This window comes from Populus alba, chromosome 17, assembly GCF_005239225.2.
Source record: "Populus alba chromosome 17, ASM523922v2, whole genome shotgun sequence".
NCBI lineage: Eukaryota > Viridiplantae > Streptophyta > Magnoliopsida > Malpighiales > Salicaceae > Populus > Populus alba.
Window position 1 is genome coordinate 1,131,392 of NC_133300.1, and position 241,637 is coordinate 1,373,028.

Consider the following 241,637-nt stretch of genomic DNA (forward strand, 5'->3'; position numbering starts at 1 on the left):
CAATTTGTAACATCATTGCGATTACGACATGGTTTGTTTTGGTGCAAATGCAGAGCCTTATGGCAGGAGTAACAAGCTATGTGGGGAAGCTTCGGGTTTCTGTGCTTGTAGAAAAAGACTTCATTGATCCACAGAAGCTCAAGTCACACATAGAAAAAGCATTCGATATGATATTCGAAGCTGCATGCAGGGAAAGTACTCAACCAGCCACTTAAAGATCCCAGCAAGCAAACAGCTTTATTTTGTTTTTATGATAATCAAGTAATAGTATTGTTGAAAGAATAACTATAATTGCGTGCCATTGTTATGAAACCGTACTATTTTATTTTTTTAAAAGCGTTATATTCACATGGTTTGTTGTTTGTGTATGGAATTAAATTCATTTTTTTCATATAGCAAATGCAAGTCATAATCGTAGAACTTCAATAGAGACGTGTGCAAAATATTACAATAAAGAAAATATTATTCTTCCAATTTTCTTTTTCTTTTTAAGATTCTGATTATTCTCAACCACCACTTCATCCCTAATTTCTCCAGGAAAATAACCAAATAATAATATCTAATTTGAAACTTTCAATTAGAAAGTTTTTATTATTTGATGTACAAAAATAAATAAATAAATAAATAAAATTTACAAAAATGAAATATCTCCTGAATGTATATAAGAGATCTAGATGTCAAAAAATCATCTCAACTCAATAGTTTAAACTGTTAGGTGAAGTCTCAGGATGTAATTTATATTATTCTCTAACACACACTCTCAAGTAAAAACCCTTTAAGCTTGAAATTTGTACATGTTTATATTATTTTATGCTTAATTTTTATCAAATAAATAGGGGGTGGTGAGATTCGAACTCGTGACCGCTTAGTCATCAAAGCTCTTATACCATGTCAAAGAATCATCTCAACTCAATAGCTTAAGCTGTTAGGTGAGATTACATGATATAATTTATATTATTCTCTAACACTATAAACTAATTGCACAAAAAAAAAATTCAATTTTATTACTTGATCATATTAATAACCTTTAAAATATTAAAAGAAAAACGTTATATTTTATTTATGATTAGGGAATTTTTTTTTATCAGTTTTCACATGTATATATTGAAACTAAGTCCTCCTCTTCGACGTATTCAAAACGGATTATTCTTTGGTAAGATTTCATAAGAATTTTTTTAAGATTCTTATGAAAGAAGATTTCATAAGAATTTTTTAAAAAATCTAACCTAATATTTAAATCTTAATAACTAAGAAAGGATCATAGATTTAGCCATCATATATATATATAAGATTCTAATCAGAGAGAGAAAGGAAAAAAAAATATAAATTATAAGATTCCTAAAAAATCCCAGAAAGCAGATAGTTTTCTCTTTGACACTTCTAGTTGACAGATACCATTCAAATAAATGCATGTGACTATTGTTGAAAAATGAAAAATATTCACATGGTTTGTTGTTTGTGTATTGAGCTAAATTTACTTTTTCTTATATATCAAATACAAGTCATTGTTATTACCTATTTTTTTGGGTCCCAACATAAAAAAAATACAAAAAAAAAATTAAAAAATTATTGAAAAAAAACCAATATATATATATATATATATATATATATATATATATATATATTAGTGAGAATATGAAACAAATGGCTAGGATTGCTAGCTGATTGGGCCAAGCCCGAACATCTAGCAAGTATTTTACAGGTGAGTGCAATGTAGAAGCTAAGATAAATAGGTCACCCATCACCTTTGCATTTAGACGATGCATATAACCCGCTCCATCCTTCTTCAAATTAGTTCAAGAATATTTCTTACAAAAAAACAATAATACTATTATTTCTAATGCTATAATAACTACAGTAAGAGGGCATTTCATTTAAGTTTTCAGGTGTAATTGGATAAACACTTATCTCAATACAACAAATTGTTAATTCGGTGGTCTCTTTTTATGTTTACAAATTTATCTTGCATATATCTTTCTAATAATATCAGGGTTATAAAAAAACATATTCAAACTTAAGTTGATTTTTGGTTTTAGATTAACTTTAGTTTTGAGATAGTTTGTAGGTTTTTTGAGTTTATAGTAAGATTTATCATAGTTTATATGGTGTTTTAGAGTTGTTTTAAGCCAAAAATAAGTTGAAAAACGGGTTTTTTGATTAAAAAAAAAAAACATAAACCTTGATTTTTTGAAAACATAGTGGTTAGAAACTAGACAAATTAGACCACGCATTATCTAGTAGTTTTTCAAAAAAAAATAGCCCAGTTGTGCAGGCCTGCCAAGGGAGGCCCGCACGTGGGCCCTGACAAAATGGGTTAAGCAGGCTTGCCTAGCCTTTACTTTTTTTTCTAATTTTTTTTTCAATTAATGATTTTTATGGTTTTTTCTCTAAATTGTTTTAATTTATATTTAGATTAGTATATATTCTCTCTTTCATGTTGTTTGGAGTCTTTTCTAAATGATGATTTTTTTTTAATGCATTTATATTTAAAAAGTTTTTTGGATTCATCTATAATTTGTTATTTGTATATATGAACTTTATTTTTTAAAATAAAAAAAATTATTTCCAGATAATATTTCTAATAAGTGCAACCTTGCATGGTTTTTTTTTTTCCTTTATTTTATTCAATGAATTTAATTTGTGTCTCTATTTCTATTATCATTTGCTTGAATAAAAAATTTATTTTAATAAATAAATTTACCAAACACAACCGAATCATGTCTCGTCTTTTCATATTAAATATCTTAATTTACACTTGTTTCTCAATTTTTCAAGTTTTATTGTTTGATATCATTAATGAATTTTTATTTATTTATTTGCATTCTTGATTTATTTGATTACATATATGCATAAAATTCTTGATTTGAACTCAAATTTTTTAAACTACATGAACGTGTTGAAAATACTTGAAAATACAATTTGTTTATAGAAAATAAAAATATCTAACCTACAGCAAAACACAATTCACATAACTAATTCTACTTTGTATAGAGTTGAAATAAGAAAAATTACTAAGATTATCTTTACTATCAATTGTTTTAAAAGTTATCTTTTCAAAGTCAAATAATGAATGATAATTTAACTCCAATTTAATAAATACCAACCTGATTTGATTTAAATGATTTTTTTTAATAGCTTTTTTATTTAAGAGGTAATGAATAAAATATAAATATTAAATTTAAAAATAAAATTGATTTGAGCTCATGTCGAGAAATATATAATACTATTAAAATATAAATATAATAAAAATTGGATAAATAAATACTCATTGTCATTTATATTTGCACAAGATAAAGAGGATGTTAGACGCTACATCCAAATTTTGTAGAATGTTTCTATTCTTGACTCATTGTATTGGAGATTGGTGGACTACATGATTTGATAATTCCATTTAAGAATGTTAAACAGTAATCAATCACAAAATATTCAACACAATTCTAACCCATAATGAATTATAGGGATGAGGAAAAAAAACTAAAAAATTGATTAAATTGATAAAATTAAAAAAATTGAAAAAAGTAAACTATGAAAAAAAAAATTAAACCAATTAAAAAAAATTAAAAACATTCAATTCGATTTAGTTTCAATTTTATAAGATTGAAATTAAAATAATCCGACCAAGTCGAACTAATTAAAGACAAAAACTAAAAAAACTAAGGTAATTAAAAAAATTTGCTTTCTAACCCTATGTCCCTAGCAAACCAGCCAGCAGCCACCCCCTCCCTCCCACACCCAACCTTCAATTGGGATGCACTAGATATGAGGGAACAGTGACAGCACCTCCTACCGATGGCTAAAGCAATAGCGGCTCCTCAGGATAAATAGCAATCCATAACTAACAACACCACCACTGCTTCTTTCTCATCCCTCCAGTAGTGCACCCACCGCCTGTTTTTCCAACTTATGACAACACCACCAGCACAGACCCTTTTCCATCTCCATCAACGCTAAGTTACACCACACATCAACTTTCATCTCAACCGACAATTATAACTCCAACTACACCACTTTTCAAATTCAAATGAAATAAAAGGGATTTTGTGATTATTGTTGGCCAACACAATTTTATTTTTGTTATTCCATTTTGATCAAAAATAAGGATTCAATTATACAAATATATAAATGAAGGATCAAAGTGTAGTTTGTCATTTTATGTATCTCAAATATGTGTTATTATGGATTTTTCTAACTTTATTTATCTAGTTCAATCATAAAACATAATTAAAAACCTTTAAGCAAATTTTGCAAACAAATTTGAAAGATTTTGTTTCATGCACAAGAGGTTTAAAGTTAAATGTTCTTTCATTATATGCCAAGTTTCAACTAATGTAAGTCACTCCCTTAGAGAAATCAATGTTTTACCACAACTTTTGTTGCCAAGATCAAACAAGAATGTTTGAATATGAATAAAGAGCTTAAGATGGAGATAACCTCAAAAATCCAAATATTAAAGCTTAAACTATTATTTTATTCATTTCTTGACTAGTTTTTGCCTAGTTCCAGCACTTTGTGTGGGAGTAGACTTCATTTCTCTCATCATCAAGTCAACAGATTTCTTTATTTATTTATTTTTTGGTGAAATCGAGAATAGATATATAATAAAAAGAGAAAGCATGAGCAGTGTGAGCAAAGCTTTAGCTATATAGATTGTAGCCTAAGCATCAACCTAATTACAATAAATAAATACAAGAAAACCTATAACCCTACTATTAGGCAAAGCAAAAACAAACCCACACTAAATCAGAAATTAAGCAAACCAAGCCGAAATGCATTCATGATTCCTGTACAGATTAGCACCGGTATACCAAAAGGAAGAGTTGAGATTCATGATCCATCCTGCAGCAAAGTAAAACAAAAGCCATAGGATATCTTCCCATATTGGCTTTTGTTCCTCAAATATCAAGTTGTTCCTAGCATTTCATATAGTCCAAACAATGCTAAACATAAAGCCCCCCTAAATAGATCTTTCAAACTTATAGTGGTTGCCCTACAAAAGACCCAGCCATTAACATTGAAGGTTGTCAAGGCCATACGACATTACCCAGCTCAGACCTCTCTAAGCTACAATTTTGTTCCATAGTTTCCAAACCACTTTGCAATGCAAGAGGATGTGGGATACAATTTCTAAATGCTACTCACAAAAAGGACACTTGTCCTCCTGAGGGCTTAGAACATGCCTTTTCACCAAGAAAGCTCTTATGTAAAGGCCTTCATTTATAACACATCTTACTTCACATTCTTCACAGTCAGAAGAAGAGGCCATAACAACCTCAACAGGTCAACTAGTCAACCACAAGAAATAAATCAATTGACTGGTTACACTAATAGTGGCAATGCAAGATCTAGGTTTGACAAATCAAAAGTTAAATGCTATAATTTTCAAAAGACAAGTCATTATGCTAGGAATTGTTGGAGTCCAACCAAGACGGTTGAGAAAAATGCAAATCTTGTGATAGAAGAAGAGAATAAAGTCACCCTTCTACTAATGCATGATGAGAGAATACAAGATAAATAAAAACATATGGTATCTAAACAATTGAGTCAACAACCACATATATGGAGACAAAGACAAGTTCATGGATCTTGATGAAGCAATTAGAGGTAATATCACATTTCCAAATCATTCAAATGTTGCCATCAAAGGAAAAGTTATGATTTTGATTAAATTGAAAGATAGAAGCCATTAATTTATTGGTAATGTCTATTATATACCAATAGTAAAAAAGCAACATATTGAGCTTAGGAAAATTATTGGAGAAGGGTTATAGGATTAAGATGAAAGATCGTACTTTGACATTAATTGACACTAAAAGAGTTATGATTGCAAAGGTAACCATGACAAAAAATATAATGTTTTTTTTCTAAACATAAAGACATATGTGCCTAAATGCATTTGTGAAGGATAAGATTTGGCTTTGACATATGAGATTTGGGCATGTAAACTTTAATAGCTTGAAAATGATGGCATAAAAGGAGATGTTGAAGGATCTACCATCTATTATACATCCAAATCCACTATATGAAGGATGTTTAGTGGGCAAGCAGTTTTGTAAGAGCTTTCAGAAGGAGTCTACATAAAGAGCAAGTCAACCCCTATAAGAAATACAAGCTGATGTTTGTGATCCCTGTTGCTACCCAATTGTTTACCCATGTTTTGATAAATTTTCAGAAAAATCCAAAAATAGCAAAAAAAACAACGAAAATTAAAAAAAAAAGTTTTTTTAATATATTTGCATCGGTTTTTGCATTTTCAGCATCGTCTCAAAAGAATTTAAATTTTCAAAGATCTTTGGAACGCGTTTGACTTTTAACGTGTTATTTTTAAAAAAAATCATCGATTTTCCTCATTTGAGGCGATGTTGATAAGAAAAATCCAAAAAAACACAAGAAAAATAAAATTTATAAAAAAAAAAAAGTTGAGGGACAATTTTGAGGCCCAAACAATATTTTACCTATATATATAGTAGCCTTCAACACACACAAAAGGAGGGGGGTAATTTTAAAAAAAATACAAAAAAAAAAGAAGAAACCTAACCCTAAACCTATCTAACCAAACAGCCGCCCCCCACCCGGTTTTGATTTTTTTTTCTCTCCAAAACCAACCGTTCAAGCCCTTTCCCCCCGGTTTAGAATTTTCCTCCTTAACACCGTCTCCAACTTCTTCTTCCCTCAGCCACACACCTGACAAAAACCAGAGCTCCCCTTCTCCTCTCACAGCCCCCAAAACCATTTTTTTCCTTCTCACAATCGACCCCAACAGCCCCATTTCCGACCTTCACCGACTATCCCCTACAGACCCGAACCAAAACCTCCACATCCACCGACAATACCACCCCTCGGTTCTCTCTTCGCCCTCACAAACCAACATCCCTTTTCCCTCTCCATCACCTTCCCCTTCATTTCCTTTTCTCAGCCGACCCATCGGTTTTCTCAAACCAGAAAGCCTTCACGCTCCCCTTCCACCTCAGCGTCATCCACACCAGCTACATGAAAGACCAATAAAAATAAATATACCATATAGCACATCAATTTTTCCTCCAAACATGTACTAGGCATAGAACCCATGGCAACTCATACCAACCAATAAGCCATCTTGGTTGGCCAATGATATGATTTCCACCTCCACAAAGAAAGTTTAAGTTGAGTGTATAAATACACATAGTCTTATCAGTCCTCTACCTACTTTGAACATAGTCAAACAGAGGCTAAACCAAAATACACATATAACATACTTTTACTTTTCTTCTTCTCCTCTACAATACCAACTTAAGCATTAAAAAGTCCCCCGTTCCATAATGGACTTATTTTTTCAGGAACTTTAGGCTCATAAGCTCAAGATTCATAGCAAATCATGAAAAGCCCAACATTTTTTATGTGAATTTTTTTCATTACTTCATTATTAGCATTGTCTATGGAAAACTGAATAAAAAAGCTAGTTCATTCCTTTTCATCAAAAACTCTTTCCATAGCTGACAAGACTTCAGTACGAGGGAAAAGTGACTTGTCTCCCCACCTTAGGGACTCCAGCTCCCCTAGATAACAACTCTCCAAAAGGGTATAGTTACTTAATGATAATGTCGTGATGATGCAACTGCATCTTCACACTTTGCCTCTTACACAACAACAACAACAACAACAACAAGAAGAAGAATAAGCTCCCATAAATGCCCCCACCAAGTTTACAATAAAGACTCTGATTTCCTAAAAAGACAAGGACGAAGCTACATCCATAGCTCTCATATTAGCCACTCTCAATAATCCAGATGCCATCGATCTTTAACTCTATTACTTATGCATCAGAAAAAGACTTTGGTGAGAGGCAAACTTCATAACTCTATTAGTTTGTCAGTAAGAACTCAACCTAGTAGAATAATCTCTACTTTGTCATAAAATCTTCCACACTCGACTCTTTAAGAACTATGTCTCTGTAAAATTTAGTCTAGACAATTATAAGGGACTAATAGACCATCAAAAGCATATACAAAATGTAAGAAGCATCCTAGAACTTATCATACAAGACACTGATGTTATATGTGGAGTTCTTCACATAACTTTTTGTAGATCTTCACGTATAATGTACCACAACCTAGATCCTGGCTTTATTTTCTATTTTTATGGTCTTAGCTCTAAACTAATCTTTTACTTTAGCATAAGCATTTCTGCCAAAAAAGCACCATAAAGATCTTTGCAATCACACAACATGAAGATCAAAGCATTAGAGCTTATCTCCAACAATTTAATGAAGAGATGCTCAATATCGAAAGACTCCTTGAACCCATAGCCTCAAAAGCTCTAATTAATAAAGTATACAAATATTCCCTATATGAAAGAATGTACCTCCTCCCTGTCAAAAATCTCATCAACATCAAACATGTAATAGAAAATTATATCATGGTAGAAAAAGTTATCTTTACCAAACAAGGTCACCCATATTCTTACACACAAGTAGAGTCTTCACCATACCATTGAACTCCAATAAAAGCATCCAAAAAAACACCAATAGGTATATCTGTGATCGCTTTACATTTCTTGAGCTCATGATTATACCTCTGACCACCACACAAACTGAGGTGTTAGCCATTATCTAATGGAAAGAATTTGTGTGATATCTTCCTCTTATGAAAAGCAACATAAACATAAAGAATCCTAATAAGTTTTGTCTATTTAATTGTCACAATGGACATGATACTAAAAAGTGTCATGCACTTTTTTTTAAAAAAAAAAAGATAAAATGATTAATCATTAGGGGTTACTTCCATTAGTTTGTGGGAAAAAAAAGAAGCAATCAGAGCTAGGGAAAGAAACTTGTGCACTTACACATGATGAGCTAACCGAGATCAAATAATCCTCGGAGTATCTCTAAAGATTTATATCTCTATGTATTGTGTTTTTCAATAAAATAGTATTGTTTCTCCATGAAATCTATTTTGTCTCCCACTTAGTGTCCATGAGTCCAAATACATCTTCACCATAAAATCTACATTAAATCTTTATGCATGTCTCTAGGTTACCATAGCCCCTTACCTACAAGTCTTGTGACCAATTGTCTCTAAAAGGATCAAGGATCTTTCTTCAAAAGTGTTGAAAAAATTTTCATGAAAAAAATCTATACACAAAAGTGCAAATATAGTCATGAAAACACAGACATTCATCTCTTACACATACCTAGCCACAGTAGTATTGTTATACAGATATACATGTAACAATTGTAAGTTTTTTTCCCAACTAAGTTAAGTCTTTCAAACACGTTATTTGAAAGACTTGGTAGAAAATGATGGGCCAAAGTTTTTTTTTTTAAAAAAAAAGTTGTTCGGGCCCAACTGGTCGCCAGGGCCAAGCGTAACTAACTAGCTCAGGCAACCAAACTTGTTAATCGCATTGGGCCATTCTTAGGTGACCAGCCTTGCTTGTCACCATTTAGGCGATCAATAAGGTCACCTATTTGGACGACCAAATGATTGCCCTTTTTAAACAACTAGCGTGGTCACCTTTTTTTTTTGGGCAACTAGGCCCATAAATCATTGGGCCTGTGACAAACTCATTTTCCTCTCTTTCTCTAAATGTTTTTTTCTTTTTCTCTCTTTTTTTTTTAAAAATAAAGCTACATGGAACACACCTCTATATATTATTCTTTGAATTATCTAACAATTTTATGTGTAACATACTCTTTTTTTTATCTCACACACACAAGATTATTACATGACAAGCGTCGTATTTTATCACCAATAGTTATCTTTTTACTACACCACCAGCCATATGAAAAGCCAATAAAAATAAATACACTCCAGCACACCAACATTTCCTCCAATCATGTACTAGGTACATAACCCGTGGTAGCTTGCACCGACCGATAAGCCACCTTGGTTAGCCAAAAACAGGATTTCCTTCTCAATGAAAGAAGTTTTAAATTAGGTAAATTTATACATCTAGTCTCACTGAACAAAGACCAACTTTGGACATAGCTAGAAAAGGCTAAACCCAAATATTCACGCGACTTACTTTTACCTTTCTTCTACTATACATCATTTTCTTCCCCATCACAAATACCAATTTAAATATCAGAGAGTTACTCATTAAAAACTTATTTTTTTAGGAACTCCCAACTCACATGCCTAAAATTCATAATAGATCATGGAAAGACCAACATTTTCTTTGTGAAATTTTCTCAAGACTTCATCAGTATTAATATTTTTCTCTTCATATTGTCTTCAATTAGAACTTGAAAAAACTTATTCTATGAATTTATTTGATTAACCTAAGCATTATATATGCTTAAAGTTACTTCATCCACAAAATTATGTTAATTTTTTAAAGAGATATTTTTCAAAAAATCTAATACATGAAGTAAATCCCATAAATGGATTTTACAAATCTAACAATCATAATTTGGAAATTTTTCATAAAATTTAGCATTATATTGGAAATATTTTTATCAAAATTAACATTATTTGCTTTCTATGTTCTCACTTAAACTCGGGATAAAAATAAATAGAATAAAAAATAACATGTGATCTAATTTATTTTTTATGAGGAAAAAAATTAGCACCAATAAAAAAAATTAAAAACATTAGCAAAATTATTGTTATAAAACTTGATTTAATAAGCATGTCAAAATTGAACCGAGGTAGGAGTTGATCCTATCTAAAATTCAAGTAAAATCTAATGATATTAAAAAAGAAAATGATTTATTTTAATTTAAAAAAAAAATTATTGTTATTAATCAATATAATTCTATCTGAATTCATTTATCCTACTTGAAATCTAAATCGTAAAGGTTTGACATCCATTGAAAAAAACGCTATAAAATACACTCATATGTTAAATGATCGAATAGATAACTTTAGTTTTGATTTATTTCATTTTAAGTCAACACCAAAATAGGAAGAAAAAAAAAAAAGAAAGGAAAGTAAAAGAAATCTAGTCGCCACGTGTAGATTTTCTGTTAGCCAAGACAACAACATTAAAAATAACAGAAAAACAAAAGCAAGGACAAGGACAACATCAACAGCAACAAAGAAATAAATAAATAAAGCACAGAGATTTCCATTTTCTTTCTCTCTAAAATTTTTTTTCATAACAATAAAAAATACTTTCATTAGATCTGTTTTTTATTTTGACTGTAACAAAAACCCAAAAGACAGGTACTTGCAGCAAAATTCCAGGCATGGAAAGTGGAGGTCAGGCGGATACAGAGATGGCTGATGCCCCACAACAGCAGCAGCTGCAGCAACAGCCACCACTTATGGGAGGAGGAGGAGGAGGAGGGATGGAGAATATACCGGCAACGTTGAGTCATGGAGGGAGGTTTATACAATATAATATATTTGGAAATATATTTGAAGTTACTGCTAAGTATAAACCTCCTATTATGCCTATTGGTAAAGGGGCTTATGGCATCGTCTGGTAACTAATCTTTCTCTTGGAAAGAAACCCACTTTGTTTCTTCATTTATATTTTTTTGTTTGGTTTTAGCGTTGAAACCCACTTTTTTGTTTATCAAAGTCGTGTTTTTTGGAGTGTTTTGAGGGAAAGTTTGACTCTGCAAAATTTGTGTTTTTGAGGTGTGTTTGTGATGAATTTAGGGTTTTTAGTTTTTGTTTATGGATAAATTGGAGCTGTTGTTTGTTTATGGGTTGATTCTGTGTGTGGGAGAAGGGGGGTTTAAGGGAATGAATTGGAGCTTTTATTGATTTTGTGTTGTTCTTTGTTTGCTTGTTTGTTAGTTCGGCTTTGAATTCTGAGACGACTGAGCATGTGGCAATAAAGAAGATAGCAAATGCGTTTGATAATAAGATTGATGCGAAGAGGACACTTCGTGAGATCAAGTTGCTTCGCCACATGGATCATGAAAACGTCAGTGAGTAATTGATTAATTTTATTGCTATTCGTTCTGTTTCGTGTCAATGTGTTGTAGTTTCAGGGTTTTTGATGAAATGATGAGAGTGGGAATTTGGTAAATACAGTGACCCATCAATAAAAGTATCCAAATGGGGATGATTCAATTATATTGCATTTGGTAGATATGAAGCAAGAGTGGATAGATTAGTCTAGATGGCATTTAGACAGTAGAAATTCCATTTCAAATGGGAGAATGTTGAATGAAAGTTGTCATGATTGTTGAAACACAATTAGTCATAGCCTGTAGCTCGTTCATGGCATTCTTCTTTCTTTCTTTTTTTCCTTTTTTGACTCTCCCATCTCAATGATACTCCAATGACAATGCATGACTAGATATTCCTAACCAGGTTATTGAAATTGAAGTTAAGACCATGACTCAGGTTGAAGCTGGTAGCAATTTCCTTAAGCAATTATATCTTAGATTTAATTTAAAACAATCTGAGATAGCATCATTTGACCATTGGTTACTCTAAGACAAAGGGTTTTAAACTGTCTCCATCCTCTCTGTATAACATTTACCTTGACTAAAAATCCTTTCTCGTTACCTGAATTTGAAAAAAATAACTAAAAAGCGGAAATTTCATGGGAGAAACAAGTTGATGCTGTGAATATTCTGACATTTACATGTTCCTTACATCTGTTGTATTTGTCATGTAGGTTGTGGCAATCAGGGATATAATTCCTCCACCCCAGAGTGTGTCATTTAATGATGTTTACATTGCATATGAGCTAATGGACACTGATCTGCATCAGATCATTCGCTCCAATCAAGTATTATCAGAAGAGCACTGTCAGGTTAGTATTAAATATTTACTTTGTTTAGAGATAAGGACTGGAAGCAAACAACCCAAAGCTCTACACTAGTTATTTGAAATTTTCTCCTCATATTGGTCTTAATATGGCTCCCTTTGGGTCCTCCATATGGCTGATTGAGAGCCCATTGTGCATTTTTCTTTCACTCAATACAATTTTTCAAAATAAATGTTTTCTGTGGTCAACATGGACTTTTCATATTCTTTGGCATTTTGTTAATATGAGAGTTGACCTGAGTTTTGGGATGTCTAGCGAGCATTGAATTTTCCTTGAGCCTTGAATGATAAATGCAGAGAACAATAGCTTGTTTGCTGGTTAGTTTGCTGGCAAACATAATTTGGCAAGCTCAACTGAAAACAACTTTCTGCTTCTTACTTTGATAACATCCATATATTTCCTTTGGCCCTGTAATTTAATCTTTGTTCAATTTTTTTACTTTCATCAAACTAAGTCGAAGAGCTATTTCAATTTTTACTTATTCAAACTAAGTTGAAGAGCTACAAACCAAACATTCTTCTATTTTTGTTCTCTGCAGTATTTCCTGTATCAGATACTCCGTGGATTGAAATATATACATTCTGCAAACGTCCTGCATAGAGATTTAAAACCTAGCAATCTCCTCCTGAATGCTAATTGTGACTTGAAGATATGTGATTTTGGTCTGGCTCGTGTTACCTCAGAAACTGATTTCATGACAGAATATGTTGTTACAAGATGGTATCGAGCACCAGAGCTGCTCTTGAACTCCTCAGATTACACTACAGCTATTGATGTATGGTCTGTGGGTTGTATATTCATGGAGCTGATGGATCGAAAGCCCCTATTTCCTGGCAGAGATCATGTGCATCAGCTTCATTTGCTTATGGAGGTAAATTAATTGTTAAATTTCTGTTGGTATTTTCCTATCTTCTGAAAATGTTTTGGGATCACATCTGAATTGAGTTTATTGATAATCCTTCAATTCTCATACCTTTTATCCTCTTTTGGAAACAATGGGGGCATTCTCTTTTCATTTTTTGTCGCATTCTTGAAAAGAATTTGCAGTGCAAACCAAATGTAATCTTGACCTGAAATTATGTTATTTTGGCTGCATTTCTTAGATAGACAACTTATTGTGTCCTTTGGTTATATCTTTTCAGTTCTTAAAAATTATATGCTATTAAAAATTTAGTCAAATGTGTGCAGCAACTAGTATTGCATGTCTTCAAATAGGCATATGGATATGTTGTATCTAAGTATCCTCTTCTGAGCACAAACTTTTTCAATTTATGATTAATCATTTCTAATCCTTGCAGCTGATTGGCACCCCATCAGAGGCTGAGTTGGAGTTTTTGAATGAAAACGCAAAGAGATACATTCGACAACTCCCACTTCATCGTCGTCAGTCATTTCTTGAAAAGTTTCCAACTGTCCACCCGGCTGCTATTGATCTTGTTGAAAAGATGTTAACTTTTGATCCCAGACAGAGGATTACTGGTGAGTTTGTTTCCTTGACCTTAAGAGTGTCATCGCAATTTGAATTACTTGTTTTCACTGTCTTTTCTCTTACGTGCTCTGGCGTAAATGCTTCACATTGTTTAGTTGCTATGTTTTCTCAATGAGATTGGAAATGGGATCATGCGGTGCTTTGATTGTTTAGACACTGACTGCTTATTTAGCAATTAATGGTCATATGTGACTTTGAGAATTAAAAACCCTAGTTTTACATTTTATCCTTTGCTCCGTTTTAATTATAGTTATTGAGAAATACAGTCCTGCATCCACTACACACTTGGTAATTTAAGTTTTATTTGTTTTGACTATAAAACTCATTGATAGATGGTATTCAATGGAACTCCAGCCTGCAATGGTTTTGGTACCATTTGGTGAAGCCACCCTCCCCCTGCACCTTTGTTGCTCTTCATACATGGTTCATCTCAGTTAGATAAGTGACAGATCAAAGCTATTGAGTCGTGTAAATGGGTGGAGGACTTGGAGGTGGGGAGGAGAAAACATCAATGCACTATTATCTGCCAAAAACTGTGAATATTAAATTTCTTTGCATTACTGCATTTGTGAGAGCAGGGATCATTTATGTGGCTTGCAATTAAATTGGAAGCAGAAAATATTTATCGAACCTCAAATTGCTGTACAGTTTTTGTTTTCATTGAGGATTTCAAGTCCTGTCTAGGAAAGGAATACCAATTGCGTCAACTTACCTTTTGTTTTCTATCATGGTCACCTTAACCTTTTGGATTGCCTTCTTGGTGCTAACTATGCAATGCAAGTCCAAGTATTCTGTGCAGCTGTCAACTCACGTTGTTCTTACCTTTGAAATAGGGAATTGGTGTGATGGCTTTCTTGCATGTGGGGTTGCTGATTCCCTGTCATAGTGATCACACACACGCTCACACACAGAAAGTTTGAGTGAACTGTGGAATTCTGTGTGTAGCAAAGCCCACCGTTTATTCCAACTCACAAGAAAAGAAAAAAAAAATAAACTGTGGTTAAGTAAAACATATAACAGACGTCCTATGATCTTAAGGTTAAGTGAACAAGAGATACATTTTTTATCATGTGAATAAGAGATTCTTCTGATGATGAGGTATATATGCAATAATCTAGATGTGACTTGGATTGATCATCCATACTAGCTTGAACTTGCCCCTAGTTTAAACTAGACTTTAATAGAAGGGTCTGGCCAGCGGGTGCACTAGGGCACCTGTTACGAGATTCATTGTTAATAGTTAATGCTATTTATGTATTGTATTAACTAGAGAATATCTAGTTATATCTAAGCAAATATTTTGTTTATGGTTGTTGAATCAAAGATTCATTGGCTGATAATTCATGTGTAGATAATGATAGCAGAAGAAAAATTAAAGATGTTTAATTAGAATAACATATAACCATCAATAACTACCATCTTAACGAGTGCTGTAAACGCAGCTGTTAGCTTTTCCCCTGACAGAATATCCAACATGATGTGATAAATATGTAATAGCCTGACATTTGTTACATGTTCTGTTTTACTATTTTGATATCCTGCATATTATTTCTCCAATTCCTCCTAGAATTGTTCACTCTAGATAATCTTTATTCCTTGTAATTTGTTTTAGTTGAGGATGCACTTGCTCATCCATACCTAACATCGCTTCACGACATCAGTGATGAACCAGTCTGCATGACCCCATTCAGCTTTGACTTTGAGCGGCATGCACTGACTGAAGAACAGATGAAGGAGCTTATTTATCGGGAAGCTCTTGCATTCAACCCCGAATACCAGAACCAATGAGTCGAGCAGCATGGTTTCTTTGATTTATATGTTTTCCAGTGATTTCTTTCTTGGTGTAAATATGTTCCATCCGAAACCGGGTGGTCCCTGAACTGAAATATTTATTTTGGATAGAATTCAGGGGAACAAAAGAATTGAAATGGTGTTTGTTTCGCCTGTCGATGTATTGTTCTTTCTGTTGAATTGAGCCAACGTTTTTCGTTCAGCAACTTCCAAAATATGAAATATGCGTCAGTGGTGATTGTGCAAGCTTCAAATCATACCTCTTATCTTACGATTCCTGGATGATGCTCTATGGCGGCCTCCGCATGGTGCAGTCATTCACTTGCCTGGTATATTTTCTGGTCCAACTCATGTGAAATGCATTAGTCCAAACATATAAAGGAAAAATAAGAGCCACGGTAAAATAAACTAGAGTTCTTTGCTTATTTGAACTACCAGCAGGAAAACATCATAGCATAAACTCAATTTCTTGGTTCAGATTTATTGCGTTGCTGCTCCAACTAATATGATACAGCTCGCATACTTGTCAAATAGTGTACCATAATATTCTGAAAAAACGATGGAACTGATATTTTTACGCGAAAAATTGGAATCAAACTAATAACATCACAAGCTCAGTGACATGCAAAGGAAGGAGCAATTGGATACATATTTGCTCAGCAAATTTCTGGAAAAAATTGCAAGAAAGAACAAGGCTATTGATATCCTCTTATAATAAGAGACATCTGCCAAGCATTCTAGCATCATCTTTTGCGCCATTAGTTCTTCAAGCTTCCAAAAAATCTAGAAAGTGGCACAGGACCACCAGCCTCTTCATCATCACTACTGGAGTGTTTGGTTCTTGACTTGTGCTTCTTTTCCTTTGTTTTTCTAGACTTGGACTTTGATCTTTTCAATTCTCTCTCGTCTTCACTACTTGAAGAATCTGAAGATGAACTGGAGGAGCTAGAATCATCAGATCTCCGCCTGGAATGCTGCAAGGTAATGCAAGATCAGGATTTGTTTCGGTTTTATATTCCAAAGGAATTAGGTGTTCATAGCAATGGAGATGGAAATAAAAAGGATGGTGATTATCAATCGAGAAGACTATATAGGAGACACTTGATAAACGAGCAATGCAAGTTTGTGATTACCCCACCTTTAGCATAGATTTTAAAACTTCAATATTGCACTTGGTGTCATTCAAGAGGCATTGTATTTTGTATAGACGTGAAACCACGGCTTTCAAATGCATTCACATGAAATTTAAAACAGCAATTCTCAAAGATTCTAAAACATATTAATCAAGGCTAATGCATACAGAATAGAAACGAGGTATAATCCAAAACAAGTACAGAAGAAACTATGGGCCTGTTCGGAAATAGAAAAGGTTTTCCATTTTCTATCTCCAATTTTCTACTCCTTTCAGATTTTCATTCTCCTTCAGAAAATTAGTTTTACAAATTAGAAAATCAGAAAACATGTTCAAACTAGTTGCTTTTTATCTTTAAACACAAGGACTAAATTGCATGGAATTGCAACTTTAAGGACCAAACTATAACTAGTTCTTTTTGGAGACATCTAGGTGAACTTGAATCTTTTTGGAACCCAAATTTACCCTTCATTTTCATCAAATACAATCAAGTGAATAAGACATGCATTTCTAAGAACCCAGCATATCTAATGCCAAAAAACTTTAAAGAAAAAAATAAAAAGAAAATTGAATCTTAAACAGAAGAAAACAGGGACAAAATGGGTTATGAACCAAGATCTACAAAGTGGACATCAAATAGCATCAGAATCTCAAGATCATGTAAGAGCTCCTGGAAACCCACCTAAAATCTATCCCAGATAACCCACTTGAAAAACAAACCATCTTGTGAGCTTCAAAAGATGAGTCATTTCAGTATTTCTTTCACTAGCTTCACTGTCACAAAGGTTATTTTCCAATAAAAACCATTAATGTTGCTTGCATCAACAACCCAAAATGCTCACTTTATTTCTGCAAATCTATCAAGAGTAACTGTTACTTTAAGAATTACCTGTGGAAACCCATGTTTTCATTTGGAGAACACAAGACATAAGATTGTGTATAACTCCCCTACAGAAAACACCCTGTGAAACCACAAAATACCAAGAGTTTGTCCCCCCAAGTTCTCTAACCTTGCCCCCTAACTTCTCTTCAAGTAATATGCCTTTTTCTTTTCAACCAAATTGATATCGCCCCTTGGGCAAGTTCTTATGGAATACAATTGTAAAGGATTTGAGTTCAGACAGAAGCAAAGGCACAATTTCCAGATTAATTTATCAAAAGCCTCCTATGGCAGGACCATGACAATTTCTTAGTGGCCTTTTTCATTGGTTAAAAGAACAAGTACAGACAAACAGGAGCTAAGCTCTCTTGCAACTTCCTTTGAAATGAGATAGCTTCATATTGCTACTTCTTTCCAGGTGAAGAACATTCAAAATCCATTAATGATAATTAATCTGCCATGAGTCATTTTACCTAGACCAGATAAAATGAAGCTATCTTCTCTGGTCATCAAAGCACGAGGACCGACTATTTTTTCACAAGGATATTCTTCATGGTATCGCTAGTTTCATTAAGAAAAACTAGCCAAAAGAAGTTGCGTGGATTTCCTTGTCAATAGGAAAACATTGGTAACATCAAATTTAGCACTGTAGTTGAGTGCAGAAAATTTAATATTCTAGACAATGCAATTCAATTAAAAGTAAGCTATTAGAAAATTCAGGCACCTTTCTTTTTTTACTTCTGCGTTTCTTTAAATCCCTGTCCTTTCTATCTGCAAGAGCACATCTCAAATTCAGATGTGCGAAAGAGGATGGGTACACAAAGGCAAGATATCCATATACATACCCTTTTTATGACTAGATTTGCTACCAGAGTGATTCCGGCCATGAGCAAGTTTGTGTGCCCTTTCAGCATCCAATTGAGCCCGGTACTCCCGCATCATTCTGTCCTTATCTGCTTCTAGTTCCCCCTTTCTCATTTCATCCTCCTAGTACATCAAATGCAGAACAAAAATTCAGCATTCATATAAAATCTAGAAATATCAAATCATTATACAAACAAATATGTGCACAACTAATAGTTGCACAAACAGCAAGACAGTTATGAAAGAAAGTAGCATATCCACAGATTACCTTTTGCTTTTTCTTGAACTCTTCCCAGGTTACTGTGTGAGATTTATTAAGGCTGGCCAAACGAGCAGCATGCCACTCTGGTGAATGAAAAGAACCATCCACCTGCGACTCGCCTCATCAGAAATGTTCCATGAAAATAAAAATAATAAAAATGAAGCATTCAAAAAACAAAAACTACACTTAACTTTACATCTATATCTCTATATTTCTTTACACAAACAATTACAGCGCCCAAAAACAAAAGGAAAAGTATTTTGCACTTAATACTATAAGCATTCATGCTGCAAAAGATACAAAAGAAAAAAAAAATGCTTAGTTGTGCTGTCATGCCTCAGTTGTTCTTTTTTCTTCAACATATAAGCGTATTCCAACAGTTATAGCCAATGTCTATTGTCTAATGAAATCAAAGTCTAATGATCATCTTTGAAAAAGTCTTAAGACAATGAAACCAAAGAAATTCATCGATACAGCAATAAAACAGTGGCTAAGATAAAAGATTTTACAATAAGAAGGAAACAAAAATGTTTATGAAGTACTTGGAACCACTGTCCAACATGCAAAGGGTGACGTGTATAGCATTGCATCAAAGAAGCTCAACTATACAGCAGCAGCAAGATAAGCATTCATCACCGTCAGACACTATTCCAAGTAAAATGGCGAAAACACACTTTTAACCTTAACAACCCACCAAGAGGATAAAACAGTTAAAGGAGCCCAACATTTGTGTTGACCACATAAATTCACGACCAAATCAAAACCCAAAAGGAACATACAACAAATAAATTAACCTAGAAGCTTAGAAAACTCAGATTATTAGCTGCCCCAAAGCATCCAACTTTTCGGTAGCATCTTATTAATTTCAATAACTATGTTCTCATATCCATACCAAAAATTCAACAATAGAAACAATACTGTCAATCCATTGGCAAAAAAGCTTCGATAAACAATAAACATAGAACCACAAACATTAAGCCAAAGCAACAAAAATCAATACAAAGAAGAAAAACATAAAACTAGAAGAAAAAGGGTAATAAAAGAGTGGAAATTGAACATGAGAATTTAAAGAACAGTATGAAAAGGTACAAACCATCCCATCTTCGATCTCTTCAGGACCAGCAGAGCTGGAGCCAAGCCTGGATCTTTGCATAGCTTTGTAAGCTTGATTTTTGCCCATTTTGAGAAATCTGAGAGAAACCCAGAAGAGAAAACAAGGGGAATTGCAGGAAAGTTGGATTTTTTTTAGAAATATCGTGACCCGGAAAGAGAATCAAGAGAGATTTTGGAGAGAGATTTGATTAGGGTATTATTAACGGTCCAAAAACCACGAGGGAGAGAGAGAAAGAGAATGTGAAGGTGATTTGAAGTTAAAAGATGGCTGTGCTACGTGTTGTCTTTATTAAGGCCATAAATTATTTAAAGAGTTGTTCGCTGCAATAAATAGGAAAACATACAAGTTATTATTTTTTAAAATATATTAAAATAAATTTTTAAAATTTATTTTTAATATTAACATATTAAAATAATATTTTTTATAAAAATAATTTTAAAACATAAAAATAAACTGAGATGATATTGTTAGCAATAAATTTGGGTAATTTATCATAAAATAATAATTAACATTTCTCATAATAAAGGAAATCTTTGAAACAATTTATGTTTCAAGGTTTAAGAATTTATTAAATAATATTTTTTTGAACTTTGACTCTAAAATTTAAATTTAAAAATCAAGAAAGATAATAATTCTTTTGTTATCATGAGATAATCTATTAAAATTACAGAACTATTAACACAATATAATTAGAAAAACCCAAAAAAAAAAAAAAGTAAATTCACCTTTACAGGATTCATTCAAGTCTCTAGCTTGAACCCTCCTTCTTCATCCAACCCTCTCCCTCTCCAGAGTGGGATGACATCTGCTGGCTCCCTTTCTTCATCCTCCCGCCCTCTCCCGAGTACTGGAATGGTAAAAATCTTAAATAAAATTTAAAAATAAATATTTAAAAAATATATATATAATAATTAAATATTTAAGAATCAAATTTGATATAATTAGCAAATAATATGATATTTTTAAATTTTTCACAAACTCTAGAAAGTGTTTCCTGTCCAAATTTTCTAGGAAAACACTTTTCTGAAAATCAAACCAAATTTTTTTTTGACTGAAAAGTATTTTTTGTTGATCAACTTTTATAATAATAAATAAACATGAAAAATTTAAAAATTAATTTTTTAAAAAATTTCTGATATGGCTTTCTTTTTAGTTTTTTTTGTCTCAATGTTAATGTTTCTTAGTTTCGTTGTTTGTGCCACTGGGTTCATCTCTGAGTTAGAAGAATCAAGTGTTGAGATTGCGAGGAATGGTGAGGAGGATTCGTTGTCCATCATAGCATCACTCATCCTTTAACTTCGACAAGATTTGTTGATTAGGGCTGGGGTCTAAAATCTCTATTCAAGAATCTAACAAATGTGGAAAACCAATTTATTAAGGACACAATCCACCCACAAGACAAGATAGAGCCCATTGGGATAATAAATGCAAATATATTGGATTGGATCTTCATCTTGAATTAAAGCTTTACTCATTCCAGAGTTAATAAAAGAAACAGGTGCTAATAAATCATTTTCTCATAGTTATGAAACTCAATTTGATCTAGTTACTAATTTAGAACCTGTTTCAAGTAAAGGTTTATTTCGAACTAAATTTTTTTATTAAAACATTATTGTTTTATTTAAATAATAATTTTTTAAACAAAACCTTAAAACCACATTATTTTAGTTTTAAAAAAAAAATTGAATTGACCATCCAATCTATATTCAAGGAAGGTTGATAATAAACCCTGATGAATAAAGCTTAACTAATCGAGTTTTAAATTTACTTACTAAAGGTCACCAGTTCAAATCCCATAAATCTTAAAGCTATTAAAAACTTACATGGTCGTTAACTTTAGGATTCGTGAGATTAGTCGAGATAAACGCAAGCTAGCTCGAATATCTAAATTAATAATTAAAAAAAAAAGTTTAAGGTGGATCATATAAGTGCCTAGGCATGATGTCTAGGAACATATTAATGAATACCTTCCAGCATTGATTAGGAAGAATTTTACGTAATAGATAGTTTAAAATTTTTCTAAATGTATAGTATAATTAGATGCATTCTTAAAATTATTAAAAGAGAAAAATTAATTTTGATTAATATGTAAGTTAGTCCAAAAAATATCATTGAACGTCTCCACTAATCTGATTCATGATTCATGTGGTGAACCATAGAATAATTTTCCTAGGGAGAGGGATGATAGGGCGAAACTAAGTCCAATTATCATGGATGATTGGGGTTGGATTTTATTAAAGAAAAAGGAAGCAAGTTTCTTAAAATTTAAAACAACACATCTGCATAAAAGCAGCAAATGGCACGGCGAAGATTGAAACATGCAGCAACCAAATCATAAATCTTAAACAAAACCTCAGATCAGAAAAGAAGTAAGCCAAAAGGAACACTTGCGGAGTTCAAGATCAACGACGGCTGCCGCAACCACTACCTGCTGCCGGAAACCACTACCTGGTTGCAGCAACCAAAAATATCTATCATATCGATTTCGTGCTCATGTGCTCTCTCGAGGGCTTCAGAGAGGCGGCTGTTTACTGGACTTTCAAATATTCTGATCTCTTATCGTTACAGTGAACTGAAGCATCAACTTTTTTGTATCTGCCTCCTGGTGGATAGAAAAGGGTTGTTGTTTATTCGGGAAATGATTTTTGCAACTGCATGCTTCTTTCTTCATTAATGTCAACACGGCCATGTTCTTGATCAGCTTCGGCTGCGTAGAAGAAGATACGGGGCACATAAAATGATGAAGCAAAAATCTCTTATATTACTTTTCTCTCATTTTTCCTCGTATATATAAAGAGGGTTAGTTTGCTCAATATGAGAAAATAGAGAGTTATGCGATGTTTCGTATGTGTGCTTCCTTTGGGTTTTGATAAAGAATCCAGGAAATGTAATATCCATTCATGGATTTGACCTAGTGAACTTAGCCTTGCATCTTTAACAAAAAAAGGAGGAACAAAGGGATGATATTTTGACTAAAATGAAGATCTTTTTTATTTTACAGCTCCCTCTCCTTTGAGTTAGGGTTTTGTTGGATTTTTTCAGAGGAAATAAGGATGTTTTAGGGCTTTTGTGCCAATGAGATCTTAATCTTTGATATTGAAAAATAGATCTCAATCATTCATTGAAATTAAAAATAAAAGCTTGTTTTGGTCTGCAACTGATAAAAAAAAGACACAAAGGTTTTTTTGCAGGCAGAACAGTTTCATATAGTATTTTTTAAAAAGCATTTCTAAATGTGTTTGGTGTTATTAGAGCTATAATCTTGGCTTAGATTAAAGTACAAAAACCAGAGTATACGTTGGCATGAGATTTGTGTTGTATAGTGAAAGAGGTGAGGGAGCTGTAATCTTTCCCAATTTCACCATTAGCTTTTCTTCGATTAGATCCTCAAATTTCAGTACTTATAAAAAAATTATCCTTGATTTTTAATTTTGGGTTTCTTTAATGTGGTCCTCATTTAAACTTTATATTTTAAATTTCTTTCGATTAAGCTCTCGATTACATTAATTTAACATTTTTTAAAGTTTCAATAATGTACATAATCTTTTTCAATAATGTCCATAATCTTTTTTATCAAATAATTTTTTAGAGTTCAAAATTGGGTTATGACCTCAAGTTTCTAATTAAACAAACTATCATATAAAATATTTGCTTACAAGTTAAAGTTAAAAAGGAAAAATCAAAAATACTTGCAAATATAAATTTTATCCGATGGGTGTACTATATAGCACTACACATAATAGTATTATTGTAAGTTTAAATAACTTTTGTTGAGTTGAGTGATGTTATGATAATGTATAGAAGCATTATCAACACTCATAGTTAAGGATATCTTTTGGCTAATTTGTGTAAGACAATACTTGGGGATGTAATAGAAATTTATCTAGCTTAATTACGAGATTTGAATTCATTTTGAATGCGTAATTAGCAATGTTAACTTCATAAGATTTAGCCCTAGGAAAGGTTTAAGGTTTCTATCATAGTTTTAAGACTCGATCCAGTTCAAGGTCTAAGTTTCAGGTTTTAATCGAGTTACTGATTTTTAACCAAGTCACCGGGTCGACCAAGTCAGTTTTTTTTAATCAAAACGATATTGTTTTAGTAAAAAAAAAAAAAAAAAGTCAATAGGTTTGCAACCGGATCTTGTCGGGTCAACCGGGTTTTTTTTTTCCTTGTTTTTTCTTCAACCCGACCCGGTTCTAGTCCCGGGTCAGTCAGGTCCCGAGTTGACTCATCAGGACGGGCCGAGTTTAAAAAATATGGCTCAAATAGCCCATTTGAACTTGCTTTTAAACCTACCCTCTCATGGATCCCTTTAGCCCGATTATAGGCGAACTTATTTTCACATGCAATTAGATACACATTTGTCTAGCTTTTGAGGTTTGAATTCATTTTGAATGCCTAAGTAGGAAGTGTTTGGGAATGCCGTGCAAACCGCGTTCCCACCAAATTTGAAAAAAAAAAAATTGTTAAAATTTAATGTGGTTTATATTTTTTGGATCGTTTTGATGTGTTGATGTTAAAAAAGATTTTTAAAAAATAAAAAAACATCATTGACATATATTTCGGTACGAAAAATTATTTTAAAAACAACCACTATCCTACTGTCAAAGAGGCTTTAGTGGGAATATTGCAGGATTCCAGGCTGATGCTAGGCATTCAAAAAGTTCGTCCAATACATCATTGAGTTGGGATTATGTCAAGATTCACAGTCTCTTTTGAATTTTGCTCAACTTTTTTAAGTATCTTTGTTTGAATTGGGGGCCCCAAGTCACATTATGTTAATGGCCAACATGATTCCGTGAAATCATTTTAGGAGCTTGGACCATTTGTCAATTAGAATGCAATAACTTGCATGTACTGAATGGTTTAATTTATAATAATTTTCGTTGAAAAGTTGATATTTATGTTATCATTATTTTATAAATAAGTAGCATGATGATGTAACATTCTCCAAGCGATTTCATTACGATGTCATTATCGATCTACTCGGCCCGCCTCTATTATTGTTTTATGGGGAAAAAAGTTCAGTCCATGCATCAGAGAGCTAAAGTCTTGGGCAAAAGTTAGCTATGTGACATGTTTATTTTTATATTTTAAAAATATTTTTTTATTTTAAATTAATAATTTTTTTATATTTTTAGATTATTTTAATACACTGATATTAAAAATAATTTTAAAAAATATATTATTTTAATATATTTTTAAATAAAAAATATTTTTAAAAAACAACAATAATTACATCTCCACAATATTACACGTAGATATGGATTCATCGGCGGTCATCATTGTAAATTAAAAGAGAATTCAGAGCCTCTTTGAAACATGGCAAAAAAAATTTATTTTTTAACATTAAAAAACTGTTCTTTTATTTTAAAAGAACTTCATGATACAGACAATAACAAAAGAATATTAAGGTTATATTGTGATTAAAAAAAAAAGATGGATAAAAAAAAGAAAGGATAGAAAACGATGAAAAGATGAAGGAGAGCAATGATGAATGGTTTGAAAATATTATAAATAAGAAATTATTATAGGAATCATTTCATTCCTACTAAACAGATCCCTTCTTTTCAATCCCATTCTTTTTATCTATCATTACTCTATCTACTCCCTCTCAATAAATATTATTAGTTATGATTTTTTTTAAAATAATTTTTAACTTTCAAATATATTAAAGATAAAAATTTTAAATTTTTATTTTATTTTTAACATCAAAACATTAAAATCATAAAAAAAACAACACTAATTTAATATTTTCAAAAAATAAATACATTTTTAAAAAAAACACTCTGAGATATAAAAATAATAAAAAATACCTACCCTACTTTCAAGCGGGTTATTATCTAAAACATATGGTATGTAGATTCTGTTTGTTTTTGTATTTTAAAAGTGTTTTGAAAAAAATTTAAAAACTTTTATATTTTTCTTTACTTCAAATTAATATTTTTTATGTTTTTAGATTATTTTGATTCACTGATATTAAAAATAATTTTAAAAAATATATTTTAATATATTTTTAAATAAAAAATATTATAAAAAACAATCACAATTATATTTCCAAACAATCACAATGTTGACTTAGGCCCCGTTTGTTTGCAGGAAAGTGAATTCCTTTTGGAAAATGAATTCCGGGGAAAGTGAATTCCTGGAAAGTAAATTCCGGGAAAGTATTTTCCGATGTTTGGTAGTGTTATGGAAAACACTTTCCAGTGTTTGGTTGTGTTATGGAAAATGAATTGGAAAATAATTTATTAATAAATTAATTTTTTTTTCAAATTTATCTAATATATATAAAATATTTAATCACTTACAATAAAAAAAATAAAATCTAAAATGTATAATGATGAATTTTTTTTTATTATAGTCTATATTCATACATAGCTTATTTTATAAAATATAACTATATATATCATATCATATTATAAAGAAATAAGCTTGTGAAATATTTTTTACTATTCTATGAAACCATTTATAATTTCATTACGTACGAAATACATCCGACAAAAACTATAGTTTTAATAATATTTTTAGCATGTAATAAAATTGGATAAAATATTAAGGTATAAAATTCACTCTAAACTATTTTTTTTAATGTTAAAAAAAAAAAAAAGTCCCCGCAGGCAAGCGAACAGTGCACTAAAACTGCACTGTTCACTATTTTTTTAGTGAACAGTGTATACAATACACTGTTCATGTTAATTGCACTGTTCAATGAACAGTGCAATTAACATGAACAGTTACATAAAAACATGACAACGTAATATTGGCCCACGCCAGGAAAGTGTTTTCCGAGAATTAAAAACGGAAAACACTTTCCTTATGTTAAACTTAACATTTTCCTTTGACTGGAATTACATTTCCTTTGACTCACTTTCCATGTATTGCCAAACATGGAAAAGTGAGGAAAATAGTTTTCAGGAAAGTGAATTCCTGGAAACAAACAAGGCATTAATCTATTCATAAGGAAAACATGAGAATTATGTTGTCGCTATGTGGGAACAGAACAAGAGCAGCAGCAAGACAATTACCTCACTTTCACCGAAAATTCCCGGGCAGGGCACAGTATTTTTCTATCACGAAACTCTACAGCAATAAAATATGCAGAAACATGTGAAACTTGAACAGAATAAAAAAACATAGAGAATAGCCGTGAAGAATCTTGGTTTCTACTCTACAATTTATTATCATTAAACTTATATATATATATATATATATATATATAAAGTCTTAGTGATACCAATCCTAAGTATCATTATGGAATGAATGTTCACTATATGCTTGTGATTGATTTTTACTCCTGTATAATAGTTAATATCTCTCGTGAACATACAGTAAGTTTTGCTGTATATTTTACGGTTGAAATTTAAACTTTATGCTTTTTGCTATTTAAATAACATTTTACTGTTTTTTTTTATACAACTTGAACTCAAGTATGTTAAAATAGGGGCAAACAAATATATACTATTGTCTACATTGAATAACAAAACTGTTGGCCGAGATTGCATATAATAGTAGAAGATTATACAAGAAATCTAGTCGTATGCTCTTGCATTATGGGTGGATCAATTTTTATCGGATAAATATTTTATCAGCCCTAATAATTTATATTTTTAAAATAATATATAGGAAAACAAAATATCTAATGGCTAAGTATATATTTTTTTAAAATTCTTCAACAAAAGAATTAATTAAACAAATTGCATTAGGTGGCAAATGATCTATGATGTCTCTATTTTTTTTATGGATAAAACAAGCAATACAACTCAAAATATCTAATAACAAGAGTCATAGGCTATAAACACATTATGAGTTCTTCAAAATAAAATTTTATATTCTTCATTTTCTACAGCATATATATTTTTAAAGCATGTCTCTTTAGAATATCGTATACTTTCTCTCTAAAACATAGTTAGTCCTTAGAGCATCTCCAATAAAAAATGTTATTTTGAAAAGCTAAATTAATAAAATACATTTTGAATGGTATAAATATGGCCTTTTTTTTTTTCTCCCATATCTACTCCAATGAAAAAAATCATTTGAAAAGCCAATTATATTGGAATGAAAGAAACAAAGTGTTCTATTATTTTTTAATAAGTTTTTTTTTTTTTCCACATGGACTACATTTAATTGGTTTATTTTTTTAATGGCTCCACTTTGTAGGTTTTGGTTTTTTTAAGAGATATGTAAAAATAGCATATATAGAAGAAAAAAATATTTTTTCATTTTGTTTAGCACTTTCTTTAAAATATGCAAAATATACCAAACAATCAAAATAATATTTTTTAATATTTAGTTTTTTCATTTAGCATACCCGTTAGAGATGCTCTCATGTCCATCCAAAAATACTTTTATAACTATTAGTTACATTGATCCTGTCAAGTACACGCTATCAATTATTTTAACTAAAATAAAATATATAAAATTATTATGATCATTTAATTAATTAATTATCTAATCAGGGAGCTATACTAGAAAATCAAATTGTGACAAAACTTGAAAGCCAGAAAGATGGAAAGATGCCATACGTTTACTATTCCCTTGTTTATTTAAGTTGGTAAATTAGGACCCACAAAGCAATCAAACTTTGAATAACCAAATACAAGTTCCAAAACAAGAATGGCACCACTTGCTTGGTGTTGCCTTTACTTTTGCACAACATTCTTGAATCTCTCTTTTTTTTTTTTTTTTTTTTTAAAAAAGCTACCTTTCTCCTCTTTTTAGCAAGAAAAAAAAATCAAAACTTCAACATTCATGAAAAGATTACGCATAAAATCTTAGACCTCTTTAACTTTAGACATTTCAAAACCATAGTGTATAAATTATCAAACCCCCTTTTTCTTTATTTTATGTGAAAGGATGCCCTTTTTTTTCTAAAAAAACTATGGCAAGGTTAAAAAAGTAAATTTATCAAAGGAAAGAATATACCACATCTACATGACATGGAAGGGTCTACTTGATCAAGAATTATTCTGTGCTTACTGTGGCTCTGACGGTGATTGATAGCAGGCGGTGAGACAGAGTGGCACGAGCCCCTATAAGTGGACAGGTGTCGTTCTGTCAGTATCTGAGGTCTGCGTGAATCACTGGTTTATGCCGCTCATGTCACTAGTCATTTTCTTTATGCAAGGCTTCATTTCATGACAAGAACTGGTACGTACGTCAATTTCCATATTTCACCGACGATGAAACTACATCGTTTTAAATCTTAACACTCACATGTGTGTTTGTGCGTGCATATATATATATATATACATGCGCGGGGATTTTCAGACACGTTTAAGATCTGATTCGTAAATACCATTATTTGGGTGGTTTGATTATTTTGTTAATGGTTATTTTTAAAATATTTTTTATTTAAAAATAAATTAAAATAATATTTTTTTATTTTTTAAAATTTATTTTTAATATTAATATATTAAAATAACTTTAGAATATAAAAAATTTAAAATTTTACTAAATAATATTTGTATCGTGTTATTTGTTAAATATAAAATTTGTTTAGGATTATAGTAGCGGTGACGATTTAAAGTGTATTTTGTTTAAAAATATATTAAAATAATTTTTTATTTTAAATATCAGCACATCAAAATAATTTTAAAATATAAAAATAATTAAATTTTTTGGAACAAACACTCCTACATAATGCATTCTATATATATATAATATATATATATATAAACAAGTGATAGGTCGCTTATTGTGATTGGCTACCTATCACCTCATAGTTTTTTTATTGGTAAAAACATTATATTTTTTATATTTTTTTTAATTTTAATATCTATATACTATAAAATAAAAGAATGATTTAGTAATTAGATTTTTTTTTTCTTATCATTTCAACATTACAAACATTTCCAAGGACACGAATTCCAAATCAATATAGCCTTTTACCCTTTAATTGGATAGAGTAATTTTTTTCAAATATATTGCCTTTAATTTACCCTTTAATTTAAAGAACATTCATTCGACTGGCATTAAAATCCCTTTCACCCCAAGAATATCTGGAATTCGAGTTCTAAATTGTAGCAAAAAAAAAAAGTTTTAAAAACCTCCCTACTAGGAAATTAATTAGATCTGGATTAATTCCATGATATGGATTACTTTTTCATCAATGGGTTGCCTTGGGACCCAAGAATCTTGCAAAAACAAGACATTAAGCAAGCAGCTGCTGCATGGCAGCTAGGGCATTAAGATCATCAACGAGAACATGCATGAAGCTTTGAATTATGGGTAGAATCGTGTCATCATATGTACATGGTAGCTGTGCTTTCTTCTTCCTCTGCTGTGTCTGTATGATTAATTAATTGCTCGCAGTTCTACTTATAATGTCCAAAAGAAGAAGAAGTTTGATTATTTTTCTTTAATATCAAAATACCTTTTAAAAAAAAATAGATCACATCAATCGATCACTCTATAAACTCATAATTCCACGGAAATTAGAACGATCTTGAGTTAGATTCTCCATTAAAATAATTTAGGAATCATTTTCCTATTCTATGGAGGAATAATTTTGGATTTTTTATGATTGGATGAGAGAAAAATTAATATTTTAATTTTCAGAAGATCTGGATGCAAAATGCAACCATGTCCAAAACTGAGGTTTGTGGGGATGATTAACGCTATGTTTGGAAACATAGTATAAACCACGTGGTGTAAATTATATTTTTTAAAAGTTTTTAAAAATTATTTAAAATAATATTTTTATATCATTTTAATGAATTGATGTTAAAAATATTTTTTAAAAAATATATAAAAAAATATTTTAATAAATTTTAAAACAAAAAATATTTTAAATCACTGTTATTTTAATATAAGTTTCTTGTCGATAAAATTATGGCTTAGAGGTGTAGCTTTCCTTCTCTTCAAGAGGCAAAGCAGGGCCAGCTCCTTCCCCATGCCCTGTGAAGTTGATAAATGACTAAAGACTGCAATATTGACATTTAAATTCTTCTGTGATAATTTCCAGTTTTGGCAAACCCTACAACTCCATGAAGTAGATGGTAATTGTAGGTCAAAATTCAAGAGGCAGAGATATGATCCATGTCATGGAGGGTTCTAACTAAACCAATTAGGTGTCCGGTCACATGTCACCTTTTTGTGTCAATTTAGGTAACTTTCATCCTGCTATTATATTTAGGAATAATAATTGAGCCTGCATTTGATATGTATTTATTCGCACTGATAGCTCTTTTTCTTAGTCTATTGATTCATATATTTTAAGAGTTTATTTTGTTTAAATTTATATTTTTTAAGTTGTGTTTATTATTGTTGCTCACCGCGTTGTTTTCAAAACAATGTTTCTTTCTTTTTATAAAATTAAAAAAAATATTTTAATGTATTTTAAAGCAAAAATTACTTTGAAAAACAACCGCTATCATCATGCCAAACATTATCTTAGTTAAGAGAATCATGATATAATAAAAATACACTCACAATATTGTCCTATTTTTCTATTACGTTGAAAGTTAATTTGTGATCTTATATGCAGCGTTGCGTTAATAACTTTTTTTATATATTTATTAACATATATGATTCTAGCTTTATTTTTATTATATGTAAGCATTGATTTTTCAGTTTATAATTATAATTTTTCTTGATGTCAAAAAAATACGTTAACAATACCTATACGCTCGTCCTTTTACATTAGAAAAAAAAAATATTTGACTAGTTGTGAAGAAATAGAATAGACACGTAAACATTGTTTTTTTATATTTATTGGCAAATATGATTCTTTATTTATTTAATTAAATGCATGTATAGCCTTGGGTTACAGTATTTTATCTGATTATTGAATCGGACTTAATTTCTTAAGGCTGTTTTGTTATTTTTCTTGTTTTTCTTAGATTTCACCCATTGTTCTAGATTTTATGATTATTTTCTTTTTATTTTATTTTTTCATTGAGGTAGGTTTCTGATATAATTAAAATTTTATAAACCTTCTAAGAAAGAAGATTTGACCAATTTTTTAAGAGGGAATAAAGTTACACTAGTTCATATTTGCAACACCTTTTAGAGTGTGTTTGACAGTGTGGTAGTGGTTGCTTTTCAAATAACTTTTCGTGCCAAAATGCATGTCAATGATGTTTTTTATTTTTTTAAAATTATTTTTGACATCAAGCACATCAAAACGATCTAAAAAAGTACAAACCGTATTAAATTTTAGCAAAAAAAAAAAAACTTTTAAATTTTTTGGGAACACGGTTTTAACCGCGTTCCCAAACGCTACCTTATTCATTAATTTTTTGTGTTTTATGCTTATTTGTTGTTTTTTTTTGTTTTGGACTGATAGTAAAATAAGCCAAATAAAAAAAAATTATAAATAATTAAATTGTATTCTCAAAACAACAAAATCTAAAAGGTGGTTGCAAATAGCTACACCATTTGGAGTCTCACTCCATTTCTACTTGAAGTATAGAAAATCTTGCTATTCGAATAGCATTCCATGCCAAGAGTGTTGGATTGATCCGCTTTCCTCATTCCTTCTCTGTATATAATTTAATATTTTCATAAGGCATTTAAAATATCAAAATGATCGAAGATTACTAATTATATATTTTTGTAAATAAAAAAAAGCATTTAAGAAAAACAAATGATGACTGGAGTTACAAAATGATAAATATTATAAATTTACGTAATCTTATATGAGAAGGGTTTATATAACTAATCCCGACAGCCTTTTTTTTTTTTTTTTTTTTTTTTGCTGTTAAGAGGGTGTTTAACATTGTGGTGAAAAATGCTTTTCAAAAAATTCAATTTTTTTTATTTTAAATTAATATATATTTTTGATATTTTAAATCATTTTGATGTGCTAATCTCAAAAATAATTTTTAAAAAATAAAAAAATATTATTAGACATATGCTTTTCTAAATAAAAAATACTTTAAAAAAATAACAGCAATCACATTTTCCAAACACGCTTTAAATAAGACAAATTCATGTCAAAATCTCTCACTGTCTCTGTTATATATATATATATATATATATTAATGAACCATTATCCAAGAGAATTTTTAAAATGTCTTAATTAATGAATAATGATTGTGAGTTAATGATGCAATAACAATAAGTAGTTAATAATTAGACATAAGAAAGATACAAGGCGCAAACAAAAATGTACTCGCTACGATGTGCCTCTCAACTCATGGTGATTCACGTAAATGTCATAAAAACCATGTCCGCTCCGCGAGTATAATAATATTTTTTTATTTTAAAATAATATTTTTTATTTTTTAAATTTATTTTTAAAAACATGAAAAAACTGTAATTCCAAATATTCTAAGATATTTTATTTATTTAGAGATATTTAAAAGTGTAATAGTAATTAAAAATAATTATTTTTAGTTTTGTTCGGTTTTTATAAAAAAAATAATCAAATCAATTTTTTTAAAAACAAAAAACCGAAATCAAAACCGGTTTAAACCGATCGGTTTCAATTTCGATTAGGTTTGGTTTTTAGGAAAAAAATCGGTTTGACTCGGTTTGTTTCTGATTTTTTTGGTTCGGTTTGGTTTGGTTTTTTCAGTTTGAAATTTATAAAATTGAAATTGAACCGGTCAGTTTTTTTTAAAAATTTTAATTAGTTTAATTTTTTTTTTCATGGTTCGGTTTTTTTGGTTTTTTTTTTAGGTTTATCTTAGTTTTCTTTTTTTTTATTTTTTTCTCACTTCTAGTAGTAGTGGATTTTTAAAGTGTTTTTTTTTAAATACATTAAAATAATATATATTTTATTTTTTATAAATTATTTTTAATATTAATAATCTAAATAAATATTTTAAAAAAAATAAAAAATAAAAAATCTCGTGAAAGAACAATGGATGTGCAGCAAGGAAAGATGAATGCAGCAAGTGCACAGTAAACCACATGGCGTGGAAAGAATCCAAAAATAATCCAGCTGGATTCCAGTGTTCCCTCCCCAGTCGTACCCTCTGTAAAAAGAATCAAGGCCGAAAGCAAAACCTTTTCCCCCCACAGAGAGTGTGAAACAGAGCTCTGCTTTCCCATGATACCCTTCCTTCTTTCACTTCCACTGTACGGCAATTCAGTACACAAAACAAAAAAGTAAGAAATGGAAAAATAATACTTTTTTATTATTATTATTATTATGATATAGGAATTCAAAACACTAATAGATTGTGAAATGATTCTGTATGTTATTGTCTAAACGTCGTCGTGTGTGCAGGAAATACGAAGGGTAGAGTTGCATAATGGAGCTTGTCAGGTCTTGCATGATCAAGAACAGGTCACATCATCTGTATCTCACTTTGTTTGATCTGATTTACCTAATAAATTTTTGCCACGTTTCATATTAATGGTTTGAAAATGATATTCCAACTTCTTTTTAATTTTTTTTTTTTTTTTTTAAAATTTTAAATTTAAATTTTTTTAAATAGAATATTTAAAATAAAAATATAAAATATTTTTAAATTAAAAAAACACAATTTAAATACAAAAATAAACAGATTCTTATTGGTAGTGTGAGCAGAGTTAGTTTTTTTTTTTTTTTATAAAATAAAAATTTTTAATAAATATTATTTTTAAGAGCATTTTTTAATTTTTTTTAAATAGTGTTATTCTATTAAATTGTTTTAATTTATTTTGGTAATGTTTTTTAAAAAACCCTTTTCACTTGCTTGTGTGTGTTTTAATTATATGATGCACAATATTTTTAATTAAAAATATATTAATTTTTTTTTTAAATATTAATTTGATATTTATTAGGTAAAAAACAATTAAGAAAATGATTTAAGGAGCATGTTAAACTTTAAAAACAAATACTTTAGTCATGTTTGGTATTGTGGTCAAACATAATTTTTGAAATATATTTTTAGCTTCAAATTTTTTTCTTAAAATAAATTTTAAAAAATTAAAAAGATATTTTAATGCATTTTAAGTGATAAACAAATTACAAAGTAATATTTATCATGCTTTTAAATACACTCTTCCATGACATATAGGGTATTTTCACTTATTAATACTATTTTCAAAAAATAATATTGATCAAATAAAAAAATAAAAAAAATAATTTGATACAATTAAAAAACATAATATTTTAAATGGTGTTTTTTTTTTATATAAATATGGCATTTTTTAATCCTGATATATATCAAACTTATTATTTCATCAATTTTTTAAATTATTAATTTTCTTAAAAAAGAATTCTACTGATGAGATGATAGTTCTGTCAGAAATCTTACATCCACATGACCAAAATACAAAGCTTGCAAACAAAATCCCAACAATAATGATACATAATTTACAAAATATCAAAGTGTCAGTCATTTTAACCTCTATCCCACCTCCTCAACTCCACCTGGATTTCCACCTTGCTACTGTCATCTTCTTCTCAATCTAGAGTTGCAAAACAAAAAAAAAAAAAAAAGTGAAAATGAAAAGGCTATAATGGGGTTTGCGCTGCTGTTTTGTCTTGGAATTCCAAACTACCATTCCAATTTCCTCCTACTGCTCCCTCCTTTCCCCACCATGTAGTTGAAGTACGCTCTCTCGCGCTCTCCCTCTCCTCGATTCTCCCACTCAGTGAGTTAGGACATTCTCTTCTTGGACCTCACGTTTTCTGAACTCTGTGAGTGTCTCGTTTCTGCAACAGTGTTCCAACCTCAAAGTTGAAGAACTTGGCCGTCTAGCTTCTTGAGCCACAAGCTGTTTCTGTCTATCAAGAAGCACTGTGCTCTCAGTCTTCTTCACGCTTTCTACCTGCCTGCCTGCTCTTCTGTGTGGGGAATTTCAATCCAAGAACTGAACTTTCTTCACTGTCTCCCACAACAATACCTCAAGGTTAATGCTTTGTTTCTTGTTCTCTCTACAATTTCAAGCCTTCCCTCTCCCTCTCTCATTGGCCCACGATCCCCACCACATTAACTTCGTTTCTTTCTTAATCTTGCTACATCTCTGGTTTTAGAGAGAGAGAGAGAGAGAGAGACATAACATTGTGTGTGTCTGAAGTGCTTCTTTACTTTATGTTTAATTACCTTCAAAAACGTACATTGATGGCCACTGCTACTACTAGTGCTAGTGTTACAATAAATATTCTCCTCCTCCTTCTCCTCCTCCATCTTCACTTCACTACGACAACCTCCACCACTCACCACCGACACCTCCTCCACCAACCCTTTTTCCCATTAACCCCCTCCATTACACCAACACAGCCTCCCTCCTCGTCTCCTCAACCCCAACCCAAATATCCTTTCACCGCCACCCCCGGCAACAACAACAACCACAGTAACCCACAAAAGCCCTTCTTCCCTACCCTCCCTTCGCCTCCACCACCTCCTCCTTCCACTCCCACTCTATCAACTTTCCCTGCTAACATCTCCTCCCTCCTTCTCCCCCACCAATCCTCCTCTCCTCACCACAACCTCATTATAGCAATTTCCATCTCCCTCTCCCTCCTTTTCGCTGCTCTCTTAGCCTTATTTTCAGCCTTCTTCATCTATTCTCGCAGAAAAACCCAGCCTTTTAGCCCTCAAAAGGGTTCAGGATCAGAAAATCTCCGCCTTTATCCTCAGAACACTATCCCTTCAGATGGTTCTCCTAAACCTCCGAAGCTCCCACACCGTCCTGGTGTTGTAAGCACAAGCTCAGAGTTCCTTTACTTGGGCACATTAGTGAACTCTCAAGCTGGCATTGATGATCCAGACAAGCTAACTTCATCCAACAATACTGGTCTTAAGATTGGTGTTTCCTCGTCATCTTCTTCACAGTATCAAAAACTCGGGTCTCCTGAGCTGAGACCGTTGCCTCCATTGCCTAGACATAATTACACACCAACTTATAGAAGTGGTGAAGTTCTTGTTAGTTCTAGTAAAGAAGAAGATGAAGTTGATAGAGATACTGACGAGGAAGAAGAGTTCTTTTCACCAAGAGGGTCTTCTGGAAGGAAAGAGACTAGTCATGAGAGTCCAGTTCGTGTTGATTCAATTTCTAGAAGAGAGATTCAAGGGACTCAAGGAGAGGTTTTTGGGTCTAAAAGTTTTAATTCAAGGACTGCTTCATATCCAGAATCAAACTTTTGTTCTCCATCAAAATCTGTGTCCAGCAGTGTGTCTCCAGTATCGAATTCTAGCCTTAGAAGTGGAGAATCTAAGTCTCCTGAAACTATTATTAGTTTTCCTGCTCCGTTTCCGTCCATTAAGCGATCCTCGCCACCCATTTCTTTATCATCATCAGGGAGAGATTCAGGGGAGATGCAGAGTTCTTTGGAGCGAAATCTGGGTTTTTCGGGACAGAATGAGCAGGTTCCAGTGAGGATAGAGAGTGCTAGTAAACAATTTGTGCCAGTAAAACTGCCACCACCGCCTCCACCACCTCCACCACCACGGTTTTGGGAGATGCCAATGGGAGTTAGAGTGACTCAGGAAATGAATTTGGGGAGTTCAGGGCCTCCAGTTCTCGTTACGCCTACAAGGTCTGTTTTAGTTCAAAATCATGCAATGCCAGTTTTGGCCAATGAGCAAATGCAAAGCAAAGGTAGTGTTGAGAGGAATGAGGAGAGTATGAAACCAAAGTTGAAGCCTTTACATTGGGATAAAGTTAGAGCAAGCTCGGATCGGGCTATGGTGTGGGATCAGATAAAATCTAGCTCTTTTCAGTGAGATACTTCAAAACCTTTTCAGCTTTTTGTTTATTTTTTATTTGTTTGGTTAAGTTGAATGGTTTTGTAAGTTTGTAGAATGTGGTTTCTGTTGCACAGGTTGAATGAGGAAATGATTGAGACACTTTTTATGGTGAATAATTCGAATTTGAACTTGAAGGATCACAATGGAAGGCGGCTTTCGCTTCCATTGCTGAACCAGGAGAATACAGTACTTGATCCAAAGAAGTCCCAGAATATTGCAATATTGTTGAGGGCTCTTAATGTGACCATTGAAGAAGTCTGTGAAGCCCTTTTGGAAGGTAAAATCTGACGTAGACAATCTTGCTTTCAATTCTTAAGGATTCTCCACAAAAATGCTTGGAAATTGGTAATGTAATAGCTGCCTGCATTATTGGAGTCGATCTTAGTTTAAAATACCTGCTTCACTATCTTTAACCATGTTTGGTTCCTGTAGTTTTCCTATCTTTGGCTGCAAATTCCTACCAATGTTAAAATTTCAAAATCTCTAGGCTTGAGGTAGCCACATATTAAGGGTTTTTTTTTTCGTGGGATTGAATGTGGTGATGTACCACTTCTCTTTGACCAGCAAACAGTGACAAACCTTTTGTAGCGGTGGTGCTTCTTTATGAAAGGTTCTTAAATCAAGGTAGCTAAGGGACACGTTTTAGAAAAAAGCTTATGCCTGCCACAATGCAATTTAAATGTTGAATGCTTTTAGCTAATGAACTTTGTGTTATTGGTTGGTTAATTATAATTCTATTTGGCCCCTGCAGTGCTACATAGATTGGCAAAAGTTGAGAAAGAATAGTCTCTTTTTAAGACATGGTGTTCGTAGTGCAAATGTACTGCCATTATTCATAGAGATATCTTATCTTTCCCATTACAGCATTTCCCATCTTAGGCCAAAAAGCTAATCTTTGTTGAAGATATGTAAAAAAAGCTGCATGATAATGGCTCCCTTTGCTTTCTGAAGAACAATAGAACTATATGGAGTGCGCATGTGCACATACATTATTGATGAGAGAGAGCTATGCTGTTACTGAACCATTCTCTGCCATGAACAGGCAATTCAGATACTCTGGGAACAGAACTTCTTGAAAGTCTATCAAAGATGGCTCCGACTAAAGAAGAAGAATACAAACTAAAAGACTTCAAGGATGAATCACCGTTCAAGCTAGGCCCTGCTGAGAAATTTCTCAAGGAAGTGCTTGATGTTCCTTTTGCATTCAAGAGGGTTGATGCAATGCTTTATATTGCGAGTTTTGATTCAGAAATTGAGTATCTGCGGAGGTCTTTTGAAACACTGGAGGTAAATCTTCATTTGGCTTGTAAATTTTCATGATCTTTGATTTGTATTATTACGTGGTAATATAGCTGATATTGAAAAGCAGGTATATTGTTCTGTTTCATGGTTGTTATAAACCTTCTTACCCTTATAGATGTCAAAATAAATTTTTTATTTACTTCTAATCATGTATTGTGGTGATCAAAAGGGCTCCATCACTGGATCTGCCAAAAATGCTAGAGCACATTTTTTCCGTTCATCATTTCCTGTTGCAGCAATCTTCCAGCTGCTTCTCATATTTCTTCTTCTACAGGCAGCTTGTGAGGAATTGAAGAACAGCAGAATGTTCTTGAAACTTCTAGAAGCAGTGCTCAAGACTGGGAACCGCATGAATGTTGGCACCAATCGCGGCGATGCCCAAGCCTTCAAGCTTGACACACTCCTGAAACTTGTTGATATTAAAGGCACTGATGGGAAAACCACTCTCTTGCATTTTGTTGTTCAGGAAATCATCAGGTCTGAAGGTTCTCGCCTTTGTGATACAAACCAGGATCAAACAGCTCAGAAAACTCAACAATCAGCATTCCAAGATGAAGTTCAGTTTAGAAAGCTTGGTTTGCAAGTAGTTTCAGGTTTGAGTGGAGAGCTTACCAATGTAAAGAAATCCGCTGCAATGGATTCAGATGTGCTTAGCAGTGAAGTTGCGAAACTTGCTGCTGGAATGACAAAAATTACGGAAGTTCTGAAACTAAATGAAGAAATTGTGTTGAAGGAGAGTAGCTGGAAGTTCTCAGAGTCGATGAATGGGTTCATGAAGAAGGCAGAGGAAGAAATTGTAAGGCTTCAAGCACAGGAAAAGGCTGCTCTCTCTCTGGTGAAGGAAATAACCGAGTATTTCCATGGGAACTCAGCTAAGGTAGAAGCTCGCCCATTCTGGATTTTTATGGTGGTGAGGGATTTTATTTCCATTCTTGATCATGTATGCAAAGAGGTTGGAAAGATCAATGAAAGGACCATATACAGTTCAGTCCGTCCCATGCCTTTAAATCCAACACTTGCACCAGTTTTTCCAGGACTTGTTGGAAGGCTTCACGATGGTTCCTCGGATGATGAAACTCCACCGTCATCTTAATAAGTTGACACTAGGTGATTCTGTGGAATCTCACTGGGATGCTTACCTGAAATTGGTGGTGCTGGCAGCAGACTGTTTGAATTGAGTTTCTGCATCTAGCCATTACCCTTTTTCAGTTGGCCGCATGTTCTGTATCTAAACATATGCTTACTTGCAAGATTTTAGAATTGTCTACTTTGTATGTAACATACCAAAGGGATTATGTCAGGTAATAATGTAGTGAAGTCTGAATAGTCGGTGCTATCATGTAAATTAGAAGCTGAAAGTATGGTCAAATTTTTCACATCTTGTCGAAGCTAAATTTTGTTTTTTGAGTTGAGGAGACATGTAAGCTCAGGTATGGCTGAAGATTTACTTCCAATAGGGTTAAATAACACAGCATCATTCGCATTGCATATTCGGACAGCATCAAATTGCCTGAGTGCGTAGCCATGACCCTTGAGAATTTATGTTCAGATGGTGAAGTCCAACCTTTTGTGGTTTATTATATGTACAGAGAATTTGTACATGTGGTTTATTAAGATGCTAATGAATCCAAACATCATTGCTTATTTACGCACAAGCTATCCAAGCCTACCAAAAAAAGAGGAACAAGAAATTTGTTCTCCCGGAGGCTCCTGCCATTTTCACCCCCTCTGCTACTTTTCCAGACGACAGGGAGATTTTTTTCACGATTTTGCAATCTGGGAGTATTCAGCATCCATGCGTTCAAGAACTCGACGTGCTTCTTCTTCTGTAGCTGGAACAACATTCCGAATCCTCAATCCATCTTTAGTGGCCTCATGAAGGACAGTGAATGTAAAACAGAATTTGTTTGATACCTGTTCAAATCATGTGGTATATAAGGAAAAAAAATGATAAATTAATATGTATTCTAGCCATTTTAGCTCAGAATAGAAAATGAAAAGGAGTTGGAATTACATATTATGAACTAAACCATCCATTCAGTTATATGTTTGCGATTGTGAGCAGCAAATGACTGTTTTCGATAGGTTTACACCACTGAAAAAACATTTCGCGAGAGTTCCTCTTGCACCCATACAAGTTCTTTCATCATTGCTGACTTGCATTTGTGTACACCAAAATTGAGTGATCCATTTTTATCTAACAGCAAAATGTTTTTTTACAACAAATAGCAGAACACTCAAGTTTCTTTTATTTTTGGTCAAACTGTGGGGAGGAGCGAACTGCGGAACTATAACAAAGAACGTGAGGAATTCAGATACTCACCTCGCTAGACCTTAGCTCAGGCCTTGTAACATGAGCAACAACTTCCACGTTAATCAGAGGTTCAGCCGGGTTCTCGAGTTCTGTGTATAAAACACAAGACTTCAAGCGAAGGAAATTTCCAACATCCACCTGCATCAGTGAAAGGAATTATGGAATCCCATAAGCTTAAAATATAAAGTTCACAGAATTGCTTGTCCAACTATTCAATCTTCATGGCATGAAAAGCTGAAAGAGGTATACTGAAGCAGCTAATTTGTTGAAATATCTTCCTATTTTAGGAGCTCCTAAATCTAACTTCATCAGCACATATAAACACCGCAAATGCTGATAATGTTCTCCTACAATGCCATGTCCCTGGCCAAAGATAGCTGTAAGAAAATCAAAGAAAGTGAAATGCCCTCCAAAGATCCAGGAAATTGAGTTGTTCCAAAAGGTGGTTGTAAATACTTGTTCCACATTGTGTGAAAGATATAACTAAGCAGAGGGGTTGGTACTTACAGGTTTGAAGAAATCAACATGATCAACTTCAACAAAGAGTGGTGCTGCACCAGCAAATGCATAAGCATTCGAGAAGGCCAGTTCAAATGCCTTGCGCATCAAAAATCCTCCAAAAATACGACCATGAATGTTCCTCTGCTGTGGCTGACAAATAAAAGTGTTCTCATGACGAGTATCTTGTATAAGAATGCTATCTCTGTCTGCCAATGCTGGCATGTCACTGAAAACCCTCCCTTCAGACAACAATGCATTGAGCCTTTCCATATCCTCATTCTCAGGATCCCTTTTCTTTTCCGCTTTCTTCTTTTTCCTCATCTTGTTTCTTTTTTCTGCCTCTTCCCAGAGCAATTTCTCTTTATCAGTTTCAGGTGAGATCTGGTTAACAAGAGCTGATTTTCCTGTCTTTGTATCACGAGCAACAAATGTGAAATTTGCTACAAGAGCAACTGCATCTGATGGATTGGTGGCCCCTGATACACAAGTTCCCATAAAAAATCACTTCCAAGAACTGTACTCAGAGCTTTTTAAAAAAGATACGAGTAAGAAAACATCAAGTGTATTGAACTTGAAAAGCAGCCTGTGATAGCAGTACATCACTAAAAGATACTATTATTGGAAGGCCATCAATGTTCGTAAGAGATTAAATGCAAATTAACTAGACATCGATTTGTGCTTACTGGCAAGGATGGGATTTTTGTGAGAATATATTAGGTGCAAAGCAAAATATTTAATGTTTACATAGAAGTACTGGGAAGAGCACACTCATTTTACAGAAATGAAAAATGTCATAATCTAAAAGAGAAAGGGCAGGCTGCTTTTCCATCCTAAAAGTGCATGGGAATGGAAAAATGCTTGAGTAAAGAGGATATTTTTCAAAGCCAACAAACAAGAAAATCTAGTGTCCCTTCACATAAAGTTCCCCAAACAAAAATCAACCTTTGCAACACGTTAGGAGAAAAACCGGAAAGAATCAACTCAGTAGAAAATTCTGCAGAAGAATTGCTTTTGAAAGTGTGGAAAAGTACTTTGGACATTATGAATTCAATATTAACAAGCAAAACCTATGACCACTTTAGCTGATTCGACTTGCAGAAAACTCTCTTTTCCAGCAGAACATTGCATTGATAGCCTATAATTTGGACCTTAATGCATGGACCTCAAAAAGCAATATGAACACCAGTTATATCCTGCTGCAAAGCTTTCATCAGCGGAAAGGGTACATTCAGCTCCCACAACTTCCTCCACAACATATACCTTTCATGCTAGGATTGTAACTCATTTCTAGTTCCATCTTCTCTGTGATAAACACTCGTAACTAAATGAAGTAAAGTATGAAGAGCAGGGACATGCACATAATAAATTATACATGAAATCTAGTAAACAACAATCAAACCATGGCCGAGATTGTAGAGGAAAGAACAAAAGAATCACCATTTATTACTAGAGTACCTTCAGTGGGTTGAATCACTTCCATCTGAATCTCCATGGATGACCTCCCAACCCATGTAACAGCACCAACTATATTCAAATCAGCATCAATGAGGATTGGCTTTTTCAAAACTATCCTATCAACAGAAGCAGTGACCAATAGCAAAGGCCTAGTTGAGCCATCATCATTGCAGCAATGCTGTTCCGCAAGTGAAATATTGGTCAAAACAAAAAACCAAATATACACTCAATAGGCAAAAAGAAATGAAACTCTAGATCATATCAGCTACTTGGAATGGTTCAAACCTATCTCAAACATTACCTATCAAACTTTAAGCAAACACAAACTCAAAATCCTTCGTACCTTATAGGAAATGGTTCCAGCAAGAGCATCAAGATCTTCAATCAACTTCCCCATTCTAATCTTATTCCATGGGTTCCTATACTGCTCTCTGAGTATAAAATCAGAAGAAAACTTATAACAAATGCTAGTACTGCTCTTTGATGGACTTTTCGCAACCAATTCAGTCTCTGAAGTCCCAGAATCATTAGGCTCCTCAAAAATCCTTGATCTTGCTTCCCATAAGGCGTTAGACACAGGAGAATGGTACATTCCAGGCCACAAACTAATTGGTTTTCTCATAGAAGACCCTGCATCAATCGACTGTGAGTAGTTCTCCCCAGATACAGCATTTTCCGGGTTTGAATTTTCACTTGAAAAGGCCCTTCTTTGAATGAATTTACTAGAGATTGGATCATGAAATATAACTTTAAAGACGGGTTCTTTGCCAAAATGAGATCTTGAAAGCGAAAAAAAGGAACTTGAACATGAAAACAACCTCGTTTGGCTAGACAACAAAGTACTTGAAGTGGGTTTTAGTTTGTGTAGGGAATTGAACAAGAGGGTATTGGTTTGTCCATTGTTGGAGTGATGTTTTTGTTGGTTTCTTGAAAATGGAAAGTGGGTGTTGGTGGTCTCATTGAAGTGGGGTTTTGGTGCTGGAGGCCGATCAAGAGAGTAAGTGAACTGTGAAGAAAGGGCTTTGTGGAGTGATGATGATTTAGGGTTAGGTTCAAGGAGTGATTTTCTCAGTGGTCTCATGATTCAAGATTGAACAGAAGGATTTGGATTCTTAATTTGGAGTGAATTAAGGAACCATAATATAGATGGCTGCTTGTACTCAGCAGTTGACTGGATTATCTGAATGCTGGGAATTTGACCAGATGATTCACCAGCGGACTTTCTTGGAGAATATTTCTAAATATTCAGTTGGAATCTGCTAAGAGCAGTCAGTGGAAAAACCTTTGCCCTTATATTAGTATCAATTATTAATCCTGTTCGATAAATTTACTAGGCAAATACTCGATTCAAAACCTAATCTTAATTCAGTTTTAATTTGAACTTAATTGAGCTTTAATTTTTTTCAGGTTTTGAAAATAATCTAAATGACTTAATTTACACAACTAAACAAGGTTTAAATTCTAGAGGATTAATATTTTTTAAAAAAAAAAAAACATATAATAATAATTTTCAAATTACACCTAAAGTTATATTGATTTTTTATTTTTAATATGGATGTTTGGATCTGCTTACATGTATCTCTTAACTAATTCCATAAGTTTTTAAATTAACAACTTTATAAATTTCTAGTAGTTTTGGAGATTTGTAAAACTCGAACTGGTGATCTCTAGAAAATAAACTTAGAACCTGACCAGTTAAATTATTTTTTTTAATAAATATTAAAAAGCATGATCGATAATATAGTAGCTTTTTAAGATTATAATTTTTAAAAATAAAATAAACTAAAGTTATAAATTATAGTTTTTTATAATCAAAGTTTCACAAAAAATTTTTGTTTTGTGAAACTCCCACAAAATCATAAAGTGATTGGATTAGAGTAAATCTCAATTTTGACTATATCTCACTACATTACCTAAGTTTCACGCTAATTTTCATTAAACACTCCTATAAAATTATAAAGTGATTGGATTAAAACAAAACACAATTTTGATTGGATAGAATGTTTGTTTACATGTGGTAACTTTCACATTTCAGTTGAAACCACAAAGTGAAGTTGTTTGGTTAGCCAAGAACCATATTTTTCAACTTATGGGACATAATTTCTCCGTTGTAACCACAAGTTAAGCAAAAGCAAGCATGACTTGCTTTTTGCTGAATACACACAAATGCACCGAAATAATTAAAACCATTGAATTTTTTATTATAAAAAATAACTTTATTTTGCTCTTCACATGTCTCTTCTCTCATGATTCTTCTCGCCCTTCTCTCCAATATGCCACAACTTTTTTTCTATTGTTCTTACTTTTCAGTTCAATTTCATAGACCTTACACCCTCTTAACTTTCTTATCGATTGAAGATTCAATTGTTAAAATCTTAAAAAATATATTATTTTCCGTCAACAAATTATTCAGACTAAAGATTATCCATCTCCTACCTAAATCTCTGTTCTAAACTAAAATCATATACTAGACATGCTGCTGCTGTCTTCTACTTTTTTTGAGGTGATGATGCTTACTAACCAAGAACTAAGTTGATTTGAAATATCCTAAAAATCGTTTAGTGATGATGGAAGATTACTTTCTTTTTACTAAAAGTAGCATGATGGATATTTTGTTGGTGAAATATCTAAACCATTAGTTTAAACTATATTTTCTATTGGTAAAAATTAGATGTAAAATATCTAAATTATTTGTTGCAATGTTGGACAGTCTGAATGGTAACCCTTAAAGGCATGTTTGGTTGTAATTTTTATAAGATATAACTACAAGAAAGGACCACTTTGTAAGTAAAAATAATATATAGGGACTGAGATAATTTTTTTGAAAAATACAGGAGCTAAAATAAAACTCTTACAAAGCCTCCATTGCAATTCTAAAACTTTAAACAATGGCATGGGTTTGTTGAAGGGCATGTTGTGATGAGGATACAAGGTTTGAGAGAAGTAATAGGGTCAGAATAGATCTACAGGGCGAGCTGAGAAGGGCCCCATTGCGTTCTTTGCTGCTATTACTTTGCTGACCAGCAGATTCCACTTAGCTTCGTCTTTCTTCGTTTGCTGCTGCATTTTCTCCTTGAAATGCCTATCAACAAGCAAAGAGCACGTCATTATGATACTGCAGCATATGCTTTAAACTTGTTTACCTTAATTACTGACAAGGCTAAGAACATATCACCTCAAGGCTGAGGCTTAAATCAAGCAAGAAGGATATATAATCTAACGTTCAGTATAGTGATAAAACTAAAAACAAGGAACAAATGAGACTGATGGGATTGATTCAGCTACCAGTCCATGGTACTGTTTCACAACTACAATGCAGAAACTTGGACTAATCCAGCTCAATCTCATATATTTCCATGCCTTGAGACAATTTCTTAGTATAATAACACATTGGAGGACAAATTTGGACACTCAAATTCCATAATAAATGAGATAGTATTGTGGCAAGTATAAATGGTTTTTGAACTCTTTTATTTGTCCTCTTTTAGTTTCTAGTTTTCCCTTTTGTTCAAGTTTCATATTCACTTAAATGGATTTTGAAACCCTGAAAATATAGGCAGAGAGGCAAGATAATACATGGAAGTTCCATTCTTACCTACAAAGTGGGACCTTGCAGCAATCTGGGTCGTTGCACATGCGAGAATGCAGTTCAAGAAGCTGCCACATGCGTTTGCAGTGAACACAGCCCCTGGGAACCCGAGTCTTACAATTAGAGAAATGACGAACCAAGGACTCAAGTCCTTTGCAAGCAGGAAAGTTGCAGGGAACTTGGCTTCCTTTAAGCATTTTGTCACTAGGTCCAATTGTCCTACACCCGTCCCTGCATATGTGAAGGAGAGCCTCCATCGCTTCATACAGTTGCAAGTACACTTTTCTCTCTTCTATTTTCCTCAACCTCTCTTGTTTTCTCTGAAAAGAAGTGAAACTCAGATTCCATTATGTGAAATTGAACCAAGGAAAAGACTACAGCTTGTGCCAGATAATGTAACATTGAATCATATACTAAAAATCATAACTCTGGATATGAATATTGACTTGCGGAAAAGTAAATGAAGAAATAAGGGTTCAGAAGTCAACAGTAACAGCAAGACCAACCAATTGCTACAGTAAATCCATGATAGCAAGTATCATTTGGGCAGCTTCCTTTCCAAATCAAAAGGCAATTGGTTTACAAACATTCATTTGACTATCTAGAATAACAGGATTCTCACGCATAATAGGATTTAAGGCTTAAAAATACGAGACTGGGAGACCTTAGTCAAGATAACCAGGTAGTCATTCCACTGAGGAAACATGTTACTAGATTCAACCATAACCAAGTAGATATTCCACTGAGAAACATGAAGCTCAACTACACCGTCACTACAGACGAGGATGAAGAACCTTTTCCTGATTGGCACCAGAAGGCATTCCACTGAGAAGCAATTTTTGTGTCTTAGACAACTTGTTCTCAAAGGAGCATCCATCATTTACCAGTGGTTAGTGTTAATGGTTCCCAAAAAGCTAAATTTACAGGATTCCAAATTTAATGCTTAAATTATGCATTTGAAGATTCACTAGTTGCTACTTCCTCACCTTGACGTGGGAGTATAAAAATAAAAGAAACAAAAACCTTGCATGTGCTTGCTTTATAGCCCGTCATCTAAAGTCTAAACATGTGAAAATAACTCTGATGCATGTAATTCTCAACAGCCTTTAAATGACTAGCTGCACATTCTATTCATTGTTTGCAACAAAGATCAGGAACTGACTTACCGAATCTGCTTCAACAACAGATTCTACAAGCTCTTGTTCGAGGGCAGGGTTAGCACGCTTCATAACCTTCCAACCTTCAGTTGATGATATAGTTTTCAAGTCCTTCACAACCATACGAACACAAATGAAGGAGAGTCGTGGTGCATTGCAGCTCCTTGCTAACTGAAGCACGTCTATCACATTTTCCTTGGTCAGATAATCCTGCTCCAGAAAGTCTATACAAACTCTTTTCAGTGATGGGATTGAGTATGAGTGTGATAAAACCATCAGATGGAGAACGAACTTCTTCATCTCATCCTCTTCATAGCTGCACTAGGATGTCAAGAATGAATATCTTTATTTAAATCTGAGCACCTTCGAATAATGAAAAATATATACAGAAAACTGAAAGGGAAACATTTTCATAGCCATCCGCTCCAAACACAAAGCAACAAGAAGCATTTAAAAAGAATACACAACATTTTCTATTGCACCTCTGATACAGTACCAAAGAAAATTAATGGCGATGAATACACAGTAAAGGATACTCAAATATACCAGGATGAGTACAAAAACCGGATGAACATGTAGACGGCTTCACAAGGTACACCAAGAATTTTGATGTATCTAATACCATCTTTAACTTTTGAACGCTGCAGGATATTCCCTAGCACAGGTGATGAAATACTCTGAAAAAGGAAAAGTTACAGCTGTAAACTTTCAGCCACCCCATTGGCCCTAAATTTTTTAATGATAATAATTCAACTTCAGGAAGAGATTACGAATGCTGTTATTTGTACTGCCTTTCTTCATCTCAATTTAGAAAAGAAAACTTGCAACGACACATCATTTTATATTCATAGGCACCAATATTGAAACACCCCAATGGATGCATCAGATTTAAAGAAAGAAACTTTTTGAAAGCAATCACCCATTTTATCTTTTATTTTTAGATATACAAACAAAATTCCTTGACTCAAGCAGTTATCTTTGATGCAAACAATGATACTTCCAAGCAAGCAGATATGTTCGGGAAGTCTAATTAACTTACCAGAACATTGCAATGAGCTGGAATATATGATTTGCTAACAGTGATAACGTAGACATCTGCACTATATGCTTCCTTGAATAGCCTGTCCCATACATCTTTAATTTCCCGTGGCACAGAGCAAGTCTCTAAAATCCTTTTACAATTGTTGGCTGCTTTAGATGTTTTATTAGGATAAGGTGGTGGCTTAGGGATATTACAGGTATCAGACATAGAAGATGAGGGAGCTTCCAGCACATTTAAAACATTGGCTGATTTGATCTCCTCTATTTGCATATTGAAACATCCACCAAAAGATTCATTAGCAGCACAGAGCCAAGGAGAATCGACATCTGGTGAAGCCATAAGTTATTTATGGTTTCTGCTGAGTGAAAATAAAGTCTTGCTAGAAGATCTGCAAGAAAATAAAGAAACAAACAAGGTAAGTGTATATTGCAAGTGAACACCAAAAACAATTTAAATGAAATGTAGAAAAGGGTTCATCAGAACCAAAAAAGAAAAAAAAAGGGGGGGGGTTATTCAGCATTTACAATAAATATTAATTCTATGATGGTTGTGTATGAAACTAATCCAAATTTATAAACCGGCCAAGTGTTGTTTCAGGATATTGTCATACATCTAACAATAGGTCAAGATTACTTCACAAGGAATGCCAAACTAAACAATATACAAACCATAAGTTTAAGGTATTAGCGAAAAGGAAAAGAATCGTTGCAGAAATCCTTCCTAAAGGACTTGTAGACCTTCACAAAGTTTCTTGAGAAGTAAAATCAGAAATTCTTTGCTTGTAGTTGAGAAGTTTTCTCATTTTTTTTATTACAATCAATTCTCAGAAATCTTCTTGAGATGTAAAATCGAAATTCTTTGCTTGTAATTGAGAAGTTTTCTTATTATCTATTACAATCTATTCTCAGAAATCTTCATCAATAATCAAGAACATAATAACTATAAGGTCCCATAAACTTCCACATAGATTAAAGACACAAAACATGCAAACTCTTTTTACTTTTCTATATTCAATATAAACAAGAAAGAATTGAAAAGCATTTGGTCATCTAAGTAGAAAAGAAAAGAAAATAATAGAATAAAGAATAACATGGTCTAAAGATGATTATAAAATAAAGGTAAAAAGAATAAAGAAAGCATCATGGACTAAATATGATTAAAATAACATAATTCGTTTAATAAAAAGTCCAAACTTTTTCAATATCCATTCAACCCTCCACAAGCAAACACAAAGCATATCCACCAAAAATTGTTCAAAAAGAATAAAACCCATATCCAAAAATCCTAGCTTTATGCACTTCAGCTCTCACAAACAGCTGAAAATAAGAAAAAAAGTAAACTAAAAATTGCACTTTCTCATACACAAAAGGAAATAAATTTTAAAAAAAAAGCTAAACAGAAAATTCAAACATTATCATCAAAAAGAAAAAAAGAAAAAAAAAATATCATAACAACAATAAGAAATGAACATCAGAGTCTTCTAGAATTTTTTCTTCATTTTCTTTTCCTGGAATTTTCTCAGCAACCAAACAGAAAAAAAAAATGTTACCAGAGTCATACCTTAATGAAACAGCAAATCTTCTTCAAAAAAAGTGGAAGATTTGTCTGATATACACTAAACAACTTGTATATACGCTATCACTGTATCACCAAAGTACCTGCCATAAACAATTCAGGCCAAAACCCGAACTCAATCTTTATAAGTACTTTTTCTTCAAAGGTTTAATCTTCCAGCCAAATGATTCGACAAAAACTTACAAACCCAATATCTTTTTTCACAGGAAAAAGTCAGACAAAGAGGAAGATACCTTCTTGATCATGTGGGGATGAAAGGAATGAAATTTGTTATAAGAAGCAAGTTCTTATACTATACTGAGCTCAGAGAGAGATAGAGAGAGAGAGAGTTAAAAAGGGCTACCGTGGTGGCGCAGAAAGAAGAGGACTGGGAGGAATAAAGCTGAGAGCATAGAAGAGACGTGTGCCTATAACAAGAGGCTCAAATGGTGTGCTCATTTCTTCTTTATTGAGGAATTTGGACAGTCTTTGAGGTTTTTTTTTTTTTTTTTTTTTTTCTAAAAAAATATATATTTACTTTTGATTTTATAGTCGGATATCTTTGAGCAAATTTTTCATACCATGATAACTTATTTTATTATAAAGAAAAAAAAAATCATTCTATTAAATCAAGAGTTACCCATCAATCTAAGACAATTATCTTTTTATCAAGAACATATCATTTTTAAAATTCTTAATGTTGATTTAGTTAAATTTATATTGGTTTAACTACATCAACCTAATCATAATTCAACTTGTTAAAATAATTAGGTTTAATTAAATGAATATTTTTTCTGATTTAAATTAAACCTCAACTTATACTAAATTCTGTGTTGTGGTTTTTTTTAAATAATTTTATTAAGTTAAGCTAAGTTTAATAACTATATAATAGATCGGTTTTAATATAAAAATACATCAAATTCATATATGTATGAGAATTTTTACTTTTTAGCTATTTTGTAAATTCAATCTCTTTTTCTTTATACTATTTCTAAAAGTAGCTTAATTAGCTTAAGAGGAATGTTAATGACAATTTTAAGTAATGTATTTCAAGAATTTATTCATGCAATTGAAATCTTAATGAGATGCAATTAAATATATAGGTTAGTTTTGGATCAAATAAGTATCATTTTCTTTTATTTTTGAAAGAAGGCAGGCAATTTTGAAGATTTTGGAAGGTTCATTAAGATAGCTGTTCGAGGGAAGATTATCATTTTGGCATTATTACATGTGATAATATATGGATTAACTGTTTTTTTTAATATATATAGTCATCGTGTGTTTGTGTGTGTGTGCACACGCACGCACGATGACTGTGTATTTGAATTATGGAATATTTCAAGCAAGTCCATATAGGGGTGGGGGAGGGGGGGGTGATTGTTTAATCTTATAGCTCTAAGACCCATAATTTATGACGTCATAATTTGGAGTACAGGGCATTTGGACGCTACGGTAATGTAATTAAATACGATTTAGGTTTGTAGGTTATTAAAATATAATAACATGTTAATCTGACTCGTGATTAAAATTAAGTTTTAAAAAAATAGTAAAATAGAAATGATCTTGTTTTACATGGTTAATCTAATGGATTAGTTTATAATTCAATCGATTTCATAAAAACTTGATTTAATTTTTTTTAGTTTTGATGTAATATTATTTTAAATTAATTTGAGTCAAATCATTCAACTTTTAACTTGAATCTTAATTGGATCATGAGTCCATCCCTTTTAATCACTTAGCTGGAAGGAAACAAAGGTTTTATTATGTAGAATATGGATAAGCAATACGTTCAGCAAGTTTAGAATAAATAAATAAATGGAGAAAATTGCTAGAAAAATATGAAACATCCCAATTCAAATGATGATGCAAATATTGTACCAAAATTAGATATTTTGTTTGGTTTTGTGTTTCAAAAGTATTTTTAAAAAAAATTAAATTTTTTTACTTTTTTCTTTGCATCAAATTAATATTTTTTTGATATTTTCAGATTATTTTAATATATTAATGTCAAAAATAATTTTTAAAAAATAAAAACATATTATATTAATTTATCTTTAAATAAAAAAACATTTTAAAAACAATAAACATCATACTTTGAAAGATCATATATGCGTTTATTTTTCCAACAAAACTAAGTACTTTTTGATCTTTATCATTCAAAGACTCGGTCCCACAACACTATTATGTCATGGTGAAACTTTGAAACTGTTTAAACCAAGGTTGTTAATTTCGTTCCGTTCCATCCGGAATGGCCGAAACATTCAACATTAATTCAAAAAACGGAACAAAACACAACAAATTTCATCTCATTTTAAACTCGGTCCGTTCTGGATTTTTTGGCTAAATTCCGCCCGAAACATTTCGGTTTCATTCCACATATTCCGTTCCGCTCTTGAAAAGCCATTGAATCAAATTGAACTTTACTCAATTTCATTAATTAAACCACTCAATTATAAAAAGCTCTTTTTCATTACTATTTTCAATAGCAATGATATTAATAATAATATTGAAAATTATTATTACTTTTTTCATTAACAATGATATTAATTTTTTAAAATTAGATTTATCACTAATATATATGGTTTATATTCATGTTTTTTTTTTTCCATGTTTATACTTTGTAGGAATTTAAGCAAAACAAGGGATGCTTTAGATTCCATTAGCTACTTGATAACATTGACCTAATTTTATATTTAAAATATTTTTGTTAAAACATTTTACTTTCATAATATTTTGATATTTTATTTAAGTTGAATTACTTTAAGTTAAAGATCTATTTAATCTTGACTATTTAGAAATATTTTAATTTTAAAATTATATTTGTTTGGCATTGTGTTTATATTGCATACTTTATAATTAATTTATCTTGAATTTGAATTATGTTTGTTGAATATATATATATATAAACAGTACAACCCCGAAACGACAAGCTGAAATACTCTGAAACTGAAACATTTTATTCCAATTAAAAAAACGAAACACCTATAAAAATAAAATTGACAACCTTGGATTTAAACCATTAGACAATTTGATCCTGCCTTTTAAAATTGTTAGTCTTTAGGCTAGTTTGATTCAGAATAAAGAAAACATAGGATGGGAAAAAAATCAAGAAATATTATGCACACAAGACAAGCTATAAAGTGAAGAGATGTTAGGCTTGGCTTTTGTAAAAGCTAACATTAATTATTATTAATTAAAAAAAATGGTGATTTTACTGTGCACCCTACATAAATAGTATTTATTGCAATAATGTTTTTTGTATTTTTTAATTTATTTTTTTAATTGCATCCTTTAATATTTGATTTATTAAAAATTAAGTTTTATAATTTGTTATGACTTGTTTTTTATATAGTTATTTCAGTCTCATGACTTATATCATGGGTTTAGCAAGTTAACTCAATTGAATCGATTTATTTTCTTTGTTTTAAATTGGTATATTTTTTCAATTTCATCATTTAATATTGGGTTAATTAAGAATTAAGTTTTATGATTTGTTTTGATTTGCTTCTAATAAGTTATTCTGATCTCATAACTCAGGTTAGATTTATGTCATTTTATTGTGTCCTTTTTTTAATATATATTTTTTTAATTTCATCATTCAAAAGTGGGTTTATTAGGAATTAAACTTCAGAATTTGTTTTGATTTAGTTTCTATGGGGTTATTCTAATTTCATGACCCAAGTTGCGGGTTTGGCGAGTTGTCTCAGGTCATTTTTTAATTTGCTTTTTATGATGTTATCTCAATCTCATAACTCGGTTCATGAGTTTGGTGGGTTAATTCGGGTTGAATTAAGTTGTTCTTTTATGTGTGTGTTTTTTAATTGAATTTTTGCTTTCAATTTTATCATCCATTAATATTGAGTTGATTAAGAATAGAGTTTCATAATTTATTTCAATTTATTTTCATTAGGGTTATTCCTAGTTTTATAAACCGGGTTGTGAATTCGGTTAGTTAACTTAGGTTAAATTAAGTTATATTTTTTTTAAAAAATTTAATTAATTTTTTTTTAATTTTATCACTTAATATTAATCGATTGAGGATTGAGTTTCATGATTTATTTCAATTTACTTTTATATTAGGTTATCATGATCTTGTAACCTAGGTCGCAGATGTATAAGGTTAATTTGAGTCAATATAATATGTTATTGTTTTAATATATTTTGTAAAAAAGGCCATCTTAATTTTTTTTAATGTCAAACTATATTTTTACCATTTATCTAGATCACCTTTAAACCTGTGAAGTTAACTAGGTCATATCAAATCAATTCTCATATAATTTAATTTTTTTACTAGAAAAACATTAGCAACACTTAAATGTATTTTTTTACATTAAAATAAATTTAATCTAATCCGTAACATAATGTATGCCATCATCTAGTCATATATAAATTGAAAAATCTTTTGGCAATTGAATGGAATTTAAGGATATCATCATGATTAGTATAACAATTTTAACACGGAGAAATTGTTGAAAATGTAAACTAAATCTAATCCAATTTTATAAGATTATCCCCATCCTCTTGAATATGTGTTGATAATCCGATCTCCAAAATCTATTTCTAGCCTTTCATGGATAGTCCAAATCCAAAGTCTCATGGATACCTTTTAGTATCGAGTAAAGCTACTCTTATCCAAAGTCTCAGATTCATTAGTGAAAACAATTCATTTAATGCATGAGATTTCCATTCAATGCATAAAATTTCTTTTCTTATGCAAATTGAGATAAAATCTTTTCTTTGAATGACTTTAAAGCATAGTTTTGAAATCCGGCCTAGCTTAGTGAGTCAATCTAGGACCTAGCCGACCTGAGACTAGAACCGGGCTAATTTGAAGAAAAAATAGGAAAAATCATGACTTGGTTGATCCGGCGGGTTGACTTGGGAAAACCCGGTTGGAACCAGTTATTTTTTTTTTCTAAAATGACATTGTATTGATTTTTTTTTTTAAATAGGGATTGACCCGGGCGACCCGGTCAAAACCTGAAACCTGAGCCTTAGACCGGACCGGGTTTAAAAACTATGTTTTAAAGCAGACACACCTCTCATATTGGTAGATGCATTAAAAAAATTAATAAATTCTATTAGATATTGGTTTTAAACTTAAATCCAATAATTTTCTTTTTTTCTTTTTTCCTTAATACTGTACAATGTTAGAGGGTTAGTAGTAATAGCTAACATGATAGCAAGTTATATAAATTAAATTGACTCTCTCTTTTATGAAACAATTTTTTAAAAGGAAGAGTTGACCATCACTAAGAAGAAGGCTGGTTGATAATACCATAAATGAAAATGATCCATGGTCGTAGACGAATTTAAATCCAAAATTAAGCTAGATTGGTTGTCAAGTTTGTCAAAAAATTAATTTAATTCAAAAATTTAAATTGTTATGTGAGATTTTAAGATATAATTTATATTTTTCTTTAACACTCTTCTCAAGTAAAAGCTATTTGAATTTAAAACTTGCATAAAAGTACAATATTTTGTGCTTAATTTTTGTCAAATAAATAGAGATGATAAGATTTGAATTTATACCTGTTTGACTATTAAAGTTTTGATATCATGTTAAAAAACTAATTTAACTTAAAAATTTAAATTTTTAAATTAAATCTCAAGATATAATTAATATTATTTTCTAATAAAGTGGCCATTATAGCCAAGATTTGAGAAGTGTCTTGTAGTGTATTTTGAAAGTAAAATACCTCCCTCGAAAACACTAAGAATCAAATGATATAAATTTCGAGTTCAAATCACAATCAAGAGAACTTCAGGGCAGCAAGTGACGGATCGACTTTATTTGAGAACTTTCTTTCACGGGGTCCTAGTTTGTTTGATTCTTTAATTAGGGTTTCTTTCTGAATTTATTTCCAAAACTTAACTCTTTGTTCTACATCTTATCATCGCAATTTTTTAAGTTCATGCCAAGCTTTCTCCCTTGGCTTAGAAGAAAAGGTACAAAATGTCTGAAATTTCCGGGTAATTATACTTTAATGCCATGTATGGAGGTGACTGCCACATATCACAGGTTTGAGTTTAACCCATGAAGTCTCAAAATAACATTATATATATATTAGTAGAAAGAGGTTTTTTTTTTTTATTGTGAGTAAAAAATTTTACATGTCCATTTAATAAAATAAATGGAGGATTAAAATCGTCAAAAAACCTTACTAATAATTAAAAACAAAGATAAGAAGTTGAGAAATCTTTTAACTAGTTTTTTTTTTTTTTTTTTTCTAGTTCCGGTTTTAAATTGAATTATATTAGAGCTCATTTGTTATTAAAAAAATTGAAATAATATTATTTAAATTTTAACTAAGAATGTTTCTGATCGAAAAAAGATTAATTCATTAAATCTGAATAAGTTCAAATAGTTTATTTGAATGGGTTGAAGTGTAAGGAAATATTAAAAAAAAATAAAAAATTAGATGCGTGGGCATGCGTATTTGGCCCATTAAAACGAGACATGATCCATATGCTAGGCTTGTTTTTATATACTAAAGGGCAAACAACATGACTTTTCCAGAGCAAAAAACATGAGCAACTTCATATATTACTAGATTTTGTTTTTCCTGCAATGCCCACAGGTTGAATTAAACTTTTTTTAATGTAAAAAATTAAATATTAAAGCGATGATAACATATGCCAATTTAAATTAACTTGATAAATATATGAGATATGAAATTGAAATACCCGGTATAATAAAAAACAAAAAACCAATAAACTTAAGGCTCAATAATCTATTCTCAAAGTGTGAAATTAAAAAAATAAATTAATTTAAAAAAAATATTGAAAAAAAACCTGAGTCAACTTAGGTTTACTTTACTAACCCGCCACTCTTGACTTGAGATAAAATGTTGAGGGAAAGTTTTTTTAAAAATAAAGTACAAGATAAAAAACAGTTAAAATAATAAGGACCAAAATTTAATAAAAAAAATAAATGAAATAAAATTTTAAAGGATGAAATTGAAAAAATAAACAAATTAAGAAAATGACGAAAAAAAACAGCACTAAAAAAAATAAATACCATATTCAATATAAAAATTAAATAAAATAAGGACCAATAGAAAGAATCCAAAACAAATAAAGATAAATAAAAATAAATGAAAGGATAACTTTGAATTTTAGCTTAACTAGCATTGATTTCAAGAAAAGAAGAGAAAAAAAAAAGAGGACAAAAAAATTCCCCTTGCATTGAACCACCGCGAATTGAAATATATGTGCTGCCCTATCAGCTGCGTTATCATTGGACATTTCAAACAATGACGTAGCTGTGTTAAATCTAATTCACTTGAATTTAATGTGATTATCTAAATCAAAACGCTTGAATTTAATATGTTTGAACTAATTGGATCTAGTATAATTACCAAATTTAATTTGCTGGGATGTGATATAATTACCAAACTCAAAATACTTAAAACATTATTTATATATTTAATATTTTATATATAAAAAAAATGAAATAAAGTTGCTAAGAATACCGTCAACGTTAAAGCATTAAAAAAATATGTATGCAAAGCAAATAAAACACCCGACCATTTGATAAGCAAAGAGGGCCAAGAAATCAAAATCCTACACGTGGATGAGTTGACGGAGGGCTGTGATGTTAGAGAGAAGGACAAAGTGGGGCGGCCATTGATGACCAAAGAGCTAGCCTAGGATTGAGGTGAGAGGGACAGGGAGGGGTGTTGTTGGAAAGTGAGATTTCTGCATGAAAATGATGTCAAGATCAGGCGAGAGAGACGGATTGTTTTTTATACTTTAAAAGTACTTTTTAAAAAATTTATTATTTGTTATTTTTTATATTTTCAGATCATAACAATATTAAAATAATTTTTAAAATATAAAAAAATATTATTTTTAAAAAATTCTTTAAAAAATATCATTAATACGCTTTTAAACACCACCGGCTACTTAAGTTGTGCAATGAAATAGGCATAATTTCAGCCTCGTTTGTTTTTATGTTTTAAAAGTATTTTTTTAAAAAAATTAATTTTATTTATTTTAAATTAATATATTTTTAGTATTTTAAGATTATTTTGATGTGCTGATATCATAAATAATTTTTTTAAAATAAAAAATATTATTTTAATATATTTCTAAGTAAATTTTACAATTATATTTTCAAACACACAAAGTATAAGATGAAATTTATTTGTTTGAGGTCTTCATTGATGATAAGATTATTAAGTGTTTGGACATTTTACATTGAAAAATGATAGAATTGGTGGAAAAATTTCACTCGTTAAAACCAAAAGTAGCTTTAGAGGCTAAGGATTAAAGTTCGTATAAAGTTAGACCTCATTTTGTACCGTGTCGGGGCAGTATTTTTTTAAAAATTATTATTATTATTTTTAAATTATTTTAATATGTTAATATTAAAAATTAAAAAAAAAATTTATTTTAATATATTTTTAAATAAAAAATACTTTAAAAAATAACAATTAACATAATAGCAAAGAATACTCTATTATTAATTTTGAGAGGTGTATCTTAACTGGTTATATTTTAAATTTACTTTGTAGAAGTCACCAATTCGAGTCTCACCAACTTCAGAACCACTAGAGTCTTACATGATCGTTAACCTTAAAGCCCGTGAGATTAATCAAGGTACAAGATGCGCACAAATTGACCCAGACACTCACATTAAAAAAATTTATATACTCTATTATTTGATCAATGATGTAACCCGGCAATGATATAGATTATTTACATATGTTATTTCAGTAAAATAAGTTATGGAATACTACAGAAACGAATTTCAATCAGGAATATGGCCATTATGTTCATTGAAATTGAATCATTAAATTCAAATTTTTAGTGCATGATAAAAACTAAAATAACTTAGTTTCTTAATATTTTATTTCTCTCATCTAATATAAGTCATTAAATACAAAATCAACGGTTGAGATTTGAAACATTACTAGTTATTTTCACTCGAAAACGTGAAGGGGTCCAGTCCCATAAAAGCAAGCACGTCAACTTTATTAATTAAATGCAATAAAATGCATAAAATATGAACAATTCAGTACAATGTTCTCATTTAAATTCAACCTTCCTGCTTGGGAACTGTAACTGATCAATATTTGCGTGATGGTACATGAAGTAAACTCCATCTTCTCTAGCAACCGTGAGGTGGAGAAAAAATAATTTTAACGCAACAAAAAGAAATAGATATTGGGAATGTGTCTATAAAAAAAAGAGAGAAGATTTTAACCATGAATTTAATAATATTTTTATTTAATATTAAAATAAAAATATATTAAATTAACATAAACTTACATGCAAGAGTTAAAAGGACAATTAAAAAAAAAAGTGTACATCTCAATTCTTAATTAATTTAATATTAAAAAATAAAAATGATAAAAAATAATATTTAACTAAAAAGATCTTGATGAACTCGAGTTAACAAAAATAAATTTATAATATAAGTCATGAACAACATAAAATTCAAGAAAACACATAATAATTTTTTTGTAAGAAACATTTTTTAAAAGAATTGTATTAGACAAGTATGACTGAGATAATAAAAATAAATTATTAATAACAAAAAGTGAAATCGTATTTTTTTAATTAAAGAACAAAAAAGATATAAAAAACAAATAATAGCTTTAATATTGTGGATGAACCCTTAAATATATGACAAACTCAATTGAAATTAATAATTTATTTTATTATTTTTTTATTTAAATATAAAATTGCAAAACTTAAAAAAGAAAGAAAGAAAAGACACCTGGTATATTAAGAAAAAAAAAAAAAATTCATCTCAGATGCGTGGTCTTCGAGCCTAGCCCACACTCCTATGCCTAGCTTGTTTTTAAATTTGTTGACGGGGTGGACAACTTTTTTTTTTTTAAATAAGATGGTGGGCAACATATTGATAGCTTTGTGTAGAATTTGGCAAGTAGAGGTTGTAAGTAAAAGATGCTGTCGATTTGTTTTTTGTTTGATAACTTATTTTGAAAAAAAAATAATCTAAAAAACAATCTAAACACCTTAATAAATATATCTATAACCTAAAAAACCCCCTACAAAACAGCTAAAAAAACAAAAATAAATCAAAATCCAAAAATACTCATAACCTAGGTGAAACTCTCCTTATAAATTGAAATTTATTGACACTAATTTTAATTATTTTGATGATCAAAATCATCATTAATAACCATTTTTTTTTCTCTACATGGGAATATGATAGTTCTCTCTTGTTTTAAAAAAAAAAAAAAATTAAAAATAAGGGAAATAGATTTTTGATACCAAAATTAAATTTCTGAAAACTAAAAAAATTCAATTATTTGTAAATAAAAAAAATATAAGAGATCAAAATAAATTTTTTATATGAAATTCAAACTAACCATCTATTTTACTAGCTTTTTTCACTTTGTTTATCTATCTTCCAATCCAATCTTCTCTTAAAAAAAAACCATGCAATTGGATGTTTATTAGATTTTAAAAGAGAATTCAATTGTGCAAAGAAAAAACTTGAAAATCCAATTAATTTTTTTTTAAAATTATTATTTTAATTCACAATTATTGGTGAGAGGATAAACAATGATTTTAACTATGAATTAGTTATAGTTAGATAAAAAAATTACTATAATTTTCAAAGGCGTCTAAGACAGCATGATGAGTGAGAGTAATTGCCACGTTTATGCTCATGGCAACGTACAATCCATTGAGAACGCGCACTTGATATCTGCCTTCGCAGGTTGAAATGAAGAGACTCATGGAAGGTGCCAAAACAAAGGGCAAAAGGATGCCTTTTATTTATATTCTAGATTGGTGGCTAGCGTGAGGCCATAGGGCGAACTAATTTTTTTAACCGGGAAAAAAGAGTTAAAGGAGATACTTATGTTTTTTTTTTTTAAATAAAATAAATTTAATAACCAGGTTAAACCTTAATTAATTTAATGATATAATAAAAATATAAAACAACAATATAAAAACTAGAAACAATATCATACGACAATATTGAAGTAAATAAAACAAAATATTTTTTTAATCCCTGTTAACTTTTCAAATCTTGACCTTGATTATCAGACTAGAAGCATTATAAAAATAAAAATTACAAGGGTTAAAGCTACACAGAAAAATTCAAAATAAAAACAATAATAAAAAGAATAAGGGTTAAAATTGTAATAATATAAATAAATCAAATGGCAACAATAAATTTTCACTTTTAGAGTTAAATTGAAAAGAATAGAAACATTAATGAAAAAAATAAAAATCAAAATGATAAAAAAAAAAACAAACAAACTATAAACTTGTATTAATAGGTGAAATTAAAAATAATGAAATTTTTATAAAGGGTTAAGGAAAAAAAAATCATAGGAATACAAATCAAATCTAAAGACATCAGAACATAATAAAAAAAAATTTCTCTCTCCTTTCTCAAATCAAGGAATAAAAAATAAAAAAAATAAAATTTTAGAATAAAAGTGAATTCTTAAAAACTTTAGGGATCAAAAGGCATCAATTGAAAAGTAGACAAATCAAAGTTTACTTTTCACGTCAAACTTGAAATTACCATCTAGTTTTCATTTGTTTATTTTTTTTTTGATATTCTATCTTTGAATCTTGTTATTTATTTTAATAAATTAAAAGTAATTACTTATTAATTTGGTCACAAAGACCAAATCACAAAAAAAAAAAAAAAAAAACTCAACATCTAGAATGAAAAAAAAAAAATTATAACCATAAGGGATAACTCAATTAGTCAGATTTTGAGTTTGTTTCTCAATGGTCACGAATTTAAGTCCCCTCAGAACCACTAAAAATTTACATAATCGTTAATTTTAGGATCCATGAGATTAATCAAGATATACACAAGCTGGTCCGAATCCTTACATTAATAATAATAAAAAAAATCATTGCATGGTGAAAAGGAAAAGATGCATAATATTCACGATAATAAAACCACCATGTTTTTAATTTCTTTATAATGTTTAACATTCACGATATTAATTTTTTAAAATATTTTGAATAAATAAATAAACTTGTTACACTTGGTTTGGGATTTAGCAAAAATTAGAAACAAATAGACTACTATTATGTACACTGTAGTGGTCGGTGATTTGCATCACAGGAGCAAAAAGCTCACATCAAAAGTCGGTGAAAAACAAGTTTTGAATTGCTTCCTGCCACAGAAAACCACAGTCCAACACACCTCCTCCACATATGTTTTTATGTTAATATTTTTTAACTAATTTATATATAAAATCAAACAAAGTTTTTAAAGAATATATAGCATGAGAGGATATATATATATATATATATATATATTAGAGAGATGAGAGAAGGACAAAGTGGGGCGGCCATTCTCAAAGGCATTGAAGACAGCATGAGAATCATTATCCTGGGCAACATAACACCAGAAAAGCAAGATCATCATCTTTAGACAACGTGCACATGATATCTGCCTTCACAGGGTGAAATGATCGAGCCTGTTTAACAATAATGTTATTTTTTTAAAGTGTTTATATAAAAAAATTTATATTAAAATAATATATTTTTTAAAAATTATTTTTGAAATTCATGTATCAAAATGATATAAAAATACCAAAAAATATTAATTTTAAAAATAAAATATAACCTTTTTAAAAAACATTTTTAAAATATAAAAACAAACATACATGACAAGTGCCAAAACAAAAGGCAATAGCTTTTTTTTTTAATAAGCAGGAGAGTGCACTTACAACTTACAAGTCTCTCGATGATCAAACTTGTCATTCCATTATGTTATTGGATATGCCTTGATGTTCCTTTCCTCCTAGTTGGGTGGTGGTTAAGTGATTTGTTTCCTAATTTCTCTCTCTGTCTCTTCTTTTTTTGTAAATTGCAGATTAGTTTTTTTTTTTTTTTTTAATATTATTACTTTGGTCTTGTTTCTTTTAATATTTTTATTTTTGTTCTTGATTTAATGAAGAAGTTATGTTTCTTTTCAATTTAGTCCTTCAATTCCAATTTATCATATATTATATATATATTTTTATAATTAATCCTTATTCTTTTGGTTTTTAATTTTTCTTTCTTACTCCTTTTTAAAAAATGTTTTATTGCTTTTCAATTTTCACAATTCAATCCAAGTTTATGGTGTATTATTTGTTTTTCAATTTTGTTATGATTTTTAGTTTTTTTCCTTTTTATTTGAGTTATTGTTTTTTCAATTTAACTCTTCAATCAAAAATTTTTAGTTGCCCTCTAATTTATCTTTTATTTTGATTTTAACCATCATTATTTTAATTACCATTTTTTAAAAAATTCTAGATCCTTTTGTGTTGTTAATTTTTTGCCCATTTTATTCTTTAACGTTTAATTTTCAAGGGATTATTCTTATTTTTTTTTTTTATGTATGTTGCTTTTAATTTAATGATATGGGTCACGGGTTTGAAAAGTTAACATGAGTCGACATTCTTTTTTACTTAATTTTTTTTTTCTGGTTTTATTATTTAACAAATGTTTTTTTTTTTTTCTTTTACATTACCTTTGTGGTTTTATTTTTTTACCTGTCAAGTTATCTCAGTCTCATGACTTAGACCATGAGTTTGACAGGTTAACCTGAGTTTGCCCACCTCTTATTATAAAGGTTACATGTCTATTGCACTATCTCAGATTTACTTGGGCCAATCTTTTTTCCCTTTTTTTAATTCAATTTTGTTCTTCAATAGATTTTTTCCCCTAAGTATTGTGAATTTTTTTTAAAACATTATTTGTTTTTTATTATCTAATTAAAATAAAACCAACATATTAATCACATTCAATGATATAACATAAATTATTAATTTCTCTTATTTCTTTAAACTATACTTGGAACACCTTATACATAAATGTTTTTTAACCTGTAGCTTAGCCTCAACCCATTACTAGTGTGTGTGTTTATGTGTGTGTTTATACAAGACATTTACCTATTGTGTTTGCTAAATTTTATTTATTCAAATATTTTATTTATTTAATCAAACTATAATAGAAAAAGACACATATATTAAATTATCTGGATAAAATAAAATGAAAAAAAATTATGCAAGGTTGTATGTATCATAAATATTATTTGAAAAAAATATTTTCGTCTTAAAAAGTAAATTTATCCATACAAAAGATTCAAAAAAAAAAAAAAACTATAGATGAATGCCAATGATGTCAGTGCCACAATGAACTGATCAATTGACAAATGCCAAGTATATCATTGATGCTTGGCATGTAGGAGTTAAAGTAACGGTAAATAAAAAAGAGATCGTGACTAAAAAAGAGATAGAAAGGTGCACAAGGGAAGTCATGGAAAGAGAGATGGGGAATGGGATTAGAAGGAATTTAGATAAGGGGAAGGAAATAGTTAAAATGACATTAGATGAAGGTGGAAGCTCTAATAAAAAATATTGAAGATTTTATAACAAAACTTGCAAGCAAGTCCAATAGTTCCATGAAGCTAAATGGATAGCAATATCCAATAAATCAATACAATCAATAAAGTTTAATATCTTAGTGAACCTATTATCAATATTAATAAATAGATAGTTGTATTTTCATCATTAACGACCAACTTGATATGAAGAGTCAATACAATCATTTGGTGGATCTGATAACTTTGTTGGATTATCCTTATCATCATCTTCTGGTATATGTTGTAGGGTGAGAAAAGGCCTAGGAGGCATTTGTAAGGATTCAACATCTGCCTCAAGCATCTCTACAACTTTATGCATTGAGGGACGATCACTAGGTTTCAGCTGTATACACCACAATGCCACAATAATTATCTTCTTTGTAGTTTTCTTCTCATATTCTGTGGCATTTTCTTGTATTTCTATGTCCTTGCCTGCACTAACCTGGTCATAAACCCATGAAGGAAAGTAAATTTGGCTTGAATGATTTGCCAATGCATTCAAGTTCTTCCTTCTTCCTACCATGTCCATCAATAACATCCCAAAACTATAGACATCTGCTTTGTAAGAGACACCTCCAATATTTTTATAAAATAGTTCAGGAGCCATGTATCCTATCGTTCCTCTGGCGGCAGTGAGGGGCACAGTGTTATTCGATGTTGGGTATAATTTTGCCAGTCCAAAATCTGATATTTTTGGAACAAATTTTTCATTAAGCAAAATGTTGTGCGGCTTGATATCAAAATGCAAAATTTGCATTTCACAACCTTGATGTAGATATTCAATACCACGAGCCACCCCAAGAGAAATCTCATATATTCTCTCATTGCTTAGTGGGATGCTACCTTGCTTGGAAAAAATATACTTTTCAAGAGACCCATTAGGCATAAACTCATATATAAGAGCACGTTTCGATCCCTCAACTGTGAAGCCTATGAGTTGCACGACATTGACATGGTGGATTCTTCCAATTGTGGCAACTTCATTGATAAAATCTTCTCCATTGGCTTTTGACTTGCCCAATACTTTAACTGCTGCAAAACGACCACTACGAAGCTTTCCTTTATATACCAAGCCAAAGCCTCCTTCACCCAACTTGTGTCTAAATCTGGCTGTTATCTTCTTAATCTCTGAATATGAGTATCTTATGGGCATGAGATCATTATCATGGCTTTGCAAGAATTTTTCAATATTGTCATACATTGATAAATTTCTTCTTCTCCATTTGTAGATCAGTAAAATTACGAGACATGAAAACCCAGAAAGGAATAAAAGTGCACGATATATCCCTGTGTGAAGACATCACAAAAACAGTCAATGTTGAAAACAAATACATTGTTTGTTGTTAGATTTCCATATCAACACTTTTTCATGAATACTTAGCATAATAAAATAAAATATTTATACAAATATTTCATTAATTTTACAGCGGGTACTGGTGTGTGTGTGTGAATGAGCAAGTGGACACTTTGGCTCATGTTCTTTTTAATCTGTTTGCTTTTACAGACAATAAAATGAACCATACAACATTTTAAAAATACTCGGCCAATTTGTACGATTAAAAGCTTTTCTTTCCATTTCATTGAAATCATGATTTATAATTGAAAAGACTATAACAATGTTAATAAATAATAATTTTAGGTAAAAAAAAATAAAACGTTGATATGCATTTAAAACAATGAAATGGTTAGGAATCGACAAGAAGTATTTAAATTTTAAGGACTTATTTTTAACATCTAAACTGATGGAAATAAGCAAAAGGTAAGGGATAAAACGTAAAATACTTACCAATAAGGAGAAGTAACGTAATGAGCAAAATTGTGAGAATGCTTAGTAAATTTGAAGAGATGGTGCCCGTCATGTAATGACCATTTTCTGCCAAATAAAAACAACATGGCCATAAGGAAAAAAAAACCTTAAAAACATAAACAAATATTAAATAAGACTAAAATCCACAAACAATTATGTCCACTCTTTAGAGAAAGAACATTGAAATATCATCTTAACATCCTGCTTGTTAAGAGGTGAAGGCTTGAAAAAGAGAAATTAGTGTATCATCTATGAAAAAATCTTCTTTGTTATTTGACATTAAGAACCCAGATATGAATGAGAGAGAACTCTTCAATTCTTAATAACGTCACTGAATCCATCCTTTCCTTATCCATTTTTCTTCACAAACATAACCTAAGATTGTGTTTTACAGGAATAATGGATTAGATAAATTAGAAGGATGAAGAAGAGAAATGATGAATGACTTATCATTAATCTAATTATTTGACTAATGGAAGAGCAAAAGAATGAGAATTAATTCATCCAAACCGAAAACATTATCCTTATTCTTTCCCTCTCATCCATCTAAAGGAGTCGAAGGAGAGGCATAATCCATCTAAATTGATCAAAGGTTTTAAACTAAAATTGAATCCTTCCCAATATCCTTATCCTACTTTCTAAAGGATATATACATTCAATCCCTCTATCCTAATCGTTTCCCTCTCATCCATCCTCCTTCTAATTCCCCCTAACAGAAGGAATTTTTTTTTATAAAAAATAATCCTAGAGCAATTGCCTCGAGAAAAATTGCTTGTGATCTTCAATGTGATCTTTCAATCTTTTAGATAGCTTTTAGTTACTTTCTTAGGATAGAAAAAATAGAGACACTAAAGACTTCAACATATTTGGCTAAAGAGACAAAAATAATGACATGAAAAAATATGTCTCCATAACAATTGTTTAGTGAATTTTTGTACTTTCAAAATAAAAAATACACAAGGAATATGTCTCCAGAGAAATATTTTTTTTTTTTTATCCATAAAATATTTTTGTAAAAAAAATCTTAATTCCAAAATTATCAAACTAAGACATGGAACGATAAAAATGGTTATTATCATATTTTTAAAATCTGACTTGAGAGAAAGCCAGGTCACGTGGTGGAAGGGTCAACCCCAGATAGCCCTTAAACCAGGTTAACCCAATTTTTTTTTTTGAAAGGATCAAAATAATGTTTTGATAATTTTTTTTGCTAGATTGGGATTTCAGGTTAGTCGAGCTATTTCACAAAATTTAGATATGGTTAAAGGGGATCACTAGATTCGGATCTCAAGTTGATTGAGCTGTTTTTGTTCTGGTTAAAGGGAATTGTCAGATTGTGATTTCAGGTAAGCAAGCTATTTTTTTCACTCTTAGGTTATAGTTAAAAGGGATTGCCAGATTGGGTTCTTGGTTGACCGAACTTTTAGTTCTGGTTAAAGGGAATCACTATATGAGTATTTCAGGCTAGCTGAGCTATTTTATAGATTTTTGGTTATGCGAAATTGAGATCTTAGGTTGACTGAGCTGTTTTGGTTCTAGTTAGAGGGAATCTCCATATCAGGATTTTAGGTTAGCCAAGCATTTTTTTTATTCTAAATTTGGTTTTAGTTAAAGGGATTGTTAGATTAGGATCTCAGGTTAACCAAGTCATTGTTTCTAGTAGAACTACCAGATTGAGATTTCAGGTTGAATAAGTTAAAGACAAAGACCAAGCTTCTGGTTAAAAGGGGTTTCTAAATTGAGATTTCAGGTTAATTGAGCTAAAGGTAATATTTTTTGGTCTGGTGAAAGGGGATCATCAAATTGGGATCTTTAATTAACTAAGCTATGGGTTCTAGTTAAAGAGAATCTCTAGATTAGAATTTTAGGTTGATCGAGTTAAAAATAAAGACCAAGATTTTGGTTAAAGGGGATTTTTAGATTGAGATTTCAAGTTAACCAAGCTATGAAAATATTTTGGTTCTGGTTACAAGGGATCGCTGGATTGAGATTTCAGTTTGATCGAGGTAAAGACAAAGACCATGGTTTTGGTTAAAGGGGATCTCTAGATTGGGATTTCAGGCTAACCGAGCTGAAGATAACATTTTTTGTACTGGTTAAAAGGGATCATTAGATTGGGATCTCTGATTGACCGTGCTGGTTTTCAGATTTTGGTTATGGTTAAAGGTGATCGCCAAATTGGGATCTCATGTTAACCAAGCTATTGGTTCTAGTTAAAAGGAAACCTTAGATTGAGATTTCAGGTTGGTCAAGCTAAAGATAAAGACCAAGGTTCTGGTTAAAGGGAGTCTCTTGATTGAAATTTCATGTTAACAAAGTTGAATGTATCATTTTGGTTTTAGTTAAAGGGGATTGCCAAATTGAGATCTCAGGTTGACTAAGCTATTGGTTTTGGTTAAAAAGAATTGCTAGATTAAGATTTTAGGTTAGCTGAGCTGCTTTTCACATTTTGATTCTGGTTAAAGAAAATCGCTAGATTAGGATTTCAGGTTAGCTGCATTTTAGATTTTAATTTTAGTTAAAGGGAATCACTAGATTGGGATCTTAGTTTGACCAAACTTTTGGTAAAGATTTTTGATTTGGTTAAAGGGAATCACCATATTATAATTTCAAGATAACTAAGTTGTACACAATTAGATCGAAGTTCTGGTTGAAGGGGATTGCTGCGAAAACAGAGTTTCCCATTTCCAGCACCTTATAGCAGTCTCTCAAAGCTATCCTCAGCCTCTAGAAGGTCTATTTTGGGATTCAGATGATTTTTTTTATGATCTGTGTTTAATTACAATGTTGTGTAAATGTTTGTAATTGCATGGGTGTGTGGGTTAATTAGTAAGAATAGATGGGTATGTGTGTTTGTATTTTCTTATATGTTTTTGAATGTTTAAATCCAAAAAGACAAAAAAAATTAAATGTTTTTTTTATTGCATATGCTTAAGTCTCTTAAAAATGAAAAAAAATAAAATCATATCTTGCTTTAAAAAATAAAATACGTGGTGTGTTTTAGTATGTTTATGGAAATTTTTAAAAATATATATTTGCATGCATTTTAGATTTAATAATCAGTTTATTGAATTAATGAGAATTTGACCAATATTTGAAATAACTTTATAAAATTTTAGTTCATGAGAATTAATGGTCAATATTCTGGTATAAATATTGGATCTATAAGTAGATTGATAATTAAATATCATGAATTGACTATATAATTCTCAGAATTATTATGAATATTCACTAATTTTTAATTGAGAGTATTTTTTCACCACCACAAACTAGTTGTGGAAACCCCTTCCACCTTTCAAGATGAGTGACCCCTATTAGGGCACTTGTATGAATCTTTTCTATAAGAATTTATTTGAGTATACGAGTCCATAATAAATTTAAAAAGCCATATTTATTCACATGGATGAATCTTTACCCCGAATCATAGACAAACTATCGATCAAAATCCCATCAAAACCTTTCAATCATATTTAAACCACACAATGCAGCTTATCTTGGGTTAGAAGGTATTAATACTTTTCCTAGCAACAATCAATCTCTTATCCTTGAAATCTCTGATAAGACCAGTATATCTAAGTTTTCCTAACAACCCTAAACTAAACAACTAGATAATGATTCCCTAACACCCCGACTCGGCGCATCATGCGACATATACCCATCATAAAATTTGTTTTAAAAAATGTTTAAGACAAAAGCCATTAATAGTTAATTTGATTGTAGTGCGTGTATATATATGTTAATAGTTTATGGATATATGTGCAGTTTTCAATTCATCATTACAATTCCGCAACACACGTTGTAATTTACACATCATACGGTAGCAATAATAAGATGAGTGGATCATATTTACCCCAATTAAGGAAAAGAAAATATTAAGTGAAATCTCTATTTATAGTAATTTTGCCTAATAAGGTATATGAAAAATTGATCCTTACTTGTGACCAAGCCGAATTCCAGATACCGTTTTCCTGTTCCCAAAGAAAACAAGTACATTTAATATCAATGGATTTTAGGAAAGATATGTACAAAATGCTCAAAGCTTATGCATTGGAAAACACAAGGTCAAATGGTCAATGATTCATGACCGATGAAATGCTTAAGGTAAATTTATGAAACCATTTTTCAGATTGTTTTATTAGTTGAATATTAATAAAAAAAAAGAAGCAAATTAACTCACCCTTGTCTTGATCAAATGTCAGCCAGATATCTATATTCATAAAGAAAAAGAGAAAACTATTGTCAGCGTGCAAAATCTTGATAATGAATAAATAACAAGCCATGATATACATTGCAAGGAGTCCAATCCAATTAAGCCACAATCAATGAGACATCAATAGTCCTCACCTTGTAAAAACCAGGTTTTTCGCCCTAAAAAAACAGTAGTGACAGTGTTAAAAATCTTATAATGACGTTAAATAAATCAACGCATGAAAGAAACATAATATGTCCAATATCTTATTTTATTTTGAGAATATTCAAATTAGAGAGTTTCAAGTAAAAGAAACAATTATCTTAATTATATATTAATTTCAATATTATTTTATAAATAAGTTCTAGAATTAGAAGTTTTTTTGCACCTCATTGTTTTAGAAAAAACAATGGAGTCGGGGTGTTAATTTTTCTTTTATGAAAAGGCTCTGTTATTTTTTCTTTTTAATTAATGTCATTAATTAGAAGGGTATGAAGTAGGTACACATACCCGAAAATCATATCGATAGATATGATTATTTATTTTATTTATTTATTTATTTATTATCTCATACCTTCCTTAATTCTCATTTGACATACTTAATAGGTAATTACATAGCCAGATAGAGTGGATATTCACTTCATGCTCCGCTCATTGCCATCTTACATGAGATTTTACATCCTAGCTAGAGGAGTTAGAGATTTTACATAAAATTCTTGGCTAGCAAAGGGTCAAGATATTGTTTTTAATTTAATTTTTATTAGGTTCCATGTTTAATAGATAAATAGAAAAGCTCTTACCAAGTTTTGTGAGTACCTCATCAGCCAGAAATTCTGCAAGAAACACAAACGATTGTTTTTGTTATTAAATTAAAAAAAAAATGATCTTGATAATTGTACTGTTTACCGGGGAATATAGAAATATAATAACTAAATAATTGCCTTGTGCTTTATTGTGGGTCGGGCCGGGTCAAAAAAATCTTTAAACCTAAAATAAGAACATGTTGCTGCTGCTCAAGTATTTTCTAAGTTGCAACAAAAATTTTAATTTTTAACTTAGATTTTGATATATACGTTCAAAAATTGGTCTAGCCAGTAGACAGTGATTTATTAGGCAGAATACACTCTATAATGAATTTGCTAATTAGGTTTTTTATAATAATTATACACTGCGCATTTGGCAAATAAAGGTGAAAGTCTTGCATAATATTTTGTGAATAAAACTTAAATAATAATACAGATCTTGGGAAATGTTTTTTAAAATTAGTTATAATGCTGTAGGAGAGAGGTTTAAATTTGAGAGAGAAATAAAAAAAGATATATTTAATATATAATTGGGGAAGGGGTGTTTAAAAGTTAGCCCAACTACGGGAGTAATTTGCAACCTTTCTAATAATAATAATAAAATATTTCCTTTTTTTAACTAAATGTCTGTGTCTATATTTATAATATATAAGACAGAGAGAGAGGGAGGGAGGGAGAGAGCTTGGCAAAGTACATGACTATGAAAACTCTGTTTTCAACCATGTATGCTGTTTGTTACCTTTGGAGCTAATTAAATAGAATATTAATTAAAAAATGAATAATATGTGTAAAAAATAACAGCGATACGAAGGAGTTTTTTACCTGTTACAACTCTGATCGGATCATCCATGATGTTGGCTGTTTTATTAAAAAGAAATAAAAACAAATGTCAAATTAAAATAAGAGATTAATTGGCTGAAAACTTGAAATATTGTGTTACGAGACTAATTTTTCTTTCTCTATTGTCTTGTAGAAGATTTCTATTAAGCAATATAAAAATATATAAAGCAGATACATTAATTGGCCGAGAGAGAGAAAGAAAATACGTACAGTAAAATGAATATCCACAACTGTTCTTGTCGGCGGTGGCTTCATCGAGATAACTGCAGCGGTGCTCTTTGACAGAATCACAGCAGAAGGAGAACCATGAAAGCTCGAACCCATTCACCAAAATATCATGGACATATGTATACGACATATCGGCTTTGTTTTCCCGCAGAAGAGATGGAGGCAAAAAATAAATCAAATTTATGAGGCATAAGTCCGGCACCTCCAGCAAGCCGGCACCAACCATGACATAGGAATGACCTTCCATGTTGATGTATCTGGGAGAAGAAACACTGCTAGAAAAGGTAGAATTATATGCAGTCGAATTGCCATTTGTGCAAGAACTGGTATCCAAAATATAATCTGGAGGACTCGGTATTTGATTCTCACAAGTTATAAAAATCAACTTAGGGAAGTCGACGACTGAGCTAAAGAACTTATATGGATGATAATCCACAATTTGATGAGGAAGGGAGAAGCAATCATCCTTCTGAACAGCAGCATCCACAAGTCGAATTGTGAAGTCACTGTACCTGATTGCCTGAACATAATACTTTACCTTGTTCAAGATTAAAGTTGGACGAACGTTGTTTTCACAATCAAGTTCAAAATTTTGGTTGCCACAGCCTTTGGGATCGGTTTTTAATATTACGGATATTGCCACAAGAAGAAGGAGCGCAGTCATTGATGTTCTTTCTAGCACTGCAAGAATGGTGGGTGGATAGGATAACTAGCAAGAGAAGGGCTACATGCGCACCAAAGAGGTGCCTTAATATGGCACTGAACATTGAGAGACAAAATTTTTATGGGAAATAAAATAATGGTTTTGTAGATTTTGCACAAGAGATTTATAGGATATAACTGCATTATGTGTTCTTGAGATGATAGCAATTACTACTTGTCTACGAATACCAACTTGGATCAAGACAAAAGCAAATCAATGGCCACAAATTATTGATGAGTTCAAAGTCTTAGCTAATACTTATCTACTAATGAGATAATGGCTACAAAAGTCAAAGTATCCATTAGAAGGGTTCATTGAGTTTATTTTAAAGCCTAAAATGAAGTGAATTCAAGATAAAGACTCAAATCTATCAATCTGGATTTTTGTTTATTTTTTGGACCATATCTAGGGCTACAAAAGGGTTTTGGATGCGAATTAATTTAAATTAAAAACTAAACATTTATACCTTTCAAACGATAAATTATAGGCTCACTAATTCATCTAGAAAAAAAAAAACATATTTAAAGTTGGGTATAGAAAATGTCAGTAAAGTGTAAAAACAAAAAATATATTTTTTCTTTAAAAACTGTGGATTCCATTAACTACAACGAGTCCTTAATATTATTGGGTGCTTATGTGGCAGGCTTTAATTCACTTATTTTATAAGGATTTCATATAAAAAAATTAATGTTTATTTTAGAAGGCATCATCCTTTTGTTCAACAAGGATTCTTCAACAATTATTTTTCTTAGGTATTTTTCACTATCATATGAGACAAAGGGTGGAAATAATTTTAGACTATTGTTTTATTAGTTTTTATTATTTTAAACCTTATTTTAACTAGTTTAGGCTTCATTTAAATTAGATGTATGTTTGACCCATTAGTTTTAGGATGATTACATATAAATACTCTTATGTAAGGATTTTTATTTAGTTGATGAAATTTTATCTGAGTTTGTTGTATATTGCGTGTCTTTTTCTCTTTTTATAGTTGAGTGATTCTCATACTAAGTTTTTAATTTAACTTACAAACTCTATGAAGAATCGATCAATTTCGTTGTAATTTATGTTTCTCATTCGCATCTCGTTGTAATTTATCTAGGTTTTGTTTCTTGGTTTCCTTGGATTCTATCTCTCTATGGATTTGGCTATTACAAAAAAAAAAAAACATAATCTTGATTAATCTTTGTGGTGTTTTTGGTTTTTTTTTTTTAAAAAAAAAAAGAAGAAGGAAGAAGAGAATCTGTTTTTGATAAGGAAAGAGAAAAAAAAATCTTGAAGTTACTAAAAACAAATTGCACACAAATAACAAATTGTGTTCATCTTTGAATTTGAGAAATTCATCACCTATTAAAAAAAGAATCAAAATCACAAACCTTGAAAGGATTCTTGGAGAAATAATTTGGAAATTTTGGATCTTGCAAGAACTAGGGTTTAGCCTAAACTTGTCTTGGAAATTCTTGGTAATCTTGATTGATTTCTTGCAAATTTATGTAGTTTCTTGATTATATTGCATCAATTTCTTTAGTTTCTTGTTTTCTTGCATCATTTTCTTTAATTTTGTAGTTTTTCATTATTTCTTAAAAATAATTGTTGCTGTTATTTGGTGTTTTCGTTTTCAACATTATATTTGCATAAGTTTACATTGCTGCTTGTAAGTTCGTTCTCATGTTTTGTTTTGAAAGTTTGAATAATTCTTGATTTTGGAGTTTTTAAACATAAAATAAATCATTATGTAATTTGGTTAATTGTTTGATAAGTTGTTAAGTTACTTTAAATAATCAAAGTATAGGAATACAGTGGTAAAAGGCGTGAGTCTATTAGTGAAAAGCCTAATAAAATTGCATGAAACACGAAAGAAGTGGATTTTGTTGTGAGAGTAAACATGTGAGGTTTGTGTGAGGAAAAAAAATTTTTTTTTATTTGCTATTAACCTTTATTTCAGGTATAAACAATTTCATTAAAAAGTGTTGAACAAAAAAAGATGAGAACTATAAAGGAAATGCATGATAAAATAGAAGCTATGATAAAACTGTTAATAAGTAAGAAAAGGAAGTTAAAATGCCTACCATTAGGGCTACAATGAATGATAAGAGTGTGGGTGATAATTCTAAAGAAAAAAAAAAAGAAGTTTTCAAAGGTTGATAATTAGAAAGTTGCCATGAAATTGATAAAGGAGCAATAAAGAAAGAACATCTTCCATATTAGATGTCACATTAGTAACAAGATGTATAGTATGATTATTAATAGTGAAAGTTCTAATGTTAGTAGTATTATAATTGTTAAGAAATTGAATCTAAACATTGTTAAGCATAATAGATCTTATGTGAAAATATGTATGAAAGTGGTTAGTAAAGTGTGCTTATCTAAAATTATTTTCAACAATTATTTTCGTATAGTGTCAATGAAGGCAAAAGTAGGTAAAAAAAGAGCTTTAAGGGCTTAAACAAGACCAACTTAAAGCTTAAAGAAGAAAGCAAAGTTGAGGAGACAAATAAATCATAGTGAGGTCATGAATTTAAAGAGTGAATAAAGAAAAAATAAAAGATGAGAGAAAAGATTTAGATTTTTCTACAGAAGAAAAAAAAAAGACAATTGAAGTCGAGAGTGGAGAGAAGAAAATAAGAATGAGAAAACCAGTGAAGGAAATTATAGGTAAATACTTGAGTTTCTATATAAAATATAACGAGATCAAGAATACTTATTTTTCTAACATGCTTATGATTTTACTTGTGTCTAAAAAGACATATTTTAATACTAACAATCTTGATTTTTTTTATTCCTAGTGTTGCTATATTTTTGTTACATGATTTTGAGGATGATATGGAACAATCAAATTCGGATTTGAGCTTAATGTGTCCTATTACATAGCTTAACGCCAATAAACATACTTTTTTAATCCGACATTTGGATCAAGTTGAAACTTTACCTAAAGTTTTTCAAAAATATTTTTTTAATCATGAGTTAAAATTTTAGGACGATCAGAGTTTGATAAGAATTTTTGATAAAAGGATAGAAGTTATTTTCCAAATCTTGCTATGTATTTCCTTATGAGATCCATAGTGGTTTGCCTTTGATAAATGACAGTCAATAATAGTATGAAAAAGTATAAACATCCTATCTTTATATTTGATGATATTCTTAATGAGTTGCATGGATCTTATATGTTTAGTAAGATTGATTTGAAAATTGATTATTATCAAATTAAGATGAAAGAATAGGATGAAGGGGAAAATATTTTTAAAGCTAAATGTGGATTGTTTGAATGGTTAGTCATGTTATTTAGTCTTACTATTGCACATAGTAATTTAATGATATTGATGAATAATATATTGTGTGCATTAATAGGTAGCTTTGTTGAGAAAAAGAATGAGAAGTATGCATTCCTAGCAAACAAAAGATAAAAAGGGTTGTTTTTTAACCAAGAGATTGAGTTTGGGTGCATATACGCAAAGAGAGGTTTCCTGAACATAGAAAATCAAAGTTGATGCTTAGAGGAGATGATTCATTTAGAATCATTTAAGGAGTTAATTCCTACCAAATGGATTTATAAGGTCAGTATAATGCTAGTTCTATATTCAAAGATTTTTTTTTTTTTAATCTTATTTCATGTTCGATATAGGTATGATTTGAGGTTGAATCCTTTTGAAGAGAGATGGGATGATGTGATCCTAGCTATGACATCAAAGAATCTATTAGGAGTGTCCATTGAATCTATTATAAGGCCTTAAACAAATTGAATCCAAAAGGAGTTCCATAGGTTAAGTCAAAAGACTTTGGTTAAAAAGGTTCAAATCTACTAATATAGATTTTTGTTTACTTTTTACGTTATATCTAAATCTACAAAAGGATTTTAGATGTGATTCAAATTGGATTGGAAATTAGACATCTATATCTTTTCAAATATATATGGTAGGACCGCTAATTTATCTGAACAAGAGAGAATAACATGTTTGAAGTTGAGCTTTAACCTATTAGCAAAGTGCAAAAATAGAAAAAATATTGTTTCCTTAAAAGTTAAGGATTATATCCATTGCAAAGAGTACTTAATGCTATTTGAAATTCTTGTGGCAGCCTTTGACTTACTTTTTTTTACAATAATTCTATATCAAACAAGAAGAATTAATTGGTAAAAAATCAATTCTTATTTTACAAGACATTAAGCTTTTGTTTAGTAAGGATTCTTTAACAATTATTTTTTCTTGGATATTTTTCACTATAATATGTGGCAAATGGTGAAAAATAATATTAGACTAGTGTAGGATTTTTCTTTTGTGTGGTTGAATGATTTTGATATTAAGTTCTTGATTAAACCTGAAATTTTTTTTAAAGAATTAATCAATTTATTATTATTTATATTTTTTATTCATATCTTATTATAGAAGTAGTGATAATTTTCTTATAAATTTGATTTCTCAAGGCAATATTCTTGTGAGAAGAAGTTGAAAACTTTCTTCAAATCTGAAATTAACAGTCTAATGGAAAATTCCGCGTCATCTACAATCTTCGAATTATTGCACGGTCAAAGTCTCACTGATAAGAAATAGAAAATTGCATGATGAGTTCCTTCCAAGGAAAGGGAAGGCCTCTTCATGGCTTTCCTTACGAAGTCTAAATCCTGGGCCCTTCCTCGTTAAAAAGTCAGAATTATGCATGTGGCGTGAAAAAGTCAGGTTAAGTACCATGTATATAACTATTAAATTATCAAAAGCCTGATGGTTTCCTCACACAAAAGATTATAAATTGGAGCATTGATATTTTTTTTTTATTTCGGTTATATTTTTTTATTATTAATTTATTTTTAAAAATTTTCTATTATGTTGATTGAGATTTTGGATTGATAATTTATTTTAATTTTTTTATCCTTCAAAGTCTTATAAAACATACTTCAGTCAGGCTGGGACAGATTGGTAACATAAAAAAAAATAACAACTCTTTTTTATTTTAATAAAATATTGTGTTAAATATGGTTTTTTTTTTTTTTTGTTTTTTTACCTTTTTTTTTTGTTTTTGTTTTTTTACCTTTGCTTATCAATTTTTTTTCTTTTCTATTTTATCTTTTAATATTTTGTTAATTAGAATTTGGGATTAATAATACGTTTGAATCTATATTTTATGTAGCAATCTTGATTTCAAAAAAAAAAGATATTAACATTTAGTTATTGCTTGATTTTCTAAAAAAACAATTGTGATTTTATTGTTTGAAAAAAGATTGACAATGAGAGGACCATAATTGAAACAAAGAAAAAATAGGAGCACTTTTTACAGAAAAAGAAGAACAAAAAAACAGAAGAAAGAAAATGTTGTCATTGCCTTTTTGCTTAATTTTTCCTTAGAACTTTTTCTGAATATCCTTTTTAATCCTTTTAGTTTTCCAATTAAATAGTTTAGTTCAAAACTTAATTTTTTTATATTTTAGTTCTTAACTTTGAAAAATAAAAAGAGAAATTTACTAGAAAACAGTGAAGGAGATTAAAAAATTGGTTTGTATGATTTACAAAAAGGGTCAAATTTAGTATCAAAATATTTGTCGATATGAATGTCATTAATATGTTTTTAGGCTTTCATATTGCTTGGAAAAATAGATGTTTTTTAACTAGCTTGATTGTGTGTGTTTGGACCATTTTGGTTTTTTTTTTTTAGGCTGGTAGATGAGGTTTTTGAGTTTATAAAGGTGTTATGTGTTTCTAGAGGAAAATAGATTGAAAATATAATTTTATATTCAAATAACACCTTTTTTGATTTTCCAACCATCTCCATGGTGGTCAAATTCTAGGTTGTAGACTACATGTCTTCTTTGTGTTTTGTTTTTTAAGTAAAACTAGGCGGACAATGTATTATCCATTTAGTTTGATAAATAAAACTCTCCCATACTCTTTTTTTAAGACTTAGGTGCACTTGGCCACACGGGTCTGCTTGCTTGAGCTTTATATATATATATATATATTTGATTTTGTTATGAATTGTTTTTAATTTTTTCCTTCAAGGTTGGGTTTTTATTTTTATTTTCTTTTTAATTTCACAATTCAATATTTTATTGATATTAAATTGATTTTCTTAATCTATTTTTGTTTGTTTTATGTAGAATTATTGCGATCTTACATAAATTTCTCAGTATTTAGTTTTTGCTTAATTAAATAAAAAAGAGTTTTAAAGATTAAAAAGTTATTAAACTAAGTTAGGTGCATGAATCAAATCTTGAGTTTGACAAATTAACCTGTGTTAATTTACATATTTTTAAAAATATGTCACCGTCTTAAATTTTTTTTAAAATATATCATTCAATATGAATCAGATTCTAAACTCTTGATTAGTTCTTTTCAACTAGAAAATATGTTAGCAATGCCTTTGATATTTTTTCTAAAGTTTTTTTTTTTTAAATTGATTCGATCCACAACATACGACGAGCCAATGATCTAACAAATATCTATATAAGTTCGAAGCTAATACACTTAATGTGTCGCACCCGACATCTCAGCGATCTTAAAAATTTAATCTTTGAAAGAACGGATTTCTGGCATCCTGTTCTTTAATGAGGAAGTGTCTTGTTTAAGGAGTCGTTACCTAGTATTATGGTCACTAGGAACCCTAACTGGTCAATAGCGATTCTATGGTTCGGGACTGGTTACATAAAAGGAAAGATATTATCACCCCTTTAACGTCCTGCCTAAGATAGGCTGCATTGCTAGTTTCGTCTTAAATTGCTAAATGTTTATTAGTTTATGCTATGAAAATTTGCTTATAATATTCCTGACTCTGGCGCTAGTGAATATTCAACTATGAATAATTCCAACTCTGGTGTTGGTAAATATTACGTAGCTATAAAATAAATTTGGATCAATATTTTTATTCCTGACTCTGGCGTCAGTGAATAAACAAATAAAAATAAATTTATTTTTACGCATGCACATATTTTTTATTTTTTTAGCTAAATAAAACAAAATACAACAAATAAAAATAATATAAATTTAAACCGGTATTTTTATTTCTGACTCTGGCGTCAGTGAATAAACCAATAAATTTACATTATTTTTATTCGTGCATACACATTTTTTATTATTTTTATTCCTAACTCTAGCGTCAGTGAATAAACAGCGTCAGTGAATAAACAAATAAAAATAAATTTATTTTTATGCATGCACATATTTTTTTTTTATTTTTTAGCTAAATAAAACAAAATACAACAAATAAAAATAATATAAATTTAAACTGATATTTTTATTCCTGACTCTGACGTCAGTGAATAAACCAATAAATTTATATTATTTTTATTTGTGCATACATATTTTTTATTATTTTTTTTCTACCTTTTTTTTATTTTTTTGCTTTTTATTGTTTTTTTTGGGCTGGGCCCAACACAATCTATATGGGCTGGGCTAGACCCAGCTGACTCGGTTGGGTCACTGGTCTAGACCAGTGACCCGGCTGACTTATAATTCACTTGCTACAGTAGCAAGAGAATTATAATTCACTGCTACTGTAGCAGTGAATTAAAATGCAAAGGGGAGAAGAACAGACTTACCTGTGGTCTGCTGCTCCTGAAGATGAAGATGAAGCCGGTTTTCTCGGGTGGTTCTTTCTTTTTCTGGTCACTGTTCGTCCTCCATTTTTCTGTGGCTGGTTTGCGTCTGTCTTCTCCTCCAGTTCCTTCGGGTTTTTCTGCTCGTTCTCTCTGTCCCGCTGTGTTCGTTCCCACCGTTCTCTCTTCCCCTTTCGTTTCTGTTCTGCCTCCTCTCTCTCAGTCTGTTGTGCTTTTGTTGCTGAGAAGCTGCACCGATGGACTGTCGTTGAATGTTACAACTAGGTCACGTATGATACTGTGAAGAAAGACAGTAGTCGCTGCTATTGTTGGACTGAGCTGCTGTAGAAGGAGGAAATGGTGGCTAAGGAGCACCCATTGTCACTGCTTCAATGGAGAAGAGAAAAAAAAAAAAAAAAACTCCAGGTGCTGGGTTTGAACTGGAAGACTTCCACGATTGAAGACAAAGCTATTGCTCATGCTTTGAAAACCTGCTGTTGTTGTAAGAGCGCATGTTGGACGGCTCACAATATGGCATAAAGGAAGATGATGTGTTGGAGAAGAAGAAGTTGCACCGCTAATTTACTGGTGCGGTCATTGCTGGTGCAGAAGGAGAAAGCTTGTTGCTGTTGCCAGGGGAATTAATCCTGTTTTCTTTGCAGTTCACGGCTGAGAAGACCAAATGTCATTGCAACGGTGCTGCTGGAATGAATATTAACTGGGGGCTGCTACGGGAAGAAGATAGGAAAAAGCTGGGGGGAGGGGGCAGCAGCGGCTAGTCTAGGATTCTGCCGCGCCCCCTTTTTTTTGTTTAAATGTCTTTTTTTTTTTTAGGGTTTCGAGAGTAATCTGGTTTTCTCTTTTTCTCTTGGGGTTTTCTTTTCATTTAGAGTTTCTTTCTTTAATTTCACCCCCTTTTATTCGCATAGACTGGGATCAGTATTTATAGTGTAAGAGTTTAATCACTTGTAAAAAGTAAAATTTCAATCAAACTCATTCTCTTTTTTGAAGTTCAGATTAGAATCAAATTCGAAATCAGACAACTATCATTATCTTCAAGGTAAAAATTATCTTAAAGGTAAGAATTATTTCGAAAGTAAGGATTATCTCAAAGATAAAGATAGAATGACAAAAGCACATCATAGTCCTTAATTTTTACTCAAGTTGACAAATCACACTTTTCATCGAAATAAGTCTTTGATATTTTAATTTTACATTTTAAACTCTGTAAAAATTAAATTAAAAGCCAATGGGTCAAAATTGGGTTATGACATAATGTATGTTTAATATTATGATAACTTTAATAATTACAGTTTTAAAAAATAGATTTTAAAAAAATTTATAAATTGTAGTTTTTTAAGCCAATAATTCAAGAAAGAGTTTTTTAAGAAACTTATATAAAATTAAAATGTATGTTGGCTAATGATTAACTGAATACTTTCAAATAACAAAACACAAAATACATCATACCCCACTACAGAAACAATAGAGCCTTAAAATAAATAATTAAAATTAGTTTATTTTTTAAATATTTAATATCGTTAACTAAGTAATTGAGTATTAGTACTATTAGCATTAGAATTTGGACCAACTTGTTCCCTTTTCTTGGACACGTAAGTTGATTTCATATCTTTAATCTATCCAACAATTTGAATGATAAAAAACGCATGACGTGTCAAGATTGGCCGCGTCCGCAAGTCAATTCTGATGGGTACCTGTCATGTTCACCTATCGTTAATCTGAATGGTAAAACTTTTACGGGATGGAGGAAAAATGTCATGAGAATGGTAAAAAATAATATAAAACTATTATTAAAATCTTATTTAATAATTTAAATTAGCTTTTATGCCGGCATGTTGTCCCAATGTTATTTTCAAAGTCTATTTTATTAGATTATATAATAATTAAAATAGATTTTTACAAGACATCCACCTATCTAAATTATTGAGAAAAAAATATAATTTTCTTTCTTAATTCTTTCTTTTTTTATTTGAAAAAAAAACATGATTTTTTTATTAGTAATATAGATTTTTGAATCAAAACTTAAAATTATTAAAATAAACATTCATAAAAACTCAATGATTTAAATAAAAGTTGAAAAAATGAATCTTTTCAATTAAAACTATCTTTCTTTATTCATGGATTTTCTTAATAGACCATCATATATATTTTTTATATCGAAAACCTGATTTTTTAAAGAAAAACTTATCATAGTTTGAAAAACAAATATCAATTAAAAACATAGAAAAACAACATGCATTGATAATGTCAATACCAATGTATGAAAAAAAAAAACAATAATTAATTAAAAAATACAACAAAAGAAATATTCTTTTTCATTGTATAATATCCAGAAGCAAATAATTAAAAAAAAAAACCCTGCATGTTAGTTCCATATATAATTATTATAAAACAATTATTAATATTAAATAAAGTTTTCTTTGCATCGAACCATTTACAAAGAACTTCCATTGCAAAGACTGCATCAGCCGAACCTGGAATGGTCCAATAGCCTTCTCAGGAACTTCATTGTAAAATGGATAGAAATTTATAATAGAATCAATCAAAAGGAATCCCTGCCTAGAGTGACCATAACCCTAATTCCCACCTTCCAAAAATCCTCTATAACTTTGTCATTTGGTGGCCCAGGTTTCGAGTTTTGACCAAGTCGTCGGCTTGGCTGGGTTAATTTTTTTTTTTTTAAATCAAAATGACATCGTTTTAGTAATAATAAAAAAAATAATAAAATCAACGGATTTGCGACCGGGTCTTGACTGGATTTTACCGGGTCAACTTGGTCACCGGGTCAGCTTGCCGATTCACACCGGGTTTTTCCTTTTTTTATTTTTTCATTAACCCGGCCTGATTTCAGCCTTGGATCGGCCGGGTTTCAAAACTATACCACAATGACTAAAAAAGTATCCCATAGCCTCATTAGCTAGCATTCTAACTTGCGGACTCCACCCTACTACACAACCTTTCTCACCCACAAGAAACTAAAAAAGTATCCCACAACCTATGTCATCCACAAATGTTTTGGGGGAGCTTGGCTTGCTCAATATGCCTGGTTACCCACAGGAAATAGAAATTACTGACCAAAGACCACATATATAACTGACCTTAGTGGTTTGTTGCTAATCCACTCGGTAAAGAGATCAAAATTATAGTAATCATGATCTTTAATACACTCGTCCAAATATATTGATGGCCTTGTGGGTCTAGGCCTAAAGGCTATGGACTAAGGGCTACGTCAGGAGCCACCCATTGCGGGCTTAGCTATGGCTAAGGCTTTTTATATGATAACTATATTGATGGACTTATTTTCTCCATAAAATACTTTCCAAAACTTTCATAAATACAACCAAAGTTAAATAACTAAATTTATTTTAAAAGTGAAATAACTAATATCTATTTTTCTCAATTTGTATTCACAAACATTTGTAGTCAGCAATACAATAATTAAGGATACATTTAATATCCACTACCGCTAGAATTAGAAGTGTTAGCATTAGATTTGAAGATAATTTTTAGTCTTAAATTTATTGACATCAAAGTCAAGAATATTAAAATAAAAAATATCATAGGTAATTCATCAAAAGCATAGCACAACAATACAATTAGGGTTTTAACGTGATAGGACAAAACCATCAATATAGCCTACACCAGAAAAAGGTCTTGTAATTAAATGGAGTACTCCACTACAAGTTCTGGAGCACAAATATGTTGGGTGCTTCTTTACTTGTTATTAGGGGTAAGTTAAAAAACTAAAAAGTCAATTAAATTGAGAAAACTGGAAAAAAAAACTGAAAAAACCAAATCATGAAAAAAAAACCAATTAAAATTTAAAAAAAAACCGACCGGTTCGGTTTTATAAACCAAAAACTGAAAAAACCGAACCAAACCGAAAATGATCAGTTTGAACCGGTTTCGTTTTTTTTTAAATTTTGATTTGGTTACTTTTTTTGTGAAAAACCAAAACAAATAAAAAATGATTACCCCTACTCGTTATGGATAAAAGTCAACACTTGAGGCAGTGAGCTTTGGAGTGTCAATGGTGGCAATGCCACGGTGGACTGATCAATCAACAAATGCTAAGTATATCACTGATGTTTTGCATGTAGGACTTCGAGGGAAGGGGATTGTGACCAAAAAAACTGGTCATAAGTGGATTGTGACTAAAGAAGATATAAGAAATATCGAAGAGTTTGCAGCAAAACTTGTATGCAGGTCCAACGGTTCTGCAGAGTAGAAGGTTCAATTTGCATATTCAATTGTTGTAAAACATTTGTAGAAATCAACCTAATAAGTTATGGAGAAAGATTTTCTGCATGTTCTGGTTTGTGTTCGTTATGCGAAGAAAAACATGCATTAAAGTAACCATCAACCAGGCTTTTATTAGATTTGGCATTGCTTTATTATTGTTTCGAAACCGGAATAAAGCCCTTATCTTGTTGAATATGTACAGGTATTAGAATCATAAAAAAAATCCAGTTGAAAACGTATAAAAATCTGATACATATTCAGCTAAAATGTACTTCTATAAAAATACATACTTGATTGGATGATATTTATCCGATATCCAATTACTGATACAATCAGTGAAGTTTAACAATTATTGTGTAGATGGTTAATCCATCATGAAAATTAATAAATATATACACATCTATACTTTCATCGACCAAACTTATATGAAGAGTCGGTATAATCATCATTTGGTGGATATGATAACTTTGTAGGGTTAGCTTTATCATCATCTTCTAGGATTTGATGTGGGCTCAAAAAAGGTTTAGGAGGCATACGGAGAAAATCAATATCTATTTAAGCATCTCAACAACTTTATGCATTGAGGGACGATCATCAGGCTTCAATTGTATGCACCACAACGCCACAATCATCATCTTCTTTAATATTTTCTTTTCATATTCCGTGACATCTTCTTGTGTTTCTATGTCCTTTCCTTCACTAACTTTGTCATAAGCCCATGCAGGAAAGTAAATCCGGCTTGAATGATTGGTCAATGCATTCAAGTTCTTCCTTCTTCCTACCAGATCCATTAATAACATCCCAAAATTATAGACATCAGCTTTGTAAGAAACACCTCCAATATTTTTATATAATAATTCAGGAGCCATGTATCCAATTGTTCCTCTAGCAGTTGTGAGAGACACATTATTATTACCTGATGGATATAATTTGGCCAGTCCAAAATCTGAGATTTTTGGAATAAATTTTTCGTCCAGCAGAATATTGTGAGGTTTGATATCAAAATGTAAAATTTGCATATCACAACCTTGATGTAGATATTCAATTCCATGAGCCACCCCAAGAGAAATCTCATACATTTTCTCATTACTTAGTGGGATAATACCTTGTTTAGAAAAAATATACTTTTCAAGAGACCCATTAGGCATGAATTCTAATATAAGAGCACATTTTGATCCCTCAACAGCGAAGCCTATGATTCGCATGACATTGACATGGTAAATTCTCCCAATAGTGGCAACTTCATTGATAAAATCTTGTCCATTGGCTTTTGACTTGCCCAATATTTTTACTGCTATAAAACGACCACTTCGAAGCTTTCCTTTATAAACTGAGCCAAAGCCTCCTTGTCCCAACTTGTTTTTAAATCCATTTGTTATCTTCTTAATCTCTGAATAATTATACCTTATCGGCATGAGATCATTATCATGACTTTGCAAGAATTTCTCAATATTGTTATACGTGGATAAATGCCTTCTTTGCCACTTGTAGATAAGTAAGATTATGAGACATGGAAGACCACAAAGGAATAATAGCGCATGCAATGCCACTGTGTAAAGACATCACAAAAACAATAAATGTTGAAAAAATATATAGTGTTATTAGACTTTATATCAACATTCTTCTTATGAATAGAAAAGTGACTTTCATTATGTATCTCCATGTTGAGTCCTTCCAGTTTAATAGTGTATCTACGAAAGCATATTTTTTTTGTAACATCAAATTCTTAGCTTAAAATTAAAATAAAATATTCATACAAATATTTCTTTTATTTTATGCCGCGTGTGAATATTTGTGTGAGCATGCATGCTTTAGTTTTGCCCATGATTTTTATTTTAAACATTAGCTTAATACTTGTTTACATTACTAAAAATCATTAATATGAATATTCTAACTCTTAAAAATTAACTGTTATGAGCCAAAACTTGGAGATCATTTCTTGCACTTAATTTTTCCTTAATCATATATAGAGCTTATGCTTTAAGATGAATTTGTTTTATGTCTGATGTACATGAATTAATTGAATGTCTCACAATTAGTCTAAAAAAGCAAAGTAAAATACTTACCGATGAAGACAAGTAACACAAGTAGCAACGTCAAGAACAAATTTACGAGAATGATTAGTAAATTTGAAGCGATGGTCGTTCCTACAAGAAAAACACGAGGACAATTAATGAAAAAAAATCGATAATAATTGAAAAAAAACTAAGAATCATAAATAAATATTATATAAATGCAATGCTAGGTGACTTGTAATTCTCTTTTAATAAATCACTTGATAAAAGACTAATTGAAAGGTTATGAATCGGAAAAACAAGGTCAAATGGTTAATGACCCACAACGGAAATAATTAGTACTACAATACGAAGAAATTAATAAGTTAACTCACCTGGGTTTCGATAAGACATCGAGTTGTGATCTATAATCACCAAAAAAAAAAAAAAAAAACAAGGAAAGGTAGCGTCAGAACGTAAAACCTTTAAAAATAAACAACAAAGAGTTTTATCTAACAATTGTATAAGAGTTTCCAGAGGATTTTACTTGTGAAGACATATTAAAAAATAATATAAAAATATCATTAGAAATACTTTAACTTTAATTAATAATTTAAGTTTTTAGATTAAAATTATTACTTTAATCACCAAACTAAATCAAGAATTTGGGGTTTCTTTATATAATGTTTTTTTTTTATATATTGAAAATAGAAAAATCAAATCTCAACATGGTTTCGAGCTCAATAATGAATTCAAAGAAAATTGTTTGATTGAAAACATACCTAAAAATCAGATTGCTCATCATATGAGTTTATTTTAGAATAAAAATCAAAACTTTACTGACTGACTTCAATCCAGTTCGGTTATTTTAGTCATGCAGTGCTCAGAATCTTATTATTACGTTACATAAATTAACTATATGATATTCATATAAATTCAAAAGATTAATGAATAAAAAGAATATATTAAGTTATTTTTAGAAGAAATAAATTAACTCACCTATGCTTCGATTTATTATCGACATGACACCTATATTTATCAGACAATAAAGAGTTAGCATGAGAGTGTAAAATCCTGATGAATAAATAACAAAAGCAAACCTTCTATGCGAAGAAAATGATTAGGGTAAATGCAACAAGTCCAATCCGTGTATTTCAAGAAAACAAAAAAGACAAGCAATGGTCCTCACCTTTCAAATACCTGGCATTCAACCATGTGCCTTTCAACCATATTGCTACAGCTCATGGAAACGAAAAAATCATATCATTTTTCCCAGGATTTTATTATTAGATTACATAACTAAAGGATAAAAGAACATATATTTGGGATTTATAAGTTATTTTTAGGTTCTTGTACTTGTAAAATATTAGTGATCTTTCTTGATAGTGCTTTAATTAGACAAAATAAATCAACTCACCCATAATTCGATTTATTGCCCAGTCGATACCTGAAATCACCAAAAAGATATTGAGTCATTGTCAGCGTGCAAGCAGCGGAGCCAGAATATTTTAAATGAGGGGGCAAATATATTATATGAATATACATTAAAAATTAATTTAAAATAAAAATACCAACTTATATAAAGCAAAATTAATTTTAAAATACTCTTAACATAAAAAAAAATTACATTATAATCATTCTTTTTAAGTTTTTATAATAACAAAATTAAGTTTAGTTACATAATAATTATAAATCTTCCATATAAAATTCATGATAAAATACACATTAATTCATCACAACTGATTTCACACACCCATTACCATATAGCATGTTGTATATAATGCATGAATATGGATCAACATTGATAGTTTAAATTTATCATGATAAATTATTTTTTAAAAATAAAAGAAAATTCTTTAAAAAAAAAAAAACAACCTTCAATTTTACAAATTTCAATCTTTATTTATTGACAACAATTGAAATGTTTGCTTATTCATCTCATAAAAAATTTAATTCTATACCTTTAGTAATTCAATTAAAAATAATATAACTTTTAATTAATTTAAAATAATTAAATTAATCCCTATTATTCAAAAACAATTAAGGGGGCAATTGCCCCCCTAATATACTATGTGGCTCCGCCAGCAAGGGTTCGATGAATGAAAAACAGAAGAAAACCGTAATATATATGATCGAGCCAAAGGTATATGCAACTTTTTGTAAAATTGAGCAACAGCAAATAAGATTCCAAGAGTCATCACCTTTTAAAAAACAGTTTATCACGATTCCAACTGCAATATTTCAAGGAAAAGAAAAGGTCGTATCAGTGTTCAAATCTTATTTTAAGATTACATAGATCAACAATATTTAGTTTTTATCATTCTAAAATAAAGCAAATACGGTATGCATAATCACAGGCATGCTTACCACAGTAGGAGGCCATGGCTGTTTTATCAAAGTACCCGCAGCGGTTCTCTCTGACGGAACCACAACAGGGCGAAAACCATGAAAGCTCGAACCCATATACCAAAATATCATGAAAATCTATATACGACATCTTGCTCTTGTTTTCTGGCAGAAGAAATCCAGGCACATAACAAATCAAATTTATACGGCACAAGTCTGGTATGTCGGCCATTTTAACACCACCAACCATGACATAGGAATAACCTTCCATATTAAAGAAGCTGGGAGAAGAAACACTGCTAGACGAAGTAGAATTATATGCAGTTCTACTGTCATTTTTGCAAGAAGAAGTGTCCACTATATAAGATGGAGGATTCAGTATTGGATTTTCACAACTTATGAAAACTAACGTAAAAGAACTTTTGACCGAGTAATCTAACGGGCGAAAACGAAGTGGATGAGGGAGGGAGAAGCAATCATCTTTCTGAACAGCAGCATCCACAAGTCGAATTGATAAGTCACTGTAATTGATTGCCTGAACATAATATTTTACCATGTTCAAGTGTAAAGTCAGGCGCTCGTTGTTTTCACAAGCAAGTTCATAGTTTTTGTTGCCACAGCTTTCGGGATCGGTACTTAATCGAAAAGGGTAGCTAATATTATTGAAATTGCCATAAGAAGAAGGAGAGCAGTAATTGTTGGTCTTTCTAGCACTGCAACTATGGTGAGTGGATAGGATCACAAGCAAAAGAAGGGCTGCATACGCACCAAAGAGGTGCCTTGATATTTTACTGAACATTGAAGGAGAAAACTTTCAGAGAAATCAAATAATCGCACAAAAGGTTTGTAAGATCTTGGGAACAATACTCATCCACAGACTACGAATGCCATCTTGGATCAATACGAAAGGAAATCAATCAATGGTCACAAATTAAAGTCTTTGAATGATTGAATAGTCACTTCCATTGATTAAGAAATAGGAAATTGCTTGAAGAGTTCCCACCAAAGAAGGGGAAGACTTCTAAATGGCCTTGCCAAGTTGTCAAATATATTTTTTTAACACGACACGGAATATATAATTTAAACTTGAATAATAAAATCATAAAATAATAGGTAAAATATTTTAACTAATTATATAGTAACAATTTTAATTAAGTAGTAATTAACGATATAACATAATTAAAATAAAAATAAAATAAACAATAGAAAAGTCCAAACATTTTTATTTTATTCACATTAATTCCTCTACTTCTTGGATAAATCGACCCACTTACTTCGTCATTTACAAGAAACGAGTCTTTTTAAATTTTGATAGACCATTTAACACTAATTACTTCAAGGGTCAAGCATGTTAATTTACAACTTTTATTCTATATATTTACCAGCTAAAACAGAGTAATATATTAATTGATATGTTAAAAGTTTACATAAGAAAATATAAAGAATGAATAAGTATTTAATTATAGTTAAAATCAAGCTCTTAATTATCAAATTGCACAAGTTTTGTAAGATATAAATTTAAAACAATGAAAGTGTTAAGGTACAGATCACTAGAATGTATAATTTTATATTTTTTCAAACTCGTAAAATCTGTCTGATTTTATCAAGTTTGACTAAATTTACTAGTTTTTTTAGTTTTAATCCAATTTAATACATAAGATACATGTTGACTTATAAAATTTTAAAAATCATTTTTTTTCTCACAACATCGCCCTCCACATACAAGGTCAAGCTCGTCTACATCTTGGACCATTCTAAACGCGATGCAAACGAGCCCACACAAGAGAAGCAAAAATAGAAAGAACAAGAAAAATATACACGTAGTATTCCTTGAAGTTTCCAAGTCGGTAAGAGAAAAAAGTGGGGGGAAAAATGTGGTGCCTTCCAAGCGATCTTTCATGTCCGGTCCCATTTTGCAACGATAGAAGATAATTTAGAGGGGTTGTTGTTGGTCATAATCACAAAAATCTCAAGTGCATAATTCGTAAAAAGTAATTAAGTGAATGAGTAAGATATCCTAACAAATTCTACGAGGATTCACGAAAAATATCAATAATACCAAAATTATTAAACCTCTGATTCAATTATAAAAGTTTGTGAAACAAAAAAATAAAATAACAAACAGACAAATAATTAAATGATGTTGAAAATAAATTCAACAAATCTTATGATTTATGACTTTGCCATAACTAATACTATGAATTTCTCAATTGAATTAATCATATTGAATTTTTTTTTATTAATAATTAGGTTTTACTAAGTAAGTCACTAATCTAACTCAAGTATCAATAAATTATTTTAATGAGAAAATTTTGTATATCTTTATGAAAATTTTAAACTTGTTAAAATTTATTAGAAATGATAAAACCTTTAAGAAATACACAAGTTTTATAGATATTTCTATCCTATAGATTCTTTATGTATTTCAAACAATGGCTAAAACAATTATCATTTCTTGATCTTAAATTGAATCCCAAATCATGTAAACAGTGATCAAGCATACACAAGCATAAAGTTCAGATAAAATACTCAACATATACTAGAATAAAGAACCACTCTATAGCTAAATTAAAAAGAGACAAACCTGATACAATGAATATCATTTATGAGTATGGAAAAATAAGAGAATTTGATGTTTTGGAGTGATTGTTGTTCGTAGCTTCTTTCTTTCGGTTCTAATTGCTTCTACTCCTAGATGTCGCTCCTATCTCTTGTTGTTTGTTTTGGGTAACAAAAAAAATGTGTTAACTTAATTTTACCTAAAAAGGTTTTAATAGTCTGACTGACTTTATCCTTCAAAGGAAAGGAAATCAGTTTCCTTTTACATCACAAATTCTAACTAGTTGAAGAGAAATAAGAGACTTAACCTATTAATTAGCATTTTCAATCTATATGTGTTTTGTGTTCTTCATAGTGAGTTCAAAGACTTGGTAACCAGCCTTGCAACCAAGTCAAAACCTTTTTCATATGCAGATGTTCATAGCCATCTCCTTACCCATAAGTTCCTTCACAAGACCTTCCATCAATCCATGATTGTCAATCCTCCTTTGCTGCCCACACCACCTCTACCACCCTCGGCAAATGTATCCCAGTATTAGTCCTCTGCCACCTATAGCAACAATCCTAATTTCAGTCGTAACAAAGAATGTTTTCATGGCAACCAGTGTTCCAACATGTGTATGATTTTCGTGGCTTTTAGGGGTTTGTTAACACCAACTAGAAGCAAGGCAAGTGACAACAAAATAGAAGGAATATTGGCCCTTCACAGTGGTCTACTCACCGCTCCTTTAAGAATAATGTCAAGTGTCAACTCTACTTCTTCTTTAGCCATTCAACCCCTCAATGCTCTTAGCTTCGCAGCCATGGACAATAGCCGACTGCCAATCTTACTCTTGGTAATGTCTCTTCTCCTAATCTTATGGATTGGTCCCTAGAAACTAGTGCAAATCAACACGTTACACTTGATCTTTCGACTATGAACGGGCCTAAACTTGATCTTGGTTATGATCATTTGCATCTTAGTGATGTCATAACCCAATTTTTGACAACATAATTTTTTTTTTTTTAAAAAATAAAGGTTTGGATCAAGACAACACAAATGGGAAGCTTTGAGGGGTTAATCATGTTGGATTTACGACTTTGAAAGTTAATTTTGAAAGAAATTGAAAAAATTAACAGGTATGAGGTTTCAATTAGAGTTTGATTGGGTTTAATTAATGATATTGGGAGTTTGATTAAAGAATAGATAAGTTTGAGGACTTAATTAACCTTAGATTTAGTTTAATTAATGAAATCAGGGACATAATTGAATAAATATTAAATTTATGAGTTAATTAAGGACAAAATTACAAGTGATTAAGGTCCAGGGACCATTTTGTAAAAGGCATCGAAATTCTGTCTAGGGGCCTGATTAAAAACATGTTGAAACTTGGAGGACCAGATTGAAAACCTGCCGCCCAGACCAGAAACGACGCCGTTTTTCATTTCTGGTCATCGTCTTCTTCGTCTTAGAACACAAGAAACTCCCTGCAAAGAAGGAGAGGAAGAACATTAATTGCCACCACAATCGAACGAACAATCTCCACGATTTCTATCGTCATTTCTCAGATTATTCCCTCCAGTTAGCAGGTCTTTGAGACGGGGAAGAAACCACCACTAACAGTCCAGCAGCTGCGGGACTGTTGGTGTCCCAATCTAGCCAAAACACGGGGTTTAAAGAGTATCCCCACATGGAGATAAACACCGGGGGAGATAAGGATTGAATCCCATATCCAAGTCCCCGCAGGACTTGTCCTCTGCCAAGGAAAGAAGAGGCGTACTGGGGAACAACCAGTTGGTTCTGCCTCTATAAAAAGCCAGTGAGTAGCCAGAAAAAAGGGCAAGGAGAAAAGAAGCAGAAAACAGGGAAAAAAGCAGAGAAAACGAACAGAAGAGGAAATCAGAGGAGAGCAGAGAGTAAACAAAATAAACCCAGCAAACAGAAACACAAGAACAGAGGGGAAGAGACTGAAAGGAAGAGAAAGAGGAGAATATTCTCCGGCCGACGCTCGGATCGATACCTTCGTCTTCGTCTTCATCTTCGCCAGGTAAAACCATTCTCCTCTGTTTCAAATGTAAATGTTGCAAGACAGTGCGAAGGTAATTAATTACCTTCGCACTGTACAGTGCACGCGAGAGCTCAGTCACGCGTGAGCGTGCCCAGCCAGGTTACTGGCTTAGACAAGTGACCAGACTAAACTGGCTGGGTCCAACCTAGCCTATATTGGCTGGGCTGGATCCAGCCCCAAAAAAGTCAAAAAAGAGTGGTCCGAGTCTGGGTTTTAGGCCTAGTCAGTTCAAATTGTGTTTACTAAGGGTGTTTTTCACAAAACACATCCTTATACCCTGACCATAATTTTTATGCATATTCTAATTTGATATTTGGGTAAATGAGCCCCTTTTCGATATCAGAAAATTTCAAAAATATTTAGGGGTCTTTGTTGACTAATTTGTGGGCTCCTCGCATGTTGATTTATTTTTTTCCTTCTGGTTTTATTTTTTTAAGTTATGTGCTCAATTTATTGTCTATTATTATTAAATGCAAATCTGTCGTGCAATATTTTTTTATTTTCATCTAAAAGGGGCGAATAATAATAAAGGATAAACAATAAAAAAATGGCATGGAAAATTTCTTCGTCAAATTTATTTTTTGCAAAAATATTCACTAATGCCAGAGTCAGGAGTATCGTATTTTTTTTATTTGTGCAATATTTACCAACGTCAGAGTTGGAAATATTCGTAGGAATTGATCATTGACGCCAGAGTCAAGAACATGAAAGGAAGAATAAAAAGGGGAAAAAGGAGAACAAATTCTTAGCCATTTTAGACAAAATTAGCAATGCAGTCTGCCTTAGGTAGGACACTTAGGGGGTGATAGCATCTTTCCTTTTGCGTAACCAGTCTTGTACCATAGAATCTCTGTTAACTAGTTAGGATTTCTAGTGACCATAATACTAGGTGGCGACTCTTCGTACAAGACATTTTCTTCTAAAAGAATAAGATGTCAGAAATTCATACAAGACCAATCCAAATTAATTTTTAATCGATCACCGCGATGTCCGGGTGTGACAATGATAAGGGCATTTTCATATCCAATATTGGACATACCATGTTACATACCCCAAAACACACTTTCACCTTGTATAGTGTTCTTCATGTTCCTCATATTACAAAGCCATTACTTTCTATTAAAAATTTTTATTGTGATAATAATCTTTATTTTGAATTTCATGCATCTGTGTTTTATGTAAAGGATCTCACCACCAAAGCAGTACTCCTTTCTAGCCAGAATAATGATAGTCTTTATGTTCTGTCTGAGTCTTCTACCATGTCAATCCCTCAGGCTTACTAGTTGTTGCACAAGTGCAGCGTCGCAACGATTGTCCTCTCGATTATTTGGAAATCAGGAAATAGGAAATACAAGCATTTCTTGTCTTTTATCACTGGAAGGAGGGAATGAGAGTCGCCACCTAGAATTTTGGTTACTAAGAACCCTAACTAGTCTCAGAGATCAGACACGAAGATTGGTTGCGTAAAGGAAACGTATTAGTACCCAAAATACGTTATATTTAAGGTAAGCTGCATTCTGTCTAAGATTTTAAGAAAAGTCTTTTTCGGTAAGTAGATCTTTATTTTATCGAGTGAAATATAACCGTTCTAATGTCGATAAAAAAAGAACTAACTCTTATTTAATATTAGAATACATCTTACATATAAGTTTGTAATCCCAGATATGAAAAGAAAACAAAATAATTTTTTTGATATTTTTGAAATATTAGCCTAGTTCTGATAATTTTAATAAATTGGATATTAAAGCTCAAAATACATGCTAATACATTTATTTTTTTGAATTTTTTTTGTATGAAAATATGATATGAAAATTTCTTATAAGCTTGAGAGACTTGACTGCATGCATAAAAACAAGACTTTTTTTTTGTTTTTTTTTCTATATAATGTTTTCAACATTTCGGAGAAAATTGAATATTTTAATACTGAATTTGTATCTTTATAGTATAAAAATACAAATTAATATTAAGAAAAATTAGTAAAAAAATACGCGAGATAACCACATATTTTTTTTAAAGGATTTTGAAAGTTTTTCAGATTTTGTTTTTTAACATATAGCATATACTAGGGAGCTGTTGGGTTGGTAGTTCTTCTTTTTCTCTGTGCTTTCTTTTTGTTATGTTTCTATTCTTACTCCTCTTTGTTTCTCTGTTTTCCTTCCCTTTTTTGTTCATTTTTTCCTCTTTTGTTTTTTTCCTTTCCTTTCCTTCCCATTGTTGTAACCCATTTTTGGGTCCCCGCAAAAAAATAAAATAAATAGCCGAAAGAGGTTAGAAAAATAACAGGAGGCAGAGACGCTCAGAAAACAGTCAGAAAATTGGTCAAGGAATTTAAAAATACAAGGATTGAATTTTTGACAGTATATTCTTGAAGGATGAAAGCCTTATGGAGAAGGAAAATTTGAATTTTGAGGAGAAAAGCCCAAATTTGGATGTTTATGGACTTAATTGGATTTTTATTTGAATTTATAGAAGATTTGATTGCAAGAAAAATTGATTTTTAAGTCAATTTGGCTTTAATTTGAAGAAATTTAAGTTCTGGGGCCAAAATATATTTTTTAGGAATTTATTGGGTCAAATCAGGGGCTTAATTGCATAAATATTGAAGTTTAATGGCCAATTAGGGACTTAATTGTGAAAATCCAAAACCAGGGACCAATTTGGAGAAGGCGCAAAGATAGAGGGGGCTGTTTGGATTTGTTTCAGGGGCTTAATTGAAGAAACTGGAAGTTTATTGATCAATTAGGGGCTTAATTGTGAAAATCAGAGGCCAAGGATCAAAGTGAAAAACGCGGCCAACTATAGGGGTAAGGACCGAATTTTGCAGGGACGCAATTGAATTTTATTCTTGATTGAAGGACTCGATTGAAGGACTTAATAAAACAAATGACAAATTAGGGACTGTTTCAAAATAAAGTTTCTGGCGCCTTTATTTTAAAATGAAACGGCGCGTTTTATCCAAAACGACGTCGTTTCATGCAAGAAAAAAAGAAAAAGAGAGGAGGAACCCAAAGACAACTTAGAAAAAAAATCGAGGAGAGAGAGGAAGAGAGAGAAACACCCACCAGAGAGGAGAGAGAGCCAACGAAAACTAAAAAAAAAAACGAGAGAAGAGTGGAAAATTTGAAATCGGGAAGAAACTTAGAAACGAAAACCAAGCAAACGACCCGAGAGGACTTCGCCGGATTTGCTTGGGAAATCGCCTGACCCTCCGTCCGTCAACCACGACGCTGCCACCGCCTCCACAGCAGCGCCATCAGCAAGCCGTCGTCTCCGCCGCGCCAGGTACGCTTCCTTTCTCCCCCCTGCATTTTTTTTCTGCATCAGTTTTGCCTCCTGCATGCAGAATCGCTCTGCATGCAGGAGGCGGGGGGGGGGAAATAATTCCCCCCCCGTGCCTTTTGTTTTTATATTCTCTGGGCCAGATGGTGTCTGGCCCAGAACCATGTGGGACGGGCCAGAGGGATCTGGCCCAATCCGGCGGTCTGGGCCGCGTCCGGCCCAGACCAAGGTTAATTAGTTTTTTGGGCTGAAATCAGCCCAGTACCTGTTGGGCCGAGTTCGGCCCAACAACTTTTGGGGCCGGGTCCGGCCCAGTTTAGATGGGCCGGTCCAGCCCACTTAATATATATTTATATATTTATTAATATATTATAATTATATTATATTATTATATTATATTATGTATGTATATATATATATATAGGTTTTAAAAAAAACAAAAATCTGAAAAATCTAAAAAAAAAAATGTTGTTGTTTTCTTTTCATACGTGTATATTTTTTTTAAGGGGGTTTGTTTTTTAATTTTTATATATTGTGGAGGTATAAATTCAGTATTTAAAATATCTGATTTTCGTTGACACACCCAAAATTTTCAAAGATAAATCTTTTTTGCTTTAAAAAAAAATTTCTAAAATTCCTTAAAATATTGTTGATTTTTTCCGTACATTTTTTTAAATAACTTAATATTAGTGTGTATTTTTTATGTTGTGGAGATATAAATTCAGTATTAAAATACCCGATTTTGTCAAAAAAAAAATATTGTTTTAAAAAAAAAAATGTTTTCTTGCATGCTGCATACGGCCAATACACTAACATGTTTTGAATGTTCTTTTTATATATAAAAAAATATTTTGGAAGCTTCGAAAGTGTGTTTTCGCATAGATTTCTTAAACACAAATTATTTTCTTGCATTTCGGGATTTTACAACATGTTTGTAAAACTCCAAAGGGTATTGGCCAATATTCTAAAAACTATAAAAATCTTATTTTTAGGGAGAAAATTTATTTATTATTCACCGCTAATGTTTGGATAAAGAAATCCTTAAAAGGATGAATATCCAAAATATTATTGGGAGTAATAAATCTGCACACATTCTTGAAAGAAGCCTTGATTATAATCGAGGACATTTCAAAATTTTAATTTTTTTATTTCACGATTTATGAGTCGCAAACTTTTGAAATAGTAAGGGAAAAATGAGCTTTCAAAGCACATGGAATCTCCTTAGATTTCTATCCAAAATCAATTGACGAGCCTAGGAAATACCAACACCATAGCAATTGTAGAGCAAACCAAACACCAAGCAGCTTACCTTAGGTAGGGCGTATTAGGGGTGCTAATACCTTTCCTTTACGCAACCAGTCCCTTGCCTTAAAATCTCTGAAAGACCAGTTAGGTTTCCTAGTGACCAAAGTACTAGGTGGCGACTCCAAAGAACCAAATCAGCAAAGCAGAACAAAACGAAAGTCGCCAGTCAAATGTCGCAAAACAAACTTTTTTTTTATGATTATATTTTGGGGTGCGACACCCATGTTCTCTCATGTTTTTCTTTCTTTTCTTTTCTCTTCTGTTTCAGCTTATTTCCTCTTTTTTTTTTCTTTGTTTTTCTTTTTTGTTCTCTCCCCTAATTTCTTTTAATTAAAGCCAAAATTGACTTAAAAATCAATTTTTATTGCAATCAAACCATTCAGAAACTCAATTAATCTTTTTTTAAAAATCTAATGTGAATCATCTATTTCTTCACTATTATATATGAACCCCGGAAGCTTTGACAACGTACATTTCATGAAATGTTCTGCATTATGTTGGAGCATGCCAAAATCTATAGATCCAGTTGTTTTGAAGTGGACTTTACTTGTTAAAGACAGGTTCAAATGAAGAGCATTCCAATGTTATCCTAAGGTATTTTATGGGCAAATTGGAATGACAAACACAAATTGATTTTTGAGGATAGGATGCCAGATTGGAATACAATGTTTGAGCTCGTTCTTCATCGATTTTAATTTCTTCTATACTGGGAATGATTTATTTAGAGGCTCTAATGGTATTTTGAAATGGTCAAACAAGTGATGATCGAGTATTCTTCACGTTCATTTTCGATTCATGTATAGAGTTTGATTATTTTCCTTTTCATTTTACAATTATTCTATATTATATACAATTAAACTCTATTTTTCCAACCAGTATATCATTGGCTTAATGGTATTTTGGTATTATCAATAAAGCCTCTCGACTATTAGAAGAAGAAGAAGAAGAAGAAGAAGAAGAAGAAGAAGAGTATTGTTGTAAGATAGTTGTTCAACTCGCTATTATATCAAGGGGCTGTGCATATCGAAGCTTTACTAACTTCATATAAATTAACCTACATATCTATCTCTGCTTGAGAGACTATATATATATATATGTTATTATTATTCAAAAAAACTTCTCAAGAACAAAAACATAATTTAAATGAAATTTTAATAGAACTAGGAACTTCCAAGATAGCTATAATTAGCCAACATAAAAAAATATAAACAATTGCCCACTGCATCATAAAGTCTCAGCTTACCCTTAAGCTTTGCCAAAAAAAAGTAGAAGAGACCAGGTTCCTCTAAGCAAACGACATGTCACATATTCTTTAATGATTCATGTCAATCTATAAACAAAACGGTTTTGGGCCAATCATTATAGGACAGCGATCTGAAAGACCTCTTTAGAGACCAAAGAGCTTGTAGCTGCTGAAGCTCAACATCCATTGAAAGCTTGCAAAAGCCCTATCTATATGCTCATGGATCGTTCTCGAAATCAAGAGTACCTCCTTCCCGTCAATGGAAATTCAATAAGATCACCCTTATATTAACCAAACCACCCTCTCGTATGATTAATTTGATGCTCGGCCTGTACTAACAATCAAGTGGGAAATTTAAAGTTAAGGCGGTCTTAATGATATTGTTAATGAGTTTTCCCAAAAAAAAAAAAAAACAATGTTAGCTTTGTCCGTCATGAGATTACTCTTAGGCCCCGTTTGTTTGCAGGAAAGTGGTTTTCTTTTGGAAAGTGAATTCCGGGAAAGTATTTTCCGATGTTTGGTAGTGTTATGGAAAATGAACTGGAAAATACTTTCCAGTGTTTGGTTGTGTTATGTAAAATGAACTGGAAAATAATTTATTAATGAATTAAATTTTTTTTCAAGTTTATCTAATATATATAAAATATTTAATCACTTACAATTGTCATAACCCAATTTTTGACCTTTTTTTTATTTTTATTATTAAAAAAAAAGATGATGAAAAATAAAAATAAAATAAATGAAGGATGAATTAAAATTTGGGTTAAGGGCAACATGATTGGAAGTTTAAAGATTTAATTAAGCTCTTGACTAGTTTAATTAATTAAATCAAGGGTTTAATTGGAGAATTGATTTAATTAAAATTTAGATTATTTTAATTAATAAAATCAAGAATTTAATTGAAGAATTAATGAGTTTGAGGAATTAATTAAACTTTGATTTAATCAAAAACCCAGGACTTAAATAAAATAAATCGAGAGAACCGGCTTCGTCTTCAAGCAGCAAACCACAAATAATCCCCCCTTTGCATTTTAATTCACTGCTACAGTAGCAAGTGAATTATATCACTTGCTACTGTAGCAAGTGAATTATAATTCGTCTTCAAGCAGCAGACCACAAGTAATCTCTCTTTGCATTTTAATTCACTGCTACAGTAGCAAGTGAATTATATCACTTGCTACTGTAGCAAGTGAATTAATTCATTGGGCAGGCGTGCGCTACGCACGCCAAAAGAAAAGTGTTTTCCTTTCTTTAAAAGCGGAAAACACTTTCCTTTGAAACGTTATTAATTTTAGGTTGACTGGAATTCATTTTTCTTTGACCATTTTTCCTTTTTGTTGCCAAACATAGGAAAAGCAGGAAAGTGAATTCCAGGAATTCACTTTCCTGCAATCAAACACGACCTTAATGTTTACAAAAATAAACTCACATGGATATTTTAAGATCTATATATGGTGGAAGCAAATACTCTTAAAATAAAATAATTAAAGTTAGTTTATTTTTAAAATATATAATTTCATTAATAAGTAATTAAATATTAGTGAAGTACTATATAGAAAACAAAAGTTATCCAACTTAGTTAATTTTAAATATTTAAGATTATTTTGACCTTTTAAATAAAATAAATACTCACATTATATTGCAAAATAATTCTAAAATTCATCCAAAAGTTCAATACTGTTGAAAAAGTAAGGTTCAACATGTTTTTTGCTTCCACATAATATTTACGGTGTGCTATTGAAACACTTTTACTTTATTTTTGGGCCAATCAGTATAGGACAACAATTTGGAAGACCTCTTTAGAGACCAAAAAGCTTGTAGCTGCTGAAGCTCAACATCCAATGAGAGCTTGCAAAAGCCCTATCTATGGTGATCTTAGAAATTCAATAAGATCACCATAAGTTATGAAAGATCTGAAAGCGCTTGATACACTTCTGTTAACCAAACCACTCCTGTCTCTGCTTTGCAAAGTCTGCTTGGCATGTCTCTTTACAAGTTGTTGTGGCCAAATTAAGTATGTTTTCCACATGTATGCAATAGTCCTACGAATGAGAACAGAGTCATTTAGTGGTCATCCCTTATCTTGCTAAAGGTCACGTCCATCCTATGATCCAATTCTCCAAGTGCCTAGCCTCAAAGTTACAACAAGTAAGTCATGAATTTTGATGTATTTTCAATCCATACACACTTTTGCAATAATATCTATATGCTTCCTTGATTGAATTATTTTTATCTGGAAGTTGTTAACGGATAATAATATCCAGTTAATGTACACAATCAATAAACATAAAGGTTAAATAATAATTAATACATTATCAACATTAATAACTACTAAGCTATATTATCTTCATCATCTCATCATTAACGACCAAACTGATATGAAGAGTCAATACAATCATTTGGTGGATCTGATAACTTTGCATGATTGGCTCTATCATCATCTCCCGGCATTTGATGTGGGGTGAGAAAAGGCTTAGGAGGTATTTGTAGGGATTCAACATCTGATTCAAGCATCTCTACAACTTTATGCATTGAGGGACGATTAACAGGCTTCAACTGTATGCACCACAATGCCACAATAATCATCTTCTTTGTAGTTTTCTTTTCATGTTCTATGGCATCTTCTTGTACTTCTATGTCCTTCTCTGCACTAACTTGGTCATAAGCCCATGAAGGAAAGTAAATTTGGCTTGAATGATTTGCCAATGCATTTAGGTTCTTCCTTCTTCCTACCATTTCCATCAATAACATTCCAAAACTATAGACATCTGCTTTGTAAGAGACACCTCCAATATTTTTATAAAATAGTTCAGGAGCCATATATCCTATCGTTCCTCTAGCAGCAGTGAGGGGCACGGTGTTATTATTTGTAGGGTACAATTTGGCTAGTCCAAAATCTGAGATTTTCGGAACAAACTTATCATTAAGAAGAATGTTGTGAGGCTTGATATCAAAATGCAAGATTTGCATATCACAACCTTGATGCAAATATTCAATGCCACGAGCCACCCCAAGAGAAATCTCATATATTTTCTCATTGCTTAGTGGGACGCTACCTTCCCTAGAAAAAATATACTTTTCAAGAGACCCATTAGGCATGAACTCGTATACAAGCGCACGCTTCGATCCCTCGACAGTGAAGCCTATAAGTTGCACGATATTGACATGGTGAATTCTTCCAATTGTGGCAACTTCGTTGATAAAATCTTGTCCATTAGCTTTTGACTTGCCCAATAATTTAACTGCTGCAAAACGACCACTACGAAGCTTTCCCTTATACACTGAGCCAAAGCCCCCTTCACCCAATTTGTCTTTGAATCCTTTGGTTATCTTCTTAATATATGAGTAAGTGTACCTTATCGGCATGAGATCATTATCATGACTTTGCAAGAATATTTCAATGTCGTCGTACATGGATAAATGGCGTCTTCGCCATTTATAGATCAACAAAGTTAGGAGACAAGGAAACCCACATGCGAACAGTAGCACATGATATATCACTGTATAAAAAACATTAAAAAAGGGTTAACATCAAAAATATTTTACAAATACTTCATTGATTTTAGTGACGAGTTTATGTGTGATTAATTCTTCAATTTCAAAATCTAATCTTCATGCCTCTTAACACTCTAATATATACCTTTTGAAATTGAAAACAAAACAATATCCATGGAAGTCTATGATACAAACAATAAAGGGAACTATAAAAACTTTCAAAATACCTTTTTTTTTTAATGATTATCGACAGTATTATTAATACCATTTTAGCTATTTAGAAAATGGCCAACATAAAAAAATCTGATATTTCTTTTATAAAATAAGATCATTAACGGAAAGGAAAAATAGAAAAGTGTTATCCTAAAGAAGTAGTAAATACTCTCAAAATACTCATGCTCTATGTTTTATTAGAATATTTTCTTTCTAGTGCTTTAAAATCATTGTTTATAATTGAAAACAAAAGTAGAAAGAATATTACATACATTAATCTTATGCAAAAATAATATGAATTTAAGCTGTAAGAAATATTTAAATTTCAAGTACTTATTTTCTACAACTAAATAAACTTAATGGAAATAAGTCATGAAAAATAATTATTTCTTAAGCTGTAATTGTTGCGTGATGATATACATCTATTTATTGTTTCACAATTAGCTAATAAAAACAAAGCAAAATACTTACCGATGAAAGCAAGTATCATAGGGAGAAAAAACATGAGAAACCTTAGTAAAACTGAAGGGATGGTTATCCGGCCAGCACAATCCTCTGCCAAATAAAAACACAAGGAAAAAAAAATAAATAAATAAAAAATGATGAATGATTTACCATTATGATTGAGAATCAATTCATTCAAATTAAAAGCATTATAAATTATAATAGAAAGATAACTAATTTGGAACGATTGAAAACTATATCTTTATCCTACTAGATATAAGAAGATTAGAAGTGATATCTTATTTCATTTAGATCTTCTAATTAGAGTGGAAGATTAGGATTGAAAAAAAAAAAACTTCTTAGGGTCTTTTATTTATTTTATTAGAAAAATAAATATTAGTACTCCTTCTGTAAAATGATATAATTACACAAAATAAATTAACTCACCCCCAGTAATTCGACAAATTGTCCAGAAGATACCTATAATCACCAAGAAAATATGAATCAGCGCGCAAAATCTGGATGATTAATTAAAAAAACCTCATTCGCGAAGAAAATGCGTGAAGTAAATGTATCGTTTTGACCGTAACAGTCCTCACCATCTAAAAAAGGTTCTACCAGCATCCTCAAGACTGCATTTCAAGAAACAAAGGTCAACAGTATTGGTAATTATGAACTTAAAATTTTAACTGAAGAAATGTAGATTTATTAAAATATAAAATCATTATTGAAGCATTATATTAGATTATCATTATTGAATTTACTTTCAGAAGATTTCCTAAATTTGAAACTGTGTTATGCAGTATAATCATAATACAGTACTTGAGAGAGAGAGAGAGAGAGTACGGTATGGTTCTTGGTAACGTTTATGTTGTAAACAATGATTGTACTTTATTATATCAAGGTTGCAGCGGTTCTCTGTGATATCTTCACAACAGAAAGTTAACCATGAAAGCTCGAACCCATATACTAAAACATCATGGACATCTGTATACGACATATTTGTCATATTTTTTGGCACGTAATAAATCAAATTTATACGGCACAAGTCAGGTACATCCTTGATGATGTCCCCATCAACCATGACATAGGAATGACCTTCCATATCGACACAGCTGGGAGAAGAAATACTGCTCGACGAAGAAGAATTATATGCAGTACCACTGCCATTTTTGCAAGAAGAGGCATCCATAATATAACCTGGAGGATTCAGCATTTGATTCTTGCAGCATAAAAAAGTTAACACAGAACTGTCTGGCCAATTTATCTCATAATAATAATTGCCGTCCGCAGAGCTGAGCGATCGATATTCTGTTATAGAATGGTGAGGGATGGAGAAGCAATCATCCTTCTGAACAGCAGCATCCACAACTCGAATTGTGAAGTCACTGTAATTGATTGCCTGAACATAATACTTTGCCATGTCCAAGTATAAAGCTGGACGTACGTTGTTTTCACAAGCAAGTTCATAACTTTTGACGCCACAGCTCTCGGGATCGGTATTTAGTCGAAAAGGGTAGCTAATATTACGGATATTGCCACAAGAAGAAGGAGCGCAGTAATTGCTGGTGTTCTTTGTAGCACTGCAGCTATGGTGGGTGGATAAGATCAGTAGAAAAGGGAGGGCTGCATATGCACCGAAGAGGTGCCTTAATACTCTACTGAACATTGAGAGAGAAACTTTCTTTGGGAAACCAAATAATGTGCTTTGTTACACTTTGATCAACGGAGATATAAATATATTATGAGGACAATACTCGTCTACAGACTACGTATACCATCTTGGATCAATACGAAAGGAAATCAATCAATAGCCACAAATTAAAGTCTTCGAGTTATTGTCTTGGGCCCATTCTCATTAATTATATTTTTCAAATTTCTAAATGAGATGCAGACGAGCCCATTCAATATTTTTGAAATTTCCAAAATGAGAAGACTGCCTTGAAGTTTCCCAAGTCAATAGCAGAAAAAAAGCAAGGAAAGAATGTGGTGCCATTCAATATTTAAATATAAATATAGTAGGAGTAAAGTAAAAATGCAAAACTGTATAAAAAACCACGTCGTTTCCGTTTCTGTTTTTAAAGGGGTTACAATATGAAACGCTGCCTTTAGCCTTTGAAAAATGAAAATTCACAATATATATTTTTTTCATAAATATATTCTTTGTTTTGTTTGAAGGCAGGAGTATTTGAAAATTCACAAGATTATAAATTTAACACAAACAAATCTATTTTTTCTACATAAAATGAAAATATGAAATGCTCAGCCGATTTTTGAAAAGTATTATTTTTTCATGAAATTTTTTAATTTTTAACAATTGAGTATTTTAGGAATTTTTTATTTCTTAAAATTTTTCATTATTTTTTTGAATATTAATAAATTATGTGGTCTTGAGAATATATTGATCCTCTCATTACTAGACTACATGTCTATTAAGTACTGTGGTGAATAATATTTTTTAATTTTTTTAATTTAAAAATATATTAAAATAATATCATTCATCTATAATTTTAATGCCAGTGTGCTAAAATGAAAAAAAAATGAACAAAATAAATTATAACATTTCGTGTGAAAACTTTAGGTTAAGTCCTATGTACATATAACTATTAAACAATTAAATTAAGATCCAACTTAAAGTTTATTTTTAAAATGTTTAATGTCATCAACTAATTAAGTAATTAAATTTTAATAAAGTATTATATATAAAACAAAAATTAAGTATTTACTTAATTTTAAGTATTTAAAAATTATTTTTTATCTTTTTTTTTAAAAAAAGATATCAGCATAATATTGCAAAATATATAATCCGAAAATTCATCCAAAAGTTAAACTACTATTGCAAAAGTGAGGTTGAAACATTTTGTGCTTCCACGTAGTATTGGCGATATTGTGCAAATTTTCAATGGATGTAGCATTTCTAAATTCATTTGGAATGATGGTACTGTTCCTTTGGTTTAGACTTGCATCATAGTATGAAGAGCAAGCTTCAATAATAATAACAAACAAAAAAAACATGCATCTATATATATATATATATATATATATATATATATATATATATAAAGAATGATTAATTTGAAAAAATCAACAAAAAAATAAATTACAAAGTAAATATTTTATTTTCACAGAAAAGTTATGAACAAATTATTATAAAATACTTGTATATCATGTCCATATGTAATTATTCAAAAAACGATTGCTAATATTTTCGTAAAAAATCTAATCATATTTTAAATTTATAAAATATATAACCAGGTACCTTTTAAAATCTCTTCTTTATAATTATATATATATCCATCAATTTTATAGGTAGGGTCCAATGACACGTTACGAGATTGTCTCACAAAATTATAGATTAACTAGAATACTAATAATAAAAAGTTGATTATAGAAACAAAAACAAATCTATTTTTTTCTACATAAAATGAAAATCTGAAATGCTTAGCCGATTTTTGGAAAGTATTTTTTTTCTGTTCAATTCTTTAAATTTTTAACAATTGAGTATTTTAGGAATTTTTTATTTTCTTGAAAAATATTAATATATTATGCATGTAGTCTTGAGAATATACTCCTCTCCGTACTAGATTAGCTTGTCTATTATTTTTTATTTAAAAATATATTAAAATAATATCATGCATTTATAATTTTAATATCAGTGTATTTGCGGTCCCATATATACAATTGAAGCAGTTTTACAACAAATCTGAATAATCTTTAATGGAGGTTGCATTTCTAGTAAATTAATTTGGTTTAGATTTGCATCATAGTATGAAAAGCAAGCGTAATAAAAAAAATGCATTTATTTCCACAGATTTAATTATTCAAAACAAATATTAATATTATCATAAAAAATGTAACCTTATTTGAAATATAAAACATAACCATCTTGGATCAAAGACTTGCCGGAGATATTGCATGGTCAAAGTCAATGGCAAGAAGAGCTTTTCCCACCGAAAGAAGGGGAGGGCCTCAAGATGGCCTACACTTCCATAGTCAAGCTCGTCTCATTGAATACATGCACCAACTGGATTAATCAAATTGTGCTGCACCGACTTGGTTAGTCAAACATGTACAATATAATCAACATTGTGCTATAGGAAGGGGTAATAAATTTATTGTGTTTCTCGCAGTGTTAAAAATTGGCATAATAGTGCAAAATATATAATCCGAGAATTCATCCAAAAGTTACTTAATTTTCAATGGTTTAGACTTGCATCATGGTCTGAAGAGCAAGCATCAACAATAATAATAATAATAAAAACATGCATCTATATATAAAAATAAAATAAAAGAATGCTTAAATTGAAAAAATAAAAAAAAATAAATTACAAATTTAATATTTTATTTTCACAGAATAGTCATGAACAAATTATTATAAAATACTTTGTATATCATGTCCATATGTAATTATTCATTAAACAATTGTAATTATCATAAAAAATCTAATCATATTTGAAATTTATAACATATATAATCATCAGGTACCTTTTAAAATATCTTCTTTATAATTCAATTAAAAGCGAGTTTTGTACAATAATCTTTAAAAAAATATAATTAAAAAGAAGGGATAAAATGATGGCAGATAATTATCAAATACGATAAAAGTCAAATTGTGAAGATAAAGTAACTAATTGCCTGAACATAATATCTTTAAAATTATTAATATTTTTAGTAGTTAATTAATATGATGGATATTGTCACCGGAGCGCAGTAATTGTTACTCTTTCAAGTTTCAAGCACTGCAAGAATGGTTTGTATTATGTTTTTTTTTTTAGAAAAGTATAATTATTTAGATTATTTTAATATATTGATGTTAAAAATAATTTTTAAAAATTAAAAAATATTATTTTAAATGTATTTTAAAAAGAAAAAAACTAAAATAAAATAAAATGAATGTCTAAAAAGTAAAGTCTTTGAATTATTGAATGTTCACTATCTCACTGATTTCATTAATTAAAACTTAAACTACAAAAGTACTAGCTAGCCATGAGAATACACAAACACAAATTGGAACCCATAAAGATGAAGAAAGTACCACCGATTTTTGAACAGAAAAATGGAAGAACATTTCAATTCAAATAATATATCTTAAAAATTATAATCTCAGTACTAGTTCAATTGATAACTTTGGGACAATCCTCCTTGTAAACAAGAAATTCTCTAGATTACGAATACCATCGATCTTGGATCCCTACGAAAGGAAATCAATGGCCACAAATTAATTACTAAAGTCTTGGAATTATTGCTTGGTTGCTCTCTAGCTCAGTGATTAAGATTTGGGAAATTGCACGAAATGTTCCCACCGATGAAGGGGAAGACCTCTCTGTGGCCTCCACTTACAAAAAAGTCAAGCTCGTCTACATCTCGGGTCCATCCTGAATGCGATGCAGACGAGCCCAAACAGAGAAGAAAGAAATGGAAAACAAAAATGTAAGGAGTCTTCCCAGCTTGAAGTTTCCAGGTCAATAGAAAACAACACAGCCAATTAATTAGAGAAAAGGTTAAGAAAAAAAAATGTGATAACAATCAAGCTACCTTTCATTATAGAAGACAATGACAAGATTGAAAGCCCACAAAATGACAATAGAAAACAACACAGCCAATTTTTTATTGGTGATCGTTTGAAATCACCAATCAAAACCGCGGTAATGGAATATATAGTGAAAATTAGCTTTTGTTTGGGTCCCATCACGTAGATAACAACATGATACTGGGTTTGTAATAAATCAAAATCTTTAAAAACCGAGAAAGCTATAGCTATAGAAAAAACACCTAAGATATTTAATTTTTATTCCTCAAATATTCTTGTTCAAATACCATTCCAATAGCTTCTTGTAATGATAAATAAATGGGGTCAGATTGAGTCCACACAAAGATGATTTGAAACAGTGGGAAGCTGACAACCAAGAAAAATATACGATCAAATCTTGCAGGAATATTATTGACAGAATTGGCTTCTCAGGTACTTTCTCTTTCGCATCACTATGATGGAAAGTAATAGCTCCACCAACGATTGAAATTTTCTTATGGTTATTACTCCATTTGTACAAAGGATTTTCTAATAAAAGGAATTTAATTAATTTAAGTCAAGCAATATGTCCTTTCTGTGCTGATGAAATCGAGTATGTGAATCATCTATTTCTTCATTGCTATATATGAACCTTGGAAGCTTTGGCAGCATTTCATGAAATGGTCTGGATTAAGTTGGAGCATGCCAAAATCTATAGATCTAGTTGTTTTGCAGTGGACTTTACTTGTTAAAGGCAGGTTGAAAGGAAGAGTATTCGCGATGTTATCTTAAGGTATTTTGTGGGAAAAATTGAAATGCAGAAACAAATTGATTGTCGAGGATAGGATGCCAAATTAGAATACAATGTTTGAGCTTGTTTTTTATCGTCTAGCTCTTTGGTTGAAGGCCACAGAAATATAAAGTAAAACTACTAATTCAATTCATACAAAGGAACACATATTATACATACAAAGGAACAAGAGAACAAGGACACGGCAACTCATTTTGATCTTAATCCCAATTTATTTGTCCCCTTAATGATCAATGTGTAACATGAAGCTCCAAAACTGTTAATTTCATCGAAGAAAATCCTCGGTCTTGTTCCAAGTTTCCTCTTCTTGAAAATGTCACTGAATGCCTCCCCTGTTACTTCCTGCACTTAATTAATGGTCTCATTAAACATTGACTCAGAACAATGAGGTAAAACACAGTGGTCTTAGGCCAGTATATATTGCTGCTTCGGAGATTTAGGGCAAGAGATCCATACCATGGAAGCTTAAAAGTGTCTTTCCACCATCCTTGTTTTGAACAGTTGCAACAAACTTTATCCAGTCTTGTGATGATCTCAGAAAAGGTTGGTCTGACAACAGGTTCTGAATGCCAACATTCATCAATCAACCTACATGAAGATCAAGATGATTCCCAAAAAAATTAAGCTACTCCCTTGAGGTTGTTCCTCTCATTTCTATGAGCAAGACAATAGTGAGTCAAGCTCAAGAAGAGATTGGAAAACTAAGTAAAACAAGAGAAACGAATAGCTCAAGCCCTGTCTCTAGCTGGTTTTAGGGAACTGCCTTTACTTGATCAATATCGAATTTGCATATGCAGTCGTTTTCTAGATCCACTGTATGTACCATTCTTGGTTTTGGGACAACTTCCTATTCAATTTGCAAAAGAAATTGAAGACAGAATCCAAAACTACTCTTTTAAATCTGGAGGGTAACTTCTTACTTTGATCTTGAATGGTGGTCTCTTTTTCTCTAAGCACATCAACTTCACGGCCTCTTCAGGAGTTATAGGATGGAAACGCTGCACTCCCTCAAGCATCTAAGCTCAAACGAAAAACAAACAGAAGAAAAGTCCCACTTAGCACTTAAATCTTCAAGTAAAAAACCATGCACTGTGCAAAGAATAGCTGTAATACAGATGAAGGAAACAGGAAAGTATAACCAGTTTGCCAAATTAGACTGCGAAGTACCTCATACCAAAAGAGTATGCATCAACGCTTCGATCCAATATTTCATCGTTATAAATCTCAGGCGCCATGTATACATCTGGAAAGCAATACCATCACTTAAATTCAAGTCAAGAACACATTGCAGTAATCCCTTTAAAGTTATTCACTCAGCTGTATATGATGAGATTAGATGAGGAGTTCTGCTCTTAAAAGGAAGCAGGATAACAAAGTAAAAGTGTAAAAAAGACTTGCTTAAATAATTGATGGGTTTTTGGCTCCTACAGAAGCGATTCATTCCTTAAAAAGATGCAGGGTGTCTAGCCTTATCTTTAAGGTGGAGTTTTACAAAGCTTTCGATATTGTCTAGTGGGATTATTTAGAGCAAGTTATGATTAGGTATATAGGTTTTGGTGAAAATTTGATTAATTTGATCAAAACTTGAATGTACATTGCAAAATTATTAGTGCTGATTAATTAATGGATTTTCTTTTAAGGAATTCTTGATGAGCCATGGGATTCGCCAAGGTGACCCCCTTTCTCTCTCTCTCTCTTTTTTTTTATAATTGCAGTAGAGGGGTTATTTGTTTTGTTTTAGAGAGCAGCTAAAACTAATCTTTTCAAAAGTATTTTTTTTGGAGACAACTTTTGCCTACTACAGATGACACTCTGATCTTCACGTGGTCAAAACACTTAAAAGGATTCTATTGTGGTTCGTTATTTGTTCAGGTTTGCACATTAATTTCCACAAAAACTCTTTAATTGGCATAAATGTTAGGGAAGATACTTGTGTTAGTATGATATCTTCAGTATTTTGTAGATTTGTTCCTTGCCTTGCTCTTATCTAGGCATGCCTTTGGGATGTAATCTTAAAAGTTTGTCAACATGGAAACTTGTTAGAGCATCTCCAATGCAAAAAGCCAAATTGAGAAGCTAAATTGATAAAATGGCTTTTTGAATAGTAGAAATATAGCTTTTTTGATTATGTGCATTCCAATGGTAAAAAAGCTATTTAAAAAAGCCATTTATATTTTAATATATTTCATGTTAAATTCATTTTTATATAATTATGTAACTAATTTAGATATTTTATATATAATATAATTATGATGTTATTAATTATATAATTAATATTAGTAATTTATAAAAATAATATAAAATTTAATGAAATAATATGAAAGTTAAAAGATATAATTTAAAATTAAACTTAAAATTTATTTATATGAATATTTTTTAATTTTTAGTTTTTATATGTTACTGTTAAAAATTTAATTTTTTAAAAGTAAATTCAAATTTATGCTTTGAAAAAATAACCGCCACCATTTTTAATTTTAAAATTTCAAATTTCGAAAAAATAACCGCCACCATTTTAAATTTTAAATTTCAAATTTCAAAAAAATAACCGCCATAAATTTTAAATTTTAACATTTCAAATTTTGAAAAAATGACCGCTAACATTCTAAGATTTCAAAATTTAAAAAAAAATAATCCATCTATAAATATTCTCATATACCTTAACATTTTTTTCTCATCATTCCATTGTTTTCTCTCCGATCAAAAATATATTTCATTAAAATTCATCATGAATTATTCTAATTTTAATTTTTATGATGCTTTTTGATTTTGATGATGACACTCCTGTGATCGATATTTAATTAAAAATACATTACATTAAACAATAAATAAATCTAGTTAATTAAAAATACATTACATTACAATAAATCAATCAAAGTTAATTAAAAATCAAAACCCCTCTTTTGCATAATTTCTAACTTTCTATTTTGAAAATACGCTGCAGAAATTGGATCCAGATTAGAAATATCCATTTTCATAATTTCTTCTTCTTTCTCAATCCTGTCCAATTCTTGTTTCTCTTGACTTTGTTGAATCAGCATGGCGTGTTGCTCTAACATAATTTTTTTGTCTTGTTTCTTCTGATCCTCAATTTCAACTAGAGTATCCCTGAATTGTTGTAACAGATTCGTTACAGTTGCATCCCCAACTTTATCTTTTCCTTGTCTACGTTTAAGTCGTTCCTTTGCAGCCTTCTGATTGATTGGTCTATCTTGATAAATCAATGGTTTACTATCTTCTCCTAAACTAACAGAATCAGGGGTAGATGGAGTTGATGAAGCCGGACTTGCATTGACATGACCTTTTTGTTTTTTGTTTGACCTTTGATGTTGACTTGCACGCTCAAATTGCCATTTGGGTTCTTTTCTTAAGATAACCCAACAATGTTCTAGTTGAAATCGTTTGCCAACGCAAAAAGCATACATTTACCCGAGCATCATTAATCTGGTAAAAAAATAAATTAATTAAATAATGTTAAAATATATGTTAAACAATTCAACATAGAAATGAATGTTAACATTACCCTTGATTCTTCGGTCATTCCACTTTGCTGACGATTTTCAATTTGAGTAACAAATCCAACAAATTTAACGACTTCTCTATTTATTTCTTGCCATCTACTTGAGATGCTTATTTGTGAATGATTATTCAAGTTTCCTCCATTCTCTACAAAGTAAGCATGTACGCGAGCCCAGAATTGTTTTGTTTGTTGATCAACTCCTGTAATTGGATCCTTGCTTGTATTTAGCCATGCAGAGACAAGTAAACAATCCTCCTCTGGTGAGAAATTTTTACTTCTTTGTGATTTTTTTACCGAATGGACATTTAAATTCGAGCATGTTAAGTCATCAATTAATTGATTAGAATCATTTGGTTGAGAGAGAATATCTTCTGACTCACTCATAAGAAAATTGGTAAAAGAGCTTGGAAAATTTGAATCCATCTATATTAAAAAAAAAAACTCAAGTTAAAACCTTAAGAGAGTGTAAAAGAAGCTCACATTCAATGTTTAACAATTTTGTAGTTTTCATACATGCGAATTAATAATAAGCATTGCCTTCTACTTGTTCTAACATAACAATTTGACCATTTTTTGAAACTAAAAGAAAATCGATATACTGGTTTAATTGCATTTTCAAGAAGACAAAATATAATTGACCTCAAATTAAAACAGACAATCAAAAATAAATTTTAAATATGCAACTCTATCTTTTTATCAATATCAACTACCATTATTAATTTCTCTCAATTTTATCAAAGATAACAACATAAATAAAAATTATCTTCCTTAACCCATATTAAAAACATAAAATAATAAAGAAATAAAACTCATCACAAATATTAAATTAACAACAAAAGTTCTAAAAAATCAAGAGATATTAAAATGAAAATAGAAAAAGCTTTTAAACAAGCATACCTTTTAATTTCAGCTAATTAACACAACCGATGTTTAATAATTAACCGGAGAATAATCGATTCTTGTTTTTTAAAATTTGAGAGAAGGGTGAGACACAATACAAAAATTTAAAACTACAAGTTTTTTCTTCATGTATTTATAGACAAAATTTTCTATGTTTAAAAAAAAAAAAAAAAGGAGCTGTTGGCCAACGGCTTAAAAAAATAGCCGTTGGCCATTTTGGCCATTTCTACAGTTAAATGTAGAAATGGCTCTTAACAAAGCAAAAAGCCATTTTGGCTATTGCTTTGCCTCTACCGTTGGAATGCTGAAAATAAAGAAATAAAAGGCATAGTACAGATGCCTCTTCATTTAGCAGCTCCATTGGAGCTGCCCCTTATTGAGAATTTCAAAAGAAAATTGAGCATGTGACGAGGTCGTATGCTTAGCATGTCAAAATGTATTTGCGTAATTAAAAGTGTCCTGTGATCATTGTCAATCTATTATATCTATTATATGTCTTTTTTTTCTTATGGCAAGGCGCGGATCTGCAAGTCACTAGAAAGAATACATCACATGATTTTCGAAGCTTCAAGTTGAATCATCATCTTCATGCGTTTTGATCTAGCAAAAATCCTTTGTTTTTTTCAGAAATCCATAAGCCAGTTGTTTTGTTTTGAAAGAAAAACGCGAGAATCAAGAAAAAGAAGGTTTAGTGCATTTTGTTTTGGGTTTAGTCTGTTTTGATTTCAAGAAAAGAAAATGATCACTCGTAGTTAGCAGGTTTCCTTTCCACTTTTACAGAACAAAGAAATGTTTTTGAATCTTAAAGCGTCCATGAGATATTGTACGTGACAACCCATGCAAGTTTTTCTTCATAACTGTTAACTTGACAGTCCAGCTTATATTGTAAATGGAAATTGAAAGATCAAAACCGAGAGATCGAGTTCATCATGTGGCTAAAGTCTGGGTTTCTTATAGTATATATGTACTGTCTGCATTTATCACTTTACCGTCAGGAGATTTGAAAAACCAGCATGCTCTTGTTTCCTTTTGACATATTTTCTCTCCAAAATGAACACTTTCATGATCTGTAAATAAAAAGCATGGGTTGTTGTTATTCTTTGAAATCATGAGAGTACAAAGGATTTATACCTGCAATTCAGATTAAAGAAATCTAAACAAAAAGAGGAATCATTTCGTTTGCTCATTTCGTTACTGGAAGTCTACATCTCAGCAGCAGAAATTTTTATCTTAGCTTTCTACTTGTATTTTCCTTGTTACTGTAAATGCTCATATTCGCGTGTTGAAAAACGAAGCTGGACTAATAGCTTTTCCTGTATCATAATGTATTGAAGAAGATGAATTTTTACATTAAATAAAATTCAAGGTTTTTAAATATTAATCTAGAAATTGGAAGTTTAGAACTTTAATTGGCATTATTCAATAAGTCTTTTTTTTAAGTGACCAATATCCAATTTTCATGAAAAGATAAGTCTTCTTTATAAAGGGATTAATGTTAAAATTTTCATGACAAGTCTTCTAATTTTAAAGATCAACATCAAGTTTTTCATAAAATAATTGAAAATTAAATTAAAAAAAGCTAAAAACTATTAGGATAATTAATGAAAATTACAAAGATAAATTTAGAAGAAAATACATGATTAATATAACATTTCATAATAAAAAATATTGTAAGGATGACATCATAAATTTAGCCACTCTAATTTTCTTGATATATTCCTTTCCTTGAATCATGGGGAGCCCCCAGTCAACATCGTGATGTAACAATACTGACTAAAAAAGGAAGAAACAATTACAATATTTAATTTTTATTTATCAAAGTCTACTTGTAAAAAAAAAATTACAATTCTATATATATAAAAAGGAAGAACACATAACAATACTGAATTATTATTAATTTTCTAAAAGACCGTTTATCTTATTAATTAAACTAACAAAATGTAGAAAATCTAATAAACCACATAATCCTTCTCTCTACTTGATCATAATCAGCATGAAACTAAACTATACAGATCCAACATGAAACACCACCTCATTTCACTTGACTAAAAGCCCCCTAATCTTCTTTCTAAATCAATATTTTTCTATCTTAGTTCAAATTTTTACTCTTAATTTTGATTTTTTTAAAAAAACTAAAAATACAAAAATATGTATTTTTAACATAATTCAGCTCATTTTTTATTATTTCATAATTTTTCAGTCACTTTATTTCTCGTGTTTGTGTTAATGATTTTTCAATAGTAACAAATTCAAGAGAATTAAAAAAAATTAAAAAACAAAATCATAAACAGAAGAAAAAAAAAGATTTAATAAGCATAATGATAATAAAATAAGAATTAAAGGACAAAAAAACCAATAAAGAGAAAAGTGAGCGGAGAGAAAGAAAAGGAGTAAGAAAAATTGAAAGAAGAAAAATTAAAAAGAAAACAAGAGAAAGAAAAATATGAAAAAAGAGAAAAAAATAGAAGAAAAAAGAACTCTTACTCTGTCTCTCTACCACAGATGAAAAAAGTAAAAACAACTCTCCTACCAAGAAGTAAGCCTCCACCATCTCTCTATCACCTTGATTCTGCCTACACCCACACGCTGATTTGACCTAGGAGATCTCCTCACTTCGCCGTGACAAAACGCCATCTTCTCCCCATTTTCTCGATTACAGCTTCATTTTTGAAGTGACACCTTCTCTTCCTCAGCGGCCAACATAGTAGCACCAATGACAACAATGTTCCCTGCAGAACAGATGCAGGAGCATTGAGCATCAGTGGCAGCAACAGCTAAGTAGTGGTGAGAAAGTATAGATCTGGACAAAGAGAAATAAGAGAGGTGTAGACCAAAACTTTCAGGTGTCTGATCTCTCCTCTAGAAGACAGTGACCATCAACATCGATTAACAAAGCATAGAGTGGCGTCTATGGCGGGTTGGTCCACACCCTCATTGTGGAAGTTCCCCTAGCGTGTGCTTTTACGTGGCGCCACTGCCTCCTCGCTTTCCGGCATTGTTTCAGCCTCTTTCTATCCACCTCATTCACTGTAGAACGTCGATCTCAAAACCTAAATAATTTTTTACATATTCTTGAATTTTATGGTTTTATTTTTTCTGATTTTATATGTATAGTCGCCGATAATCTTATGCGAGGATTTTTTTTATGTGCGAAATCATTAATTTTATGACTGGACGTGTAAATTCTATGTGAGCATATGCAAGTGTTTTGTCAAAAAACAATAAATCTCATTAAGTGCTTTTCAACTAATTGTTAGAATAAAATAAATGGTTAGTCGATAAGGGAATCCTTCAGCAACAATATCCTAGAGAAAAGACAATAGAGGATCTCTGAGGTGGGAAGGAAAACCATTAACAAGAACTGCTAGATATATTGAGATATCCATCCCTGCCATTTCTGCCAGAAACCCATGTGATTCTTGACCTGAAGCAGATAATCCAATAAAACTGAATCAAAGGCCTTTCGAAAATCGACCATAGAAATAAAATCCCGTGCTCTTCTCTTCTTCATGCTATGCTCAGCCTCATTCGCCATCCGAGAAGTCAAGTATGTGCCTCCCTGCTATAAAACTAATGATTTCATGCATGACTTTTATATGATCCTTCAATTTGACCTCCCCTTTAATTTGGGAATTAAAGTGATATATGCAATTATTGATCTAGCCGGCATGTTCCCAGGTCTAACGAGCTCTGTCATTATCTCATGAATTTCTTCACCAATTAATAAATCACAGTCTTCGCATCACTTGGGGCCTTCACGATTCCGAACAGCATGTTCAACCTCCTCTACAGTCATCATTTTATCGGACACAAACAGAATCTATACTTAATCTCTTGAAACCATCGCTATCAATGCTTGAATAGTACCTGATTGTTTCAGCTGTGATATCTTCATGCTTGTGAATGCCATCAACTCCATCCAAATTCATTTTTTAGATAAAGTGATGTGGGTTGAATACCAACAATAGAAAAAAAGAAGATAAAACACCAGTGATGAAAGTAAACAGAGGAACTAGTCTACCAATTAAAAACAACCGGTCAACCAGCTGGAATAAGTTGAATCGACCGTTTGCTAAGCAAACAACATATATGTCATATATTTTTTAATAATTCATTAATTAATTGTAGGATGTGACTAACATCAATCTATAAACTGATACGATTTTGGGCCAATCAGTATAGGACAGCGATCTGGAAGACCTCTTTAGAGACCAAAGAGCTTGTAGCTGCTAAAGCTCAACATCCAATGAGAGCTTGCAAAAGCCCTATCTATATTGCTCATATATCATTCTCGAAACTAAGTGTACCTCCTTCCGGCCAATAGAAATTCAATAAGATCATCATAAGTTATGAAAGATCTGAAAGCGCTCAATCCACTTCTGTTAACCAAACCACTCCTGTCTCTGCTTTGCAAAGTCTGCTTGGCATGTCTCTTTACAAGTTGTTGTGGCCAAATTAAGTATGTTTTTGATAAGAGCTGGGCACGTGAAGCACTTGCTGCTACGGCATGGGGAGCATCTGCATACTATTATTATTATTATTATTTCATTGTTTTATGTTCTGTTTATTTCATTGTTATTTGAATTAGTCAGTATTTGAATTGGTCAGAGGATAAGGGATTAGCCAGAGTATCCCTAGTCTTCAGCTTCCTACGTTTGTAGTTCCTATTATTAAGATTATCGTTGTAGGGAATAGCCTATTTAGGCCACTGTTCCGAAGACGGATAGTATGCAATCAATAAACAAGCACCTTTCTCTTTTATTTCTTTCCTTTTCTAAATTCTTCTTATCAGTGGTATCAGAGCGCGGTTCAACCCATGGACACGCGTGGTAAAACTAATGCGGAGTTTCGTGCTAAGATCACTGAAGCTCTCGGACGACACGACGCCAATTTTGATGAGTTAAATCAGAATTTTAATCGGGTCAACGACGCTCTTCAAGGAGTCATGGCTGAACTCCAAGCAATGAGAATTGCTCAGACCCATCGTTCCAGTGAGAAGGAAGTAAATCCTTTTGCTGGGGGAAGTTCTTCTCATGACAGGTCATCTGCAAACCTCAATGTCGACAGAAACCACACCACCCTCAAGTTAAACTTCCCAACATATTCAGGAGAAGGAGACGATCCCACGGGCTGGATATTTAAGGCAGAGCAATACTTTGAATTCCAGAACATTGACGCCCCTCGACAGGTACAATTGGCTTCCTTCCATCTCTCGAGTGTGGCCTTACAGTGGTACCGTTGGTATACGAAAAACAAGGGTCAATTACGCTGGCATGAGTTTGTTTCTGCCCTTCTTCACCGTTTCGGACCAACTGAGTATGATGATCCGTCCGAAGCATTGTCTAGACTCAAACAAACCACAACGGTGAATGCATATCAAGAAGCCTTTGAGAAACTATCTCACAAGGTTGATGACCTTCCAGAAAGTTTCCTGGTGGGATGCTTTATCGCAGGATTAAAGGATGAAATTCGTTTGGATGTTCGTGTTAAGCAACCAAAATCTCTTTCAGAATCCATTAGTGTGGCTCATCTGATCGAAGAACGAAATCAATTCCAAAGGAAACTCAACAATCCAGCCAGAACAGCAACAACAACCCCATTCCAGCCGAAACCAGCACATCCAAACACACTGGCGCTCCTGGGTCCTGTCCCGGTTCAACGAACAGCTCAACCAGCCACCCCAATCCGACACATAACAGGACAAGAGGCGAAGGAGAGACGTGAAAAAGGGTTGTGTTTCTATTGTGATGAGCGATATGTCCCTGGGCATCGTTGTTCGCGGCCTCAGATGTTCATGATGGTTGACGTGCAACAGAAGGAAGAAGGAGAAGATATGGACATGGAGATTGTGGAACCTGAGGAAGACATTCCAGAAATCTCATTCCATGCTCTGGTGGGAACCAATCACCCACAAACCTTCCAGGTCATTGGTAAAGCAGGAAACACGCAGGTGACAGTTCTCATTGATGGGGGAAGCACCCACAATTTTATTGATCAGTCCACAGCAACCAAATTGGGACTCCTTGTCATTCACGACAAAACCATCCAAGTCACAGTGGGAAATAAGGAAATTATTGAGTGCACGGGGCGATGCTTAGGCCTTGCATTATCCATCCAAGGGATCATTGTTCGTGCAGATTTTTTTGTGCTTCCTGTGGCAGCATGCCAGGTCGTATTAGGGGTGCAATGGCTGGAGACTTTAGGCCCCATCAAAACTGATTACAAGAAGCTCATCATGTTGTTCAAGAAGGGAGGGCAGACGTACACCTTAAGAGGATTGTCAAACAATGAACTTGCTCCCCTCAGTGATAGGGAGTTGATCCATTTATCAGGAGTGGGATATTTTGTGCAGATAGAAGCAGAGACACGGACGAAGACAGCCCCTGCATGGTCACCTGACCTTAATTCCATCCTGTCAAATTTTGCTCATATCTTTCAGGAACCCACAGCGCTGCCACCTGCGCGTAGCCATGATCACCAGATTCCCTTGATGCCAAATACATCCCCAGTCAATAGTAGGCCTTACAGGTACCCGCACTATCAAAAAAATGAGATTGAAAAATTGGTCAAGGAGTTCTTACAATCAGGAGTTATTCGCCCCAGTCGCAGCCCATTTTCGTCCTCGGTTCTGTTGATTAAGAAGGCAGATGGATCTTGGCGATTTTGTGTGGATTATCGGGCACTAAATGAGATCACAATTAAAGACAAGTTTCCCATTCCGGTCATTGACGAGTTGCTTGATGAATTGCATGGCGCGAAGTTCTTTTCAAAACTGGACTTACGATCCGGGTATCATCAAATTAGAGTCCAGCCGGAAGACATCCCAAAAACCGCATTCTGCACTCATGACGGTCACTATGAGTTTGTGGTCATGCCGTTTGGGTTGACAAATGCCCCAAAAACTTTTCAGAGTCTCATGAATGACCTCTTTCGCCCTCATCTACGACAATTTATATTGGTATTTTTTTATGATATTCTGGTGTATAGCAGGTCTTGGATGGATCACTTACGACATCTTCGGCAAGTGTTGAGCATTCTCTCGGACAACCAGTTGTATGTCAAGCTCTCAAAATGTCAATTTGGGGTACTTACAGTGAGCTATTTGGGGCACATCATCTCTGCCGAAGGAGTGGCAGTAGACCCGGCCAAAATTCAAGCTGTCCAAAATTGGCCAATTCCAGCAACTCCCAAGGATGTCCGTGGGTTTCTCGGGTTGGCTGGATATTATCGCAAATTTGTGAGGGGATTTGGCGTCATAGCTGCCCCATTAAATCAGCTCTTATCCAAGGAGGGATTTCGCTGGTCTGAGGAGGCCCTCATGGCTTTCAACAAGCTGAAGCAAGCCCTCACGTCTCCACCTGTGCTGCGGCTTCCAAATTTCGCACAACAATTTGCAGTGGAATGTGACGCGTGTGGTGATGGGTTGGGAGCGATTTTATCCCAAGACAACCAGCCAATTGCTTATTATAGTGAGGCATTGAAGGGTAAGGCGAGATTACTGTCAACCTACGACAAGGAGATGCTCGCAGTAGTGAAGGCCATGCGGAAATGGCGAGCATATTTGTTAGGCCGAACCTTTGTGATCAAGACCGATCATAAAAGCTTGAAGTACCTTCTTGAGCAGCGACTTACCACCCCGTCTCAAGCCCGTTGGCTGCCCAAGATTATGGGGTTCGATTATAACATCCAGTATCGCAAGGGCAAGGAAAATCAAGTAGCTGATGCCCTCTCTCACATTGCAGCAGCCCAATTACACGCCATATCTGCTCCTATTACCGACTGGTGGAAGACTCTACAACAAGAAGTCCAGCAGCAGCCTTATTACAGCAATGTAGCAATCAGATCGTCTTTGAAATTGGTCCAAAGAGATGGGGTTTGGATGCAGAACGGGAAGGTACACTTGAGCCCTACATCTTCCTTGATACCTGCGGTTTTGGCCGATGGACATTCCTCTCCTGCAGGTGGGCATTTTGGCTATTTGAAGACCCTGACCCGCATCTCTTCCAGTTTCATATGGCCTGGCATACGAACTTCGGTCAAAAACTTCATTAAGGAATGTGAGGTGTGCCAGCGTTGTAAACATGAAACCTTGAAACCAGCTGGGTTACTTCAGCCCCTTCCAATTCCGCAGCGCATTTGGACAGACATTTCTATGGATTTTGTTGAAGGCTTACCATCTTCGCAAGGATATAGCGTTATCATGGTGGTGGTGGATCGGCTCTCCAAGTACAGTCATTTCATGCCACTTAAACACCCTTACACAGCTGTGACAGTAGCGAAATGTTTTCTTGATAATGTGGTCAAATTACATGGCATGCCGAGTTCTATAGTAAGTGATCGGGATAAGGTTTTCGTCAGCTCCTTCTAGAAATCCTTATTCTCGTTGTAGGGCACATCACTTAACTACAGCTCCAGTTACCATCCACAAACGGACGGCCAAACCGAAGTAGTTAATCGGACCTTGGAGCAATACTTACGCTGTTTCACTTGCGACCACCCACAGGCGTGGAAGGACTGGCTGGCTTGGGCGGAGTATGGTTACAACACGACGATTCATTCAACGACGAAGGTTTCACCTTTTGAAGCAGTTTATGGGATCCCTCCTCCATCAATGATCTCATATATACCAGGAACTACCAAGCTTCCAGAAGTGGATCAGTTGCTACGAACCAGGGAAATCATCCTGCGGGACCTCAAACGAAATCTCATTGTCGCACAGGGACGCATGAAATCTCGGGCTGATTTGCATCGACGGGAGGTCACATTTCAGGTTGGACATTACGTGTTCTTAAAACTGCATCCATATCGTCAAAAATCAGTAGCCTTCAGGAGTTCCTTAAAGCTATCTCCCAGATTTTTTGGGCCCTTCAAGGTTCTCGCTCACATTGGACCAGTGGCATACAAATTAGAACTTCCCACAGGATCACGCATCCATAATGTTTTCCATGTCAGTTTACTCAAGAAACATTGGGGAGATATAGCCAAAGACACTGTGGTCACCCTTCCTCCAATAACGACAGATGTTATGGTGTTACCAGAACCAGAAGCAGTCCTAGATAGAAGGGTGATTCAGAAGGGGAAATACAGGCCAAGAACGGAGATATTGGTGCAGTGGAAGGGGGCCTTGCCAGAAGATTCTTCGTGGGAAAATTTATGGCGATTTGCAAAAACTTATCCTCAATTCAGCCTTGCGGACAAGGAAAATTCAAGGGCTAGGGAATGATAAGAGCTGGGCACGTGAAGCACTTGCTGCTACGGCATGAGGAGCATCTGCATACTATTATTATTATTATTATTTCATTGTTTTATGTTCTGTTTATTTCATTGTGATTTGAATTAGTCAGTATTTGAATTGGTCAGAGGATAAGGGATTAGCCAGAGTATCCCTAGTCTTCAGCTTCCCACGTTTGTAGTTCCTATTATTAAGATTATTGTTGTAGGGAATAGCCTATTTAGGCCACTGTTCCGAAGACGGATGGTATGCAATCAATAAACAAGCACCTTTCTCTTTTATTTCTTTCCTTTTCTAAATTCTTCTTATCAGTTTTCCACATGTATGCAATAGTCCTACGTATGAGAACAGAGTCATTTACTGGTCATCCCTTATCTTGCTAAAGGTCACGTCTATCTTATGATCCAATTCTCCAAGTGCCTAGTCTCAAAGTTACAGCAAGTAAGTCATGAATTTTGATGTATTTTCAATCCATACACACTTTTGCAATAATATCTATATGCTTACTTGATTGAATTATTTTTATCTGGAGGTTGTTAACGGATAATAATATCTAGTTAATAGACACAATCAATAAACTTAAAGCTTAAATAATAATTAATACATTATCAAAATTAATAATCACTAAGTTATATTATCTTCATCATCTCATCATCAACGACCAAACTGATATGAAGAGTCAATACAATCATTTGGTGGATCTGATAACTTTGCATGATTAGCTTTATCATCTTCTCCCGGCATTTGATGTGGGGTGAGAAAAGGCTTCGGAGGTATTTGTAGGGATTCAACATCCGATTCAAGCATCTCTATAGCTTTATGCATTGAGGGACGATTAACAGGCTTCAACTGTATGCACCACAATGCCACAATAATCATCTTCTTTGTAATTTTCTTTTCATGTTCTATGGCATCTTCTTGTACTTCTATGTCCTTACCTCCACTAACTTGGTCATAAGCCCACGAAGGAAAGTAAATTTGGCTTGAATGATTTGCCAATGCATTTAGGTTCTTCCTTCTTCCTACCATTTCCATCAATAACATCCCAAAACTATAGACATCTGCTTTGTAAGAGACACCTCCAATATTTTTATAAAATAGTTCAGGAGCCATGTATCCTATCGTTCCTCTAGCGGCAGTGAGGGGCACGGTGTTATTATTTGTAGGGTACAATTTGGCTAGTCCAAAATCTGAGATTTTCGGAACAAACTTATCATTAAGAAGAATGTTGTGAGGCTTGATATCAAAATGCAAGATTTGCATATCACAACCTTGATGTAGATATTCAATGCCACGAGCCACCCCAAGAGAAATCTCATATATTTTCTCATTACTTAGTGGGACGCTACCTTCCCTAGAAAAAATGTACTTTTCAAGAGATCCATTAGGCATGAACTCATATATAAGAGCACGCTTCGATCCCTCAACAGTGAAGCCTATAAGTTGCACGACATTGACATGGTGAATTCTCCCAATTGTGGCAACTTCATTGATAAAATCTTGTCCATTGGCTTTTGACTTGCCCAATAATTTAACTGCTGCAAAACGACCACTACGAAGCTTTCCCTTATACACTGAGCCAAAGCCCCCTTCACCCAACTTGTTTTTAAATCCGTTGGTTATCTTCTTAATCTCTGAGAAAGTGTACCTTATCGGCATGAGATCATTATCATGACTTTGCAAGAATTTTTCAATGTCTTCATACATGGATAAATGTCGTCTTCGCCATTTATAGATCAATAAAGTTAAGAGACAAAGAAGCCCACATGGAAATAGTAGCACATGATATATCACTGTATAGAGACATTATAACAAGGGTTAACATTGGAAACATATCAAATATTTTACAAATACTTCATTGATTTTAATGACAAGTATATGCATGTGAGCTATGAGGAACTTTTCATTCTAATTCTTCAATTTGAAAAACTTAACGTCATGGCTTTCATCACTCTAATAAATACCTCATGAAATTGAAAACAAAACTGTACTATTCATGCAAGTCTTATTAATACCATTTTTTTTTAATGATAATTGATAGTATTATTAATGAGATTTAGAAAATTAATGGCCAACATAAAAAAAAAAAATCTGATAATTTTTATAAATTAAGATCATTAATGGTAAGAAAAAAATAGAAAAGTGTTATTGTAAAGAAATAGTAAGTACTTTTAAAAATACTCATGCTTCGTGTTTGATTAGAACATTTTCCTTCTAATGCTTTAAAATCATTGTTTATAATTGAAAACAAAATTAGAAAGAATATTAGATACATTAATTTGTTGCAAAATAATATATAATTATGTATTATATAACTAAAAAGCTCAGTCTTTTACTGTGGACTGCACAGTGCAGTCCACAGTAAAAGCTGAGCTGTGTCTTTTCTTTTTTTTTTTTACTTTTTGCTTTTTTTTAGGTTGTTTTTTCTTCATTTTTTTAATGGATATTTTTTTTAATTTTGTTTTTTTTGTTTAATGTTAAATTTTTTTCTATCTTAAATTTTTTATAACACGCATTCCGGGTTTAACGGGTTAACCCAGATTTTATTTTTCTGGTTTTTCTTTTTAATTAATTTTTTCGTTTAAGTTATTTTGTTTAATTAATTATGGGTTAACCTGGTTTCATGGGTTAACCAAATTAATTATGGGTTAACCCGTCAATTTTTTTTTTCCGTGCAGTTATCAAACTTTCATGACGCGAATCCCAGGTTTGACAGGTTAGCTTGGTTTGAGGGTTAACCCAATTAATTTAGATTTTCTTTCTTTTTTCTTTAGTAAAACACTATCCCTGTTGCTTAACGTTTTTTTTTTTTTAAGTTGTCTTTTTTTTAGCTATTTTTTTTTATGCCTTTTGAGAAATATTTTTTTGCTTCTTTCTTTGTTTTTTTTTTTCTTTTAACAAAATTTTTTTGTTTAATTTTGTTTATTAATGTTAAATTTTTTTATTTAGTTATCAGATTTTCATGACACGTTTTCCGGATTTAACGGGTTAACCTTTTTTTTATTATTCTTTTTAATTAATTTTTTTTCGTTTAATTTAGTTTGTTAATGTTAAATATCTTTCTATTTAGTTATTAGACTTTCATGACACACGTTTTCCAGATTTAACGAGTTAACCTGGTTTGACAAGTTAACCTAGAATTTTTTTTTTTTGCTTTTTTATTCTTTTTAATTAATTTTTTTCGTTTAGTTTAGTTTGTTAATGTTAAATTTCTTTCTATTTAGTTTTTAGACTTTTCAAGACACATATCTCAAGTTTCACGGGTTAAACCTGGTTTACGGGTGAACCCAGTTAATTCTTGGTTGATGTTAAATTTTTTTATTTATTTTTATTTTCATAAATTTTTTTGTTTAATTTAGTTTGTTAATGTTAAATTTTTTTATTTAGTTATCAGACTTTCATGACACAGATCCTAGGTTTAACGGGTTAACATGATTTGACGAGTTAACCTGGATTTTTTTTTTTTTTTTTCGTTTAGTTTAGTTTGTTAATGTTCACTTTTTTTTAATTTAGTTACCAGACATTCATGACACGGATCAGGGTTTAACGGGTTAACTTTGGTTTTGACGAGTTAACCTGAATTTTTTTTTTTGCTTTTTTTTGCTTTTAAATTAATTTTTTTTGTTTAATTTAAATTGTTGATGTTAAATTTTTTTCTATTTAGTTATCAAACTTTTATGACACGGATTCCAGGTTAGACGGGTTAACCTGGTTTAATGAGTTAGCTCAGTTAATTCTGGGTTAACCCATTAATTTGTTTTTTCATTTTTAATTATCAAACTTTCACGATGCGAATTCAAGGTATGACGGGTTAACCCAATTAATTCATTTTTTTTCTTTTTCTTCATTAGTTTTTTTCTTCCTGTTGGTTTTTTTTCTTTGTTTTTTTCTTTTTAACTAATCTATTTAATTATCAAACTTTTATGACACGACCTTACAGTCAGACCCACGTCCGATGCTATTGTATCTGGTATTGCAGTCCAGAGACTTTTATGCTAAGGGTTAACCCAAGTTTAATGTTATTATAAATATTACTCTTGGATCAGGCGTTGCAACCAAACCTAAGACTCTTGTGTATAACTTTACAAAAAAACCTAATATTTTTAGATCTTAGCTTTTTTTGAAATACAAAAAAATAATTGATCTGCGGCAATCGCGCGGGCATATAACTAGTTTAACCTAAAGTTAAAACTTGAAATAGTAGAACAATAATTGTTGCGTGCTGATATACATATATTTATTGTTTCACAATAAGCTTGTCGCACCCCAAAAAAAATCAGCGCGCGGCATCAACTGGCGATTTTTCGTCTCGTTGTTGTTTGCTTGAATTTGGTTCGTTGGAGTCGCCACCTAGTAATTTATTGAAGGCTACTAGGAAACCGGATGGACTGGTCTTGTCAGAGATTCGCGGGTAAGGGACTGGTTGTGGTTAGGGAAGGTATCAGCACCCCTAACACACCCTACCTGAGGTAAGCTGCTTCGCGAATTTGACGTGTTAAAGAAGTTTTAATAATTGTCTTTTCGTCGGAAATTAGAAATATCACTTACGTATAAGTTAATAATTCTTAACCGTGATCCGATCAAAATATTAAATTCTTCTTTAATAAATTTGCAATTTTATCATTAAAAAATATATACAAATAAATAAAACAAAATACAAGCACACACATACACTTTCACTATTTTATTTTTGTTTCTTTTCTTTTCTTTTCTTTTCTTTTCTTGTTTTCTTTTTTTTTGTTACATCAATAATACCAAGATACAAATAAAAAAGAATTCAAAACTAAATAAAAAAAATACATCAAACAATTTTAAATTACAAAAACCAGTCCTAAAACATCTCTAGAAAATGCAGGAACAGTGCACGGAACAGTGCTGGAAGATTTCTGGGGCAGCAAACAACGGCGGCGCGTCTCCTCCACGCGCTACCGCCACTAGCGGTGCGTGGGTTGACGCGCCGCCGTAAAAATCCAGCAGCAAGGGAGGGTCTGAAAACGTGTTCCTCCCTTCTTTCTCGCCGGCGGTGACCTGCACAAACACCAAAAGAAACGCAACAAAGCAGTCGATTTTATTTTTGTTTTATTTCTTTTGTTTTCCCGATCTGCCTCTATTCTCCTTCAAATCTGCTTCGGTTTTACTTTTTCTTGTCCGATCTGGCTTCTCCTTCTCTGTTTCAGGCGGCAGTGAAGAGGAACGACTGAGAAGGGGGCGTCGCCGCTGGGGCTGTTCGGATGTGGGCTGCTGGTTTGGTCTCCACTTCTGTTGGTTGCAACGGCGGATGGCCCTGCTGCTGTTGTCTGCGTCCGGTGGAGCCGCTGTGAAGATGGAGGGGAGCTTGTCTGGCGGTGTGGCTGAGCTGGCGACGAGGAGGACTGCTGGAGGCGACCAGAGGAGAAGAAACCCACGGGTCCAAGCTGGGGAAGCGGCGATCGTCTTCAACAGGAAGCGCCGGAGCTGCGGGTTGATTTGGGTGGAGGCGCTGCTATTGAGAGGAGAAGAAGGCGCTGCTGAGGAAAGGGGTTTCGGCTTGATCTGCTGCCGGTTCGCTGCAATGGGAAAACCGGGAAGGGCTTGAGCAGCTAAAGCTGAAGATGGGGATGGTCTGAAAAATGGGGGCTGAAGGACGGCGCTGTGTAAGGGAGAAAGGAAGAAAGATCAAAACCGGGGGGTTTGGGGGGGGCTGTTTTGGCCGGTGTCCCAAAAATGCAAAAAGTTTAGGCGGCTGTGTTTTGGCTTCAGGAGAAGAAGGCCTCGGGAAACAAAATTCCAAGGGAGGGGGGCGGCAGGCTTGGTAGAGATAGGTTTAGGGTTAGGTTGTTTTTTTTTGTATTTTTTTTTGATATTTCAAAATTGCCCCCCAAAAAAAAATCAGTTTAGCATGGTATTTATAGAAAAACATTTGCTAGGTTTTTCAACTTGGTCCTCAACTTTTTTCTTTTGTAAATTTTGATTTTCTTATTTTTTTGTATTTTTTTTGAAAACGAGCAATATCAACGTCGACTCAAATGCGAAAAATCAAATGATTTAAAAATGACGCGTGAAAAGTCGAACGCGTTTGAAAATCTTTTAACAATTTAAATTCTTTTTAGACGACGTTGAAAATGCTAAAATGACGAAAAATATATTAAAAAACATATTTTTTGGATTTTCTTTGTTTTTTCTCAATTTTTTGGATTTTTTTGAAAATATATCAAAACATCGGTCAAAAATTGGGTAGCAACAGATGCCCCCTCTTTACAATGCTTACGAAGGAAAAGTCCTCAAAATTTTGCATAGTAAGTTTTGTAAAGAAAACAAAAGGAAAATGATTTCATTATCTTGGGCGACCTGCCCACACACTCACACTGATATGTTTTCACGGGCGACCTGCCCACACATACTCACTCAAGTCTATTTTCACGGGCGACCGACCCACACATACTCACCCTAGTCTATTTTCACGGGCGACCGACCCACACTCTCCCAATAGTCTATTTTCACGGGCGACCTGCCCACACATTGGGTTTACCTGAGATCCCATCTGGCGACCTCATTCAACTAGAACGAAAATATTGCGTAACCCGGTTAACCTGAAATCCCATCTGGCGATTCCCTTTAACCAAAGCTACATGAGATCCCATCTGGCGACCTCATTCAACTGGAACAAAAATATGTGTAACTCGATCAACCTGAAATCCCATCTGGCGATTCCCTTTAACCAAAGCTACATGAGATCCCATCTGGCGACCTCATTCAACTGGAACGAAATATGCGTAACTCGGTTAACCTGAAATCCCATCTGGCGATTCCCTTTAACCAAAGCTACATGAGATCCCATCTGGCGACCTCATTCTGGTCTCATTGTACGGGTGACGAACCCTATGATGGTCTCATTGTACGGGTGACGAACCCTATGTTGGTCTCATTGTACGGGTGACGAACCCTAGTGCTGCTGGTCTCATTGTATGGGTGACGAACCCTAGAAAACTGCTGGTCTCATTGTACGGGTGACTAACCCTGTGTTGGTCTCATTGTATGGGTGACGAACCCTAGTGCTGGTCTCATTGTACGGGTGACGAACCCTAGAAAAATGCTGGTCTCATTGTATGGGTGACCGACCCAAAAATGGAAAAAATGTGAAGAAGTGTGGTCTCATTATAATGGGTGACCTACCCACGTGGAAAGAATATGAAAAGGTGGTCTCGTTGTGATGGGCGACCTACCCAAATAGAAAGAATGTGATGTGCGGTCTCATTATAATGGGTGACCTACCCAAATGGAAAAAATATGATGAAGTGTGGTCTCATTGTAATGGGTGACCTACCCAGATGGAAAAAATATGATGAAGTGCGGTCTCATTGTCATGGGTGACCTACCCGAAAATGGAAAAAATATGAAGTGGGGTCTCATTGTAATGGGTGACCTACCCAGATGGAAAAAATATGATGAACGGTCTCGTTGTGATGGGCGACCTACCCAAATAGAAAGAATATGAAGTGCGGTCTCATTGTAATGGTGACCTACCCAAAAATGGAAAAATATGAAGTGTGGTCTCATTGTAATGGGTGACCAACCCAGATGGAAAAAATATGAAGAACGCGGTCTCATTGTCATGGGTGACCAACCCAGGTGGAAAGAAATGTGAAAAAAAATGGTCTCATTATGATGGGTGACCTACCCAGATGGAAAGAATATGAAGTGTGGTCTCATTGTAATGGGTGACCTACCCAAGAAAAATGTTGGCGAGGGCTCAAAGGCGCACTCGAAATGAGTAGGGTTAGAAAACGCGCTACCCTGAGAAGTGAGGCTCAACGGCGCACTCGAAATGAGGTAGGGTTAGAAAAACGCACTACCCGAGATGATAGCTCAAAGGCGCTCACAAAAAGAGGTGAGAGCTCAAAGGCGCACTCAAAATGAGGTAGGGTTAGAAAACACACTACCCAAAAGATGATGATGAAACACCGACCTGACAATGTTAAAAGCAATGCATTATGATCAATATGCATGTATACTTACCTGAGAAAAAATATAGGTCCCCCCCTCCTTGATGCTCCATCGTCATAGGGTTCCCTTGTTTGCATCCCAAGGCTTTCTTTGTTCTTCCGAGGCATTGACTCATTCATGTACTGGTCATCCACTCAGCTGTAAACGCAGTGCCCATCCCGGGCTGTCTTTGACAATTACTGCTTGCATCGTTCATCAAGCTTGACCCTGCCCCCAAGTGTGGTACTGCTTGATTCATTATGAAGGATTTTCTCTCCTGGCTTCTTCTGAGAATTATCCTCTGATTGATTGTGTGCATCATGCCAATACCCATCAAGATTGTTAATCAATCATGAACTTGCCTCTAGTTGAAACAGTACTCTTCAAGTACATGTTATCATCAACCTTCTTGGAACTCATTCAGTCATCCAGTCATGCATCTCATAGCTTGCAGTACAAAGGCTCATGGTTGTATGCTCAGTGTTCTTCTTAATAGATTCCTTTCAACTCTTCTAATCAGATTTGTGAAAAGATATGTCTCGGCCTCATCAATGATGATGCTTTTATCACCCATACTCATGCGGTGAAGTGCTCATCTGGCTTCAGAACAAATTGTCCCACAAAGTCAGTCTTCGGGGTGGGTGCCTTTCTGACATTCATTCAATGCAGTTGCGTGGTAACGTCTGTCGATAACCATGTTTCAAAGGATGACAATATGAGATTGTCCTTCAAGTGCATCATTGTTCCACAGTCAGTCTTGGTGGTGTGCATATGTTCGATGTTCATTCAAATGCACTCACCCGATAACATCTGTCAGGAGTCATAGCCATGTTTCAGAGGGTGACCCAAGATGGAGATATGAAAATATCCTTTAAGTGCAGCGTTGCTCATCAATTGCTGCTGAAGTTCACTGAATCATGGATTGTCTTTGAACAACATTGCCCCAGCAATGATATGAATGCTCGTTCATCAGTTTATACTCAATGATGTTTTCCTTTGTCATTGTCAGATGATAATCATAACTTTTCCGGGACTTTGATGACTCATCATCTGATTCTTTTCTTTGCCCCCAGCTGATCTGGATACTGTTTGTTTTCCTTCTTAAGGTCCACTGTATTGCCCCCAGCTGCTCAACTTTTCAAGGAGTGTCGAGGACTTCAATGTCATTTCTATCAACGATTTTGCATACTCAATCGATGTTCTTCTGTGTTTGATAAATCTTCCTTGTTCTGGAATCAACTCTCATATTTCAAAGATCATGTCTATTCAAAGTCTAGTTTGTTGAAATGAAATCAAAGATGTCCTTTTTTGGAAATCTTTTGAAAATCAAGCTTTTTGATCAAAGACCCAACACACGTTATTCGAAATATATAGTCCTTTGATTGTCATGCATTTTGAAAACAGAAATTGACCCAATGTAGGATTAAGAATGGCTTTTTCCATGGTTCTTTGTATCAATTTTGAATCCTTGATGTTGGGGTATATCATTTAATAGTCTATGATGAGGTGACCTTTGCATGAATTTCAAAAAAACAAAAATGCTCAAGTCAAAAACTCCGGCTTTATCAAGAAAGGTTGTTTCTCTTCTTATAACTTGTTTTATCAGCATGCATAATAACCAATAGCTTAATTCATGAAGTCACGACCCTTATGGAAAAACTCTTCAAATTTTGAAGAGCGCCATTTATCGGTTTCAAATTGCTTGCTTGATTAAAAAGGGCTTTTTAAAAGCACGTAATGCAGGCTATGGTTCATGGCTATGAAAGAAAGGAATTTCACAGGCTCAAAAGGTGTTTGAGGGTTTCAAAGACCTAGGATCAACATCAACTATTCATCAACTCTTTTCTATTGTTGTCTTTGTAGAGGAAACGACATATAACCTTGTTAACCTCAAAGTTCAGACTTTTCTTAACATAAGTTATAATGCAAATCCACCTTTCCTTGATGAATAACCAACCTTAATCATCTGATAAACATCAAAAGCTTTATAATGGACACCAAAAGTCACGTTTATAGCTTAGTCTTTTCTGGTATTGACTTTTGTTGTGCATTTCCTTGATTGAAATTTCTTTTGCTCTTCATAGACTTGATAGGCGTTCTCCTTCCTTTATCTTGACTTGTATTTAAGTGAGGGCAACTTCAACTTCTTCTTCTTCTTTTTTTTCATCATAGCCTTCCTTAAAAATTTCTCATATGCCCCTAGTCTATGTGTTTTCTTTTAGCTCTCTCTCTCAATCATTGGACCTTTGTTCTATAAGCCTTCCCCTTTTATCCATATATTAAATTATACCAATGTCTCCAAAAATATCTCTCATTTGCCCCCAGTATGGGGTGGTGATCCTAGTCAGGGTTTCTTTTTTTGAAAGAAAATATTTTACCAGGCTCAAAATGGGACTGCAAGTGATATATAATCTTTTAGAAAGTGAAGGGGATATCAAAAGATGGCCTTTTCTCATTTCAAGCAAGGTTGGTTAAACCGATAAATTTTGACCTCATCTACTTGTAATGATTGGGACTTTGTAAGAATCATGATTCACGAGTCCATAACTAACCGAATCCACTACATGTCATTATGCATACTGTTAAAACTTAGCTATATGATGTGTGGTTCAAAGTTTCAGGGGGTATGAGTTTCAAAATTGTTTGGTCACCTCATGTTATTTTCAAAGTATCGAGTCATTTCTGTAATCAAAAACACTTTTAATCTTTTCGACTTGATTAACCTTTATTGCATGTTGGAGTTTGATCAAAAACATTTTGTCAAAAATAAAATGTTAAACATCTTGTTTGATTTCAAAACAACAAAAAGACAAAAGCAAGGCATGTTTCGTTTTGAAGGATGAGATGTGATATCAAAACAAAAATGCAAAATCCATAACAAAAATGCTTGACAATTTAACTCCTTCTTGATCAGCTTCTCTGGCAATATCTATGTTTTGCCGAGCAAATTCCAATCACTTGTCATTTCTGAAAATGATTGATGACATCAACATCATCTTATCTGGATTATACCACCTAGAAATTGGTGGTTGCATGGGATTTGTCGGAGTCCAAGCAAAGAAAAATTCCTAGGAATCTGGCAGGTTTGATGGTTTGGCCCGGCAAAAGCATAAGTGGGCAGCAGAGGAATGTCAATCTTGGCAGAAGACATTCTGGGGGGGGTGAGCATTGATGCTTGAGCACGAGACTTGACTAGGCCAAAGTAACTCGAGAGGTTTCTCAATCGAGAGTCCATTCTCTGATGCACCTTCTCATCATTTGTTCTGGAATCCATGCAGATCCTTATCCTTACTTCTTCATAGCTCGCGCTCAACTTCTTCTATATGATCTTCACAACGGTAGGTCATTGTCAATCTTCCAATGTTGTCGTGGTTGGTTGAGGATTGTCTAGAAAAACTTTCTCTAACAGCTTGTAATCTTGTGGCAGCGCCAGAAACTTGTAGTATCCGCCCCACTACCCCGCTGCCGTGTGGAATCAACACATTGTCTCTATTGGAAGAGCACCCTGATGATTATCTAAAACTCTTTTGTACCCCTCTTTGATTTCTCACTGACAGTGAACGCAAACAAACACTATAGAGGAAGCTATTCCTGCTCTGTTAAAGTTTCAGTCTTCTTCATGTTTTTCATCTAGGCATGTCTCTTCTTCTCTTACTCTTGCATTTTAATTTAACTGACACTGTTGAGGAAAATCATAGCTGATCCTGATAACTACTGTATTCCTTTCTTGGATTACGCCTAAACATTTGCCGGATCTACAACACGACTTCCTGTCGGAAAGAGCTCTGCTACGTTGAGCAAGTTTGAAGTCTGCTCGTATTTTTTCAAAGACCAGATCTTCCAATGGTAACTAAGATCATCTCTTACTAACATGCTGAACTGATGAGCATAGAAATATTTGTAGTGCATAATGCAACTTATAGATCCCCTTTTGCTCTCCCAATTGGTTTGCAGCCATAAAGTTGATTTTTGTAGAGAGAGTTTCTGCCACATTTGAAGTTCAGTGATTTAATCATTGTTTTTCAGACCATCCTTGCTGCTGAAATGGAGTTGAGCTACATAATTAGCAGCTTTCCAAGAAGACTAAGCGCGCCATGTACAGTTGGAGACCCGGTAGTTGCATTTGGTTCATCAGGAATTAGATGAATGTGGAGGCGATGAACATTACTAACAGATGCCAATTGGATAAGCGAAACCAGAGTGGGTTGTCATTAGTTGATGACTGAAGGTCGCGTTGTTGCTTTTGTTCATGATGTGTTTCGAAGAAAAACGGGAGATACAGCTTCAATTAGATATGAGAAGCAGTGTTCCCACAGAAAGACTGTGCGCGATAGGTTTCTCTTTCCATTTGATGCTCGTCAATCTGCACTTGTTTCGAGCAGATCTGAGTCTAGTTTTATACTTCACATTTAATGCTTCTCACCCTTAATCTGATACCCCTGGAGCCTCTCTATCTGACAAAATTTTTTTGATCTTTCTTCACCTCCATCATTTTTTCTCTCCAATCACGTGCAGCAAGCTTGTATTAACGGGACCTACCTTTCATTCTGGTGCATGCATGACAAATGTATGGAAAACATGTAATCTATATGTTGACTCACCCTTCGAGGGATGAGAGGTGACAATAATAGGTGTGGTCGTAACTCTTGTATGATGGACAAGAATCGTGACAATTTTTGCCCGACTCTACAATGAAAATTTTCGGAGCAATCGACCAAGCGTGAACGTTCAGCCCACAAGTCCTGAGGTCAAGATGCTTCAAGTAAGGGTTTGCCTTATGCAAAAAACGATGCAATGTGCACATCACAACCCAAGGACAGGGTTCTATTCATTATGACCATGGTAGGTTTCGTCGGGTGTATGCTAGGTCTCGCAAAAGGGTCCTCATATCTGCAGTGACGTTTCTTCGTGCATTTCTGTTATAAAGACTTCGTCACGTAGTGGGAGGGGCGTTGCAAGGAATGGTTAAGCACGTATATGACCCACCAGTTATTACCAAGCAGACACTCAGATATGATTGGGGTGTTTCACGGCATCTGAACCCCTGACCAATAGCCATTAGGCAGATCTGCTAGTTCGCCCCGAGCACCTTTAACCTACGAAGCTTGTGTGTGTTCGTGTTTTTCTAAAATAAAATACAGGTGATGGCATGAGACAATTCTATAAAATGAACATGGAAATAAATATTAACAAAAAGATAAAAAAATTGCCAAAAACTTAAGCACATCCAAAATACACAGCTTAGTCCCAATAATGTTAGAAACAGTACCTTCCCCAGTGGACGTCGCCATTCTCTGTCGCGCACCGCCAAAAAAAATCAGCGCGCCGGCATCAACCTTTGGCGATTTTTCGTCTCGTTGTTGGTTTGCTTGCAATTTGGTTCGTTGGAGTCGCCACTTTTTGTTAATTTTAATTGAAGGGCTACTAGAATAATTCTAGCGCGAATGGACTGTCTTGTAGCAGATTCGCGGGTAAGGGACTGTGTTGTGGTTAGGGAATTGGTATCAGCCCACGGCACTCTAAACACACCCACTGAGGTAAGCTGCTTCGCGAATTTGACGTGTTAAAGAAGTTTTATAAATTGTCTTTTCGTCGAAATTTAGAATATCACTTACGTACTAAGCTTAGAAATTCTTAACCGTAGATTCCGATCAATATTAAATTGGTTCTTTAATAAATTTTCAATTTTAATCATTAAAAAAATATATACAAATAAATAAAACCAAAATACAAGCACAGCACACACATACACTTTCCACTATTTTATTTTGCGTTTCATTTTTCTTCTTTACTTTTCTTCGGTTTCTATTTCCTTATCTTGCTTTTTTCTTTTTTTTGTCTCACAATAATACCACAAGATACAAATAAAAACGCAATTCAAATACTAAATAAAAAAATATCACTACCACCGAGAGCAATTTTAAATTAACAGAATAAAACCAGTCCTAAAACATCTCTAGAAAAAATTGTTCTGCAGGCGAACAGTGCACGGCCCAACAGTGCTGGAAAGATTTCTGGCGCTCACCGCAGCAAAACCATTTCGGCGGCGCCAGATGGATGTAGTCGCGTACTCCTCCGCGAGCACCATGCCACTAGGCCAGCTCAGCGGTGCGTCGGGTTGACGGCGCCGCGCGTAAAAATCCCAGCAGCAAGGGAGGGTCTGAAAACGTGTTCCTCCCTTCTTTCTCGCCGGCGGTGACCTGCACAAACACCCAAAAGAAACGCAACAAAGCAGTCGATCTTATTTTTCTGTTTTATTTCTTTCCTGTTTTTCCCCGAATCTGCCTCTATTCTCCCTTCAAACCTCGTTGCTTCGGTTTTACTTTTCTCTTGTCCGATCTGGCTTCTCCTTCCTCTGTTTCAGGCCCACTTACGTATCACTCCGGCCAGTGAAGAGGAGAACGCTGAGAATCCCGCGGGGGCGTCGCCGCTGGGCGCTGTTCGGATGTGGGCTGCTCTGGTTTGGTCTCCACTTCTCGTTGGTTGCAACGGCGGATGGCCCTGCTGCTGTTGTCTGCGTCCGGTGGAGCCGCTGTGAAGATGGAGGGGAGCTTGTCTTTGTCTAGGAGGCGGTGTGGCTGAGGCTTGGCGACGAGGAGGACGCTGCTGAGCGCGACCACGAGGAGAAGAAACCCACGGGTCCAAGCTGGGGAAGCGGCGATCGTCTTTCAACAGGAAGCGCCGGAGCTGCGGGTTGATTTGGGTGGAGGCGCTGCTATTGAGAGGAGAAGAAGGCGCTGCGCGAGAGAAAGTTTTCGGGATCTCGGCTTGATCTGCTCTGATCCTATTCGAAGAACGAACGTTCGCTGCAAATGGGGAAACCGGGAAGGGCTTGAGCAGCTAAAGCTGAAGATGGGGGGATGGTCTTGAAAAATGGCGGGGCTGAAGGACGGCGCTGTGTAAGGGAGAAAGAAGGAGAAAATCAAACCGGGGGGTTTGGCATGGGGGCTGTTTGGCCGGTGGTACAAAAATGCAAAAAGGTCGGGCGGACCTGTGTTTTGGCTTCAGGAGAAGAAGGCTCGGGAAACAAAATTCCCACCGGCTCCAGGAGGCGGCAGGCTTGGTAAGTCATGAGATAGGTTTCAGGGTTAGGTTTGTTTTTTTTGTATTTTTTTTGATATTTCAAAATTGCTCCCCCCCCCCAAAAAAAAAATCAGTTTAGTCGCATGGTATTATAGAAAACATTTGCTAGGTTTTTCAACTTGGTCCCTCAACTTCTTTCTTTTGTAAACTTTTGATTTTTTCTTATTTTTTTTGTATTTTTTGAAAAACGAAAGCAATATCAACGTCGACTCAAATGCGAAAAATCAAATGATCTTAAAACAATGACGGCGTGAAAAGTCGAACGCGTTTTGAAAATCCTCTTCTTTTAACAATTTAAATTCTTTTTTAGACGCGTTGAAATGCTAAAATGACGAAAATATATTAAAAAACATATTTTTTTGGATTTTCTTTGTTTTTTCTCTAATTGTTTTTGGATTTTTTTGAAATATATCAACATCGGTCAAAAATTGGGTAGCTAACAAAGCTGATAAAAGCAAAGTAAAATATTCTGTTCTCACCGATAAAGACAAGCAATTGTTCAATGGAAAAAACAATATGAGAAAGATTGGTAAAATTGAAGGGATGTGTATCCCGTAATCACAAATAATTATCTGCCAAATAAAAATGAAAAAAAAAAACAATGATGAGTGATTTACCATTCATTGTAGTTATTTGAGTGTAAGGATAAAAAATCATCATTGAGAATCAATTCATTCAAATTAAAAGCATTATTAATTCATCCTACTAGACATAAGAAGATTAGAAGCATTATAAATTCATATCTTATTTCATTTAGATCTTTTAATTAGAGTGGAAGATTAAGATTATTTTAAAAGGGTTTTATTTTATCAAAATTTAAGAGATTAGTGACCGCAAAAACATCTCGTACTATAGGTTGATATGTACGTGATTGAAACTATTTTGAAAAAAAAAAAGATTTTTTCAGGGTCTTTTATTTATTTTATTAGAAAAATAAATATTCGTACATTTTTCAGGGTCTTTTATTTATTTTATTAGGAAAACAAATATTAGTACTCTTTCTTCTGTAAAATTTATATAATTACACAAAATAAATGAACTCACCCCCAATGCCTCGACAGAATATCCCGGCGATACCTATAATCGCCAAGAAAATATGAATCAGCGTGCAAAATCTTGATGATTTAATATTTAAAAAAAAAAAAAAAAACTCATTGGCGAAGAAAATGCTATAAAGTAAATGTATTTTTTTTGTAGAATTGAGCCAGAACATGTAAGACCGTAATAGTCCTCACCTTCAAAATAAAGGTTTAACAGCGTCCCTACAATTTCAAGAAAAAAGAAAAGGTCAACTGAAGTGAAGAACATTTATTAAAATATAAAATAAACCCCTAACACATAAACGGAAACCAAGCCATATAGGAGCATCACATTAGATTATCATTATTGACTTTACTTTCAGAAGATTTCTAGTAACTTGAAAGATCACCATGTAGATTTAAACCCTTAGCACATAAAATTTGAAAATAGAGCAATGATTTGGTATGCATAATCATAATACAATACTTGAGGTAAGCTGATGATGCATATGGAGAGAGAGAATACGTACCAAAATAGTTCTCTATGGTATATTGTAAACAATAGTTGTTCTTCATGGTGGCTTCATCAAGGTTGCAGCGGTTCTCTATGTTATAATGACAACAGAAAGAGAACCATGAAAGCTCGAACCCATATACCAAAATATCATGGACATCTGTATACGACATATTTGTCATAATTTTTGGCACAGAATAAATCAAATTTATACGGCACAAGTCAGGTACATCCTGGATGTCCTCACCAACCATGACATACGAATGACCTTCCATATCGACACAGCTGGGAGAAGAAATACTGCCAGACGAAGAAGAATTATATGCAGTACCACTGCCATTTTTACAAGAAGAGGCATCCATAATATAACCTGGAGGATTCAGCATTTGATTCTTGCAGCATAAAAAAGTTAACACAGAACTGTGTGGCCACTTTATCTCATAATAATAATAGTAGTACAGCAATTCTTCTGTAAGAGAATGATGAGGGATGGAGAAGCAATCATCCTTCTGAACAGAAGCATCCACAAGTCGAATTGTGAAGTTACTGTAATTGATTGCCTGAACATAATACTTTACCATGTTCAAGTATAAAGTTGGACGTACGTTGTTTTCACAAGCAAGCTCATAATTTTTGTTGCCACAGCTCTGGGGATCGGTATTTAGTCGAAAAGGGTAGCTAATATTATGGATATGGCCACAAGAAGAAGGAGCGCAGTAATAGCTGGTGTTCTTTGTAGCACTGCAACTATGGTGGGAGGATAGGATCAGTAGAAAAGGGAGGGCTGCATATGCACCGAAAAGGTGCCTTAATTCTCTACTGAACATTGAGAGAGAAACTTTCTTTGGGAAACCAATTAATGTGCTTTGTTACACTCTGCTCACGAGATATAAATATATCATGTGGTCTTGAGAACAATACACGTCTGCAGAATACGAAAGGAAATCAATGGCCACAAATTAAAGTTCGAAATTTCCATTGAATATTTTTGAAATTTCTAAAAAGAGGAGACTTCCTTGAAATTTCCAAGTCAGTGAGAAAAAAAACAAGGAAAGAATGTGGTGCCATTCAATATTTAAATATAAATATAGGAGGAGTAAAGTAGAAATGCAAAACTGTATAACAACCACGTCGTTTTGCAAAACTCTAAGTGAAAACGATTACGTTTCTTTTTTTAAAGGGTTACAATATAAGACGATATCTTTAGCCTTTGGGAATGAAAATTCACATATATAATATATTTTTTTTTCTTTTATTCAACATGAAACTTAAATGAGAAAATTAATAAACCTCCTCGATTATCAAATCAATTCCTTTGAATTACTTCTTATCAATATAGTATTTTATTTAAACTTTATTTGATCATCTAACACTAAAGAGGCCTAAAACAAATAAAATTTAAAAATTTTAAAACTAAAAGTTTATTTCCAATTTTATTTATACATAATTAAATAAACTTTACTTCTTATCAATATAGTATTATTTTATTTAAACTTTTTTTAAACTTTTTTAATTAAAACTTTTTAAATAAACAATTATATTGGCAAATCATAATAATACTCTCATAAGTAGGAGACCATGCACGAAACCAAAGGATTCTTAAAATTCTAAATTTTTTTATTTTCTTGAAAAATATTAATAAATTATGTGGTCTTGAGAACAGTACTCCTCTTACTGCTTATTTAGGAATTATGGTGTAAGGTATTTTTTAAAAATATTTTTTATTTAAAAATATATTAAAATAATATAATGCATCTATAATTTTAATATTAGTGTTCGCTAAAATAAAAGAATAATTAATTTTTAAAAAAACATATCACACAAAAAAGTAATACAATAAAAGATATTTTATTTTCACTAAATATATATCCATGAGAAAAGTATTAAAAAAACATATTGTATATCATGTCCATATATATATATATAAAAGAAACTGTTAATATTATCATAAAAAATCTAACCTTTTCTAAAAACGATGACATAATCATATATTTTTTAAAATATCTTCTTCATAATTCAATTTAAATCAAATTTAATACAACAATTTTAAAGAATAATTAAAAAAGAAAAGGAAAAAAAAAAAAGCGATAGCAGATAATTATCAAATTCGGTAAAATATCGTTGAGGGGAAGGAGAAAAAAATTAAAATCCTTCTGAACAGCAGCATCCACAAGTCGTATAAAGTTTTCACAAGCAAATTTATATTTTCAATCTTGCTTTCATTTTTAGAAACGCCGGTCCACGTTTTTCAATCATTTTTTTTATTCTAAAAAAAGTAGCTAATATTATGGATTAAACGGTAATTATTGCTATTTCTATCGCTGCAACTATAATGGGTTGATAAAATCACTAAAAAAACGTTTTTTCGTGATCCTATCAATCCACCATAATTGAAGTGCCTTGATATTCCATTTAACATTGAAGGGGAATAAAAAATAATGGTTTTACCTTGATATTTTTTGGAAAAAAACTTATATATTTTTTGGAAAATTTTAAAATAAAACATAACAATTTCTATCTTTTGGCATTGGTTAGAGTATTTTGCTAGCAAAAAATGTTAATTTAAAAATAATTTAGTTTGTATTAGTACATGATCTAATAATATTAAATCAAGGTAATTAAAGAAATAAAAAAATCTCTATATTTTTTTTGTTTTTATTTTGTTTCTTATGTATTTTCTCTTACTTTTTTAAAAACTATGGAGAATTAAAACAAATTAACAAATTCAAAATCAAAGTGATGGTACTCATCTCATTTATTTTAAAAATATAATGAGAATTATACATTTTGTGTGAAAAGTTAGGTTAAGTCCTATGTACATATAACTATTAAGTAATTAAATTAAGATCCAACTTAAAGTTAATATATATTTAAAATAAAATAATTAACTTAAAGATTATTTTTAAAATATTTAATTTCATTAACTAATTAAGTAATTGATTTTAAATAAAGTATTATATATAAAACAAAAAATTAAGTCTTTTGAATTATTGAATGGTCACTTCCAATATTGATTAAGAATTAGGACTTTGCATGAAGAGTTACCACAAAAGAAGGGGAAGACTTCTAAATGGCCACAGATTAAAATCAATGGCCACAGATTAAAGTCTTTGAATTATTGAATGGTCACTTCCAATATTGATTAAGAATTAGGACATTTGCATGAAGAGTTACCAACAAAAGAAGGGGAAGACTTCTAAATGGCCACAGATTAAATCAATGGCCACAGATTAAAGTCTTTGAATTATTGAATGGTCACTTAATCAATTAAGGAAATCAATCAATGGCCACAGATTAAAGTCTTTGAATTATTGAATGGTCACTTCCAATATTGATTAAGAATTAGGACATTGCATGAAGAGTTACCACAAAAGAAGGGGAAGACTTCTAAATGGCCTCCACATACAAAGTCAAGCTTGTCTACATCTTGAACCATTCTCTAAATGCGATGCAAACGAGCCCACACAAGAGAAGCAAAAACAAAAAAATATACAAGCGAAAAAAGTCTTCCTTGAAATTTCCAAGTCGGTAAGAGAAAAAAGAGGGGAAAAAATGTGGTGCCTTTCAAGCGATCTTTCATGTCCGGTCCCATCTTGCAACGAGTAGAAGATAATTTAGAGGGGTTATTGTTGGTCAAAATCACAAAATCTCAAGTGCATAATTCGTAAAAAGTAATTAAGTGAATGAGTAAGATATCCTAACAAATTCTATGAGGATTCACGAAAAATATCAATAATACCAAAATTATTAAACCTCTGATTCAATTATTAAAGTTTGTGAAACAAAAAAAAGTATAACAAATAGACAAATAATTAAATTAACCATATTGAATTTTTTTTATTATTAATAATTAGGTTTTACTAAGTAAGTCACTAATCTCACTCACGTATCAATGAATTATTTTAATCAGAAAATTTTGTACATCTTTGTGAAAATTCATTAGAAATGATAAAACCTTTAAGAAACACACAAGTTCTATATATATCTCTATCCTATTGATTCCTTATGTATTTCAAACAATAATTAAAGCAATTATCATTTATGGGTCTCAAATTAAATCCCAAATCATGTAAACGGTGATCAAGCATATACAAGCATTAAGTTTAGATAAAATACTCAACAAATACTAGAATAAAGAACCACTCTATAGCTAAATTAAAAGGAGACAAACCTGATGCAATGAACATCACTTACGAGTATGGGAAAATAAGAGAATTTGATGTTTTGAAGTGATTTTTGTTCTTAGCTTCTTTCTTTTAGTTCTAATTGCTTCTGCTCCTAGATGTCGCCTCCTATCTCTTGTTCTGTGTTTTGGGTATAAAAAAACATGTGTTAACTATTGTCTAAAAGGGTTTTAATAGTCTGATTGGCTTTATCCTTCAAATGAAAGGAAATTAGTTTCCTTTTATATCACAAATTCTAACTAGTTGAAGAGAAATAAGAGGCTTAACTTATTAGCTAGCCTTTTCAATTTATATGTGTTTTGTGTTCTTCATGATAAGTTCAAAGACTTGGTAACCAGCCTTGCAACCAAGGCAAAACCTCTTTCATATATAGATGTTCATAGCCATCTCCTTACCCATAAGTTTCTTCACAAGACCTTCCTTCAATCCATGGTTGTCAATCCTCCTCTACTGCCCACACCACCTCTATCGCCCTTGGCAAATGTATCTCAGTATTAGTCCTCTGCCACCTATAGCAACAATTCTAATTTCAGTCGTAACAAAGGATGTTTTCATGGCAGCTAGTGTTTCAACAACCGTAACAGCCACTAACACGTGTATGATTAATTTCAGTTGGAACAAAGGATGTTTTCATGGCAGCCAGTGTTCCAACAACCGTAACAGCCACTAACACGTGTATGATTAATTTCAGTCGTAATAAAGGATGTTTTCATGGCAGCCAATGTTCCAACAACCGTAACAGCCACTAACACGTGTATGATTTTTATGGCCTTCAGGGGTCTGTTAACACCAACTGGAAGCAAGGCAAGTGACAACAAACTAGAAGGAATATTGGCCCTTCATAGTGGTCTCCTCACTGCTCCTTTAAGAATAATGTCAAGTGTCAACTCTACTTCTCCTTTAGCCATTCAACCCCTTAATGCTCTTAGCTTCGCAGCCATGGACAACAGCCGACTGCCAATCTTGCTCTTGATAATGTCTCTTCTCCTAATCCTATAGATTGGTCCCTAGAAACTAGTGCAAATCAAAACGTTACACTTGATCTTTCGACTATTACCGGGAATGAACCTTATCTTGGTTGTGATCATTTGCATGTTGGTGATGATTGTCATAACTTAAATTTTGATAACAAAAAAATAATTAAAAAAAATATTAAGGTTTGGATCAAGATAACACAAATGGAAAGCTTTAAAGGGTTAATCATGTTAGATTTATGACTTTGAAAATTAATTTTAAAAGAAATTGAAAAAAATTAACAGGTATGAGGTTTCAATTAAACTTTGATTGGGTTTAATTAATGATATCAGGAATTTGATTAAAGAATTGATATGTTTGAGGACTTAATTAACCTTAGATTTAGTTTAATTAATAAAATCAGGGACATAATTGAATAAATATTAAATTTCTGAGTTAATTAAGGACAAAATTACAAGTGATTAAGGTCCAGGGACCATTTTGTAAAAGGCACTGAAATTCTGTCTATGGGCCTGTTTAAAAACATGTTGAAACTTGGAGGACCAGATTGAAAAACTGCCGCCCAGACTAGAAACGGCGCCGTTTTTCATTTCTGGTCCTCGTCTTCTTCCTCTAAGAACAAAAGAAACTCCCTGCAAAGGAGAGGAAGAACATTAATTGCCACCACAATCGAACGAACAATCTCCACGATTTCTATCGTCATTTCTCAGATTATTCCCTCCAGTTAGCAGGTCTTTGAGACGGGGAAGAAACCACCACTAACAGTCCAGCAGCTGCGGGACTGTTGGTGTCCCAATCTAGCCAAAACACGGGGTTTAAAGAGTATCCCCACATGGAGATAAACATTGGGGGAGATAAGGATTGAATCCCATATCCAAGTCCCCGCAGGACTTATCCTCTGCCAAGGAAAGAAGAGGCGTACTGGGGAACAACCAGTTGGTTCTGCCTCTATAAAAAGCCAGTGAGTAGCCAGAAAAAGGGCAAGGAGAAAAGAAGCAGAAAACAGGGAAAAAAGCTGAGAAAACGAACAGAAGAGGAAATCAGAGGAGAGCAAAGAGTAAAAAAAATAAACCCAGCAAACAGAAACACAAGAACAGAGGGGAAGAGACTGAAAGGAAGAGAAAGAGGAGAATATTCTCCGGCCGACTCTCGGATCCATACCTTCGTCTTCGTCTTCGTCTTCGTCTTCGCCAGGTAAAACTATTCTCCTCTGTTTCAAATGTAAATGTTGCAAGACAGTGCGAAGGTAATTACCTTCGCACTGGGCAGTGCATGCGTGACTGAGGTTACGCATGCCTGCTGCCCAGCCAAGTCACTGGCTGGCTTGTGTCAGGACCAGGTAGGGCCGGTTGGTTCCAACCCAGTCTATATTGACTAGGCTGGACACAGTCCCAATAAAAAAATAGGTTGAGTTTAGGTTTTAGCCCAACCAGCTCAAATTATGTTCATTAAAAGTGTGTTTAGTAAAATATATTTTTATATCTTAACCATAATTATTATGCCTATTCTAATTTGATATTTGTCTAAACAAGCCCCTTTTTTATATCATAAAATTCCAAAAATATTTAGGGGTCTTCGTTGACTAATTGGTTGGCTCCTCGCATGTTGATTTTTTTTCCTTGTGTTTTTATTTTTTTAAGTTATGTGCTCAATTTGTTGCCTATTATTGTTAAATGCAAATCTATTGTCTAATATTTTTTTATTTTCATGGAGACAGACCTGTGCTCAAGGAAAGAAGAGGCGTAATGGGGAACAACCAGTTGGTTCTGCCTCTATAAAAAGCTAGTGAGTAGCCAGAAAAAAGGCAAGGAAAAGAAGCAGAAAACAGGGAAAAAAGCAGAGAAAACGAACATAAAAGGAAATCAGAGGAGAGCAGAGAGTTTGTAAAAAAAAAAAACCAATGATAAGTGCATTTTCATATCCAATATTGGACATACCATGTTACATACCCCAAAACACATTTTCACCTTATATAGTGTTCTTCATGTTCCTCATATTACAAAGCCACTACTTTCTGTTAAAATTTTTTATTGTGATAATAATTTTTATTTTGAATTTCATGCATCTGTGTTTTATGTAAAAGATCTCACCACCAAAGCAGTACTCCTTTCCAGCCAGAATAATGATGGTATTTATGTTATGTCCGAGTCTTCTACCATGTCAATCCCTCAGGCTTGCTAGTTGTTGCACAAGTGCGGCGTTGCAATGATTGTCCTCTCGGGTATCTAGAAATCAGGAAATAGGAAAGACAAGGATTTCTTGTCTTTTATTAGTGGAAAGAGGGAATGAAAGTCGCCATCTAGAATTTTGGTTACTAAGAACCCTAAATGGTCTCAGAGATCAGGCACAAAGATTGGTTGCGTAAAGAAAAGATATTAGTATCTGAAATACGTCTTATTTAGGGTAAGCTACATTGTTTAATTATCTAATATATGTTAAGGTGTTATCGTGTTTTCTAATTGTCAGTCTGTCTAAGATTTTAAGAAAAGTCCTCTTCGGTAAGTAGATCTTTATTTTATCGAGTAAAACATAACCGTTCTAATATCGACAAAAAAAGAACTAATTCTTATTTAATATTAGAATACATCTTACATATAAGTTTGTAATCCTAGATATGAAAAGAAAACAAAATAATTTTTTTGGTATTTTTCAAATGTTAGCCTAGTTCTGATAGTTTTAATAACCTAGTTATTAAAGTTCAAAATGCATGCTAATACATTTATTTTTTTGAAATTTTTTCTTTTGTATGAAAATATGATATGAAAATTTCTTATAAGCTTGAGAGACTTGACTGTATGTATAAAAATAAGATAATTTTTTTTTTCTATATAATGTTTTCAACATTTTGGAGAAAACCGAATATTTTAATATTGGATTTGTATCTTTATAGTATAAAAATACAAATCAATATTAAGAAAAATTAGTAAAAAAATACGCGAGATAACCACATATTTTTTGAAAGGATTTTGAAATTTTTTCATAATTGTTGTGTTGTTTTTTTTTTTAACATATAACATATACTAGGGAGTTGTTGGGTTGGTAGTTCTTCTTCTTTTTATCTGTGTTTTCTTTTTGTTATGTTTCTATTCTTACTTCTCTTTGTTTCTCTGCTTTGCTTCTCTTTTTTATTCATTTTTTCCTCTTTTGTTTTTTTCCTTTCCTTTACTTCCCATGTTCTCTCATGTTTTTCTTTCTTTTCTTTTCTCTTCTATTTCAGCTTATTTCCTCTCTTTTTTTCCTTTTTTTTTCTCTCCCCTAATTTCTTTTAATTAAAGCCAAAATTGAATTAAAAATCAATTTTTCTTGCAATCAAACTATTCATAAACTCAATTAATCTCTATTTCTTCACTATTATATATGAACCTTGGAAGCTTTGACAACATTTCAAGAAATGTTCTGCATTATATTGGAGCATGCCAAAATCTATAGATCCATTTGTTTTGAAGTGGAATTTACTTGTTAAAGACAGGTTCAAATGAAGAGCATTCCAATTTTATCCCAAGGTATTTTATCGGTAAATTGGAATGACAAACACAAATTGATTTTCGAGGATAGGATGCCAGATTGGAATACAATGTTTGAGCTCGTTTTTCATCGATTTTAATTTCTTCTATACTAGGTGTCACACCAGACATCGCGGTAGCCTTAAAAATTATTAAATCTTTGGAAAGAAGACATCCTGTTCTTTGATGGAGAATGGTTTTGTTTAAGGAGTTCCCACCTAGTATTATGGTTACTAAGAACCCTAATTGGTTAACAGAGATTCTATAGTTTAGGACTGGTTACATAAAAGGAAAGATATTATCACCCCTTAAATATCCTGTCTAAGGCAAGCTGCATTGCTAGTTTCGTCTTAAATTGCTAAATGTTTATTAGTTTACGCTATGATAATTTGATTATAATATTCCTGACTTTGGCGTCAGTGAATATTCAACTACGGATACTTCCAACTCTGGCGTTGGTAAATATCATGTAGCTATAAAATAAATTTGATCAATATTTTTTTTATTCCCGGCTCTAGCGTCAATGAATAAATAAATAAAAATAAATTTATTTTTACGCATACACATATTTGTTTCTAGCTAAATAAAATAAAATACAACGAATAAAAATAATATAAATATTAAACCGATATCTTTATTCCTGACTCTGGCGTCACTGAATAAACCAATAAATTTACATTATTTTTATTCATGCATACACATTTTTTATTTATTTTTTATTTTTTTCTACCTTTTTTATTTTTCTATTTTTTTTATTTTAGGCTGGGGTGGGATAAGCAACACTCGTGTTGCTACACTGTGCAAGTGAATTAAAATTCACTTGCACAGTGTAAATAACAATTAACTGAAGACAAGGGATCGCTTACCTGGTCTGTGAGGCGATAGAGACGATGGTGAAGCTCTGGTTGGCCGAGACTAGTTCTTCTCTTCTGCTCCTTCTTCTTGTTTTTGTTTTTACTTGCTTTCCTCTCTGTTTTCCTTTTTTTTTTTTCCTTTGAGATTGTGTTTGGGTTTTTTGCTTTGTTTTTGCTTTGGTTTTGCCTCTATTTTTTGCTCTGGTTTTTGGTTCGTCCTCCTACCTCTCCCCGTTGTGTTCACTGTTCTCCCTTCTTCTCAGTTCTTGAAGTGAACAACTAAGAAGGTAATGGATATGTTAGCTTTCTCTGAGTTTTTTATTGACTTCGGGTTCTTCTTTTTCTGCAGGAACGAAGACAATCGTTGCTCCTCTGCTTTTCTCTCCTCTTCTCTATGTTCTGGGTTGTTCTTCATTGGTTTTTTTGCTCTGTTTTTCTGGGTTTTCTTCCCTCTTTATAGAGATCCCTAGCCGCTTCCTCTAATCAGCCCTACCTTTGTAGGACTGTTATCTTCCACGCACGAGATCGTGGGTGAGAAACGTGGTCCATGATTGGATTGAATTCGTTGCAGATCTTCAGCCTGCTGAACCGGGATGGAGAAGACGAACACGGTTGTTCCCAGCAATGGCGACGTTTCGGCAACAATGAACATTTTCATTTTTGACCCCTGCTTCTTTGGAAATTCGGCAATTGGACCCCAAACAAATAAAGATTTCTTTAAATTTTGCCCATTTGGATTAATTTCAATTAAATCCTTAAATTATAACACTATTTACGAAACAGTCCTTAATTCCGGATTATTCAATTTGATCCTTAATTAAATCTTCAACTCAAAATCAGTTAAAATTCCTAAAGTAAACCCGCAGTTTCACTATGGTCCTCGGTCTTTTAATTTCTTGAAAATTTTGCTTCTAATTAACCCATAAATCTGGTATATGTTTAATCAAACCCCTGATTTCTTTAATCAATTAAATCAAAACTTAACTTAATCCTCAAACTTATCAATTCTTTAATTAAGCACCATATTTATTAATTAAATTAATCTAAATTTTTAATTTAAAGTCTCCAACTTATTAATTCTTCAATTATTGACCAATGGACCCTCAAATTTAATAATTGCATCCTCAAACTTCAAATTTTGCATTGTCTTAACCCCATTCCCAAATATATTTTTATCCATTTATTTTTATTATTTATCCAAAAATTAGGTTATAACACTGGGAATGATTTATTTAGAGGCTCTAATGACCGAGTATTCTTCACTTTCATTTTTGATTCATGTATATATTTTGATTATTTTCCTTTTTATTTTACAATTATTCTATATTATATACAATTAAACTCTATTTTTTCAACCAGTATATCATTGGCTTAATGGTATTTTGGTGTTATCAATAAAGCCTCTCAACTATTATAAAAAAAGAAAAAGAAAAGAGTATTGTTATAAGATAGTTGTTCAACTTACTATTATGTCAAGGGGCCATGCATATCAAAGCTTTACTAACTTCATATAAATTAACCTACAAATCTATCTCTGCTTGAGAGACTATATTTATGTATGTATGTTATTTTTTTTTTTGTCTTACTTTACTCCCTTTACTGTTTTTATTTCCTTTTCCTTTTTTATCATAATGTCTTTCCTAACTCACTCTCTCTATTTCCTGCTACTTATATAGTATTTGTATGTAAATTAAATAGTAATCCCCAAACAACAATCACAACTATAAAATATAAACTAATGACTGTCAAAAAAACTTCTCAAAAACTAAAACAAAATTTAAATGAAATTTTAATAGAACTAGGAACTTCCAAGATAGCTATAATTCTCCAACATAAACAAATATAAACAATTGCCCACTGCATCATAAAGTCTCAGCTTACCCTTAAGCTTTGCCAAAAAAAAAGTAGAATAGACCTCTTTAGAAACCAAATTAATGATTCATGTCACATATTCTTTAATGATTCATGTCAATCTATAAACAAAATGGTTTTGGGCCAATCATTATAGGACAACGATCTAAAAGACCTCTTTAGAGACCAAATTAAGAGCTTGTAGTTGCTGAAGCTCAACATCCAATAAAAGTTTGCAAAAGCCCTATCTATCTGCTCATGAAAGCTTCCCATCAATGGAAATTCAATAAGATCACTAGAAGATATGAAAGTACTGAAAGCGCTTCTATTAACCAAACCACCCTCTCGTATGATTAATTTGATGCTCGGCCTATACTAACAATCAAGTGGGAAATTTAAAGGTAAGTCGGTCTTAATGATATTGTTAATGAGTTTTCCCAAAAAAAAAAAAACAATGTTAGCTTTGTCCATCATGAGATTACTCTTAATGTTTACAAAAAAAAACTCACATGGATATTTTAAGATCTATATATGGTGGAAGCAAATACTCTTAAAATAAAATAATTAAAGTTAGTTTATTTTTAAAATATATAATTTCATTAATAAGTAATTAAATATTAGTGAAGTACTATATAGAAAAAAAAGTTATCCAACTTAGTTAATTTTAAATATTTAAGATTATTTTGACCTTTTAAATAAAATAAATACTCACATTATATTGCAAAATAATTCTAAAATTCATCCAAAAGCTCAACTACTGTTGCAAAAGGTTCAACATGTTTTTTGCTTCCACATAATATTTACGGTGTGCTATTGAAACACTTTTACTTCATTTTTGGGCCAATCAGTATAGGACAGCAATCTGGAAGACCTCTTTAGAGACCAAAGAGCTTGTAGCTGCTGAAGCTCAACATCCAATGAGAGCTTGCTCATTTATCGTTCTTGAAACCAAGTGTACCAAACCACTCCTGAAGATCTGAAAGCGCTGGATCCATTTCTGTTAACCAAACCACTCCTGTCTCTGCTTTGCAAAGTCTGCTTGGCATGTCTCTTTACAAGTTGTTGTGACCAAATTAAGTATGTTTTCCACATGTATGCAATAGTCCTACGTATGAGAACAGAGTCATTTACTGGTCATCCTTTATCTTGCTAAAGGCCACGTCTATCCAATGATCCAATTCTCCAAGTGCCTAGCCTCAAAGTTACAGCAAGTAAGTCATGAATTTTGATGTATTTTCAATCCATACACACTTTTGCAATAATATCTATATGCTTACTTGATTGAATTATTTTTATCTGGAGGTTGTTAATGGATAATAATATCCAGTTAATGGACACAATCAATAAACTTAAAGCTTAAATAATAATTAATACATTATCAAAATTAATAATCACTAAGCTATATTATCTTCATCATCTCATCATCAACGACCAAACTGATATGAAGAGTCAATACAATCATTTGGTGGATTTGATAACTTTTCATGATTAGCTTTATCATCTTCCTCTGGCATTTGAGGTGGGGTAAGAAAAGGCTTAGGAGGCATTTGTAGGGATTCAGCATCCGATTCAAGCATCTCTACAACTTTATGTATTGAGGGACGATCAACAGGCTTTAAGTGTATACACCACAATGCCACAATAATCATCTTTTTCGTTGTTTTCTTTTCATGTTCCATGGCATCTTCTTGTACTTTTATGTCCTTTCCTTCACTAACTTGGTCATAAACCCATTGTCGCGCCCCCCCGGGAAAAAAAATCCGAAATTTGTTTTGCGACTTTCGTTTTGTTCTAATGATTTAGTTCTGTGGAGTCGCCACCTAGTATTTTGGTCACTAGGAACCCTAACTGGTCTTTCAGAGATTCTAAGGCAAGAGACTAGTTGCGTAAAGGGAAGGTACTAGCACCCCTAGTACGCCCTACCTAAGGTAAGCTGCTTGGTGTTTGGTTTGCTCTATAATTGCTATGGTGTTGGTATTTTCTAATTCCATCAATTTTCCTAGGTTTGATTCAAATAAAATTTATTTGGATAGAAATCCAAGGAGATTCCATGTTCTTTGAAAGCTCATTTTTCCCATAGTATTTCAAGAGTTTGCGACTCGTAAATCGCAAGGAGGAGGGACAAAAAAATTTAGAAATCTAAGGAAATTCAGAGCGCTTTAAAAGCCTCCTTTTGCCTTAGTATTTCATACTTTCACGGCTCGTAAACCGTGGGGTCAAAAATTTAAAGTTTTGAAATGTCCTCGATTATAATCAAGGCTTCTTTCAAGGATGTGTGCGGATTTATTACTCCCAATAATATTTTGGATAATTTTCCTTTAAGGATTTCTTTATCCAAACATTAGCGGTGAATAATAGATGAATTCCCCCTACCCAAAATAAGATTTTTGTATTTTTTGGAATATTGGCCAATACCCTTTGGAGTTTTACAAACATGTTGTAAAATCCAGAAATGCAAGAAAAAACAATTTTTGTTGTGTTTAAGAAATCCATGTGAAAACATATTTTTCAAAACTTTCGATATTTTTTTGTATATATAAAAAAGAACATTCAAAACATGTTAGAGTACTGGCCGTATGCATGAAAACAAAACATTTTTTTTAATAAATATTTTTTTTTGGCGAAAACCGGGTATTTTAATACCGGATTTATATCTTTACAATATAAAAATACAAACCGATATTGACCAAAATACAGTAATAAAATTACAGGAAAATCACGAATTCTTTGAAATAATTTTTGAAGAAATTTTATTTTTTATATATATATTTTTTAAGGTTGGATCCAGCGGGGCCCATATGGCTGGCTGAACCCAGCAGGCCTCATGTGAACAGTGAAATATATTTGATGTGAACAGTGAAATAGCATTTCACTGTTCACGTGAATTATATTTCACTTCAACAGTAAAATGCAAGGAAATGGTGCATGCACAGCGACGAAGGGGGTGCAAACCTGGTGGCAGAAACGATGTTGAAGACGATGGCGAACCCTCCCAGTGATGCTGGTGGCGGTGGAGAGGCAGTCGACGAGGTCTCCCGGTGGTGCTGACGGTGGTAGTGGCTGGGGGCGTGCACTGGTCCTGGCTGGAAGAAGAACGAAACAGGTCCTGTAGAGGTGAAGGAAAGCTCACGGTTGTAACTGTTGGAGCAGCTGAAGAGAGAGTTGCTGTCCTGGCAGTCTTCGGCAAAGGCAGAAGCTGCTGGTCGTGGTGGTTGCTGCGGCTACTGCTGCTGCTGCTGCCTCGGTGACAGGGGAGAAAAATTTGCAGAGGAGAGAGAGAGATGGTGAGACCACCGTGTGTGACGCTTTGATGGCCGCTGGAGGTGGATATGACGGTGAGAAGATGAGTGATGATGGTGTTGGTTGATGAGGGCCAACGACGGAGAGGGAAAGAGAAAAGGAGGCTGGTTGCAGGAAAACTGGGCAGTAATGGATGGTTTTCGTCCGACTTTGGGTGCTCTCCCCCTTTTTCGGGTCTTCAACAGAGATTCTATTTATAGGCGGTGCAAAAGGGCAACATTGTCTACATTGGGGAAAATTTTCAGCCCTTAATTCGACCCGAGGTATCCAAGCCACTGGTTCAAAGTGTGCACCTCGAGCTGCCAAATTTGGCAGCTCAAGGCTGTGAACTGCCCGAGGTGGCCACTTTGAGCCGCTCAACGGAGCCGTTTCTAACTTTTTCAACCCGACTGGACCATTCTCCGGGATAAAGGGGTTTCATTTGGATATGTTGGTGCATGTTTTGTCGGATTTGGAAGCCACACAACCCGGAAAAGGCGCCTGGAAAACAGCCACTCAGGCAGCTTTTTGAGGAAGAAAGTGAACAGTAACAGGTGACGTGTCGCCCGGTTTCCCTGCGCCAATTTTTAAATTAGTCCTCCAGTTTTCAATTTCTTCAATTTGACCCGGATCAATCCAAAACAACCCCCCTATTTATGCGCCTTTTCCAAATTGGTCCCTGTTTTCGGATTTTCTCAATTAAGTCCCTAAGTGGCTATTAAACTTCAATATTTATGTAATTGAGCCCCTGATTTGACCCAATAAAATCCTAAAAAATATATTTTGGCCCCAGAACTTAAATTTCTTCTAATTAAAAGCCCAAATTGACTTAAAAATCAATTTTCATTGTAATCAAATCCAATTAAAAACTAAAATTAAAATTAAAACTAATTTCTTTTAATTAAAACTAAAATTAACTTAAAAATCAATTTTTCTTGCAATCAAACCATTCATAAACTCAATTAATCTCTATTTCTTCAATATTATATATGAACCCCGGAAGCTTTGACAACATTTCAAGAAATGTTCTGCATTCTGTTGGAGCATGCCAAAATCTATAGATCCAGTTGTTTTGAAGTGGACTTTACTTGTTAAAGACAGGTTCAAATGAATAGCATTCCAATGTTATCCTAAGGTATTTTATGGGCAAATTGGAATGACAAACACAAATTGATTTTCGAGGATAGGATGCCAGATTGGAATACAATGTTTCAGCTCGTTCTTCATCAATTTTAATTTCTTCTATACTGGGAATGATTTATTTAGAGGCTCTAATGACCGAGTATTCTTCACTTTCATTTTTTATTCATGTATAGATTTTGATTATTTTCCTTTTCATTTTACAATTATTCTATATTACATACAATTAAACTCTATTTTTTCCACCAGTATATCATTGGCTTAATGGTATTTTTGGTGTTATCAATAAAGAAAAGAGTATTGTTATAAGATAGTTGTTCAACTCGCTATTATGTCAAGGGGCTATGCATATCGAAGATTTACTAACTTCATATAAATTAACCTACATATCTATCCCTGCTTGAGAGACTACATATATATGTTATTATTATTATTTTTTGTCTTACTTTACTCACTCCACTGTTTTTTTTTCCTTTTCCTTTTTTTTATCATAATGTACTCCCTAACCTACCCTCTCTATTTCCTGCTACTTATATAGTATTTGTATGTAAATTAAATAGTAATCCCCAAACAACATTAACAACTATAAAATATAAACTAATGACTGTCAAAAAAAACCTTCTCAAAAACTAAAAACAAAATTTAAATGAAATTTTAATAGAACTAGGAACTTCCAAGATAGCTATAATTAGCCAACAAAAAAAAAATATAAACAATTCCCCATTGCATCATAAAGTCTCAGCTTACCCTTAAGCTTTGCCAAAAAAAATAGAATGGACCAGGTTCCTCTAAGCAAACGACATATCACATATTCTTTAATGATTCATGTCAATCTATAAACAAAACGTTTTTGGGCCAATCATTATAGGACAACGATCTGAAAGACCGCTTTAGAGACCAAATTAAGAGCTTGTAGCTGCTGAAGCTCAACATCCAATGAAAGCTTGCAAAAGCCCTATCTATCTGCTCATGGATCGTTCTCGAAATCAAGAGTACCTCCTTCCCGTCAATGAAAATTCAATAAGATCACCCTTCTATTAACCAAACCACCCTCTCGTATGATTAATTTGATGCTCGGCCTGTACTAACAATCAAGTGGGAAATTTAAAGGTAAGTCGGTCTTAATGATATTGTTAATGAGTTTTCCCAAAAAAAAAAAACAATGTTAGCTTTCTCCGTCATGAGATTACTCTTAATGTTTACAAAAATAAACTCCCATGGATATTTTAAGATCTATATATGGTGGAAGCAAATACTCTTACAATAAAATAATTAAAGTTAGTTTTTTAAAAAAAATATATATATAATTTCATTAATAAGTAATTAAATATTAGTGAAGTACTATATAGAAAACAAAAGTTATCCAACTTAGTTAATTTTAAATATTTAAGATTATTTTGACCTTTTAAATAAAATAAATACTCACATTATATTGCAAAATAATTCTAAAATTCATCCAAAAGTTCAATACTGTTGCAAAAGTAAGGTTCAACATGTTTTTTGCTTCCACATAATATTTACGGTGTGCTATTGAAACACTTTTACTTCATTTTTGGGCCAATCAGTATAGGACAGCAATCTGGAAGACCTCTTTAGAGACCAAAGAGCTTGTAGCTGCTGAAGCTCAACATCCAATGAGAGCTTGCTCATATATCGTTCTTGAAACCAAGTGTACCAAACCACTCCTGAAGATCTGAAAGCGCTGGATCCATTTCTGTTAACCAAACCACTCCTGTCTCTGCTTTGCAAAGTCTGCTTGGCATGTCTCTTTACAAGTTGTTGAGACCAAATTAAGTATGTTTTCCACATGTATGCAATAGTCCTACGTATGAGAACAGAGTCATTTACTGGTCATCCCTTATCTTGCTAAAGGTCACGTCTATCTTATGATCCAATTCTCCAAGTGCCTAGCCTCAAAGTTACAGCAAGTAAGTCATGAATTTTGATGTATTTTCAATCCATACACACTTTTGCAATAATATCTATATGCTTACTTGATTGAATTATTTTTATCTGGAGGTTGTTAACGGATAATAATATCCAGTTAATGGACACAATCAATAAACTTAAAGCTTAAATAATAATTAATACATTATCAAAATTAATAATCACTAAGCTATATTTATCGCACCCGACATCGCGGCAGCCCTAAAAAATTTAAAAAATCTTTGGAAAGAACGGATTTCTGGCATCCTGTTCTTTAATGTGAATATTCTTGTTTAAGGAGTCGCCACCTAGTATTACGGTCACTAGGAACCCTAACTGGTCAACAGAGATTCTATGGTACGTGACTGGTGACGTAAAAAGAAAGATATTATCACCCCTTAAATATCCTGCCTGAGGCAGGCTGCATTGCTATTATTTGTCATTTATTGCTAACATATATTTTTTTATACCATGATGGTTTGCATATAATATTCCTGACTCTGGCGCCAGTGAATATTAAACTACGGATATTTCCAACTCTGGCATTGGTAAATATTACGTAGATATCAGAGTGAATAAATTTAAATAATTACCTTTTTTAATCCTGACTCTGACGTTGGTGAACAAATAAAAATCAATTTATTTTTTATTTTTTACTCATGCAGATTATTTTTTATTTTTTATTTTTTTACGTAGCTAAATAAAAGTAAAAATAAAATAAAATAAAATAACATAAATTTTTATTAGTATTTTTTTATTCCTGACTCTGGCGTCAGTGAATAAACCAATAAATTTATTTTATTTTATGTTATTATATTTTTTGCATGCAATTTTTATTTTTTAGCTAAGTAAAATGCAACGAATAAAAATAATATAAATTTAAACCAGTGTTTTTATTCCTGACTCTGGCGTCAGTGAATAAACCAATAAATTTACATTATTTTTTATTCATGCATATGCATTTTTTATTATTTTTATTTTATTTTATTTTATATTTTTTTGGGGCTGGGCTGGGCCTAATGCATTTTTTATTATTATTTTTATTTTTATTTTTATTTTTTATTTTTTATTTTTTTATTTTTTTGGGGCTGGGTTGGGCTAAAACCCAGCCCAACATACATATCTTTGGCTGGGCTCAGCTCAGCCCACATGGGCTGGGCTGAACCCAGCCAACCCGGCTAGAAAGGGAAAAAATAAATAAATAAATAAACAGATGCACGCGTGAAACAATTTCACGCGTGCATCAACAGTGCGAAGGTAATTAAATTACCTTCGCACTGTTCAAATGTTATTTGAACACAGAAGAGTAAGAATTTGGAAACGGGCGCACCTGTTGCTGGCGATCGAAGAAGGCTGTAGCGCTGGTGTGGCTGCTTTGATTCGGCCGATTTCCACTCTTTTCCAGGTATGCTCGCTGTCCCGCTTTTTGATTTCTCAGTTCTTGAGATGAAGGACTTTTGTTTCTCTTGAATGGTGTTCTGTCGTTTCCAGATGAAGACCAACGGATCATGGTGATGCTGGGTGTCGATAATCTTTGGTTCGGTGGTGTTTTTTTTTTTTTTTTTTGTGCTGTGATTTTTTGTTTTTTCTCGACTCTGTTTTCTTGCTATTAGCTCTGTTTTTCTGGGGTGGTTTCTTGCTCTCCTCTCTTTTTTTTTTCTGTTTTTGTTTGCTATGTTTTTCTAGGATTGCTTTGCTTTCTATGTTTTTCTTTCGTGGTTTTTTTTCTGGGTTTTTTGCCTCCTTTCTTCTGGGTTTTCTTCTTCCTTTTATAGCCAAGCTAACTCTCTCACCCTTTTGTTTTTGCAGGACTGTATTATGAATCCACGAATGAGGTTATCGGCAAAAGACTTGGTCCAAGATCAGATTTGTTGCAGTTTATCAGCTCCCCTGATGAATCAGAAGTTCTCCTATTGAATCGTGATGGAGAAGAACACACGGCTGTTCCTTAGCAACGGTGTCGTTTTGGCTAGAAACCGGGAGTTTTCAATTTGACCCCTGAACTTTAGAAATTTTGCAATTGGACCTCTCAATCAAATAAAAATTCCTTTTAATTTTGCCCTTTTCTGGATACATTTCAATTAAATCCCTCAATGGGTGCAATGTTTACAAAACAGTCCTTAATTCCTGGATTATTCAATTTGGTCCTTAATTAATTCTTTCAATTTTGCCCTTTTTGGATAAATTTCAATTAAGTCCCTGAATTTATTTAATTAAATAAATCAAAGTTTAATTAAGTCCACAAACTTAATAATTCTTCTAATTTCATTAATTAAACTAATCCAAATTTTAAAATAAATTTCCAAACTTATTAGTTCTTCAATTTCTGATCAATTTATTCTCAAATCTGATATTTTTATCTCTAAACTTCAAAATTTGTTGTCTTAACCCCATTGTCAACTATATTTTTAATCATTGATTTTGTATTATTTATTAAAAAAATTGGGTTATGACAGTTGCCCCCTCTTTATAGTATTTACGATGCAAAGATATTGAATTTTTTTTATTTTCTATAGCTTTGTGTCGTGAATTTATAAAGAAAAATAGACACAGAAAGAACTTTTGCCTCTTTTTTAGAGTCTTGAACACTTCGAAAACCAGAGATTGACATATGACTTTTATAGAGAAAACAAGTCATTTGGAAGATAGCCTATTTTTTTTTATGGTCGAGGGCTCGAAGACACACTCAAAAATAAATAAGACGAGGGCTCGAAAGCGCGCTCGAATGTAAGACGAGGGCTCTTGAATGGATAAGACAAGGGCTCGAAGGCGCGCTCGAATGGAAGACGAGGGCTCGAAGGCGGGCTCGAATGGAGGTAGGATAGAAAATGCACTACCTTTGATGGTCGAGGACTCGAAGGCGCGCTCGAAAATAAATAAGACGAGGGCTCGAAGGCGCGCTCGAATGTAAGACGAGGGCTCGAAGGCGCGCTCGAATGTAAATAAGACGAGGGCTCGAAGGCGCGCTCAAATGTAAGACGAGGGCTCGAAGGCACAATCGAATGGAGGTAGGATAGAAAATGCACTACCTTTGATGGTCGAGGGCTCGAAGGCGCGCTCGAATGTAAGACGAGGGCTCGAAGGCGCACTCGAATGGAGGTAGGATAGAAAATGCACTACCTTTGATGGTCGAGGGCTCGAAGGCGCGCTCAAAAATAAATAAGATGAGGGCTCAAAGGCGCACTCGAATGGAGGTAGGATAGAAAATGCACTACCTTTGATGGTCGAGGTCTCGAAGGCGAGCTCGAAAATAAACAAGATGAGGGCTCAAAGGTGCGCTCAAATGGAAGACGAGGGCTCGAAGGCGCGCTCGAATGGAGGTAGGATAGAAAATGCACTACCTTTGATGGTCGAGGGCTCGAAGGCGCGCTCGAAAATAAATAAGACGAGGGCTCGAAGGCGCGTTGTAATGTAAGACGAGGGCTTGAAGGCGCGCTCGAATGTAAATAAGACGAGGGCTTGAAGGCGCACTCGAATGGTTAAAGCCACTAACTTTTCCCACCAAAAGAAGGGGAGGGCCTCGAGATGGCCTCCACTTCCATAGTCAAGCTCGTCTCATTGAATACATGTGTAAGAAAATCACACATGGTTTTCTGGAAAACAATCAAATGCAAGGAGTCTTCGCTTGAAGTTTCCAAGTCTTCTCTTAAATAAAGATTACGACATATGGTCCTATCTTTTCTTTTCTTTTCTTTAACGCGAAGTTGCTGACGCAACAAACTATGGCCCCGTCAGTTGTTTTACGGAGGAAAACACTATCTAAATTTCTTAATAATTTTCGATGAAAAATATTTTTGAGTTAACAGAAAGATTTGTTTTTTGTTTTATAATAATTGATGAAATATATTTTTAGGTTGTTGGTTCCAGACATCGATGATGTGGGTAGTCCGTGTTATTTTGGGTCACTTGGTGTGACTGTCTATTGCTTAAAAATATATTAAAATATCGTCCACTTCCATAGTCGAAAGAGAAAAGTTCCCACCGAAAGCAGGGGAGGGCCTCAAGATGGCCTACACTTCCATAGTCAAGGTCGTCTCAGTGAATACAAGGAGAACTAGGCACACAAGTGTAAGGAGTCTTCGCTTGAAGTTTCCAGGTCTTCTCTTACATAAAGGTTACGACATATCGTCCTTTCTTCTCTTTTCTTTTCTTTTCTTTAACGCGGAGTTGCTGACGCAACAAACTGTGGCCCCGTCGGTTGTTTTACGGAGGAAAACATTATCTAAATTTCTCTATGATCCTCGATGAAAAATATGTTTGAGTTAAAAAAAAAAAACTTGTTTTTGGTTTTATAATTTTTGGCTAAATATATTTTCTAGAAGTTACAAATAAAAACAGAATTTGTTAAACGAATGTCCGGCCCGGCGGGTCTACCGGGACCAGGTCCGGCCCGGCTAGTCGACCCAGGACTCGGTCCGGCCCGGCTAGTCGACCCAGGACCCGGTCCGGCCCGGCAGGTTGACCCGGTGGCTGGACCGATCCGGGTTTAATAAAAGACCAGCTGTGGCAACAACCCGGCCAAACCCGGAACACTTGGCTGGTCAACCCGGGCGAACCCGGATGAGACCTGATTTTTTTTTTCTTTTCAAATGTAGGATAAAAAACTTTTTGGTTTAAATATTTTAACTTAAAATGATAATATAGTATCTTTTCAATGTGGAATTTGAAGCCCTTTTGTATATATAATCTATGTTCACATGAAAAAAATTATATTTTTTCAATGTGGGATTTGAAACCTATTATTATATATACTCTATGTTCCCAAGGAAAAATCATGTTTTTTCAATATGGGATAAAAAAACTTTTGGTTTAAAATACTTCAACTTAAAAGGATAACATAGTATCTATTCAATGTGAATTTGAAGCCCTTTTATATATATACTCTATGTTCCCATGAAAAAAGTTATGTTTTTTCAATGTGGGATTTGAAACCCATTAGTATATATACTCTATGTTCCCAAGAAAAAAATCATGTTTTTTCAATGTGGGATAAAAAAACCTTTTGGTTTAACTACTTCAACTTAAAAGGATAACATAATATCTTTTCAAAGTGGGATTTGAAGCCCTTTCATATATATACTCTATGTTCCCATGAAAAAAGTTATGTTTTTTTAATGTGGAATTTGAAACCTATTAGTATATATACTCTATGTTTCCAAGAAAAAAGTTATGTTTTTTCAATATGGGATAAAAAACTTTTTTAGTTTAAATACTTTAACTTAAAAGCTTAACATAATATCTTTTTAATATGAGAGATAAAAACTTTTTAAAATATTCTTTTAAACTTCAATATTTATAATATCTATAATCTATATTTACATGAATTTTTTCATATGAAATATTAAAACTTTAATTTTTTTTAATTTTTTCAGGTTAATCCGGATTGACCCGAGTTGACCCATGAAATCCGGAACCCGGCCCCTTAACAGGGTCAACTCCCAGGCCGGGTTTAATAACTATGCAATTTCGAAGGGAGATTCCACTCTGATTTGCAAAGCCTAACGGATCGCAATCACCTCCACTTCATTTGTTAGAATGAGCTGTCAAACATGCACCAACTGGATTAATCAAATTGTGCTGCACCGAACCATCTAGGTGGTGGCCCAGTGGTAAAAGCTTGGAACCAAGAGGTTTGCTCCCTCTGTGGTCTCAGGTTCAAACCCTAGGTTGCTCATATGATGGCCACTAGAGGCTTACATGGTCGTTAACTTCAGGGCTCGTGGGATTAGTCGAGGTGTGCACAAGCTGGCCCAGACACCCACGTTAATAAAAAAAAAAAAATTGTGCTGCACCGACTTGGTTAGTCAAACATGTACTATATAATCAACATTGTGCTAGAGGAAGGGGTTATAAATTTATTGTGTTTCTCGCAGTGTTTTTAAAATTGGTTCGACCCAAGATCCAGATCACGGGTTTTATCCGGGTTATCCGAGTCAACCCTAATTTTTTATATAAATCAAAACGACGTTGTTTTGATAAAAAAAAATAATAATTAACGGGTTACAACTAGATTTTTGATATGGTTTTGCCAGGTTAGCCCATCGGGGTCAGTCATGTTTTTAACTATCCTTATTTTTTAATAAATGCGGCCCGGTTCTAGTCTCTAGTCAGCTGAGTCCTAGGTCGATCACCTAGGCCGAGCTGGATTTTAAAACTATGATTTCTAGTCCTACATTTTCCACAGACAGATCTACCTTCCATATTAATACTTTTCGCATTTTTTATTGTGTCTCCTTTGTTCATATCCATAAAAATCAAAGCATGAAACTTGACCCAAAAAAGAGATTGTTGCTATCACCCTTCTACTCGACACATGCATATTACTTTTGATTTCATTTTCTTAAGAGTCAAAGTAGTATTTCTCGACTTCCTCACCCATCTCTATATCCTCTTCAAAAAAAAAAAAAAAAAAAAGAGAAATTAATTAGGTTATACTTTGCTTCCTCTCCTAATATTCCAGATTGTTTTATTGGATACAAATTACCTTTCAGTCATAATCAAGAAAAATCATCAAATCGATGTTCTCTAGAATACAGAGCAATAAAATCAAAGTATTATCTCAGAAGCTGGCAAAACTTTTGTACACCAACTTTCATCCATACAGGTCCCTTACAAACTACGTATGGGTAGCTCTTCCAAAACCAGAGTGGACTCAAGCTATAATTATAGAAATGAAGGCATTGCAGAAAAACGAAGCATGGAGTCTTGTTCCCCAACTCAAATGAAAGAAAACTATCAGGTGCTAGTGGGTGTTTTGTATCAAACACAAGGCAAATGGGATCACTGAAAGATACAAAGCTAGACATGTAGAAAACAATAAACTAAAACATAGCGAAGTTGAATAAAATTTTATTCATTTGGGTGTGTGTCAATATAAGACATTTACTCTCTTATATTTGCTAAATTTTATTTATTCAAATATTTTTTTATTTAATCAAACTATAATAGATCATACATTATTTTCTTCGTTTTTCTCCTCTGCTTCTCCCCTGTTCCTTTTTGCTTCCTCTCTCTGTTTTGTTCTTCGTTTTTCTGCTCTGTTTTTCTTCCTCTCTTTCTCTTCTTTCTTTTTTTTTTTCCTGTTCTTTCTGTTTCTCTGATACAAAAGAAACTTAGATCATACATTATTTCCTAGATATAGAAAAAGAAAGGTAACAACTTCGATAAAATAAGTTGATGATACAATAATTACAAACAATGATGCAGAAGAAATTCAAATACTTGGAGAAAATATATGACAGCTAAGTTTGAAATAAAGAACCTTACTAAGAGACTAACCAGTTTCGATCTGGAACACCACCATGGAGAACTAAACGTTGAGTTTGGACCATGAAAATCTGGATGCCTCTTGTTTGAGTTTGGAAAGAAAGGTGCTGAATGTCAAACGTTCACCGCCCTTCTTACAGTCCATTCACTACCTCTCCTCCAAAACGTAAGGTCTCCTGCTTTTTTGGGGGTTAGACACCGAGAGTAGACAACCAATAAATGGCTCGAAACAGAACACAAGAAAATATTTAGTAAAATTATTTAACAGATATATACTCGACATTACCTCCTTATCCATTAGATCAAATAACTATTTGCACTTTCAGCCCACAGAATGCAAGATTCGTAGAAAACAGAACTAAATTATAGCCATGATACTGACAGCTATTTGTTTTAAAAAGTAACAAATAACAAAACCTTACCGCTAAAAGTCAGTAACATCCCAATCATTACAAATGGTGAAGCTAAACATGCCATGAATACGATCAATAACATGACTTGAATTCAAGTCAAGAATACATTCCAGTGGTCAAAACCACCTTATCCACTGTAGGACGTCGATCTCAAAACCTAAATAATTTTTTACATATTCTTGAATTTTATGGTGTTATTTTTTATGATTTTATATGTTTATTTGAGCGTTTCTCATTAAAATAGAACATAAATCGATGGTGGTGATAAATCATTTTCCTAAAGATTATCCTCAAATTCATTTATACGTAAATTCGTTAAAAACTATTATTTGTTTCAAAATCCAATATTTTTTTTGTCTCTTAAGGACAGTGATAAATCACAATATATAATGGTGAGTGGTGGCATGGCCCTTATTCAATTAGTGTTAGAATTTTTGGACAAATGTAGATTTGGCCATGAAAGGATAAGCACGGAATCCTTCAGGAACAATATCCAAGAGAAAAGACAATAGAGGATAAGCTTAAATAGTTAATACATTATCAAAATTAATAACCATTAAGCTATATTATCTTCATCATCTCATCATCAACGACCAAACTTATATGAAGAATCAATACAATCATTTGGTGGATCTGATAACTTTGCATGATTAGATTTATCATCTTCTTCTGGCATGCAATGCGGGGTGAGAAAAGGCTTAGGAGGCATTCGTAGGGATTCAACATCTAATTCAAGCATCTCTACAACTTTATGCATTGAGGGACGATCAACAGGCTTCAACTGTATGCACCACAATGCCTCAATAATCATCTTTTTTGTTGTTTTCTTTTCATGTTCCAAGGCATCTTCTTGTACTTCTATGTCTTTTTCTTCACTAACTTGGTCATATACCCATGAAGGGAAGTAAATTTGGTTTGAATGATTTGCGAATGCATTCAAGTTCTTTCTTCTTCCAACCATTTCCATTAATAACATCCCGTAACTATAGACATCAGTTTTATAAGAGACACCTCCAATATTCTTATAACATAGTTCAGGAGCCATGTATCTCATTGTCCCTCTGGCAGCTGTGAGGGGCACAGTGTTATTATTTGTTTGGTACAGTTTGGCTAGTCCAAAATTTGAAACTTTTGGAACAAACTTATCAGTAAAAAAAATGTTGTGAGGCTTGATATCAAAATGTAAGATTTGCATATCACAACCTTGATGTAGATATTCAATGCCACGAGCCACCCCAAGAGCAATCTCATACATTTTCTCATTGCTTAGTGAGACGCTACGTTCCCTATAAAAAATGTACTTTTCAAGAGACCCATTAGGCACGAACTCGTATATAAGAGCACGCTTCGATCCCTCGACAGTGTAGCCTATAAGTTGCATGATATTGACATGGTGAATTCTTCCAATTGTGGCAACTTCGTTGATAAAATCTTGTCCATTAGCTTTTGACTTGCCCAATAATTTAACTGCTGCAAAACGACCACTACGAAGCTTTCCCTTATACACTAAGCCAAAGCCCCCTTCACCCAACTTATCTTTAAATCCTATGGTTATTTTCTTAATATATGAGTAAGTGTACCTTATTGGCATGAGATCATTATCATGACTTTGCAAGAATTTTTCAATGTCTTCGTACATGGATAAATGTCGTCTTTGCCATTTATAGATCGGTAAAGTTAGGAGACATGGAAGCCCACATGGAAACAAGAGCACATGATATGTCATTGTATAGAGACATTACAAAAAGGGTCAACATTTGAAACATATCAAAACATTTTAAAAATACTTGATTGATTTTAATGATGAGTATATGCATGTGAGCTATGTGGGAATTTTTCATTCTAATTCTTCAATTTCAAAAACTTATCGTCATGGCTCTCAACATTGTAATAAATACCTCATGAAATTGAAAAAAAAAATGTACTATCCATGCAAGTCTTATTAATACCATTTTTTTATATGATAATCGATAGTATTATTAATATCATTCTAACCATTTAGAAAATTAATGGCTAATATATAAAAAAAAATCTGATAGTTTTTATAAAATAAGATCATTAATGGGAAGAAAAAATAGAAAAGTACGTGTTATCGGAAAGAAAATAGTAAATACTTTCAAAATAATCATGCTCTGTGTTTGACTAGAACATTTTCCTTATAATGCTTTAAAATCATTGTTTATAATAGAAAACAAAAGTAGAAAGAATATTAGATACATGAATTTGATGCAAAAATAATATAAATTTAACCTAAAGTTAAAACTTGAAATAGTAGAACAATAATTGTTGGGTGCTGATATACATATATTTATATATTGTTTCACAATAAGCTGATAAAAGCAAAGTATTTACCGATAAGGGCAAGTGTCCCAGTGGAAAAGAATATGAGAAAGCTTAGTAAAATTGAATGGGTGGTCATCCGGTATTCACAAAAACCTGCCCAATAAAAACCGAAAAAAATAAAATAAAAAATGATGAGTGATATACCATTCCTTCAAATTATGATTGAGAATAAATTCATTCAAATTAAAAGCATTATAAATTGTAAAATAATAGAAAGATGAAAGAAAATCTAATTAAATTGGAACGACTTAAAATTATATCCTTATTCTACTAGATATAAGTAGATTAGAAGGGATATCTTATTTCATTTACATCTTCTAATTAGAGTAGAAGATTAAATTATTTTAAAAGGGTTGTATTTTATCAAAATTTAAGAGTTTTAGTGACCGCAAAAACATCTCTTACGTCTAGGGGTAACTTGGAGGAGAACATTGATATGTATGTGGTTGAAACTTGGATCGGAAAAAAAAACCTTTTTAGGGCCTTTTATTTATTTTATTAGAAAAATAAATATTAGTACTCTTTCTGTAAAATGATATAATTACACAAAAATAAATTAACTCACGCCCATCAATTCGACAATTTATCCAGCGGATACCTATAATCACCAAGAAAATATGAATCAGCGCGCAAAATCTGGATGATTAATTAAAAAAAAAAAAAAAACTCATTTGCGAAGAAAATGCGTAAAGTAAATGTATCGTTTTGGAGAACATATAAGGCCGTAATAGTCCTCACCTTTTAAAAAAAGGTCTAACAGCGACGGATATATATCGCCTGCATTTCAAGAAAAAAAGAAAGGTCAACAGTATTGATATTTACGAACTTATAATTTTAACTGAAGTGAACAACATTTTTTAAAATATAAAATAAACCCTTAACACATAAACGGAAACCAAGCAATAGTGGAGCATTACAATAGATTATCATAATTGACTTTACTTTCAGAAGATTTCTAGTAACTTGAAAGATCACCTTGTTTCTGAAAATTGGAAGCTGTGTCATTCAGACATGTAGATTTAAACCCTTAACACATAAAATAAAGCAAATATTGTATGCATAATCATAATACAGTACTTGAGGTAAGCTGATACATATGGAGAGAGAGAGAGAGAGAGAGAGAGAGTACGTACGGTATGTGTAATCGTTATATTGTAAACAATAGTTGTTCTTCATGGTGGCTTCATCAAGGTTGCAGCGGTTCTCTTCGACATAATAATAACAACAGAAAGAGAACCATGAAAACTCGAACCCATATACCAAAATATCATGGACATCTGTATACGACTTATTTCTCATATTGTTTGGCACATAATAAATCAAATTTATACGGCACAAGTCAGGTACATCCTGGACGTTCCCATCAACCATGACATAGGAATGACCTTCCATATCGACACAGCTGGGAGAAGAAATACTGCTAGACGAAGAAGAATTATATGCAGTACCACTGCCATTTTTGCAAGAAGAAGCATCCATAATATAATCTGGAGGATTCAGCATTTGATTCTTGCAACATAAAAAAGTTAACACAGAACTGTCTGTCCAATTTATCCCATAATAATTGTCGTACGCAGAGCGGAGCAATTGATATTGTGTAAAAGAATGATGAGGGATGGAGAAGCAATCATCCTTCTGAACAGCAGCATCCACAAGTCGAATTGTGAAGTTACTGTAATTGATTGACTGAACATAATACTTTTCCATGTTCAAGTATAAAGTTGGACGTTCGTTGTTTTCACAAGCAAGTTCATGACTTTTTTCGCCACAGCTCTCGGGATCGGTATTTAGTCGAAAAGGGTAGCTAATATTACGGATATTGCTACAAGAAGAAGGAGCGCAGAAATTGCTGGTGTTCTTTGTAGCACTGCAACTATGGTGGGAGGATAGGATCACTAGAAAAGGGAGGGCTGCATATGCACCGAAGAGGTGCCTTAATACTCTACTGAACATTGAGAGAGAGACTTTCTTTGGGAAACCAAATAATGTGCTTTGTTAAAATTCGCTCACGAGATATATAAATATACTAGTTACATGACCGTGCGATGCTGCGGGTTAATTTTTTTATATATAAAAAATACCAAAAAAAACTAAGATCTAAAAGTGTTAGGTCTTTCTGCAAAGCTATATTCAAGAATCTTGGTTTTGGCTATAACGCCTGGCCGAAAAATAATATTTATAATATTAATAATAACATTAAACTTGCATAACCCAGTAGGTCTAGTTCCAATACCAAACCCAATAACCTTGCATGCGGATTTGGCTGCAAGGTCATGTCATAAAAGTGTGATAATTAAATAAATTAATTAAAAAGAAAAAAAAAAACCAATAGAAAGAAAAAAACTAATGAAGAAAAAGAGAAAAAATCTGAATTAACTAGATTAACCCGTCAAACCTTGGATCCGTGTCGTGAAAGTTTGATAACTAAATAGAAAAAAAAAATTGACGGGTTAACCCAGAATTAACCGGGCTAACCCGTCAAACCAGGTTACCTGTCAAACCCGGGATCCGTGTCATGAAAGTCTGATAACTAAATAACAAAAAAAATCGATGGGTTAAACGAAAAAAAAATTAACAAACTAAACTAAACGAAAAAATTGATAGAAAAGGAAAAAAAACAAAAAAAAAATTTGGATTAACTCGTCAAACCAAGTTAACCCATCAAACCCGAGATCCGTGTCATGAAAGTATGATAACTAAATAATTTTTTTTTTCACATTAACAAACTAAATTAAACAAAAAAAATTCATTAAAAAAAAAACACAAAGAAAAAAAGTAAAAAAAAAAAAAAACCTATAGGCATAAAAAAAAATTAAAACAGGAAAACAAAAACAAAAAGAAAAAAAAGGACAAACTGCTACATAAAAAAAAACAGAAATAAAAAAACCTACTACTAAAAGAAATTTAGCTACAGTAAAAAATCTACACATTTTAGAGTATTATATAATATAATAATAATTACGTGGTCTTGAGAACAATACACCATCTTGGATCAATACGAAAGAAAATCAATCAACGGCCACAAATTAAAGTCTTCGAGTTATTGCATGGTCAAAGACTCACTGATAAATTAATAATTAGGAAATTGCATGAAGAGCTCCACTTACAAAGTCTTAGAGTTAGTGCATCAAGACCCATTCTAAATGCGATGAAGACGAACCCAAACAGAGAAGACAAGATGGAAATAAAAATGTAAGGAGCCTTCGCTTGAAGTTTCCGAGTAAATAAGAGAATCCCACTCTGATTAATTAAGAATTAGGAAATTGCATGAAGAGTTCCACTTACAAAGTCTTCGAGTTAGTGCATCAAGACCCATTCTTCGAGTTATCCCACTCTGGTTTGCAAAGCCTTCAAGATGCCATCACCTTCACTTCATTTGTTACTCTTATGCCAGCAGGGAACGAGAAGGTGCCAAGAACACTTCATGATTTCTCAGAACTCCTCCCAGAACGAGAAGGTGCCCAGACTACGAATACCATCTTGGATCAATACGAAAGGAAATCAATCAGTGGGCACAAATTAAAGTCTTCGAGTTCTTGCTTGGTCAAAGTCTCACTGATTAATTAAGAATTAGGAAATTGCATGAAGAGTTCCTGCAAAAGAAGGGAGGACCTCTTAAATATACGGAGAATTAAGTATAATTAAAGGTTACGATCAAAGGTTACGATCAAATGGTCCTCTTTTCTAGAAATTACAAATAAAATCAGAGTGGACTCAAGCAATAATGAAAGAAATGAATGCATTATGGCTGAGTTCATAGGAATGATCAAGAGGCTTTGTGAGCTATTATGGCTGAAGTAGTCGCTCGTAAAAATTGGCTACGAACACACTAGGAAATGGGATGAGGCAATATCTAATCCAGCTCAACATGACCAGACAAAACATGATGAGGAAGATAATTTATTTCTCATTTGTAAAATCCGAAGAACAGCTAACCAAAGCAATTTCCAGAAAAATCTTTTATAGCTACTGAAGATATCTAACATGGAAAACAAACCGTGTAGCAGCAGCAAATACCTATACCGGCCTTCAATCTGACCTAAGCTCCATAAAAGGCCGAGATAAGAGACTAACCAGAGATTCGATCCGGAACACCACCATGGAGAATGCAAAGAGAGGTGCTGAATGGATGTAAGAACGACAGGAATATCAAACGTTCACCGCCATGAATACATCTGCAGAGCAATAACATAACTTGAATTCAAGCACTCAAGAATACATTCCAGTGGTCACTGTAAAGTCATTCGCTTAGCAACACACAACAAGCTTAACTTGAAACATTCTTATGAACAGATGGAGTAACTTCTTTGGATTATTTTTTAAAAAAAAAATAGACAAGTAGAGAGAGATTCTATGTAGAAATATTTTTATTATTTCTTATGAGTTTTGAATTTTTATTTTTATTTTTTATTTTTATTTTCAAAGTAAATACAAGATTAACTAATAAAATATTATTAATTACTCTATATTACTCTGTATGAAATTAAATTATTTAAGGAGATTACTAGATGATCCAATTCAATTTTACTCGGATCAATTTGGAGATATATAATAGAAATTAAAACAATATTCATTTTCTCAACCAAGGTTAAAGCCACTAAGTTACACTAACTTGTATATTCATTTTCCCACTCATGAATACCTTCACAAGAGTTCTCTTCAGCCTATTGGTGGTTCCCACGCAACAGCACCACTACTACCTACTACCTCCAACACCACTTCGGCTTTTTTCTTTCAACATCAGTCTCATGGTCAATCTGCAGGTTCCTATTCCAGCAGTTCTCACCGTGGTTCTAGTGGCAGTTTCGTGGTGGTTGGAGGACCAACGCCCATAACAGTTGCAACAATCATTTCCGTGGGAATGGTGATGCTTTCCGATCAATAATAATTTTGGTTTCGATCAAATAGGCAACATGGCAGTCGATTTTCCTCCTCAAATAAATGGTCCAATAATCGACCCAACAAATGTCAGTTATGTTATGGTTTGGGCCACTTTGCTCCACAGTGTCTATGATTGCAACATCACACCAGGCAAACAAATGCAAACATAGCATTCAATACTACTCATAGGGCTACTCCAGCTACATCTTGATACGAGTGCTAACACCTAACTTTTTTTATTCTGAAGGGTATAATTTAACTGATCAGATTCTAAATTTATGTTTTAGAGATCATCAATTTGAATTTCATAAATCTCGGGATCACTAGAGATCATCAATTTAAATCTTAAAACGTCCATGAGATATTGTACGTGACAACCCATGCAAGTTTTTCTTCATAAGTGTTAACTTGACAGTCCAGCTTATATTGTAAAAGGAAATTGAAAAATAACCCAAGGTCAAAACCGAGAGATCGAGTTCATCATGTGTCTAAAGTCTGGGTTTCTTATAGTATAGATATGCTGTCTGCATTTATCACTTTACTGTCAGGAGATTTGAAAAACCAGCATGCTCTTGTTTCCTTTTGACAGATTTTCTCTCCAAAATGAACACTTTCATGATCTGTAAATAAAAAACATGGGTTAAAGGATTTATGCAATGCAAAGCTTTGTCTTGGTTTATACCTGCAATTCAGATGAAAGAAATCTAAAGAAAAAGAGGAATAATTTTGGTTGCTCATTTCGTTACTGGAAGTCTACATCTCAGCAGCAGAAATTTTTATCTTAGCTTTCTACTTGTATTTTCCTTGTCACTGTAAATGCTCATATTCGCGTGTTGAATAATAGCTTTTCCTGTATCATAATGAATTGAAGAAGATGAATTTTTACATTAAATAAAATTTAAGGTTTTTAAATATTAATCTAGAAATTGAAAGTTTAGAACTTTAATTGGCATTATTCAATAAGTCTTTTTTTTTTTAAGTGACCAATATCGAATTTTCATGAAAAAATAAGTCTTTTTTATAAAGGGATTAATGTCAAATTTTTCACGATGAGTCTTTTAATTTTAGAGACCAACATCAAATTTTTCACAAAATAATTAAAAATTAAATTAAAAAAAAAACTAAAAATCATTAGGATAATTAACGGAAATTACAAAGATAAATTTAGAAAAAAATACATTTTCAATATAACATTTTTTCTTTAAGTACAACTAAACCCTTATTTCAATATCTGAAATTAATACATATTTTAGAATTTTTTATTTCTTTTAATTACTAGATAATAACTTCTAATTTCTCTTGATATATACCTTTCCTTTCAATCTTGGGGAGGCCCCAGCCAACATCACGATGTAACAACATTTAATATATTTAATTTTATTTATTAAAGTCTACTTGTAAAAAAACCATTACAATTCTATAAATAAAAAAGGAAGAAAACTTAACAATACTGTATATGAAAACAACATAAAAAAAACGTAGAATTATTATTAATTTTCTAAAAAACCGTTAATCTTATTAATTAAACTAGCAAAATGTAGAAAATCGGATAAACCACATAATCCTTCTCTCTACTTGATCATAATCAGCATGAAACTAAACGCTACAGATCCAACATGAAACACCACTTCATTTCACTTGACTAAAAGCCCCACTAATCTTCTTTCTAAATCAATATTTTTCTGTCTTAATTCAAATTTTTACTCTTAATTTTGTTTTTTAAAAAAAAAACTACATAAATAAATAAAAATACAAAATTTCTAAAAATATGTATTTTTAACATAATTCGGCTCATTTGGATCATTTCATAATTTTCAGTCATTTTATTTCTCGTATTTGTGTTAATGATTTTTCAATAGTAACAAATTCAAGAGAATTAAAAAAAACAAAAAAACAAAATCACAAACAGAAGAAGAAGAAAATTTAATAAGCATAATGATAATAAAATAAGAATTAAAGGATAAAAAAATCAATAACAATATTCTTTGAATAAAAAATAAAAATTAGAATATTTCTAAATAATATAGTATAAATAGTATAGATATTTTCAAGAGAAAAAAAAAAGAAAAAGGTGCCGAAAAGACCCTAGTCACCGTTGGAAAGAAAAATTAAAAAAAAAATAGAGAGAGAGAGAGAGTGCGAGAGAATAATTGTGAGAAAAAAATTATGAAGAGAAAAAAAGGAGTAAAAAAAATTGAAAGAAGAAAAATTAAATAGAAAACAAGAGAAAGAAAAATATGAAAGAGGAGAAAAAAAATAGAAGAAAAAGGAACTCTTACTCTCTCTCTCTCTACCAAAGAAGAAAAAAGTAAAAACAACTCCCCTACCAAGAAGTAAGCTTCCACCATCTCTCTATCACCTTGATTATGCCCAAAGCTCCTCCACAACCACACGCCGATTTTACCTAGGAGATCTCCTCACTTCACCATGACAAAATGCCATCTTCTCTCCATTTTCTCGATTACAACTTCATTTTTGAATTGACACCTTCTCTTCCTCACCGGCCAACACAGTAGCACCAATGACAACAGTGTTCCTTGCAGAACAGATGTAGGAGCATTAAGCATCAGTGGCAGCAACCGCTAAGCAGTGGTGAGAAGTATAGATCTGGACAAAGAGGAAAAAGAGAGGTGCAGACCAAAACTTTCAGGTGTCTTATTTCTCCTCTAGAAGACAGTGATCATCAACACCAACATCGATTAACAAAGCATAAAGTGGTGTTTATGACGGGTAGGTCCACAACCTAATCGTGGCAGTTTCCCCTAGCGCGTGCTTTCACGCACAACCACTGCCTCCTCGCTTTCCATCATTGTTTCAGCCTCTTTCTATCCACCTCATCCACTGTAGGACGTTGATCTCAAAATCTAAATAATGTTTTTACATATTCTTGAATTTTATGGTGTTATGTTTTATGATTTTATATGTATAGTCGCCAATAATCTTATGCGAGGATTTTTTTTATGTGCGGAATCATTAATTTTATGATTGGAATTTAGAAGTGTAAATTCCATGTGAGGATATGTGAGTGTTTAGTTAAGGAAAAATAATTATTCTCGTTAAGTATTATTCAACTAAATGATAAAATAAAATAAAATGTAGTAGGAAAGAATATGAGAGTGGACAATCGTAAGCAACATTTTCTTTGCAAAGTCTGCTTGGCAAATCTCTTTACAAGTCCTACGTATGAGAACAGAGTCATTTACTAGTCATCCTTTATCTTGCTAAAGGTCGTGTCTATCCAATTCTTCAAGTGCCTAGCCTCAAAGTTACATCAAGAATTTTGATGTCTTTTCATTCCGAACACACTTTTGCAATAACATTTATATGCTTACTTGATTGAATTATTTTTATCCAGAGATTGTTAGCGGATATACAGTTTATGGATATGATCAATAATGTTTAGATACTTAAAGCTTAAATAGTTAATGCATTATCAAAACTAATAACCATTAAACTATATTATCTTCATCATCTCATCATTAACGACCAAACTGATATGAAGAGTCAATACAATCATTTGGTGGATCCGATAACTTTGCATGATTAGCTTTGTCGTCTTCTTCTGGCATATGATGTGGGGTGATAAAAGGCTTAGGAGGCATTTGTAGGGATTCAACATCCGATTCAAGCATCTCTACAACTTTATGCATTGAGGGACGATTAATAGGCTTCAACTGTATGCACCACAATGCCACTATAATCATCTTTTTCATTGTTTTCTTTTCATGTTCCATGGCATCTTCTTGTACTTCTATGTCCTTTCCTTCACTAACTTGGCCATAAACCCATGAAGGGAAGTAAATTTGGCTTGAATGATTTGTCAATGTGTTCAAGTTCTTTCTTTTTCCTACCATTTCCATCAATAACATCCTGTAATTATAGACATCAACTTTGTAAGAGACACCTCCAATATTTTTATAAAATACTTCAGAGCCATAATCTAGCCGATCTACTGAGTTTTTGACTGTAGCCATATATTTAGCCTTGTGTCAGGACTCCTCAGGTGCTGACTGCTGAGCCTTGAAGTGCTTTCTCGTGATTGGGCTGTCACTGCTCAACCCGTTACTGTGCTGATTTCTTAGCAAATCAAGGGATATATGTTAGCCTAATGAGGATAGGAAACTCGTTATTTTTGCGCCAAGCTAGGCTATCTTTGCGATGTTTTAAGTCTCGCTTGTTTCGGCCTTAATTTGGCCTCTCGCTGCATGCCCAGAAGTTGAGATTTTTTTTGTTCTTGAAGCAGAACTGCGACCATTCTTTTCTTTTCTTTTCTTCGTATTCTCTTCATATTTCAAAATTAATTTAAAAAAATCACGTCAACCAATCAAGATTATAAAGGAGGAGGAAAGGAACGACTTTTTGTACGAACCTCGACTGGTCTTGTCATGAGGAGAGGAAAAGGAAAAGGAAAACAGAACCAATTTAGGTCCAGTCCATTCATCTGCAGTGACAAGCTTGTGGGCTTGTGAGATGGATAGGCTTTGCTTGAAATCTTGTGCTTAATATTACGTTGCAATTTTTCAGGTGTTCCAGCCACATGGGCTATGGGCCCCGTGTCTTTTGGGATCCCCTTGTGCCAGGCCAGACCTTGCGATCTTCATCTCCAGTTGCTAACAGTGGAGATAAGATCCCTGCATGTGCATTGTGGATGATGGTCCAGCAAGGCCTGCAACAATCTAATTCTTTTTTAGATTAATATGGTTGTTTGATGAGTTTAAGAATTTAAAATTAAAAACTATATAAACCGTGATCCTAAAATTTATAAGACTCATACTAGTGATCTCTGAAAAACAAATTCAGAATCTGGTCAGTTAAGTTATATTTTTCAGAGTTAATCTAATTTATTATTGAACAGATGATTCGGTCTATCATTTTAAATAATTGAGGTTTGGTCTACACATTTATAATTGAATTTCATCGTGGAAGAATATTTATCAAGAATATTATGGTAAAAATCCTCAAGAGTCGCTGGAAATGTGATAACTATCAAGCTACCTTTCATTATAGAAGACAATGACAAGATTGAAAGCCCACAAAATGACAATAGAAAACAACAATCAAAACCGCGGTAATGGAATATATAGTGAAAGATAGCTTTTGTTTGGGTCCCATCACGTAGATCACAATAAGATAATGGGTTTGTAATAAATCAAAATCTTTAAAAACCGAGAAAGCTATAGCTATAGAAAAAACACCTAAGATATTTAATTTTTATTCCTCAAATAGTCTTGTTCAAATACCATTCCAATAGCTTCTTGTAATGATAAATAAATGAGGTCAGATTGAGTCCACACAAAGATGATTTGAAACAGTGGGAAGCTGACAACCAAGAAAAATATACGATCAAATCTTGCAGGAATATTATTGACAGAATTGGCTTCTCAGGTACATTCTCTTTCGCATCACTATGATGGAAAGTAATAGCTCCACTGACGATTGAAATTTTCTTATGGTTATTACTCCATTTGTACAAAGGATTTCCTAATAAAAGGAATTTAATTAATTTAAGTCAAGCAATATATCCTTTCTGTGCTGATAAAATCGAGTATGCGAATCATCTATTTCTTCATTGCTATATATGAACCTTGGAAGCTTTGGTAGCAATTCATGAAATGGTCTGGATTGTTGAAGTTATGGCACCAAAGCTGAAATTAATGTCTCAGCCATATGTTATCTTTCATTATTGTTTATCTATTAATAACATCATTATCTTAATATTGTTTAGTCAGTTTTTACTTCTTTAGATATGAAACTTATTTAGGATAAGTTACATAGCTCCATAAATGAAGGAGTTTATGTTAGTTATGTTTCTTAATTGTGTTGTGATTGATTTCATCTATAAATAAAAGCTCAGGGATGGCAGTAACCTATATCGAAAATATTCTGCTCTTTGTTCTTTGCTGCAAGTTCTTTGTTCTTTGTTTTTCTGGTTATCATCAACATTCAGTTCTTTATATACCTATTATCAATAATTGGTATCAGAGCATTCTTTGATCTTTGAAGGGATTGTGAGTGAAACACGAGAGATTAGTGAGGCTAAATCAAAGCATTTTTTTTTGAAGGGATTGTGAGTGAAACACGAGAGATTAAGTGAGTTTTTTTTTAAGAAATGGATTCTGCAAATTTTCCAGCAAGAACACCAGTGTTCACATGGCAGAATTTTAGTGTGTGGGCTGTGAAAATGAAAACTTATCTCAAAGCTTTTGACTTGTGGGAGATAATGGAGAGCAATAAGCCACCAACTCCACTAGGAAACAATCCTACAATTGCACAGATGAAGTTTTTTAATGAAGAAAAGGCAAAGCGATTCAAAGCTTTTATCTATCTTCATAATGTTGTGAGTGAAGAAATCTTCACCAGAATTATGGCTTGTAAATCTGCCAAAGAAACATGGGATAAATTAAAAGCAGAATTTCATGGTGATGAGAAGTCAAGGAAGATGCAAATTTTAAATCTTAGAAGACAATTTGAAGGTTTGAAGATGAAAGAAACTGAAACCATCAAAGACTTCTCCTCTCAAATTTCTAAACTTGTGAATCAAGTGAGACTTTTGGGAGAAGATTTTCCAGATTCAAGAATAGTAGAGAAAGTTCTGGTAAGTCTACCAGAAAAATTTGAACATAAAATTTGCTCTTTAGAAGATTCTAAAGATTTCTCTGAAATGAGCTTGCAAGAACTGGTAAATGCTTTACAAGTGGTAGAGTAGAGGCAAGCTTACAGACAAGAAGAAATAAGTGAAGGAGCTCTTGTTGCAGTTTCCAAGGAGAGCCGATCTAAGAATTTTTACAAGAACAATCAAGAAGGAAAAAGAGAAAGAGAGAGAAGTTGGCAATCCAATAACTGGCAACAGAACAAAAACAACAACAACTTCATTAGAGGGAAAAGAAGAAAGAACATTTTCCTGCTTGCAAATTCTGTCAGAAAACAAATCATCTTGAAGCCTGGTGTTGGCTCAAGAATGCACAATGCCGAAACTGCAAGCAATTTGGTTACATTCAAAGATTCTGCAAAAATAAAACAGAAACAGTAAAACAAGCTCAAGTAGACGATTGTTCAGAAGTAAAAGGAAGATCTTTTACTCATGGCTACAATACAGGAGATGTGTAACACAACAGAGGTAAACAATTCATCATGGCTTATTGATAGTGGCTGCACTAATCATATGACTGTAGATTTAAGTTTATTCAAGGATTTGGATAAAAGCTACATGTCCAAAGTAAGAATTGGCAATGGAGAGTATGTGAAGGTTAAAGGCAAAGGGGCGATTGAAATTGAAACAATGTCAAGTACAAAAACTCTAAAAAATGTGCTTTATGTACCTAAGATTAATCAGAATCTAGTGAGTGTGGGACAATTACTGGAATCTGGTTACTCAATATTCTTTAATGATGGAGTATGTGATATTAAAGATAAAAATGGAGTGTTACTGCTTTCTGCAAAAATGATGAACATAAGTTTTAATATTGATTGGAAAGAAGTATGTTTGAGTGCTAACCCTTATGAGAACAATGAATCTGTTCTCTGGCACAAACGGTTGGGGCACTTCAATTATACAACTTTAAAGAGAATGGCTGACCTGCAGTTGACTCATGGTTTACCAAATATACAGGAACAAAAGAGTATTTGTGAAGCTTGTCAGTTAGGAAAACAAACTAGAGTTGTTTTTCCTAACAATGCATATAGAGATGTGTGTAGGCCGATGCATAATTAATCATTGAATGGTTCAAAGTATTTTCTTTTGTTTGTTGATGATTATAACAGGTATTGCTGGGTTTACTTTCTGAAATCAAAATCTGATGTGTTTGCTGAGTTTGTTAAGTTCAAAGCAGCAGTTGAACTAGAAACAGGAAACAAATTGAAGATATTAAGATCTGACAATGGAGGAGAGTATACCTCTCGACAATTTGAGGCATACTTAGCAAAAAAAGGGATCAAACACCAACTGACAGTTCCCTACATCCACAACAGAATGGAGTAAGTGAGAGGAGAAATCGAATATTGATGGAAATGGCAAGATGTTTGCTATATGAGAAGAAAATGCCATTAAAATTCTAGGCAGAGGCAGTAAACACAACGTCTTACCTTCTAAATCGTATGACCACAAGAGTGTTAGGAGATAAAACTCCTTATGAAATCTGGTATGGCTTTAAACCCAATGTTGATCATTTAAAAGTTTTTGGCAGCCCTTGCTATGTCTTGCAACCTGAAGTTAAAAGAAGAAAACTTGATCAAAAGGCTGATATGGGAATTCTTATAGGCTATAGCACAAAATCTAAGGCTTATAAAATCTATGATATGAAATCTAATAAAGTTATGATTGCTAGAGATGTAAAAGTTGCAGAGAATGGTATATGGAACTGGGAAGCTGCATCAATTGAAGGGACAAAATAGGAGTATCAAATTGAATTGGATGCTACAGAGGATGATGATACTGTCGATGACAAACCAGTAAGGGGGACAAGGTCCTTAGCTGACATTTACAACAGGTGCAATGTTGCTGAAACAGAACCAATAGATTTTGAAGAAGCTATCAACTCACAAGTATGGATAGCTGCAATGAAGGAGGAGCTTACGATGATAAAAAAGAATGAAACGTGGATACTGGTTGACAGACTCGTTCACAAGAAGGTAATTGGTGTGAAATGGATTTTCAAAACCAAGTTGAATGCAGATGGGAGTATCAGCAAGCACAAAGCAAGACTTGTAGTGAAGGGTTATTCACAAGAGTCAGGTATTGACTTCACTGAGACATTTGCTCCAGTATCTAGGCTTGATACAATAAAGCTTTTGCTTGCTCTAGCAGCATAAAATGGTTGGCATATTTTTTCAGTTGGATGTTAAGTCTATATTTCTGAATGGTGTTCTAAATGAAGAAATATATGTTGAACAACCTGATGGCTTTGAAAAGGAGATCACATCAAACAAAGTATATTTGCTAAAGAAGGCTTTGTATGGACTTAAACAGGCTCCTAGAGCCTGGTACAACAGATTGGATGGGTATCTTTTGAGTTTAGGCTTTGAAAGAAGCATGAATGAAGTAACTTTGTATGTGAAAAATGTTGACAAACATACTCTGATCGTATCAATGTATGTAGATGATTTATTGATTGCAGGAGACAAGGAGCAGTTGGTAGAGGAGTTTAAAACCAAAATGAAGGATAAGTTTGAGATGAATGAACTTGGTTTGCTGTCATACTTCTTAGGCATGGAAGTAACTCAATCGGAGCAAGGTTATTTTCTATGTCAAAAGAGGTTTACAATGAAGTTACTAAAAAAATTTACAATGGAAAATTGCAAACCAGTCAACACACCTATAGTACTAGGACAAAAGCTAATGAAGGAGGATGGAGCTCCCAAAACTTATGGAAAAGCCTACAGAAGTTTAGTTGGCAGCTTTTATTTAACCGCAACACGTCCAGACATTGTTTTTGCTGTCAATTACCTCTCTAGGTTCATGCAAAGTCCAAGTCAAATCCATTTTGTTGCAGCCAAGAGAGTTCTGAGATATCTGAAAGGGACCTTAGAGTTTGGCATGCATTTTATGAAATCAAGTTCTGTTAAACTTGTTGGTTTTTCTGATAGTGATTGGGCTGGAAATGATGAGCACCTTAGGTTATTGCTTTGCTATTAGAGGAAGCATTTTTTGTTGGAACTTAAAGAAGCAATCAGTGGTTGCACATTCCACTGCAGAGGCAGAATACATAGCAGCATATATGGCAGCAAAGCAATTGATATGGCTAAGGAAAATGCTGAATGATCTAGACTTTGATCAACAAAGTCCCACAGAATTGTTCTGTGACAATACATCAACAATAGCTATTTCAAAGAATTCTGTTTTTCATGACAGGACCAAGCATATGAAGATCAAGTTCCATGCTATCAGGCAATTCCAGTAAGAAGGGGAAATAGAGATGATATACTGCACTTCAAAAGAGCAATTAGCAGACCTGTTCACCAAGCCTTTAGCTAAATATAGATTTGAAGATCTAAGGGAGATGATAGGAATGTGCAACTTTGGAACCAAGGAGGAGTGTTGAAGTTATGGCACCAAAGCTGAAATTAATGTCTCAACCATATGTTATCTTTCATTAATGTTTATCTATTAGTAACATCATTATTTTAATCTTGTTTAGTCAGTTTTTACTTCTTTAGATATGAAACTTATTTAGGATAAGTTACATAGCTCCATAAATGAAGGAGTTTATGTTAGTTATGTTTCTTAATTGTATTGTGATTGATTTCATCTATAAATAAAAGCTAAGGGATGGCAGTAACCTATATCAAAAATATTCTACTCTTTGTTCTTTATTGTAAATTCTTTGTTCTTTGTTTTTCTGGTTATCATCAACATTCAGTTCTTTATATACCTATTATCAACATGGATTAAGTTGGAGCATGCCAAAATCTATAGATCTAGTTGTTTTGCGGTGGACTTTACTTGTTAAAGGCAGGTTCAAAGGAAGAGTATTCGCGATGTTATCCTAAGGTATTTTGTGGGAAAATTGAAATGCAGAAACAAATTGATTGTCGAGGATAGGATGCCAAATTAGAATACAATGTTTGAGCTTGTTTTTTATCGTCTAGCTCTTTGGTTGAAGGCCACGGAAATATAAAGTAAAATTACTAATTCAATTCATACAAGGATCCCAGGTGCACATATTATACATACAAAGGAACAAGAGAACAAGGACACAGCAACTCATTTTGATCTTAATCCCAATTTATTTGTCCCCTTAATGATCAATGTGTAACATGAAGCTCCAAAACTGTTAATTTCATCGACGAAAATCCTCGGTCTTGTTCCAAGTTTCCTCTTCTTGAAAATGTCACTGAATGCCTCCCCTGTTACTTCCTGCACTTAATTAATGATCTCATTAAACATTGACTCAGAACAATGAGGTAAAACACAGTGGTCTTAGGCCAGTATATATTGCTGCTTCAGAGATTTAGGGCAAGAGATCCATACCATGGAAGCTTAAAAGTGTCTTTCCACCATCCTTGTTTTGAACAGTTGCAACAAACTTTATCCAGTCTTGTGATGATCTCAGAAAAGGTTGGTCTGACAACAGGTTCTGAATGCCAACATTCATCAATCAACCTACATGAAGATCACGATGATGCCCAAAAAATTTAAGCTACTCCCTTGAGGTTGTTCCTCTCATTTCTATGAGCAAGACAGCTCAAGAAGAGATTGGAAAACTAAGTAAAACAAGAGAAACGAATAGCTCAAGCCCTGTCTCTAGCTGGTTTTAGGGAACTGCCTTTACTTGATCAATATCGAATTTGTGTAAGCAGTCGTTTTCTAGATCCATTGTACCATTCTTGGTTTTGGGAAAACTTCCTATTCAATTTGCAAAAGAAATTGAAGACAGAATCCAAAACTTACTCTTTTAAATCTGGAGGGTAACTTCTTACTTTGATCTTGAATGGCTGATTAATGGATCTCCTTTTAAGGAATTCTTACTATCAGGTGCTAGTGGGTATTTTGTATCAAACATTAGGAAGATGGAAGGATACAAACAAGACTCGTAGAAAAAAGATAGCGGTATATATATTCTCGAAGTTGAATAAAATTAATTTAGATTTTAATATCTCTATCATTACATCAGTTTAATTTAGATTCGATCCGGAACACCACCATGGAGAATGCAAAGAGAGGTGCTGAATGGATGTAAGAACGACAGGAATATCAAACGTTCACCGCCATGAATACATCTGCAGAGCAATAACATAACTTGAATTCAAGCACTCAAGAATACATTCCAGTGGTCACTGTAAAGTCATTCGCTTAGCAACACACAACAAGCTTAACTTGAAACATTCTTATGAACAGATGGAGTAACTTCTTTGGATTCATTTAAAAAAAAAAAAAATTAGACACAAGTAGAGAGAGATTCTATGTAGAAATATTTTTATTATTTCTTATGAGTTTTGAATTTTTATTTTCAAAAGTAAATACAAGATTAACTAATAAAATATTACTAATTACTCTGTATGAAATTAAATTATTCAAGATTCGATGTAGAAATATTTTTAAAATTTATTTTTGTTTTGTTTTGGGATGTTTGTTAAGATTTGATGATTGTTTTTTTAATTATGCTATTTTTGCTTCTTTTTTTTCTCTGCTAGTTTTACTAATTTGTTTTTAATTCTTGTTATAGTGATTTGTTTTTTTAATTAATTTGATATATTTTATGGGTTTGTTTTTTATTATGCTTGGATTTATTTTATGTTTTGTTTTTTAGCAGAGCTATCAAAAATTATAAAATATTTTCTCACGATATATGTTTTGATTTTAGATTGAATCGTGAATAAAATAAAAAGAATTGATTTCTTAAAAAACATCCATTTACAAAAACCATTATTTTAAATCATTTTTTTTAACACAAAGTTGCTGACACAACAAACTATGGCCCCATTTGTTTTAGGGTGGAAAACATTATCAAAATTTCTCATTGTTAATCAATAAAAAATATTTTTAAATAAAAAAAAATTATTTATTTTTATTTTTGATGAAATATATTTTCTAGAAATTACAAATAAAAGTAGAATTTGTTAAACAGATATCCAAGGTTTTTTTCATCATTTGATATTTTTTTTTGTAATTATTAAGTAATTTCAAGGAAATTCGATATTTCAATAAATATAAAATATTATTTTAAAAAAATATTATGTTTTTTTTAATTTTTTAAATAATTTTTTTATTTATCATATTTGCTATTTATTCTTTTAATTATTATTTATTTTATTTTAAATAATTTATAAATTTTAATTTTTTTTTAATATCTTGGATGGTGAAACTCGTGGTTGTTGATCTAGTCCGGTCAAGGAGAAGTGGAGCTAGTGATTGTCACTTTGGGTTGTTGGTTCTAGTTACCGGTGATGTGGGTGGTTGGTATTGCTTCGAGTCAGTTGGTGTGATTGTCATGAGAGGATGAAAGAGGAAGGATGAAGATGGGTTTGAGGGGTAGTTATTTTTTAAAGTATTTATTATTTAAAAATATATTAAAATATTTTTTATTAAAAATATTTTTTGATATTATTATATTAAAATAATAAAAATATATATATATTAAAAATTAATTTTTCTTAGAAGACTGTTTGAAATATAATTTTGAAACCAGTTAAAAGCATTGAAGGTATAGTTTTTAAATCCGATCGGGTATAATAATCAGGTCACGGGTAGGGGTCAACCCAAAAAAACAATAACTTTTATGATCAATAAAAAAAAAAAATAAACAAGGCAATGTATCCTCCAATATAACGTAAACTCAATAAAAAAAATAATTATATTCTCTGGTTTATATAAACTTATTCTAGCGAGCCTTCAAGCCTGGACATGCTCTCCTTTTTTTCAAGCCAAATCGTCAACGACAGACTCTTATAAAATAAAATGATAAAAACATTCAATGCATCATAAATTCTACATAAGCCTCATCAAAATCAACCCCACATCCAGTAGCTAGAGCTAAATCCAATGCTCCACCAAATCCTAAAAAAAATCTCAAATTACAAATTATTCCAAGAAAACCAAAAAAACAAAATCATAAGAAAACCCATTTTCTCAAAACAAAAACTGAACCATAAAAATCATAACTTGATAACAACAAACAACAATTTGTTTGGATTCAACAACTTACTTTCGATTGAAGGAGAGAAGAGAATTAAGCCATCATATAAGTACTGGCCATTACGTTGAAGGGCGAGTTTTGGGTCATAAGCAAGCTTGAAATCAAGATCGAAGCCACGAGATTTGATAGAATTTAAGAAGATTGAGTGTGAAGATTTGAGTGACAAGTCGTCGAGGAGGACTAAGAGGCGACGATCTGTTGGGAAATATGTGGAGAAAGAGAGGGAGAGAATGAGAAGGAGTGTGACCGATAGAATTGTTAAGATTGAGAATCTGTTTCTTTCCATTTTTGCAGTCTTGGCTGCCTAAGTGAGAGAGTGCAAGAGAGAGAGAGAGAGAAGGCTTATCAAAAATTAAGGCTGAAGGCTATGAAGTATGAACTTCGAAGAGAGACGGGGATTAATCGACAGTAAAAAGCTAAAGCCAAAAACGACGTCGTTTAACATATATATATCTTTAAAAACAGCTGGGTCTCAGCTGGGTTTACCCGGGTCAACCGGGCCCGAGTTAACCCACCGGGTTGACCGGGTTTTTCCAGTCCAATTCTCTGATGGGTCTTTTCATTAACTCGACCTGATTCCAGCCTCGGATTAGCTGATTCCTGTATCGATCCACGGGCCTAGTTTTAAAATTGGAGGAGTCTGTCTCCAAAATTCATTTAACGTCATTTTCAAAGAGAGATTCCACTCTGATTTGCAAAGCCTCACTGATCGCAATCACCTCCAAAAATATGCTGCACCGACATGATTAGATTATGTTTTTGAAAAATTTTAAATTTATTTTAAATTTTAATTTTTAAATTATTTTGATATATTGATATTAAATATAAAAATTTTAATATATGGTGTTGTACGGCTGAATTATTTTGTACTGATCGCTATCACTTCATTTGATTTATTTGTTAGAATGAGCTGTCAAACATGCACCAACTGGATTAATTAAATTGAGCGGGAGGTCCCAGCCCAGCGGCTGGGGAGACAGAAGTCTCCTCCGTTGCCTGGGTTCGACTCCCAAGCTCACCCATGTACTTGGGGGTTCTGCTAGTGGGGGAGGCGTTTATTCCCTCTCTATACCGCACGGGTTGGAACCCCTTTGTATACCTTCCTGCCATCCCCGCGGTGACTTACCTGCCTTCTGGGCTTGCAGGGTGTTCAGTTAGGCCCTGGGGATTGGTCGTGGTGCGCGCAAGCTGGCCCGGACACCCCAGGTTAATCAAAAAAAAAAAAAAAATGTGTTGCCCCGACTTGGTTAGTCAATCATGTACAATATAATCAACATTGTGCTAGAGGAAGGGGTTATAAATTTATTGTGTTTATGGGAGTGTGGTGGTGAAATTGTATTTCTGAAAAATTTTGAAGTTTTTATTTTTTAAATTATTTATTTTTATGCTTTTAGAATATTTTTTATGTGTTGATATTAAATATATATTTTAAAAAATATATATTATTTTAATATATTTTTAAATAAAAAATATTTTAAAATTTGTTATGTAGGTTCAAAACCATTAGAGAATAAGATGTATATACAACATTTTTTCACTCTGGTCCTACTTTTTCCACATAGACAGCTCTACTTTTTCATATTTATACTTACTCCTCGCATTTTTTTTATTTAATTTCCTTACTTCATATCCATAAAAATCAAATCACGGAACTTGAACCATATGTTTTTCGTTGTTTTTTTATTTAATTTCCTTAGTTCATAGCCAAAAAAGAGAGATTGTTGCTATCATCTTTCTACTCGGCACGACACGTGTATATTACTTTGGATTTTATTTTCTTGGAGTCAAAGTAGTATTCCTCGACTTCCTCATCCATCTCTCTCTTTAAAAAATAAAATAAAATAATGAGTTTATATTTTAAAAGGATATTTAAAAGTGAAATTGTAATTATTTTTTTAAAATGTTTTTTATTTAAAAATATATCAAAATAATATTTTTTATTTTTAAAAAATTATTTTTTTATATTAGTGTAAATAAAATGATCTAAAAACATTAAAAAAATATTAATTTAAAAAAAAATAATTTTTTTTAAAACTAAAAAACAAACAGAAAATATACCCACCGGTCCAATTATCAATAGGAGAAGAGCACGTAAAAGACCCCTTGAGGTAATACACTTTGGGTATTTTGTATCAAACATTAGGAAGATGGAAGGATACAAATAGAAAAAAGATAAATTAAACCGTATATTCTCGAAGTTGAATGAAATTAAAACGTAACCATCTTGGATCAAAGACTTGCAGGAGATATTGCATTGTCGAAGTCAATGGCAAGAAGAGCTACCACCGAAAGAAGAAGAAGGGGAGGACTTCTTGATGGCCTACACTTCCATAGTCAAGCTCGTCTCATTGAATACTTGGAGAATTATGCACACATGGTTTTCTGGAAAACAACCTATGGCCCTGTCGGTTGTTTTACGGAGGAAAACACTATCTAAATTTCTCAATGATTGTCGATGAAAAATATTTTTGAGTTAAAAAAAAAAACTTGTTTTTGGTTTTATAATTTTTGGTTAAATATATTTTCTAGAAGTCACAAATAAAAACAGAATTTGTTAAAGCTTTTTCATCATTTGATCCTTTTTTTAAATTATCTAGAGGCAATTTGATATTTTAATAAATATAAAATATTATTTTTAAAAATATTATTATTCTTTTATTTTTTAATAATTTTTTTTATCTAACAATTTGTTATTTATTTTTTTAATTAGTATTTATTTTTTTCCAAAAATAATTTATAAAATTTAATTTTTTTTTTGGATATATTAGCTGGTCACTTTTGATTGTTAGTTGCAGACATTGGTGATGTGGGTAGTCTGTACTTCTCCAAGTCAGTTGGTATGATTGTCTTGAAAGGTTGAAGATGAGTTTAAGCGGTAGATGTTGGTTTTTTAAATTATTTATTGTTTGAAAATATATTAAAATATTTTTTTATTAAAAATTAATTTTTAATATTATTATATTAAAATAATAAAAAAATTAAAATTTTAAAAATACCATTTGAAATACAATTTCAAAAACAGATGAAAGCATTAGAGGAGTTAGTTTCCAAGTCCAGAATACATTCCAGTGGTCACTGTAAAGTCATTTGCTTAGCAGCACACAATAAGATTAATTTGAAACATTCTTATGAACATATTTATGCTCAGGGAGTAACTTCTTTGGATTCATTTTAAAGAAAAAGATACAAGAAGAAAAGTGAAATTCCAACTACAAATATTCTTATTAATTTTTTATAAGTTTTGAATTTTATTTCTTTTCTTATCTTTTTTTTTTTCAAAATAATTACAAGAGATCATTAATTGATATATTATTACTAGTTACTTCTTATCACTCCGTAAACACCACAAAAGTTTCTTGTTCAAGACAACAAGTGTCTATCTTAAACTACATGTTTAATCTTTATATTTATAATTTACTTCTTTTATCAATTTCATGTTAGTTTCAGATTTATTATTATTATTGAGAATTATAATAAATAAAAGAAAAGTAAGTTTTTTTTGCAATTTTATCCGGGAAAAAATACATTTTTTAAATAAAATTAATAAATTATGGATGATCATTGCTAGTGTAGGGACTATTTAGTTATTTCAAATACTATAAGGGTTAATTAACTAATACAAATAAAATTAGGGACTAAGATATAACACTCAATCTTTTAGGGACGTTTGTGGTGAGAATGCGTGTGGCGGGTTTGTGCCGTTGGATTTTTTAATCTTGAGCAACAATTGATTGATTTGGGAGTTCACCTGATTACTCAATATCTAGAGCAATCTTGGCATGTGAAGTGGATTATTTTTTTATTAAAGTATTTTTCCTTCCTCTCATCAAAAAACATATGCTAAAAATAGAAAAGTGTTATCCTAAAAAAATAATAAATATTTTCAAAATACTTTAAAATCATTTTTTAAAATAGTTTTAACAGGAAGATAAAACTAATAATGCTATGTGTGTTTGATTAGAACATTTTCCTTCTAATGCTTTAAAATCATTGTTTATAATTGAAAACAAACGTAGAAAGAATATTAGATGTATTAATTTGATGCAAAAATAATATAATTTTAACCTAAAGTTAAAACTTGAAATAGTAGGGAGTCATAAGATATATTTAAATGTCAAGGACTTATTTTTTACAACAAAATAAATTTAAATGAAAATAAGTCATGAAAAATTAATAAATATTATTTCTTAAGCTGTAATTGTTATATCCTGATATACATATATTTATTGTTTCACAATTAGCTAATAAAAGCAAAGTAAAAATACAATTAGTGAAGTACTATATAGAAAACAAAAGTTATCCAACTTATTAGTTAATTTTAAATATTTAAGATTATTTTGATCTTTTAAATAAAATAAATACTCACATTATATTGCAAAATAATTCTAAAAATTCATCCAAAAGTTCAACTACTGCATGCTGCAAAAAGTAAGGTTCAACATGTTTTTTGCTTCCACATAATATTTACGGTGTGCTATTGAAACATTTTGCAATAAATTTGCATCATTTTTAATGGATGTTGTGGTGTTTCTCAAATTCCTTTGGTTTACATTAAAAAGGAATTTTAAAAGTATTTATAAATAAAAAAATATTTTAAAAATTAATTTTTACACACTTTAAAAAAAAAATCTATCTTCAAATCAATCCAACTATGAAGATGAAAACATGACATGTCAATTCTCCATGTCCTCCAATCATTAATGACATGTGAACGGCAAAAAATAATATAAATTATTATTAAAATTTTATTTAATAATTAAAATTTTATTTTATTAAATTATATGGAAATTAAAATAGATTTTCACATGACACCAACGAATGTATTTGTTTATTTAAAATCCATTTTTCATTTAGTTCTTTTTTATTTTGATAAAAAAATATTTTATATCAACCATGTGAATTTTTAAATTAAAACTTTAGATAATTAAAATAAAAATTTATAAAAAATCTAATTATTAGAGAATAATCTAAAATTATTCTTTGTAACTCATCTAACAATTTTAATTTTTAAATAAAAATAATACTTTGACACTAATGATTTAATTGAAGGTAAAAATAATATATATCTTTTCATTCAAAATTATCATTTTTTATTCATGGAATTCTTTTTTTTAGACAAAAATATATTTTCTAAAAGCATGATTTTTAAATAAAAACTTATCAAAAATAAAAAAGTACGTGCCTCCCAGCTATAAAAGCTGATTGTTTGTTACTAATGATTGCATGCATGACTTTCAAAAATCTGATCGATAAATCCTTTGCAATAATTTTATATAATCTGTTTACCAGTCTAATTGGCCTTAGATCCTTTAATTTGGGAATTAAAGTGATATATGCAATTATTGATCTAGCCGGCATGTTCCCAGGTCTAAAGAGCTCAGTCATTATCTCATGAATTTCTTCACCAATTAAATCATAGTCTTCGCATCACCTGGGCCTTCACGATTCCAAACAGCATGTGCAACCTCCTCTACAGTCATTATTTTCTCTGACACAAACAGAGTCTTTTGAATAGTACCTGACTGTTTCAGTTGTGATATCTTCAGGCTTGTGAATGTCATCAACTCCATCCAAATTCATTTTTTAGGATAGGGTTTAATACAAACAATACACAAAAACAAGATAAAAACACCACAGTTAAAAATAAACTTGATTTTGATTTTGAAAAACAGAAAAAAATATCTACCAATTAAAACCAAGTCTACCAACTAGAAAAAGTTGAATGGATTATTCCTCTTAACAAACAACATATATGTCACATATTCTTTAATAATTCATTCATTAATTGTAGAGTTATTACAATCATTTGATGAATCTGATAACTTTGCATGATTAGCTCTATCATCTTCTTGATGTGGGGTAAGAAAAGGCTTAGGAGGCATTCGTAGGGATTCAACATCCGATTCAAGCATCTTTACAACTTTATGCATTGAGGGACGATCAACAGGCTTCAACTGTATGCACCACAATGCCACAATAATCATCTTTTTCATTGTTTTTTCTTCATGTTCCATGGCATTTTCTAGTACTTCTATGTCCTTTCCTTCACTAACTTGGTCATAAATCCATAAAGGGAAGTAAATTTGGCTTGAATGACTTGCGAATGCATTCAAGTTCTTTCTTCTTCCTACCATTTCCATTAATAACATCCCGTAACTATATATATCAGCTTTGTCAGAGACACCTCCAATATTCTTATAAAATAGTTCGGGAGCCATGTATCCTATTGTTCCTCTAGCAGCACTAAGGGACACAGTGTTATTATTTGTTGGGTAAAATTTGGCTAGTCCAAAATCTGAAACTTTCGGAACAAACTTATCATTAAGAAGAATGTTGTGAGGCTTGATATCAAAAATGTAAGATTTGCATATCACAACCTCGATGTAGATATTCAATGCCACGAGCCACCCCAAGAGAAATCTCATACATTTTCTCATTGCTTAGTAAGACGCTACCTTCCCTATAAAAATATACTTTTCAAGAGATCCATTGGGCATGAACTCATATATAAGAGCACGCTTTGATCCCTCAACAGTGAAGCCTATAAGCTGCACAACATTGACATGGTGAATTCTTCCAATTGTGGCAACTTCGTTCATAAAATCTTGTTCATTATCTTTTAACTTGTCCAATATTTTAACTGCTGCAAAACGACCACTACGAAGCTTTCCCTTATACACTGAGCCAGAGCCTCCTTCACCCAACTTGTCTCTAAATCCGTTGGTTATCTTCTTAATTTCTGAGTAAGTGTACCTTATCGGCATGAGATCATTATCATGACTTTGCAAGAATTTTTCAATGTCTTCGTACATAGATAAATGCCGTCTTCGCCATTTATAAATCAGTAAAGTTAGGAGACATGAAAGCCCACATGGGAACAGTAGCACATGATATATCACTGTATAGAGACATTTGAAACATATCAACACATTTTTACAAATGCTTCATTGGTTTTAGTTATGAGTATATATGTGTGATTAATTTTTCATTCTAAATTCTCTAATTTCAAAATCTGATCCTCATGCCTCTCAACACTCTAATATATATATATATTATCATGCTAGGCACTTAGAAAAGCAGACAACATAAAAACATCTGATTGTTTTTATAAAATAAGATCATTAACGGAAAGAAAAAATAATAAAAAAGTGTTATCCTAAAGAAAAAGTAAATACTTTCAAAATACTCTGTGTAATGACAACATTTTCCATCTAATGCTTTAAAATTATTGTTTATAATTGAAAAAAAAAAGTAGAAAGAATATTAGATGCATTAATTTGATGCAAAAATAATATAAATTTAACCTAAAGTTAAAACTGGAAATAGTAGGGAGTCATGAGAAATATTTAAATTTTAAGGACTTAATTTTTACAACTAAATAAATTTAATGAAAATAAGTAGAAGCTACAGGATACAACCACAATGAAAATAATATATATTTATTGTTTCACAATAAACTGATAAAAGCAAAATAAAATACTTACCAATAAGGACAAGTGTCACAGTGGGAAAGAATATAAGAAAGCTTAGTACAATTGAAGGGGTGGTCGTCCAGTATTGACAATAATCTGCCAAATAAATAAAAAAATAAAAAAAAAAAAATGTTGAATGATTTAATTATCATTCATGTAGTTATTTGACTATAAGGGAGAATCAATTCATTCAAATTAAAAGCATTATAAATTATAAAATAATAGAAAGATAAGAGACAGTCTATTAGATATAAGAAGATTAGAAGTGATATCTTATTTCTTATTTTCATCAAGAAGATTAAATTATTTTTAAAAAGGGTTGTATTTTATCAAAATCTAAGAGTTTAGCTACCGAAAAAACTTCTATTGCTATGGGTAACTTGAAGGCGAACATTGATATGTACGTCATTGAAACTTGGATTGAAAAAAAAAAAAAAAACATTTTAGGGTCTTTTATTTATTTTATTAGAAAAATAAATATCAGTACTCTTTCTGTAAAATGATATAATTACACAAAATAAATTAACTCACCCCCATGAGTTCGACACAATATCCAGTCGATACCTATAATCACCAAGAAAAATATGAATCAGCGTGCAAAATCTTGATAATTAATTAAAAGGTAAAAAAAAACAAAAAACTCATTCGCGAAGAAAATGCGGAGTAAATGTATCGTTTTGTAGAACATGTAAGACCATAATAGTCCTCACCTTCAACAAAAAGGTATACCAGCTTCCATCCGGTATAACTCCCTAGTGCATTTCAAGAAAAAAGAAAAGGTCAACAGTATTGATATTTACAAACTTACAATTTTAACTGAAGTGAACAACATTTATTAAAATATAAAATAAACCCTTAACACATAAACGGAAACCAAGCAATATTGGAGCATTACAATAGATTATCATAATTGAAAGATTTCTATTAACTTGAAAGATCACCTTGTTTCTGAAAATTGGAAGCTGTGTCATTCAGACATGTAGATTTAAACCCTTAACACATAAAATAAAGCAAATATTGTATGCATATTCATAATTCAGTACTTGAGGTAAGCTGATACATATGGAGAGAGAGAGTACGTACGGTAGTCGTTATATTGTAAACAATTGTGTTTCTCCACGGTGGCTTCATCAAGGTTGCAGCGGTTCTCCACGGTGCCATAATAACAACAGAAAGAGAACCATGAACGCTCGAACCCATATACCAAAATATCATGGACATCTGTATACGACTTATTTCTCATATTTTTTGGCACAGGATAAATCAAATTTATACGGCACAAGTCAGGTACATCCTGGATCCCCCCATCAACCATGACATAGGAATGACCACTGCCATTTTTGCAAGAAGAAGCATCCATAATATAATCTGGAGGATTCAGCATTTGATTCTCGCAACTTAAAAAAGTTAACAAAGAACCGTTTGCAGAATATAGCTGATAATAATAATTGCCGTCCGCAGAGCGGAGCAATTGATCTGTAAGAGAATGATGAGGGATGGAGAAGCAATCATCCTTCTGAACAGCAGCATCCACAAGTCGAATTGTGAAGTCACTGTAATTGATTGCCTGGACATAATACTTTACCATGTCCAAGTATAAAGTTGGACGTTCGTTGTTTTCACAAACAAGTTCAAAACTTTTGTCGCCACAGCTCTCGGGATCGGTATTTAGTCGAAAAGGGTAGCTAATATTACGGATATTGCCACAAGAAGAAGGAGCGCAGTTCTTTGTAGCACTGCAGCTATGGTGGGTGGATAGGATCAGTAGAAAAGGGAGGGCTGCATATGCACCGAAGAGGTGCCTTAATTCTCTACTGAACATTGAGAGAGAAACTTTCTTTGGGAAACCAAATAATGGCTTTGTTACACTTTGCTCAAAAGATGTAAATATATTATGTGGTCTTGAGAACAATACTCAGTCAACAGAGTTATTGCCTACACTTACAAAGTCAATTACATATTTATTAAATTTCTAAAATGCGATGCGTGCAGACGAGCCCATTCAATGTTTTTGAAATTTCCAAAAAGAGGAGACATCCTTGAAGTTTCCAAGTCAATGAGAGAAAAAAAGCAAGGAAAGAATGTCCATTCAATATTTAAATATAAATATAGTAAGAGTCAATTAGAAATGCAAATCGTAATAATACTCTCATAAGTAGGAGACCACGAAACTAAAGTCTTTGGAAAAACTTTCACTCTATATATATATTCCATAATTTTCAATGGACGTAGCATTTCTAAATTCATTTGGAATGATGATACCGTTCCTTTGGTTTAGACTTGCATCATAGTCTAAAAAGCAAGCATCAATTAAAAAAAACATGTATTTATATAAAATAAAAATAAAATACTTATCTATTTGAATGATTAATTTGAAAACATAAATGCATGAATATATATATATAAAAAAAAACATGCATCTATATAAAAAAATAAAAAATAAAAGAATAATTAATTTGAAAAAAATAAACAAGAAAAAATAAATTACAAAGTAAATATTTTATTTTCACAGAAAAGTCATGGAAAAAATTATTATAAAATACTTTGTATATCATGTCCTTATGTAATTATTCAAAAACTAATTGTTAATATTATCATAAAAAATCTAATCATATTTGAAAATTATAATATATATAATCGGGTACTTTTAAAATATCTTCTTTATAATTCAATTAAAAGCGAGTTTTGTACAATAATCTTTAAAAAATAATAATAATAATTAAAACGATAGGGGAAATAATGGTAGATAATTATCAAATACGGTAAATATTGAATTGTGGTTAATTGCCTAAACGCAATGTCTTGCCACGTTGAAGTATAAAATTGAAATTGTGATTAAGTGCAATAATTGTTGTTCTTTCTAGCACACGAGCATGTGTGCTTGAGAAGAATAATTACCTACAGACAAGGAATTATATCATCTTGGATCAATCGAAATAAAATGAATGGCCAAAAATTAAAGTCTTTGAATTATTCAAGGGTCACTCTCTCACTAGTTACATCAATTAAAGTTTAAACCATATAATCTTGAGGGATGTAGTTTATTGGTCAGGTCCTGAATCTACTTTCTAAAAGTTACTAATTCGAGTCTCACAACTCTCAGGACTACTGAAGACTTACATGGTCATTAACTTCAGAGTCCATGAAATTAGTTGAGGTACGCGCAAACTGACCCGGACACCCACATTAAATAATAATAATAATAAAAAAGTTTAAACACACACACAAATTGTAACTCATAAAGATGAAGAAAGTATTACTGATTTGAACCGAAAAATGGAAGAACATTTCAATTCAAATAATATATCTTAAAAATTATATATAATCTCACTTCAATTGATAAACTTTGGTCAATCCTCCTTGTAAACAAGAAATTCTCTAGATTACGAATACCATCTTGGATCCCTACGAAAGGAAATCAATGGCCACAAACCACTAAAGTCTTGGAATTATTGCTTGGTTGCTCTCTAGCTCAATGATTAAGATTTAGGAAATTGCATGAAAAGTTCCCACCACCGATGAAGGGGAAGACCTCTTTGTGGCCTCCGCTTACAAAGTCAAGCTCTTCTACATCTCGGGTCCATCCTGAATGTGATGCTGACGAGCCCAAACAGAGAAGAAAGAAATGGAAAACAAAAATGTAAGAAATTAAGTAATTGAATTTTAATAAAGTTTTATATATAAAGCAGAAATTATCTACTTAGTTAATTTTAAATACTTGAAATTATTCTTATCTTTTAAATAAAACAAATATCAGCATAATACTCCAAAATAATCCTAAAACCCATCCAAAAGTTCAACTTACTATTGGAAAAGTGAGGCTGAAAACATTTGTTTTTGCTTTTCCACGTAGCATTTGCGGTATATACAATTGAAACACTTGAAACAACAAATTTGCATAATCTTTAATGGAGGTTGCTTTTCATACGACATATGTACTATCTTTTCTTTTCTCTTTTTTAACGCGGAGTTGCTGACGCAACAAACACTATCTCAATTTTTCAATGATTGTCGATGAACAATATTTTTGAGTTAAAAAAAAAACTTGTTTTTGGTTTTATAATTTTTGATGAAATATATTTTTGGTTGCTGGTTCCAGACATTGATGATCTGGGTGGTCGCGTTACTTTGGGTCACTTAATGTGACTGTCTGAAAAGGTTGAAAGAGAAAGGTTGAAGATGGATTTGGGTGCCGGTATTTGATGCTTAAAAATATATTAAAAATATATTTTTATTAAAAATTAATGATTAAAAAATAATTATGCACCCAAATGTAAGGAGTCTTCGCTTGAAGTTTCCAAGTCTTCTCTTACATAAAGGTTACGACATAAAGTCCTATCTTTTCTTTTCTTTTCTTTTTCTTTAACGCGGAGTCTTCTCTGACGCAACAAATGTAAGGAGTCTTCGCTTGAAGTTTCCAAGTCTTCTCTTACATAAAGGTTACGACATAAAGTCCTATCTTTTCTTTTCTTTTTCTTTTCTTTAACGCGGAGTCTTCTCTGACGCAACAAACTATGGCCCCGTCGGTTGTTTTACGGAGGAAAACACTATCTAAATTTATTTATTTTTTTGATATTTTGAATGATGAAACTCTTGGTTATTAATATAGTTCAGTGAAGGAAAAGAGGAGCTGGTGGTCACTTTGGGTTGTTAGTTACACTGGTGATGTTGAAGATAGTTTAAGTAACAGTGGTTGTTTTTAAAAATATTTATTATTTAAAAAATATATTAAAATGATTTTTTAAAAGAAATACAATTTCAAAACAGATGAAAGCATTAGAGGAGTCTGTCTCCAAAATTCACTTCACAAAAGGGAGATTCCGCTCTGATTTGTAAAGCCTCGTGGATTCCACTTCATTCGATTCTTTACTAGAATGAGCTGTCAAACATGCACCAACTGGATTAATCGAATGCTGCTGCATAAATTTAAAAGCGATAATTAAAAAATTATTAGTTCGAGTTTTATAAATTTCAGGATTATTAAAGGCTTATTTAAATCATTAACTTTAAAATTCATAAAATTAATTAAAATATACACAATTTATATTGCACTCACTTAGTTAATCAACCATGTACAATTGTTATAAACTTGATTTTTTTTTTTTAGTGTGGTTAAATCAAGTTTTGGAAAATTTTGAAATTTAAAAAAAAATTATTTGTTTTTATATTTTTAAATTATTTCATAAATATAGATTTTTTTAAAAAAAATAGATTTTTAATATATTTTAAAATAAAAAATATTTTAAAAAATCATCTTTATAATTTTATATTCATTTGTAGCAATTATAGAAAAAGATGTATATACAACATTTTTTCACTCTTGTCCTACATTTTCCACATAGACAGATCTACCTTCCATATTAGTACTTACTCCTCGCATTTTTTATTGTTTCTCCTTTGTTCATATCCATAAAAATCAAAGCCAAAAAAGAGATTGTTGCTATCATCCTTCTACTCGACACATGCATATTACTTTGGATTTCATTTTCTTGGAGTCAAAGTAGTATCCTCACCCATCTCTCCTCTTCAAAAAAAAAAAAAAAGAGAGAAATTAATGAGGTTATACTTTGATGGCATTGAAGACCAACCAGTCCAATTATAGATTGTAGAAGACCACGTAAAAGACCTCTAATACACTTTGCTTCATCTCCTAATATTCCAGATTGTTTTATTGGATATAAATTACCTTTCAGTCATAATCAAGAAAAATCATCAAATCGATATTCTCTAGAATACAGAGCAAGAAAATCAAAGTATTATCTCAGAAGCTGGCAAAACTTGTGTACACCAACTTTCATCCATACAGGTCCCTTACAAACTACGTACAGGTAGCTCTTCCAAAACCAGAGTGGACTCAAGCTATAATTATAGAAATGTGAAGGCATTGCAGAAAAACCAAGCATGGAGTCTTGTTCCCTACTCGTTATTGTTGGGTTTATTTAATGAAATAATGTTCTGAATTCTATGAGATATATACAACATTTCAAGCTCTTGTGAAAACTCAACATTCTGTTGTAATCAAATACTTTAGGTGTGATTTGGATGGGGAATACACTTCTAATAAATTTTGTCAGTTGTTTGCCTTAGATGGAACTGTTCACCAAACTTCATGTATAGATACTCCTGAGCAAAATGGTGTTGCTAGAAGAAAACATAGGCACATTATTGAAACTGCTTGTTCTCTCTTGTTGTCTGCTTCTGTTCCTAATGAGTTTTGGGGAGAAACTATCCTTATTGCTGTAAGTTTGATTAATATAATCTCATCTTCACATAGTTCAAGTTTATCTCCTTTTGAAAAAGTTATATGGCATGTCCCTGATTATTCCTCCTTTAGAGTTTTTGGTTGTAATTGTTTCATTCTTCGTCCTCATGCAAAATGCAATAAATTGTCCTCTTGTTATGCTATTTGCGTCTTTCTAGGTTATGGTGAAAGTTGTTATTACCCAATTTTTGACCCATCTTTTTAATAAATTTTTCAAAAAATTCAAAAATAGTGAAAAACAACAAAAATCCAAAAAAATATGTTTTTAATATATTTGCAATGTTTTTAGCATTTTCAACGTCTTCTAAAAAATTTTTAATTTTCAATTGTTTTTTCGAACGCGTTCGACTTTTCAAGCGTCATTTTTAAAATCATTGATTTTCCTCATCGAGTCGATGTTGATATTGCTCGTTTTCAAAAAAAATACAAAAAAAACAAGAAAAATCAAATTTTATAAAAAAAAAAAAAATTAAGAGACCAATTTTGAGACCCAAATAATATTTTTGCAGGGAGTTTTGAATATTGGAGGGGAAGGCAACCTAAGAACTTTTTTTTCTCTTCACCCGAAAGCAGCCGCTCCCCCTGGCCCAATACCATTTAATCCCTCTCTTTTAGCTGAAAATTAGGGACTTAGCCCCCCACCCATGGTCTTCTTTTCCTTGTTTCCAGCTGACATGGAGGCCCCTCCTCATGAGGAGAGCCCCTATTTCTTCTCATCCCCAGCGATTTGAAGTGAGGGGGGGATTGGTGAATTTTTTGGGGAGGACCCGAGGGCAGTGGGCAGAGACCCACGGATGTCCCTCACCTTTTGAATTTTCTTCTTCTCCCTGAACCGGCCAAGAAACACAGCCGAGAGCCCCCTCCAAAGCCATTTTTTTCTCTTCTTCCTCAGCCTCCCGAAGACCCCACCTCCACCAGACCTCCACTTTACCCATCGCAGCCACCGAACCAGCTCCCCCTCACTCTCTTCATCAGACCACAAGGAACAATAACCCAGCACAGCCAACACCCCAATTCCTCCGTCTCCCTCCTGGCCATATATATATATATATATATATATATATATATATATATATATATATATATTTTTTTTTTTTCAGCCGACCCACTCTGCTGTCTTCCTCTCCCTCACCGGATAAACCAAGAGCAGCGTCCTCTTCTCCTCTGATCTCATCAGCAGCAGCCGGTCAACGAACAGAGCCCATAACAGCGGCGGCCGAGCTCCTCCAGCACACCGAGACGCCGCCCCTCACCGCTGATCTCCCTTCCACCAAGCCACCGATCTGTAGGCGATCTCCTCAGCACCGCCACCGATCTCCCCACGATTGAAGAACCCAGCTCAGCCACACCGCGAGACAAGCTCCCCTCCTCCAGCCGTTTCTCCAGCGGCGGCCCGCAGCAGCGCCGTCCACAGATCGGCAGCCACCGCCTCCAATACTCCTTCCACAACCACCAGATCAGCCGTAAGAAAATGGCAGAATAACGAAACTGAACAGCAAAAAGGAGAAGCAGACCCGAAACAAAGAGGAAGAGAAATAAATTGAAAACAGAACAAAAATTAAAATCGACTGGTGTGCGTTCTTTGCTTGATCTGCAGGTCGGCGCCAGCGAGGAAAGAAGAGGGGAAGAAGTCGATCCGGACCCCCCTGCTGTTGGATTTTTTTTCTGGTGGCGGCGGCGCGTGGAACCACGCGCCGCCCACGCGCCGCCCCTGTTCCTGCGCCCAGAAATCCTGCCGAACACTGTTCCAGAAGGCTATCCCTGTAATTTCAGTCGGTTTTGGGGTTAATTTTTGTAATAGTAATTGTTTAATGTAATATTTGTGTAATTTTGAGTTTTTTTTATATAGTTTGTATTTTATGTAAATGTGGATGTAAGAAAAGAAAAGAAAAGAGGAAGTGATAAATAATAATAATAAAAAAAAGAATGTTTGTGTGTGTTTGTATTTTTTTTATGCATGTTATTGAATAATAATAAAAAAGGAATTTAAATGTTTTTTTTGTTTTGGGCGGGCTGGAACATCAGCCCAGCCCATGCGGCTGGGCTGAGTCTAGCCTTGTTGTGTTTTGGGCCGGAACATCAGCCCAGCCCATGTGGCTAGGCTGAGTCCAGCCCTGTTACCAGAGGGCTGGAACACCAGCCTAGCCCATGCGGCTGGGCTGAGTCCAGCCCCTTTTCACTCTGGGCCGAAACATCAGCCCAGCCCATGCGGCTGGGCTGAGTCCAGTCCTGTTGCATTTTGGGTCGGAACATCAGCCCAGCCCAAGCGGCTGGGCTGAGTCCAGCCTTGTGGCTGGACCAATACAGGCCCAGCCCACGAAGCTTGAAAGTGAATGTGGTGTGTATTTTTGTTTATGAATTTTTTTTTATGATAAAATTGCAAGAATAAAGAAGAATTTAATATTCTGATTTAATCACGGATAAAGAATCATGAACTTACATGTAAGTTGTATTTTCTGAAATTCGATGAAAGAACAGAATTTTTAAAACTTCTTTAACACATCAAGTCTACAAAGCAGCTTACCTCAGGTAGGGTGCGTTAGGGGTGCTAATACCTTCCCTAACCACAACCAGTCCCTTACCCGCGATCTCTGACAAGACCAATACATCAGGTTTCCTAGTAGCCCTCAATGAATTACTAGGTGGCGACTCCAACGAACAAAATCAGCAAAACAGGACGAATAATCGCCAGCCGATGCCGCGCGCCTGGTTTTTTTTGGGTGCGACAAAAGTTAAAAGAAGTATCGTTGTTTTGATCCAATAACTCTTAAACCTTATGTGCCTCGTCATGTTGTCTTTCTTGAGCATATATTTTTTTTTCTATTTTATCCACTACTCATAACTTGACTAGACTTGATATTATTCATATAGATCCCTTTTTTTAGGATTCTGATAATATATCATCATAGGTTCCTAGTATCACAGATACCATTTCCCATGTTCAACCAATTTGTACTCATCTTCCTACAGGTACTGAACGTTACTCTCTGACACACCTGAAGCTCCATTCTCATCTACAACCCCCTAAGCTTTGTTTGAGATTATGGATCTACCTCTACGTCAATCCATACAAATTCATAAGTCCACAAAACTATCATATTTTGCTTATTCTTCATCATTTACTTCCTTTTTAGCTTCGATTCATTGTTTCTCTGAGCCATCTTCCTATAAAGAGACAATTATTGATCCCCTTTGGCAGCAAGCTATAGATGAGGAACTTTCTGCTTTGCATAAGACAAATACTTTGGACTTGGTTCCTCTACCTCTTGGTAAGAGTATTGTTGGTTATCGTTGGGTATATAAAATCAAAACTAACTCTGATGGGTCTATTGAGCGATACAAAGCTAAGTTGGTTGCAAAAGGATACTCTCAACATTATGGTATGGATTATGAGAAGATATTTGCCCCTGTTGCAAAAATAACTACTATTTGTTCTCTTATTGTTGTAGCTTTGGTTCATCAATTTTATATCTCACAACTTGATGTTAAAAATGCCTTCTTGAATGGAGATCTTCAAGAACAAGTTTATATGGCGCCTCCTCCTAGTGTTTCACAAGACTCTCGGTATGTTTGTAAGCTCAAGAAAGTGTTATATGGTCTCAAACAAGCACCTCGTGCTTGGTTAGAGAAATTTTCTGTCATGATCTCATCTTTTAGATTTGTTTCTAATAGTCATGATTCTGCTTTTTTTATTAAGAGCACTGATGCAGGTCGTATCATTTTGTCCTTATATGTTGATGACATGATTATTACTAGTGATGATATTGATGGTATCTTAGCTTTGAAGACAAAGCTGGCTAGACAGTTTGAAATGAAGGATTTGGGTTCTCTTCGATATTTTCTGGGTATTGAGGTAGCTTACTCACCTAGAGGTTACCTTCTTTCTCAATCGAAATATGTTGCAGATATTCTTGAGCAGGCTAGACTTACTGATAACAAGACTGTAGACATTCCCATTGAAGCTAACTTAGGGTATTTTTCTTTTGATGGTTTGCCTTTGACAGATCCAACTTTATATTGTACTATTGTTAGGAGCTTGATATATATCACCATTACTCGTCTAGATATTGCATATGTTATTCATGTTGTTAGTCAGTTTGTTGCTTCTCCTACTACTGTTCATTAGGTAGTTGTTCTTTGTATTTTACAATATCTTCAAGGTAGTCTTTCGGAGCCTCCTACTTTCATCCACCTTTTCCTTGGAGCTGCGTGCATACTTTGATACTGATCATGGCAATGATCCCACATATTGCAAATCGGTTAATGGTTTTTGTATCTTTTTTAGGTGATTCTCTCATCTCTTGGAAGAGCAAGAAACAATCTATTATTTCTCAATCCTCAACCAAAATAGAATATCGTGTTATGACATCTATTACCGAAGAGATTATTTGGTTACATTGGTTACTTGCGGATATGGGAGTTTCACTTTCTCATCTTACTCGTATGTATTGTGACAACCAAAGTTCTATTCAAATTGCTCACAACTCAGTTTTTCATGAACGAATTAAGTATTTTGAGATTGATTGTCAACTTACTCGTCATCATCTCAAGCATGACACCATAACTTTGCCTTTTTGTTTCTTCTTCCTTGTAGATTGCGGATTTCTTTACCAAGTCGCATTCTATTTCTTATTTTTGTTTTTTAGTTTGCAAACTCACGATGCGGCAGCTACAAGCATATATATATATAAGCTCTTTGTATATAGGTTAAAGTAAGAACAATAATACAAATCAATTGAAGAAAATTCTAGCCTCCTTCTCTTAATAAATAAAATAAGGTAAATATATTATTTAACATTAACAACCTCCTTATCCACTAGATCAAAGAACTCTTTACACTTTCATAGAAAACAAAACTAAATTATAGCCAAGTTAATTTTCCAAAATATTGAATGCTATTTGTTTTAAAAAGAAACAAATAACAAAACCTTACCGCTAAAAATTAGTAACACCCCAATGTGTACAAATGGTGAAGCTAAACATGCCATGAATACATCTGCAGAGCAATTACATGTCTTGAATTCAAGTCAAGAATACATTCCAGTGGTCACTGTAAAGTCATTCGCTTAGCAACACACAATAAGAATTAACTTGAAACATTTTTATGAACAGATATTCCGGGAGTAACTTCTTTGGATTCATTTCATAGAAAAAGAGAGACCCAAAAGGAAAAAGAGAAGAGAAATTTTAAGTTAAAATATTCTTTTATGAGTTTTGAATTTTATTTTCTTTCTTGTTTATTTTTTTTCAAAATAAATACAAGAAATTAACTAATATAATATTAATAATTACTTCATATTACTCCATAATCACCGTAAAATCTTCGTGTTCAAGACAACAAATACTTATATTTGATGGCACGCGTAGTGGATTTTGTTCTTATTGAAATCTTTTCCTTTCTCTCATCAAAACAACAGTAATATTTGGGCTTGGCCTAATCTAGTAGGCTTGTTTTAGAAATATTAAACAAAAACAGTTAGAATTTCCTTCTTATATATATTCCACAAATTAACCATTAGAAGAAAAAAACACAAACAGAAGAAAAATAAAAAGAACAGACTACAAAGAAGTATTTCCTTCTTTGGATTCATTTAACAGACTCTCTAGTTAGAGTTGTGTTCAATATTAATAGTGTAACCTCTTATACATAATCTAAGCTATAAGCTATATAAATAAAGACGATGGCTAATACAATTGTTAAGCCTTCAAAATACTTCTTATATCTTAATTTGTAGCAGAGTCTTCTCCTCTCTAATCATCTTCTTTGTGATCTTGCTATACATGGATTTTAATCAAGATATAATAGCTGCAGTTGATTCCCTTTTTAATCCCTCTATTGTTAATCCTGTTTTTAACCCCTTAGTTGTTGTCAAGTCTTTCATGCCAGTTCTATCCACTGTTCTGTCACCTGGTTCTTCTTCCTCTCCTCGCTGCCTCCGATGCAAACAACGTCTTTGCATTCCTTTGTTGTGTCGCACCCAACATCGCGGCGGCCTTAAAAATTTATTCTCGAATTATGGAAAAAGAACAGATATCTGGCATCTTGTTCTTTTAGGGGAAAAGGTCTTGTTTAAGGAGTCGCCATCTAGTATTATGGTCACTAGGAACCCTAACTGGTCAACAGAGATTCTATGGTCCGGGACTGGTTACGTAAAAGGGAAGATATTATCACCCCTTAAACGTCCTGCCTGAGGCAGGCTGCATTGCTAGTTTCGTCTTAAATTGCTAAATGTTTATTTTTTTTATGTTATGAAAATTTGTTTACAATATTCCTGACTCTGGCGCCAGTGAATATTAACTACGAATATTTTCAACTCTGGCGCCAGTGAATATTAACTACGAATATTTCCAACTCTGGCGTTGATAAATATTACGTAGCTAAAAAAATAAATTTAAATCAAATGTTTTTTTTTTATTCTCGACTCTAACGCCAGTGAATAAATAAATAATAATACATTTACTTTTACGCATGCACATATTTTTTTTATTTTTCTAGCTAAATAAAATAAAATACAACGAATAAAAATAATATAAATTTAAACCGGTATTTTTATTCCTAACTCTGGCGTTAGTGAATAAACCAATAAATTTACATTATTTTTATTTATGCATACACATTTTTTTTATTTTTTATTTTCTCTACCTCTTTTTTATTTTCTGTTTTTATATATATTTTTTTTGGCTGGGCTAGGCTAAATCCAGCCCAACATGTATATTGGTGGTTGGGCCCAACCCAGCCCCAGCCAGCCCGACCACTGGCCCAAACCAATGGCCTGGCTATGCTGAGCAGCACGCGTGTTGCTACACTGTGCAAGTGAATTAAAATTCACTTGCACAGTGTAAATGTCAATTACTGAAACAATGCAAGAGGAAGAAGTCACGTACCTGGCGATGGGGATGATTCTGGCTGGAACGTTGGTGGTGACTTTCGCCTGCTGGATTACCTTTGCTTCTGCTTTTTCCGTTCCTGTGCCCGCGGTCTGCTATTTGTTTTTAACAGACTTTGAGATGACGAAGGAGACAACAATGGAGATGCCGGTTTACTGTGGATGCCGATTATTGTCTTTATTTTTTATTTTTTTTGCAGGGATAACACGATGAAAGGGATAATCAATCCTTGTCTGTGTGTGTGCTTCCCTTTTTCTCCCCTGCTCTGCGTGTTATTTCTTTATGTATTTCTGTGTGCCTCTCTGTTTTTTTTCTCTGTTTCCCCTTCCCCTGTGTCTTCGTTCCTCTCTCTGTATTTTCTTTTTTTGATTGTGTTTTGTTTGCTCTGTCGGGTGCGACAGAATTGCTCTATTTTTGTTGTTTTGCTGGCTTTTTCTTTCGTCTTTTTTCTGGGTTTCTCCTCCTCGGTTTCTTCCTCTTTTGTGTTGGTTTCGTCCCCTCTTTTATAAGGCTAGATCTTCAAAAACCGTCTCCTTCACGACCGGGATCATGGCCTGTTGAATCGGCTGCCCTGGCGAAATGGAAGGGATGACGAACAGTATTATTGCAAACGGCGTCGTTTGTGTGTTTTGAGGAATTTTTCACTTTGGTCCCTGGATGTTTTGTACTTCACAATTAAGATCTTAATCATTAATAATCAACTTCTAATTGTACCCTTGGATTAAGTCAATTGAATCCTTGATTTATAGTGCCATTTACACAACAGTCCTGGGTTTTTGGACTATTCAATTTGGTCCTTGGACTTTAATTTTCTAGCAATTTTTCCTTGAATCAGCTCCAAACTTTGGTATTTTTTCAATTACACCCCTGATTCCTTTAATTAATTAAATAAAAATTTAATTAAGTCCTCAAACTCATCACTTCTTCAATTAAACTCTTGATTTCATTAATTAAAATAATCTAAATTTTAATTAAATAAATTCTTCAATTAAGCCTTTGATTTAATTAATTAAACTAGTCAAGAGTTTAATTAAATCTTTAAACTTCAAATCATGTTGTCCTTAACCCAAATTTTAATTCATTCTTCATTTATTTTATTTTTATTTTATTTTTTTATTATTTTTCAAATAATAAAAATAAAAAGATCAAAAATTGAGTTATGACATGTTGAACTAGCATTTTACTCCTTTCTCTGATTTGTTTCACTGATGTTGTTTGGTCTAGAACTGTTAGTGATCAAAAATCTACACATGTATATCTTGTGTTTCTTGGTACTATTCTTATCTCGTGGAATTTAGAAAACAACGGATTGTTGGTCGTTCTTATATTAAAGCTAAATACAAGGCTTTAACTTATGGTAGAACTGAAATTTTATGGATTCGTTCTCTGTTTTCAGAGCTTCGGCTTCCTAGTGTTTCTACTACTACGCTATAGTGTGATAATTTGGATACTAATTATTTGTCGGTCAATCTTTTTTTTTCTTGCCCATACTACACATGTCGAGGTTAACTACAACTTTATTCATAATAGAGTAGCTAATCAGGAGATTCGAATTCACTTCATTTCTTCCGAGCTTGTTCATGATTTTACTAAACCTCTATCTTTTGTGATCATTGTTTATTTTTTATCCAAGCTTCGTGTGGGAGCTCTATTTTTAGCTTGAAATAGAGTATAATAGGAAATAAACTGCTACATCATAGGACACAATACAAGAAATTATGTTTACCTTATATAACTTATAGCTTAATACTGTACATAACCCTATTTATATAAATAGAAACTATGACTAATACAATTGTTAAGCTTCCTAAATACTTATATCTCAACTCTACAATTGAAGAGATGATCCAATGACAAGCAGCTACGATTCAAGATTTGTTGATAGCAGCACAAAATTACAGCATTGTGTACAGAAATATAGAGTAAAATTACTATTTCAATTCATACAAGGATCCCAAGTGCACATATTATACATAAAAAGGGACAAGAGAACAAGGACATAGCAACTCATTTTGATCTTGATCCCTAATTATTTTTCCCCTTAATTATCAATGTGTAACATGAAGCTCCAAAACTGTTAATTTCATCGACGAAAATCCTCGGTCCTGTTCCAAATTTCCTCTTCTTGAAAATGTCACTGAACGCCTCCCTTGCTACTTCCTGCATTTAATTAATAATCTCATTAAACATTGACTTAGAACAATGAGGTAAAACACAGTGGTCTTGGGCAGTTTATATTGCTGCTTCAGAGATATAGTGCATGAGATCCATACCATGGAAGCTTAAAAGTGTCTTTCCACCATCCTTGTTTTGAACAGTTGCAACAAACTTTATCCAGTCTTGTGATGATCTCAGAAAAGGTTGGTCTGACAACAGGTTCTGAATGCCAACATTCATTAATCAACCTACATGAAGATCAAGCTGGTTCCCATAAAAATTAAGCTACTCCCTTGAGGTTGTTCCTCTCATTTCTATGAGCGAGACAATAGTGAGTCAAGCTCAAGAAGAGATCGGAAAACTAAGAAAAACAAGAGAAACTAATAGCTCAAGCCCTGTCTCTAGCTGGTTTTAGGGAACGGCCTTTTACTTGATCAATATCGAATTCGCATGAGCAGTCGTTTTCTAGATCCGTTGTATCATTCTTGGTTTTGGTACAACTTCCTATTCAATTTGCAAAAGAAATTGAAGACATAATCCAAAACTTACTCTTTTAAATCTGGAGGGTAACTTCTTGCTTTGATCTTGAATGGCGGTCTCTTTTTCTCTAAGCACATCAACTTCACGACCTCTTCAGGAGTTTTAGGATGGAAAGGCTGCACTCCCTCAAGCATCTAAGCTCAAACGAAAAACAAAAAGAAGAAAAGTCCCACTTAGCACTTAAATCTTCAAGTAAAAAACCATGCACTGTGCAAAGAATAGCAGTAATACATATGAAGGAAAACAGGAAAGTACAACCAGCTTGCCAAATTAGACTGCGAAGTACCTCGTACAGAATGACTCCAAAAGAGTATGCATCAACGCTTCGATCGAATATTTCGTCGTTATAAATCTCAGGTGCCATGTATACATCTGGAAAGCAATACCATCACTTAAATTCAAGTCAAGAACACATTGCAGTAATCCATTTAAAGTTATTCACTCAGCCGTACATGATGAGTTTAGATGAAGAGTTCTGCTCTTAAAAGGAAGCAGGATAACAGTGTAGAAGTGTAAAAAAAACTTACTAGAATGGTCAATAAGAGTCCCTGGTGCTAATTTAGCTTTGTCAGGTGAAATGTTTGACAACCTTATCAAACCAAATCCAGCTACCTTCAATAGACCACCATTATCCAGCAAAATATTTCTGGCACCTTACCAAAATTTCCAATATTACAGAACAGTACATCTTAGGAAGTACAAATCAGTTTTCTATTCACACATCACATTAACTTCTGCATTTGTTGTCTTACTTTGGCTTTAAATCGCAATGGATGATCGGATCTGGTTTGCATTCATGAAGGTAGTTTATGCCCCTGATAACAAAAGATCGATCCATGCATCTTAAGAGTGGAAAACATAGAGACTACTCAGAGGAATGTAAAATGGGGTTGCTGTCACTTGGAAGCATTCTTAACTGTTCTGTCTGCGTGCATGTGTGTGCTGTGCTTCGTTTTTCGGGGACAAATACAGAATTCGATAATTGAACAAGCAGAGTTTTTTATGCAAGAAATTCAAACTTGCCTGGCAATATCAAGACCAAATCTCAAAACTTTAGATGGGGACAACCGCCCCTTTTTCAAAAGATAACTTGCTAAGTCACCCTGAAAAATACAAATTCCACAGTTAAATCCACAAAATGAAAACCTAAAAAAAGCATTCAATCTTAATGCATGAGAGAGGGGGGAGGCATGCTTACTTTTGAATGATATTCTGCAACAATCATCATCGGCAGATTTTGGGTGACAGCACCAACAAACTGAATCACATTAGGATGTCGAACTTTTTCTAACAAGGTTAGCTCATGTTTGAAAGCATTTCTGCCATTCAATGCCACAAAGAGGGAAAAAAAATATGAGGGTTCAATTCTATCATGGCCTTACAACCCCAAATTACTCAACCACAGATGCAGAACAACTGAAGCAGCAAAAAACAAGTAAACATGAACCATTTCTTTAAGAACCAGTTCTCAATGCTAGTCTTAATGCTTAATATAGTACATATAAGCATGATGGAGCATAGCAGAATGGTTATTCAAGATGAACCTACATGCTTTCAGGGTCTGCAGAACGGTCCTTTTCGAGTATCTTCACGGCAACCTTGGTACCATTCCATTTAGCAACTTGAAACATTCCCTGTCATAGAATTTATCAATTTATAATCATGGCAAGACATCAAAGGAAATTGTTAAACCATATATTTCTACCAAGTGAAGAACTTGAAGTGAGGTTATTAAGGTTGCAATTCTCTGCCTAGTTTTGTTATGGAACAGAGGATATGCCAGTCAAACTTCAATTCCCACAAGATCATCTACTAGCTACCAAGCAAACTACAATAAGCTAAACAGTGTTTCTATTTAAGAATCATTAGGAAGCTAACAGAGAGTAAAAATGTTCTCACAGTAAGCACAAATTAATGAAATTGAAAGGGAGTAGGATCATGCCTTTGTAATGCCGTCCGACTTTCGAACTTGAAGTTCCAATGGATTGAGCTCATACTCTGGAATCTCCCGAGGATTTGCAACAGTCATTGGTGTCTTCCTGGTGGTTTTCTAAAATAATCCAACATACATGAACACCATACCTCAAACACAGACAGAAAATTCAACAAAACCAAATTAAGAAAGCTATTGATATTTTATTACCGGGGCCTTAGCTCCTCTTGCCTTCAAAATGTTATAAACTTCAACATTCCCATAATACTTAGCATCCGCACATGCCTATCGAAACAAAAACCCAAAACTTCACAAATTAAACGTAACAAGATCAAACAACATATGACTTGAGAATACCCTCATCGTCAATAATGATTATATATATATATAAAAAAAAAAAAAAAAAAAAAGAATCTCATACTGACTCGAGATTATAAAAAAAAAAAAAAAAGATGAATGAATGTAGTAAATTTACCGTGCTGCCCCAGCGATCACGGGCATCAATGTTAGCCCTACGACTCAGAAGGAGCTTGACGACGTCAACATGACCTTCACAGGCAGCAATATGCAAAGCAGTTCTTCCATCCAAATCAATACTATTAACATCAATACCTTCATTCAACAAATCCTCAACTCCTTTAACATCTCCTCTACAAGCCAAGAACAACAAATGCATCGTCGCGTCCAGATTATCCGGTACACTCAACTCATCATGGCCATGAAGCGGACTCCTCCGAATTGGATCCAAAGAAGACTGTCTTCCGAAGCTAAACCTCAAGTTATTCCTCCTCGGATCGAGCGAGGATTGTCTTGAGAATTGCCTGCTGAATGACCTCCTCAACGATCCTGTCGAAAACTGACGTGAGATTCCTCGCTTTAGCTGGTTTGCAAGTCCCTCCATATTTATTTTCTTGGTAGCTAATTGGATGGTTCCCGGTTGCTTGCTTGATACGTAAGAATGCTGTTTAGAGTTTGGTAACTCAAGGGATCGAGAGCGATCATGAAGCGCTCGCTCTCGACGCCTAACCGGGGAGGAAGGATCGAAGTAGAGGAGCAGAAGGAAATGGAGGATGAGATCCGAGAGAAATGGGATGGGAAAGAGAGGGGGAGAGAGAGAGAAGGTGGGGAGGATTTTGTGGGTTGAAAAAGCCGTTGGTAATATTTTATATATTTATTTTGATTTATCGTTATGGAGAGTGTCTGTCTGTATGTGGGCTGTCTGTGTGGTGGTGCTTGTGTGGCACTGTCGGCGTGTTGAACGCGGCAAAATTGCTGGTAATGTCTTAACATCATCAGTTGACTGCAATCACCTCTTCCTCATCCCCATGTTTAGCCCAGAAGCAAAGCCACTCCTTGTTCTAAGTTTTTGCCTTCTGTTACAAAAAAATTAATATATTTATTCCATGTTTTTATCCCTTCCTTTTCTTTAATTATTTACGAGAAAGAATATATTTGAATTAGTTTATGGATGGACTAAGATTAAATTATTTCCTTAAATGGATTTTAAGGATTGTTAAATTCATGTTAGCTCAGAGATTTAAACATAGAAAGTTTGAGAAAATAACTATAACCTTACTCTTTCGAGTTTAAATTCACAGATGTTACTGCAACCTTACTCTTTGCTAATTAAATGATTTTGATTATATGGAAGGAATTGGACAGAGTAAGAAATGGTTCGTGGTCAGCCAAAAGAAGACAAAGGGTATATTGTGTCATTTTACTTGAGTGGGACAAGACCCACGAAGCCCTTATTTTATTATTAATTTTCAGAACAAGTTGGTGTTAAGACAGATATAGTGGGCCCACATGACAAGGCAGTGGACCCAGGCTTTATTGACTTGGTAGGAGCCTACAGGCTATTCAAGAGATTCATGAGCATGCAACTGTATTTGCAGACCCCGAGCGGTTTTTTTTTTTTTTTTTAGTGATTAAGTCAGTTTTAATTAAATTTTTAGTGATTTTAAAATTTATAATATTTAAATTAATTATTTTTAAAAGTAAATTTATTATCTGACTAGTTAGGCTGCACCTTTTAGATTGTATTTTTAGTTTTTTAAAATGCTAGAGTTAATTTATAAAGTATTTTTATTTAAAAATATATTGAAATATAAAATAATTTTTCAAATTTATTTTTAATATTAACATATTAAATAAATAAAATATATTTTAAAAAAAAAACCTAGTTTTTTTTAAAACGTGGAATAGCCTTCCTCACATGCAACATAAAAGTTAGAAATGCTATTCAATTGTTGGTCCCAATGACCAACCAGACGAGAAAATCCAACTCTCAATAGAGCAGCCCTCGGTATTCCAAGCCAATTTTCCTTTTCAAGTTATTGCTTAACTCGGATGATGAATAGATGTATTATTCACTTTATCATCTTTTAGCATCTAAGAAATAACTTAGTTTTGATATACAAAAGCTAATTCATGTTAAAACTATAAAGTTATTAAATTTATTTTGTTGAAAGTCTCTGTTACTAATGAGACAGGTTAATTCAAGTCACGAGTTAAATAAATTATATCATTTCAATATATTTTTAAAGTTAAAACATTATTATTTTAAATTTTTATTATATAAAAAAAATCAAAATAAATTTTGATATAATTATAAATTAATCCAATTATATCAAGTCAAGTTCACCTAATTTTATTTGAAAATCAACCCAAACTGAAAATCAAATTAATAGTTTATTAGATTGATATAGTAATTTAGATCGGATTTAATATATATATATATCAAAATTATATATATAAAAGAGGAGTTGATTGGTTTGCTTTAATGTGTGTTTAGAAGAGTAGTTACGGTTGGCATTTTAAAATATTTTTCATTTTAAAAAATATATTAATAATATTTTTTTAAAATTATTTTTGAGATCAGCACATCAAAATAATTTAAAAACATCAAAAATATATTAATTTCAAAATATAAAAAAAAATTATATTTTTAAAAATACTTTTAACTAACACGCTATTATACTTATCCTTTTCACCTAACAAAACCTTGGTAGATAACCTAATTGAGTTTTGAGAGGAAAGAAAAAAAAAAAGTAAGAAAGGACATGGAATTGAAGGGATGTTTTTTAAAAGCTTGATTGCCCCCGTGACCTTTTTGTGAGTGGAATTAAGGGATGTGACTTGTGATAGTGCCACCTGCAATTATAAGAAGTTGGATAGTATGATTTTTTATTATTATTATTTTTTGTTACCTTTGTGTCTTGAACAGTGTTTTGCAAACCATCAAACTAATTGCTTTCAAGTCAAAAGTTTTGGTGATTTTAAAGTAGAAAATACTTTGAAAATAATAATAAAAAGGCACATCTGTCCGAAAAGCATTTGTGGCTTTGAAATGTCTTAGGCAAAGACAAAAAGGGAAATAGGGAAATTGATAGTGGGCTTTGCTCACGTTCTTCTTCTACTTTTTCAAAAAAAAAAAAAATTGGACATTAGGAATGGCTTGATCATGCAAAGTAAGACTACTACAAGAAAGATGGCTGTCTATTTTGCATCTTGCTTGCCATTATTGAGGAAAGAACTAAGAAGTACAGCCATGAGTGGAGGACTCCACTGCTGAAGAATCACAGAGAGATGAAGTCTACTTGAATACAATGACTGGTAAGTAATGATTCATGCTAAGAAAACATTTGTATTTGATTTTTATGAAGATATTACTTAGAATCACATCTCAGTTCATGTTTGAATTTGTTCATACCGACTGCAATAAACGAGAAATATCTTAATGAGACCTGTAAGAATAATTGAAGAGATCAATACCTTATTGAATAGTGGCATTAGTCTATAAACTGTTTCAGACAAGCATGCGATGTGGCCGGGATGAGGATGGTATGGTTGATGATGGATAATAGAACATGGAGCTACTTTTATCCTGTTTTTTTTTTAAAAGCTCCCTTGCTGCTAACTGCATCCCAGAGTTCTGAAACTAGCAATTCTGAAATTCCTTTTTTTCGCATTTCAATCTTAATGGTTGAATATCAGAACATGAACTGGTTTTGGGATGGAGTCTGTAAGGCTTCACTATAAAATAGATGTGAAAATCATGCATCATGATAATCCAACTTCCATATCTTTTTGAGTTTCCATCTTGCAGCCAAGTATCTCTAACAAAAGATCAACTTCCAAAACATTGTTTGATGTGTAATCCAAATTATGCACAAAAATCTTTTTACAAAATTCAATCAAAACAAAGAAGTTTGTCAAAAATCGCAAAACAAGAAAAATTTTCAAACTTTGACTATCGCAAAACCGTGCATTTGATTATAAATATCTGGAAATAGAACTTCATAATTCCAATAAGATTTATACACTTTCTAGAATTAGAGGGGGGTGGTGACTGCTCGTATCTGAAAAAGTTCTTCTGCAACCATTTTATTCAAAGGAAAGAAAAATCGCTCAACACTCACTACCCCATTCAAACTTCATTTCAAATGGAGGGACTGACCAAAGATAAAAGCAAAAGCAAATCTAGGATCCATAAAAAACAGTTCACAAGCTGGTAATTTGTGTTCATCCATAAACATTCAATATGAAACACTGATCAAGATTGATAGGTTCAAAAGAAAACAAAAGGGGCAAATTTGCAGATGCCTACATGAAACACTCTTTATCATCCATGTTCTTTTCTGAACATAACAAATAGAACCAATCCTAGATTCATGGCAGTAAACAATTTGATGGATTTAGAAAACCTGACCTTAAAACATTTATTTGATGAGATCACAGGAACTACCAGCATTCAAAACAGAGGAGCCAAACAAAAGAAGATGGCTGCAAAATTATTTTCTGCGCTTGAGTGGACCAGTCTTATACCCGCCTTTAGTTGGCTTGCCCCAAGGCGTTTGTGACACCCTCCCCAAGGACCCACTACTTTTGCTCCGACCCTCACCACCACCATGAGGATGATCTACCGGATTCATTGCAACTCCTCTAACTGTTGGTCTTCGACCCAACCACCGGCTCTGTCCAGCCTTCCTAAGCTTTCGATCCTTGTGGCTTGGGTTAGAGACCATGCCAATTGTAGCCCGACACCGAGAATCAATCTTTTGCACAACACCTGAAGGCAGCTGCACCACAGTAATGGTTGAAGATGGCTCTTTCAGAATCTTTGCACTGGTACCTGCAGCTCGAACCAACTTCCCACCTTGACCAGGGTTCATCTCAATGTTATGTATTATTGTTCCAATACGCATAGCACCAAGAGGCATGCAACTTCCAATTTGTGAATTGATATCAAGGTGAAGCAGTTGTTTCATCATGTTACCACGCATTGAATTAGTATTGCCAGCTACATCTATGGTAAGCAACAAATAAGAGCAATCTCATCTCTGCTAACAATAATACATCATAAGAAAGAAACTGATCAACCCATCATGAATAACTTAATGAATGTCTCCTCTTTATGCAGAGAAGAACACGAAAGGCAATGACAAAATCCAAACTTTCCTCTTCCCTTTATCCCTCTATATATTCTTAAGAAATCTTTCTTAGTTAACAAATCCTTTTCTATGTCTTAAATCACCAAATCAAAGTCACCACTTTACACCACAAAGTTTGCTTCTTTTTCAATCCCCCATTCATTTCCCTCCCAAAAAAACTATCTGCAAAAAAGAAAAGAAAAGAAACTCTTCTCTTCAATAAGCTTAATAAAGACTTCATCAAAATGGGGTGTTTTCTTCTTTCTTTTTTTCCCCTTTCACGTTTCCGAAACAGCAAAAAGCAACAATTAAATGCAAACCAATTCCATCCCCATTTCTCTTCTCCATTTTTCAGCAACCAAACCTCAAAAACCTCATCTTTTTCAATGCCTTAACTCACCATGTCAACCATTTCGACACCACAAAGTCTACTCCTTTCTCCATTCCCCCCCACCCAAAAAAAAAAAAAAAAACCCACTTTTCCTTCTCATCAGTCAAATAAGATTACCAGAAGATATTCAAAAAACAAAGAAATAAACTGAATCTAATAATAAGAAAACTTGGGATTTAAAAACTGTGAATGAAAGAAAAAGAAAGGGGAGTACCGGTGGAGAAATGGCGGAGGAAAGCAGGGCTGGCGCTGCTCATGTTGTTGGGATGTTGAAGGAGCCTGTTGAAGACGGAAGAAGAAGCTGTGCGAGCTCTACTCCATAGAGCCATTTTTTTTCCTGTTCTTTGGAGGGGACCTCTGCTTCTAGCAGTGTGAGGTTTTGGAGTGTGTTTTCTAAAGTTAAGGAAACGGCGTCGTTGTGAATTATATTAGGGCTTGTTCGTATTTTGCATCGGATTACAGGAAAAAGAAACCACTTTTCTTTTTCTTTTCTTTCTTTTTTTCAAATAGAATGTCATGTCCTCCTTTTAAAAAAAAAATGAATCTTTCAAAAAAGAAAATCCCATTGAAAAATCAAATTTTAAGATATTTGATTTTTTTTTTTTTTAGAGTTAGTAATAAAAAATTATTAAATTGGGTCTATTATAAATACATTTCATGTAATATTCAATACAGTGAATTTAAATCCTTGATCAGAGTCTCTCTCGTCATATCACAACAGCATGCGAATTTGTCTGTACACAATATGCATCGAGTTATGGACACCTTAAGGCTTGTTCAGATTGCAGTACTGAGAGATCATTCCCCACGCAGCAATGAAATCATTGATTTCCTCATGTTGGCTAACACTGCATCAAGCATTCTTGAGAAATATATACATTTGTCACCAAAATTCTCGAAGTAAACAGATCCAAGCTGTTGCTTTGTGAAAGAATTTGTTCCTAGCTTCTCAAAAGACTATATACATATATATATATTACAACTTCTCATGTTCACATTGTTGCAGATGGCATTTTGTATGTAATTAACATGATTTCTGCCAAATGCCACCGTGAGCACCAGAGGATCACCGACTGCAACCACAGACAGTGACAGGTATTGCTCAATCGATCATTAATTTCAATGGAAGGCAGTTCCCTGTTCATATTGTCAATGTATATGGCAAGAATATCAACAATATATGGCAACCAAATTGTAACAGAATATATTGTATTTATTGTATTTATTATAGACTACAAATCAGGGATTATAGACTACAAATTAGGGATTATTTACATGTATTTATAGGACTGAATTCTTCCTTTCAGAATCAATGAAAATACAGAGAACTTTACATTGAAATCTGATAATTGTGACATGGTATCAGAGCCGGTTATTCTCTAATCTAGATCTTTTGTTCTTTTCTTAAGTCTATAGATTGAATTCATCAGTATTTGGTGATATTTTTCTTGAGACTCCTAGGATGTCTGGAGAGGCTTTTCTTACTCGATTCAATGGCAAAAACTATGCCAGTTGGGAGTTTCAGTTTCGTATGTTTGTTAAAGGGAAGGAATTATGGGGGCATCTTGATGGATCTTCACCAGCACCAACCGAATCACAGGAGCTGGGTATATGGACTACCAAGGATGCGAAAATTGTCTCCTGGATACTGGGGTCTGTTGAACCCCATATGATCAACAATCTTCGATCGTTTGGCACAGGGAAGGAGATTTGGGACTATTTCAGACGCATTTATTCCCAGAACAATTCGGCTCAAAAATTTCAGGTCGAAATGGGTATTGCCAATTACAAACAAGGTAATCTTTCAATTGAACAATTCTATGCTGGATTTCTAAACCTATGGAGTGAATATACTGGCATAATTTACTCTAAAATACCGAAGGATAGTTTAGAAGCACTATACCTTGTTTATGCCGAGAGCCAGAGGGACCAGTTCTTGATGAAGCTCCGGCCAGAATTTGAGGCTGTGAGAGCTAGCTTGATCAACCGAAGTCCAGTACCCACCTTGGATGAATGTATGGGGTATAAGTCCTGTTATCTCTCATGCTCAGTATAAATATTTTGTCACGTTTATTGATGATTTCAGTCGTTTCACTTGGATATATTTTCTCCGATCTAAAGCTGATGTATTCTCAACATTTCAGACTTTCGTAGTATTTGTTGAAAATCAATTTTCTGCTCATATTAAAATACTTCGTTCTGACTCCGGGGGGGAATATGTGTCCAAAGAATTTCAAGAATATCTCATAAACAAAGGGATTCTCTCTCAAAGATCTTGTCCTTACACTCCTCAACAAAATGGACTTGCTGAGCGTAAGAATCGTCATCTTTTAGATGTTGTTCGCACTTTATTAATTGATTCTTCAGTACCTACTCGATTTTGGGTAGAAGCTCTATCCACAGCCGTTCATCTAATCAATCGTTTGCCTTCTCAAGTTCTAAACTTTGCATCTCCATACTCTATTTTATTTGGTGTTCTTCCTGAGTATGATTCTCTCCATGTTTTTGGGTGTGTTTGTTTTGTTCACTTACCATTTACTGAACGTAATAAACTCTCAGCCCAAGCTGCTCGTTGTGCTTTTCTAGGATATAGTAATTCTCATAAAGGGTTTGTATGTTATGATGCAAATGCTCATAAAATTTGTATCTCTCGAAATGTGATTTTCTTTGAAAATCAGAATTTTTTCCCGTCTTGTCCTTCTACAGAATCCACTCCTATCCAGCTTCCTACATTTGATGATGATAGTCCATCTCATATCTTTGAACGTTTTAAGCCAGGAATTGTATATCAAAGACGTCATCCACCATCCACTTTGCCCCTTCCGGACACGGAACCGACATCTGATCATTCCACTCAACTAAGACGATCAACTAGAGTTTCACGTGCCCCAAACAGGTATGGATACTCAGCAACCACTATTGATAGTACTTTTGTGCCTAAGACTTATGCGCAGGCTTGTACCCAAGAATGTTGGCAACAGGCCATGAAAGAGGAACTTCAGGCTCTTCAGGATAATCACACATGGGATATTGTTTCTTGTCCTACCAGTATTAAACCTATTGGTTGCAAATGGGTATACACTATTAAATTCCAACCTGATGGATTTGTGGAACGATATAAAGCACGGTTGGTGGCTCTTGAAAATTGTCAGGCATATGGTATTAATTATGAGGAGACTTTTGCACCTGTGGCTAAAATGACTACCATACGCACCATTATGGCAATTGCTGCTTCCAAGAGATGGCCACTTCGTCAAATGGATGTAAAAAATGCATTTTTACATGGAGATCTGAAAGAGAATATTTATATGACTCCTCCTCCTGGTATGTTTACTCACCCATCTGATAAAGTCTGCTGGTTGAAACGGTCCCTGTATGGTCTAAAACAGGCACCCCGGGCATGGTTTGAAAAATTTCGCACTACTCTTCTGAAACTTAAATTTATTCAGAGCCAATATGATTCCTCTCTGTTTCTTCAGCAAACTACTACTGGTATTGTTGCTCTTCTGGTATATGTGGATGATATTATCATTACAGGATCTGACATTCCACTCATTGAGGATTTACAGCATTCTCTTAACAGTGAGTTTCATATGAAGGATCTGGGACATCTTCACTATTTCCTTGGTCTCCAGGTGCACTCTATGTCTAATGGGATTTCTCTACATCAGCACAAATACACCCAAGAGATTCTTCTCTTGGGCGGTCTTGAATCAGGGAATAGCGTTCTTACACCTCTTGAGCTTAATTTAAACCTTTGTCAGAATGATGGTGACCTGTTACCTGATCCGTCCATATATCGGCAATTAGTGGGCAGTTTGAATTATCTAACCATTACTCGACCAGATATTTCTTTTGCAGTACAACAAGTCAGTCAGTTTCTACAGGCTCCTCGTCAACCTCATTTAGCTGCTGTTCGAAGAATTCTTCGCTATCTTAAAGGCACATCTGGGCGAGGATTATTTTTTCCTGCTGATAATTCATTACAATTAACAGGTTATAGTGATGCAGATTGGGCAGGGTGCATGGATACACGTCGGTCTGTTACTGGGTGGTGTATGTTTCTTGGAAATGCTTTAATTTCATGGAAAAGCAAAAAGCAAGACCGAATCTCAAAATCTTCCACAGAATCTGAGTATCGAGCTATGTCCTCCGCATGTTCTGAAATTGTGTGGCTCCAGGGTTTGCTACGTGAACTTGGTTTTCCTCAGCACACTCCTACACCTCTTCATGCTGATAACACAAGTGCTATTCAGATTGCTACTAATCCTGTGTTTCATGAACGCACCAAACATATTGAAGTCGATTGTCACTATATTCGTGAAGCTCTTGATCATAATATTCTTACACTACCTCATATTTCCACCGAGCATCAGACCGCTGATGTCTTTACGAAGGCCTTGTCTCGGCCTCGACATTAACTCATGATTGACAAATTGATGCTTCTTGATCGACCAGCATCAATTTGAGGGGGGATGTCAATGTATATGGCAAGAATATCAACAATATATGGCAACCAAATTGTAACAGAATATATTGTATTTATTGTATTTATTATAGATTACAAATCAGGGATTATAGACTACAAATTAGGGATTATTTACATGTATTTATAGGACTGAATTCTTCCTTTCAGAATCAATGAAAATACAGAGAACTTTACATTGAAATCTGATAATTGTGACACATATGAAATTTTCTACGTAAATCTCAAGGAAGCATGATCTGATATTATCTCTCTGGTGGACCAGCATGTACAGAAACTTGAATTTTGTGGCAGGAGACTTGCTTTTTTCCCATTTCTTGGTAAACTTGAAAACAACAGCAGAAGTCAGGATATGGCTTTCAGGTCTTCAACTGCTCCCATTTCACCTTCAACTGCTCCCAGACTAGGTCTTTCCTGGCTTCATTTTTCTTATACTTCTTGGAAGTTCTTCTAGCATCATCAATTATGGGGCTTATGCAGCCATAAATCTCACAACACAAGAACTAACTCTCTGTGCTATGTGCTCGTGCTTGTATTATAATACAAAGTACAAACCCAAATCATAATTCCGTCTTTTATGTCCTTCATAGGTTTGAGAACAGAAATGATCTTCCAATTCAAAGTTCTTGTAAGCTTTAAAACCAAAAACTACAGCAAGATGTCAAACCATTACTGCGAAAATACTAATGCTGCTTAACGTCTAACTTGAGTTGAAGGTCCATGTCCTCCTGCTGATGAACATGGAAGTTTTCTGCACTAATTGCAACGAAGCGACCCTTCTCTCTTGCGGACATGCTTATAGCTAGACATGGATTTAATGCAGAAAGACTTTTCTTGTTGACTTGAAGAATTGAACCTGGCAGTCCATTCTCTCCATTGAACTCCTTTTATTCTAGCTAGTTTATTTCTGACATAAATGAGGAATAATAATTTTCATGCTAGTACTTTTGACGTATAACAATAAAAAAAGAAATTATGGATTATCAAGTTTAAAAATTGGAATTCTAAAGGAAGAAATTAAAGTTTCTCAGCCCTAATTTTACTGCTAAACTTTAGAGAACATCATTTGATAAATATGATAGTTATATAAAAACTCGTTTAACACCAAAGAACTTATTATACTTAAATTTTTGACACGCGTCCCTATCAACTATTTTCAGATACATCAAAACAACTTGTCCAAGACTCGGGACAGGACCCAGCTTTAATTTCTGCAACTGCAAGTTGGTTCGCACGAATACGAATACGAATCTCTTCTCTCTTTTTTTCCTTTTTTCCCATTGCTCAACTTTCGTTTTACGCAGAGGAATAGTATTGATGTGACGTCGTCCGTTGCATTTAGATATTCTTTGTTGATGCAACGCCGCCTTTGAAGAAATCAAACATTATGCACCCACCTGTGAATTCTATTAGTAGTAGAAAGCTCCAGGAAGTCTGATTTAATTTCCATGGAAAGAATGACTTCTGGACGTTGTTTTCTCATCACTCTTCGTGAAATTTGTAGTCTTTTTTGTTAGCTGTTTTCTTATGTGCAAATGGCTCTTAATGCAAAACTAGCTCTTCTTCTGACTCTTTCCCTTAGTGTTGCTAGCAATATTGGATACAGTTCTTTGCAAGAGAACAACGCAAGTGACGATGAGCTTGGTGGCAGACTGTCCTCGGTACCCAGCAAAGCGCCCTGGACGAAGGTCGATTCTTCATTCAAAAGTGGGTTTGTAATAGGTTATGTATTTTCTGCAGTTTCCATTTTAACTATTTACCTGTCCTATTGTGTGCCTTGGGCTCGTCTCAACAAGAGGAAAAGGAACAAGGTCATGATGAAGACACCAATGATGACATCTTTGATGGAAAGGCAAGAGAAGAAGAGAAAAGAAGCCGACATCCAGGTATCCCCATAAGATTTTCCTCTCATCATATATTTGGTGTTTCTATTGCTAGCTCGAAATCAACTTTGTTCATGTCAATTTATAACAGGTCATCGATTAATTATTTCATTCACAGATTTCGTCGTTAGATCAGATGTCGATCGCAAGAATCAGTTTTGCTGAACTACAGAAAGCAACCAACAGTTTCGACAGAGGCAAAGTCATCGGAGTTGGAAAGACGGGGACAGTATATAAGGCAGCGCACCCTCATCTTCGTTTCACTGCCGTGAAGAGATTATTTGACCTGAAACATTTGGAAAAGCAATTCTTGTCTGAGTTAATGATTCTGGGCAGGTTTACGCATAAGAACATAGTTCCACTCTTGGGATTCTGCCTGGAATCGAGGGAAAGGCTTTTGGTGTACCAATACATGCCAAATGGGAATCTCTACGATTGGTTACATCCTCTGAAAGGCGAGCCTAAGATCATGGAGTGGCATTTTAGGGTTAACATCGCAGCTGGGATAGCAAGGGGTTTGGCATGGCTCCACAATCATAATACCCTTCAACTAGCTCATCTTAACTTGAGCTCAAGTTGCATCTTGCTTGACAAAAACTTCGAACCAAGGATATCCAATTTTGGAAGGGCAATGCACATCATGACCTCAAATGCCAGAATCTTCATGGCAAACATTGAGATGAGTGAATGGGATTTGACCAAAAGAGATGTCCATCAGCTTGGTGTTCTTCTTCTCGAGTTGATTACAGGAGAAGATCCTTTCAATAACAGTGGATTTTATCACAGTCTAGAAGGCAAGTTAGTGCAAAACAATTGTCTGTTGAGTACTGTCTCGGCTGCACTGTATTGTGCGGTTGACAAATCGCTGCTCGGTCAAGGATTCGATCGTGAAGTCCTTTATTTCCTGAAGGTTGCCTGTAACTGTATTCAGCCTGTTCCAAATCGAAGGCCAACAATGGTTGAAGTATGCAAAATGTTGATGGCCATCAAGAACACACATCCCGACATCTTGGGCTAAAACTAATATATAAATGAAATTGGCTGCTCCGTGAACATCCACCGTTGCCGAATTACTTTACTAATTGTAAACATGTTTATGTACAGGATAGATTTAAACATATCATAGATTTTCTCTAATTTCTCTGCAATGAACCAGCCATTAATTTCTCTAGCAATACGGTTGATTCTGATTATAATATGTTAGAGAATAATATAAATTATATTTTAAAATTTTATTTAATAGTTTAAATTATTAAGTTAAGATGGTTTTTTAATATAATATTAAAGCCTTGATAATCAAGTGGTTATAAGTTCAAATCTCATTATTTTTATTTTTATTTTTATTTTTATGATAAAATTTAAATATAAAATAGTATGAGTTTGTTAAATTGGAAATCCAAAACCCTATTTACTAAACATTAACCCAGTCTATTTTTTATCATTAACTTGGTTTTTTCTTTTTCTCGATTCTTTTAATAAAAAGTATTTTAAATATCGAAATATTTCATATGTAGATTATATCACTTTTTTTTGAAAAATAAATGACAGAATAATATAAATTATATTTTAAAATTTTATTTAACAGTTTAAATTATTGAGTTAAGATGGTTCTTTGATATGATATTAAAGTCTTAATAATCAAGTGGTCATAAGTTTAAATCTCATTATTTTTATTTTTATTATAAAAATTAAATATAAAATAGTATGAGTTTGTTAAATTAAAAATCCAAAACCCCATTTACTGAACAGTGACCCAATCTATTTCTTATCATTAACTTGGTTTTTTCTTTTCTTGATTCTTTTAATAAAAGGTATTTTAGATATCAAAATATTTCATATGTAGATTATATCACTTTCTTCTGAAAAATAAATGACAGAATATATTAGAGAAACATATTTTATTTAAAATTAAATCAACAAAATTAGAGATATAATTAAAGAGAAATTGGAAACTCACCTCGTTATATAAGAAAAGGAGAAGATTAACCATTTCCATTTTTTAAATTCGAACATATATCCTCCAAAATAACAATTATTAAACATCAATTTTGTCATGCTCAACTCTTATTTAGTAAGGATAATATATAAAGTCAAAATAATATCATATTACTTGTTCTCTTTTCTTTTCCATCTATATATTTCCAAACAATGAAAACTCAATATATATATATATATATATATATATATATACCGGCTAGAGGTTCGACTTATCATAAAAATTAGGTAGACTTAGGTGACTAAATATATATTTACAAATATAAATGTAAATACTGATGAAAGTAATTCTACTTGAATTTATTAATAAAATATTTTCTTGTTATATCTCTTAATATATATACATAAAAATTAATATATATATATATCTCTTAATATATATATATATATATATATATATATATATATATATATATATACACACACACATAAAACTTTTATATTAATATACATCAAAAGAATTACAGTGAAAAAATAATAAATAAATACAAATATCACGCCATCTTTATAAATAGTATTGTTGATGAAATAAACCCGTTATTAATATTAATTGGTAGTTTTTAAATTATAATTTGACAATCAATCCTCTTTCTCATTTCTTTTTTATTATTATTTTTTTCATTGAAAAACAACAACAAAAATAAGTACTTCTCACTCAGTTTATAGTTTATGTGATCATAAAACAAAAAAGAAGTTGAAATATTTTTCCTGATGGGTGGCCTGGTCAATAGCTGGAATTTAAATAAATTTTTCAGTAGCCCAGATCTTAGGTTTCGTTATAAAATCATAGGTTAAGTTATTCTAAAAAATATTAGTCATTGGTGTATCTTATCAGTTATCTCTGAATTTGGAATTGGTGTTACTTGCATAGGTGAAAAGAATCTTATAAATTAAAAAATGGATTTAGTTATCATCAGAAAGAAATCTTAGATTTAGTGATGGGTTAGAGCCAACAATGAGCATTTATTGTGACTTAGGGTCTGTTTGGTATTGAGGTTGCTGTTGTGGTTGTGGTTTTTAAAAAAGTTGTTTTATAAAAAGTACTTTTAGTTGAGGTTGGTTTGAAAAAATATATGTTTGGTTAAAACTGTGGTTGAAATTGAGGTTGAACAAGTAGTTTAATGTGTTTGGTAAAAAAATGATTTTCAAATTGAGGTTATAAAATTAAAATTATATATATATATATATATATATATATATTAATGATTTTTAATTTAAATATTTTAGATTTAATCACTGTTATTATATCATGAAATAAATAATATTGATATCAAATATTTTTTATTCTTCCATTAAACTATGTGCAATGTCATTACAAACAAAATCTATCCGACAAGGACTATATTTTTCATGGTTTCTTAAGCGCGAACAACAAAAACTGAATTTTTTATTACGTCATTAAGCGATCTCCTTTTAAGTTTTTGAATAAAACACAATTAAAATAAAAATAAAAACTGAATTTTTTTTTATGTAGTGTTATTAAATAATATTAAATACTAGTTTTTTCAAGTAAAGCATATTTTTTTTAAAAAATTACAATTTTATTATGTACAAAATTCATTCGACAAGAACTATAGAAAAAAATAATTTTTTGAGTGTGCAATAAAATTAAGTAAAATATTATCAGGAATAAAATTAAGATTACAATACGAGTAAATTTAATTCACCTTAAACTAATTTTTTTAAAAAATAATATTGTTCATGTTCACGTGAACAATGCGAGTAAAATCAATTAATTGCACTAATTTTTTTTAAAAAATAAATTCTTGCAATGTTTTTCAAAAAAAAAAAAAAAAACTAAAACTGTAACAGTGCGAGTGAATTAATTCACTCGCACTGTTGCAACAGTGGAGCATGGCTCCACTGTTCACTGAACAGTGGAGCCATGCTCCACTGTTGCAACTTTTCTACCCTACGATTTTGCTGCTTCTCCCAAACCTGAGGCGCGGCTGAGAATTGGACGGGTCCCACCATCAAAAATCTGTTTCCTTTTGTTAACCAAACGGTATTTTGCGTGGCTGCAGGTGAACCTCACCCGCAGCCACGTTACCAAACAGGCACTTAGAGATGGCAACCTTATATTCATCATCTTTATTTTCAAAAATACAGCATTAAATATTTTAGTGTTTGAAAATGCAAATCTCAAACGTAATTATTAGTTACTAAAACACTATAATTAAATTAGGATCTTGATATGTTATTGTGTTATAACTAGACGTCATGCTCGCGTGATACTGCGGGCTTGTGGCATACTTGTGCTTTATTGTAAGTTTATGGAAAAAATCATAAAAAATAAAAAATATATATATGAAAAAAAGTTGTTACAATTCACAATTTTTTCAAGGAAAAACTACAAAATTAAATTCTCAACCAGCTTAATATTAAAAAAATTGACAAAGATAATTTTAAAAAAAATCATAAAAAAAAAAAAAAAAAACATGTAGGGAAATAACACTGTAGCAATCTACAATGTTTCATTAGAAAATCTATAGTTATAATTCTCAACCAGCTCAATATTAAAAATAATAAAAAAAATAAAGATAATTTAAAAAAATCATAATAAAAAAATCATGTGAGGGAACACTATAGCAATCGATAGTGTTTTAAAGAAAAAAAACTATGAATCTAAATTCTTAACCAGCTCAATATGAAAAAAATAAAATCGACAAAGACAATTTTAGAAAAAAAAAATCATAAAAAAATAAATAAAAAAAACTATGTAGAGAAACACTGTAGTAATCCACAGTGTTTTTAAAGAAAAAAACTACAAAGTTAAATTCTCAACCAGCTCAATATTAAAAAAAAAAATCGACAAAAACTATTCTGAAAAAAAAAACACAAAAAATGAAAAAAAAAGACAATTTTGGGAAAAAAAAAATACGAAAAAAATATATGGGAAAAAGTTAAAAATAAATTACCAACCATCTCAATATTAAAAAAAAAAAAAATAAAGATAATTTTGAAAAAAAAAATATGTGGGAAAACATTGTAGCAAAAACAAAAAATCATGTGGGAAACAAAGTAGCAATCCATAGTGTTTTAAGAAAAAACTACGAAGAAAAATTCTCAACCAGCTCAATATGAAAAACAAAATCGACAAACATCATTTTGGAAAAAAAAATTATAAAAAGAAAGAATAAAATCATGTATGGAAGCAATTTCATAATGTTTTTTTTAAAAAAAAACTACAGAACTAAATTCTCAACCAGTTCAAATATAAAAAAAATCAATAAAGATAATTTTAAAAAAAAATACAAAAACAAAAAAAGACAATCTTAGGAAAAAAGAAAAGAAAAAAAAAAGCATGTAAAACCCAAAATACGGGGAAAAAATATGGGGAAAAAAAAGAAGAAGACAATCTTAGGGGAAAATAAATAAAAAAAGACATGTAAAACAAAAATAAAGAAAATAAAACAAAAACAATGTGGAAAAAATTACAATACTTTCTCCCACACGTTTTTAGAGTATTACTTAATTTGTGTTTTTTTTTTTTCAATGATCTAAAATTTAAAGAATTTTTTTTATCATGCGTTAACTAACATGTTGAAATAGCATATTGGCAAAGACAATTATTTATTTATTCTATGGAAATATTTTAGTGTATTTTTTGAATTAGTTGTGTTTGGAAAATTACTTTTTTAAAATAATAATTTTAATAATTCAAATAAAAATGAAAAGAATTAACTAAATCTTATTAACAACCAATCTACCCTTTAATAAAAATCCATAAACAACATTGTTTCTTTTTAAAAAAAAATTAAAAAAAAAAAAAACCTACATCATTTTGATTTGATCCAACTAAACCTGATTTGATCCGCCAACTCATATCAAGTTGTTCCGTTTATCAACTCAAAAAAAAAAAAATTAAATTTCAAGCATCTGAGAATACTTTTATTGATGTTGATACTAATTAAATAATATAATTAAGAACCATTGGACATATAAAAGTCGATGAGAATGATGATATTGACGAGCAACAATTCAATGTAAAAGATTATAGTAGACATAACAATGATAAAATTGAACAAAAAGAAGAAGAAGAAGAAGATAATTTTTGATTAGTTTGATTAAAGCAATTCAATGTAATGAAATTGATTTTAGTCACCACCAGAAATTCGCTAAATACCAACGGACATACCGACAGAATTTTTTCTGTCGGTATTTTTTGGCCGAAATCACCGACGAACAATATTCGTAGGTCATTCGGTCAGTAATTACCAACAGAAAATTTAGAATTAATGAAAAAAGGGCGGGTAGGTGGCGCGGAGGTTTTGGCGGGTGATTTTCCCGACGGAATCACCGACGGGTTTGAAATGCCAGATCCGTACCGGCGACGTGACCGGCGCACCGTTAAAAATACCGACGGAATCACCGAGGGATTTGAATAGCAGGTCCGTGCGGTGACGTGTCGATTGCCCGTCTGAAGTACCGACGGTTTCGCCGACGGATTCACCGACGGAATAAAAACTGTCGGTAAGTCCGTCGGCAAAAGTGAATATATGGCCACTCTGCCATCTCTCCTCCCCCATTTCTCCTTCTTCTTCCTAATCCTCACCCTCCCCATCTGCAAAATAACCAGCCCCCCCTCGCCCCAAAACAAAAATCTTCTTCATCTCAGCACAACAAGTTGTATTTCTTGAAGTTTTGTGGTCACAGCATCCGTGTTCTGATTTACCGACGGATTTTATCATTTTTTGTAAGTAATTCTATCTTTCAAAATTTTAACATTATTTAAATGTCAATTTTATTGTTTTTTTAGTATATGTATTTTTTTTTAGTAGATGTACATGTTTTATTGTTATTTCTCAAACAATCTTGTAGTATATGAATGTATAATTTTATACTTGTTAATGGGTCCTTTTTATAGAGGTTCGATAGAAGTCATGGATGATCGTTCATGGATGTATCTAGATTCACCCCAAGGATTGCGGAGGATGGATTATTGTAACGGGGTTCAGGGTTTTATTAATTTCGCAACATCTATTCCCAGAAATTTTACTGGAGGCGGTATTAGGTGTCCATGCAGGAAGTGTCAAAATAAAAAGTATCTGCATCCAGATGTTATAATGATGCATCTTCTACACAAAGGGTTTGTGGAGGATTACGAGTGTTGGTATGCACATGGAGAGGTATTTGTTAGTAATAGGAGAATAGGAGAAACGGTGGTTGGGTCAACTTCTAGTGCTAGCAACGTGCATAAAGCGGCAAATGACAACACTAATCCTTACAGAAACATGGTTATGGATGCAATGAGAATGAATCAAGATAATGTCAATCAATGTCCAATCGTAGAAGAAGAACCTAATGCATAGGCAGCTAGGTTTTTTGATTTGTTGAAAGATTCTGACGAACCATTATGGGATGGCTGCACAAACCACAGTAAATTATCGGTTGTGGCACAGGTGTTCACCATCAAGTCAGATCACGGGTTAAGTGAGGCCGGGTATGACAAAATTATTGATTGGGCAAGAAGCATTTTACCTGAAGGGAACAGGCTCAAAGAGAACTTCTATGCTGCGAAGTCCATGATGAAACCCCTCGATTTAGGATACCAGAAAATTGACATGTGCCCTAACTTCTGCATGTTATACTACCTTGAAAATGCTGAGATGACCGAGTGCATGACATGCGGGCATTCCCGTTACAAACCCAGAACTGGCAGGGGGAAGACTCTAGTGGCATATAAAAAACTTAGATATTTCCCGATCACACCTAGACTGCAGAGGTTATTTATGTCACCAAGGACTGCTGAGCACATGACATGGCACCAAACACACGATGTCGTTGATGGTGTGATGGTGCATCCTTCTGACGGCGAAGCGTGGAAATGCTTTAACAGTGTTCATCCTAACTTTTCTGCTGAATCAAGGAATGTTCAACTTGGGTTGTGTACAGACAGGTTCAACCCATTTGGGTCATTTGCTGCTCCCTATTCTTGTTGGCCGGTCATTCTCACAGTTTATAACTTGCCACCGGGAATGTGTATGAGGCCGGAGTTCATGTTTCTATCTACTGTCATACCCGGTCCAAGCAGCCCGGGGCGGAATATAGATGTTTGTCTTCGACCGTTGATAGATGAGCTGGCGCAGTTATGGTCCTCCAAATCTCTGACTTATGATATATCGAGGAAACAAAATTTCCTTATGAGGGCGGCTTTGATGTGGACTATCAGTGATTTTCCAGCTTATGGAATGCTTTCTGGTTGGAGCACGCATGGGAAACTCGCATGTCCATACTGCATGGAAAACAACAAGGCATTCACGCTAGCAAACTGAGGTAAAGCTTCTTTTTTTTATTGTCACCGTCGCTTCTTGCCACTTAATCACAGGTTCAGAAAGAACAGAAAAAATTTCTTTATTAGCAGAGTTGAAAAAGATGTTGCATCCCCGCGTCTTTCTGGTGAAGAATTGCATCATGTTGTATCAGAGTACGGTGACATTGTGTTTGGCCTTCAATCAGGTAAGCAAAAGTTTCCTAGTTTTGGTTTGACCCATAATTGGGTAAAGCGAAGTATCTTTTCGGAGCTTCGAAAGAACGTGTTTGAGAATATTTTCAACACCGTCCATGGATGTGAAGGGGAAGACAAAGGACAACATGAAGGCTAGATTGGATATAGCTTTATACTGTAACCGTAAAAAATATGGAGTTGGTTTATGACGAGTCACGAGTTGCAAAACCAAGGGCAAGCTTCGTGTTAGAGAAAAACGCACAACTGCTAGTCTACAAATGGCTTTAAAAGAGTCTGCGTTTCCCGGATGGACATGCATCGAACATATCAAGGCTTGTTAACATAGAGGACTGCAGATTGTATGGAATGAAGAGCCATGACTGCCACGTGTTTATGCAAACACTCATCCATTAGCTTTTTCGTGATTTGTTGCCAAAGGGAAATATGGGATGCACTAACGGAGATCAGTCATTTCTTCAGAGATATATGCTCCAGCAAGATGAATGTTGAGCACATTGAGAATGCTTCAAACGAATATCATCGAGACACTATGCAAACTTGAGATGATATTCCCTCCTTCATTTTTTGACTCAATGGAGCATCTCCTATACATCTACCGTTCGAGGCAAAATCTGGAGGACCGATCCAGTATAGATGGATGTACCCATTCGAACGGTGAGATATTACAGTTGCAATGGAATTCATATCTTAAAGTATTTTCTATGTTTTTCTTATTTGAAAATACTTGAATTGTACTTCAATGCAGGTACTTGTTTAATCTAAAAAAAAAAGGTTAAGAACAAGGCGCATGTTGAGGCTTCGATATCTGAGGCCTATATTGTTGAAGAGATATCAAACATTTATCTCGTACTATTTCGAACCTCATCTGAGAACAAGAATCAATCGCGTTCCACGGCATGACGATGGCGGTGAAGTGCCTTCCAGTGGGAACTTGTCAATATTCTCCAATACTGGACGACCCACACCTAAAAATGCCGTAAGAGGAAGATATTTGTCGGAAATAGAATTCAAACAAGCACACAACTATGTTCTATTTAACTGTGATGAGCTTAGACCATTTATTCATTAAGTCTATATATGTGTAATACTAATTAAACTTTGTCAGTAATATACTGTTAATTATATATTGTAATATCATACACTCATTATCACTTGCAGGCAACATTGACAATATTTGCTCTCCAATAACTCGCAGCTGACCGAATCCCAGATCTTTCAATTACAAGATGAACAATTTGCCACATGGTTCAGAACACATGTAAGCACTATCACAAACTCATTATAACGTATGCATGTCATTACGAGATTCTCGTTCATTTACCGTGTATTGATGTACATTTAATTACATATATTTACAAGGTTTATCAAATGGGAAGGAGTGCGCCCAAGTCATTGTCTTCACTAAGCCTCGGCCCTGAAAGAAAAGTTAGGTGCTACAACGGGTATTTTGTCAATGGATATGTTTTCCATACTGAAGAATACGGGCAAGGAAGAAAGACATACAACTGCGGTGTTTGTGTTAAGGGATCCACAAGTAACCAGTTAGAAGTTGACTACTATGGTAGATTAGAAGAGGTCATCGAACTGCAATATCATAGCGAGCAGAATAAAGTGTTTTTATTCAAATGCTATTGGTATAACACGACGGACAGAGGAATCAGAGTTGATCCGCACCATGGTCTGGTCAAAATCAACTCAAAAGCTAGACTCTGCAACATAAACGATGTCTTTGTTTTCACAAAGCAATGTCAACAAGTTTATTACACATACACCCCTTCATTTAGAAAGGATCGTTCAAGAGTTGATTGGTTTTCCGTTTTAAAAAACAAAACCACGGGGTCGTGTCGAGGTTGTTCAGGATGAGAACGAAGACACAAGTGTGCGAGATGAAGTCTTTCAAGTTCGTGAGTTGGTTGAACCATATCAAGTTGCTCCTTCGATTGAATTGGAAGAAAATTCAAATTTTCGAGTTCTCGATGATAGTCTTGTTGATATTGACGGAGAGGAGTTGAATGTTGTTCTCAGCTCTAGCGGACAAGCAAATGTCGATGAAGAAGATGATATCCATATTGAAGATTGCGATGAAGATGATGACAATTCAACTGATGAGGAAGAAGAAGAAAATTCCGGCTAATTATGAAAATGAAGCCCTATGTAAAAACATTTGTCTCATGTAATTTAGATTATAGATGATGTATTTTGTAAAACAAAATATTTATTGTTTAAGCAATGTAGTTATTGTGTTTATGTGATGGACAGTTTATCAGTTAAGTTTCTGCAGGAAGGTAAACAGGCAATACAAAGACAACCTTTCCTGCATCATGCAATCTTACCGACGTCCATACCGACGGATAGTGATCCGTCGGTATCTCACAGAGAGTTCAAAATTAATTACGCGAAATGCCACCAACACCGACCACATTACCGATGGCTTCACCGACACATACACCGACGGATTATAGTCCGTCGGTATCTCACAGAGAGTTCAAAAATATTCACAACAAAATGCCACAATCAGCGACGAGCATACCGACAGATTATAGTCCGTCGGTATCTCATAGAGAGTTCGAAAATATTTACAACAAAATGCCACAATCAGCGACGGGAATCCTGACGGATTATAGTCAATCGGTATCTCACAGAGAGTTCGAAAATATTTACAACAAAATGTCACAATGACCGACGGATTCACCGACAGATTTGTCGACGCTAATACCGACGGAATAGGTCCGTCGGTAATTTGTCGGTCACACATATTACCGACAAAAATACCGACGGACCGCGCGATTTCCAAAGTGTGTGAATTAATGCGCCTCTGAACTTGTCATATTACTGACGGAATCACCGACGGACTGCGAAAAATATGGAGGGCTTTTAATTCGGGGCAAAATTCAAAAAATACCGACGGATTTTTGACCTGTTACCGACGGAATTTTTTACCTTTTACCGACGGATATAAATTCCGTCGGTGAGTCCGTCAGTAAAACTGCCCTATAAGTTCCAGCCCCCGCCGCTTCGCCTTATTTTTTCTTCTTCTCCCCGCCGCTTCGCTTCTCCTCCGTTTTTCACCTCAGATTTTTCATTTTTTTTCCCTCAATCCTTAAACACTTTCACCTTTAATCTCTAGCAAGATTTGGTGTTGTAAATCTTCATCATATTAAAAAGGTATGTGTTTTTTTTTCTAATTTATTTTATTTTATTTTTAGTTGTTTTTATTTTTGTTGTTTTGGTGTTTTTTTGTTGCAATGTAGATAAAGTTTTGAATTTGACACATTATTAAGGTATGTATATTTCGTTCCTTTTCTTGATGTAGGTTTTTTTTTTTTAAATTTTTTTTGAATTTTTTGTTGTTGTTTGTTAGAATTGTTATTAGTTAATTTAACTTAGAATTAGTTAAAGTTGAATATTTGAATTTTTTTGAATTTTTTTGAATTTGTTGAATATTTGTTAATTTAATTGTTAGTATATATTTTTTTTTTAATTTATTGAATATAATTTATTGTTGTATTGCCTATATAATTATTGATTAATTTATTGAATTAATATTGTTAATGTTGAATTACCTTAGAATTTAAATAATTGCGTTTGTTGGAATAATTATCGATTTCCAATTTTAATTTATTTACTTTTAATTTATTTTTAGTTGTTTTTATTTTTGTTATTTTGTTGTTTTTGGTGTTTTTTTTTGGTAATGTAGATAAAGTTTTGAATTTGTCACATTATTAAGGTATGTATATTTCGTTCCTTTTATTGATGTAGGTTTTTTTTTTTTTTTGAATATTTTTATTGTTTTGTTGTCATTTGTTGTGTTAATTGAATTATAATGATTAATTTGTTGAAGTATAATTTGTTGAATTTATTGATTTATTTTTTGTCATATTTTTATTGTTTTGAATATAATTATTGATTAATTTGTTGAATTATAATTGTTAATGTTGAATTAAAATGATTTTGTTGAATTATAATTTGTTGAATTTATTGAATTTATTTTTTGTCATATTTTTTATTGTTTTGAATATAATTATTGATTAATTTGTGAATTGTAACTGTTCACGTTGAATTTATCTTATGATTAATAGTTGAATATGTTGGAATAATTAGTATAGATTGGTTCAATTGGTTGTGGCTATTGTTAATATTTGCAGGTTTGTGGATTTGGGTAGTATCCAGTATAGGGGAGGTTGCCGAATTTTTTTTTAACTTTTGAATTTTATATTATACAATTATTAATATAAAATTGTTTAGATGCGGCAAAATGAAAACCAGAGCTGGTCGTTCACGTCCAGTCGAATCAAGTTCGTCTAGCAGCGATGATGATGTTTCCTTAGGTGCCTCTCAAGAAGAGGCACCTACACCAACCTGCCGCCGTCAACCGATGCTGCCTCTTCCAGCGATGTTTCAGATCGCAGAAGCGGCGTGCCTTCGAAAGCGGAATCAAATTTACGCGCCAGTACGAGGCACAGTGGAAAGGACGATCTTTCAATGTAAGTTTGTTTAAGGTTTTAGTTTTTTTTTATATAAAAAAAAACAAATTTAAAACATAATTTATGAAGTAATCACAAATTAATTTCATTTGTTTTCAAGTTCACAAACATTGAGGCCGCCCGAGTAATATCATCGGCGTTTAAAGCGTCGATGGAGATTCCATTGTTTCAATGGAGTCATATATCCAGACATCCTGAATTGGATGCCTCAAATCAATGCATGGTTTCGTAGATTTGAGTTCGTGTTAATATATAATTTTCAGCTTATTTCTAATAAATTTTAGTTTATTAATTATTAACATTTTTAAAAAAATTATTTTTTTTATATACAGCATCGATTTCTACTGGGACGATGAAACATGACACTGTTGTGAGGAGGGTGTGGGAAAATCACGACGGCAATTAGGTAACATCGAAAACAATACGACTTTTTTTACATAATTTATTTATGTTTCGAAATGTAATTTTTTCGTGCGTCAATTAGGTTGCGTGATTTTTGGTATGACACCCAGAAAAAAGCAAAAAAAACAGCGAGGATAAAGGGTTCCAAGGCTGGAACGATGTTGCGGTTGGAGGATTTTCAAACCAATATACATCCCGGAAGATATATGGCCGCACTATCTTCAGCACGTGACGTCTGAGCGTTCACTCGACGCTCACAGTCCGGTGCTGGCAACCGGAATCGGCCAATTCATGGCTCTGGTGACAACGCACACCGGCGGCTCCGTTCCATTTTCTGCACATGCGAAACGGATGGTAAGATTAATTTAAATGAAATATATCGTTCAATTAATTTGTTGTGAATACATTTTTTTTCATTATAGGCTACGTCTCTTGGACGTGAGCCGAGCCCTATGGAGCTGTTTGTGGAGATGCACGTGCGAAGTTTTCATGACCGCCAAAGGGGACGCAACAGTTCTGTTGACAAACCGTGCTCAACATTTTGTGGTATGTTTGTTCAACCATTTTATTTTGTAAGTTATTATTTATGTTTATTGAATTGAATATGATGATTTTTTTTCCAGGAGACCTATAATAATCGGTTGAGGGAGAGATACGGGGACGATCCATCGACCCATCCGGAATTCGACCGATTTGTGGATGGAGGCTGGATCGTTAGGTGGACCCGATAAAAAAATCGGGTTTACGGGCTCTCCAACACTAACGCGGGCCAACTTTGCGGTCGACCGGTACAAATTGCTTCACTAGGGTCCTGGGAGCTCCCAATCTGTATCGAGCTCCCAATCTAAGGAGTTTGTGCCTTGCAGCAAAGGTGCGACCACCTATCAGAGGCATACACACAACTCAAAGAAGAGCAAAGAGTTGGCGAACGAACAACACAGAGCAGAGTCTGAACAACAAAGAGCGGCCTATGAAGAGTTCGGCAAATGGTCATGAACATGACACAGTGGAACATGTGCGCCTAATCCTTTTTGGCCGCCTAACCCCATCCTCCTCCTCCTCCACCTTTATATTAATTTTTAAAACATTATTTACATTTAAAATTTTGTTTAATGTTTTTTTGAAAAACACATTCATTTTGTAATGAATATTATTTCACTTTGAGTTTTTGTTGCTTAATATAAATTTTATTTGCATAATTGTTTGTATTACCATTAATTTATATTATTTTTTTCAAAATAATTAAAAAACAATTAAAAAAAAAACAATTACACAGGATTACCGACGAAAAAAATCCGTCGGCATTGGACAGTGTCTGCCACCATCACCGACCATCACCGACGGAACAAAAATCCGTCGGTGTAAATTTATACCGTACGTATTTACCGACGGAAATATTCGTCGTATAAAAATATCACCGACACTTTTGCCGACGAGTTAGTCCGTCGTATTTTGTAACACCGACAGAAAATATTCCGTCGGTATATTCCAAGCGGGAAACTTTTTTTTTTTGGCACGCACAGTTCCGTCGGTAAAAGTTTTTTGTATTCCAACCGATATAGCGATGGAATGTGGAATCACTGACAAAAGGTATTCCGACGGGAGGTATTCCGTCGGTAATATAGTCGGTAAATACTTTACCGACGAAAGTTCTATCACACACCGACGGAATATTCCGTCGTTAAAACTGTGAAATCTGTAGTGATAATTTATATGTTCTTTTGGAGAAGTAACTCATTTTCACACCCCAGTTTCATGAAAACGAAGACCACTCATCATGGTGTGGAACTAACTAATTTTACTGTTCCCGTTATGGGTCACTCATTACTATTAGAAAAATTAAACCATTTTGGTTGTCCATTGTTTTGATGCACCGAATACCATCTTGACGTAGCGGAAAACAATAGAAAGAATACGGACCAACGTCAATATTCTGTAAGTGATCTACAACGAGAGAAACTCTTAGAAAACTCAAGGTTCTTTATTTCAAAATTCAATAGTTGAATTCGGCCAGAGGCTTTTACAATGGTATTTAAAGACAAAAACCTAACCTAAACTCATGACGGTAAGGAAACGACATAAAACATTAAATTTACCATAAATTGGCAAATTTGAGATAAATGCAGAATATGAAAGGCCTATAAATCCTGAGCAATCAGGAATTGACGGAAGTCAATTCGGACTTGGAAATCAAAAAGTTATGGCTAAAACAAATCTTTCCTAAAATGGCAAAAAACGACGATTCGGGGCCGAAACGATGGAATTTGGCCAAAAATGGGTGACATCAGGGCAAAGCCGCTGACTTTCTTCCGCAAACAGCGAAATGCATTGACCCGGTGAGTTTCGCGGCATTCCGACTCTCGACGCCCCGGCTGCCGAAAATTCAGTTGCCTTTGAATTTCGGGTGATCCCTCTTGAGCATGTATGCTTCCGCAACTTGTTCTACATCACATCTGGACCTGTTAACTGCCAAGAACATCTATTTTCCTGGCAATAAATTTTGAAGATGAAAACTCGAATGCACAACTGTAACTGAGACTAGTTTTTCAAGAAGACCTGCAATTGATTTAAAATTCTTTCTTTCAAGGGCTCACAAGATTCTGCATGCAGAATGGAATGGACTAGTTCCGAGTGTTGAAGTTGTTTTCTTGACCTTGATTGTGAATTGTTCTCCGGCAGCTTGATCCTTCTCTCTTATCCAAGGCAATTTCTATTGCTTATTTCGAAGAAGTAGAAGAGCAATTGATGAGGCAACTTGCCCTTTTTCAATCTTCAACTCATCTGACAGCTCTTCCGTGGTGACATTGGATCTCACATGCTACAACTTCATGAGCTCAATTTCAAAATTGGATTGGCAATCTTTCGAGACTGAGTGTTCTTTAGAAAGCTAATCATTTTTGATGGTGAGTTTCCTACTCAGATATGCTTGTTAGAAGATTTAAGCATTTTGGATGTTTCACACAAATAAACTCTCTGGTCGTCTACCATCCTGTCTATCCTGTCTGGGAAAATTATTTCTCTCTCAAGGGAGATTCAGAGAGAGTAGTAGGTGCTCATGAATCAATCATTCCATACAAGTCCATGGAGAAGCTGTATTCTGAAACAATGGGACAACCAATAGCTAGTAAGAAGCATCGCTAACGAGGACGGCAGTTTTCATTCATCAATATAGAAGAAGCAATAGAATTTACATCTAAAAGAATGTCTTATCACTACCAGAATTTCTGTGTTTAAAAATCAGAAAAATGAACGCAGCTAAAGTCAAGCATCCGCGTTCACGACCTTTCTTGGCCAGTAATGCTATAAAGAAGAGAGATGGTATATCCACTTTCTCATCAATTACTTGAGATTTATGGAAGATATTGATACAAGAGATCAGAAAATGATTTGCTATCATCAACAATTTCTCTGTATACATATTACGCGTAGTTTCAATGAATCCTTTCCATTAGATAATCAATAATATTGTATACATTCTTTTTTTGAGAAGTAACTCATTTTCACACCCTTTGTTGTAGTTTTCTATTCATTTTCACACCTCAGTTGCCACCCTGCTTTTTCTTTCCATTCACGCACACAGATAGTGCATAAAAGCACTGCGACAATAGTTGAAC

At 32.8% G+C, this 241,637-nt stretch overlaps 14 protein-coding genes and 2 long non-coding RNA genes across 28 annotated transcripts in view; 5 read left to right on the forward strand and 11 right to left on the reverse strand.

Annotated features, from left to right (window-relative positions):
• Window positions 1–348, forward strand: part of LOC118060431 (wax ester synthase/diacylglycerol acyltransferase 4) — a 2,957-nt gene extending 2,609 nt beyond the window's left edge. Inside the window, exon 5 of the mRNA XM_035073655.2 lies at window positions 54–348. Coding sequence (XP_034929546.1) covers window positions 54–215 — 162 coding nt within the window. The 3' untranslated portion in view covers window positions 216–348. The remainder of the gene's footprint in view (window positions 1–53) is intronic.
• Window positions 349–10,997: 10,649 nt separating this feature from the next.
• On the forward strand, window positions 10,998–16,190 carry LOC118060425 (mitogen-activated protein kinase homolog NTF4). Of its 2 annotated transcripts, none has more exons than XM_035073646.2 (6): window positions 10,998–11,403; window positions 11,724–11,853; window positions 12,556–12,693; window positions 13,247–13,579; window positions 14,007–14,187; window positions 14,530–15,781. In XM_035073646.2, exons 1-6 carry the CDS (start codon window positions 11,165–11,167, stop codon window positions 14,637–14,639), a joined length of 1,131 nt encoding a protein of 376 aa, XP_034929537.1. In that variant the 5' UTR covers window positions 10,998–11,164; the 3' UTR covers window positions 14,640–15,781. The 2 variants fall into 2 exon arrangements, with proteins under 2 accessions (XP_034929537.1, XP_034929536.1); XM_035073645.2 differs by lacking the exon at window positions 14,530–15,781 and adding an exon at window positions 15,810–16,190 and having other exon boundaries at window positions 11,002–11,403.
• A 254-nt stretch (window positions 16,191–16,444) lies between these two features.
• On the reverse strand, window positions 16,445–20,504 carry LOC118060426 (uncharacterized). Its single transcript, XM_035073647.2, has 5 exons — window positions 20,220–20,504; window positions 19,133–19,234; window positions 18,846–18,987; window positions 18,725–18,771; window positions 16,445–16,962 (listed from the first exon to the last, which is right to left on the reverse strand). The coding sequence occupies exons 1-5, from the start codon at window positions 20,304–20,306 to the stop codon at window positions 16,747–16,749; spliced, it is 594 nt and encodes a 197-aa protein (XP_034929538.1). The 5' UTR covers window positions 20,307–20,504; the 3' UTR covers window positions 16,445–16,746.
• Window positions 20,505–35,588: 15,084 nt separating this feature from the next.
• LOC118060420 (formin-like protein 2) lies at window positions 35,589–40,588 on the forward strand. The gene is made up of 4 exons (XM_035073639.2): window positions 35,589–37,848; window positions 37,951–38,153; window positions 38,919–39,163; window positions 39,453–40,588. The coding sequence occupies exons 1-4, from the start codon at window positions 36,218–36,220 to the stop codon at window positions 40,269–40,271; spliced, it is 2,898 nt and encodes a 965-aa protein (XP_034929530.1). The 5' UTR covers window positions 35,589–36,217; the 3' UTR covers window positions 40,272–40,588.
• Window positions 40,589–40,728: 140 nt separating this feature from the next.
• Window positions 40,729–44,723, reverse strand: LOC118060421 (acyl-coenzyme A thioesterase 2, chloroplastic). The gene is made up of 5 exons (XM_035073640.2): window positions 43,792–44,723; window positions 43,449–43,626; window positions 42,000–42,469; window positions 41,502–41,630; window positions 40,729–41,092 (listed from the first exon to the last, which is right to left on the reverse strand). Exons 1-5 carry the CDS (start codon window positions 44,527–44,529, stop codon window positions 40,940–40,942), a joined length of 1,668 nt encoding a protein of 555 aa, XP_034929531.1. The 5' UTR covers window positions 44,530–44,723; the 3' UTR covers window positions 40,729–40,939.
• A 1,505-nt stretch (window positions 44,724–46,228) lies between these two features.
• Window positions 46,229–51,254, reverse strand: LOC118060429 (BTB/POZ and TAZ domain-containing protein 3). 4 transcript variants are annotated; one of them, XM_035073652.2, is made up of 7 exons: window positions 51,045–51,254; window positions 50,797–50,894; window positions 49,234–49,624; window positions 48,741–48,871; window positions 48,204–48,510; window positions 47,044–47,357; window positions 46,229–46,530 (listed from the first exon to the last, which is right to left on the reverse strand). In XM_035073652.2, exons 3-7 carry the CDS (start codon window positions 49,573–49,575, stop codon window positions 46,401–46,403), a joined length of 1,224 nt encoding a protein of 407 aa, XP_034929543.1. In that variant the 5' UTR covers window positions 49,576–49,624; window positions 50,797–50,894; window positions 51,045–51,254; the 3' UTR covers window positions 46,229–46,400. The 4 variants fall into 4 exon arrangements, with proteins under 4 accessions (XP_034929543.1, XP_073262078.1, XP_073262077.1 ...); XM_073405977.1 differs by lacking the exon at window positions 50,797–50,894; XM_073405976.1 differs by having other exon boundaries at window positions 50,797–51,254.
• Window positions 51,255–63,601: 12,347 nt separating this feature from the next.
• LOC118060433 (rust resistance kinase Lr10) lies at window positions 63,602–73,894 on the reverse strand. Of its 4 annotated transcripts, none has more exons than XM_073405490.1 (9): window positions 73,395–73,535; window positions 73,008–73,297; window positions 72,780–72,815; window positions 71,955–71,987; window positions 71,310–71,333; window positions 71,143–71,172; window positions 70,901–70,933; window positions 66,945–67,031; window positions 63,602–66,445 (listed from the first exon to the last, which is right to left on the reverse strand). In XM_073405490.1, exons 2-9 carry the CDS (start codon window positions 73,270–73,272, stop codon window positions 65,307–65,309), a joined length of 1,647 nt encoding a protein of 548 aa, XP_073261591.1. In that variant the 5' UTR covers window positions 73,273–73,297; window positions 73,395–73,535; the 3' UTR covers window positions 63,602–65,306. The 4 variants fall into 4 exon arrangements, with proteins under 4 accessions (XP_073261591.1, XP_073261592.1, XP_073261590.1 ...); XM_073405491.1 differs by having other exon boundaries at window positions 73,008–73,300; window positions 73,395–73,525; XM_073405489.1 differs by having other exon boundaries at window positions 63,602–66,286; window positions 73,008–73,894.
• Window positions 73,895–86,061: 12,167 nt separating this feature from the next.
• Window positions 86,062–90,406, reverse strand: LOC118060434 (rust resistance kinase Lr10-like). Its single transcript, XM_035073660.2, has 8 exons — window positions 89,872–90,406; window positions 89,706–89,735; window positions 88,922–88,951; window positions 88,694–88,738; window positions 88,504–88,533; window positions 87,900–87,929; window positions 87,577–87,657; window positions 86,062–87,059 (listed from the first exon to the last, which is right to left on the reverse strand). The coding sequence occupies exons 1-8, from the start codon at window positions 90,404–90,406 to the stop codon at window positions 86,062–86,064; spliced, it is 1,779 nt and encodes a 592-aa protein (XP_034929551.2).
• Window positions 90,407–102,577: 12,171 nt separating this feature from the next.
• LOC118060448 (LEAF RUST 10 DISEASE-RESISTANCE LOCUS RECEPTOR-LIKE PROTEIN KINASE-like 2.1) lies at window positions 102,578–106,196 on the reverse strand. The gene is made up of 5 exons (XM_035073671.2): window positions 105,283–106,196; window positions 105,036–105,068; window positions 104,884–104,916; window positions 104,464–104,547; window positions 102,578–103,784 (listed from the first exon to the last, which is right to left on the reverse strand). Exons 1-5 carry the CDS (start codon window positions 106,103–106,105, stop codon window positions 102,646–102,648), a joined length of 2,112 nt encoding a protein of 703 aa, XP_034929562.2. The 5' UTR covers window positions 106,106–106,196; the 3' UTR covers window positions 102,578–102,645.
• A 4,667-nt stretch (window positions 106,197–110,863) lies between these two features.
• Window positions 110,864–213,845, reverse strand: LOC118060427 (integrin-linked protein kinase 1). Of its 6 annotated transcripts, none has more exons than XR_012168562.1 (12): window positions 212,957–213,845; window positions 212,692–212,766; window positions 212,491–212,598; window positions 212,097–212,182; window positions 211,747–211,867; window positions 211,572–211,651; window positions 211,301–211,363; window positions 211,076–211,194; window positions 111,924–111,999; window positions 111,677–111,772; window positions 111,213–111,344; window positions 110,864–111,098 (listed from the first exon to the last, which is right to left on the reverse strand). XR_012168562.1 is itself a non-coding variant. In XM_035073649.2 (12 exons), exons 1-12 carry the CDS (start codon window positions 213,380–213,382, stop codon window positions 184,444–184,446), a joined length of 1,428 nt encoding a protein of 475 aa, XP_034929540.1. In that variant the 5' UTR covers window positions 213,383–213,835; the 3' UTR covers window positions 184,200–184,443. The 6 variants fall into 6 exon arrangements, 3 of the variants coding, with proteins under 3 accessions (XP_034929540.1, XP_034929539.1, XP_034929541.1); XR_012168563.1 differs by having other exon boundaries at window positions 111,931–111,999; window positions 212,957–213,844; XR_012168561.1 differs by having other exon boundaries at window positions 111,648–111,772; window positions 212,957–213,844.
• LOC118060464 (rust resistance kinase Lr10) lies at window positions 125,060–169,069 on the reverse strand. Its single transcript, XM_035073685.2, has 2 exons — window positions 168,727–169,069; window positions 125,060–126,198 (listed from the first exon to the last, which is right to left on the reverse strand). The coding sequence occupies exons 1-2, from the start codon at window positions 168,791–168,793 to the stop codon at window positions 125,060–125,062; spliced, it is 1,206 nt and encodes a 401-aa protein (XP_034929576.1). The 5' UTR covers window positions 168,794–169,069.
• On the reverse strand, window positions 140,052–141,849 carry LOC140954755 (uncharacterized). Its single transcript, XR_012168259.1, has 3 exons — window positions 141,000–141,849; window positions 140,686–140,712; window positions 140,052–140,527 (listed from the first exon to the last, which is right to left on the reverse strand). It is a non-coding gene; the product is annotated as an uncharacterized lncRNA (long non-coding RNA).
• LOC140954841 (uncharacterized) lies at window positions 159,970–160,759 on the forward strand. Its single transcript, XR_012168384.1, has 2 exons — window positions 159,970–160,100; window positions 160,505–160,759. It is a non-coding gene; the product is annotated as an uncharacterized lncRNA (long non-coding RNA).
• On the reverse strand, window positions 192,966–196,595 carry LOC140954866 (LEAF RUST 10 DISEASE-RESISTANCE LOCUS RECEPTOR-LIKE PROTEIN KINASE-like 2.1). Its single transcript, XM_073405781.1, has 5 exons — window positions 195,785–196,595; window positions 195,412–195,453; window positions 195,233–195,265; window positions 194,714–194,797; window positions 192,966–194,127 (listed from the first exon to the last, which is right to left on the reverse strand). The coding sequence occupies exons 1-5, from the start codon at window positions 196,521–196,523 to the stop codon at window positions 193,670–193,672; spliced, it is 1,356 nt and encodes a 451-aa protein (XP_073261882.1). The 5' UTR covers window positions 196,524–196,595; the 3' UTR covers window positions 192,966–193,669.
• Window positions 213,846–216,989: 3,144 nt separating the features above from the next.
• Window positions 216,990–218,653, reverse strand: LOC118060436 (large ribosomal subunit protein uL2my, C-terminal part-like). Its single transcript, XM_035073662.2, has 2 exons — window positions 218,519–218,653; window positions 216,990–217,789 (listed from the first exon to the last, which is right to left on the reverse strand). The coding sequence occupies exons 1-2, from the start codon at window positions 218,631–218,633 to the stop codon at window positions 217,275–217,277; spliced, it is 630 nt and encodes a 209-aa protein (XP_034929553.1). The 5' UTR covers window positions 218,634–218,653; the 3' UTR covers window positions 216,990–217,274.
• Window positions 218,654–224,283: 5,630 nt separating this feature from the next.
• LOC118060430 (probably inactive leucine-rich repeat receptor-like protein kinase At5g48380) lies at window positions 224,284–225,825 on the forward strand. Its single transcript, XM_035073653.2, has 2 exons — window positions 224,284–224,676; window positions 224,792–225,825. Exons 1-2 carry the CDS (start codon window positions 224,326–224,328, stop codon window positions 225,689–225,691), a joined length of 1,251 nt encoding a protein of 416 aa, XP_034929544.1. The 5' UTR covers window positions 224,284–224,325; the 3' UTR covers window positions 225,692–225,825.
• The last annotated feature ends 15,812 nt before the right edge of the window (window positions 225,826–241,637 follow it).

Excerpts from the sequence above, each read along its gene's own strand:
- LOC118060425 (XM_035073645.2), top strand. The coding sequence starts at position 11,165 with ATGGAAAGTGGAGGTCAGGCGGATACAGAGATGGCTGATGCCCCACAA. Across the intron at positions 11,404-11,723 it reads GGGGCTTATGGCATCGTCTG|TTCGGCTTTGAATTCTGAGA; the intron begins GTAACTAATCTT and ends CTTGTTTGTTAG. Across the intron at positions 12,694-13,246 it reads TATCAGAAGAGCACTGTCAG|TATTTCCTGTATCAGATACT; the intron begins GTTAGTATTAAA and ends TGTTCTCTGCAG.
- LOC118060426 (XM_035073647.2), bottom strand. The coding sequence starts at position 20,306 with ATGGGCAAAAATCAAGCTTACAAAGCTATGCAAAGATCCAGGCTTGGC. Across the intron at positions 18,988-19,132 it reads AGTTCAAGAAAAAGCAAAAG|GAGGATGAAATGAGAAAGGG; the intron begins GTAATCTGTGGA and ends TTGATGTACTAG. Across the intron at positions 16,963-18,724 it reads GCAGAAGTAAAAAAAGAAAG|CATTCCAGGCGGAGATCTGA; the intron begins GTGCCTGAATTT and ends ATTACCTTGCAG.
- LOC118060420 (XM_035073639.2), top strand. The coding sequence starts at position 36,218 with ATGTTTAATTACCTTCAAAAACGTACATTGATGGCCACTGCTACTACT. Across the intron at positions 37,849-37,950 it reads ATAAAATCTAGCTCTTTTCA|GTTGAATGAGGAAATGATTG; the intron begins GTGAGATACTTC and ends TCTGTTGCACAG. Across the intron at positions 38,154-38,918 it reads CTGTGAAGCCCTTTTGGAAG|GCAATTCAGATACTCTGGGA; the intron begins GTAAAATCTGAC and ends TGCCATGAACAG.
- LOC118060421 (XM_035073640.2), bottom strand. The coding sequence starts at position 44,529 with ATGAGACCACTGAGAAAATCACTCCTTGAACCTAACCCTAAATCATCA. Across the intron at positions 42,470-43,448 it reads AGTGATTCAACCCACTGAAG|GGGCCACCAATCCATCAGAT; the intron begins GTACTCTAGTAA and ends CTTGTGTATCAG. Across the intron at positions 41,631-41,999 it reads ATGTTGATTTCTTCAAACCT|GTGGATGTTGGAAATTTCCT; the intron begins GTAAGTACCAAC and ends TCACTGATGCAG.
- LOC118060429 (XM_073405977.1), bottom strand. The coding sequence starts at position 49,575 with ATGGCTTCACCAGATGTCGATTCTCCTTGGCTCTGTGCTGCTAATGAA. Across the intron at positions 48,872-49,233 it reads CAGCTCATTGCAATGTTCTG|AGTATTTCATCACCTGTGCT; the intron begins GTAAGTTAATTA and ends TTCCTTTTTCAG. Across the intron at positions 46,531-47,043 it reads TGCAAGGTCCCACTTTGTAG|GCATTTCAAGGAGAAAATGC; the intron begins GTAAGAATGGAA and ends GCTTGTTGATAG.
- LOC118060433 (XM_035073659.2), bottom strand. The coding sequence starts at position 73,689 with ATGACTGCGCTCCTTCTTCTTGTGGCAATATCCGTAATATTAAAAACC. Across the intron at positions 71,988-72,779 it reads TCCGATCAGAGTTGTAACAG|AATTTCTGGCTGATGAGGTA; the intron begins GTAAAAAACTCC and ends TGTTTCTTGCAG. Across the intron at positions 67,032-70,900 it reads GGAATTCGGCTTGGTCACAA|AAAATGGTCATTACATGACG; the intron begins GTAAGGATCAAT and ends TTTATTTGGCAG.
- LOC118060434 (XM_035073660.2), bottom strand. The coding sequence starts at position 90,406 with ATGGTAAAATATTATGTTCAGGCAATCAATTACAGTGACTTATCAATT. Across the intron at positions 89,736-89,871 it reads AGCCATGGCCTCCTACTGTG|TTGGAATCGTGATAAACTGT; the intron begins GTAAGCATGCCT and ends GAAATATTGCAG. Across the intron at positions 88,739-88,921 it reads GGCAATAAATCGAATTATGG|CAATATGGTTGAAAGGCACA; the intron begins GTGAGTTGATTT and ends CATGAGCTGTAG.
- LOC118060448 (XM_035073671.2), bottom strand. The coding sequence starts at position 106,105 with ATGTTCAGTAGAGTATTAAGGCACCTCTTCGGTGCATATGCAGCCCTC. Across the intron at positions 105,069-105,282 it reads ACGTTACCAAGAACCATACC|TCTTGAGGATGCTGGTAGAA; the intron begins GTACTCTCTCTC and ends CTTGAAATGCAG. Across the intron at positions 103,785-104,463 it reads TATGATACTTGCTTTCATCG|TGATATATCATGTGCTACTG; the intron begins GTAAGTATTTTG and ends TTTTTTATACAG.
- LOC118060464 (XM_035073685.2), bottom strand. The coding sequence starts at position 168,793 with ATGACCACCCATTCAATTTTACTAAGCTTTCTCATATTCTTTTCCACT. Across the intron at positions 126,199-168,726 it reads TGGGACACTTGCCCTTATCG|TGATATATCATGTGCTACTA; the intron begins GTAAATACTTTG and ends GTCTCTATACAG.
- LOC140954866 (XM_073405781.1), bottom strand. The coding sequence starts at position 196,523 with ATGTTCAGTAGAGAATTAAGGCACCTCTTCGGTGCATATGCAGCCCTC. Across the intron at positions 194,798-195,232 it reads ATTGTGTCGAACTCATGGGG|ATTATTGTCAATACTGGACG; the intron begins GTGAGTTAATTT and ends TTTATTTGGCAG. Across the intron at positions 194,128-194,713 it reads TGTGACACTTGTCCTTATTG|TGATATATCATGTGCTACTG; the intron begins GTAAGTATTTTA and ends GTCTCTATACAG.
- LOC118060427 (XM_035073649.2), bottom strand. The coding sequence starts at position 213,382 with ATGGAGGGACTTGCAAACCAGCTAAAGCGAGGAATCTCACGTCAGTTT. Across the intron at positions 211,364-211,571 it reads TTTGGTCTTGATATTGCCAG|GGGCATAAACTACCTTCATG; the intron begins GCAAGTTTGAAT and ends TTTTGTTATCAG. Across the intron at positions 210,683-210,834 it reads TTGGAGTCATTCTGTACGAG|ATGCTTGAGGGAGTGCAGCC; the intron begins GTACTTCGCAGT and ends GTTTGAGCTTAG.
- LOC118060436 (XM_035073662.2), bottom strand. The coding sequence starts at position 218,633 with ATGGCTCTATGGAGTAGAGCTCGCACAGCTTCTTCTTCCGTCTTCAAC. Across the intron at positions 217,790-218,518 it reads CCTCCGCCATTTCTCCACCG|ATGTAGCTGGCAATACTAAT; the intron begins GTACTCCCCTTT and ends TGCTTACCATAG.
- LOC118060430 (XM_035073653.2), top strand. The coding sequence starts at position 224,326 with ATGGCTCTTAATGCAAAACTAGCTCTTCTTCTGACTCTTTCCCTTAGT. Across the intron at positions 224,677-224,791 it reads GAAAAGAAGCCGACATCCAG|ATTTCGTCGTTAGATCAGAT; the intron begins GTATCCCCATAA and ends TTTCATTCACAG.